General features: G+C 39.7%; 2 protein-coding genes and 1 pseudogene across 2 annotated transcripts; 1 reads left to right on the top strand and 2 right to left on the bottom strand.

Moving 5' to 3' along the window:
• Positions 1–51,805: 51,805 nt before the first annotated feature.
• Positions 51,806–238,717, top strand: LOC132650607 (zinc finger protein 431-like; annotated as a pseudogene).
• On the bottom strand, positions 90,424–141,384 carry LOC132650624 (zinc finger protein 120-like; the record flags this gene model as incomplete). The annotated part of the gene is made up of 3 exons (XM_060375967.1): positions 90,424–90,787; positions 141,019–141,079; positions 141,273–141,384. Coding segments are annotated over 3 exons (537 nt in total), but the record flags the coding sequence as incomplete, so codon positions are not given.
• Positions 238,718–258,314: 19,597 nt separating the features above from the next.
• On the bottom strand, positions 258,315–261,085 carry LOC132650675 (zinc finger protein 120-like; the record flags this gene model as incomplete). The annotated part of the gene is made up of 3 exons (XM_060376015.1): positions 258,315–259,095; positions 260,696–260,756; positions 260,965–261,085. Coding segments are annotated over 3 exons (963 nt in total), but the record flags the coding sequence as incomplete, so codon positions are not given.
• Positions 261,086–288,358: the final 27,273 nt, after the last annotated feature.

Raw genomic sequence — 288,358 nt, 5'->3', positions numbered from 1 at the left:
AGTCCCAGAAACCTGACCACCTCCTGGTTTACCTGAACAACAAAGGTTGGCCCATTGTTTGACTCAATTACCTTTGGAATACCAAACCGAGGAAAAATGTCTTCCAGAATCTTTTTGGCCATGACCAGGGAGGTTTCTTTCTTTGTGGGAAAAGCTTCCACCCATCCTGAGAAAGTGTACACAAAAACCAGGAGATATTTATTGCCATCTCTAGATGGTCTACTTTCAGTGAAATCCACTTCCCAATGCATTCCAGGTCTAGTTCCTTGTCACTGGCCAGCAGTGACACCTGAATACCACCTGAGAGAGGGCTGGGAAAGAGAGAGAGAGACAGGGTGACACAGAGAAGGACACTGAGTCTACATGCTGATCCAAGTGTCAGTTTAATGGACGTCAGGTTAACACTTAAGTAGGCCAAAAAGTACAAGCAGTTTCTCCTGTAGGAGCTTTACATGGTCAAAACATAGGAGAGCTCACTCAAGGTTACACAGCGCCTGCTGTCTGGTTACTATGGTTGCACACAGTTTCGCAGGGTCAGAGCTGTCTGCTGTAGGACCACCAAGGTCAGTTTATAAGAAACTGGACTTTGGAAAATAGCCAAAGCCAAGAGGCCAGATTCCACTGTTCAGATGCCATTAACTCCAAATTTGCCATATACTCCAAAAAGGCTGCCACAGTTCCTCTCAGCTGCTTCCCTGGAAGCAGCTCTGGAAACTCTTACCTATGTTTACCTACTGGCAAGGTTCACATGCCCTAGTCACTGTCTCAGTCAGGGTGGTGAGGTTTAGTATTCAGTACTGGGATGGGTAGGCAACTTCAGCTAAATTCTTTGCCCGCAAGTGAGTCCACTTATGCATCTGAGTAATTAATCTCTCAGCGTCTTCCTGTGGTAGAATGATCTTACCTTTAGAGTCAATCCATGCCCCCACATAGGTGTCAAATATCCCCTGTGTTTTACCATATTAACTTTAAGTCACTTTCTGAGTAGTTTAGTCATTCTTCTCTGGGCAGTTCAGCAGTTAATACCACTAGGACAGTTTCCTCTAGCAGCTGCTTTAGCCTCCTGATCGGCCATGTTATTCCCCTTTCCTGCCTCAGAAATCCCCTTCTGATGTCCCAGACAATGAATAATGCTTACCTTTTCCAGCAGCAACAAGGCATTGAGCAACGTCAGAATCTCATTTTTATTTTTTATCTCTACCAGCTGATGTTAGCAGAAATCTCTGCTGATAGATGGCCCCATGTACATGGGCTGTTGGTAAGGCGAACCAACTATCAGTGTAGATGTTTATCTTTTTACCCTTTTCCAGTGTTAATGCCTGGATTAAAGCAATCAATTCAGCTCGCTGAACAGATGTGCCCTCTGGCAACGCCTGGGCCCATATTACCTGATGTCCATCTACCACCACTGCCTCTGCCTTTCTCTTCCCGTTCTACAAAAAACTGCTCCCATCCTTATAGTGTGTCACCTCAGCATCAGGAAGAGGTTGATCTTTCAAGGCCTTTAGCCATCCCTGTTCCTCTGCTAGAACCTGTAAGCAATCATGCTCCAGGGGCTGGATTTCTGGATCTGGCAATAAGGTGGCAGGGTTTAGCCCTGTAGCCGGGGCAAAGGTGACTCTATCATTATTCAAGAGCAAGGCCTGGTAATGTGTCTTTCTGGCATTCATGAGCCAGAAATCAGGTGGCTGCCTTAAGACACTCTCAAGGGCATGAGGAGCACAGATGATGAGGTCCTGTCCCAGAGTCAGTTTGTCTGCATGTTTTACTAGTGCCGCCACTGCTGCTATTATTTACAGGCAGGTTGGCCATCTTGCCACTACTCAATCAAGTGTTTTGGATAGATAGGCTACTGGTCTCTTCCAGGGTCCAATTTTCTGTGTTAGCACCCCATTGACCATTCCCTGATTCTCACACACATAGAGATGGAAGGGTTTGGTTACATCAGGGAGTCCCAATGCTGGGGCCAATATTAAAGCTTGTTTGATATTACCAAATGCAGCTTGTTCATCCTTTCCCCAGAAGAAAGAGTCACTGCCCTTTGTAAGGGCATGCAGAAGGGCTGCCATGTTGGCAAATCCCAGGATCCACAGCCGGCAAAACCCCGCTGTACCTAAAATTTCCCTCAGTTGTTCAGTAGTCTGTAGAGGGGGAATATGAAATACAGTTTTTTTCTAGCCTCCGATGGCCATCTCTTTCCCTCTTTTAATATATAGCCCAGATAGCTGACCTGTTTCCTGCAGAGATGGGTCTTTTTCGCTGTAGCTGAGCTTACCCATCTCTTGCAACAGCTGGTCGGTGGCCTCAAAACAGGTTTCTAGACAATTTGCAGCTAATAGAATGTCATCCACATATTGGAGAAGAGTTACCTGTGGATTGGTGGCCCGGAGGTGTGCCAGGTCCAAAAGAAGGGTTTCATCTTCCTTTTGGGACAATTCTTGATCCAGTGTCCTTTCTCCTTGCAATAGGTACACTGATCCTTAGACAGAGGGCCCTCTGATTTCCAGGGTCTCTCTCCCTATCATTATGACTGCACTGCGGTGGCCAGGATCTTAGTCAACTTTCTGTCTTGCCTCTTATCCTTTCTCTTTCTCTTGCTTCCTGCTCTTTCTGCTTTCTTCCCTCTTTCTCTTCTTCCATCTCCCAGCTGTAGAAAACCTTTTCTGCTACCTGCACTAAATCCTTAAAGAACTTGTCCTGTAAACCCTCTATTTTCTGGAGTTTTCTACAAATATCTCTGGCTGACTGGTCTATAAAGGTAATAGTCACCATTGGTTTATGCTCATCTATGATAGGGTCATAGGGCGTAAACTGACAGTATGCCTCTATCAGCCATTCCAGAAAGGCTGCAGGAGATTCATGCAGCCCTTGAACCATCTCTCTTACCTTCATCAAATCAGTGGGATTTCAAGCAGCCCCATGGAAACCCGCAATTAGAGTCTGACGGTAGACCTCCAGTCATTCCCTACCTCCAGATGTGTTGTAATTCCCGTTCAGTGGGTGAGGGGAAAGCCATCATCAATCTCATTAGGGAGGATAGAAGGCCTCCTGTCCATTCCAGGCACAGTCTTTCTCTTCCCAAGGAGGACCCGTCTCGTTCCTCAGTAGTTAAGAGGGCCTGCAAGCGTTTCTGGCAATCATCCCAAGTGGGCTGGTGAATAGGACAGATTCAAACAAATATGTGCCTTTTATCTCACCTCCAAGAAATGATAGTCACCGCCTGTCCCATAATAAAGTCATCCATCAAGAAAGTCAAAGAAGCAACAATGATAGAGACAAAGAAAACAAGAAAGGCAGTTACACAAGGACACCCTTACGGGTGGTACTACAGAATTCTGATTGAGAGGCTGCCTCATGGCGGCTGTCTCTGAAGAGAAACAGATGGGAGGAAAACCATCCCGGAACTAGCCTCCCCAAATGGAATCTGGAAGGTCCTCCAGTTCCCAGGCAACCGATATTCTGACAAGTTTGTCTATCGCAGGGAATGAGCAGATGACCAAAAATGTCTAGATAGGTGACTAAAGAGAAACAGTGGTATACCAAAAATCAGACTAACCTGTTCTGAGCTCACTTCTGAGCCCAGCCAGCTGAGTGTTAAGGAAGGGCACACTGTTTTCCGGGCAACGCACCAAAATGGAAGACCTAGAGTCTCACTTCTCAGGAGCTCAGGATCTCGCCCTTCACAGGAAAACTCACAGACCACAATTCAATGCAATAGCAAAAGGTTTTATTGCTGTTGAGATAGGGTCGCACCTACAAAGACAGGACATGACCCTGAACATACAAAACAGGATTTTTATGCATGAAAATCAGATCACTTTTGCTCTACACTTTACAGCTGGTTGTTCCTCAGAACAGTTCACCCCGCCCTTCAAGAGCTATCTGCACCTAGCTTCAATTCAAATAATAACAGTTGTTTTTCTCATTCCCAGGTGGTCCCTCATTTGTTCTGATGATGAAATCACTGAATAATGTCATGTTGCAGTGTTAAGGGTGCAGGGATCTGTTTAGGAGCCTGTGCAAAACAACAGCCTCATTCACTAAGGTAATTCAAGGCCCTGGAGAAGACTGTTCACCAACTTCATACAGAGATTGGATTCAGCTCTAAAGAGGGTAGTACCGGACTGACACCAGATAAGCACTGATGTCATTCTTGGCGCATGATACTGCAAATACCACATGTAGGAGAGCATTTAGAGCATGAAAAGGAGGAGCAGCCCCAAGAGAAGATTGATTAAGAGAGACAACTGCTATTGACTCTCAGGAACATCATGCCGACCTCACAGGACAAGCTACAGCTAGAGTTCCCAGTTCTCAAAAAAAAAAAAAAAAAAAAAAAAAAAAAAAAAAAAAAAAAACGTTGTGCTATTTTGGGTGAATCCAGGAATTTACCAAAAGAACTGTGAGGTTAAAATCTCTAGAATGCAAAATAGGAGGTGTGTTAACACAGAGGCAAGTTGTGCCTTTACTCACAGAAGGGAACAAGCAGATTTTGGCTCCAAGGGAATTCAAAGGTTCCCGGGGTTTCATGGCAGCTGTGGCAAGGGAAAGCACAGGTCTAGGGATGACTGCTCTGAGAGGGACAAACAGGCTAACCTCTTGCCATCAGGAAACCAACATAGGGGCCTGTCAGGCTTAGGCCCCTCATGCAACAATACGAGCTGTCTCCCATCACGCAGCCATGAGGTACTAGGCAGGTAGGAAAATCTCAACTGAGGATTTCATATTTGATACACACCACTGCATGCAGCAGCACAGCTTTGCATCTGGCTGCATATAAACCTCTGACCCTACACACAAGGGTTTTATGTCACAAAGGAAATACAGCAGTTTATGGACCTGTGTATTCAGGGATGCTAAAGAGGATCTCTGGAAGAAGCAGAATAACTTCTACAGGATCTATTGTACACCCAGGTACTGTAGATGGGGACTGAAAGGAAGAAGTTAAAATCATGGTGCATGTAAAACACGAGATGCAAAAATAAGGCAGGGGTAGAATTGCTCAGCTGTTACTGTTCTCCTCCATCTAGGGCAAAGCCGCACCCTTAGGAAGGACAGGCACATTTGGCAGTACCGGATATTGTGTGTTCTGGAAAGCAGTGTCTAATGATCAGAGATCCAAATTAATGGCAGCAACAAGTGGTGTTCATTGAAATGCAGGAGATGACTTCAGTATCCTCTCCCAAAAGTCTTGGGATCCACAATATGTGCTTCTGAAGGTTCATATACAGTTTCTAGGAATCTGTAAAATTTCTCCAGTAGGACAAAGTGTATGGGGGATTAAATAGGTGGAACCAGAGGGTCCAAGAGGGAAGTTGACACCTTCTGTAGCCTGCCACTGAAGGAGAAATTCAGAAATAATTCCAGGAGTCTTTCTGCAGGATAAGTCTCCTCTCTGCCCAAATGCTTATACTTGCAGTTTCCTAACCATATTTAGATTGTTGAAATCATACACTGGGAGACTGAAGCTGAAAGGAACTTAAGGCAGAAGCACACGCAGAATGCAAGATCTGTTCTAGCCACGTTCCTCCTTGAGCATCAGCCAGAGCTGAATGAATGACCTTGTGAAAGTAGGCAAAGACTGCTCCTGGCTTCTGCCCCTTCTCCTTGCCTGATCATCAGAAGCCGTGCCTTAGACTCTCCCCTCAAACTCCTTGTGGGCCAACACAGGTGCGTAATGTGAGCTAAGCAGTGGAATTTGGGTAGAACACAAGACCACCTGTATCTGGAAAGGGTGCTTTAGGGTGGGATATGGGAAAATTCGCAGGAGGAAGGAAGGGTTTCACAGTTTGGAAGCAGAAGGGCGTTCCACGGTTTAGCCTGTAATTGGAAGCCTCGAGGGAGTGGGTGGGGCCTATGTCGGTATTTAAGGGTGAGCAGTGGACCCCTTTACGCATTTGCCATAGCCTGCACTATCCTAGGTGTTGTTCTGAGTACACACTGGAGAGGAAGAACTCCTGTCAAAGTGTTCTCGGCAGGATGGAAGATCAGGCAGATGTGGGTGGCTGCAGTAAGACAAAGACATCCCGGCGTCTAAAGACTGTTTGGCAGGCTAAGCAGAAGGAGGTCTTGCTCTCAGTTTTCGCCAAGACACCTTACCCGAGCTTCAGGACCAGGCAGGAACTGGCCAGGGAATTTGGGGTTCCAGAGTCCTGCATCTGCATGTGGTTTCAAAACTGCAGAAATAAGACTGGCATGTCGAGGAAGACCTCAAAACAGACCACCGCAGGCTCCAGCCATGAAGCCTCCCAACAGCCTCCTGAAAAGCTTGTCGCCAGGGTACAACAAGCAAGAGGCCCGCCCTCAGAACGGAGAAGGCCTCGAACGTGGCTTAGTCCAGTGCAGATCAGCATGCTAATCTTTTGAGATCTCTCCATCCCCAGACTATGCCACGAGAGTGCAACTGGCACTGAGCACAGGTTTGCCTGAGGACACCGACCACATATGGTTCCAGAACAGAAAGGCCAGGCAGAAAGGCCGCGCTGGAGGCAGCACAGCTAAAGGTGAGGACCTGCCTGCCTCTCCTGACCCATAAAGGTCTCCTGGAGCATCGTATTGCATTGAGCAGGAGGCTTCCCGCGACAGCTTGTTGACACCGGGTTCTGCAGGAGGCGAGTATGGAGAAACGTTGATGCCAACATCCGAGCTCACCTTCTCCACAGAGGCCTACCCAGAACCCAGCAACTCCTGCCCTGCACAGCTTTTCCTGGATCAACTGCTGAGTACAGCGGAAGTCAAGGAACAGGTACCAGCTGCTCTGGACCCAGATGACCCATGAGAGCAGATCGAACCAACACTTGAGGCTCCTCTCACGGAAGAAGAATATCAGTCTCTGTTGTATGATATTTGACCACATTGGTAACCCCTAGAATTGGGACTGTAAAACTCTGTTGCTTGGACCCTCACCTGACCATTGTCTCAGAGACTCCAGCCAGAAATGAGCTTGGACAGATGCTCAGGCTTGCACCTAAGAAAGGTGCAGAGCTCTAGCGATCCTGAGTAAGTGTTGGGAAAAAGATGGAAGGCCCTGGAGGTGCGAGGAACCTCACAAGAAGACCAACAGAAACAGGTGACCCAGACCCCAGGGGGCTTGCAGAAACTGAGCCATCAAATAAGGAGCATGCTTGGTCTGGAACTAAGGACCCTGCACACACGTAGCAGGTGGGAGGTGAATCCTTGTGCTTAATGTGGGTTGCCCTATGAGGGAGGTGTTGTGGAGTGGCACAGCGGCGGTGGAAAGTTGTTTCTAGCCTGGACTTTGTTGTTTCTAACCTGGACGGTTTTTGAAGGACAGTTATATCATGTTAGCTTCAATTATGATGAGTGTAAATATGTAATTTGTCTGTTATTGTACTCTGCATCATTAAATTACTTTTAGGCATTACTATGACCTGGTTATTGTTTTCATTTGGAAGTTAATGTAAAGAGGAGATATGATTATCCTTCAAGCTGAGAAGATGTGTGATCATGAGTCTTGGTTTTTAACTTGACTGCATGTGGAATTAAGCAAAACACCCAAATTAAGGACACAATTGTGAAGTACTCTTCCTTATTTGAAGTAGTCTTCTCTACTTCTCTTCTGGATCTATAAGGCTGAAAAACACACCTTTAATCCATATCTTCATACTGCAAAACCAACCACTCACCTTTGCCTCATCTTCTACTGGAAACCTATACAAGGACATGGAAGAAGGAATATTTTACTCTTTTCCTGTTCCTTTTTGCTTTGGTAGCAAGTCTATTTCTTCATTGACTATAGAACCTTCTTCTTGAGGATTTCAGTGTATTTGAAGGTGAGTTGCGCCAACCAGCCTCATGGACCAAGCCACTGATAGATTCCTTGATTTTCCATTTTTAGCCATCCACTGTTGAATTAATTGACTCACAGATTGTAAATCATTCTCATAAATCCTTTCCTATAAAGAGAGAGTTATAGGGAAAATAAACTATGCATATAATTATCTTTCACATAGAACTACCAAATTTTCTGCTTTTAATAATGTTATGTAATTCATTCAGGAATCACTTAAACAACAGTAATTTTCATATGAGGAGTTATAGAAAAAATATTCATCACCATGCAAAGTCAAAATGCTACATAACTTTTTGGCTATATTGATGGAATAGGAATTAATTTTTTTGATGCAGTTATATTCTAAAATATCATAATTGAATTACAAGTATTTTAATTTTTTGCAGCATTTATATATAGTTTATTTTTACCTCAAATTAATCCTTTCTTTTTCTTAATTCCCTCAACACACATTAAAGTGTGTTCATTTTTCATTTTCATAGGTTACAGAGATTCTATTTTATATGGGGATGACATCATGAAAATTAACTGTTCTATGCATGACACTGCTAATACCAAAACATCATTCAAATAATAAGTAGACCTATCAGAATCACACTAGAATTCTCAGCAGAGATTATGAAAGCCAGAAGGGCTTGGATGGATATCATGCAGACACGAAGAGACCACTGATGCCAACCCAGACTACTATACCCAGTATATATGCAGCCATCCAGCCCTACAGAAGATACTAGAAGGAAAACCCTAACCCATTAATATTAAATACACTCCAGAAAACACATTGTGGCCCACACCATGAGGGGAAGTCCATGCCTGACACTGCCTGGATGACCATGAACCAGAGTCAAGATAACCTAGAGACACACGATATCTGTAAACATGACAGGCAAAAAAATGTCAATGAAAGATACTCCACTATAATCATATATGAGTGCCTAGCCCAGTTGTCATCAGAGAGACATAACCCGGCATCTGATGGGAGCAGATGCAGAGACCCACAGGCAAACACAATTATGTATCTAGGGGATCGCCACAAATGATGGAATATGTATTGTAGGAATCAGAGATATCAAGGACAGAACAAGAACATGGCTCACTAAGTCAACTGGGCTCATAGGGGATCACAGAGACAGAAAGAAAAAGGCAAACATTCTATGAGTCTTGTGAGCTAGGTTGTCTGCATACATCTTAGATGTTGCTGAGGGACTTCCAACAGTGAGTGTGTGTGTGTGTGTGTCGGGGGGTGACTCTGACTCTTTTTCCTGCTCTAGATACACTTTCCTCATGTATTGCTTTGACCAACTCTGATGTGAGGGATTGTTCCTAGTCTTATTGTAACTTGTTATGCCATCAGAATTTTTTTCATTGAAAATAAAGAAGCAGTGGATCTGAAGGAGAGGTGAGTTGGGCAGAGTAGAGGTGGATAGATTGTGGCTAGGAGGAATGGAGGAACAGGAAACTGCAGTTGGGATGTAGTGCATGAAACAAGAACAAAAAATAAAATGCTAAAACAAAATAAACTATCAGCAGCTAGGGCTGTTGGTGAGTACCTGCAGTGCTAGCACTCAGGAAGTTAAAGGTAGGTGGGTCTCTGTGAGCACAGAGAGCACAGGCTGTTCTACAAACAGAGTCCAGGACAGCCAAAATTATTCAGAAAAATCCTGTCTTCAAACAAACAAAAAACTGTCAGCATTTTGTGTTTCATCTTTAGGAACTTTGTTTTATGTCCTACTTTTTTAATTTTTTTATTTTTTAATGAGATACAGTTTATTAACTTTGTATCCTAGCTGTAGCCAAGTCCCTCATTTTGTCCCTTTCCCACCCACCCTCTCATCTCCTCCCTACCCCTTTCCAAGTCCACTGATAGGGAAGTGCCTCCTCCTGTTCCAACTGACCATAGCTTATCATGTATCATCAGGACTGGCTGTAATATCCTCCTCTGTGGCCTAGCAAGTCTGATCCTCCCTTGGGAGGGGGGAGGTCAAAGAGCCAGCCATTGAGTTCATGTCCAAAATAGTCCCTGTTGCACTTAGTATGGTACCCACTTAGATACAGAGCTGACATGGATATATTTGAGCAGGGGTGCTAGGTTACATGCATACATGGTCCTTGGGTAGAGATACAGTCTCATAAAAGACCCCTGTGCCCTGATATATTTGGTTCTTGTGGAGTTCCTTTCCTTTCCAGGTCACACAAACAACCCCTTCTTTCATATGATTCTCTGTGCTCTGCCCAAAGCATCTGCTTTGATACACTGCTAGGTAGAGTCTTTCACAGGGCCTCTGTGGTAGGCTTCTGTCCTGTTTCTTGTTTTCTCCTATGTCCATCCCATTTGTTTTTTTAAGTGAGGATTGATCATCTTAACCCAGGTCCTCTTTCTTGTTTGTCATCTTTAGGTGTACAGATTTTAGTATGTTTTTCCTATGTTATAGGTCTAGCATCCACTTAAAAGTGAGTGTATACCATGTATGTCTTTCTGCTTCTGGGATACCTTACTCAGGATGATCTTTTCTAGATTTTTTCTTGTTTCTTTATGTTTATATCTCATGATTTCTTTGAATGGACTAGATAAAAACCTGTCTGTTGCACAGCTGGTAAATAGGTTTCCCATTTTATAAGCTGCTTCACCACCTAAAGAATGGATAGCAAAAGCATTTTAGTCTCCTGTTGTTAGACCTGGAGTCTCACTGCTCAGGAGCTCAGGATTGTGCACTTCCCAGGAACACTCAGAGACCACAACGCGATGCAAAATCAAGAGTTTTATTCCAATTGTGATAGGGTCCGTCCCTCCAAAGACAGGAGATGACCCTGAACATGCAAAGCACAGGGTTTTTATACCTGAAATTCAAACCACTTTTGCTGTATCCATTGATTGGTCAGCAAGAATAGTATGATAGTGTACAGCTGATTGTAGATAGTGTACAGCTGGTTGTAGATCGTGTACAGCTGGTTGTAGATAGTTTACAGCTGGTTGTAGATAGTTTTTCTCAGAACAGTTGACCCTTCCCTTCAAGAGTTATCTACACATGACTTTTCAATTCAAATAATCACAGTTGTTTTTCTCATGCTGAGGTGGTCCCTCACCCCCCCTTTTTTCCTCAATTGTAACCCTAAAATTGTGGATCAATGTCAGGGAGAGGTTGATACTGTCTCTGGAGCATCAGGAACTGAACTGCACTTATAAGTTCCCTGACAAAGGCGAGTTCTGGTCGGAGAGTTTATTGTCCTTGATGAGTTTCAGTTTTAGCAGGTTGTTGGAGGCTTGGACTTCCCAGGTGTTGCAGGTTGATGAAGAGCAGGCTTTACATGTCACAGGTGGACCTGAGCTGTGATGCCCTCTACTTTGACATCAGTTGGGGTGTTGAGCAGGAGGTAATAAGGACCCTTCCACCCAGGTTCCAGATTTTGGCTGCAGTGTCATGACACATATACCAGATCTCCAACCTGGGATTGATGGGGCACCTCCAAGGACTCAGGTGCATATGCACTGCCATACTTATTTCAAATCTCTTTCTGAATAATTTGCAGTCCTTTTAGCATGGACAACAAGTCAGAGTAACCACTACTTATGTCAAGGGGGTCCCCAAGAAGAGTCAGGGGAGCAGGAACCCCATATCATAGTTTGAATGGAGTCAGGCCTTGTACAGAGGGAGTATTTCTGACTCTAAAGAGGGCCAAGGGAAGGAGCACCACCCAGTCACTGCCAGTCATCATTGTCAATTTGGTGAGATTCTCTTTTAACAGTCTATTCATTCTCTCTACCTGTCTTGAACTTTGGGGTCTATAAGCACAATGTAACTTAGAGTCAAGCCCCAGAAACCTGGCCACCTCCTGGCTTACCTGAGCAACGAAGGCTGGCCCACTGTCTGACCCAATTACTTTTGGAATACCTTACTGTGGAAAAAAATGTCTTCCAGAATCTTTTTGGCCATGACCAGGGTTGTTTCTTTCTTTGTGGAAAAAGCTTCTTCTCATCTTGAGAAAGTGTCCACAAAAACCAGGAGATATTTATTGTCGTACCTGGCTGGTTTAATTTCACTGAAATCCACTTCCCAATGCATTCTGGGTCTAGTTCCTCTCAGCTGCTTCCCTGGGCTCTGGAAATTTTTACCTATGTTTACCCTCTGGCAAGGTTCACATGCCCTAGTCACTCTCTCATTCAGGATGGTGAGTTTTAGTATTTGGTACTGGGATTTGTGGGCAACTTCAGCCAATTTCTTTGCCCTCAAGTGAGTCCATTTATACATCTGAGTTATTAATCTCTCAGCGTCTTCCTGGGGTAGAATAATCTTACCTTTGGAGTTAATCCATGCCCCCAAGTCAGTGTCAAATATCTCCTGTTGTTGCCATATTAACTTTAAGTCACTTTCTGAGTAGTTTAGTCATTCTTCTCTGGGCAGTTCAGCAGTTAGTACCACCAGGACAGAGTTTCCTCTAGCAGCTGTTTTAGCCTCTTGATCAGCCATGTTATTCCCCTTTGCTGCCCTGGAAGTTCCCTTCTGATGTCCCGGGCAATGAATAAAGCTTCGCTTGGCAGGCAGCAACAAGGCATTGAGCAAAGCCAGAATCTCATTTTTATTTTTTATCTCTTTACCAGCTGATGTTAGCAGGCCTCTCTAATGATAGATGGTCCCTTGCACATGGGCTGTTGCGAAGGTGTACTGACTATCAGAGTTTCTTTTTACCCTTTCCCAGAGTTAATGCCTGTGTTAAAGCAACCAATTCAGCTCGCTGAGCAGAAGTGCCCTTCAGTAACGCCTGGACCCATATTAACTTATGTCCATCTATTACTGCTGCCATTGCCTTTCTTTTCCCATTCTCCCAAAACTGCTCCCATCCATATAGTATGTCATCTCACAGTAGGGCAGAGGCTGATCTTTCATGTCCTTTCGCCATCCCTGTTCCTCTGCTAGAACCTGCAAACAATCATGCTCCCCAGGGGCTGGATTTCTGGATCTGGCAATAAGGTGGCAGGGTTTAGCCCTGTAGCCGGGGAAAAGGTGACTCTATCATTGTTCAAAAGCAAGGCTTGGTAATGTGTCATGCGGGCATTCATGAGCCAGCAATCAGGTGGCCGCCTTATGACACTCTCAAGGGCATGAGGAGCACAGATGGTGAGGTCCTGTCCCAGAGTCAGTTTGTTTGCATGTTATACTAGTGCCGCCACTGCTTCTATTATTTCCAGGCAGGTTGGCCATCTTGCCACTAGTGAATCAAGTGTTTTGGATAGATAGGCTACCGGTCTCTTCCAGGGTCCAATTTTCTGTGTTAGCACCCCATTGACCATTCCCTGATTCTCAGCCACATAGAGATGGAAGGGTTTGGTTACATCAGGGAGTCCCAATGCAGGAGCCAATATTAAGGCTTGTTTGATATTATCAAATGCAGCTTGTTCATCCTTTCCCCAGATGAAAGAGTCATTGCCCTTTGTAAGGGCATGCAGAAGGGCTACCATCTTGGCAAATCCCGGAATCCACAGCCAGCAAAACCCTGCTGTACCGAAAATTTCCCTCAGTTGTTCAGTAGTCCCTGGAGGGGGAATGTGAAATACAGTCTCTTTTCTAGCCTCCGAAGGCCATCTCTTTCCCGCTTTTAATATATATCCCAGGTAACTGACCTGCAGGATGGGAGTTTTTCGCTGTAGCTGAGCTCACCCATCTCTTGCAACAGCTGGTCGGTGGCGTCAAAACAACTTTCTTTACAATCTGCTGCTAATAGTATATCATCCACATATTGGAGATGAGTTACCTGGGGATTGGTAGCCTGGAGGTGCGCCAGGTTTAAGTGTAGGGCTTCATCTTCCATTTGGGACAATCCTGGATCCAATGTCCTTTCTCCTTGCAATAGGCACACTGATCCTTAGACAGAGGGCCCCTCCGATTTCCAGGAACTCTCTCCCTATCATTATGACTGCACTGTGGTGGCCAGGATCTTAGTCAACTTTCTGTCTTGCCTCTTATCCTTTCTCTTTCTCTCACTTCCTGCTCATTTTGCTTTCTTTCCTCTTTCTCTTCTTTCATCTCCCGGCTGTAAAAAAACTTTTCTGCTACCTGCACTAAATCCTTTAACGACTTTTCCTGTAAACCCTCTATTTTCTGGAGTTTTCTACAAATATCTCTGGCTGACTGGTCTATAAAGATTATAGTCACCATTGGCTTACACTCATCTGAGGTAGGGTCATAGGTTGTAAACCAGCTGTATGCCTCCATCAGACATTCAAGAAAGGCTGTGGGAGATTGCCTTCTACACGCACAAAGTGTATGGTGGACTAAATAGGTGGAACCAGAGGGTCCAAGAGTGAAGTTGACACCTTCTGTAGTCTGCCACTGAAGGAGAAATTCAGAAATAATTCCAGGAGTCTTTCTGCAGGATAAGTCTACTCTTTGCCCAAATGCTTAGACTTGCAGGGTCCTAACCATATTTAGATTGTTGAAATCATACACCGGGTGACTGGAGCTCAAAGGAACTTAAGGCAGACGGCACACGCAGAGTGCAAGATCTGTTCTAGCCACGTTCCTCCTTGAGCATCAGCCAGAGCTGAATGAATGACCTTGTGAAAGTAGGCAAAGACTGCTCCTGGCTTATGCCTCTTCTCCTTGCCTGATCATCAGAAGCCGTGCCTTAGACTCTCCCCTCAAACTCCTTGTGGGCCAACACAGGTGCGTACTGTGAGCGAAGCAGTGGAATTTGGGTAGAACACAAGGCCAACTGTTTCTGGAAAGGCTGCTTTAGGGTGGGATATGGGAAAATTCGCAAGAGGAAGGAAGGGTTTCACAGTTTGGAAGCAGAAGAGCGTTCCACGGTTTGGCCTGTAATTGGAGGCCTCGAGGGAGTGGGTGGGGCTTCAGGTCGGTATTTAAGGGTGAGCAGCGGACTCCTTTATGCATTTGCCATAGTCTGCACTTTCCTAGGTGTTGTTCTGAGTACACACTGGAGAGGAAGTACTCCTGTCAAAGTGTCTTCAGCAGGATGGAAGATCAGGCAGATGTGGGTGGCTGCAGCACGGCAAAGACATCCCGGCGTCAAAAGACTGTTTGGCAGGCCAAGCAGAAGGAGGTCTTGCTCTCAGTTTTCGCCAAGACACCTTACCCGAGCTTCAGGACCAGGCAGGAACTGGCCAGGGAATTCGGAGTTCCAGAGTCCTCCATCCGCGTGTGGTTTCAAAACCGCAGAAATAGAACTGGCATGTCGAGGAAGACCTCAAAGCAGACCACCGCAGGCTCCAGCCATGAAGCCTCCCAACAGCCTCCTGAAAAGCTTGTCGCCAGGGTACAACAAGCAAGAGGCCCGCCCTCAGAACGGAGAAGGCCTCGAACGCGGCTTAGTCCAGCGCAGATCAGCATGCTAGTGCAAGCTTTTGAGATCTCTCCATCCCCAGACTATGCCACGAGGGTGCAACTGGCCCTGAGCACAGGTTTGCCTGAGGACACCGTCCACATATGGTTCCAGAACAGAAAGGCCAGGCAGAAAGGCCGCGCTGGAGGCAGCACAGCTAAAGGTGAGGACCTGCCTGCCTCTCCTGGCCCGGAAAGGGCTCCTGGAGCATCGTGTTGCATTGAGCAGGAGGCTTCCCGCGACAGCTTGTTGACATCGGGTTCTGCAGGAGGCCAGTATGCAGAAGCGTTGATGTCAAGACCCGAACTCACCTTCTTCACAGAGGCCTACCCAGAATCCAGCAACTCCTGCCCTGTCCAGCTCTTCCTGGAGCAACTGGCGAGAACAGTGGAAGAGGAACAGGGACCAGCCGCTCTGGACCCAGATGTACCATGGGAGCAGATCGAACCAACACTCGAGGCTCCTCTCACAGAAGAAGAATATCAGGCTCTGTTGGACGATATTTGACCACATTGAGAACACCCAGAATTGGGACTGTAAAACCCGGTTGCCTGGACCCTAACCTGACCATTGTCTCAGAGACTCCAGCCAGAAATAAGCTTGGACAGATGCTCAGACTTGCACCTAAGAAAGGTGCAGAGCTCTAGCGATCCTGAGTAAGTGTTGGGGAAAAGATGGAAGGCCCTGGAGGTGCGAGGAACCTCACAAGAAGACCAACAGAAACAGCTGCCCCAGCCCCCAGGGGGCTTGCAGAGACTGAGCCATCAAATAAGGAGCATGCTTAGTCTGGACCTAGGGACCTTATATACACATAGCAGGTGGGAGGTGAATCCTTGTGCTTAATGTGGGTTGCCCTATGAGGGAGGTGTTGTGGAGTGGCCCAGCGGCGGTGGAGAGTTGTTTCTAACCTGGACTTTGTTGTTTCTAACCTGGACGGTTTTGAAGGACAGTTATATAATGTTAGCTTCAGTTATTATCAAGATAAATATGTAATTTGTCTGCTGTTGTACTCTGCGTCATTAAATTATTTTTAGGCATTACTATGACCTGTTATTCTTTTCATTTGGAAGTTAATGTAAAGAGGAGATATGATTATCTTTCAAGCTGAAAAGAGGTGTGATCATGACTCTTGGTTTTTAACTTGACTGCATATGGAATTAAGCAAAACACCCAAATTAAGGACACACTTGTAAAGTACTCTTGCTTGTTTGAAATAGTCTTCTCTACTTCTCTTCTGGATCTATAAAGCTGAAAAATATAACTTTAATCCATATTTTCATACTGCAAAACCAACCACTCATCTTTGCCTCATCTTCTACTGGAAACCTATACAAGGACATGGAAGAAGGAATGTTTTACTCTTTACCTGTTCTTTTTCGCTTTGGTAGCAAGTCTATTTCTTCATTGACTATAGAACCTTCTTCTTGAGGAGTTCTGTGTATATGAAGGTGAGTTGAGCCAACCAGCCTCATGGACTAAGCCACTGATAGATTCCTCGATTTTCCATTTTTAGGCATCCACTGTTGAATTAATTGACTCACAGATTGTAAATCATTTTCATAAATCCTTTCCTATAAAGAGAGAGTTAGAGGGAAACATAAACTATGCATATAATTATCTTTCACATAGAACTACCAAATTTTCTGCTTTTAATAATGTTATGTAATTCATTCAGAAATCACTTAAACAACAGTACTTTTCATATGAGGAGTTATAGAAAAATATTCATCATCATGCAAAGGCAAAATGCTACCTACATTTTTGGGTATATTGATGGCATAGGAATTAAATTTTTTGATGCAGTTATATTCTAAAATATCATAATTGAATTACAAGTATTTTAATTTTTTGCAGCATTTATATATAGTTTATTTTTACCTCAAATTAGTCCCTTCTTCGTCTTAATTCACTCAACACACATTATAGTGTGTTCATTTTTTATTTTCTCAGGTTACAGAGATTCTATTTTATATGGGGATGACACCATGAAAATTAACTGTTCTATGCATGACACTGCTAATACTAAAATAGCATTCAAATAATGAGTAGACCTATCCGAATCACACTAGAATTCTCAGCAGAGACTATGAAAGCCAGAAGGGCTTGGATGGATATCATGCAGACACGAAGAGACCACCGATGCCAACCCAGACTACTATACCCAGTATATATGCAGCCATCCAGCCCTACAGAAGATACTAGAAGGAAAACCCCAACCCAATAATGTGAAATACACTCCAGAAAACACATTGAGGCCCACACCATGAGGGGAAGTCCATGCCTGACACTGCCTGGATGACCATGAACCAGAGTCAAGATAACCTAGAGACACACGATATCTGTAAACATGACAGACAAAAAATGACAATGAAAGATACTATGCTATAATCATTGATGAGTGCCTAGCCCAGTTGTCATCAGAAAGACATCACGAGGCATCTCATGGGAACAGATGCAGAGACCCTTATCCAAACACAATGATGTATCCAGGGGAACCCCACAAATGAGGGAATATGTATTGTAGGAACCAGAGATATTAAGGACACAACAAGCACATGGCCCACTGAGTCAACTGAGTTCATAGGGGATCAGAGACTGAAGGACAAAAACATAAACATTCTATGAGTCTTGTGAGCTAGGTTGTTGGCATACACCTTATGATTATTATCCTGATTTCGCTGAGGGACTTCCAACAGTGAGAATGGGGGTGTCTCTGACTCTTTTTCCTGCTTTAGCTACACTTTCTCTCCTCATGTATTGCTTTGACCAACTCTGATGTGAGGGATTGTTCCTAGTTTTATTATAACTTGCTATGCCATCACATTTTTTTTTTCATTGAAAATAAAATAAATGGAAAAAAAGCAGTGGATGAAGGAGAGGTGAGCTGGGCAGAGTTGGGCAGAGTAGTGGTGGATAGATTGTGTCTGGGAGGAGTGGAGGAAGAGGAAACTGCAGTTCAGATGTAGTGCATGAAACAACAACAAAAATAAAATGCTAAAACTAAATAAACTGTCAGCAGCTAGGGCTGTTGTTGAGCGCCTGCATTCCTAGCACTCAGGAAGTTAAAGGTAGGTGGATCTCTGTGCGTTCAAGCACAGGTTGTTCTATAAAGAGAGCCTGGGACAGGAAAATTGTTCAGAAAAAAAATTCTGTTTTCAAAGAAACAAAAAACTGTCAGCATTTTGTGTTTCATCTTTAGGAACTTTGTTTTATGTTCCACTTTTTTACTTTTTATTTTTTTAATATTAGATACAGTTTATTAACTTTGTATCCAAGCTGTAGACCAGTCCCCTCATTCCCTCCCTTTCCTACCCTCCATCCCTCATCTACTACCTACACCTTTCCAAGTCTACTGATAGGCGAGGGCTTCTGCCTGTTCCAACTGACCCTAGATTATCAGGCATCATCAGGTTTGCTGCAATGTCCTCCTCTGTAGCCTAGCAAATCTGATCCTGCCTTGTGAGGGGGGAAGTCAAAGAGCCAGCCATTGAGTTCATGTCTGTAATAGTCCCTGTTCCACTTAGTATGGTACCCACTTGGAGACAGAGCTAACATGGACTATATTTGAGCAGGGGTGCTAGGTTCTATGCGTACATTGTCCTTGGTTGGAGATACAGTCTCATAAAAGACCCCTGTGCCCTGATATATTTGGTCCTTGTGGAGTTCCTGCCCTCTCCAGGTCACACTAACTCCCCCTTTTTTTATATGATTCCCTGTGCTCTGCCCAAGGTTTGGTTATGAGTCTCAGCACCTGCTTTGATATACTACTAGGTAGAGTCTTTCCCAGGTCCTCTGTGGTAGGCTAGGACCTCCTGTTTCTTGTTTTCTCCTATGTCCATCCCATTTGTCTTTCTACATGAGGATTGATCATCTTAACCCAGGTCCTCTTTCTTGTTTATCTTTTTGTTTATCTTCTTATAGATTTTAGTATGTTTATCCTATATTATAGGTCTAGCCTCCACTTAAAATCGAGTATATACCGTGTATGTCTTTCTGCTTCTGAGATACCTCACTCAGGATGATCTTTTCTAGATTGTTTGTTTGTTTGTTTCTTCATGTTTACATTTTATGACTTCTTTGAATGGTCTAGATATAAACCTGTCTGTTGCATAGCTGGAACAGTGGTTTCCCATTTTATAAGCTGCTTCACCACCTAAAGAATGGATGGCAAAAGCGTTTTACTTTCATGTTGTTAGACCTGGAGTCTCACTGCTCAGGAGCTCAGGATTGTGCACTTCCCAGGAACACTCATAGACCACAACTTGAGGCAAAAGCAAGAGTTTTATTCCAATTTCTATAGGGTCCCCCTACAAAGACAGGAGACAGCCCTAAATATGCAAAGGACAGGGTTTTATACCTGAAATTGAAACCACTTTTGCTCTATACATTGATTGTTCAGCAAGAATAGCATGAAGATAGTTTACACCTGGTTTTAGGTAGTATACAGCTGGTTGTAGATAGTTTACAGGTGGTTGTAGATAGTTGTTCTCAGAACAGTTGACCCTTTCCTTCAAGAGTTATCTACACCTGACTTCAATTCAAATAATCACTGTTGTTTTTCTCATTCCCAGGTGGTCTCTCACCCCCCCCTTTTTTGCCTCAATTTTAACCCTAAAATTGTGGATCAACCTCATGGAGAGGTTGATACTCTTTCTGGAGCATCAGGACCTGAACTGCACTTATACTTTCCCAGAAAAAGGGGAGTTCTTGTCTGAGAGTTTATTGTCCCTGATGAGTTTTAGTTTCAGCCGGTAGCTGGAGGCTTGGAGTTTCCAGGTGTTGCAGGTTGATGAAAAGCCGGCTTAACATGTGACACGTGGATTCAAGCTATGATGCCCTCTATTTTGACGGCAGTTGGCGTGGTGAGGAAGATGTAATAAGGACCCTTCAACTGAGGTTCCAGATTATGGCTGCCATGTCACTGCACATATACCAGATCCCCCACCTGGAACTGATGGGGCACCTAAAAGGACCCAGGCACATATGCACTGCCAACCTTGCTCCATATTTCTTTCTGCATAAGCTGCAGTCCTTTTAGCCTGGACAAGTCAGAGTTACCACTAGTTATGTCAAGAGGGTCCCCAAGAAGAGTCAAGGTAGGAGAGCAGGAACCCCATATAGTAATTCAAAGGGAGTTAAGCCTAGTAGGGAGTGAGTATTTCTGACTCTAAAGAGGGCCAAGGGAAGAAGCACCACCCAGTCACCCCCAGTCTCCATTGTCAATTTTGTGAGAGTCTCTTTTAGAGTTCTATTTATTCTCTCTACTTGTCCTGAGATTTGGGGTCTATAAGCATGATGTAACTTCCAATCAAGTCCCAGAAATCTGGCCACCTCCTGGTTTACCTGAGCAAGGAAGGCTGGCCCATTGTCTGACCCAATTAGCTTTGGAATACCTTACTGAGGAAAAATGTCTTCCAGAATCTTTTGGTCACGACCATTGTGGTTTCTTTCTTTGTGGGAAAAATCTTCCACCCATCCTGAACAAGTGTCCACAAAAACCAGGAGATGTTTATTGTCATACCTGTCTGGTTTAATTTCAGTGAAATCCACCTCCCAATGCATTCTGGGTCTACTTCCTCTTAGCCGCTTTCCTGGGCTCTGGAAATTCTTACCTATGTTTACTCTCTGGCAAGGTTCACATGTCCTAGTCACTCTCTCAGTTAGGATGGTGAGGTTTAGTATTCGGTACGGGTATTGGAGGGCAACTTCATCCAATTTCTTTGCCCCCAAGTAAGTCCACTTATGCATCTGAGTTATCAATCTCTCAGCATCTTCCTGGGGTAGAATGATCTTACCTTTAGAGTCAATCCATGCCCCCACATTGGTGTTAAATATCCCATTTTTACCATATTAACTTTAAGTCAGTTTCTGAGCAGTTTAGTCATTCTTCTCTGGGCAGTTCAGCTGTTAATACCACTGGGGCAGAGTTTCCTCTAGCAGCTACTTTAGCCTCCTGATCGGCCATGTTATTCCCCTTTGGTGCCCTGGAAGTCTCGACCTTCTGCTGTCCTAGGAATTGAATAATGCTTACCTTGTTGGGCAGCAACAGTGCATTGAGCAAAGTCAGAATCTTGTTTTTATTTTTTATCTCTTTTTATTTTTTATCTCTTTACCAGCTGATGTTAGCAGGCCTCTCTGATGATAGATGGCCCCGTGCACATGGGCTGTTTATGAGGCATACTGACTATCAGTGTAGATGTTTATCTTTTTACCCTTTTCCAGAGTTAAATCCTGGGTTAAAGCAATCAATTCAGCCTGCTGAACAGAAGTGCCCTCTGGCAATGCCTGGGCCCATATTACCTTATGTCCATCTACCACCACTGCCTCTGCCTTTCTCTTCCATTCTCAAAAAAACTGCTCCTATCCATATAGTATGTCACCTCAGCTTTATGAAGAGGGTGATCTTTCAAGTCCTTGCACCATCCCTGTTCCTTTGCTAGAACGTGCAAACAATCATGCTCCAGGGGCTGGATTTCTAGATCCGTAAATAAGGTGGCAGGGTTTAGCTCCATAGCCAGTTCAAAGGTGACTCTATCATTATTCAAGTGCAAAGCCTGGTAAGGTGTCATGCAAGTGTTCGTGAGCCAGCAATCAGGTGGCTGCCTTATGACACTCTCAGGGGCATGAGGAGCATAGATGGTGAGGTCCTGTCATAGAGTCAGTTTGTCTGCATCTTTTACTAGTGCCACTACTACTGCTATTATTCGAAGGCAGGTTGGCCATCTTGCCACTACTGAATCAAGCGTTTTGGATAGATAGGCTACTGGTCTCTTCCAGGGTCCAATTTTCTGTGTTAGCAACTCCTTGGCCATTCCCTGTTTCTCAGCCACATAAAGATGGAAGGGTTTGGTTACATCAGGGAGTCCCAATGCTAGGGCCGACATTAAGGCTTGTTTGATATTATCGAATGTGGCTTGTTCATCCTTTCCCCAGATGAAAGTCTTTGCCCTTTGTAAGGGCATACAGATGGGCTGCCATCTTGGCAAATCCTGCAATCCACAGCTGGCAAAACCCTGCTGTACCTAAAATTTCCCTCAGTTGTTTAGTAGTCTGTGGAGGGGGAATATGAAATACAGTCTCTTTTCTAGCCTCTGATAGCCATTTCTTTTCCTCTCTTAATATATATCCCTGATAACTGACCTGTTTCCTGCAGAGCTGGGCCTTTATTGCTGATGCTCTATATCCAAGGTCACCCAGCTCTTGTAACAGCTAGTTGGTGGCTTTAAGGCAGGTTTCTTTACAATTTGCAGCTAATAGAATGTCATCCACATATTGGGGAAAAGTTACCTGGGGATTGGTGGCCCAGAAGTGTGCCAGGTCCCAGTGTAGGGCTTCATCAAATATAGTAGAAGAATTTTTAAACCTTGAGGAAGTTGAGTTCATGTAAGCTCACCTGAGTCCCCTGAGTCTGGGTCTTTCCATTCAAAAGCAAAAATGTCTTGCCTTGTAGGGCTGAGTTGGAGACAAAAAAATAAAATGTGTCCTTAAGGTCCAGGACCATATACCAAACCCTGTCAGGGGGAGGGGAACTCAACAGGTTATATGTGTTGGGTGCGGTAGGGTGTAAGTTCATGACCTGTTTGTTAATTCCCTCAAGTCCTGTAGGGGTCAATAGTCATTGCATCCAGGCTTCTGAATTGGCAGCAATAGAGTATTCCAGGCAGAATAGCACCTTCTGAGAACCCCTAGATCAAGGAACCTCTGTTTGTGAGGGTGGATCCTCACGGGTTATCTTAGACATTGGATATTGTTACACCGTGATTGGGGTAGCCTGAGGCTTCAGCTCTATCAGAACTGGAGCTGTTTCTCTGCTTTTCCTAGGCCATCTGTTTCAGCCCATGCCCGGGGAATCTCTGTAGCCACCAGTCAATGTCTTTTTCTGGACTTACCTTTTCAGAAAGGCGGCATTCATCTTCCAGTTGAATTGTCAGTACATGAATGGGATCTCCTTTATTGTCTGTCAAATGTGGGCCATCTGGTCTAAAATGGATATGGGCTCCTATCTTAGTTAGAATATCTCGCCCTAACAGCGGGTATGGGCATTCAGGGAGAACTAAGAATGAGTGGTATACCCGGTCCACTCCAAGGTCCACCATTCTTCGGGTAGTCCATGAGCATTGTTTACATCCAGTGGCTCCTTGGACCGATGATTTCTTCTTTTTTAGCTTCAAAATCTTGTAACAGAACAGAATGCTGGAAGCCAGTGTCCACCAAGAAGTCGACTGGCTTCCCGTCCATCTTAAGGGTTACCCTGGGCTCTGGGTGAGGGGTCAAACTCTGTCCCCCCCAATCACTGTCATCATCCAGGGTTAGGACCTGGGTCTCCAGGGCTTGGGCATTCGGTTTTTCTGGCTTTTTCGTCCTTTTAGGACAATCCTTGATCCAATGTCCTTTCTCCTTGCAATATGCACACTGATCCTTAGACAGAGGGCCTCCTGGAGTCTGGAGGGTCTTAATCTTGACAGCAAGGATCTTGTCAAGGTGAAGGGTGCCCTCGTGTGGCCATTCAACCTGAAAAGTAGGCCACTCTGAGGAACAGAAAGTTTGCCATTTTCCCCTTTTAACTTCAACTGAAATGTTATGTGCCCTATATCTCACCTCTGAGAAATGATCAAGGGTGAGGGATAAGGGTGTAGTCACAGTTTGTCCCATAATAAAGTCGTCTGTCAAGAAAGTCAAAGAGGAAACACAGATAGAGACAAAGAGAACAAGACAGACATTTAGACAAGGACGCCCTTGCAGGTGGTACCACAGAACTCTGATTGAAAGGCTGCCTGGCGGCAGCCATCTCTAACAGTAAATAGATTGGAGGAGCAGCGTCCCAATCCTAGCCTCCCAAACCGGAACGTCCTCCAGTTCCCAGTCAAGTGATAGTCTGATACGTCTGTCTATCACAATGAATGATCAGATGACTAAAAAAAGGTCTAGATAGGCGCCTAAACAGAAACAGATTGGTAAGACAGAAACAAGCAAAGCAAAACAGAAATTAGACTAACCTGTTTTGAGCTCAACCTCCGAACTCAGTCTGATAAGGGTTGGGGAAGGGGCACGCCCTTTCCCGTTCAAACGCACCAAAAATGTAAGGCCTGGGGTCTCACAGCTCAGGAGTTCAAGATTGCGCCCTTCCCAGAAATCCCCACAGACCACGACTCCATGCAAAAGCAAGAGTTTTTTGTTTGTTTGTTTGTTTGTTTGTTTTTTGTTTTTCCAATCGTGATACGGTCACCCCTCCAAAGACAGGAGACGACCCCAAGCATGCAAAGCACAGGATTTTTATACTTAAAAATCTGGCCACTTTTGCTCTATACATTGATTGGTCAGCAAGAATAGCATGAAGATAGTTTACAGCTAGTTGTTTGCAGTTTTTGGCCATTTGTGAGTTTTCTCAAAACAATTCACCCTGCCGTTATTTTTTAAAACCTATCTCGGAGCAGTTCATCCTGCCTTTTGAGAGCTACATGGCTCTGGCTTTAATTCAAAGATGGGAATAGTCACAGCTGTTTTTTATTTTACAGTTGTTTGCATTCTCAGGTGGTCTCTCAGATGGAGATGAAGAGAGAGAGAGAAGGAGACAGCAGGACATGATAGCGGAAGAGAGAGAAGGGGGCACCCCAACAGAGAAGGGGGAGAGCGCAAGAAGGCAATAGCAAGAGGGCGAGAGGCCAAGAGAGAGACAAAGTGGGCAGGCAGATCCTTTTAAGGAGCAAAGTAACCACACCTGCCCTCCCTGGCAGTCAACACGTAATGACATCACAGGTTGCTAGGAAAGCCAGAAACAGGTGCCTAAATACTAAGAGTTGGCATAGGCCTTTAATCCCAGTACTCTGCCAGGCAGAAGCAGGCCAGTCTCTGTGAGTTCAAGGTCAGGCTGGTCTACAGATCTAGTCCAAGATAGCCAAGGCTAAAAGGAGAAACCCTCTCTCAAAATACCAAAATATTCATATGTATAATTAATATATTCTCACTAAATATAGTAATATAAACCAATATATTTAATAAATATGTTATATATTAATATATACATTTTGTTTTAATCATATGTATATGTTTCAATTTATGTTTTAATCATATAGATATATTATTGAAATAAAAAATCTGAGCCAGGCTTTGTGGCACATATCTCTAATCCTGTCTCTCTAGGAGACACAAGCATGCTGCTGTGTAAGTTCAGTGTCACCCTGGTCTACAAAGCAAGTCCAGGACATGCACGGCTAGAGAGAAACATTGTCTAAAAAAACAGGCTAGATGTGTGGCTAGATATATCTGAAATCACATAGTGTGACAAGGCTATAAAAAAGTCTTACGAGGCATGGTGACACACATCCATAGTCCCAGCACTTGAGAGGCAGATGAAGGTAGGTCTCTGTGAGTTCAAGGTCAGCCTGGTTTACAAAGAGAGTCCTGGATTGGCAATGATGCACTGAGATACCATGTCGCAAAAATAAAACATTAAATTAAATTAAAAAAAATCAAAGCCTGGATTGTTGGCAAATGCCTCTAATACTAGCACTATGACTGGCAGAAGGAAATGGATCTGTGTTAGTTTAAGGCCTGCCTGGTCTAGAAAGTATGACAGGTCAGTCAAGGCTATACAGAAAATCTCTTTCTCAAAAACCAATATCCTGGGATGTAAACAAAAAAACCTTCTAGTATCTGAAGGTTGTTTCTTTTTTTTAACTTTTAAAAAAATTATGTTTTTGTAAATTACAGTTTATTCACATTGTATCCATGCTGTGGCTCCATCCTTCATCCCCTCCTTTATTCAACCTCCTAACTTCCTCCTATTTCTGTCCTAAAGTCCACTGATATGGGAGGTCCTCCTCCACTTTCATCTGACCCTAGCCTATGAGATCTCATCAGAACTGGCTGCATTGTCCTCTACTGTGGCCTGCTCCCCCATCAAGGGGAGGTGACCAAAGAGCCAGACACTGAGTTCATATCAAAGACAGTTCCTGTTCCCATTACTAGGAAACTCACTTGGAGACTGAGCTGCCATGGAATATATCTGGGCAGGAGTTGAAGAGGTTCAAGGTTATCTCCATGCATGGTCTTTGGTTGGAGTATCAGTCCCAATGCTCTCCTTGTGGAACTCCTGCCCCCTCAAAAGTCTTCCTTAGTCATCAGGGAAATACAAATCAAAATGAACCCAGGATATCACATTACACCTATCCGAACAGAAAAGATCGAAAACTCAAGTGACAACACATGCTGGAGAGGATGTGTGAAAAGGGGAACACTCCTCCATGTCTGGTCGTGATGTAAACTTGTACAACCACTTTGGAAATCAATGTGGTAATTTCTCAGAAAATTAGGAATAGTGCTACCTCCAGATCCAGCTATGCCACTCCTAGGTATATATCCAAAATTTGATCAAGTGTACAACAAGGACATTTGCTGGACCATGTTTGTAGCTGCTTTATTTGTAATAGCCAGAAGCTGGAAACAACCCAGGTCCCACTGCATTGAGGAATGGATATAGGAATTGTGGTACTTTTACACATGGGAATACTACTAAGCATTTAAAAATAAGGAAATCATGAAACTGGCAGGCAAATGGTGGGATCTAGAAAAGATCATCCTGAGTGAGGTATCCCAAAAGCAGAAAGACACACAGGGTATATACTCACTCATAAGTGGGTATTAGACATATAATACAGGATAAACATACTAAAATCTGTACTCCCTAAGAATCTACTAAAAAAAAAATTTTTAATCTGTTTTTCATCATAGCCTTGGAGGAAGTAAATTATTTACCATGTTCACTTATAACGTAATGGAGGAAGTCACCAATTGTGGTTGTGTTCTATATTTTGAAACATTGGAGTAGGTATTGAAGTTTGATGTATGTGTATCAAATCCAATCACAGAAGTTTATTAGGTAAATCTGTTATTCTTTCTGTGGCTGCTGTTGATCTAATGCATTTCCACTTGCTGATAGGTATTTTTCTGCTGAAAAGTATAGAATGGGATTCCCATCATCTATGTGATCCATTGCTTATTTATACCATGTGGTATGTGATCATGCTTTTCAATGAAGGGCCTCTGAGAAAGCATGGTGCTTTTGTTTTTCATTTTCACAAATTCCTTTAAGATGTTTGTTTTCAAGCCTGATTTGGATGTCAGTAATTAGGCAAAGCTGCATTTGAAGTCTTGATTCTCATGTCAGCTTTCTGAGTACACGTCCAAGGGTGGAAGATGTTCCCCCAATGTGTTCTATTTTTACCAACATTAATGTTAAAATGCTTAATAGTGTATATGTATGTATGTATATATGCATAAATATATATGAATATATATATACACACATATATATGTTATTTGAAGTTCCATTCTTCTTATGTTCCCATTAGTTACTACATGACACATAATGTTGAAGTACTGCCTTCTGAGAGAATTATCTAGAGGTGCTGAATAATGTAACAGCAATGATATTTATTTCAAAACAGCATGTTGTGTGTGTATGTGTAATCTGACTATGGGTTCTTAGGCCATGACAAATGTATGAAGATTTGGTGACAGCTTTGTGGGGTTTATTTTAGTCATTGTTATATGTTCAAAGTCATGTTGCCAGTTTTGCTTACCACAGACATTCCCCACTGAGTTCATTGATACTCAAATAAACTTAATTGAAATATTACATCAGTAAAATATTGTCTTCTATCCAGATTATAAACCTATTGTCCTATAAGGATGGAAGAACATGAAATAATAATAATAATAATAATAATAATAATAATAATAATAAATGCTATGTACAAATTAAAATGATATAATGCTGTCATTTTTTTGGAATGTGTTAGTTCATTCTTAGGAGTAAAGACTTATTCATAAAACTGTCTCAGATCTACAAGTGAATGTCAGAGTTGTCTCAGTGGGAATAGTTGGTTGTTTCTAAGCCTGATGATTTGAGCTCAATTTCTGGGTAGCCAATATTACTCCTATAGAATTTTTCTAATATTTCTATACTTGGGCCTTTGTATGTACAAATTCACACACCAGCACATACATAAATCATTTTTAAACCTAAATAAGGGCCAGTTCTTTCACTGGTCAAAAGACTCTTTGGGTTTCATGTTGAAAACTCATATATGGGATGTAAACAGATAGTAAACAGCAATAAGTTGTCCTCTCATGGCACATACATACTCAAACATTTTTCAATGGATGAAATTAAAGCAAAGGAGAAAACCCACTTACTGACAACATCAGAAATGATTTTGCAATTGTAAATAAATGTAGAATTTGAAGACTTATTACTGTTCATTAAAAGAAAAAAAATGTTACCTGTGTACATCTTATTTTATCCATTCATTCCTTGATTCAAGAATAAGTCATTAAAAATATCTTAGCTTTGCTCAGAGATGCATCCCTGTTATCGTAGACCTGGGAGTCCATGGAAACCTAATCTTTCTGAGATTATGGTCAGCTTGGTCCACACAATTAGCTCTCTTTTGTGTTTGTTCATTCATTTATTTGTTTGTTTTTTAGACAAAATTTCCTTGTGTAGTCTTGGCTGTCCTAGATCTACTTTGTAGACCTGGCTGGCCTCAAATTCAAGTCTCTTCTTCGCTGAGTGCTGGGATTACAGGTGTGTGCCACCATGCCCAGCTCCAAAACTGAGTTCTAAAACAGGCATGGCTATGTAGAAATATCATGTATTTAAATGATCCCCCAAAATGTACTTTGTATCTCAAATTATAGGTTTTTTCCCCCTCAGGGATAGTGTCCACAGAGCTGCGTCCTGGTACTGTTCCTGGTCCTGGTCCTGGTCCTGGTCCTCAGAGCCTAGCTCTTGGCCCAGCTGTGGCCCCCAAATTCTGCTGTCAAGCACTGGCCCTGCTGGGCTTTTTTTTTCTGGGGCTCAATCTATCCCAGTAGACCCCCTGCACACCAACTACACACCTGGCAGTATCTTCTATAAATGGATGCACATGCCCAACTCGCAGAAAACTCTCAACAAAAACAGGCTCCATACCCCTTGGCTAAGCCACCCACTGTGGGCCGATGGGGAGGCCCCATCTCTGAATACATCACTTAAGTTGAGTAAGCAACACCTTTTTAATAATAATAGTATGAAACCAACAATAATAACACAAGAGTGAAAAACAGCAATTTAAAAATATATAAAATTAAGGGAATCTTTTCTCTAAGGGGAGCAGGCGCAGGGTGCAGCTCAGCCGGCAATTGTACCAACTATATGTCTACCTCGGGCAGCGAGGACAGGGGATTGGGTGCCCCCAAGTGCACTACAGTGGAGAAAACAGTAGCTCATCAGCCAAGTCCACAAGGCCCTGTGCATCCTCTGATACTAAAGCCAGAGGTTTCACTGGTCCAGCTTCTGGCAAGACTGGGGATCCTGCAGCCATGGGATCCAAGAGCTCAGCATCCTCTTGGGGCTTAGCATCTGCCCCCAAAGCCAGGCTCCGTTTCTCCTGTGCCACCAAGGTGTCTTGCATTGGCAGCTCTGCAGTTGAGGTCCCAAGTAGCCCTGGATCTGAGCAAAAAAAGGGGTGAGCCATCATCTGGGATAAGGGAGCAGCCTGAAGGCACGCAGAATGGGGTGAGCTAACCCAAGATGGCCTCTCCATGCCAGAGAAGGCACAGTCCCCTCTCCTACCCGCAGGACAGTCGATTTGACAGTCTTCCTCCTCTGCTTCCTTGGCCAGAGCTTCAGGACACTTCCCCTGTGGGACACGGGGTTGGAATCAGCTGCTACCTCACTAGGCGCCTCCCTCGGGTCCTCATCCTCCTCCTAATTCTCCTCCTCCTTCTCAGGCTTCAGCTCATCTAGGGCTTATCCATTACCCGGAGGATCTCCCCAGATTGGCAGTCCAACTCTGCAGTGGGCACATGGATCCTGGCATAGTCCAGCAGCCGTCTCACGATGGCAAGGTCCGGGGGCCCCAGAGAAATCCTGGGAGAATTTCTGCAGCCACTGGGACAAGAACGAGAAGATGGCACTATGGGTGAGAGCAGGAAAAAGGGACACTGTGTCAGGAGCCTGGCTTCTCTTTGGAACTGTGGGGGGGGCATTGGTATACCCCAGGGCCTTTCCTTTTTTGTCTCTCCCTCTGCTGCTCAAAACCTAGGAGCCCAGTGGGAAACCTCTGTCCTCTACCAGCAGGTTAGGTCGTGAGGACATTCCCTAGGTAGATAACCCCAAAGGTGAGGCTCCTGGCCAAAATTGGCCCTCCACCCTGGCCTTAAACGCCCCTTCCTGCTCACCTCCCCCTCCACCCCAAGCTTACCCATGTCTTTGTCTGCTTTTCCGCCTGAAGGATCTATACCTGTGACAGTCCACGGGGGTGTTACCCCTACTGCCCCGTGTCCCCAAGCCACCCAGACATCTAGAAGGAACTATTAGAATCTTCCCAGGGATGGGTGTGGGGGTGCTAGGGGCTCCATCCATAACAAACACCGCAAATGGGGTCCAGAATCCTTTACACAAACTGGGAAAGGTCGCTCAGGGCATGAGAAAGGGTGGTGTGTGAGATTCCCTGGGGAAGGTGAATGGTACCTGTTAGAGCCCCACCCTGCCACAATCACCCATGTTTGGCCATGTCACTTTAAGGCGTCTGGCCTGGGACTCAGGCTGCTGGGACTCACACGTCCGGTTCTGTGAGGGCACAGGGCACTGGCCCTGGGAAACAGCAGGAGAAGATCTGAGAGCTGGCTAGATCCCCGGTGGAACCACTCTCCTGCCTTTTCAGCATCAGGTCCAGAACCAACCAGATGGTGGCAATCTTTGGATAAAGGGCCAGAAGGTGGGCAAATAGGGAATCATCTGCTTCACATAGTCCATGCGATCATTGCTGAGCATGAGGATGCCATGCAGTAAGGCTCACTACCTTTCGCTATGAGGAAGGACCAGGGCAGGAGGGAGGCTTTAAGTGTGCAAACCCCGAGGGGCACCAATGACCACTTTCCCTACACCTAAGCGGGAAACAGGCATGAAAAGCGTTCCTCAGTGTCCCAACAGGAACACTCTTCCAGGCTGCGATCGCGGTGGATGGGGGGTGGGGTGGACCAGAAAGCTTCCCTGCTGCAGGACAGCCCTGGTTACCTTGGTCTCCCAGTGGGGAACAGGCCAGAAATGTGTCATGGAGCGCACCACATGTCTCCAGCAGCGGCACAGGCGACAACCACTGTCTTCTCTGAGACCTGAGCCCGTGGAGGTCTGGAAGCAGAACAGACTCATCTCTCCAGCTCCTCTGGACCAGCTGGTCTGTCCAGGCTGCTGTTGCTGCTGCTGGCCTCCCGTTACCTGGCAACCAGGGTTCCAAGTTCCATCCGGAACCGGGCTGAGGAAGCATGGTCACTTCCTGGAGTCACCCTGCCAGAGCCTCCCGTTCATGGGTTCTCCCTGGAGGCCATCAGCCCTGCAGGCTCTGCTGATTAAACAAACCATCAACAGTTCCAGAGAGAAATGATGGAGAAGTTGCCTCCCGTCACCACTAGAGGGCATAGAGTCACATGAGAGGGTGCAAGGATGAAAAAAACAGCAGCAGCAGAGAGGGATGGCTACCATCCTTCTTTAATCTTTTATTATCATCATCATCATCATCATCATCATCATCATCATCATCATTCCATTCTTCTTCCCTAGTATACTGAAAACAAATTCACCTTCTTTCATTTCACCTACTGAACTAAAATGTTCTCATCTCTCAGCCTTTGAATATGTATGTTCTTTATCTTTTCTGGGGTGTTAGGTACCTCTTGCTTTCCTTTAGGTTTCATAGTGGAATTCATAGTGGTGTATACATTTCTATGCATGGTCTATGGGTTTGTTTATGGTGGATTACCCCACAAGATTGTAAGCTTATAGAGAAAGTGGTGTTTACATCAATCATTTTTGTGTGTTCAGGACTTAGCAGAGTATTGGGTACCTAATTCACAATAACTATCTGTGGAAGGACAAATAACCTTTTAAAAAGTAAATTCCTTTAACAAAGTCTTCATAATCTGATAGTAAAACAGAATTCTCACCTAAAGGATGGGAGCATGTAGCATTTTATTTGTTAATGACAGCCATTGTGCCATCTGTAAAAAACTTTTCCTGGAGTCTTTTTATCTTGTTCTGTTACTGCTGTTACTAGGACAGCCTACTCTATGCCTGTTGCCTTCTCTGTGTTCTCTTTAATTTATCCCATAACAAGTTACTTCCTTTAAGCTTTAGTGAAATTTAGCATCTGGCTTCATTATATCTAAAGATTATCTGTTTCTGCCTGTTTTGTACAGAAGGCAGGAATACAACTCAGAGGTAGAACATTTGCTTCATATATAGGAGGTAAGGAAGGAGGAGGAAGGGGAGGAGAAAAAAAGAACAGGAGAATCGAAACATTGCTTTTCCTTATGCAGATGTACTTCCTTCAATACAGGAGTTAACAGTCTTCTTGTCTCTGCATTCCAAATCAGGTAGAAATTCCAGATACAGCAACAGTGATACTTATTTGGTGTTAGTTTTTAACCTGGTCCTTCTCCTGACATTTACCTGCTTTATATGTATTTGGTTTTATGTATATGTTCATTTTATGGGATGAATCAATTTTTTCATTAGGTTTTATGAGAAGTCATATTCTCAGAAAGTGTCCTGAGCTTTGAATCCTACCATACTTATCCATAGGAGCCCATATGTGCAAAGGTGATTATGTCTTCTCTGTACATCATTTGATGTTATGACTTCAGGATTCATCTTGAACCTTGTTTTCAAGAGAATGTTGTAAACAAGCCTTAAGCTTAGCAGGCATTTTGTGCCTCATGAAAAAAATTTCATCATAAAATGTCCTGTCTGAAAAGAGCATCTGAGATCATTGTACAATGCACTCAGTTATTTTCATTTTAGTCATTAACATTATTAGTACTATTTAATGTTTTTCATTACTTTGTTAGAGACACAAATATGATGACCCTGGTGTAAGGGACTGTGTACACACTGTTAACTAAGAAAATAAAACCACACATTCAAAACAAGTAAAACCTCCAAATATTGATAAGAATTAGGTTTAGATTTAGTGCCCAAAAATAATTCAGTTGAAATGTGGGAATGACATTGAAACACCATTATTCAGCAAATGTTTAGAATATATATGTAAATATGATGAAAGAAATGTACACATAAACACAACTTAAAAATTCTTGGCACATGGTATATACTCACTCATATAGACATATAATATAGGATAAACCTACTAAAATCTGTACATCTAAAGAAACTAATCAAGAGGGAGGATCCTGACTAAAACGCTCAATCCCTATCCTGTAAGGCAAAGAGGATGGACATCAGAAGAAGAAGAAAACAGGAAACAAGTTTGGAACCTGCCACAGAGGCCCTCTAAAAGGCTCTGCCCTGCAGACTATCAAAGCAGATGCTGAGACTTATGGCCAAGTGTTGGGCAGAGTACATGGAATCTTATGAAAGAAGTGGGAAATAGTAAGATCTGGAGAGGACAGAAACTCCACAAGGAGAGCAACAGAATGAGAAAATTTGAACACCAGGGTCTTTCCAGAGACTCATACTCCAACCAAGTACCATGCATGGAGATAACCTAGAACCCCTGCATAGATGTAGCCCATGACAGTTAGTGTCCAAGTGGGTTACATAGTAATGGGAAGAGGGACTGCCTGTAACATAAACTGATTGGCCTGCTCTTTGATCTCAGGCCACAGAGGAAGACAATGCAGTCACTCCTCATGAGATCTAACAGACTAAGATCAGAAGGAAGGAAAGGGAGACCTCCCCTATCAGTGGACTTGGGGAGGATCATTCATGAAGAAAGGGAAAAGTAGGTGGGGTTAGGAGGGGAGGAAGGAGGGGCTTATGGGGGGGATACAAAGTGAATAAAGTGTAATTAATAAAAGTTTAAAAAATTAAAAAAATATTTAACACGAATAATTAAATAAATAATGATAAAAAAATTCTTGGGCACACATACAAAAAGTGGGACTTCATTAAGATTTTTTTTTCCTTTTTGTTTTCTTGACAGGAAAAGTTTGAACATGTTTCTCCCCTGTCCTCCTTTTTATTCTCCTCCCTCCCCTTCCCTTCCCTGCCTTCCTTGCTCAGTGTGAATTTACAAACATTGCACTTGAATGGATGCATTGCCAAAAGGACCCCTGCAGCCTCACTTCTAAACCTTGAACCTCAAATGCATTCTAGCTATTTTTTTTTCTTGCATTGGTGATTAAGTAAAGCAACTCATTTTTTGGGGGGTAGGGGTAGATACCCAGACATGGTGAATTCCTCATCTACTCCTCCCCATTCCCCATGCTTACGACCTTTAGCACTTTGGGGAGCACATTGACAGAGGTTCCCCACCCATTCAAACCACAATCATACATGTGCTTTCTAAGATTTTCTAATAAAATTCTTTTAGTTGCCAGTATGAGACCTTAACTAAAAAAGAATTGTTTTCATTCTCAGGTGACAATCTCATAAGTACAGCCATAATAATAAGTGACATATCAAGATGCTCAGGTGGGTATTCTGTGTACAGTGCCAGTACACAGGCTCAGACCCAGGAACTCAGTGGAGCCAAGCCTTCCCTATTTGAGTTTGGTTCACTTCCTTGTTGAAGCCACCTATGGCTAAAAAAAAGAAGTTTGTGGGATTGGGAGTGTACCTCACTTGATACGAGGTGGAGCAGAAGGATCAGAAATTCAAGGTCATCTTATAGCTGTTTAGTTTAAGGCCGGGCTGGGCTACAGGGGACCCTAACCAAATAATAATAATAGTAATAACTACAATACCTTTCAACTAAGAGCATTATTTGGTGGTCATTGTTCCAAGCTAGAGCTAACCTCAGGTCACCGACCTTCCTCATAGAGATAGCAAGGAGGCAACAAGGTCAAGCCCAGAAAGATTATCTGCACACAGACCCCTCTCCAACTGAGCCTTCCTCGCCAAATATGTGGAAATATGTGTTTCCACTGATGACCAGAGGTGCCCCAGCTTGTAGTGTTGGGAGCATGGGGAAGGCAAAGTCACAATGGAGCACAGCTGTTTGATCACCAGCCCACTGAGACCATCACAAGCAAACAAAATCACAAAAGTACAACAAAGGAAAAAAATGTACTGGGTATAATGCGCTCAAAGAGAATGGAAGAAAAAATACCAAAAACTCAGAACAGTGGCCTGTCTCTCTATGGGCCCTCTATCCTATTCCATTAGTGGTGACCTACCCCCAAATCAGGCTCCATCCAACTACACCCGAGTTTGGAATGATGACCTGCATTCAGCCAGACCAGAGAATGGAGCAGCAACATATTTGTTGATCTCTGTCTACCAGACCAGAGCCCAAAGCACCAGCCAAACTCTGCCAGACCAGAGACCACAGCAGCAGCAAATTTCTGCCAATCAGAGGCCAGAGCAGGGGACACACTCTGCCAGACCCGAGGCCAGAGTAGTGGATAAGATCTGCCAGACCAGAGACCAGAGAACATTGGCAGAGGTGCCAATCCTGGGGCTCCACATACTGTATCAATCCCTTGTCACATTCTTGCCACTCTCACTGGAGACTGTGAAGCATGGCTCAAGCCTCCTGAAATGGGAAAAAAAATCAGGTCTAGGGGGATAGAAGGATTTTGTCCCATGTCCTCAGTCAGTCCCAGAGAGAAAAAATGACAGCGAGAGTCAAAACAGTTAAACAAGACACAGACTAGATCCCATTGCTTGTGCAGCAGAAAAATACACAGAGCCAGACAGCAGATCCCACCACTCCTGCAGTGGAAAAGGAAAGTAGGATATCAGTGAATCTCTGCTGCAGGAGCTACCTGCATTATCCTTGTTCAAAGATCCAGAGATCAAAGAAAACTCGGTGCTCAACTCCCTTTACAGATGTGCCCTTTTGGGGGGGTCTGGAAAGTCTTCCAGACCCCCTGTGGCCCACAGATGTCCAGAGCATCAGCTCTAACCATTCTGACGACACATATTACACATTTTGTCTTGAGTCCCAAAAAAACAAACTAGAGAAACACCGAGAAAGACACAGACAGATACAGACAGAGTGCTCATTTACTGGCTGTTGTTCAGCTCCATGTGCCTGGGGTGCTTGGGAGACTTGGGGATCCAATATAAGAACCCATATGTTATGGCCAGATCTTAGGGTGACCAAAGATCATCAGGAGCCAGACCACATATGCAAGAGCAAAGAGTTTTATTTGGGCTTATGCTGGGTCTCTCCATTTTTACAAACACAGTGGATCAGAGAGAGCCCTGAGCAGGTGCATGGCAGGGTTTTGATTGGTGTTTTAGGAAGGACCAGGAAGTTCTGGTTTAATAGTTACAGGATTGGTTGACATTCAGCAAGGGCAAGCTTTTTACAAAGTGATTGGCTAGCTAACATAACTAACATTGAGGGAGCTATCTCTAGGCCTCAGGAATGTTGGGTATTTTCTTTGTCACTGAAGGTTCTACTACAAAGTTGGTAGACTGCTCAGCACAAATGCCTCACCTTGAGATAAGATACCTTCCCATTCTTGTTATCCTCAGGCTGTTCCTTGGGTAAGGAATCTTACGACCTTGTATTTAGAATTGGTGACCCATGGTCCAATTCCTGGTGGCTTTATAATAGAGTCACTATTCTGGTGAAATTTAAGTGCCCTTTTTTAGGCCTAGTTCCTGGTGACCTTTGAAGATGTCTCTCCATTCTAAAAGATCCATTTGGATTTTGTGGGGGTTATAAATTATATGTCCTGTGTCAGAGAGCACTCAAATATTAAGCTGTGATATAGAAGAGTAGAAGTGATGATGTAAAGGATTTACTATCGCTGAGAAACTAGTGGTACCAGTTAGAATTTAGCTGAGGGAAGACTGCCTGTAAAACACTCCACAGATAAGCAGTATGCTAACCAGACCTGTTAGAGATTAGGATCCCGGGATACACATGTTTGCTCACCAGGATTGTGTAGAAATGTGTCAGGGTTATGTCTTTTTAATTTGTAAATTCACAATGTGTATTTATTAATTCATGAATGCAAATGAAAGCAGACAAGATTGGTGGGTGTACAATTTGGGTCAGGTATCTTGCTCCAGTAAATATTGAATTTCAAATTAAGGGACTGTCCTATGCCCATATGTACAATCCTCATTGACACAGTTCTGTCAGTTCAAATTTGAGACACAGGCTATGGGCTTAAGCTGTGTCTGTCAGGTTACAGGTCTCAGCAGCTAATATTGTACACAGGGATAACATCAAACAGTATCTTATTAATGGCTTTCCCTCTACAAGAGAATGGCCTGTGTTTTTCAAAGTCAGTATGCTATGTGGTTTTTTTTTTTCAACTCTGAGTTTAAGAGCACTGGCTGCTCTTCCAGAGGTCAGGAGTTCAATTCCCACCAACCACATGGTGGCATACAACATCTATAATGAGATATGGTGCTCTTTTCTGGCATGCAAGTGTAGATGCATGCAGAACACTGTATCAATAATAAATAAATATATGAATAAATAAATAAATAAATAAGTCAGTTGTTGGTATTATTAAATTTTATTTTGTTGATGCATTACTGCTCTAGTCTCTTATTAGATAATATTCTTTGATAATCCAGTCATTAAGAATTTCATTCCTTTTCCCCTAGTGCTTTGATATTTGTTTTTGTTAAAGCAATGTCTCCTGTAGATCAGCCTTTCACATGCTATGTAGTTTACACTTTATTGGAACACTGAATGCTGCCCCTACTGCCTAGTGCCTAGAACATAGTCCTGCAGCTCTTTTTAGGTGGGCCCTGACTAGTGAGTGTGAAGTAAAATAGAACAGTGAATTAATGTCCCCTGAAGACCCTAAATTTTTAGAGGTGGGCAATTACAAATAAAGAGGGACCTGTGTAAGAATTGAGTTCACTAACCTACTTTGAAGCTGGTGTAGTCACAACACAGAAAGGGAGGGGGAGAAGGGAAGATGGTAATGAGTCATGTAATCAATTTTAGATGGTCAATAAAAGTGAAAACTGTACATTTGGGGGGAGTCATACACAAAGGGAATCAAGAATATGGATTAGTTGCTGAGCTTGTTTCTGGGAAGCAAATTTCTATAGTTGCATGAGTTCAAACAAAACAGAAGTTCTGGATAAACTGCTGTGGTAGTGACTAACAGGGATGTTTCCCCTCCCCACATTTGAAAGTGCACAACCTGAGAAAAGAAGTTGTGAGTAATACTTGGTGTTCTCTAATACATATTCAAAGTCTCTGAAGAATATTGGACCATAAGGCCATTTTCAACTTTTAAAAATAATTTTAAGGTTATAATGAAATCATTTCAACCTTTTCATTCCTCTCTGCTCTTACATCTCAAATGCTGGGATGAATCTTTAAGGAGGCTACTTAACAATCAAAGCAGACCTGGCTGTCAGGTTCTCCCAGCATCCCTCAATCTTTTCCTGTTACAAGGTATGGGTGTCATACACAGATCTCTACCTCAGAAGTTGAGCTGCCCTCCTCCCAGCTCTCATTCCTTATGTATTCCAACCATTTTGGTTACCTGGTCTTTTTCATTTATCATTTACCTTCCCACCCTTTTCATCTGGCTCTCTTCTCCTCTCACATGGCTCAAGTTCATGTCAATCCTAGACTGTCCCAGATGTTCCTGTGTCTGACTATGTTCTCTCATATATCTATAATAAACTTTCTATTCCAACATTCCTAGGTACAGCCATATCCTTTTTGTTTTATTTCTCATTTTCATTGAGCTCCCATTACCTACTCCTTTCTTTCAAATTCATGGCCATTTGTTTCTTCAATGGTTGTTACTATTTGGCTTTGACTAAAGTTTGGCTGAAGGACTTCCCAAATATGAGGTAGAGATGACTGCGTTGGACACTGATCATGTAATGGAATGTGCAACATAAATGACCTGTATCTTGGAAGATGAGCAGGTGCCCTGGGAAAGTAGAAGATCGTATTTTAAAACATTTCCAAGATGAGGATGTTGCAGGATATTTGATCCCAGTGTGATCCCATAGATTGTGAACAGTAAAAACCTGTGCTTTGTTTGGTATGGTTGAGCCCTAACACAAACCTTAATTCCAAGAACTTTCTGTTTATTCTAAAGAGGTGATTATGGTATGGTTCCGTCAGCCCTGGAACATACCTTTAATTCAAAAGCTCTCTGTGCACAGGATTTAATAATGTTAACCCTAGATCAAGAGGCAAAGCAAGAGGCCAGCTGACAGGGATTAAAGAGTAAGTGGAACTTTCAGCTGAAATGTATTTAAGAAAGAGTGTAAAAGTGGAAGGAGTTTTAGCATAGTAGATTTTGGGCTTTTTGAGCTTTGAGCTAGAAAGCCTTTGGCCTTGGGTTCCTTTGGCCTATCCACCCTGATCTGTCATCTGAACTGGTGAGCTTTTGGGGCTTTTTACTCTTGGAGTTGAGGTGAGTAGGATGGTCAGATGGGTGCTTTCTCTGCCTCTCTTCACTGGAAGGTTTTAAAATAGAATAATTGGAATTTTCATTCTTTTATAACAACATTAGCATTCTGTGTGCCCATAGGGGTTAGGGCAAAACTAGAATGCCTCTGCTATCAGCATCATTTGATCTTTGATCCACTGGTAGAGGAGCTACTACTGTCCTAAGACTCAGCTGTATTGTTCAAGCTAATGAGGGATTCTGGGTAGGCCTAGCAGTCAGGAGCAATAGTGGGAGGTAATTTATGGGTTTGTTTTGGGATTTTCCTCTGATATAGCTCTAAAGAGCTGTGAGTGAGACCAGAGGCCATGTCATGCTGAGTGTGGGGCCATTGTCCCCAGGCCAGGAATAGCAGGCTCCTGAGCTATCACAGCCTGATCTGCTTTGAATGAGATGGACTGTGGTTCAGGCTGTGGTTCTGTTGGTCTCCATGTGGTGATCTTGACAGAGACCCTTGGCCTCTGACCCTTCCTGAGTGTTGATTGTCCAGAGAAGTGAGGACTTTGCCGCCTGGGCAGTAGAAAATTGTGGTGCTTATAATATCACTATCTAGTGTACACACGCAAGCATTGGTTTTGCAGTGGACAGATTGGAAAACTGAAGGTCTCATTTCTAGAAATGATTAATGTTGTATTCCACATAGAGATTTGCATAACAAATTTTACAACTCGTTTTGAAACTGGAAGAAAATAGGTGGTGGTGGTCATCTTTCAGCAATACTTGATTACATTTTTTTTTTAACCTTTCAACTACCACCAGTCACAATGGCATGATTTAGGGAAATTCAATTCCAGGGTACAAAAGGAATTTCTGAGATGCAGAATTTTGTCAGGTGTGCCTGGTTTTAAATAAGAGGATAGGAAAGATTCCACATATTGTGACATAAATCATGCAGAAGGAAACAGAAACTAAATTATTCTCCATCATTTTTTGTGTGTGAGTGTCTGCAAGGGCTGGGCTGTGCCTGAACCCACAAGGGGACATGAGGGACTGCAAGCCATAGCCCAGCTTATGATCACCTCCATTTTTTAAGAGACTTCTAAAGCAAAAGGACTCTCTGTAAAGGAGGTTAGTAGTAGCTGGATGGTCAGGAAAATATAACTGTTTAGGTGTCACTTTGAGTTTGTCTTGTAGCAGTTGTGAAATCTGTTTATTTAATTTGTATTAATTAGAAAATCAAAGGTATCTCTGGTTCCATGCCAATTTTTCATGCTAGAAGTTACTTATGTCTTTTCATGTTAGCTTGGCTATATTTTAGGCTTATTTTTTTTGGCTTTTTTTCTCACCCCCTAATTCTTTCACAAACACTGTACACATTCTTGATTATTGAAGTTTGTGGTAAGTACAAAAGTCACATCATGCCAGAAGATTATGAGATTCATGGCAATGGAATCATCCCTTATTTTTCTGTTTTCCTCTGTTTCTTACCAGGTGGCTTTTCTGATATGAGATAGAGATTTTGGATTGTTCTTTAGCAATCACATAAAGACAATTTGCACTTATGTCTGTAGAAGACAGAAGAGATAACATGAAGGTGAGTGATACCAGTTGGCCAGTTTATTCCTTCTCTTTTCACATTTTTTTGGTGATCTGTCATTTTCTTCAGAAGTTTCATGTGTCCAGTGGTCTCCATATTCTTTAGTTGGATGATTTTATTCTCCTGAAAAGATTAAATCAAAACCCTGCCCCATCCCTAATTCTGGGGTGAGGGTTGTAGCTTTTTAGGCATGTTATATCTTTTATAGAGCAAAATGGTTTTTTCGAAATAGAAAAAGTATAATATCTCAATTAAAGTTAAAAAAATCTTTGAAAGTTTCCAAATATACCTTAAAGTGTATTTATTTCTAGATAATAAAGGATATTCACTTTAATTTTCAGCCTGCCTTTTACAAGCAGCTTTTAAATAAAATCAGTGTAAATCCTGTGTGCCTGCCTCTGCCTCCCAGGTGGTATGAAAAGGCACGTGCCTCCCAAATGCTGGGATTAAGGCTATGAACCACCAACACCCTGTCATTGTAACTCCTGAATTTAGAAAACAACTTAATATAGAACTGCTTATCTCTTCTGGGATTAAATGCATGGTCTATCACCATGCTGCTCAGATATGTTATAGTCACTCCAAATTATTCCAACTCAAAAAATTTATACCTTAGAATTTACTTAAAACTTTTTAAAGCTCTTAACTGTTTTTAATATGAAACAACAAAAGTATCTTTTTTATTTAAGAAAAAAAAAACTTCAGTCTTTATTAAGTTAGTTTGGAGTGAATGACCACACTGTCTGATGAAAAGTTACCTCTGCTTATTCAGGAGATCTCCACTATTAAAATCTAATCATTATCAATTTTGTTAGGATCCTCCTTTCTTTTCCTGTGGTAACATTTGGTTTTACCAGTGAAGACATAAGTAATTTCTCACTGTCTACTCCTTTTAGTTTTGTTTACTTCATTTTTTTTCTAGAGTATTTAGGTGTGCTGTTAAGTTGCTACTAAGAGATCTTTCTGATTATTTTTTCTGAATGTACTTAGTGGTATGAACTGTCTTCTGGTCAACAATTCCGTTGTGTACTATGACTTTTGATATCTTATGTATTCATTTCATCGACTTTTAGAAAGTCTTTAATTTCTTTCTTTATTTCAGTTTTGATCCAATTTTTATTTAATAGAATGTTGTTCAATTTTTATGAGTTTGTATGCTTTCTATTGTTTTTGTTATTGGTGATGTGCTGCTTTAAACCTTAGTGGTCTGATAGGATGCAGGAGGTTATTGAAAGTTTCTTATATCTTTTGAGACTTCCACAGTTCAAGTATATCATCAATTTTGGAGAACAATATATGTGTTGCTGAGAAGAGAGAACAATCTTTTTGTTTGGGTGGATGTTCTGTAAACATCATTTGGGTAGTGTTTTGATGTTAGTTATCTGGACCATTTCTCTGTTCAGTTTGGTCAGGAGGACCTGTCCATTGGTGAGAGTGATATATTGAAGTCTTCCCCTATCGGTTTATGAGGGCCAGGATGTGATGCCAGCTGCAGAAGTGTTACTTTTATAACTTGGGTGCTCTTAGGTTAGGGGCATTGATGTTAAGTATTGAAATGTTATATTGCTGGATGTTTTTTTTAATATGTCATGTCTTTTGCCATCTTTTGATTAGTTGATTTTGAAGTCTGTTTTGTTAGATATTAAAATTTCTTTACAAGCTTGATATTCTAATTCATTTATTTGGAATATCTTTTCCAACCCTTTACCTTGAGATAATGTCTATCTTGATGTGAAGCTGTGTTTGATGTATTTAGAAGAAGGGTGGATTTTGTTTTATCATCCATTTTTGTGAGCCTGTGTCTTTTTATTGGTGAATTTGGGTCAATGGTATTAAGAGATATCAACAAACAGTGATTGTAAATCCTGGTATTTTGGTGGTGGTGGTGGTGGTGGTTTTAGCACCCTGTGTTGGGCTATATTTATAGATACATATTGTTTAAATTTGACCTTATCATGAAACATCTTATTTTTCTTCATTTGCTGATTGAAACTTTCTGGGCATGGTTAGTAATTTGTCTTGGCTTCTATAGTTTTTTAGAGTCAGAAGCACTCTGTCTAAGCTGTTCAACTTCTAGCATTTTTACTGAGAATACAGGATTAATTCCAATAGATCTGCCTTTTTTTTTTGGTTGGTTTTTGTGGGTTATTTTTTGTTTTGTTTTGTTTGGTTTGGTTTGTCTGGTTGGTTAGTTTGGTTTGTTTTTGTTTTTATTTTCAGTTGCAGCTTTTTATATTCTTTCTTTGTTCTGCATGTTTTGTATTTTGATTATTCTGTGCTAAGAGGACTTTCTTTTCTGGTCCAGTCTCTTTGGTGTTTTTATGCTTCTTGTGCCTTCATAGACATCTTCTTTAGGTTAAGAAATTTTTCTTGTATGATTTTGTTGAAAATATCTTCTGGAACTTTGATCTCATCCTTCTTCTTCTAATCTGATTATTAGTATGTTTTGTGTTATCATAATGTCCCAGAGTTCGTGGATGTTTCCTGAAAGTTTGTATGTAGACCAGGCTGGTTTTGAACTTAACAGCTCTAACTCAAGTCAAGTGTTGGGCTTAAATCTAGGCCAACATGCCTGGCATCAACATCACCATCATTGGCTGCTGAGCATTGAATATAGAGTTTTAGGTATTTATTTTCTTTTGTTTTGTATATGTAAGCATAGGTTATTGTGTTGATATTCATCAACATCTTGCATTTGAAATTTGGCAGGGAGTATATTTAATTTCTTAGGATGCCCTTTATTCATGACATTAACACTATCTGAGCTTTCCGAGTCATTGAATTGTAGGTGTGTGATGCTCTTCTTACCAGTTGTATTTGTTTTATTTTAATTTTGTTTGTTTTATTCACATTTAATTTATTTTTAATTTAAATTTGTTTTTTTTGTTTTTATTTATTCTCTGACATGAACTTGAGTCTTTGATCACCTCCTCCTGGGTGGTGCATCCTTGCAAGGCCACAGAGGATAACCTTGATGAGGTCTGATGAGACCTGATAATCTAGAAGGGAAGGAATCCCTCCCCAATTAGGAGACTAGAGAAAGGGCATAGGAGCAGAAGAAGGAGGGTGGGTGGGACTGGCAGGAGATGAGGGAGGGGGCTATGGCAAGGATACAAAGTGAACACATTGTAATAAATAACTTAATTAAATTAAAAAAATAATTTATCCACTTAACATCCCAATTGTAATCTTCTCCCTTGACTCTTCCTTGTCTCACCCTCCATTTTCTTCCTCCTTATCCCATTTCCTATATCTCAGATACAGGGAACCCTCCTCTCCGACCATCTGAACCCAGCCTATCAAGTCTCACTAGGACTTCCTGCATCCTCTTCCTCTGTGGCATTGCAATGCCCCTCCACCAAGGGGAAATGATCAAATAGCACACAACAGAGTCCATGTCAAAGCCAGCACCTTCTCCCCTTACTATGGATCAAACATGGAGACTGAGCTGCCTATCAGCTACATCTGAGCAGGGGTCTGTTTCCTTTTCATGAATGGTCTTTGGTGGGTCCATCAATCTCTGCAAGTCCCCATGGGCCCAGATTTGTTGTCCTTGTTGGTCTTCTTATGGAGGTCCTGCCAGCTCTGGGTCTTTCTACATTCTATCACTCTTTCCTATGATTCCCTGTGCTCTACCCAAAGTTTGGCTGTGAATCTTAGCATCTGTTTCGAACCCCTGCTGGGCGTCTTTCGGAGGATATGTATGTTAGGCTCTCATCCTCTTCCCTCTCCTCAGTCACTTCTGGTGTCGATTTTATTTGCACTTTTGCATAAGAATTAAGCATCCTCCATAGGGTCCTCCTTTTTATTTAGCTCCTTTAGGTCTATAGATTGTAGTATGTTTATCCTATATTATGGCCATTATCCATTTACAAATGAGTATACACCATGCATGTCTTTCTGGTTTTGGAATAACTCACTTAGGATGATCATTTCTAGTTCCATCTACTTGCCTGAAAATTTTATAGTTTCCTTTTTTTTTAATACCCGAGGTGCATTCCATTGTGTAAATGTACCACAGTTTCTGTAAAACAATGGTTTGGTTGAGAGACATATAGTTTGTTTCTCTATTATGGCTATTATGAATATAGATGTTATGAACACAGTTGAGCAAATATCTTTGTTGAATGGTGGAGCATCTTTTTGATATATGCCCAGAAATGGTATAGCTGGGTCTTGAAGTAACACTATTTCTAATTGTCTGAGAAAGTATCAGATTGATTTCTAAAGCGGTTGTATAGGTTTTCACTCCCACAGCAATGGAGGAGTGTTCCTTTCTTCACATTCTCACTAACTTGCTGTCACTTCAGGTTTTGACCTTAGCCATGATGGGTTTAAGATGGAATGTCATTTGCATTTCCATGATGACTACAGATATTGAGCATTTAATGTCCACCATTTGATATTCCTCTGTGGAGAAATCTTTGTATAGTTCTGTACCCCAGTTTAAAATTGGATTATTTGGATTATTGGAGTTTAATTTCTTCAGCTCTTTATATATATTGTTTATTAGCTCTTTCAGTTGTATGAAGGGTTGGTGAAGATGTTTTGTCAGTCGGTAGGCAGTCATTTTGTTCTATTGACAGAGTTCTTTGCTTCATAGAAGCTTTTTGTTTCATGAGATCCTATTCATTAATTCTTGATCTTAGAGCCAGTGTTCTTGGTGTTCTGTTGAGGAAGTTACCTTCTATGCCAATGAGATCGAGGATCTTTCCCACTTTTTTTTCTAACAGATTTAGTGTATCTGGTTTTATGTTGAGGTCTTTGAACAACTTGGACTGCAGTTTAGTGCAGGGTGATAAATATGGATCTATTTTCATTTTTCCACATGTAAACTTCAGGTTAGACCAGCACTGTTTGTTGAAGATGCTGTCCTTTTTCCATTGCATGGTTTTGGCTTCTTTGTCAAAAATCAAGTGGCCATAGGTGTGTGGGTTTATTTATGTGTCTTCACTTCAATTCCATTGATCCACTGATTGTTTTTATTATAGTACCATGCAGTTTTTATTACTATTGATTTATAATAGAGCTTGAGATGAAGAATGGTGATACCTACTGAAGATCTCCTATTGTACAGGATTGTTTTAGCTATTCTGGCTTTTTTATTTTTCCATATGAAGCTGAGAATTGTTCTTTCAAGTTCTTTAATGAATTGTGTTGATATTTTGATGGGAATATCATTGAATCTGTAGATTGTTTTGTTACGATGGCAATTTTTACTATGTCGGTCCTACTGATCCATGAGCACGAGAGATATTTCTATCTTCTGGTTTCTTTTTCAATTTCTTTCTTCAGAGGCTTGAAGTTTTTGGTTTTGTTGTTGTTGTTGTTCATATAGGCTTTTTACTGGCTTGTTGAGGATAACACCAAAATACATTTTTTTTTTACTGCCTATTGTGAAGGGTGTTATTTTCCTATTTTTTTTCAGTCCATTTGTCTTTGGCATACAGGAGTGTATTTTTTTGAGGTTCCCTACAGTAGAATTTTGGGGGTCATTTTTGTATACTGTCATATCATCTGTGAATAGAGATACTTTGACTTCTTCCTTATCACTTTGTATCCCCTTAATCTCCTTTAGTTGTCTTATTGCCCTAGATAGGACTTTGAGTACTGTATTGAAGAGATTTGGAGAGAGTGTGTAGCTTTGTCTTTTCCCCAAGTCCAGTGGAATTGACTTAACAATCTTTTCATTTAGTTTGATGTTAGCTATATACTATTCTGTATATATTCTGTATATTTTCTGTATACTATCTTTACTCTTTTTAGATATGTGCCTTTGTCCCTGGTCTCTCCAAGACTTTAAACAAGAATAACTGTTGGATATTGTCAAATGCTTTTTCAGCATCTAACGAAATGGCTTTTTTTCAATTTGTTTATACAGTGGATTACATTGATGGATTCCATATACTTAACCACACTCGCATGCCTGGGATGAAGCCTACTTGGTCATGGTGGATGATACCTTTGATATGTTCTTGGATTTGGTTTGCAAGTATTTTATTGAGTATTTTTACATCATTGTTCATAAAAGAGATTGGTCTGAAGTTCTCTTTCTTTTGGGGGATCTATGAGGATTTATCAAGTTGACTGTGGTCTCACCAAAGGAATTTGGTCATGTTGCATCCATTTCTATTTTATGAAATAATTTGGAGAATATCAGTATTCACTCTTCTTTGAAGGTCTTGTAGAATTCTGCTCTGAAATCATCTGGCCCTTGGCTTTTTTTTGGTTGGGAGTATTTTGATGGATGCCTCTATTGCCTTATTTACTATAAGACTATTTAATATCTTTACCTGATGTTAATTCAACTTTGCTAAGTGGATTTTAAATAGAATTGTATATTTCATTTAGAAAATTTTCAAATTTTGGGGCATATAGGCTTTTGACATAAAAGGTAATGGTTCTTTGGATTTTCTCAGTGTCTATTATATCTTTTTCTTTCAGACTTTGTTGGTTTGGATAGTATCTTTCTACCATTTACTTAGTTTGGCTAAGAATTTGTCTGTGTTTTTTATTTTCTCAAAGAACTAGCTCTTGGTTTCGTTGATTCTTTGAATTATTATCTTTCTTTCTAATTTATTGATATCAGCCCTGAGTTTGGTTTTTCCTAGTGGTCTACTCTTGCTGGGTGTGTCTGCTTCTTTTTTCCTAGGTCTTTCAGGTATACCATTAAGTTGCTTGTATGAGATGTCTCCAATAGCTTATGATGGCCTTTGTTGCTATTCAAACTCCTCTTAGGACTGCTTTCATTGCATCGCATATGAAGTTGAGAACTCTTCTATCAAGGTCTGTAAAGTATTCTGTTGGTATTTTGATGGAAATTGCATTGAATCTGTAGATTGTTTTTGGTAAGATGTCCATTTTTACTATGTTAACTCTGCCAAGCCATGAGTATCAGATAGTTCCATATTCTGATATCTTCTTCTAATCTTTCTTCAGAGACTTGAAGTTTTTTCATACAAGTCTTTGACTTAATTGATTATGGTCACACCAAAGTACTTTATGTCCTTTGAGGCTATTGCGAAGGGTGTTGTTTCCCTAATTTCTTTCTCAGCCCTTTTATCTTTTGTATACAGGAGGGCTAAATTTTTTATGAATTAATTTTGTATCCAGCCACTTTACTGATGGTGTTTATCATCTGTAGAAGTTCCCTAGTAGAAGTTTTGGAGTTATTCAGGTATACTATCATATCATCTGCAAATAGTGATACTTTGACTTCTCCCTTTCCAATTTGTATTCTTTTGATCTCCTTTAATTGTCTTATTGCTCTAGTAAGGACTTCAAGAACTATGTTGAAGAGATATGGAGAGAGTGGACAGCCTTGCCTTGTCCCTGAGTTCAGTGGGACTGCTTTAATTTTCTCTCCATTTAGCTTGATGTTGGCTATAGGCTTGTTGTATATTGCCTTTACTATGTTTAGGTATGTGCCCTTTATCCCTGATCTCTCCAATACTTTAAACATGAACGGATGCTGGATTTTTTCAAATGCTTTTTCAGCAACTAAGGAGATTATCATGTGTTTATTTTTCTTTCAATTTGTTAATATGGTGGATCATATCAATGGATTTTTTGTATATTGAACCACCCCTGCATACCTGCCATGAAGCCTGCTTGGTTGTAGTGGATGATATCTTTGATGTGTTCTTTTATTGGGTTTGCAAAGTATTTTGTTGAGTATTTTTGCATCAATGTTCATAAGGGAAATTGGCCTGAAATTGTTTTTTATGCTGCGGTATCCAGGGCTGCTTGCTCCTGGATAACTGGGTTCTGGAGATGCCATATTGCTCTGTCTTTTGTTGGTTGAGCTTTTATGCTGGCCTCTATCCATTTGGCTATCTTAGGTGTTGGGTGTTAGTTTCTGGTGGTTCCTAGAATCCTGTGCTGGGGAGAAGGAAAATCCGTTTGGCAGGAAGAAGATTTTTTCAAAGGAGGCCTCCTTAGCTTTTGGGGTATGGTCACTGAATGACAGGTGTTTTTCAGGAATTGTCACAGCTCACCTTAGGCATACAGACCTTAGTGGAAATTTTCCATGTTAGTCAAGGGGGCTCTCTTCTCACCCAGAGAAATCCTGGAGACAGCTGCCCTGATGCTGGGGTTCTTGCTGTAAATTTAGTGAGCTGAAGCTGTAATCTGGCTACCCCATGGTTTGGTCAGTTTACTTAGGTATAACTGGTTGTCCCTTGGAGCAGTATCTGGGGGTTGTTCTCAGGGAACCCAGGCTTCTGTAGGTCTGAGTTTGGAGCTCTGTGCCCCAGTACCCAGGTGGTAATCAGTGGCAGGTGAGCACCACTCTCATGTGTACAGCAGGAGGCTAGAGTCTGGAGCCTGTAGATAACCAGAAACTTTTCTGGAGCTAGGTGTCCTAAAGTAGGGCCAGATATTTCCCCCACCTTTGGGTTTTCTCCCAACAGAAAGATCCAGTCTGTACTGTTGGGGGGTGTAGAGTGCATAGGCACTTGCTTGCGAATGGTGGCTCCAAGCTGGTGACTGGACAGGAACCTGGAAAATTTTTCCGATAATATTCCCATATGTGGTCGTGGTAGTGGTGGTGGTAGTGGTGGTGGGAGGGTCAGCTGAGTGCTCTAAGCTGGGACCTGCTGTTTCCCTCCCTGTGGGGTTTTCTTTCTACAGGGAAACCCATCCTTAATTCCCTGGGGCACACAGTTCTGTCTGTGATGGAGAGTTGGTTACGTGGGTCTGGCGGCTGAAGTCCCACTCAGGGCTGGCTGCTGTGCACCTGCAAGTCTACAGGACCTTTTCCATGGATAGACTGGATGACATTCAGTCAGTCCCACTTGCTTCCTTCCCTGTGGGTTTTTCTTGAGAGTGGGACTCCCAGTCTCTTGTGCTCTGGGGCACACAGTTGAGCCTGGGAAGGTGATCAGGACACACTTCTTGGGTCTATTTTCTTGAAAACTTTATTCCTGCCAAAACAGCCCAGGAAATTTTCCAGGGATTAGCTGGGTGCTCTGAGGTTGAACCCAATTGTTTTTCTCATCATTGGGTTTCTTATCACCTGGTAAACACAGTCAATGTTGTTTAGGGACCAACTGTTCCAACTATTTGTCACTGTGCAGTCTCTGTTACCCCACTGATCAGTATGCAATCAGCCCTGCCATCTGGAATCTGTTTTTAATTTTTACTGAATATGAGTATTTTGATTGAAGTCATGAATATGAACCTCTTGTGTGCCTGATCGTCACAGTAGTCCAAAGATGTGTTCAGAACTTATGAACTTATAGCAATTGATAATAGTGGGTCCCAGTTAAACACTGACATTTCAGACCAATTATTTGCAAGAGCAGCAAGAGCTCCTCACTGCTGAGCCATCTCTCCTGCCTTATGTTGCTTACATATATCATCATTTACATTGCTAATATTTTCATCTTTCTATTTTTAGCTATTTAAACATGCATTCCTTTTAGTAAGATCTTATTAAAGTTACAGTTTAAGCTAGAGCATTGTAGATTTCTGAAAATTGAATACACAACTGGAGTGAATGTATAATTCCTTGTAGAAGCTTCAGTAAACACCTCTCAGTTCTTTCCATGTTTTATGTTTGTTTTATTGATTTAAAGGGGAGACTCTGTCTTACTATATAGGTCTGGCTGTCCTAGAACTCTTTGTATAGATCATGCTGGCATCCAATTAAATAATATATACCTGTGTCTGCCTCCTGAGTGATGGAATTAAAGGCATGACAGAATATACCCAGCTTGTCCATCATTTTTTTTGTAGGTAGTAACTGTTCATATTTCTCTGATGTGTACTTAGTACTGTTCATCTGTTAATTTCTCTCTGTGTGTCTCTGTCTCTCTCTATTTTGCTCTCTTCTCTCTGTTTGTCTTTGTCCACATTAATTGCCATGAGTATTCCAAACCTCTATCCTATTCAGATATGGCACAGTTAAACTTTTTTATTCCGTTTTATTCTAAAATGACTTAGTGATAACATTCACACTTATTTTTTTAATAGAAAAGTTTTAATCTTTATTTTAAACTATAGCCTATACATGATTTAAAAAGGAAAATATACAAAACAATGATCAAAGAATAATCATGTGTTCTATGCCTTTTCTTTTGTCTGGGAACTCAGAAATATGATGTTATCAGCTATGATTATTGTTGCTTGCCACTCACATTATTTTTATCCATCTATTCACTGTAGTACAATTTCCCCTCCACAAATATATGAGCTCCCATTTTCATATACTGGTATGCCACATCTCTGATCCCTGGTCAAAACATGATATCCAGTGCCATGTTGTCTTTTGACTGACACCACCCATCTGTTCAGTGTCACCTGATAGCCACATCTCATTTGTTGCTAGATAAAATATGATGACTGTGTTTTTTCCTTCTACCTGTCTCATGACAGGGTCCTGACCTACTTGCCCAAGTAACTAAAGATGATTCATACATTACTCAAGAACCCAACTAATGTATAATTCATATTCATGCCTTACAAACTAATGAAACGCCTTTAACAAAGGTTTCCAAAGCATGCCTTTGGTTTTCTTTACAATCTAACCTTTAAGCTTTTTCTTCTCCTCTTGTTCACCTCATGCACAACACCCAACTATCTAACACTAGCACTTCTATGTCAGAAAATAAATGGAGGCAGCACTAGAATTATATGATTCTATTGCCAATGAAGTATAAATTAATATTGTTGCTACTCTTTCTGTTGTACAAATGCATGGCATATTTTAGGATTCAGTGACCTTCAATGATGTGCATGTGAAATTCAGCCAAGAAGAGTGGGCTTTGCTGGGACCATCACAGAAACAACTCTACAATGATGTGATGCTAGAGACCTGTAAAAACCTCACTGCTATAGGTAAGACAGCAAATTTTCTTTCACTTTTAAAATAAGGAGACAAGTCTTACTTTGTTATTTATCCTTTTCTATGATTCCAATTGAGAATGAGGAGGAATGAGGTGACTAAATCGGGCATGGTTCTAAGGGTCATAGAAGATAGTGATTTAAGTTTTGCTTTAATAATAATATGATATTTCCAGTCATATATATTTTCTGGTACTCTATTTTAGGCTACAATTTGGAAGACCATACCATTGAAGAACATTTTCAAAGTTCTACAAGTAATAAAAGGTAACTTTATGTGCACACTGATATAGATATGAATCTTAAGAAATTTTAATGTGTCCTGGAAGTTTGTTTTGTTTGTTTGTTTGTTTGTTGGCTGCTTTTTATTTTCTGTTTTTGAAATAGTTTTTTATTCTGTGTAGCTGTGGCTTGACTTAGACTTGCTTGTTAGAACAATGTGATCTCAAAATCACACAGATTTGCCTGCTTCTGCCTCCACAAATGCTGGGATTAAAGGAATGTACCAGCACACCTGGCTGTGTCCAGGAGGTTTTAAAGAAAAGCAACAGTGTAAAAAGAGCACTGCTTTAAGTGTACTGATGATCATTAAAATCTCATAATTCCACGTACCTCAATGTCAGGTATCTGATTTGTGTTTGCAAGGTACTCCCCTAAGATAGAAGAAAATAAAATAATGTTGTAACAGAAAATACCATTGAAATCATATAGACTTTACAGCTACTGAGTTAAACTGCCAATCTGTTTAGTCTCATTCTATCTACTCAGATATTGTAAGAGGTATACACATTGAATAGGTGATCAGTATGTTTCAAAACCTTCTAATGAGCAGATATTTCATAGTACAACCAGTGTTACACATATTCATGTAGTAACACTGTAAAGTTTAGTGAAAGGAGCAGCTTATGAGAGTCAATAATAAAATTGTGGAGAAACCTTAATCCCTATATGACATGTCTATGTTGAACAAAAAAAAAAAACGTGTTAATTCAATGTGGAAATCTTTTATTATTCTTGTAATTTAAATTGGTATATCATATGTCACAATGTTTATAAGACACATGAGCATAGAGATATTGAAAGAAGCAGTGTAACTATGTTTCTCCAAGAATAATTAATTTTGTAAAAGTCCCCACTCTGAGTAGATTTTCTGAATGTGATAAAAGGTAACAGTTAATTGGTTTTGCAACTTCACTGAGAATTCATTAGCAAAATCATACTGCTGAAAATACCTATGAATACTAGAAATTTGGAACTTCTTCTGCTTGTCCTGGCTCACTTTGTAAATGAAGTGTCATTCATACCGTACAAAAATTTGTGAATGGGATTGCTTTGGTAAAACTCTGGATTCTTACAATACTCTTCATATAAACGAGAAAACCTCTTATAAAAAAATGATGCTATAAAAGTGAACCACATAATAAATGCTCTTACCATCACAGAGATCTTCAAAAATACCCATAATGAAGGGGAATGCCATGAATGTAAATAAAATGATAAAAGTTTAAGATTTGATTCTTCTTTTTATCATTAGACCAAATTATAAAATTGATTCACATAGATAAATATATTTATTAGTGTAATCAAATGACTGTGGTCAATATTTCACATGTGCCATTTATCTTTGCAGGCATGAAAGCAGTTGTACTGGAGAGAAACCTTTTAAACGCACTCTATGTGGTAAATCCTTCCACCATACCACTGTTCTCATAAGCCATGAAAGAACACACACTGGAGAGAAGCCTTACAAATGTAATCAATGGGGTAAAGCCTTTACAAAAAACAGTCAGCTCATAAGGCATAAAAGAACACATACTGGAGATAAACCTTATGAATGTAAACAGTGTGGTAAAGCCTTTGCACAAAACAGTCATTCCATAAGCCATAAAAGAACACACACTGGAGAGAAACCATATGAATGTAATGAGTGTGGCAAAGCCTTTGCACAAAACAGTAATCTCATAAGCCATAAAAGAACACACACTGGAGAGAAACCTTATGAGTGTAACCAGTGTGGTAAAGCTTTTGCAAAAAACAGTCATCTCATAATCCATGAAAGAACACACACTGGAGAGAAACCTTATGAATGTAACCAGTGTGGTAAAGCCTTTGCACAAAACAGTACTCTGATACAGCATAAAAGAACACACACTGGAGAGAAACCTTATGAATGTAACCAGTGTGGTAAAGCCTTTGCACGAAACAATCATCTCTTAAGTCATAAAAGAACACACACTGGAGAGAAACCTCATGAATGTAATCAGTGTGGTAAAGCCTTCGCACATAACAGTACTCTCATACGGCATAAAAGAACACACACTGGAGAGAAGCCTTACAAATGTAACCAGTGTGGCAAAGCCTTTGCAGAAAACAGTACTCTCTTAAGCCATAAAAGAACACACACTGGAGAGAAATCTTATAAATGTAACCAGTGTTGTAAAGCCTTTGCACAAAACAGTCATCTCATAAGCCATAAAAGAACACACAATGTAGAGAAACCTTATGAATGTAATGAGTGTGGTAAAGCCTTTGCACGCAACAATAATCTCATAAGCCATAAAAGAGCACATACTGGAAAGAAACCTTATGAATATACCCAATATGATAAAGCCTTTGCACAGCTGTCTCCAGAAACATGAAAAAACACACAGTGGAGAGAAGCCTGGTGAGGATAATTAGTGTGATAAAACCTTTGCATATTACAGTCATCTCCTAAGACAACAACACATTTTGGAGGGAATCCATATGAATTAACTGTGTGGCAAAGCCTTTGCACATAACTTCTCCTAATACATACAAGAAAACATACTGGAAAGAAGCTATCTGACTTTAACCAATGTGAAAAAACTTTTGCACTTCAGAATCATCCTCACAATCATGAAAGAAATCCTAATGGACAGTGGTTTTAACATGGTGAAACCATTCCATATTTGTATAATCTTCATCATCATGAAAGGATTCATACTGGAGAGAGCTTTTGAATGTGTTAAAACGGTGAAGCCTTGCACAAATCTAGAGTCATCATCATCATAAAAGTATCCTTACTGGAGAGGAATTCTTTGACTATAACCAATATGGAAAGGCCTTTGTGTTCTTTGGTCTACTGAGATCCAACAGAACTGAAAAACTAGCTCAATGAAAATGACTTCCCTTTTGTGAAGGGGAAGGGGAAAGGGAATAGGGGAAATAGGAATAGGTAGTAATGGGGGAGAGAAGGGAGTGGGACTACAATTGGAATTTAAAGCAAATAAAATTATTTTTAAAAAGAATACAATGAATGGTGAATATCAATTACATGCAAAAGTATTATAAAATGTGTTTAGGGAAGACTTATTGATAAATCTGATTCTCAATATTTACTGTTTTCCATTGCCTCACTGTAGACAAGAAAAGTTCAGTCCAGTGGATGAATATGTAGGGAATGGTGAACTAACACCAGCCAGGAAGTTCTCTGAGAGTAATATAATAGTGGTAACCTGTAGAAGTTTCTTTGTGTATACATATATATTGTTCCAGGGGTTCTATTGAAAACCATCACAACCCAGACTGAATTTTGAGATGTGAAGGAGGAGGCTTTCTCTTCCTTGTATGACCCTGGTGCTGGCCTAGTTGTGTAACAATGTAAGGGTGAGTTTTCTGTGCCTGACTTCAACTGGGGAGTGTCTTTAGACATAGATGCTACTAGCAAAATTTGATAGATGGCTTTTGACACTGATCCCTGCTAACTCTCTCCTCCTTTTAAATATAGGATGATTAGGATCTATGCTCTTGTTCATATGATAGGAATGTGCTATCTAATGCAAATCAAGCATTCTTGAAGTACCTAGTTTTGAACAATTATATACACCTATCCATGGAGCATCCCAATCATTTCCCAATGGGTATATAGCCTCTGTTTTCTGGAATTCAATTTGAACTTATTTCCTGAGGTGGTTCCTCTAGACAGAAGGAGAACCAAATTCTTTGAAATGCGTGTGATCAAATGTTTCAGACTTCATAGCATTTCATATTTCACATGTTTCTGGATGTGAGATGGTCAATTAAACATTGTCTTGTGTGGGGGACTCTGTAAAATGAGTTATACTTAGTGTTAATTTCACAGTAAGGTTGCAGGCAAGCTTCAGGGTATGGAGTCTTCTGACGTGAGCAGACTGGCCTATGGAGAAGTAATAAGAGCACAAATATTATTTCCTTGTTTTAATAGCTGAGTAGTATTGTGATAAGACATGGGTGGATGGCAGAGGAGGGAAACTCACCTTTTGAGTGGGATAGAGGGAAGAGAAAGGATGTGACCAGTAGGAGTTGAGGGAGGGGCCTTCAGTCAGGATATATAATGAATAAACTGTGAAAAAATTAAAAATAATTAATAAAAGAAAAACGAATTAGAAAAACAAAACCAGAGAGCAAAAATTTGAGTTCAGTCTGGGTAACTGCCCTTGCTCAAAAAAAAAAAAGATATAAAGAAACAAAAGTTTAAGCATCTTACCATGGTCTTCCTTCTTGATTACCTTCCCTAGGTCTACAGATTTTAATATGAGCATCCTATATTATATGTCTAATATCCACTTATATGTGAGTATGTACCATGTGTGTCTTTTTGCTTCTGAGATACCTTACTCAGGATGATAATTTCTAGATCTCACCATTTGCCAGCAAATTTCATGATTTCTTTGTTTTTAATTGCTGAGTAGTATTCCATTGTGTAAATGTACCACAATTTCTTTATCCATTCCTCAACTGAGGGATATATGGCTTGTTTCCAGCTTCTGGCTATTACAAGTAAAGCTGCTGTGAACATGGTTGAGCAAATATCCTAGTTGTATACTTGAGCATTTTTTGGATATATGCCTAGGCGTGGTATAGCTGGATCTTGAGGTATCACTATTCCTAATTGTCTGAGAAATAACAGGAGCCTATCACAGAGGTCCTCTGAAAGACTCTACCCAGCAGGGTATCAAAACATATGCTGAGATTCAGAGCTAAACATTTTGCAGAGTGCAGGGAATGTTATGAAAGAAGGGGGAGATAGAAATATCTGGATGGAACAGAAGCTCCACAAGGAGAACAACAGAATCAAAAGGTCTGGGCACAGGAGTCTTTTTGAGACTGATATGCTAAACAAGGACCATGCATGGAGATAAATTAGAACCCTTACACAGAAATAGTCCAATGCGTCTCTGTATCCAAGAGGGTTCCCAATAATAGTACTAGGGACCATCTCTGACATGAACTCATGGGCTAGTTCTTGGATCAGCTCCACCTGAGTGGGGAACTATCCTTCCAGTCCACAGAGAAAGACAAAGAAGCCAGTCCTGATGAGACCTGATTGACTATAGTCAGATGGAAGGGGAGGAAGTCCTCCCCTATTACTGGACTGGGGGAGAGACATAGGAGAAGAAGAGGGAGGGAGGGTGAGATTGAAAGGGGATTGTGGAGGGGCTACAGCTGGGATACAGAGTGAATAAATTGTAATTATTAAAATAAAAAAGAAAAGAAAAATTAAAAAAAATGTTTAATAAAAGAAAGGAGAATCAAAGATGGTGGTACCAAGAGGACAGTTTCTGCAGAGCAGTAGAGCAGTGACTACACAGCAAGCAACAGACCAAACTCTGAGCCCTAAAACAGCAGCAATTGTGTTTCCAAGTTAAGAACAAACCCCACGGAGTGGGAAGTAATCGCTTCTTTTCTCAGGCCACCCAGATAAACCATGGAAGATTTCCTGGGTCCCTGCAGGCAATAGGTCACCAGCCCAGAGCCACATGACTTTTCTCTGGCTCTGGTCACCATCCCAGACTGTACTGTGGGCCCCACAACACCAGAGATTGGGATTTCCAGGCTATAGAAAACCCCATGGAGTAGGAAGCAATCAGGACTGACCTCAGGTCACCCAGAAAATCCCTGAAAAAGGTCTGGCCTCTAGAAGGTGCTCAGGCCAGAGAGCTGCTTGTATGCCCAAATCACTGTCCCACACAGAACTGTGGGTACCAAAGCACCAGGGACCAGGTTTCCTGTTGGGAGGAAACCCCATGGTGAAAGAAACATCAAGTCCAACCTCAGGGCATCCAGTGGAATTCCACCACACTCCCCCAACAACTTCTAATGAAAAGTTTTTGGGTTCCTTCAGATGCCCAGTCAGCAGCATAGAGCCACTTACCTGCTCCTGTTTGTTCTACTCAACATCCTAGACTGAACTGTGGACCCGAAAACAGGACAGACTGGGTCACCCTGTTGGGAGGTAACCATAGGGTGGGGGAAACATCAGTTCCAAACTCAGGACAGCAGTTCAGGAAAAGTTTCTGGGTTCCCACTGGCTCCAGGATCTAGCATCCTGCTGTATGCATGACTGCTGCACTTACCTGCTGCTGATTACCGCTTGGGTACTGAGGCACAGAGCTCCAACCTCAGATCTACAGAAACCTGGGATCCACAGATCAACACTAGACAAAACAGTCCCAGCATGATTCTTAAATTTCTAGCAGGGTGGCAGTTCTACCCTAGCCTCGCCCTAACAACAGAGGAAACACTCTGTCTGTACACCCTCAGGGACACAGAGCTAAAGTCAGTTTCACTGTTATCTGCAGTCTGTGGCCTGGAACACAAAATGTGGACCTGAAACCATTCAAGAAAAAGACTGGCAGGCATGAAGGTGCAGGCTTGTAATTGGAGGACAAGAAGCTGAGGGAGGATGATGAGTTCCAGACCAACCTGGGCTTCATGTTTCCAACTGCTTGTCCCATCAAAACCCAGAGAACTGGACTGAAGATATAGATCAGTAGTTAAGACACATGCTGCTCTTGCAGAGGACTGCATTAGGCTCCCAGAATCTGTATCAGGTGGATCACAACGACGTCTAGCTCTTGGGCATCTCCTACCCTCTTCTGGCCCTTGCCAGGCATGTATACCCACATGCACACAGATAAATAAAATAAAGCTACTTAAAAACTGAGAATGACAGACAGACAGAGAGATGGACAGGTGGACACAGCATGAGCTTGCCCTGCACTGGAGACTACTACTGTGCCTAAGACCCCTCACTGTGCCTGCCAAGCTGCTGTGCCCATCAACCTGCTGCAGTTCCTGCTAACCCTACTGCCAAGTCCATCAAATCTTCTGCCACTTTCTCTGTTCATCACTGCACAGTAGTTCACTGTTTTGTTTTTTTTTTTCTTTCTTGAGGTGGGATCTCATATACCCTGGCTGCCCATAATCCTGGTCTGTAGCTGAGGGTGACCACAAGCCTGAATAGTCTTTTGAGCTTTTGCCATTCTGATGGGTGTAAGGTGAAATCTCAGGGTCATTTTGATTTGCATCTCTCTGATAACTAAGGGCATTGAGCATTTTTAAGTGTTTCTCTGAGATATTCCTCTACTGAAAATTCTATGTGTAGCTCTGTCCCCATTTTTGATTGGATTACTTTTGATTTAAAACATAGTTTTTGAACAATTTTTGAACCATGTTTCTTTGGAAGAAATAACAGATTTTCACAACAATATGTGTGTGTAATAGATATATGACAAAGATGATAGATAGACAGATGATAGATGTGAGATAGATGGTTATGTAACTGTAATAATATGTGTGCAACAATAGGAGGGAGACTTGTATAAAACATCATGATAGGCTAGGGTCAAATAGAAGGGGAGTAGGATCTTGCCTATCAGTGGGCTAGGGGAGGGCCTTAGGTGCAGAAGAGGGAAGGAGGATGTGAGCAGATGGAGATGAGGGAGGGGCACAGCCACAGTACAATTGGAATAAATTGTAATAAATGATAATAATAAACAGTAATGTAAAAAAATCACCTTGAAATTTATATTCATCTCCAAAGATTATGAATACCTAATTCTTTTAAACTGTTAAAGGTCCATGGTGAAAATAAAATAACAATAAGGCAAGAATTCTAGAAAAACCAGAGTGTGTAATCTTGACTGCTTAGAAGGACAGAAAGGCCCCAGGTGAGGCTTACATATCAAGCATTATTAACTACTCATACAATGTCTTTGAGTCCTTTAAAAAATAAAGATTTGAAGTTGGGCATCTTGGCGCAAGCCTACAATTCCAGCAACTCAGGGAGGCAGAGGCAGGTGGATCTTTTTGATTTCCAGGACAGCCTGGTCTACAAAATGAGTCCAGGATAGCCAAGCTATAAAGAGCAAAGAAGGAAGAAGGAAGGGAAGGTAGAAAGGAAAGTAAAAAGCCAGACCACACTAGTACATGGAGCTGGTCTTTTTAAGTTTTAATAAAACGCATTCAAAGTTTTCCAAACATATGTTCATACCTATCACAATGAGATTTCTCACATGGGGGGGTGTTTAATCAGCTAACCTCAATTCTTATCATTTCTTCTACCAATATTCTGTAATTTGGTTAGTAAAAACAACAATCAAATAAGGAAAGTTAGAGTTAAAAATGATCCTTTATGCCAAGCAGTGATGGCACACACCTTTAATCCCAGCAGTGCTCAGGAGGCAGAGACAGGCAGATCTCTGAGTTTGAGAACATTCTTGATTTACAGAGGAAGTTCCAGGATAGTCAGGGCTACATGGAGAAACCCTATCTTGGGAAAACAAACAAACAAACAACAACAACCAAAAACTGAAAAAAAATGTATAAATTTTCAAAAGAGTACATCATTCATTAGAGTAAACTTGCAGTTCATGATTTGCTATTCAATGATGGAGTTAAATACTCACAAGTAAAAATGGGAGGCCACAGGAAGGAGGGAGACTTTACAGTCTCCTCCTTATCTGTACAATGCATATAAGTAGATCATCTGTACATTCAACCACAAAGTTCTTCAATAACTGCTTCTCTCAATGGTGCCCTCAATTGTTTACACATGACACTGAAAAACATTCCTTCACTATCTATGTCCCTGGATCCTGATAACCCATCCTGTCACCTTGTACCTGTTTTGCCAGCATGAAACTGAAAACTCAGATTTATAGTGCTTTAAACATATAATGTTATTATTTATCATGTTAAAAACAAAGAAAAACAAAACACAAAGCAGCTATCTAGACCTGCTATGGCAACCCTACTGTCAGTCATTAGTTATCCAGGATCTTTCTAGCTGTTTGCTCTGTTACTCCTACCCAAGATGGCTGCTACATCTCCAGTCCATTTCTTGCTTGCTTGCTTGGATTGGGTTTCTCTGTGTAGGTTTCTCTGCTGTTCTGGAACTAGATCTATAGACCAGGATGGCTGTTAATGCAGAGATCCAAATGCTTCTGCCTTGCCTCCCAAATTCTGGGATTAAAGATGAGCCACCACCTCCCAGCCAATCTCCAGTCTCAGCTAAAGAAAGGCTAGGAGGGAATACACACCATTATCCCCTTAGAACACTTTTGAAACATTATATTCATCATTCTATTTATATTCAACTAATGTAGACATAGTCACATGATTATATCTGTTAAAAATTTAAAAAGCACTGGAGTTGACTCAGTGATTAAGAGTACTGACTGCTTATCAAGTGGTGCAAGCCTTTAATTCCAGTGCTTTTGAGGCATAGGCAGGTGGATCTCTGTGAGTCTGAGGAAGAGTTCCAGAACAGCCTGGACTACACACCCAGAGTCCATGTCTTGATGACTCCTTCTCTCCCCCACAAAAAAGTAGGAAAAAAGAAATGTAAAAAATTCGTTTTAATTTGAAAACAATCTCTTCTATACAGCCATGTAACTAGACAAAAATTATGGCTCATATCACCTACAAGAAAAATAATATCTATTAGGGAGAGCTGAATATCTCTTCCAAGTTCACAAAATGCATTTGCTGCTCCTCCTCTTTCACCCCTAAGCAATGGTGTACCCCAAAGCCTGGGCCTTCGTCATTTAATCATATCTTTGCTATGCTTGTAGACAGGAGACCAGCATAACTGTCATCTGAGAGGCTTCATCCAGCAAATAATGGAAACAGTTGCAGAGACCCACAGTCAAACAAACATTAGGCAGAACTCTGGGAATCTTGTGGAAGAGTTATAGGAAGGATTGGAGAGGTAGGAGACCATAAAAAAACCTACATAGTCAGCTTCACCTGGGACTATGGGGCCTCATACAAACTGAACCACCAACAAACGAACATGCCTGGCCTAGCCCTCAGCCTCTTATACATATGAAACTGATGGGTTGCTTGTCCTCAAGTCAGTCCCCTAGCAACTACAGCAGGAGCTGTCTCTGACTTGGACTCTGTTGCCTCCCTTTAGATCCCATATTCTTATCCAGGGCTGCCTTGTCTTTCTGCAGTGAAAGAGGAGGTACTTAATCCTGATATAACTTGATGTGCCTGGGTGGGTTGGTTGGGGGAAGTACAGGGAAAGTGTTTGGGAGTTTGGGACTGGCAAGAGATGAGGGAGTAGGGCTGTGAGTGGACTGTAAAATGAACAAATAAATAAATTAATGAAGAAAAAATATAACTGACCTATAGTCATCAAAGTGACAAGATCATGAAAAAGTTGAGGGAACTGTTCCATACTGAAAGAGACTAAAGAGATAAAAAAAATGAAACACTTAAATATACCAGCTTCTTTTGACATTTCTGTGAGTAATAACATAGTCAATAAAACCCACATTAAATGGAATATTATGTCAGCGTGAATTTCCTATTTTGATAACTGCACTGTCATTATGTAGGACAACATTCTTGTTTGCATAAAATTGACACTAAACCATTCAGAGTGACAGGGCATAAGGTCAACAGCTTCCTCTCAAAATGTCCAAAGTAAAACAGCACTTAACTGTGTACCATACTTGGAACTTTTTTCAAGTTTGTTATTGTTTTAAAATTGTTGTGGGGGAAGCTGGGCATGGTCTTTAACCCAAGCAATTGGGAGGAAGAGGAAGGCGGGTCTCTGTAGGTTCAAGACCAGCCTGTACTACATAAGGAATCCCAGAACAGCCATCCAGGGTTCTGTAGAGAGAATTTGTCTCAAAAAAAAAAAAAAAAAAAAAAAAAACCTAAATAAAATTATTGTAGGGGAAAGAACAATGTAACTGAAAACTGAACAAGATTAAAAACAAAACTGAATCTCCACACTAGCAGTCTGGGTAAGATTATGTCTGTAAGAAACTGACAAGTGAAATGACATGACATTTTGGAGCAGCAATAATATTCTCTAAATACAGCCCAATGTCGTCTTTGTGTGTGTGTGTGTTCATGATGCTGGTGAAGCATGCATACTAGGGAACACATAGGAAGGTTAGAAGACAACTCTGTGCAATCACTTCTTGCCTTCCACCTTTTCATAAATTCAGGGATTGAACTCAGGTCTCCAGGCTTGCCCAACAAGAGCTTTTATCTCTTGAGCCATCTCATCGACCTGCAAGCGGTTTTTTAAGTGACCTCAATTAGGCAGTAGTGAGAAAAAACTGGGAAGAATCCCTTCTCTGAAACAAATTCTTAGGAATGAATAAATAATAAACATTGGTACTCTAGTGCTACCAACGACTAACAATCAGCAAAACACAACCTAAGCATCTCCAGAGACAAGGGGATGCAGGGTTAGTAGCTAAAATTCCTTGCAAGTGTAAAACTGGAATTACCCTGAAATAAAAGAGCTTTCCCAGCTCTACAGTAAACTTGTTATTATGTCCTGGTTATCTATACATAACAACACAAAGAGATAAAAATAAGAAAATAAGCCTGCGTGAACCGTGTATACTCCTGGTTGTGCAAGTCCATTAAAGTATAAACAGCAGTGTATCTGCCAAACTGTTCCTTATGAAGAATTCTCGGACAAATAAAGGGAACAATCAAAACTCATGAAAGCCCAGTGAGAGAGAGCACTGGCTTTCTTTACCCAAGAGTCTGGCTGTCTTTACTTAAGAAGAATCATTTCATTCTGGAATGCTGGCATATACATCCTGAAAAAAATAATGTTCCTAGAAATGTGCACGGATCCTGTAGCCTTTCCAAGTACCCTGCTTTCTTTCAGCCCAGATGTGTAAGCTCCCCACCCCACGAGCTCCAGAGCAGGGGGGAGGCAGCACGGGACTCTCTGCTCTTACTTTCCAGGAGGACTGGTCCCAGCATCACTCTTCCTCAGGATGCAGGGCACAAGTGTATCCCTAGGAACGCCATACAGTCTGGTCCTGCCCTCCCAACCCAGGCGGCCCGAGGGCGTGGCTCCGGATAGCAACAGCCTCCACAGAAGCTCATGGAGGAACTCGGGCAGGCTCTCCCGACCCCCCGACCCGGCCAGCCCACCAGCCTCCAACTGCACAGCCCTGGCCTCGCTCCACAACCGCCGTCCTGCGGGTCCCTCACACACGCCCACATCCAGCCAGGCTTGGCTGCTCCGCGATGGCCAACACCTGTGGGCCCGCCGCCCCTCCACCTTGGGACCCAACCTTCTCTCCTCCCCGCCTCCCAGCCGCGTTGCCAGGCCCAGCACCGCCTAGCCCACTGGATGGCTGCTGGGGGCGGAGGCGAGCCCAGAGGCGGGGCGGGGGAGGAGCCTGTAGGCGGAGGCGGAGCCCGAGGGGCGGAGGCGGAGCCAGGGGCGGGGGCAGGGGAGGAGCCCGGCGGAGGAGGGAGGCGGAGCCCGCGGTAGCAGAGGCGGAGCCTAGCGGAGCGGGGGCGGAGCCCGGGAACGAAGGCGAAACTCGGGGTGGAGACGGGGAGGGGCCCGGAAGCGGAGGGAGGAGGAGCCCTGGGAGGTGAAGGCGGAGCCCGGCAGAGGAGGGAGGCGGAGTTCGGGAGAGCAGAGGCGGAGCCTAGTGGGTGCAGAGGCTGAGCCTGGGGCGGAGGCGGAGCCCGAGGGGACGGAGGCGGAGCCCGGGTCAGGCGGAGGCGGAGCCCGGGACGGCGCCTGCCACACACCCTTACCTGGCTTCTCCTGGTCTCAGCCTACCACAGTGAAGTAGTCTACTAGCCAAACCACGACCACCGCCACCGCACCCAGAAAGCGGGTTCCCGCCGCCAACCCTCGCCGCCATTGCCCTCCCAGCACGGGACGAGCTTAGCGTTTTCCCTTCAGCGTCTGTAGCCATAGCAACGGTGCTTACGTCACACTTGACAATGGAGGCACGCACTGCGCCTGCGCTGAGCCTCGTTCGAGCCCCTCCCCCGCCCCACCCGAGAGGGCTAGACCTTCTGGGTCAGGACGCTCTGAGGCCTGATATTTCTGAAATCTTGTTATTAATTTTACAGGACAAAAGGATCTTTGAGATAAGTGTACATCAAAGCATTTCTCTCCTGTTTTCAAACCCCTTGTCTTAGTTACTTTTCTTTCACTGTGTTAAGATATCATGACCATGGCTGCTTATAGAAGAAACAGTTGGTTGGGTACCTAGAGTTTCAGAGGGTAATTCCCCGAGCATCACAGCACAGACCATAGTGGCAGACAGGAATGGCAGGCAGAGAACCAGACAGAACAGTGGCTGAGAGCTTACATCCTGATCTACAAGTATGAGGCAAAGAGCTAACTGAGAATGGTGTGCAATTTTAAAACCTCAAAGCCCACCCACAGGAACATACCTCTTCAACAAGATCACACTTCCTAATTTTTCCAAAACAGTTCCACCAACTGGGGACCAGATTTTCAAATATATGAGACTGTAGGGGTCATTTTCATTCAAACAACTACACTCCTCAATAGCTTCCTATGGAGCCAAGAATTAAGATAAAAAAAAAAGAAAAAAAAAAACTTGAATGTCCCAAAGCATCCCAGGCACTCAGATTCTTGTGCTGTTTTGTTGTTTCTGCTGCTGTTTTGTTTTTGAGACAGAGTTTCTTATAGTCCAGATTGACCTTCATTCCTGACCTTCCTGATGCTCCATTTACAGGCATGTGTCAATACTTGTGTCAACACACTTGCTTTATGATCTTGTTTATTTTTGTATTGTTTTGCTTTGTTTTGTTGTTGTTGTTGTTTTGCTTTTCAAGACAGTTTTTCCCTGTGTAGCTTTAGCTCGTCTGGACTCGCTCTGTAGGCAAGGATGGCCTCAAACACACAGAGATCCAGTGGGTGCCACTATGCCTGCTGACCTCCTTTTTTGAAGGGGGGTATTTTTAAATTTTTCATAGATCAGTGATAAGAGTATTTTACTTGTATGAATCTAAGTGTACCCCATGTGTGCCTTATATCCAAGGAGGTCTAATGGCATTAAATTCTCTGAAACCGGATCTAGAGAAGATTGACAGCCACCATGAACATGCTGGGAACTCGGGAAAAAAAAGCAGAGAATGTTTTGTTTTGTTTTAAGATTTATTATTTATTATGTATACAATCTTGTGTTTGCATGTACACCTACATGCCAAAAGAGGGCACCATATTTCATTATAGATGGTGTGATCCACCATGTAGTTGCTGGGAATTGAACACATGACCTCTGGAAGAGCAGCCAGTGCTCTTAAATTCTGAGCCATCTCTCCAGCCCCAGAGAAAGTATTTTTCATCACAAAGCCATCTATTCAGTCCCTCTAGCTTTCTCTTCAATTATTATTATTATTATTATTATTATTATTATTATTATTATCATTATTCCTTTCTTCTTCCCTAATATGTTGCAAACAAATTCACCTTCTTTCATTTCCCCTACTGAAATAAAATGTTCTTACCTCTAGGCCTTTGAATATATATATTCTTTATCCCTTTTGGGGTGTTAAGCACCTCTTGCTTTTCTTTAGGTTTCATAGTGTAATTTATAGTGATGTATGCATTTCTATGCATGGTCTATAGGTTTATTTTTGGTGGATTACCCCACAAGACTGTAAGCTTATAGAGAAAAAAAAATGATGTTTGCATGAATCATTTTTGTGTGTTCAGGACTTAGCACAGTATTGAGTGCCTAATTTACAAACAGTACCTGTCTGCAGGACAAATAACATTTTAAACAGTAAATGCTATTAACAAAGTTTTCATAATCTGATGATAGTACAGAATTCCCACCTAGAGGATAGGAGTACTTAGCATTTTATTTGTTAATGACAGCCATTGTGCCATTTGTAATAAACTTCTCCTGAAGTATTTTTTATCTTTGTTCTGTTTCTGCTGTTAGTAGAAACAGCCTCTATGTCTGTTGCCTTCGCTGTGTTCTCTTTCATTTATCCCATAACCAGTTACTTTCTTTAAGCTTTAGTGAGTTTTAGCATCTGGCTTTATCATATGCAAAGACTATCTGTATCTGCTTGTTTTGTACAGAAGCTAGAAATGTAGCTTGGGGGTAGAACATTTCCTTCACATATATGAGGTAAAGAAAGAGGAGGAAGACGAAGAGGAAGAAAAGGAACAGGAGAAGCAAAGCATTGCTTTTCTTTATGCAGATGCTCTGCCTTAAATACAGGGGTTAACAGTCTTCCTGTCTCTGCCTTCCAGATAAGATAGAAATTACAGGTACATCAACAGTGTTAATTATTTGGTGTTAGATTTTATCCTGGTCCTTCTCCTGACATTTGCTATATACATGCTTATACAGAGATGGTTTTATATACATGTTCATTTTCTGCAAAGAGTCTATGTTTTCATTAGGTTTTATAAGAGGTCAGGTCCCCAGAAAATGTCCTGGGCTTTGCATCCTGCCATACTTATCCCTAGGAGACCATATCCACAAAGCTGATTGTGTCCTCCCTGTACATCATTAGATGTTATGACTTCAGGATGCTTCTTGAACCTTGTTTTCAAGAGCATGCTGTAAACAAGCCCTAAGCTTAACAGGCATTTTGTTCCTCATGAAAAGATTTCATCATAAAATGACCTGTCTGAAAAGATCATCTGAGATTACTGTACAATGCTCTCAGTTACTTTCATTTTAGTCACTAACATTATTAGTACTGTTTATTGTTTTTCATTACTTGTCTAGAGACCCAAGTATGATGACCCTGGTGTAATGGACTGTGGACACACTATTAACTAAGAAAATAACACAACACATTCAAAACAAGAAAAATCTCCAAATATTGATAAGAATTGTGTCTAGATTTAGGGCCCAAAAATAATTCAGTTGAAATGTAAAGAAGATATTGAAACACCATTATTCAGCAAGAATTTTCATCATATATGTAAATATGGTGAAAGGGTTTACACATAAACACAAATTAAGAATTCTTGGACACACAAAAGGTGGAAATTCATTAAGCAGGGTTTTTTTTTATTTTTTGTTTTCTTGCCAGGAAGATTTTGAACATGATTCCTTCCCTACCTGTCCATTCCCCTACTCTCTCCTCCCCTTCACTTTCCTCCCATTCCTTTCCTTCATTGCTCAGTGTGAATTTACAAACATTACAAGTGAATGGATGCAATGCTGCAAAAGCATTGCCAAAAGGACCCCTGCAGCCTCACTTTTAGACCTTGAACTTAAAATACATTCTAGCTATTTTTTTTTGCACTAGTGATTAAGTAAATCAACTCATTTACTAGGGGGAGGAGTAGATACCCAGACATGGTGAATTCTTCATCTATCCCTCTCCCTACCCTCTACTGCACCCTCCACTTAAGTCCTTTTGCACTTTGAAGAGCACATTGACAGAAGTTCCCTGAGGAGTTTAAGTTAGCATGTGTGACTCCATTTTGAAATAAGGCAACATCTTGACTAGGAGCTGAACTCAGGTACCAGGAAATATCACAGAATGTGCACCTGACAGAATACAAAGTTAGCTCTCCAAGCAACGGCCTCCAGGAAATATGACAGAATAAATGTTTAGTAAAAAAATAGAGACAATCTACCAGGGAATTGTGATTATGTAAACGGTCACCTCTCCCTTTTGGCTTCTACCCAAATCTGTAAGATCAAGGCGTGAACCCCCCTGCTTTCTCTCATGAAAACATGTATCCCCCTACTTGCTGTTATGGAAACCCACCTGCTTAGAGTCTTTCTCTTTAAAAACCCTGCTCACTCAGGGCTCAAAATCCCAGTTCTCTACTGCTGTGTCAGTGAGACTTGGGCCCCAAGTTCAGTCACTCTTGTAATAAAGCTTTCTTGCTCTTGCATCAAGTCATCTCGTGGTGGTCTCTGAGGGTCTTGTGTTCCTGGTATTACATCCCCACCCAAGCAAACCACAATCATACATGTGCTTTCTAAGATTTTCTAACAAAATTCTTATAGTTGCCAGTCTGAGACCTCACCTAAAAAAGAATTGGCTGGGTTGGAGAGATAGCTCAGAGGTTAAAAAGCAATGACTGCTCTTCCAAAGGTCTTGAGTTCAATTCCCAGCAACCACATGGTGGCTCATGACCATCTATCATGAAATCTTGTGCCCTCTTCTGGCCTGCTATCACACAATGCAGGCAGCACACTGTATAAAAAATAAATCTTAAAAAAATAAAAAACCTGTCCTCTCCAGCTCTTACTATTTCCCACTTCTTACATAAAATTCCATTCACTCTGCCCAACAGTTGACCATCAGGCTCAGCATCTGCTTTGATAGTTTGTAGGGCAGAGGATTTCAGAGGCCCTCTGTGGTAGGTTCCTAGTTTGTTTCCTGTTTTCTTCTTCTGGTTTTCAGAAGCCCTCTGTAGAAGGTTTCTAGGTTGTTTCCTGTTTTCTTCTTCTTCTGATGTCCATCCTCTTTGCCTTTCAGGATGGGGATTGACTGTTTTGGTTAGGGTCCTCTCTTTTGCTTAGTTCTTAGATTCACAGATGGACTGCCTCTGACATAATCTGATTGTCCTGCTCTTTGATCACCTCCCCCTGAGGGGGGAGCAGCCTTACCAGGCCACAGTAGAGGGCAATGCAGCCACTTTTGATGTGAACTGATAGACTAAGATCAGAAAGGAGAGGAGAACTTCCCCTATCAGTGGACTTGGGGAGTGGCATGCATGCAGAAAGGGGAGGGAGGGTGGGATCAGGAGGGGAGGAGGGAGGGGCTTATGGGGGGATTCAAAATGAATAAAGTGTAATTAATAAAATAAAATAAAGAGAGGGACAAGATGGCGGCACCGGGAGGACTCTCATTCTGAGCAGCAGCAGCAGTATCAGCACAGTGACCAGCAATCAGAACTCGAGGCCATAAAACACAGTCATTGTGTTTCCCAGGTGAGAGGATACCCCACAGTGGGGGATTCAATCAGCTTTTAACTCACCTGGCTAAACCGCAAAAGAGCTCCCAGTTCCACCAGATGCTTGGCTGCTGGCCGCCAGCTCCAGGCCCAGCCCAGAGCCACAAGCCAGTGTCTCTGGTCACGGTCCCAGACTGAACCATGCGCACCACACTTTCAGAGACTGGAATTTTCAGTCCAGAGATAACCCCATGGTGCAAGAAACGATTGGGACCAACCTTAGGTCGCCCAGACATCCCCTGAAAAACACTCGGGTTCCATGGGTACCCCAGGAGCCAGCCCGGAGCCAGAACTGGGGAGCCAAGCTCCAGCACAGAGCCCTGCCTGCCTTAGTACCTGATTTGCCACCTGAGATAGAACTGTGGGCACCAAGGCACCAGCGAATGAGTTTCACTGTCCAGTGCAAACACACTGGGAGGGAAACGGCTGGTCTGATCTCAGAGCACTCAGCTGACACCCCCACCCCGAAAAGGTCATGGGAAAATTACCCAGTTTAGGTAGATGCCCAGAGTCCCAAAGGCCAGAAAGGCAGACACAGGCAGTTTCTGTGAGCCAGAGAGCTGGTGGAGACTGAGCTGCCATCACTCAGCTGTGATCCAGACACAGGCAGGTTCTGCTGCCAGCCATTTGGCAGAGACTGAGCAGTGTGCACCAGGGCTAAAAAAAAAAAAGAGACTGGGAGTCCCTGTCTCCAGAGAATCTACAGGGAAGGAAGGAAAATGTATTGACTTAAATCACCCCAATCCTTCCCTGGAAAAAGTCTAGCAGACCAGTGGGGCTGAGGCGCCATCACTCAGCTGTGCTCCAGACACAGGCACAAACAGTTGCTGTGCGCCAGATGTCCAACTGGGTCACAGCGGCTGATCATTAAATTTACAGCAAGAAACCCAGAAACAGGGCAGCTGCCCTCAGGACTTCCCTGGGTGAGAGGAGAACCCTCTTGACTAACAAAGACCACAGTTACCACTCAGGTCTATATCCCTGAGGTGAGCAACTCCTGAGAAAACACCAGCCATCCAGGGACTATACCCAAAAAGCTGAGAAGACATCCTTCAGGAAAAACCAGCTTTCTGCAAAGGGGATTCTCTCCACCATAGCATCCCCAGGAACCACCAGAAAATAACCCCAAACACCTAAGATAGCACAATGGGTAGAGGCCAGCGTAAAAGCTCAAGCAACAAAAGACAGAGCAATATGGCATCTCCAGAACCCAGTTACCCAGGGGCAAGTAGCCCTGGATACCCCAGCATAACTGAAATCCAAGAAGATGACCTAACAACTATGCTCATGAAGATGATAACAGAGGAAACAAATAAGATACATAAAGACATAGAGGAAGATAAACTCAAACAGAATATTGCCATCCGTAAAGAAATAGAGGAAGCTGCAGCCAAACAGTTTATGGCCTTTAGAAAGGAAATGCTTAAAACACTGAATGAAATAAAAGAAACAGAGATGAAGGAACTAAAAGAAAAACAAGAAAGCACAATCAGACAGGTGAAGGAAGTAAACAAAACAACTCAAGACCTGAAGATAGAATTGGAAAAATTAAAGAAAACACAAATGGAGGAAATAATGGAAAGGAAGAATCTAGAGAAGAAAACAGGATCTACAGAGGTAAGCATAACCAACAGACTACAAGAGATGGAAGAAAGAATCTCAGGTGTAGAAGATACAGTGAAAGAAATCGATGTATCTGTCAAAGAAAATGTTAAATCCGAAAACTTCCTGACACAGACCGTCCAAGAAATGCAGGACAATATGAAAAGACAAAACCTAAGAATAATAGGTATAGAGGAAAAAGAAGATTCCCTTCTCCAAGGCCCAGAAAATATTTTCAACAAAATCATTGAAAATTTCCCCAAGCTAAAGGAGAGGCCAATTAGAATACATGAGGCTACAGAACACCCAACAAATTTGACCAGAAAAGAAAATCCTCCTGCCACATAATAATCAAAACAGTAAGTATACAGAACAAAGAAAAAATACTAAAAGCCGCAAGGGAAAAAGGCCAAGTAACATATAATGGCAAACCCATTAGAATCACACCTGACTTTTCAACAGAGACTATGAAAGCCAGAAGGGCTTGAACGGATATCATGCAGACCCTAAGAGAACACAGATGTCAGCCCAGGCTACTATACCCCGCAAAACACTCAGTCCTCATAGATGGAGAAAACAAGATATTCAATGACAAAAACAAATTTCAACAATACCTACAAACAAATCCAGCATTACAGAAGATACTAGAAGGGAAAATACAACCCAGGAAAACTAGCTACATTCAAGAAAACACAGGAAATAAATAACCTCACTTCAGTAAAACAAAAGCAACCAACCACACAACCCGATGACCACAGCCAACATCAAAATCAAGGGATCTAGCAGCCACTGGTCATTAATCTCTCTCAACATCAATGGACTCAACTCTCCAACAAAAAGACACAGATTAACAGAATGGATACGTAAACTAAACCCAGCTATCTTGCATATAAGAAACACATCTAAGACACAAAGATAGACATTACCTGAGGGTAAAGGGCTGGAAGACGACTTTCCAAGCAAACGGACCCAAGAAGCAAGCAGGAGTAGCCATTCTAATATCTGATAAAATAGACTTTCAACCGAAATTAATAAAAAGAGATGGGGAAGGACACTTCATACTCATCAAGGGAAAATTTCACCAGGAAGACATCACAATCCTGAACATCTATGCCCCAAATACAAGAGCACCCACATTTGTTAAAGATACATTGATAAAATTTAAAGCACATATAGATCCCCACACATTAATAGTGGGAGACTTCAACACCCCACTCTCAACAAAGGACAGGTCAACAAAACAGAAATTAAACAAAGAAACAATGTCTCTGACAGAGGTCATGAATCAAATGGACCTAACAGACATTTACAGAACTTTACACCCAAACACAAAAGAATTTACCTTCTTCTCAGCACCTCGTGGAACCTTCTCCAAAATAGACCATATAGTGGGTCACAAAGCAAGCCTCAACAGATACAAGAAGATTGAAATAATCCCATGTATCTTGTCTGATCACCATGGAATAAAGCTGGACCTCAACAATAACAGAAATAGCAAAAAGCCTACACACACGTGGAAACTGAACAACTTGCTACTAAATGACAGCTGGGTCAGGGAAGAAATAAAGAAAGAAATTAAAGTCTTTCTAGAAATCAATGAAAATGAAGACACAACATACGGAAACTTGTAGGACACAATGAAAGCAGTGCTAAGAGGAAAGTTCATAGCACTAAGTGCCTTAAAGAAGAAATTTGAGACAGCTCATTCAAGCACCTTAATGGCTCACTTAAAAACCCTAGAAAAAAAAAGAAGCAGATGCACCAAGAAGGAGTAGACTGCTGGAAATAATCAAACTCAGGGCTGAAATCAATCAATTGGAAACAAATAAAACAATTCAAAGAATCAATGAAACCAAGAGCTGGTTCTTTGAGAAAATCAACAAGATCGACAAACCCTTAGCCAAGCTAACTAAAAGGCAGAGAGACACCACCCAAATCAACAAAATCAGAAATGAAAAGGGGGATATAACTACAGAAACTGAGGAAATCCAAACAATTATTAGGACTTACTTCAAAAGTCTATATGCCACAAAATCTGAAAATTTAAATGAAATGGACAATTTTCTTGATCGATTTGAATTACCAAAGCTGAACCAGGACCACGTGAATCAACTAAATAGTCCTATATCCCCCAAAGAAATAGAAGCGGTCATCAAAAGTCTCCCATCCATAAAAAGCCCAGGACCAGATGGCTTCAGCACAGAATTCTACCAGACCTTCAAAGAAGAGCTAACACCAATTCTCTTCAAACTATTCCACAAAATAGAAACAGAAGGAACATTACCGAACTCATTCTATGAAGCCACAGTCATCTTGGTACCTAAACCTCACAAAGACTCAACAAAGAAAGAGAATTTCAGGCCAATCTCCCTTATGAACATTGATGCAAAAATACTTAACAAAATACTTGCAAACCGAATCCAAGAACACATCAAAGATATCATCCACTATGACCAAGTAGGCTTCATCCCAGGTATGCAGGGGTGGTTCAATATACGGAAATCCGTCAATGTGATCCACCATATTAACAAACTGAAAGAAAAAAAAACACATGATAATCTCCCTAGATGCTGAAAAAGCCTTTGACAAAATCCAAAATCCATTCATGTTCAAAGTATTGGAGAGATCAGGGATACAAGGCACATATCTAAACATAGTAAAGGTGATATACAGCAAGCCTATAGCCAAGATCAAACTGAACGAAGAGAAACTTAAAGCAATCCCACTGAAATCAGGGACAAGACAAGGCTGCCCACTCTCTCCATATCTCTTCAACACAGTGCTGGAAGTCCTTGCTAGAGCAATTAGACAGTTGAAGGAGATCAGGGGGATACAAATTGGAAAGGAAGAAGGCAAATTATCACTATTTTCAGACAATATGATTGTATACCTGAGTGACCCCAAAAATTCTACAGAGAACACCTACAGCTGATAAATACCTTCAGCAAAGTGGCCGGATACAAAATTAACTCAAAAAAATCAGTAGCCCTCCTGTATATAAAAGACAAAAGGGCTGAGAAAGAATTTAGGGAAACAACACCCTTCACATTAGCCACAAATGACATAAAATACCTCGGAGTAACCCTAACCAAGGAAGTCAAAGACTTGTATGAAAAAAATTTCAATTCTCTGAAGAAAGAATTATAAGAAGATATGAGAAGATGGAAAGATCTCCCATGCTCATGGCTAGGTAGGATTAACATAGTAAAAACGGCCATTTTACCAAAAGCAATCTACAGATTCAATGCAATTCCCATCAAATTACCAACACAATTCTTTACAGACCTGGAAAGAAAAATTCTCAACTTCATATGGAATAACAAGAAACCCAGAATTGCTAAAACAATCCTCTACAATAAAAGATCTTCTGGAGGTATCTCCATCTCTGATCTTAAGTTGTACTATAGAGCAACAGTTTTAAAAACTGCATGATACTGGCATAGAAACAGAATGGTGGATCAATGGAACCGAACAGAGGACCCAGAAATAAACCCACACACTTATGGACACCTGATCTTTGACAAAGATGCCAAAACCATACAATGGAAAAAAGATAGCATCTTCAACAAATGGTGCTGGTCCAACTGGATGTCTACATGTAGAAAAATGAAAATAGATCCATACTTATCACCCTGAACAAAAATGAAGTCCAAGTGGATCAAAGACCTCAACATAAAACCAGACACATTAAATTGGCTAGAAAAAAAAGTGGGGAATACCCTAGAACTCATTGGTACAGGGGAAAACTTCCTGAACAGAACACCAACAGCACAGGCTCTAAGAGCAACAATCAATAAATGGGACCTCATGAAACTGAAAAGCTTCTGTAAAGCAAAGGACACCGTTATCAAAACAAAGTGACTGCCTACAGATTGAGAAAGAATCTTCACCAACGCTTTATCTGATAGAGGACTCATATCCAGTATATATAAAGAACTAAAGAAGCTGAAAAGCAGCAAACCAAGTAATCCACTTAAAAAATGGGGAACAGAGCTAAACAGAGAATTCTCTGTAGAGGAATACTGAATGGCAGAGAAGCAATTAAAGAAATGCTCAACCTCACTAGCCATTAGGGAAATGCAAATCAAAACAACCCTGAGATTTCACCTTACACCCATGAGAATGTCCAAGATCAAAAACTCAAGTGACAACACATGCTGGAGAGGTTGTGGAGAAAGGGGAACCCTTCTCCATTGCTGGTGGGAATGTAAACTTGTACAACCACTCTGGAAATCAATCTGGCACTTTCTCAGACAACTAGGAATAGTGCTTCCCCAGATCCAGCCATACCACTCCTAGGCATATATCCAAAAGAGGCTCAAGCATACAAAAAGGAAATTTGCTCAACCATGTTTGTAGCAGCTTTATTTGTAATAGCCAGAAGCTGGAAACAACCCAGATGCCCCTCAACTAAAGAATAGATGCAGAAATTGTGGTACATCTACACAATGGAATATTACTCAGCAATGAAAAATAAGGAAATCATGAAATTTGCAGGTAAATGGTGGAATCTGGAAAGGATCATTCTTCGTGAGTTGTCCCAGAAGCAAAAAGACACACATGGTATATACTCACTCATATAGACATACAACATAGGACAAACCCACTAAAACCTGTGCATCTAAAGAAACTAATCAAGAGAGAGGACCCTAACTAAAATGTCCAATCCCCATCCAGAAAGGCAAAGAGGATGGACACCAGAAGAAGAAAACAGGAAACGACCTAGGAACCTACCACAGAGGGCCTCTGAAAGGCTCTGCCCTGCAGACTATCAAAGCAGATGCTGAGCCTGATGGGCAACTGTTGGGCAGAGTGAATGGAATTTTATGTATGAAGTGGGAAATAGTAAGAGCTGGAGAGGACAGGGTCTCCACAAGGAGAGCAACAGAAGAAGAAAATTTGAACACAGGGAACTTCCCAGAGACTCATACTCCAACCAAGGACTATTCATAGAGATAACCCAGAACCCCTGCACAGATGTAGCCCAGGGCAGTTCAGAGTCCAATTGGGTTACATAGTAATGTGAAGAGGGACTGCCTCTGACATAATCTGATTGGCCTGCTCTTTGATCACCTCCCCCTGGGGGGAGGAGACTTACCAGGCCATAGTAGAGGACAATGCAGCCACTTTTGATGTGAACTGATGGACTAAGATCAGAAAGGAGAGAAGAACCTCCCCTATCAGTGGACTTGGGGAGTGGCATGCATGCAGAGGGAGGAGGGAGGGTGGGATTGGGAGTGGAGGAGGGAGGGGCTTGTGGGGGTATGCAGAATGAATAAAGTGTAATTGATGAAAAATTAAAAAAATAAAAAAAGAAAAGAAAAGAAAAGAAAAAAAAGCTTCTGGAGATATCTCCATCTTGGATCTCAAGCTGTACTACAGAGAAACAGTAAAAATGGTGTTGTATTGACATAGAAACATACTGGTGAATCAGTGGAAGTGAAACAAAGACTCAGAAATAAACCCACACACCTACAATACCTGATTTTTGACAAAGAAGCCAAAACCATTCAATGGAAAAAAGAACATCTTCAACCAATGGTGCTTGCCTAACTGGATGTCCACATATAGAAAGATATAAATAGGTCCATACTTATCACCCTGCATAAAATAAAGTCCTTGTGGATCAAATACCTCAACATAAAATTAACACTCTTAATCTGTTATTAAAAAAAGTGAGGAAGATCTTGAACACATTGGCACAGGAGACAACTTCCTGAACAGAACACCAGCAGCACAGGCTCTAAGATCAACAATCAATAAATGGGACCTCATGAAACTGAAAATCTTCTCTAAACCAAAGGACATTGTCAGCAGGACAAAATGATGGCTTACAGACTGTGAAAGGATCTTCACCAACTCTGCATCTGACAGAAGGCTAATATCCAGAATATATAAAGAACCCAACAAATCAAATAATCCAATTAAAAATTGGGTACAGAGATAAAGAGAAATTCTCAACAGAGGAATATTGAATGGTGTAGAAACACTTAAAAATGCTCAACGTCCTTAAAAATCTGAGAAATGAAAATCAAAATGGCTCTGAGATTCCACCTCACACCCATCAGAATGGCTAAGATCAAAAACTCAAGGGACAACACATGCTGGGGAAGCTGTGCAGAAAGGAGAGCCCTCCTCCATTGCTGGTGAAAATCTAAACTTGTACAGCTGCTTCGGAAATCAGTCTTGTGCTTTCTCAGAAAACTGGGAATACTGCTACTCCAAGACTCAGCTAAAAAACTCCTAGGTATATATCAGAAAGATGTTCAACCATACAACAAGGGCATTTGCTCAACTATGACTGTAACAGCTTTATTCATAATAGCCAGAAACTGGACTCAAACTAGATGTCCCTCAATGGGGGAATGGATACAGAAATTGTGGTAGATTTACACAAGGAAATAATACTGAGGTATTAAAAACAAGAAAATCATGAAATTTGCAGGCAAATGGATGGAACTAAAAAAGATCACCCTGAGTGATGTATCCCAGAAGCAGAAATACATGTTTGGTATATATTCACTTATAAGTGGACATTACCCATACAATATAGATTGGACATACTAACATCTACAGACTTTAAAAAGCTAAAGTACAGGGAGAAACATAGGGAAGATGCTTAATTCTCATTCAGGAAAGAAAACAGAATAGATGCCAGAGCACATAGAAGAGAGAGAACAGGATAGGAGCCTTCCAAGGATGAGCACTAAGTGACTCCACTTAACAGGTGATTGAAGCAGATGGAGAGATCCACAGCAAAATTTTGTATAGAGCACAAAAAGTCTTATTGAAGAAGTGGGAGATAGAAGGACCTAAAGGGGACAGGAGTCACTCAATTAGACCAACAAAGCCAAAATATCTGGGTCCTGGGGCCATGCAGAGACTGATGCATCAACCAAAGACTATGAGAGGACTTACATCCCTGCTCAGATGTAGCCCATGGACAGCTCAGTCTCCATATGGGATTCCTAGTAAGGGGAGAAGAGACAGTCTCTGAACTTGGTTGCCTGCTTCTTGATCACTTCTCCCTGGTGGGGCCACCTAGTCAGCCCACAGATGAATAGGATACAGGGAGTCTTAATGGAACCTGATAGGCTAGGGTCTGATAGGACCTTCCCTATCAGAGGACTACATGAGAAGGATAGGGGATAATGGAGGAGAGAGGGATAATGGTACATCGAGTAGATGAGGGAGGGGGCTACAAGTGGAATTCAAAGTGAATATAAATATAAAAATTAATGATAAATATGGGTGACAGAATGAAGCATACATAAGACACAATTTACTGAGAAACACAAAAAATACTCATCTTTAATCATAGATCTATCTAGAAAAAAGAACTTAGGCAACCAAAACCTCAAATGACAAATAATATATGTTTAGTGTTCTTCTTGGCACTATAGTAATAGAGAATGTGATAGGATGCAGACAATATCATTGGAAATCTTTCTTCATGGAGTGACTAATAGGAGTTGAGATGTTGATTTACTTTCTCCCCACATATCAGCAGGAATGTATCCCTTGCTGAATTCAAGAGTACCCAAACCTTGAGAGAAATTACTGCCTGCCCATGGCAGTGACCTTCCTGTCATTTGAGGAACCTCTGGGTTTGGCCCTGGCCTGTATGGCTTTGTGCTTATCTGTCAGCACAGCTATAGTTTTGGGGATCTTTCTCAAGCACCATGACTCACCCATCATTAAGTTCAATAACTGGACTATAGTAAGTTTATATAAAATGTATATCTAACCATAACTATAAGAGCCCTTCATTTAAGCAATGTTATATAGATACACTCTATTTTAGAACAGAAACTACTTCTGAAAACATATTTTAGTAAGTTATACATGTTACTTTTTAATTTCTGGAAAATATAAGTAATCAAATTTTAATTACATAATAGTAATTTAGATAAATAATACAGGTATTATATATTTTTCCCTTAGTATTTTATTTTTCTGGAGGAAACAGGAATTAGGTTGACAGTTGACATCTTCTGTTGGACAAGCAAAAACCTGGACCTCTGGCAAAGGGAGCTTGCTAAATTGTACATCCACAGCGGAAATCAGTGTTCAGAATTCTCAAAATTATGAAAATAAATCTACTATATGAACCACTTGTAACTTTCCTTGACATATGCACCATGGACTCAACATACTCCTTCAAAAATATTTTCTCAACCATACTCATTGCTATTCTGTTCACAATAGGTACAAAACGAGAACACCTAAATATCCTTCAACTGATATAGATAAGTGAAATGATATACACATAAGTAGATAGAAATATAAATGACGATGTTGATTTAGGTAACTCAAATCTAGAACACAGATTTCACATGTCCTATCTACTCTGAAGCATATAGCTCTAGATCTTCAGTTGTGAGTATTCACCCTAGTGTGAAAGAAAAGAAAGTGTGGCAAAAGATTGGGTACCAGCCCCAGCCTTTGATAGTATCCAGAGAGGAGGGAAGGATAAGGTGGAGGAGAAATGAGTCAGACATGGTTGTCCAAAGAAACTTAGAGTCTTGACTCACTGGCAGTCAGAGTACTTCTTTATTTAGACAGATTTCAATAATAAAAGAGAGATTCACGTTGTTCTAAAACATAGATTATATCATTTTTGTCTCCAGATAGGTGTTTTAACTGTTTCTTGGTCATAAATTTAGTCATCATTGATAAACCTTCTCTTTTTCCTATCATTTTTTCTTCATCAATGCCATAACCTGACATTTTTGAGAATCTGGAGGCATATTTGCCACAGCCTGAAAGCCCATTCTCAGGTTGGACACATTCTCAGATTCAAAGGCAATAGATAGAAAATCTTCAAGCCAGCCTGGGCATATTGCTTTGTCCCAAGAAGTATATTATCATATTTTAATGGACAGCCTCATGAAAAACAATTTATGCCAAAGGAGCAACAGTTGTTATTAAATTCCTGGCATAATGCATTGTCTATACCTCATATCTTTGTAGAATTTACCTATGTGCTAAATCTAAGTATTCTTTCATTATTTTGATCATACAACACCACAGTGATACTCTGAAAGCTGATATTTACAGGAAAAGGAGGTCATAATTGTTCACTTTTAAAATCATTTTTACAAAACATTCTTTGTCCATCATTATAGACCCTTGTGTAAGGTGAAGATGTCTCCAGCCATTCATTTACAGTTCTGTCTAGTCATTGAGGGGCATACCATATGTAGCTCCTAATCTTATATGCCAATTAATCGCCTGAGGATACAGCAATACGAGGTATTTAATCTCAAATGCTATCAACTCTCCTAGCACTACAAACTTTGGTTGCCTTTTAAGAGTATGTTGTTCTGATTATTTTCTTCTTGAGGAAGCACAGGGGTCGATTTTGCAAGACTATCTTGGAGCTGAAGTCTCATAAAGAATTCCCTGCCATTTTTATGTGAATTACAACTTCCACAAGGAAGACATTCATGTAGGACAAGAAAATTTATATTTCTGAGAGAGGCAGTATGCTCAGAATTTTTCTGGAGAAGCTTAGAAGCAGTACCACAGAGTGAAGGCATAAATGATTCATTGAAGTATTTCCCATTGCTCCAATGTCTCCAGGTCTTACATGTACTGAAAGCCCTCTAAGCATGTAGCAAGTAGAGATAAAGACCAAGCCTGAAAGACAGCATGAAAGCTATTGTAACATGCAACTCAGCTATGCTGGATCTTTGTCAAATAGCTGTGCTGACTTCAATACTTTAACTGTATATAAATTTTGGTGAAGTTTTAATCCATTTGGAGGTGACTTCATGTGAAAATAAGAACCTATTTCTATGTTTCTACATATAGACATCTAGTTTGGTCAGCATCATTGTTGAAGATTTTATCTGTTTTTACAGTGTGTATTTCTAGCTTTCCAGTGTGTATCTCTATTTTTTCTTATACTAGTAGTACATTTACATAATCAAATATTACTCAGACATTTAAAAATCAAATCATGGAACATGAAGGTAAATGCACATTTGCAGGTAACTGAGAGTGAAAGAACCTAGACCCCAAAAGAGAAATAGGGTATGTATTTGGTTTACATATATATTAGTTGCAAGATGTATGATATGGAAGCAACTGAATACAATACCACAGGGGATACATACAGATTAAGAACTGGAGCTTAGGGGAGGCAGAGATTTCTCCATAGGAAAGGGAAATAAAATACTTGGTACAAGTGGAAGGTGGGCTAAAAAGATAGAATTGAAGGGGATTGGGAAAGGAAGAGGGCAATGAAAAGGTAACATGAAAAAAGACAGGTAAAATTAAGGGTCATTTGTTTGGTACAGTGGAAACCTAATGCAATAGAAACTTTCTAAAATATATACATATAAGAAGCCAATATAAATGAAATCACCACACAAGAAGAAAGTCCCAACTGGAAATCTCTTGTCACTAAAGAAAGCATCCAGTAATGGTAATAGTTTATATTTAACTGAGGTATTGTCCAAAGTAGTGTGATTGTAATGCCAAAACAATACAGGCTTTTGCCAAGACTATAGGCTGCTCTCCATAAATTGACTGCAATGCCCTCTTGCTGGAGATAACACTTACACTTACATGGAACACAAATAACTAGAGCTTGTACCTAAATAGAACCTTCAGACTTATATTCTAGCAACCTTGATATGGGAAGTGCTCGGCAACTACAAGAGGAGAAATATAAACACTAACCCAGCTACCAAACTTTTGAACTATAACAATGTCCTACCTGTAAGACATATTAGTGCAAGAGTTGTAGGAGTGAATAACCAATCTATAGTTTGACTTAAGGCCCACTTCACATAATGGAATCCACACCTGACACTGGTTTATTGATCAAGAAAAAGAAATTACACAGCCCATGGTTCTGGGGGAAAAACAAATACTACATTCTACTAAAAGTAATGAAATGACCATTGACACCATTCTGCTATACTCATAGACCAGTATCTTGTTCAGCCATCATCAAAAAAAAAGTCATCCTGCATCTGATGGAGACAAATTCACAGACCCATAGAGAAAATAGACAGTTAGTGAGAGACGTCAGAATATGCCCTTCAGGCTCTTAAGTAATTCAGCTAGAAGAGTGTAAGAGCCAGAAAGGATAGAGGATATCAAAGAACAAAGCACTATAAATTAAGAGGACTGAAGAATAGATAAACTGTGAGAGACTGAGGCAGCATGCACAAGGCCTTTAGTGTTCTGTCCCTAGCCCTATCTCTAATTGATAAGTGCTTGCAAATGAAAATGTAGTTTTCTCCAAGGGACACTCATTTTATCCCAGGCACTACTCTTAATTGTATTTTTAAGAGTACATTCCAAAAGGTAGATGGCCAAAAATTTCCCTCACTGGCAAGTTTGGATTCTCATGTCCTAGAATTCTGGCATGCATTTAAAAGTTTTTTTTATCAGAGTTCTTATTTTAATTTGCTGACTATTTTTTTCTATTTTTAAAGCTACAGGTTCTCTGTGTGTATACTATTGTTTCAAGTTTAATATTTTATGAAAGTCCTGCATGTATGATCAAGTCTTCATCACTTCCCAACTTGGGCTCTTTTTATTTTTCTTTTCCTACTCAGATGTGTTTGCTTTTGTCTTTTTGCTATTTTATTTTCTTATTATACATTATAGCCCTCCTTTTTTAATATGAGGGTGAATTTAGACAGGATAGAAGGGGAGATATAAAAGATGCCAGGATTAAAGGAAGGGAAAACTTTAATCCGGATGAATATATAAGTAAAGTGACTATTTTTAAAAGAAAAAAGGAGAAGGAGGAGGATGAAGAGAAAGAAAAAAGAAGGAGGAGTTGGAGAAAGAAAAGAGAAGCAGGAGGAGGAGAAGGATGAGAAGATGATGATGATGATGATGAAGAAGAAGAAGAAAAAGAAGACTAACAACAACAATTGTGTCAAAAGAAACATTAAATAGCCATGCACAAAAGATCCAGAAAATCTGAAAAGTTCAAAAAAGTAATTTATGAATAATAGAAATAGAAAAAAAAGAAAAAAACTCACATCAAAATCCTAGAAAATATTTTCAGCAAAAAAAAAAAAAAATAGAAGAATGTATCCTTAACCTAATGAAGAAGGGGTAGCCTGTAAAAGTACAAAAAGTATATAGAACAACAATTAAAGCGTACCGAAAAGAAATTGTGCTCAGCACACAAAATCAAAACATTAAATGTAAAGAAAAGTATATTAAACAAAGAAGGGATATTAAAAGTTATAAGTTGAAAATACTAAGTTGCATATAATTTTAGAATAACTCCTGATCTCTCAAGAGAGATTCTAAACCTAGAATGGCTGAGACAGATTACATATAATCTTTAAGGGACCCTTATTCCTACATCCAGTAAACTTTCAATAATAAATGATGAATAAAGATATATTGCATAATAAAACCAAATATGAGCAGTATCTCTGTAAAACTTCACTACAGAAGCCAATCAATCGAACACTCCAATCTAAAGTGTTAACCACACCCAAGACAACACAAAGAATGAATAATCCCAAGCATCAAATCAGGAGGCAAAACCCCACACCATTACTACAAAATACAGGGAAATAATAAACATTGCTCATTGAAATCTTTCAACTTGGATGTTCAATTCTCCAATAGAAAGACAGGAACTAACAGAATGGACTAGACAACAATGTCCATTCTTCTGCTGCACCTACTGAACACTCTTTATCATCCAGGTTGGAGAGCATCTCTGTGTAAAAGGATGAAAGGAGACAGTAGAAGAAAGTGGACCAAAAAAGAAGTTTAGTGGAACTTTATTTTATAATGTTTACACAAACAAATACTAAAATTCTTGAGTCAATTTAAAAGAGAGTATGTACTGTACACACTGAATGAGGAGTTCCACCATTATCCATATGAAACAGATGACTTGCACTGATCCAGCACACATCTACACTCATGTTTACTGAAGCAAAGCTTACCATGTGCTAAGATAGAATGGACTTGATTGTCCTGAATCACATGAGTGCAAAATATAATATTATTCATTTTTTTTATTCATGGAAAACATGTACTTTTGTTTTTTGAGATTTTTAATATAATAACATTATTTCTCGTTTCTCTGTCCTACCTACAAAATCTCTCATATATCCCTCTTTTGTCTCTTTCAATTTCAAGTCTTGGGTTGCCAATAACTGCTATTACATTTATCATGTGTGTGTGTGTGTGTGTGTGTGTGTGTGTGTGTGTATGCGTGTATGAGAGAGGGAGAGAGATCATTTAACATTTCAAGAAAGGCAATCATTTTACTTTGAAATTGTGGATGAACTCAAAATGTATCATCAAAAGTTATGACCTGCGTTAGACACAGAAATCAAACATTGTTTGACTTCAGTCCTAATTTGGCTAAAAGCAGTCAGTGCTCTGAAATAAGAATTGAATACTCAGTATTAGAGCCTGAACATCACGGTGTAGTGGCATGACTTGTCAAAGAACACATTTCAGTGAAAAGAGGAATAATATAAAGAAATACTTTGGGGTGTGTGCATAAGAGCTATTAATAATATTAATAATAGCTTACATTGTTTACTTGAGAAATATTCTGTGTATATTTTTTAAATCTCAATACCCAAAATGTTATAATTACTGTGTAAGAGATATTAATTTATTTATATATTATTTATTCTTCCATCAATTTTCCTTCCATTTTCACTCTCCTGAGTTTTGAGTAATCATTCTTTGCTCTTTTGAAAGTTCAAGCCACTTTTTCATAAAGTATTTTTACACACTTAACATATCAAAATTTGATTTGTAAAATATTTTATAATATTATAATACTAGGAATATATAACAAACCACTGAATTTTATCAAGGGTATTTATTATATATAGTATTACAGGAAAAAGGAAAATGTGAAGAGATGAAGTACTATTCTTTCTAGTTGTTTTTAAGAGACAGTTGCCTGAGTCCAACCATTTCAGGAAAAAAAAAACCCTCATTTTTTTCTTTTTTATTGAATATTACAATTTATTCACTTTGTTTTCTGGCTGTAAGCCCCTCCCTCATCTTCAACCAGTTACAACCTACCTCCCTCTTCTACACCTATGCTGTCTCTCCTACTCCACTAATAGGGGAAGTCCTACTTCCCTACTATCTTATGCTAGCCTATCTTATCAAGTCTGACAAAGAATGACTGCACCTTCTTCCTCCTTAGCCAGGCAAGGCTGCACCTTCTAGGAGTAGGTGATCAAGGAGCCTTCCACTGAATTCATGTCAGAGACAGCCCCTGTTACCCTTAATAGGGAACTCACATGGAAACTGAGATACTTATGAGCTACATCTGAGCAGGGGTTCTAGATGTTCTTCATGCATGGTCCTTGGTTGGAACAGGACCCCCTGGGCCCATATTTTTTGGCTCAATTGGCCTCCTTGTGGAGGGCCTCTCACATCCAGGTCTTTCTACCTCCTGAATCTTCCATATTAATCCATGCTTTCTGCCCAAAATTTGGCTATGAGTCTAATCATCTGCTTCAATACCCTGCTATGTAGATTCTTTCAGAGGCCCTCTGTGGTAGTTTCCTGCCCTGTTCCCTATCTTCCCCCATTACCGATGTCTATCCCATTTGCCTTTCTAAATGAGGATTAAGCATCTTCCTTAGGGTTCTTCCTGTTGTTTAGATCTTTTAGGACTCTAGATTTTAGTATTTTTAAACCCTATATTATATGACTAATATCCACATATAAGTTAGTATATACCATGACTGCCTTTCTGCTTCTGGATACCTCACTCAGAGTGATCATTTCTAGTTGCATCCACTTGCCTGCTGATTTCCTTGTTTTTAATTGCTGAATAGTATTGCATTGTATAAATGTGCCACAATTTCTGTGTCCATTCCTTGGTTTGGGGACATCTAAATTGTTTCCAGATTCTGGATACTGTCAATAAATCTGTTATGAGCATAGTTGAGCAAATGTCCTTGTTGTATGGTTGACAATCTTCTGAATATATGCCCAGGGTTGGTATAACTGAATATTCTAGTAGCACTATTCATAATTTTCTGAAAAAACACCAGATTGATTTCCAAAGTGGTTGTAGAAGTTTATATTCCCACCAGCAATGGAGGAGGGTTCACTTTTCTCCACATCCAGTCCAGCTTGTGTTGCAAATGATGTGATAGTATCCATGAATAACACAAAAAATTCAACCAGGGAACTCCTACAGCTGATAAACAACTTCATCAAAATGACTGGATACAAAATTAAATTTAAAAAAAGTGAAGCCCTCCTGTATACAGAAGACAAATGGGATCGGAAGGAAGTTAGAGAAACAAAACCCCTTCACAAAAGCCACAAATAACATAAAGTATCTTGGTGTGACTCTAATCAAGCAAGTGAATGACTTGTATGAAAAAAAAAGAACTTCAAGGAAGATATCAGAAGATCTCCCGTTCTCCAGAATTGGTATGATTAACATAGTAAAAATGGCCACTCTACCAAAAGAAATCTAAAGATTCAATGCAATTCCAATCAAAATACAAGCACAACTCATTACAGACCTTGAAAGAACAATTCTCAGTTTCATACAGAAAAACAAAAAAACCCAGAATTGATTTTTAAAAAAATGCCTGTACAATAAAAGCTTTTCTGGAGGTATCTTCCTGTGAGATCTCAAGTAGTGCTATAGCACAACAGTAATAAAAAATGGCATGGTACTGGCACCTGTACTTTAAATCTTGAAGGGGAGTGCATCTACTCATTAATCATTTTTATTAAATCATATCAAGAAGCTGAGGGGAAAAACAAATATAGGTGAATCAACTGCTGTCTCAGTTTTAGACCCAGTTTGAGGGTGCCCAGACAGCCAATGCTGTCTTGGGCTATTTTTTCTGCTCATCAACCTTAAAGCGTTCCTGCTTTTCTATTAAGAGTGTACTTTTCTTAACTTAAAATTGTTCTCCAAGATTTTTTACATTAGCAAACACATCTTCCCTGAATTTGTTACACAATCTATTTTTCCAAATTCTTTCTAAGTGTAATGGCTATTGCTAACAATCTACATTTATGGCTCTTTTCAAGGGCAGTGGTTAATTCATTAAACTGCTCCAGTAAACATGTGAAAAGAGATCAAGCATTGTTAGTTTTAAATGCCAGTGATATTGCCCAGTGATGAGATAGAAGCTTTCTTAGAGTTTTCATACAACTCATGTTATAAGGAATATGGGCATCATAAGGGCAGCAAGCAGAGATATGCTACATAAGAACACAAAGTCCTCCAGAAAATCAGTTCTTGGGATTATGCTTCTCCAAGACAAACTCATCATGATTATGCTAACAGGGGAGCCACATTCCATGAGTTCTACAGCTGTTCTGCTGTTGCTCCTGCATGGTGCTTGACAGAACCAGGTAGCCAAAATAGTTTGCCTATATGTGGGTGAGGGTGGGGTAAGGTTATCTCAGGCCCTGGGAAGGAGAATTCAGGGTATTGCATGGGCTGTACTAGTCTGGACGGCCAGATAACATGGAAGGACTGAAGGATTTCTGAGAGAAAATGGCAGGTAGCTTTGATTTGATATGTTAACTAGGAAACTCTGCCATTAGTTTCAGGTTTGAATCCTACTTCTATGGTAACATAAACTTCAGAGAGAGAATCATGGTCTCCATTGCATAATGATCTTCAACTGAGCTCACAGGGAAGATAGGTGACAAAGACAAAGATTCTGTTTTTCTTTTCTTTCTATATATCTTCTTTCTTTTCTTTGAGGGAGGGCAGTTAACCAAACTAGACTCAAATTTTTGCTGTTTTGCTTTGTTTTTCTTCCTATATTTTATTTTATCAATTGTTTTTATTTTTCACAATTTATTCACAATTTATTCATTATATATGCTGATTGAAGGTCACTCCCTCAACTCCTACTGGTCCCTCCCTCCACCTTCCCCCATCCCCTTCCCATAGACTACTCAAAAGGAGAGTTCCTCTCCCCTGCCATTCACCCTTACATTATCAGAACAGTACTCAGCTATTAAAAACAGAAAAATAAAATTTCTGCTTGTATTTATTTTCCATGGGCCACTGTACTCACCTTAGAAGATTTCATACCATGAAGCTTGCCTGCAACCTTACCTTGAACTAAACACTAAGTATAACTCATTTTAATGAGTCCCATCCCAAGATACTGTTTGATTGACCATCTCAAATCCAGAAACATGTGAAATTTTAAATGCTACGCAGTCTAAAATATTTTATCACAGGCATTTCAGAGAATGTGATTCTCTTGCTCCCTGGAGGGCTGTTTCCCACCAGCCCAGGAAGGCATGAGGGGTAGAAGATGAGTAGTATAAAGCTTGGAAAGCTTGCGAGCATAACAGTGGTTAGCCACTCTGGGAACCACCTCAGAAAGTAAGTTCAACTTTAATTCTAGAAAACAGAACACAGTGGCTTATATCCCTTGGGGAGTACCTGGGATGCTCCAAGCATAGGTGTAGATAATTGTTTAATACTAGGAAATTCAAGAATGCTAGATTTGCATTAAACAGCACATTCCTATTATATGAAAAAGAAGAACAAGAACACAGAACCAAATTATTCTATATTTGAAGGGAGGGGAGAGTTATCAGTGATCTGTGTCCAAGGCCATCTATCAACTTTGATTGGTGGTTTCCATGTCTAAAGATACTCTCCAGATGAAGTCAGGCAGAGAAAACGCACCCTTGACAGGGTTACCCATCTAGGCCAGAAGGAGAGTCATACATGGAAAAGAAAGCCTCCTCCCTCATATCTCAAAATTCAGTGTGTGTTGTGATTTTTTTCAGTAGTACCTCTGAAACAATAGGTATGTGTACACAAAGAAACTTCTACAGGCTACCACTGTTGTGATACTCTCAGAGAACTTCCTGGCTGGTGAAAGTTCATTTCCTACATATTCATCCACTGAACTAAAAGTTTCTTGTGTAAATTGAGGCAATTGAAAACACTAAGTGTTGAGAATCAGGATTATCAATAAGTCTTCCATAAACACCTTATTATATGATACTGTTGCGTGTGATTGATATTCACTATTCATTGTATTCTTTTAAAAAATTAGTTTATTTACTTTACATTCCAATCTATGTCTCCCCCTTTCACTCCCGCATTACTACCCTCCATTCCTATTGCCTCTATTCCCTTTCCCCTTCAGAAAAGTGAGGTCATTTCCATTGAGCTAGTTTTACAGTTCTGTTGCATCTCAGTGGACCAAAGTACACAAAGGCCTTTCCACCTTGCTTATAGTCACAGAATTCCTCTCCAGTAAGGATACTTTTATGATGATGATGACGACTCTAGATTTGTGCAAGGCCTCACCATTTTAACACATTCATAAGTTCTCTCAAGTATGAATCATTTCATGATGATGAAGATTGTACAAATATAGAATGGTTTCACCATGTTAAAAGCACTCATAGGCTTTCTGTCCATTAGGATTTCTTTCAGGAGTTTGAAGATGATTCTGAAGTGCAAAAGTTTATTCACATTGGATGCAGTCAGACAGCTTCTTTCCAGTATGTGTTCTTTTATGTACTAAGAGATGTTATATGCAAAGGCTTTGCCACATAATTATAATCATATGGTTTCCCTCCAGAATGTGTTGTTGTCTTAGGAGATGACTGTTACATGCAAAGGTTTTATCACACTAATTACCCTCACCAGGCTTCTCTCCACTGTGTGTTTTTTTCATGTTTTTGGAGACTACTCTGTTGTGCAAGGGCTTTATCATGTTGAGTATACGTATAAGGTTTCTTTCCAGTATGTGTTCTTTTATGGCTTAAGAGATGACTGTTTTGTGCAAAGGCTTTACCACACTGGTTACATTCATAAGGTTTCTCTCCACTGTGTGTTCTTTTATGGCTTATGAGAGGACTGTTTTGTGCAAAGGCTTTACCATACTGGTTACATTCATAAGGTTTCTCTCCAGTGTGTGTTCTTTTATGGCTTAAGAGAGTACTGTTGTGTGCAAAGGCTTTGCCACACTCATTACATTCATAAGGTTTCTCTCCAGTGTGTGTTCTTTTATGGCTTATGAGAGCACTGTTTTGTGCAAAGGCTTTACCACACTGGTTACATTCATAAGGTTTCTCTCCAGTGTGTGTTCTTTTATGGCTTATGAGAGCACTGTTTTGTGCAAAGGCTTTACCACACTGGTTACATTCATAAGGTTTCTCTCCAGTGTGTATTCTTTTATGGATTAAGAGAGTACTGTTTTGTGCAAAGGCTTTGCCACACTCAGTACATTCATAAGGTTTCTCTCCAGTGTGTGTTCTTTTATGGCTTAAGAGAGTACTGTTTTCTGCAAAGGCTTTGCCACACTCATTACATTCATAATGTTTCTCTCCAGTATGTGTTCTTTTATGCCGTATGAGCTGACTGCTTTTTGCAAAGGCTTTACCACATTGATTACATTTGTAAGGCTTCTCTCCAGTGTGTGATCTTTTATGCCATATAAGAACAGTGATATAGGGGAAGGTTTTCCCACATAGAGTGCATTTAAAGGGTTTCTCTCCAGTATGACTGCTTTCATGCCTGCAAAGAAAATTGGCACATGTGAAAGATTTACCACCGTCATTTCATTACACTAATAAATATATTTATCTATATGAATTAATTTCATAATTTGGTCTAATGGTAAAGAAGAATCAAATTTTAAAGTTTTATCACATTATTTACATTCACGGTATTCACCTTCATTATGGGTATTTTTGAAGATCCCTGTGATGGTAAGAGAATTTGTTATGTGGATCACTTTTATAGCATCATTTTTCTATAAGAGGTTTTCTCCTATATATGAAGAGTATTTAAGAATTCAGAGTTTTACCACAGCAATCCCATTCACAAATTTTTGTACTGTATGAATGATAATTCATTTACAAAGTGAGCCAGGAAAAGTAGAAGTTCCAAATTTCTAGTATTCATAGGTATTTTCAGCAATATGAGTTTGCTGATAAATTCTCAGTGAAGTTGCAAAACCAATTAACAGTAACTATTTATCACATTCAGAAAATTTACTCACAGTGGGGACTACTACCAAATCAATTGTTCTTGGAGAAAGACAGGGACACTGCTTCTTTCAATATCCCTATGCTCATGTGTCTTAGAATCATTTTGACATATGATATACCAGTTTAATTTACAAAAATAATAAAGATTCCCACATTGAATTAACACAGTTTGTTTTTTGTTCATCATAGACATGTCATATAGGGATTAAGGTTTCTCCACAACAATATTCTTGATTCTCATAAGCTGCTTCTTTCACTAAACTTTACAAAGTTACTGCACGAAAATGAGTAACACTGGTTCTACTATGAAATTTTTGCTTATTAGAAGGTTTTGGACACATACTGATCACCAATTCAGTGTGTATACCTCTTACAATATCTGAGTAGATAGAATGAGACTAAACAGATTGGCAGTTCAAGTCAGTAGTTGTAATGTCCATATGATTCAAATGGTATTTTTGTTACAATATTATTTTATTTTCTTCTATCTTAGGGGAGTGCCTTGTAAACACAAATCAGATACCTGACATTGAAGTACATGGAATTATGAGATTTTAATGATCATCAGTACACGTAAAGCAGTGCTGTTTTTACACTGTTGCTTTTCTTTAAAACTTCCAGGACACAGCCATGTGTGCTGGTACATGCCTTCAATCCCAGCACTTGTGGAGGCAGAAGCAGGCATATCTTGCTTGTTATTTTGAGGTCAGGCTGGTCTAACAAGCAAGTCTAAGAAAGTCACAGATACCCAGAAAAAATCTATTTCAAAAACAGAAAATAAAAAGCAGCCAATAAACAAACAAACAAAAAACACCAAACTTCCAGGACACATTAAAATTTAAGATTCATATCTGTATCAGTGTGCACATAAAGTTACCTTTTATTACTGGTAGAACTTTGAAAATGTTCTTCAATATTATGGTCATCCCAATTGTAGCCTAAAAATATAGTACGAAAAAATATATATTATTGGAAATAACATGTTATTATTAAGACAAAACTTAAATCATTATCTTCTGTGACCCTTAGAATCATGCCTGATTTATTTACCACATTCCTCCTCATTCTCAATTGGAATTACAGAAGAGGATCAATTACAAAGTAAGAGTTGTCTCTTTATTTTAAAAGTGAAAGAAAAATTGCAGTCTTACCTATAGCAGTGAGGTTTTCACAGGTCTCTAGCATCACATCTTTGTAGAGTTGCTTCTGGGAAGGTTCCAGCAAGGCCCACTCTTCTTGGATGAATTTCACATGCACATCATTGAAGGTCACTGAATTCTAAAATATGCCATACATTTGTACAACAGAAACCGTGGCAACAATATAATTTATACGTCATTGTCAATATAATCATATAATTCTACTGCTTTGTCCATTTATTTTCTGACACAGAAGTGTGAATGTTATACAGTTGGGTGCTGTGCGTGATGTGAAGTAGGGGAGATGAAAAAGCCTAAAGGTTAGATTGAAAAAAAACAAAAACAAACAAACAAACAAAAAACAAAGGCGTGCTTCAAAAACCTGTGTTTCATCAGTTTGTAAGACATGAATATAAAGTAGCCATTAGTTGGGTACTTGAGCAATCTATGAATCATTTTCAGTTACTTGGGTGAGTAGGTCAGGACCCTGTCATGAGAAAGGTGGAAGGACAAAACACAGTCATGATATTTTATATAGCAACAAATGAGATGTGTTGATCAGGGGACACTGAACAGATGGGTAACATCAGTCAAAAGACAACATGGTACTGAATATTATGTTTTGACCAGGGCTCAGGGATGTGGCATATCAGTATGTGAAGAGGGGGGCTCATATATTTGTGGAAGGGAAAGTGGACTACAGTGAATACATGGATAAAAATAATGTGAGTGGCAAGCAACAACAATCATAGCCAATAGCACCATATTTCTGAGTGACCAGACAAAAGAAAAGGAATTGAACACATGATTATTCTTTGATCATTGTTTTGTATATCCTCCTTACTAAATAATGTAGTCTATAGATTAAAAATAAAGATTAAAACTTTTTTATTAAAAAAGAAGTATTAATGTTATCACTAAGTCATTTTAGAAGAAAACGGAATAACAAGTTTTAACTGTATCATATCTGAACTTTTTGAAGAGGATATAGCTTTGGAATAGACATGGCAATTAATGTGGACAAAGACAAACAGAGAGAAGGGTTTGAAATAGAGAGACAGAGACATAGAGACAGAGACACACAGAGAGAGAAATTAACAGATGATCAATACTAAGTACAGATCAGAGAAATTTATTAACAGTTACTAACTACAAAAATTGGTGGACAAGCTGGGTGTATTCTGTCATGCTTTCAATTCCATCACTCAGGAGGCAGACGCAGCTGTATCTTATTGAACTGGATGTCAGAATTATCTATTCAAAGAGTTCTAGGACAGCCAGACCTATATAGTAAGACAGAGCCTCCCCTAAAAGTCAATCAAACAAACACAAAATATTGAAAGAACTCAGAGGTCTTTACTGAAGCTTCTACAAGGAATTATACATTCACTCCTGTTGTATATTTATTTTCCAGAAATCCGCAGTGCCCCAGCTTAAACTGTAACTTCAATGATAACTTACTAAAAGGGAATGCATGTTTAAACAGGTAAAAATAGAAGACAAAAATATTAGCGGTGTAAATGATGATCATAAATGAGCAACATAAGATAGGAGAAATGGCTCAGCAGTGAGGAGCTATTACTGCTCTTGCATATAATTGGGCTCAATTGTTAGTGTTTACCTGGGACCCGCTACTTTCAATCGCTATAAGTTCATGAATTCTGAAGACATCTTCAGACTACTGTGAGGATTAGGCACACAAGAGGTGCATATTCATGCATACAATCAAAATACTTATATTCAGTAAAACCTAAAAATAGATCCCAGATGGCTGGGGTGATTGTACACTGTGTCTGATAACCTGGGTAGCAGAGACTGCACAGTGACCAGTAGTTGGATCTGTGGTCCCCCAAACACCACTGACTGTGTTTCCAAGGTAAGAAGAAAACCAATGATGAGGGAAACAATTGGGTCCATCCTCAGAGTGCCCAGCAAATCTCTGGGAAAATTCCTTGGATGTTGCAGCAGGAATAAGTTTTTCAAGCAAAGGGACCCAAGAAGCAAGCAGGAGTAACTATTCTAATATCTAATAAAACAGACTTTCAACCAAAATTAATTGAAAGGGATGAGGAAAAGGGAATCCAAGATGGCATTGCCGGGAGGACCAGGACAGGAACAAGACAGCAATGTTGGTACAGCAACTAAAAGACTGAACTCTGGGTCCTAAAAGAACAGCAATTGTGTTTCCCAGGTGAGAGGAAACTCAGTGGTGTGGGGATCATTCAGTTCCACTCTCAGGTCATTCAGTGAGAACCCGGAAAATATCTCAGGCGTAGGATGTACCTGTGTGTCCTGATCACCTTCCCAGGCAAAACTGTGTGCTCCTGGGCACCAGAGACTGGGAGCCCCAGTCTCAAAAAAAAAAAAAAGAACAGGGAAGAAGAAAGTTGGACTGACCTCAGGTCACCCAGTCTATCCCTGGAAAAGGTCCTGCAGGCTGGTGGGTGCACAGCTGCCAGCCTTGAGTGGGCCTCCAGTTGCGAGACCTGCATGCCCTACTCTCCATCACAGACAGAACTCTGTGCCCCAGGACACTAGAGGATGGGTTTCCCTGTCTGGAGAAAACCCCACAGGCAGGGAAAGAGCAGGTCCCAGCTTAGAGCACTCAGCCAACTCCCCCCCCACACACACTACCACCACCACACATGGGAACATTCTTGGAAATGTTTTCAGGTTCTTTCCCAGTCACCAGCTTGGTAGCCATCTGGCAAGTGACTACCCATTCTACACACCATGTCAAACACCACAGACTAGGTCTTCTTGTTGGGAGAAAACCCAAAGGTGGGGAAAACATCTGGCCCTACCTCAGGACACCTAGCTCTAGAGAAGTTTCTGGTTATTCACAGGCTCCAGACTCTAGCCTCCTGCTGCACATGTGAGAGCAGTGATCAGCTGCCACGGGTTACTGCTTCGGTACTGGGGCACAGAGCTCTAACCTCAGACCTACAGAAGCCTGGGATCCCCAAGATCAACCCCCCAGATACTGCTCCAAGGGACAACCAGTTATCCCTAACTAAGCTGACCAAACCATGGGGTACCCAGGTTACAGCTACAGCTTACTAAATTCACAGCAAGAAAGCCAGAAGCAGGACAGCTGTTTCCAGGACTTCTCTGGGTGAGAGAAGAGCCCCCTTGACTAACAAAGACCACAATTACTGCTCAGGTCTCTATGCCTGTGGTGAGTTTTGGCAGTTCCTGAGAAATACCTGCTATTCACTGACAGTACCCCAAAAGCTGAGGAGCCCTCCTTCAGGAAAAATCATCTTCCTGCCAAGGGGATTATCCCCACCACAGGATTCCAGGAAGCGCCAGAAACTAACACCCAACACCTAAAATAGCCAAATGGGTAGAGGCAAGTGTAAAAGCTCAAAAAGACAGAGCAGTATGGCATCTCCAGAACCCGGTTATTCAGGGGCAAGCAGCCCTGGACACACCATGGTAAATGAAATTCAAGAAGATGACCTTACATCTGTGCTTATGAACAGGATAATAGCGGAAAAAAATAAACTACATAAAGATCTAGATGAAGATAAAGTCAAACAGATTATTGCCTTTTGCAAAGAAATGGAGGAAGATAAAGTCAAACAGATTATGGACATCCTTAAAGAAATACAGGAAGTTGCAGCCAAGTAATTTGTGGCTTTTAGAGAGGAAATACTTAAATCACTAAAAGATATTAAAGAAACAGAGGATTGTTTGAACAAACAGCTGAAGGAATTGAAGGAAAATACAGTCAGAGAAGTGAAGGAAATCAATAAAATGGCTCAAGATCTGATAAGAGAATTGGAAAAAAATTAAAGAAAACACAAGTGGAGGAAACTGTGGAGAGAAAGAACTTAGGGAGGAAAAGAGGAACTACAGAAGTAAGCATAAGCAATAGACTACGAGAGATGGAAGAAAGAATCTTAGGTGTGGAAGACACAATGGAATAAATAGATGTAGCTATCAAAGAAAATGTTAAATCTAAAAAATTCCTGACACAGACCATCCAAGAAATCCAAGACAACATGAAAAGCAAAACCTAAAAGTAATAGGAATAGAGGAAAAAGAAGATTCCCTCCTCCAAGGCCCAGAAAATATTTTCAACAAAATCATAGAAGAAAATTTCTCCAACTTAAAAGAGAGGTCTACAAGAATACAAGAGGCCTAAAGAACACCCAATAAATTAGACCAGAATAGAAAATCCTCCCACTACATAATAAACAGTAAGTATACAGAACAAAGAAAAAATACTAAAAGCTGCAAAGGAAAAAGGCCAAGTAACATATAATGGCAAACCAATCATTATCACACCTGACTTTTCATCAGAGACTATGAAAGGTAGAAGGGCCTGAATAGATATCATGCAGACCCTACGAGAACACAGATGACCACCCAGGCTACTATACCCAGCAAAAGTCTCAGTCATCATAGATGGAGCAAACAAGATATTTAATGACAAAAACAAATTTAAACAATACCTACCCACCAATCCAGAGGTACAGAAGCTCCTAGAAGGAAAACTAACTACAACCCAGGAAAGCTAACTACATTCAGGAAAACACAGGAAAGAAATAATGTCTAAACTAAAAGTAACCAAGCACACAAACACACTACCACAAGCAACATCAAAATAAAAGGAACTAACAGCGACTGATCATTAATTTCCCTCAACATCAATGGACTTAACACTCCAATAAAGACACAGACTATCAGAATGGATATGTAAACAAGACCCAACAATCTGTTGCATACAAAAAACACATCTAAGTCACAAAGATAGACATTACCTGAGAGTAAAAAGGTGAAAGGTTCCAAGCAAATGGACCCAAGAAACATGCAGGAGTAGCCATTTTAATATCTAATAAAGTAGATTTTCAACCAAAATTAATCAAAAGACATGAGGAAGGTCATTTCATACTCATCAAAGGAAAATTCCGCCAAGAAGAAATCACAATTCTGAACATCTATGCTCCAACGACAAAGGTACCCACGTTTGTAAAAGAAACATTAATAAACCTAAACCACACACAAATCCCCATACATTACTACTGGGAAACTTCAACACCCCACTCTCAACAAAGGACAGGTAAACAACAGAAATTAAATAAAGAAACAATATCTCTAATAGAGGTCACGTATCAAATGGACCTAACAGATATCTACAGAATCTTACACCCAAAGAAAAAAGAATTTACCTTCTTCTCAGCACCTCATGGAACCTTCTCCAAAATAGACCATATCGTTGGTCACAAAGTGAGTCTCAACAGATACAAGAAGATTGAAATAATGCCTTGTATCCTGTATAATTACCATGGACTAAAGCTGGACCTCAACAACAACAGAAATAGCAAAAAGACTACACTCACATGGAAACTGAACAACTCACTACTAAATGACAGCTGGTTCAGTGAAGAAATAAAGAAAGAAATTAAAGTCTTCCTAGAATTCAATGGAAATGAAGACACAACACAACCAAACTTATGGGAGACAATGAAAGCAGTGCTAAGAGGAAAGTTCATAGCACTAAGTGCCTTCAAGAAGAAATTTGTAACATCTCACATAATCAACTTAATAGCTCATCTAAAGGCCCTAGGAAAAAAGAAGCAGACGCACAAAAAAAAAGAATAGACACTGGAAATAATCAAACTCAGGACTGAAATCAATAAAGTAGAAACAAATAAAACAATTCAAAGAATCAATGAAACCAAGACCTGGTTCTTTGAGAAAATTAACAAGATATACAAACCCTTAGCCAAACTAACTAAAAGGCAGAGAGAGATTATCCAAATTAACAAAATCAGAAATGAAAATGGGACAAAACAAAAGACACTAAGGAAATCCAAACAATCGTTAGGACTTACTTCAAAAGACTATATGCCACAAAATTTGAAAATCTAAATGAAATGGACAATTTTCTTAATCAATTACACTTACCAAAGCTGAATCAAGAGCAGGTAAATCAATAAAATAGTCCTTTATCCACTAAGAAAATAGCATTCCTCAAAATACTCCAATCCACAAAAAGCTCAGGACCAGATGGTTTCAGTGCAGAATTCTACCACACCTTCAAAGAAGAGGTAACTCCAGCTATCTTCAATTTATTCCACAAAATAGGAACAGAAGGAACACTACGAAACTCATTCATTGAAGCCACAGTCACCTTGTAACCTAAACCTCACAAAGACCCAACAAAGAAAGAGAATTTCAGGCCAATCTCCCTTATGAACATTGATGTAACAAAATAAATCAACAAAATACTTTGCAAACCCAATACAAGAACACATCAAATATATCATCCATTATGACCATGTACACTTCATGCCAGGTATGCAGGGGTGGTTCACTATACAAAAATCCATCAATGTGATTCACAATATTAAAAAATGGAAAGAAAAAAAAAACACATGATAATCTCCCTTAGATGCTGAAAAAGCATTTGAAAAAATCCAGCATCCATTCATGTTTAAACTATTGGAGAGATCAGGGATACAAGGCACATACCTAAACATAGTAAAAGCAATATACAGCAAGCCTGTAGCCAACATCAAGTAAACAGAAAGAAACTTAAAGCAATCACACTGAATTCAGGGACAAGGCAAGGCTGCTCACTTTCTCCATATCTCTTCAACATAGTTCTTGAAGTCCTTGCTAGAACAAGAAGAAAATTAAAGGAGACCAAAAGGATACAATTTGGAAAGGAAGAAGTCAAAGTATCAATATTTGCAGATTATATGATTGTATACCTGAGTAACTCCAAAACTTCTACCAGGGAACTCCTACAGATGATAAACACCATCAGCAAAGTGGCTGGATACAAAATTAACTCAAAAAATCAGTAGCCCTCCTGTATACAAAAGATAAAAGGGCTGAGAAAGAAATTAGGGAAACAACACCCTTCACAATAGCCACAAAGAACATGAAGTACCTTGGTGTGACCATATCCAAGCAAGTCAAAGACTTGTATGAAAAAAACTTCAAGTCTCTGAAGAAAGAATTGGAAGAAGATATCAGAATATGGAACTATCTCCAATACTCATGGCTTGGCAGGGTTAACATAGTAAAAATGGACATCTTACCAAAAGCAATCTACAGATTCAATGAAATTTCCATCAAAATACCAACAGAATATTTTACAAACCTTGATAGAAGATTTCTCAACTTCATATGGGATGCAATGAAAGCAGTCTGAAGAGGAGTTTGAATACCAACAAAGGCCATCATAAGCTATTGCAGACATCCCATACAAGCAACTTAATGGCATACCTGAAAGACCTAGGAAAAAAGAAGCAGACACACCCAGCAAGAGTAGACCACTAGGAAAAACCAAACTCAGGGCTGATAACAATGAATTAAAATCAAAGATAATAATTCAAAGAATCAACAAAACCAAGAGCTAGTTCTTTGAGAAAATAAAAAACACGGACAAATTCTTAGCCAAACTAAGTAAATGGCAGAAAGACACTATCCAAATCAACAAAGTCTGAAAGAAAAAGATATAACAAACACTGAGAAAATCTAAAGAACCATTAACTCTTATGTCAAAAGCCTATATGCCCCAAAATTTCAAAATCTAAAATATACAATTCTCTTTAGATTCCACTTACCAAAGTTGAATCAACATCAGGTAAAGATATTAAATAGTCTTATAGTGCCTAAGGCATTAGAGGCAGCCATCAAAATACTCCCAACCAAAAAAAGCCAAGGGCCAGATGATTTCAGAGCAGAATTCTACAAGACCTTCAAAGAAGAGCGAATACTGATATTCTCCAAATTATTTCACAAAATAGTAATGGATGCAACATGACCAAATTCCTTTTGTAAGAACACAGTCACCTTGATAAATCCACAAGGATTCCCCAAAAGAAAGAGAACTTCAGGCCAATCTATTTTATGTACAATGATGTAAAAATACTCAATAAAATACTTGCAAACCAAATCCAAGAACACATCAAAGATATCATCCACCATGACCAAGTAGGCTTCATCCCAGGCATGCAAGGGTGGTTAAGTATATGGAATCCATCAATGTAATCCACTGTATAAACAAATTGAAAAAAAGACCATTTTCTTAGATGCTGAAAAAGCATTTGACAATATCCAACAGTTATTCTTGTTTAAAGTCTTGGAGAGACCAGGGACAAGGCACATATCTAAAAATAGTAAAGATAGTATACAGAATATATACAGAATATACAGAATATATACAGAATAGTATATAGCTAACATCAAACTAAATGAAAAGAATGTTTAAGTCAATTCCACTGGACTTGGGGACAAGACAAGGCTACACACTCTCTCCAAATCTCTTCACTACAGTACTCGAAGACCTATCTAGGGCAATAAGACAACTAAAGGAGATTAAGGGGATACAAATTGATAAGGAAGAAGTCAAAGTATCTCTATTCACAGATGATATGACAGTATACAAAAATGAGCCCAAAATTCTACTGTAGGGAACTCCTACAGTTGAAAAACACTTCAGCAAAGTGGGTGGATATAAAGTTCACTTAAAAAAAACTCAAAAAAATACACTCCTGTATGCAAAAGACAAATGGACTGAAAAAAAATTAGGAAAATAACACCCTTCACAATAGCCAGTAAAAAAACAAAACAAAAAAAAAAAAACAACAACAACCAAAAAAACATAATGTATTTTGGTGTTATCCTCAACAAGCCAGTAAAAAACCTATATGAACAACAACAACAACAACAACAACAACAACAACAAACCCCAAAAACTTCAAGCCTCTGAAGAAAGAAATTGAAAAAGATACCAGAAGACAAAAATATATCTCATGCTCATGGATCAGTAGGATCAACATAGTAAAAATTGCCATCGTAACAAAAACAATCTACAGATTCAATGATATTCCCATCAAAATATCAACATAATTCATTAAAGAACTTGAAAGAACAATTCTCAGCTTCATATGGAAAAATAAAAAAGCCAGAATAGCTAAAACAGTCCTGTACAATAGGGGATCTTTAGTAGGTATCACCATTCTTCATCTCAAGGTCTATTATATATCAATAGTAATAAAAACTGCATGGTACTATAATAAAAACAATCAGTGGATCAATGGAATTGAAGTGAAGACCCATAAATAAACCCACACACCTATGTTCACTTGATTTTTGACAAAGAAGCCAAAACCATGCAATGGAAAAAGGACAGCATCTTCAATAAACAGTGCTGGTCTAACCTGAAGTTTACATGTGGAAACATGAAAATAGATCCATATTTATCACCTTGCACTAAACTGCAGTCCAAGTTGTTCAAAGACCTCAACATAAAACCAGATACACTAAATCTGTTAGAAAAAAAAGTGGGAAAGATTCTCGATCTCATTGGCATAGAAGGTAACTTCCTCAACAGAACACCAAGAGCACTTGCTCTAAGATCAGGAATTAATGAATAGGATCTCATGAAACAAAAATCTATGAAGCAAAGAACACTGTCAATAGAACAAAATGACTGCCTACAGCCTGAGAAAAGATCTTCACCAACCCTACATACAACAGAAAGAGCTAATAAACAATATATATAAAGAGCTCAAGAAATTAAACTCCAACAATCCAAATAATCCAATTTAAAACTGGGGTACAGAACTAAACAGAGATTTATCCACAGAGGAATATCAAAATGGTGGACATTAAATGCTCAATATCTATAGCCATCATGGAAATGCAAATGACATTCCATCTTAAACCCATCATGGTTAATGTTAAAACCTGAAGTGACAGCAAGCTAGCAAGAATGTGGAGAAAGAGTAACACTCCTCCATTGCTGGTGGGAGTGCAAACTTATACCACCGCTTTAGAAATCAATCTGATGCTTTCTCAGACAATTGGAAATAGTTTTACTTCAAGACCCAGCTATACCATTCCTGGGCATATATAAAAAAGATGCTCCACCATTCAACAAAGATATTTGCTCAACTATGTTCATAGCATCTATATTCATAATAGTCAGAATAGGGAAACAAACTACATGTCTCTCAAACAAACCATTGTTTTACAGAAATTGTGGTACATTTACACAATGGAATGCTACTTGGGTATTTAAAACAAAAAGGAAACCATGAAATTTTCAGGCAAGTGGATGGAACTAGGAATTATCATCCTAAGCGAGTTATTCCAAAACCAGAAAGACATGCATGATATATACTCATTTGTAAGTGGATAATAGCCATAATACAGGATAAACATACTACAAGCCACAGGCCTAAAGGAGCTAAATAAAAAGAGGACCCTATGGAGGATGGTCAATTCTTATTCAAAAGGGCAAATAGAATTGACATCAGAAGTGACTGAGGAGAGGGAAGAGGATGAGAGCCTAACATACATATTCTCTGAAAGACTCTACCCAGCAGGGGATCGAAGCAGATGTTAAGACTCACAGCCAAACTTTGGGCAGAGCACAGGAAGTCATAGGAAAGACTGGGAGGATAGAAAGACCCAAAGCTGACAGGAGGTCCATAAGAAGACCAACAAGTTCAATGAATCTGGGCCCAGGGGACCTGCAGAGACTGATGCACCAACCAAAGACAATTCATAAAGAGGACCCAGACCCCTGCTCAGATGTAGCTGATAGGCAGCTCAGTCTCCATGTGGGATCCATAGTAAGAGGATCCCACGTCTCTCATATGGACTCTGTTACCTGCTCTTTAATCACTTCCCCGTGGTGGAGCGGGCATTGCATGTCACAAAGGAAGAGGATACAGGCAGTCCTAGTGAGAATTGATAGGAGGGCTCCTACCATCTGAGAAGTAGAAAATTAGATAAGGGGGAAAGAGGAAAGGAGGGTAAGGCCAGCAAGAGACAAGGGAGGGGTTTCAACTGGGATGTTAAGCAGATAAATTATTTTTAAATGCTATTTATTTATTTATTACAATTTATTCACTTTGTATCCCTACTGTAACTCCCAGTCCCATCCACCCTCCTTCTTCCCTCCCATGCCCTTTTTCTAGTCTCCTGATAGGGGAGGAACTCTTCCCCTTCTGTCTGATCCTAGCTTATCATGTCTCATCAAGGATGGCTGCATCATTTTCCTCTTTGGCCTCACAAGGCTGCACCCTCCAGGAGGAGGTGATCAAAGAGCCAACTTCATGTCAGAGAATAAATTATTAAGAAACAAATTTAAATTAAAAATGAATTAAATGTGAATAAATAAATAAATAAAGTTAAAAAGAACCAAACAGAACAAGTAGGAAGGTTGTCATACACCTGACCCTACATTCCAGGCTCAGTGGCCAATGATGATGATGTTCATGCCAGGCATGTTGGACTAAATTTAAGCCAAATACTCAACTGCAGTTAGACTTGTAAGTTCAAAACCTGCCTGGTCTACATACCAACTTTCAGGACAGCCACAGCTACATAGAAACTTTTTCTTCAATGTCAAAACAGAAACATTATCTTCTCTGGGAGCTATTTTGATTCAATCAAATATGTTCTGACCAAATTCACTGTAGAATTATTGTCATCCCATAATGAAAATGTAGTCTAATTTCAATGATCCTAAAATTCTGCAATAGCTCATACACTGTCCAAATGTCCAAAGTCTCTACTGACACAGAAGAAAAATCTCTTGGGTGCCACATCTTGTAACATCAGAAACAAGTTACATCATTCCAACATAGATGCACAGAATACCCATTTTCATTCCAGTATATAGTGATGGGAGACTGGACCAAGGAAAAAAGATCAGCAAGGAAAACAACAAATCCTGTTGCTGATTCAAAAGGCTTAGATGGTTCTATCCCTGCAATGTATCATACATCTCTGTTTGGTTACTTCCACATCCTAAAGGCAGCACTATATTAGATGTGTCTCATAACTTATGTATCTGAACATCTTGTAGTGTCAAGGTACAACTTGACCCTGCTTCATGCAATGAACCTTTACAGCATCTTTGCTGGGGATCTGATTCTGCCAAACACAGATGGCTGGCACAGTGCTGAACAGAAACCACAAAGAAAGCATCCATTACCTTAAATTTTGAATCTTTCTTGTTTCCAGAACCAGCACAACATGGGTGAGCCTGTCAAGTTGGATTCTAAATTGGGATGGACGTTGTCACACTTTGACCACATTTGGAGCAGCTTTTATATGAAGCTCTTTCCTGGCACTAGGAATCACGTTGCCTACTCCTTCCATTAACAGAAGAATTAGCAAGAGGGAGTATTAATCTATGGAAACCATCTTAGGCTTCAGATCCAAAGCTAGGACCTTCTCTTTGATGGCAATAATCTCCTTGAAAATTCCTGTCTCTGTTTCACCACGTTTCTGCCATCTAAAACTACCTAGTGTTTTTCTCTACAAACCAAAGACCTTACATTTATTTCTGCTCCACTTGGCTCATTCTTTTACTCTGGCCCTGAACATCTCACTAATAATATCCATTCAACAGATTCAACATTCCATGTAAGAAATCCAGCCCATTATTTTTTAATTCTACTTTACTCAATTTCTCAAGGCATGGGCAGAATAAGCATGATTTGCAGCTAAAATATCACACAAATGACCTCTAGCTTAATTTTCCATGGAGTCTATTTTCCACTGAAATCCTATGACCTGGACTTACTTTGTCTGTATTACTGTCAACACTCTGATCAACTAAGTCCTACCAGAATAGCCGATGAAGCTCTGTATACAGCTTTCTAAAGTTTTTCCCATCTTAAATCCTGATGTTTTCCATATTCCTTAAAAAGTGAATATTCCAAGGTTGTGTCCAGCAGTGAAATCACTCTTTGTATATATATATATATATTTGTTCTAATTTGCTACTTTGTTCTGTGACTACATCCCATAACCAAAAGAATCCCAGGTCATAAATGGGTTTACTCATTGAGTTTGGTTGTGTCAGATCACAGTCCATCATTTTGGGAGCTTAGCATAGAAAGTCAAGTTTGAATGAAATTAAGGCAAAAGCCATGACAAACGTTTTTGGGTTGGTCTCCTACTTAATCACTGTCTCATGCTCAGGTAGTTATCTTACGTGGGCCAAGCCCATTTTCTTAGGGTTATTGCATCTCTCAGTGGAAGAGCCTTCCCACATCAATCATCTGTCAACACAATCTCTCACAGATATAGCAGCCAGCTTCTCTGTTGAGGGCATGCCCTTAATTGAGGCTCCCTCAGATGACTGTAGGCTTTGAAATGTTGACAACTGAAGCTAATAAGGACAAAGATACAACAGTATATGAAAAACTAAGAGGGAACAAGTCAGGAGCCTGACACAGAGGACCCATGAAAATCTCTGCCCTGCAGACTATCAATGTAGATGCTGAGACTTATGGGCAACCTTTGGGCAGAGTGCATGGAATCTTAGGAAAGAAGTGGGAAACAGTAAGATCTGGAGAGGACAGGAACTCCATAAGGAGAGCAACAGAACCAAAATACCTTAGCACAGGGGACTTTCCTGAGACTGATATTCCAACCAAGGACTATGCATGGAGAAAACCTAAGAGCCCTGCACAGATGTAGCCCATGGCAGTTCAGTATCCAAGTGGGTTCCATTTTAATAGGAACAGGGACTGTCTCTGACATGAACTGATTGGCCTGCTCTTTAATTACCTCCCCCTGAGGGGGAAGCAGCATTACCAAGCCACAGAAGAAGACAATGCAGCCATTCCTGATAAGACCTAATTGACTAGGATCAGAAAGAAGGAAAAGAAATCCTCCCCTATCAGTGGACTTGGGGAGGGACATGCATGCAGAAGGTGGAGGAAGGGAGGGATAGGGATGGGAGAAGGGAGAGAATCACAGGGGGAATACAAAGTGAATAAACTGTAATTAATAAAGAAAAAATATAAAAAAACAAAAATATTGTGTTAATTCTATCAGTCACTTAAGTAGTAAAAACCGATACATTGATGATTGCAAGAATTTGAAAACACAGATATACCAAGGAATGAGGAGAGGGAAGCCTTTAAGATCAAGAAGAGAAAAGTAAAACTGTTTCTCTAAATCAAGTCCCCAAATCAACAGAAACTCAAGGAATTATAGCATAATATAATAAATTTTCAGAAGGCAAAAATATGTGAAGGTCTATTCCTTTCAAGAGAAAAAATTAATATAATATAATATAATATAATATAATATAATATAATATAATATAATATAATATATATAAACAAATCACACAATATACATAGCACCCCTGTCAAAAGGAAACACAAAGATAGGCCTATAAATATAACATATTCCTATAAGCAAATACAATAGGATTATAGTCAAAATCAAAATCAAAGACATCACTGGCCATTACTCAACTTGTGCAATCTGGTTATTTCCTTTGGCAACAATAAAAAATGTATTGGAGGTGGAGGGCTATTCCAATTGAAGAGATTCCATTAAAGCATACAAATGTTTCAACATTAGAATAAAATAATTTTGACTACTAAAATTATCTCATACTCTTATGATAAAGAAAGGGATATCTGTTATGATCATTTGGGAACCATATTATTTTCTGTGATTGATGATTGGATATATGTCTGCACCAGTGTCAGAAAATGTAAACTTTTAAATGTCAAGTAGAAGAAAGCAGATTTTTATAGAAACAGTGTGCTTGCATTATATACTTAAACACCTCCTTTTGCACCAATTGCTGTAATGACCAATATCATCTTCATCATCTTCATGATGTTTGTTTGTTTAAAGATTTTTTTTGTGTATGCTTTCAGCTATGTTTGTATATTCAGGATGTGCTGTGGTATGTGATATGAATAAATTCCATAAGGAAATCCAGGCAAAACATAATCACACTATTGGAGGAAACCAATAAATTCCTTAAATAAAGCCAACAAACATTTGAGGGATGTGAGGCTTTGCTGGATTAGGGTAAACTCTGACATCTTTGGATAGCCATTTATTTGCACTCAGTCTATGAAGGTGAACTATGTTTTCTCAAGGAAGGGCCTAAAAATCCACTCCCTGATATGTTTGACCCCAGGTCTGGTAAAGAGCCTCAGGGCAGATTATTAGCCAAACCCTTTCCTGATAAGAAAACTGCTCCAACAAGCATCTCTAAATTCCTAGAAATGCATCACCCTGCTTAGGATCTTATTCTTCAGCAGTGACATTCAACTGTACTCAGAGATTTTCCCCCTACAAATAGGATAATTAAGTACTGTGTTCTCCTTCTTGCAATAGGACCATGATACTGCATGGAAAATGAATATACATTTTCATGCATACATAAGCCAAGTATCCTTGACCCCTAGACCATAGTAAATCAAACATTCATCCTCAAAATCCTTCTCTTTGCCCAAGGTTTATAAATCCCTGACTTCAAATAAACATGCTGGGTGTGAATCCATGTGGTTGGTTGTATGCCACTTGATACCATCAGCCTTCCATCTTGGCCCCTGAGAGTCATCATTTGTTTCCCTTTGGGCCTGCTCAATGGCCCACTGGGCCTAGGACTCACTGGGTCTGTGTCTCACCAGGCCTGAGTCTTGGTTGCAACCAACCAGGCATGGACTTTCACCTGCACTTCTGAGGTGCTTAGCACAGCAGCTTAACCAAGAATGGTAACACTTTGCTATTGCCATAGGCTAGAACACCCGAATTTCTACTACCACTGGTGATCTCATTCTAGCTGTAATAGTCCATAGAAAATTCTTTTGATACTCCAGCCTAGTGAACATATCAGATTCAGAAGCCAGAAAAATATCAATTGAATTTTTGGCTTTTGAAAATGCTTATTTAAAATGCAAAAAGGTGATTAGACCTTTAAAAGCAAGATCAGCACCAAGAGAGGCATGGATTAGAAATACAATGGATATTTGATCTCAGGTTTATGATACTAACCTGATAGGAGAAGAACTTTCTAAGAATCTAAGAAAAGGAAAGGGGTCCAGCATGGCAGCAAACAGTGTGCAATGTTTCTGAGGGGAACAGGATCTAAAATTCTGAAATTTGTGAATGGAGGGGCTGCTGAAACCAGAACATCCACATTGAGGTTTCCTGGGTGAGAGGGGAAAATCTGTGAGTTTGGAGAGTTTGTAGCCAGGTCACCCATGGACATCTCCGAGGATTGAGAGTGTCGAATATTCAACCCCCCCTGTACTTCCCCTTGCCCAAGCATGGGTCTCCCTGCTCAGCAGAGGTGGCAGTAGTTGTCCCATGCATATGATGATATACATGAGTGATCCCATAATTTAACCAGAGAACTCCTTCAGCTGATAAACACTTTCAGCAAAAGGGCTGGATACAAAATTAACAAAAATTCTGTAGCCCTCCTATATATGAAAGACAAAAGGGCCAAGAAAGAAATTAGGGTAAAAACACCCTTCAAAATAGCCCCTAATAACATAAAGCACCTTGGTGTGACTCTAACCAAACAACTGAAAGACCTGTTTAAAAAACAATTCAAGTTTCTGAAGGAAGTAATTGAAAAAACATATCAGAAGAAGAAAAGAGCTCCAATGCTCATGGATTGGTAGGATTAAAACAATGAAAATGGCCATCCTGCCAAAAGCAATCTACAGATCCAGTACAATTCCCATCACATACCCACACAATTCTTTACAGACCTTTAAAGAAAAAAAAGTCAGTTTCATATAGAAAACAAAAAAATCCAGAATTGCTAAAACAATCTGTACAACAGCAGATCTTCTGGATCTCAAACTGTTCCACAGAGCAATAATAATAATAAACTGCATGCTACTAGCATAGGTACATAATGGTCGATCAATGGAATCAAACAGAAGACTCAGAAATAAACCAACACAGCTACGGATACTTTATTTATTTTTTTTGACAAAAAAAAAAACCCAAAACCATACAATGGAAAAATGACAGAATCTTCAATAAATGGTGCTGGTCTAACTGGATGTCTACATGTAGAAAATGCAAATAGATCCATATTCATCACCCTGAACCAAATTAAAGCACAAGTGGATCAAAGATCTCAACATAAACCAGATACACCAAATCTGTTAGAAGAAAAAGTGGGGAAGAGCCTTGAACTCATTGGCACAGGAGACAACTTCCTGAAAAGAACACCAACAGCACAGGCTCTAAAATCAACATTCAATAAATAGGACCTCATGAAACTGAAAATCTTCTGTAAAGCAGAAGACTGTCATCAGATCAAAACAACATCCTACAGACTAGGAAAGTATCTCCTCCAACCCTAAATCTTACAGAGGAATATTGAATGGCAGAGAAACATTTAAAGCAATGCTCAAAGTCCTTAGTCATCAGGGAAATGCAAATCAAAACTACCCTGAGATTTACCTTACACCCATCAGAATGCCTAGGATAAAAAACTCAATTGACAACACATGCTGGTGTGGATGTGGAGAAAGGGGAACCCTCCTCCATTGTTGGTGTGAATATAAACTTGTACAACCACTTTGGAAATCAATCTGGCTCTTTCTCAGACAATTAGGAATAGTGCTTCCTCAAGTTCCAGCTATACCACTCCTAAGCATATATCCAAATGATGCTCAAGCACATAACATGGAAATTTGCTCCACCATGTTCAAAGCAGCTTTATTCATAATAGCCAGAAGCTGGAAACAACCCAGATGTCCCTCAGTTGAGGAATGGATACAGAAATTGCACATTTACACAATGGAATACTACTTAGTAATTAAAAACAAGGAAATCATGAAATTTGCAGGCCATTGGTGGGATCTAGAAAAGATTATCCTGAGTGAGGTATCCCAGAAGCAGAAGGACACATATGGTGGATATTAGACATATAATATAGGATAATCATACTGAAATCTGTATAGCTAAAGAAGAAGGAGGACCCTGGGTAAGATAATCAATCCTCACTCAGAAAGGCCAATGGGATGGACATCAGAAGAGGGAGAAAACAGGGAACAGGGCAGGATTCTACCACAGAGAGCCTCTGAAAGACTAAGGAATATGGAGACCACTGGACAAATAAAACTTTGGAAGAAAAAGGATAGATCACCTAAAGAAAATGTCCAAAGAAAAGGAGTAAACTGGCCAAGTGGTATCACCTACCTCCATGTTGTCTCTTCTGCCTTCTACAGACATAAGTGCAAATGATCTTTATGTGCTTGTTAAAGGAGAATTCAAAATCTCAATCTCATATCAGAAAAGCCACCTGGTAAGAAATAGAGGAAAACAGAAAAATAAGGGATGATTCTATTGTCATGAATTTCATAATCTTCTGGCAAGATGTGATTTCTGTACTTACCACAAACTTCAATAATCAAGAAGAATGTGTACAGTGTTTGTGAAAGAATGAAGGGGTGAGAGAAAAAGCCAAAAAATAAGCCTAAAATATAGCCAAGTTTACGTGAAAAGACCTAAGGAAACTCTAGCATGAAAAATGTGCACTGGACCAGAGATAACTTTTATTTTGTAATTAATACAAATTAAATAAACACAGATTTCACAACTGCTACAAGACAAACACAAAGCGACACCTAAACTGTTATATTTCTGACACTCCAGCTACTACTAACCTCCTTTACAGAGAGTCTTTTTACTCTGGAAGTCTCTTGGAAAATGGAGGTGATCATAAAGCTGGGCTATGGCTTGCAGTCCCTCATGTCCCCTTGTGGGTTCAGGCACAGCCCAGCCCTTGCCGACACTCACACACAAAAAATGTTGGAGAATAATTTAGTATCTTTTTCTTGCTGCATGAATTATGTCACAAGATGTGGAATCTGCCCTATCCACTTATCTAAAACCAGGCACACCTGACAAAATTCTGCATCTCAGAAATTCCTTTTGTACCCTCGAATTGAATTTCCCTAAATCACACCATTGTGACTAGTGGTAGTTGAAAGGTAAAAAACAACAACAACAACAACAACAACAACAAAACGTAATCAAGTATTGCTGAAAGATGACCACCACCACCTCTTTTCTTCTAGTTTCAAATGATTTGTAAAATTTGTTACACAAAACTGTATGTGGAATACAACGTTCATCATTTCTAGAAATGAGACCTTCAGTTTTCCAATTTGTCCACTGCAATACCAATGCCTGTGTGTGCACACTAGGTAGTCAAATTATAAGCACCACAACTTTCTACTGCTCAGGTCACAAAATCCTCATTTCTCTGGTCAATAAACACTCAGGAAGGGTTGAAGGCCAAGGGTCTCTGCCGAGATCACCACATGGAGACCAACAGAACCACAGCCTGAACCACAGTCTGAACCACAGTCCATCTCTTTCAAAGCAGATCAGGCTGTGAGAGCTCAGCAGCCTTCTCTTCCTGGCCTGGGGAAAATGGCCCCACACTCAGCATGACATGGCCTCTGGTCTCACTCACAGCTCTTTAGAGCTACATCAGAGGAAAATCCCAGAACAAACCCATCAACTACCTCCCACTATTGCTCCTGACTGCTATGCCTGCCCAGAGTTCCTCATTAGCTTGAACAATAAAGCTGAGTCTCAGAAAAGTAGTAGCCCCTTTACCAGTGGATCAAAGGTCAAATGATGCAGATAACAGAGGCATTCTAGCTTTGCCCTAACCCCTATGGGTACACAGAGCCCTAGTTTTGTTCTAAAAGAATGAAAATCCCAATTATTCGATTTTAAAACCTGCTAGCGCAGAAAAGGCAAAGAGAGCACCCATCTGATTTTGCTACTCACCTCACCTCTAAGAGGAAGAAGCTCCAAAAGCTCACCAGTTCAGATGACAGCTCTGGGGGCGATAGGCGAAAGGAACCCAAGGCCAAAGGCTTCTAGCTCAAAGCTCAAAAAGCCCAAAATCTACAAAGCTAAAACTCCTTCCACTTTTACACTCTGTCTTAAATACATTTCAGCTGAAAGTTCCACTTACTCCTTAATCCCTTTTAGCTGGTTTCTTGCTTTACCTCTTGACCTAGAATTAACATTAATAAATCCTGTGCACAGAGAGCTTTTGAATTAAAGGCATGTTCTAGGGCTGATGGAACCATACCGTAATGACCTGTTTACAATAAATTGTAAGTTCTTGGAATTAAGGTTTGTATTAGGGCTCACCCACACCAAACAAAGCACGGGTTTTTACAGTTCACAATCTCAGGTATCACACTGGGATCAAATATCCTGCAACATCCTCATCTTCGAAATGTTTTAAAATACAATCTTCCACTTTTCCAGGGCACCTTCTCATCTTCCCAGATACAAGCCATTTATGTTGCACATTTCATTACACACTCAGTGTCCAGTGCAATCACCTCTACCTCATAGTTGGGAAGTCCTTCATCAAAACTTCAGTCAAAGCCAAAGAGTAACAACCATTAAAGAAACAAATGGCCATGGATTTCAGAGCAAGGAGTAGTTAATGAGAGCTCAATGAAAATGAGAAATAAAACAAAAAGGATATGGCTGTACCTAGAAATGTTGGAGTAAAAAGTTTATTATAGATAGACAAGAGAACATAGTCAGACACAGGAAAATCTGGGACAGTTTAGAGTTGACATGACCCTGAGTTATGTGAGACGAGAGGAGAGAGGGAAGTGGAGAGCCAGAACAAAGGTCTAGAAGGATAAATGATAAATGAAAATGACCAGGTAACTAAAACGGTTAGAATACATAAGGAAGGACAGCTGGGAGGAGGGCAGCTCCACTCCTGGGCTAGAGATCTGTGTTTGACACCCATACCTTGTAACAGGTAAGGACTGAGGGATGCTGGGAGGACCTGACAGCAAGGTCTACTTTGCTTTGGTAAGTAGGCTCCTCAACCATTCATCCCAGCATTTGAGACCTAAGAGTAGAGAGGAATGAGTAGGTTAAAACAATTTCATTATAATCTAAAAAATTATTTTTAAAAGTTGAAATTGGCCTTATGGTCCAATATTCTTCGAGGACTTCAGGTATATATTAGCGCACATCAATTGTTACTCACCTTTTCTCTCTGGTTTTGCAATTTCAAATGGGGGAAACATTCCTGTTAGGCAGTACCACACCAGTTTCTCCAGATCTTCTGTATTGTTTTAACTAGTTCAACTATCAAAATTTGCTTTCCAGAAACAATCTCAGCTCTTAATACATATTCTTGATTTCATTGTGTATGAATCCCCTCAAACATCCAGTTTTCACTTTTACTGACTGTCTGAAATTGATTACCTGACTCATTACCATCTTTTCTCCTCCTCCTCCTCCCTTTTTGTGTTGTAACCAGCTTCAAAGTAGGTCAGTGAACTCAATTCTCACACAAGTCCCATCTTCAAAAAAAAAAAAAAAAAAAAACAACCAAACAAACAAAAAAAAAATACAGGAAAATCAGGGCTGTCAGTGGACACTCATTCACTGGTCTCTTTTACTTCACAGAGACCAGTCAGGGCCCACCTGAAAAGACTTGCAAGACTGTGTTCTAGGCACTGGGCAGTAGTGGTAACATTCAGTGTTGAAATAAAGTGTAAACTATATAACAAGTGAAAAGCTGATCTACAGGAGACATTGCTTTAAACAAAACAAATATCAAAGTACTAGAGAAAAAGGAATGAAATTCTTAATGACTGGGGATTATCAGAGAATATTAACTAATAAGAGACTAGGAAAATGATGCATCAACAAAAAATTTAATAATACCAACAACTGACTTTTCTAAGTATTTATTTATTTATTATTATGTATACAAAGTTCTACACGCATGCACACCTGTACACTGAAAGAGGGCCCCATATCTCATTATAGATGGTTGTGAGCCACCATGTGCTTGGTGAGAATTGAACTCATGACTTCTGGAAGAGCAGCCAGTGCTCTTAAGCTCTTAGTTGAAAAAAACACATAGGCATGCAGACTTTGAAAAACACAGGCCATTCTGTGGTAGAGGGAAAGCCATTAATAAGATACTGTTTAATGTTGCCCCTGTGTCCAATATTAGCTGCTGAGACTGGTAACCTGACAGACATAGCTTTATCCACTAGCCTGTGTCTCAAATTTGAACTGACAGAACTATGTCAATGAGGATTGTACATACAGGCATAGGACAGTCCCTTAATTTGAAATTCAATATTCACTGGATCAAGCTACCTGACCCAAATTGTACACCCACCAATCTGGTATGTTTTCATTCACATTCATGAATTAATAAATACACGTTGGAAAATTACAAATTAGAAACCTCATCCTGCCACATTTCTAGATAATCCTCGTGAGCAAACATGTATCCCGGGATCCTAATCTCTAACAGGCCTAGTTAGCATACTACTTCTCTGTGGAGTGTTTTACAGGCAGTCTTCCCTCATCTAAATTCTAACTGGTGTCACTCATTTCTAAGCAATAGTAAATACTTTACATCATCAGTTCTAATCTTCTATATCACAGCTTAATATTGGAGTGCTCTCTGACACAGGAAATACCATTTACAACCCCCACAAAATCCAAATGCATCATTAGAATTGAGAGAACCAGACCTGGCACCTCCAAAGGTAACCATGAATTAGGCCTAAAAATGGTTACCTAAAGGTCACCAAACTAGTGGCCCCTCCACAAGGTTACCACAAACTAGGTTATGGGTCACCAATTCCAGAAATAAGGTCATAAGATTCCCTACCCAAGGAACAGTCTGAGGATAACTACAAGAATGTGAAAGTATCTTATCTCAAGTTGGGATATTTGTGCTGAGCAGCCCACCAACCTTGTATTAGAACATTCCATGGCACAGAAATTAACTAACATTCCTGAGACCTATAGCTACCTCACTCAGTGTTAGTTATGTTAGCTAGCCAATCACTTTGTAAAATGTTTGCCCTCACTGAATGTCACCCAATCCTGTAACTGTTAAACTGGAACTTCCTGTTCCTTCTTCAGACTCCAATCAAAACCCTGCCATGCAACTTCTCGGGGCTTTCCTCTCTGGTCTGCTGTGTTGGTGATCATGGAGGGACTGGGGTTAAGCCCCTATAAAGCTCTCTGCTCTTGTATATGTCGTCCAGCTCCTGATGATCTTTGGGGACCCTAAGATCTGGGCATAACATTTGGGTGCTCATACAGGATTCCCAAGAGCCCCAAGCACCACTGGCACATGAAGCTGAACACCAGCCTGTTAAGTGAGCACTCTGCCCATGTCTGTTTGTCTGCATCTGCCTCTGTGTTTCCGTAGTTTCTGTTTTCAAGCCTTGAGGCAAAATCTGTAATCTATGTGGTCAGAAAGGTTAAAGCTGATGCTCTGGAGAGCTGTGAGCCACACGGGGCCTGGAAGACAGTCCATATCCCCCTTGAAGGGGCGCATCTGTAAAGAGAGTTGAACACCCAGTTTTCTGTGATCTCTGGATCTCAGAGGGCATGAATGTGCCCCTATTTGTAAAGGGTGGTAGATAACTCAGTTTTCTGTGATCTCTGGATCATTGGATAAGGACAAGGCAGCTAGCTCCTGCAGCACAGATTTGCTGATTTCCTACTTTCATTTTTTCCACTGCAGGAGTGGTGGGATCTGTTGTCTGGCTCTGTGTATTTTTCTACTGCACAAGCAGTGGGATCTGGCTGTTTTGTCTTTTTGTTTGACTGTCTTGTCTGTCACTGTCTGGTTTTTGTTATTGGGCCTGACTGAGGACATGGGACAGAATCCTTCTATCTCCCTAAATTCTATTATTTCCCATTTCAAGGAGCCTTGAGCCATGCTCCAAAGGCTAAGTGACAGTGGTAAGGAGGTGCCAAGGGATGTATGTGGTATGCAGAGCCCCAGGCTTGGCACCTCTGCCACTGGTCTCTGGTCTCTGGTCTGGCATAGCTTGGCTACTGCTCTGGGTGTCAGATCTGGTAAAGATCAACAGATACTGGAGTTGCTACTCCAGTCTCTGGTCTGGCTGATGCTTGCCGTTCCAAACTCTGGTGTAGTTGGGTGGATCCTGATTTCAGGGCAGGCCACCACGAATGGAACAGGATAGAGGGCCCATAGAGAGACAGGCCACTGTTCTGAGTTTTGGTATTTTCTTCTTCCATTCTCTTTGCGTGCATTGTACCCAGTACATTTTTTCTTGTGTTGTTCTTTTGTGGTTTTGTTTGCTTGTGATGGTCTCAGTGGGCCAGTGACCAAACAGTTGTGCTCCACGGTGACTTTGCCTTCCCCACACACCCAGAACTACAAGCTGAGGCACCTCTGGTCTCCAGTGGGAGCACACATTTCCACATGCTTGGGTCAGAAGGCTTGGTTGGAGAGGGGTATGTATGCAGAAAATCCTGTTGCGCTGGACCTCATTGTTTCCTTGCTTCCTCTCTGAGGAAAGTTGGTGACCTGAGGTTAGCTCTGACTTGGAACAATAATCGTCAAATATGCTCTTAGCCAAAGCATATTGTGGTTATTACTGTTATTATTATTTGGTTAGGATCCCCTGTAGCCCAGCCTGGCCTGAAACTAAACAGCTATAAGATGACCTTGAATTCCTGATCCTTCTGCTCTGCCTCTTGACAACTTTCTTCCTTGCTCAGTGTGAATTTACAAACATTGCTCTTGAAAAGATGCAATTATGTGAAAGCATTGCCAAAGGGACCCCTGCTGTCAGGAGGGGAGGGGAGGAACATGTTCAAAAATTTCCTGGCATGAAAACAGAAAGGAAAAAAAACCTGCTTAATTAAGTTCCACATTTTGTGTGTATGCCCAAGAATTCTTAAGTTGTGTTTATATGTACATCCTTACATCATATATATATACTCTAAAAGCTTGCTGAATAATGGTGTTTCAATGTCTTCCTCACATTTCAACTGAATTATTTTGGGGCCCTAAATCTAAACCTAATTCTTATTAATATTTGAAGGTTTTGCTTGTTTTGAATGTATGGTTTTATTTTCTTAGTTAACAGTGTGTGCACAGTCCCTTACACCAGGGTCATCATACTTGGGTCTCTAGAAAAGTAATGATAAACAACAAACAGTACTAATAATGTTAGTGACTAAAATGAAAGTTACTGAGTTCATTGTACAACGATCTCAGATGCTCTTTTCAGACAGGACATTTTATGATGAAAATTTTTTTAATGAGGCACAAAATGGCTCTTAAGCTTAGGGCTGGTTTACAGCATGCTCTTGAAAACAAGGTTCAAAATGCATCCTGAAGTCATAACATCAAATGATTTACAGAAATGGACACAATCAGCTTTATAGATATGGTCTTCTGGGGATAAGTATGGCAGGATGCAAAACCCTGGACATTTTCTTATAAAACCTAATGAAAACATACATTCTTCCCAGAAAATGAATATTTTCATAAAACCAACTATGTATAAAGCAGGTATTCAGTGAATGTCAGGAGAGGGACCAGGTTAAAAACTAACACCAAATAAGTAGCACTGTTGCTGTATCTGGAATTTCTATCTTGTTTGGAAGGCAGATACAAGAAGACAGTTAATCCCTGTATTTAAGGCAGAGCATCTGCATAAAGAGAAGCAATGCTTTGCATCTCCTGTTCCTTTTCTTTCTCCTCCTCTTCTTCCTCCTTCTTTACCTTGTATATGTGAAGCAAATGTTCTACCTCTGAGCTGCATTCCTAGCTTCTGTGCAAAACAAGTAGATACAGATAGTCTTTGCATATGATAGAGCCAGATGCTAAATCTCACTAAAGCTTAAAGGAAGTAACTTGTTATGGGACAAATGAAAGAGAACACAGAGAAGGCAACAGGCATAGAGGAGGATGTCTTAGTAACAGCAGTAACAGAAAAAGATAAAAAGACTTCAAGAGAAGTTTATTACAGTCGGCACAATGGCTGGCATTAATAAATAAAATGCTACATGCTCCCATCCTTTAGGTGGGAATTCTGTATTACTATCAGATTACGAAGACTTTGTTCAAGGCATTTACTACTTAAAAGGTTATTTGTCCTTCTACAGAGAGTTACTGTTTGTGAATTAGTTACCCAGTACTGTGCTAAGTCCTGAACACACAGAAAATGATTCATGAAAGCACCATTCTTTCTCTAAAAGCTTACAGCCTTGTGGGGTATTCCACCATAAACAAACCTATAGACCATGCAAAGAAATGTATACATCACTATAAAATCCACTATGAAACCTAAAGAAAAGCAAGAGGGATCTAACACCCCAGAAGGGATAAAGAACATACGTATTCAAAGGTCCAGAGTTGAGAACATTTTAGTTCCATAGGGGAAATGAAAGAAAGTGAATTTGTTTGGAATATAAATGGGAAGAAAGTAATAATAATATTAACAACAACAACAATAATAGTAATTGCCAGAGCCCGCCAGTAGAGTTGAATTGTTCTTGAGTCTGGAGTGAGGACTGAAATTGATAAACCAACAGACAACACATGGGACCTTTCCGAGAGGCTCTAGTGGAAGCTAGATGCCTTGCTTTATATCAGACTCCTCTTAAGACAGAGTAAAAGCACTTTAGTATAATGAGTTAAATTCACAAGTAGGTGAAACAAGAGGTGTGATTTTGATAAGGTATCCTACATGCTGTCTCAAAGAAAAGAAGCTAGACTTGGAAATTCTTCACTAACTCCAGTGAAGGCCTTAAAAAGCAGTCTTTCTGCTGAGACTTAAATATCAAAGCAGCTGGTAAAACAGCAGTTCCCAACAAGAAATAACAAAGACTAAAGAGGAAGCTGAGGAGATGGTTTAGTGATGAAAAATACTTTCTGTGGGGCTGGAGAAATGGCTCAGATGTTAAGAGGACTGGCTGATTTTTGTCATGAGTTCAATTCCCAACAATCACATGGTGGCTCACAACCATCTATAATGAAAATTGTTGCCCTCTTCTGGCATGCAGGTGTATATGAAAACACAACATTATATACATAATAAATCTTAGAACAAAGCAAAACATTCTCTACTTTTTTTGCAGAGTTCCTAGCATGTCCATGGTGGTTCACAATCTTCAGTAGCTCCTGTTACAGGGAATTTGATGCCATATGGCCTCCTGGGAAATAAGACACACATGTGGTACACTTCTATACATACAAGTAAAATAATCTTATCACTCATCTACACAAAAGATAAAAATACCCTCTCAAAAAAAAAAGAGGTCAGCAGGTGTGGTGGCACACACTGGATATCAGTGATTTTGAGGCCACCCTGGTCAACAGAGATAGTCCAGTCAGGCAAAGCTACATAGAGAAATCCTGTCTTGAAAAGCAAAGCAAAATGACAACCAACCAAACAAACAAACAAAACAAAACAAAAAAGATCATAAAACAAGTGTGGTGACACATGCCTGTAAATGGAGCATCAGGAAGGTCAGGAATGAAGGAAAACCTGGACTATATGAAACTCAGTCTCAAAAACAAAACAGCAGCAGCAACAACAAAACAACACAAGAATCTGAGTGCCTGAGATGCTTTGGGACATTAAAATGTTTATCATAATTCCTGTCTCCATAGGAAGCTATTGAGGAGTGTAGTTCTTTGAATGAAAATGACCCCTACTATCTCATATGTTCGAAAATCTGGCCCCCGTTGGTGGAACAATTTTGGAAACATTAGTAAGTGTGATCTGGTTGAAGAGTTGTGTCACTGTGGGTGGGCTTTGAAGTTTTAAAATCCCACACCATTCTCAGTTAGCTCTTTGCCTCATACTTATAGATCAGGATGTAAGCTCTTAACCACTGTTTGCTCTGGTGCTCTGCCTGCCATTACTGTCTGCCACCATGGTCTCTGCCATGATATTCATGGACTTATCATCTGAAACTCTAAGTACCCAAACAACTGTTTCTTCTATAAGCTGCTTTGGTCATGATATCTTAGCATAGTGATAGAAAAATAACTAAGACAAGTGATTTGAAAATAGGATAGAATTGATTTGGTGTACACTTATCTCAAGGACCTTTTTGTTCTATAAAATTAATAGTAAGATTACAAAAATTTAAACATACACACACTTTTATGCACTGCCTGGGGATGGGTCCATGTGGTCTTGTTCTCAATTCCCAGCATAACTTAAAGGGGAAACTTACACAATGTTCTGAGCCCTTGATGTCCTGCAGATGAAGGAGGAGGATGTCCTCAAATTCCTTGCCACAGTAACCCAGTTATGTGGCACCAACCTTGACTTTCAGATGGAGCAATGCATCTACAAAAGGAAGAGTGATGGTATCTACATCATAAATCTGAAGAGGACCTGTTGCTTTTGGCTCAGACTACTGTTGCCATTGAGAACCTTGCTGATGTCAGTGTCATCGCCTCCAGGAACACTGGTGAACAAGCTGTGCTGAAGTTTGTCGCTGCCACTGTAGCCACTCCAATTGTTGCCCCCTTCACACCTGGGATCTTCACTAACCAGATGCAAGCAGCTTCAGGGAGCCATAGCTTCTAATGGTAACTGATCTCAGGGCTGAAACCAGCCCTTCCCAGAGGCTGCTTAGGTGAACCTGCCTACCATTGCTCAGTGCAAGACAGATTCTCTGCATTATGTGGACATTGCCATCCACGTAACAAGGAAGTTCACTCAGTGGTGGATGCTGGCCGAGGAAGTACTCCTCATGCATGGCACTATCTCCTGTGAGCAGTCATGGGAGGTTATACTTGGTCTTTACTTCTACATATACCCAGAGGAGACTGAGAAAGAATAGCAGGCTGCTGCTGAGAAGGCCATGACCAAGGAGGAATTCCAGGGTGAATGGACTGTGCCAGCTCCTGAGTTCACTGTCGCTCATCCCGTGGTGGCAGACTGGTCTGAGGGTATGCAGGTGCCCTCTGTACCCATGCAGAAGTTCCCTAATGAAGACTGGAGTGTCCAGCCAGACACTAAGGACTGGTGAACAGCTCCCACAGCATAGGCCACTGATTGGGTTGGAGCCACCCCTGAGTGGTCCTGAGCTCCTCTGCAGAAACCTGTGCAAACAGAAAAGGTGGAAGGAAAATAAAGTTCCTAAAAGCTGAAAATATGCACACACACACACACACACACACACACACACACACTTTAGAAACAATAGTTTTGAGTGTTGGGTGTAATGGTACACTTCTGTAATCCTGGCTCTTAGGAGGTTGGGGCAGAAGGATGGTGAACTTGGGCTATGTAGTGAGATCATCTCAACAATAATGACAAGACTAGAACAACTAGAGATTGTTTTGAGGCTGGGGTATGTAGCTCAGTGGTAAATCATGTGCTAAGAATCCACAAGGTGGTTCTAGGTTTCATTGTTATCTCCAAAATACCAAACAACCAAAGCAGAATATTGGGGCTGGAGAGATGACTTGGAGGCTAATAGAACTGGCTGTCCTTCCAGAGGACCTGAGTTCAATTCCTGGCAACCACATTGTGGTTCACAACCACCTATACAGGGATCTGATGCCCTCTTCTGGCATGCAGGTGTATATGCATGTAGAGAACTCATAGACATAAAAATCAAAATCAAAAAAAGAAAAACAAATGGGCCGAAGAGATGGCTCAGAGGTTAAAAACACTAGCTACTTTTCTAAAGGTCCTGAGCTCAATTCCCAGAAACCACCCCCCCTCTCTACTCCAGCATGCACACAGACTGCACCAACAGAGTCAGCTTTGTGGAAACACACCCTGTTCAGGTACTAGGGATCTGCACTCAGAGGAGCCCACCTTTGTTCTAATGCTCTGCTAAAGCTTTTGAAATCTTTAACTTTTGAACAAGGGATCCTTCACTTTTGTTTTGCACTGGACTCTGCAAATTATGTAGCCAAGGCCTGTGTACCAAATATTCAATCTATATAAGAACAGCCTGCAAAGCCTCTCAGTAGCACTGTGACCACTGCAGTCCCAGATACTTCGAAAAAAAATGTCAAGACACAATGGCCTAAGACACAGTCTGTCAGCCATCTCTGGATTTCTCTTTCCTGCACTCCAAACATAGTTCAAACTGAAAATGTGTGCTTGGTACACTAACTTTTTTTTCTCAAAATAGGGCTTTTCTGTGTAGACCAGGCTGGCCCTGAACTCAGTGCGACCCACCTGCCTCAGCTTCTCTGAGTGTGGGCTCACAGGTGTGTGCCACTGCTCCAGGCTTACAGACTTAATTTTAAGACTGGGTCAATATCTTGCTTTTTGTCTTTAGGTTTTCTATATAAGGACTTGGAACATAGCTTAGTTGGTAAAGTGCTTGCCTTGCATCCAGGAAACCTCGTGTTTTGTACACACCTGTAATCCCAATAAGGAGGTGCAGTCAGGGGCATCAGAAGTTCAACATCATCTTAATGTGCTTGGAATTTTTGAGGCTAGCCTGAGATAAGTAAAACCTGATTTTAAAAAATAAGTTTTACATATAAAAAGCCATTTTTTACACACATGGAACCAATGAAGAGGGAAAAGGGTAAGGAAGGTATTATAAACTATCAAGATGGGAAATGACAATGATGTGAGTGTGAAATGGACATGTGGGAAGTAGGAGCAACAGGACTGAAAGACAAATGTGGGCCTGAGTGAAAGGCCAGTATCGAGGGTAGCAGTCATTGAGATTTTTGCTTAGGCAACTTCGTGTTTTGAGATATGGCAGTCATCAGGGAAATTTCCACATCTCTCAGTCTCCTAAGTTATGGGTTGGGAGAAGAAATCTGAAGGAGCCCTGGTTGTGGCTGCAGGAAATATGATCAAATCCAACTCTCAGACTGCCTGCCTAAACTGTAGTGGCTAACCACAGCAAGCATTGGCAATGCCTGTACAGTGAAACCACTTACCCCACCACAGTCCACACGGGGAGTATCAGGCTGAGAAATCCCCCCCACACTAGGAATCAGCTTCATCTTGTCTTGTAAGGCAAGAAAGGCTGTCTTCTCTCTTGCATAGCTTCATCACTTGAGGCTCCCAGCCCTCAGCAAAACAAATCTGGACTTGGATTGTTCTCTCCCTTGTTAGTGAAAGATGATGGTAGTTATCTTAGGGGGTGGAATGGCCTTTAGCCAGCCTCATCAATCAGGCTGTCCTGTCCAGGCTTATCAGTTTCAGCAGCCTGGCAGTTGTTAGGTGAGAAACCAAAGTATATCTTCAGTGGATGTTAATGTGTTCATGCATAGATAGAAACACACAGTACTTTTAGGCCTTTACCTTATGTCATGGGAAAACTTCATTTACAAAACAGCCATTTAAATGTCCACTAGTCTATCTAAGACCTTAATAGAATAAACATCGTCAAGAAGGTAGTGCTCAATTCTAGGTTTGGGAAACAACTTCGATAAAGAAAAAGAAAGAAATTAAAATAAACTTGCAAGTTGGGAATGTAGTTTAGTATTAGTAGGATGAACAATGATTACCTCAGGTTAATGTCAATATTTTCAAAGAGAATTTGAACAATATGTATTTAAAGAGTAAATGGGGACTGGGGAGATGGCTTAGTGGTTAAGAGAACTTGATTCTCATCCAAAGAACTAAGTTCAGTTCCTAGCATCCATGCTGGATGTTCACAGTTGTCTCTCCCTCTAGATCTGGGGTCTCTGACACTCTCTTTTGGTCATCACATGCACACACATACATATGTACACACAAATAGTTATACACACACAAAATAAACATAGATCTTTTAAAAAAAGGTAAAATGAGAACCCTATCATTACAAAGTCAACCCAAAATGGATCAAAGGCCAAAATATAAGAGCTATAAGTGTGCAAAGGTTACATAGTAGTGAACTTTCATGATGTTAAATTCAATAATTAATTTTTAAATATGACACAAAAATCATAGAAAACCAATAAAACTTTGGACTTCATCAAAGTAAAATACTTTTTTGAACCAAAGGGTAATATCAAGAAGATAACATGACAGTCTACAGAAAGAAAGTCTGCAGAGTTTTTATTTGACAGAAGTCTAGTTTTTAGAATAACAAACACAACAAAAACAAACAGGGCTGGGCTAGGGGTATGGCTCAGTAGAACAGAGCTTGCCTAGCATGGGGGAAGCCAAGGGTTAGACACCTCAGCAGGGTGTGGTAAAGGTGTAGTTAGGCAGAGGACTAGAATAGATATTTCTTCAAGGAAGATTTAGAAATGGCAGTCATACAGAGGAAAATATGCTGAACACCATGAGTCATTAAAGAAATATAAATCAGGAGGACAGTAAGACATCTACTCAGCTAGGCCTTGTGGTTAATTCCATGCTGTTAACCTCAGTATTGGGGGTGAAAATTAGGCTGGAGGATCCAGAGTACAAGAGTAAACTAGGTCACAGTTTAGTTGGGTCTCTAGTGAGACCCTGTCTTAAGAGCAACAGCATAAGTTAATAATTCACACTTATTGGGCCAGGCAGTGGTGGCACACTCTTAATCCCAGCACTCACTCAGGAGTACAAGGCAGATAGATCTCTGAGTATGAGGCCAGCCTGGTCTACAGAGTGAGTTTTAGGACAGCCAGGGCTACACAGAGAAAACCCCCCTTTTTTTTTAAACAAGCTAAAAAAGTAAAGCAAAACAACAAAACCCCAAATAAACAAAAAGTAATCTATACCTCTTAAGATATCTATAATATTTTAAAAAAACAACCAAGGAAACAACTGTTGACAAAGATATAAAGATAGAAATAAAGTTAGAATTCTTGTTCAGTGTTGGTAGGTAAAATCATTACCATATGTAATTTACTACTGTCCATTAGTGCTACTCTTAAGGATATACCAAGAGAATTGCAAACTGGTACTCAGGCACTTTTTTTTTCTTTTAAGATTTATTCATTTTATGTATGTGAGTGCTCTATCCGTATGTACACTTGCATACCAGAAGAGGGCATCAAATCCCAGTACAAATGGTTATGAGCTACCATGTGGGTGCTGGGAATTGAACTCAGGACCTCTGAAAGAGCAACCAGTACTCTTAACCAATGAGATATCTCTTTAGCTCCACTCACATATTTTCTATACATGGTCATGGCGCTAGACAGAAACAATGCTCTATGCTCTAAATCACCAGTGGATAAGCAAGGCCTGATTTGTACATAGAGAAGAGGGTTATTCAACAGTAAGGAAGAATGCAGTACTGATGCTCTGATATAGTACAAGGCAGCACTAATGATAGAGCATGGATAAAACTAGGAAAAAAGCCAGGTGGTGGTGTGATGGCTCACACATTTAATCCCAGCACTCAGGGGGCTGAGGTAGGCAGATCTCTGTGAGTTCAAGGCCAGCCTTGTCTACAAAGAAAGTTCCAGGACATCCAAGGCTACACAGAGAAACCCTCGCTCAAAATATCAACCAACCAACCAACCCAAAAGCAAAAACCCAAAACCTAGGAAACAATATTCCAGACAAGATTAATTCAAGTTATAGGAAACAGGCAAACCCATAGAATCAGAAAGTGAGTGGTTATTGCCAGGGCCTAGAGAGAGAAATGGTAGTGTATATTTAATGGATTTTGGGTGGGTGATGAAAATGGTTTGAAACAAAAAAGACAGCTGTATTCATTGTCCAATGGTGAGATATATTAAATGCCACTGGAGTGTATATTTACTTTTATGATATATAAATTTATTCCAAGTATAAAAAGATTGTTTATTTTATGTGTATGGATTTTGCATGTCTCTGACATGAACTGACTGCCCTGCTCTTTGATCACCTCCCCTTTAGGGAGCAGCCTTACCAGGCCACAGAGGAAGACAGTGCAGCCAGTCCTTATGAGACCTGATAGACTAGGATCAGAATGAAGGGGAGGAAAACCACCCCTATCAGTGGACTGGCAGAGGGGCATGGGTGGAGAAGGGAGAGGGTGAGTGGGATTGGGAGAGGAGGAGGGAGGGAGCTACAGGGGGGATACAAAGTGAATAAATTGTAACTAATGAAAATTAAAAAAAATAAAAAAAGAAATAAAAAATAAACTCAATCGACTAGGATAATCTCTAGACTGGACAAAGAGCCCCATGAATTTATCTGATTGCACTTTTGCAATAGAGCAACTTGGAAGTTAATACCTGTTTCGGCTACCAGAGCTTTGAAACAAAAAAGCAGTGAAATTCAGGTGAGCAGGGCTCCCTGGGAAGCGACAGGACCATTTCAGGAGGATCCCTGGGATGCCCTGTTCTTAGGTGGAACCCAACTCTCTTGGGCACTCAGAGGAAAGCCCAAGGTGAACGCTCCCAGCCCAGGAATCCCAGAAATCATAGGTGTCTCTGAAGATTGCGCAAGTCTTTTCCTCCCCCGCCAGCTCGGTGGCATGTTTCTAAAATCCCAATCTGCACAACATAAACAGAAAACGTTCAGCCAGAAAGCCTCGGTGGTGCAAATTAAAAGCTTCCAGCAGAGGGCGGGAGAATCTTTGCTGCGCGGCCAGTGGCAAGCAGGCAGCAGAGAAGAGCAAGCTTTCCAGTGACCTCACGACCCTCCATGCCCTTCTCCCCCCACTGCAAAAGGGAGAGAGAAGGTGGAAGGAAAGACCCCTGATAGAGGAAAATAAAGAATAGGGGAGGGGGGCGTTGAGGCAGAGGGCGGCCTCTAAGAGCTCCCCCTCGGAGCAGCCGCCCACTTCCTGAGCCGAGGGTCCAAGCTGCCTCGGGGGAACCCGAAGGCCGAGCACTCGCAGATGGGGCGGGGGAGGGGCTTGCGCGAGGCCCAGCGCAGGCGCAGTGCGCGCCTCCATTGTCAAGCGTGACGTAAGCGCCATTGCTATGGCAACAGCCGCCAAAGGGAAAAGGAAAATCCCTTTGGATTGCGGCGGCGGCGGCGGCGGCGGCAGCGAGGGTTGGCGACTGGAACCCGCTTCCCGGGCACGATGGCGGCGGTCGTGGCTTGGCTAGTGGACTACTTCATCGTGGAAGGCTGAGACCAGGAGAAGCCAGGTAAGGGTGTGGGGCAGGCGCCGTCCCGGGCTCCGCCTCCGCCTGACCCGGGCTCCGCCTCCGTCCCCTCGGGCTCCGCCTCCGCCCCAGGCTCAGCCTCTGCACACACTAGGCTCCGCCTCTGCTCTCCCAAACTCCGCTTCCCTCATCCGCCGGGCTCCGCCTTCACCTCACAGGGCTCCGCCTCCCTCTGCTTCCGGGCCTCTCCCCGTCTCTACCTCGAGTTCGCTTTCGTTCCCGGGCTCCGCCCCCCTCCGCTAGGCTCCGCCTCTGCTACCACGGGCTCCGTCTCCCTCCTCCGCCGGACTCATCCCCTGCCCCCCCTGGCTCCGCCTCCGCCCCTCGGGCTCCGCCTCCGCCTACAGGCTCCTCCCCCGCTCTGCTTCTGGGCTCTGCCTCCGCCCCCAGCAGCCATCCAGTGGGCTAGGCGGTGCTGGGCCTGGCTTTGCGGCTGGGAGGCTGAGAGGAGAGAGGGTTGGGTCCCAAGGTGGAGGAGCCTGTTGGCCATCGCGGAGCAGGCGATGTGTGTGAGGGACACACTAGACGGCAGTTGCGAGGCAAGGCAGGGCTGTGCAGCTGGGGGCTGGAGGGCTGGGCGGGTCGGGAGAGCCTGTCTGAGTTCTGCCAAGAGCTTTTGTGGAGGATGCTGGTACCTGGGACCGCGCCCTCTTGCTGCCAGGGTTGGGAGGGCGGGAGTACACTCTGAGGAGTTTCTAGGATACCCTTGTGCTCTGCATCCTGAGGAAGAGTGATGCTGGGGCCAGTCCTCCAGGAATGGAAGTGCAGAGTCCGGTGCTGCCTCCTGCCTGCGCTAGGGCGGGTAGAGTGGGGGAGCTTGGACATCCCAGTCGAATGAATGCCTTAAAAATGTACTTAAAAAGGCTACAGGATCCGTGCACATTTCTAGGAATATTGTTTCAGGACGTATGTGCCAGCATTCCAGAATGAAATGAATCTTCTTAAGTAAAGACAGCCACTGCAGGTGCTCTCTCTCATTTAGATTTCACTTGTTCACTAGATTTAATTGTTCTCTTTATTCATCAGAGAATTCTTCATAAGGAACAGTTTGGCAGATACACTGGTGTTTATACTTTGATGGACTTGTACAACCAGGAGTTTACAGGGTTCATGCGGGCTTATTTTCCTATTTGTATTTCTTTGGGTTGCTATGTGTAGATAATCAGAATATAATAACAAGGTTACTGTAGAGCTGGGAAAGCTCTTTTATTTCAGGTTTATTCCAGTTTTACACTTGCAAGGAATTTTAGCTACCAGCCCTGCAGCCCCTTGTCTCAGGAGGTGCTTGGTTGTGTTTGGATGATTGTTAGTCGTTGGTAGCACTAGTGTACTAATGTTCTACTCATCTCTTTTTTATTAATTATTCATCCCTAAGAAATTGTTTAAGAGCAGGGACCCTTCACATTTTTTTCTCACTATTATCTAATTGAGGTCATTTAAGAGAATCACTTGCAGGTCGGTAGGATGGCTTGCTGGGCAAGCCTGGAAACCTGAGTTTGATCCCTGAATTCCTGAAAAGGTGGAAGGAAAAAATGACTGCACAGAGTTGTCATCTGACCTTCCCATATGTTCACTGATATTCATCCTTTACCCACATCATGAACACTCCCCCACACACACATACACAATAACAAAAGAAGACTGTGGGCTGTATTTAGAGAATCTTCTTGCTGCTCCAAAATGTCATGTCATTTCACTTTTCAGTCTCTTACAGACATAGTCTTACCCAGACTGCCAGTGTGGAGAATCAGCTTTGTTTTTAATCTTGTTCAGTTTTCAGTTACATTGTTCTTCTCCTTACAACAATTTTATTTAGTTTGTTTTTTTGACACAAATTCTCTCTACAGAGACCTGGTTGTCCTGGGCTTCCCTATGTAGACCAGGCTGGCCTTGAACTTACAGAGATCTGCCTTCCTCTGCCTCCCAAGTGCTGGAGTTAAAGACCACACACAACTTCCCCACAACAATTTTGAAACAATAACAAACTTGAAGATAGTTCCAAGTATGTACAGTTAATTGTTGTTTTACTTTGCACATTTTGAAAGGAAGCTGCTGACCTTATGCCCTGTCACTCAGAATGGTCTAGTGTTGATTTTATACAAACAAGAACTTTGTCTTACATAATGACAGTTCAGTTATCAAATTTGGTAATTCACACTGACACAGTATTACAGTTAATTTGGGTTGTGTTGACTATGTTATTACTCACATAATTGTCGAGGAAGTGGGTACATTTAAGTGTTGCATTGTTTCCTTATCTTTTTAGTCTCTTTCAATATGGAATAGTTCTGTCATCTTTTTCATAATCCTGTCACTTGTGATGACTGTGGGTCAGTTATATTTTTTCTTCATTAATTTATTTATTTGTTCATTTTACATCTCACAACCCCACTCCCTCTTCTCCTCCCAGTCCTGCCCTCATCCCACTCACCCATATTCCACAGATAGCCCCCAACCAACCCACCCTGGCACATCAAGTTACATCAGTATTAAGTACCTCCTCTTTCACTGAGGCAAGACAAGGCAGCCCTGCAAGGAAAATGGGATCCAGAGGGAAGCAACAGAGATAGGAGCCCAAGTCAGAGACAGCCCCTGCTCTAGTTGTTAGGGGACCCACTTGAGGACAAACAGCCCATCAATTTCATATGTGGAGGGATCCTAGGACTAGTCCAGGCATGTACTCTTATTGGTTCTTCAGTCTCTATGAGTCCCCATGGTACCAGGTGAGCTGGCTATGTAAGTCTTGTGGTGTACTACCCCCTCCCAGCTCCCTAAATCTTTCCTTTAACTCTTCCACAGGACTCTCCAAATTCTGCCTAATGTTTGTTTGGCTGTGGGTCTCTGCAACTGTTTCCATTATCTATTGGATGAAGCCTCTCAGATGATAGTTATGCTAGTGTCCTGTCTACAAGCATAGCAGAGTATTATTAATAGTGTCAGAAGTTGAGTCTTTTCTATGGGTTGGGTCTCAAGTTGTTCCAGTCACTGGTTGGCCATTTCCTCAATCTCTGTTCCATCTTTTATTCCTGCATATCTTGTAGATGACAAATTTGGGTCGAGGGATTTGTGAGATGGTTGGGGTCCCCCTCCCTCCTCTGGCTACAGGATGTGTCTACTTCAGTTTCAATATCCCTGCTGCTAGGAGTCTCAGCCAGGGTCAACCTCATATCTTCCCAGGCACCTCCAAAATTCCAGGTCTTCATCTTATCTCAGAGATGCCTCAACACCAATTTCCCTTCTTTCTTAGCCCTCTTACTCCCCCATCTCCACTTTACCCACACATGATCCCCCCTCCTGTTCCTCTCTTCACCCCCCTCTCCCACCCACTTCCTCTCTCACTCCACTTCCCATGTCTGTCCCCTTCTTAGTGGGATTCAAGTATCCTCTCTTCTACCCTCCATGTTACCTAGTTTATTTAGGTCTGTGGGCTGTACCATGGTTATTTTGTGCTATATGGCTAATATCCCAGGTTAGTTATTTTTATGGACTCTCTCTAAGTTCTTTGTGTTCTCATAGATCAATACATAAACTGGGACAAGTGTATCACAAAAGTATAACACATTGTGTCCTATCAGGTGGTGCATATTTTGACTTTGATTACTTGTAATCAGTGTTTTCCAGGATTTTCTACTACACAGTTAATACCTTGCACCCCCATGAGTGCCTTGACACTCTGTGTCTTGGTCCTCATCAGAATGTTAATGCATTTGCCATACACTTACATCAATATGGATTCATGATTTATGTGCCTTCTGTAGTGGACTGGACTGTTACTGTTTGTTTTAGTCTGCTGCGGCTAAGTGACAAATGATTTATAAACAAAGGCTTTACTTTTCAGAGTTGTGAACTCTGGAAAGTCTAAAGTTAAATTATGAGATCTAGTTGGGGGCATGCTTATCTAGTCCTGTTCTCACTTTAAACTCAATGTTATAGGATCTCTTCAATAAGGTTATGAACCTATTTATAAGGGCTTCACCTCCCAGACCTGGGTACCTCCCAAAGATCTCATGCAGCTCTGTTACTTTGGGTCTTAGGACTTCAACATAGGAATTTTGGGAGGACATAGATATACGTATCATTTTGATGTTTAAATTGTTTTGTCATTTGACCAATGAGAGCTTATAAATCTTGCTTCTGTGTCTTTTATTTTCTTTCCATTTTTAATCTTAATTTTTACTCATTACACTTTATTCACATTGAATCCCTCCATGCCCCCTCCCTCTTCCTCTCCCAATCCCATTCTCCCTCCTCCTTCTCCACACACGTGCCTCCCCAAGTCCACTGATAGGGGAGGTCCTCCTCTCCCTTCCCCTGATCATTGTCTATCAGGGCTCATCAGGAATAGCTTCACTGTCTTCCTCTGTGGTCTGGTAGGGTTGCTTCCCCCTCAGGGGGAGGTGATCAAAGAGCAGGCCAATCAGTTCATGTCAGAGACAGTCACAGTTCCCATTACAATGGAACCCACTTGGACACTGAACTGCCATGTGCAACATCTGTGCAGGTTTCTAGTTTATCTCCATCAATGGTCCTTGGTTGGAGTATCAATCTCAGAAAAGACCCCTGTGCCCAGATTGTTTTAGTTCTCTTGTTCCCCTTGTGGAGCACCTGACCTCTCCAGGTCTTATTATTTTCTACTTCTTTCATGAAGTGCTCTGCACTCTGCCCAAAATTTGGCTACAAGTCTCAGCATCTTCTATGATATCCTGCAGGGTAGAGCCTTTCAGATTCCCTCTGTGGCAGGCTCCTATCATGTTCCCTGTTTTCTCCCTCTTCTGATGTCCATCCTCTTTGTCTTTCTGAATGTGGATTCAGAATCTTAGCTAGAGTCCTCCTCCTTCATAAGTTTCTTTAGTTGTACAGATTTTAGTATGTTTATCCTATATTGTATATCTAGTATCCACTTATGATTGAGTATACACCCTGTGTGTCTTTCTGCTGCTGAGATACCTCACTCAGGGTGATATTTTCCAGTTCCCACCATTTGCCTGCAATTTTCATGATTTCCTTGGGTTTTTTTGTTGTTGTTTTTGTTGTTGTTGTTGCTGAGTAATATTCCATTATGTAGATGTACCACAATTTTTGAATCCACTCCTCAGTTGAGGGGCATCTGGGTTGTTTCCAACTTCTAACTATTGCAAATAAAGCTAATAAAGCTGTTACAAACATGGTTGGACAAATGTTTTTGTTGTATACTTGAGCATCTTTTGGATATATGCTTAGCAGTGGTATAGCTGAATCTTGAGGAAGCAGTATTCCTAACTGTCTGAGAAAGTGCCAGATTGATTTCCAATGTGATGTACAAGTTTACATTCCCACCAGGAGTGCAGGAGGGTTCCTCTTTCTCAATATCCTCTTCATCATGTATTGTCACTTGAGCTTTAGATCTTAGCTCTTCTGATGGGTGTAAGGTGAAATCTGAGGGTTGTTTTGATTTGCATTTCCCTGATGATTAAGGGCATTGAGCATTTAAGTGTTTCTCTGCCATTCCTCTATTGAGAATTCTCTGTTTAGCTTTGTACCCCCCTTTTTTTAATTGGATTATTTGATTTATTGCTCTTTAACTTCTTGAGTTCTCTATATATTCTGGATATTGGCCCTCTGTCAGATATAGAGTTAGTGAACATCCTTTCCCTATCTGTAGACAGTATCCTTTGCTTTACAGAAGCTTTTCAATTTAATGAAGTCCCATTTATTGATTGTAGCTCTTAGAGCCTGTGTTTTTGGTGTTTTGTTACACCAGAAAAGACACAAGACCTGAGAAAGAGATTTTCCTGGCACAGGCAAGAAGAGCATAAGAGTCCTTTCCAAAGCAATGGTTTGCTTCAAGAAAGCAAGCACCGGAATTTAACTTATGGCATATGGATAAGTTCAAATGTGGGTTTGTCTACTCAGAGACATTCTAAATTAAGTCCTATTCTGAATGTGAAAATAATGTAAAAATAAGAGATAAAAAGGCACTCTTGTCATTTCTTGGCACAAATAGATGTAAAAAATTTTAAAATTATGGACAGAAATGCCTCTGGAATGTTTACTTTTGACCACAGTTCTTAGCTGAAAATGAAGTAAATGAGGCCATGAAAGTAGATTTCTCAGGGAGCAATGACATCTGGTAATAATATCTGATCTATGAGAGGGATATTACAATGCTACAGTTCTCACTCACAGAAAGGACAGAGAGCCCAATTTCAGAAAACTTCTAACATCGCTGTGTACACTATCCCTCAGGAAAAAAAATCTATTACTTGAAAGATAGTTTGCATTTTGAAATCATTTTGATACATGATATTCCTACATAGTCAGGCCTGTTTTAGAAGTGTCCGTGGAGTTGGGCATGGTGGCACACACCTGTAATCCCAGCACTCAAGGATGAAGAGGCAGACAGATTTATGTAATTTTGAGGATGGCTGGGTCTACAAAGTGAGTCCAGAACAATCAAAGCTACACAAGAAAATTGTGTCTCAAAAACAACAAAAAAAAAAAAAACTGAGAATACAGTCTGTGGAACAATCTGGCCTCAGTCTCAGAGAGATCAGCCTGCCACTGAATCCTAGGTTTAGGGTGACAAGGATGCACTTCTGAGCCAAGCTATGATTTTTAAGTCGTCTATCCTTGAATTAATAAATTAAAGGATAAAATAAGATATACAGAGGAACCATTTTCCTTTTCAAGAACAACAATAAGACTTCAAATTCTACAAATAATTTCTGTCATCTATAAGTGGCTCCATTGCTTTGTTAATTTGATCATTTATAACTGGATATAAGGTATATAATACTAAAATCTGCACAGCTAAAGAAGCTAATCAAGAAGGAGGACCCTGGGTAAGATGCTCAATCTTCATTCAGAAAGGCAAACGGGATGGACATCAGAAGACAGAGAAAACAGGGAACTGGACAGGAAACTACCACAGAGGGCCTCTGAAAGACTCTATCCAGCAGAGTATCAAAACATATGCTGAGACTCATAACCAACCTTTGGGCACAGTATAGGTAATCTAATGAAAGAAGGTGGAGATAGAAAGACCTAGAGGGGACAGGAGCTCCATGAGGAGAGAAATAGAATGAAAAACTCTGCACACAGGGATATTTGGAGACTCATAATCCAAACAAGAACCACAAATGGAGATAATGTAATATCCGACAGATTTAGCCCATTGCAGCTTAGTGTCCAAGAGGGTACCCTAGTAATGGGAACAAGGACTGTCTCTGACATGAACTCAGGGCCTGGCTCTTTGATCACCTCTGCCTGCAGGGGGAACAGCCTTACCAGTCCACAGAGGAAGACAATGAAGACAGTCCCCATGAAACCTGATATACTAGGTTCAGATGGAAGGAGAGAAGTACCTCCCCTATCCAGTGGACTGGGGGAGGGGCATAGGAGAAGAAGAGGGAGAGAGGGTAGGATTGGGAGGGGATGAGGAGGGGTCTATAGCAGGGATACAAAGTGGATAAACTGTAATCAATAAAAATAAAAATGAATTAAAAAATGCTGGAGTGTGTTTGTGTATACATACATGTTATTGTGTATATGTGATAGAGTACAACTTATTGCTATTTATTATCTACATCCCATATATAAGTTCTTGACATGGAACACAATGAGTCTTTTGGCCAGTGACCACACTGGCCCTTATTTAGCCTGAAAATATATTTACGTATATGCTAGTGTGTGATTTTGCATATACAGCAGCCCAACTATAGAAACATTAGAAAAATCTATAGCACTGATATGAACTACTCAGGGATTGAGCTCAAATCATCAGGCTTAGCAATAACTAAATTTACCCACTGAGACAATTCTCTGACCTTCACTTGCAGTTTTGAGAAATTCTTAAGAATAAGTCTTTACTCCTAAGAAGGAACTAACACATTCCAAAACAAGACAGGAGTGTATAATTTTCATTTGCAAGTAGAATTTATTATTCAAATAATTTCTTTTTCTTCCATCCTCAGATGACAATATAGTCATAATCAGAATAGAAGACAATATTGTACTGATGTAATTTTTCAAGTAAGTTTTATGAGTCTCAATGAGCTTAGTGGGGAGTGTTTGTGGTATGCAAAAGAGACCACATACCTTGAAGATCATAGAACCATGACGAAAATAGATCCCACACTCTTCGTATATCTGTCATAGCCTAAGAATGAATAGTCCATCACACACATAACATGTCTTTTTGAAATAAATCTTGTTGCTGTTACATTAACTTTCACTTCTAGATAAATCTCTAAGAAGGCAATACTTCAAGATGATGTGCCATATAGTAAATATAGGAACATGTAGAAGCATGAATCTTCAAACAATATGTACATACATACGTACACACATACTATTAAGCATAAATTAATTATTTATATCCAAGCAAGGCTTAAAAACAAACATCTTAAATGAATTTGTGAAAACATAAAAAAGTACAAGTTCTCATAGACCCTTTCTTGAAAACTATGATCTCACACTGTCTGATATAAATGAGCAATGCGCCACATAGAGGATGTGGATTCCATTCTATGCATTGCAGCAGAAAAATACCTATAACCAAGTGGAAATGCATTAGAACATGAACAGCCACCACAGAAGGAATATCAGAACAACCTAATAAACTTCTGTGAATGGATTTGCTACACACACAGCAAATTTAATACCTACTCCAATGTTTCAAAATTCAGACCACAACCACAATTGGTGATCTCCTCCATTATAATGAAGTGAACATGGTAAATAATTACTTCTTCTGAGGCTCTGATAAAAACAGATTCAAAATAGTTTCTTTTCTTGGAAATGAATACATTTATTATGTCCAAAGTAATAAACACTTTTGCATAAATAAGATTGCTCTCTTCTACGAATGCTTTTCTACTTCCTGACATCAAGATGATATATTAATATTTAAGATATTTACAGTACTGGATACATGGTTTTGCAGTTAAGACAAGTTCATTCCCAGGACCTAGGTCAGGTTTTTGACAACTTTCTATAATTTTTGTTATGAGAAAATCAGTGGGTCTGGTCTATATCGAAAGTAAAGTGGACAGGCACATGAACAGACAAAGACAAACTGTTATCACGTAAGAAAAATTAGAACAAATTCTTAAATATACTCATGTTTTACCTTTATAAGCATTCATTACTGAACTCATGTGTTGAGGGAACTACAGGCTTATCTACAAATGTCTTCATCATGAATTCCTTCATGTAACAGAAATCAAACATGTAGGTTTGAAATCAGAGAAATGAATCCTTTTCAGTTGGTGGTATCATTTTGGGAATGTTTAAAAAAATGTATCCCTGCTGGAGAAAGTATGTTACTTGGGGTGGGCTTGATAGTTTTCAGCTGCATACCATCTGTAGTTCCCACTCTCTGTTTCATGCTGCAGGTGGAGGTTGTGAGCTCCAAGCTTCCTACTTTATCTGCCATGTATGACATTTGTTTTGCCCAATTTAAAGTGATCCCATATCCTCTCCCATATCATAAGGCAAAGTAAACACATTTGGAAGTTGCCATAGACATTGTGTTTGGTCACAGAATATGCACTAATATGCACACATAAATTTTACAACTGGATGATTTATTTCATGTAATTGAAGTGAATTGTGAAATAAAAATGGATTATCTTACTGTTTCAATCCATATGCCTTTGGTCCATGAGATTTCAATTGGAAACAAAATAAGGATGGATGTCACAAACACATGCATACATCGTTGACACTTCTTAGAATTTTCCTCCAAACTAATCTAGTGTAATTGAATGCAAGTTGGTGGGTCAAAGACCTTTACAAATCTTTTATTCTAATAGATATTCTACAGAATGAGTTCTTTTAGGTTCTCAAAGGCTACTGTGATATGCAAAGGCTTTAAGATGTAGCCCACAGAGTAAAGCTTTTACTCTTATATAATGGTAGCATAAAGCAGAAAACCTTATCATACTGACTATATTCATGGTTTTTCTCTGCAGCATGACTTTTTCTCATGATTTCAAGGAAAACCCTATGAAAAGGATTTACCACATTGCTTATTCAGAGGGTTTCCCTGCAGTGTGTTTTCTTTTATATATTTGGAGATAACTGTATTAAGAAGAGGCTTTATCACATTGAAGACATGTATAAGGTTTCTCTCTACTATCTGACCGTTTATATACTTGAAGATGACTTTGATATGCAAAACATGTAAAAGCAAATTGTATGTGGGAACATGCAAAAGCAATTTGTCCTAAGTATTTCCTTTTAGTTACCAGCATTCATTGATATATAGGGTGAACATAAGTTCAAGTTCATAGTCCCTAGGAAAGCTGTAGATTTCTCAATAGCTGACCGGCTTTAATTACTTAACTTTTGTTGCCCAAAATGACTGTTCCATACCATGATTTCTGGTCCCCTAACATAATGACTGACCCAAACCACAATTTCTCTTTATTAAAACACAATACCTTTTCCTAACCACAAAAGAACAAATGGATATGATTGTTTTGACTGTTAAACCTACATTTTGCATCAGGTGACTTCCTCTAAGACATAAACAAATCCCATATCCCTAAACCATGACTAATGGAAATAATTCAGTTGTAAAACGCTAAAGATGTTTATGATTTTCAAGCTCAGAACCTCTGTAACTTTCTGGCTCATTGGATGGGTAGGCATCACAGTTATACATTATGTGTCCTTCATCAAACTGGATGACAATATTTTTTTATCGGTATTGATCTGTTTGAGTTATAATGGATTCAGTGGACAGAAGAACACAAAAGCCTTACCATATTCATTATATTCTCAGATTTTTCTCTCCATTTTGAAACGTTTATGATGATGTAGAATATAGATATGTGCAAAGGTCTCCCATTTTAACACATTCATAAATTTTCTCTCTGTATGAATTCTTTCCTGATGACGAAGATTATACAAATGTGGAGTAGCTTCACCACGTAAATACACTCATAGTCTTTTGTTCCAGTATGAATTCTTTCATGACATTGAAGATAATTGTGAAGAGCAAATTTTTATTAGGAGATGACTGTTTTGTGAAAAGGCTTTACCACATAGATTACATTATTAAGGTTTCTCTCAAGGGTGAGGTCTTTTATGTATTAGGAGATGACTGTTACATGCAAAGGCTTTCACACATTGATTACATCCATAAGAGTTCTCTCCAGTGTGAGCTCTTTTTTGTATTAGGAGACTACTGTTACATGCAATGGCTTTATCACCTTAGTTACATTCATAAGGCTTCTCTCCAGAGTGCTTTCTTTATTTCATAGGAGATTACTATTATGTCAAAATGCTTTATCACATTGGTTGCATTCATAAAGTTTCTATCCAGTGTACATGGAGATTATTATGGCATGCAAACTTTTTCACTCATTGGTTATATTCATAGGGTTTCACTCCAATAAGTGTTCTTGTTCAAGATAAGTCTTACATGAAAAGACTACATGACATCAGTTATATTCATAAGGATTTTCTGCAACATGAATTTTTATGTCTTCGGAGAACACTGTTATCTGCAAAGGCTTTATGACATTGGTTACATTCATAAGGTTTCTCTCCATTGTGAGTTTTTTATGTACTAGACCAGTGTTACATGCAAAGGCTTTACCACATTGGTTACATTCATAAGGTTTCTCTCCATTGTGAGTTTTTTATGTACTAGACCAGTGTTACATGCAAAGGCTTTACCACATTGGTTACATTCATAAGGTTTCTCTCCAGTGTGAGTTCTTTTATGTACTAGAAGACTACTGTTCTGTGCAAAGGCTTTACCACATTGGATGCATTCATAAGGTTTCTCTCCAGTGTTAGTTCTTTTATGTACTAGAAGACTACTCTTGAATGCAAAGGCTTTATGACATTGGTTACATTCATAAGGTTTCTCTCCACTGTGAGTTCTTTTATGTACTAGAAGTCTACTGCTACATGCAAAGGCTTTACCACATTGGTTACATTCATAAGGTTTCTCTCCAGTGTGAGTTCTTTTATGTACTAGAAGACTACTGTTACGTGCAAAGGCTTTACCACATTGGTTACATTCATAAGGTTTCTTTCCTCTGTGAGTTCTTCTATGTAGCAGGAGATGACTGTTACATGCAAAGGCTTTACCACATTCATTACACTCATAAAGTTTCTCTCCAGTGTGAGTTGTTTTATGTATTAGGAGATGACTGTTACGTAGAAAGGCTTTACCACATCGGGTTACATTCATGATGTTTCTCTCCTCTATGTCTTAGGAGATGACTTTTATGTGCAAAGGCATTGCTATATAGGCTACATTCATAGTGATCTGCACCAGTATGCATACTTTTACATGTGTGGGGACTACTGTGATGTGCAAAGACTTCCTATTGAGTATCTTCAGGGAGTTTGTCTGCACAACGATTGTTTTCATACCTGCAAAGATAATTGGCACATATGACACCTTTTCCACATTCATTACACTAATGGATGTTTTTGACACATGACTCAATTTTGCAATTTGAATTAAAGGTAAAGAAGAATTACCTTTTATAGAATTATTTTTATATTTATGATGTTCTTCTCTACGGGTTGTTTTGCATATTTGAAAATACCTGTGATGGTAAAAATATTTTTTTACCTGGCACACATTTATCATACTTTCTTCTATAGGATGTTTTACCACATATTTATAGAAAACTAGAATACCTCAGAGCTTTAACACACTAACTGGATTAATAACTTTCCCTATACTGTGCGCCAAACTAAATATGTAAAGATAATTGTTAGAAAAAGAATAATTTTTATATTCCTAAAACTTATATTTTTTGCAGTGTGATTTTGTGAGAATTCCTAATGAAGGTGAATAGCCAGGTAAATGATGTTAGTGTATATTCTGGGAAAATGTGCCAGTACAGGTGAATGCTGATTGATGAGCCAGCAACCAGCTAAGTACTGACGAAATCATATTATTGTTGGTTCTATGGCTGATCACCTGTCATATATTTTGTAAACATTTGTCCTTCCTTACTTATCTATTGGAAATAATAAAGAGCTAACAAGTGATAGCACTGCACAAAATGGAGGACAGAACTTCTGAGTGAGAGAGGGTTGCTGGGAAGAAAGCAAATGATAGGCTACTCACCAGCATGACAGTGAGGTTAACAGATGGACATGACCATGAACAAAGAAGTAGAGCTGGCCATGCATCCGGACACTGTGCTAGGTTTGTGTTAGGGAAAAAAAAGGTTCAGAATCTGCCCAGTTAAATTGCCTAAGCTTTAAAATATTAAAAAGCCTCTGTGTCATTATTTGTACTGCTGGCAGCTTTAAATAGTCCATATAAAGTATAATAGGTATCAATTTTTAAACATCCACTCAAAATGGGGACTACTATACCTTTTAGTTGTTCTGGGTGGTACATTGTTTCTTTCAATATACATATGTTATAATGACTTGTATACACTGTGATACATGATTATATCACTATTAAAGAATAATAATAAATAACATGATTTCATGATGTATTCACACATATCTGAGTTGTAGGAGACTAAACAAATTTCACTTTTACCTCATAGCGCTAATGAGTAAACAATTTAAACATTGATCTTGTGTAAGTATGATTTCCTTGCATTCTTTCTTAGAGGAGTGCCTTGCAAGCACACATCAAATACCTAACATGGAGGTACATGGTTTAGTAACAAGTTAGACATCATCAATTAATACACTTAAAACAGTTCATTTACACTCTCCCTTCTCTTTCAAACTTCCAGAACATATTAAAATTTTCTCAGAACGATATTCATTCATAAAAATTACCTTGCATGTCTTCTAGAATTTTGAAAATGCTCTTCTATATTATGACTTTCCCAATTGTAGCCTAAAATACAATAACACAATATGTATGATTCATTATCAGAAATAAGACAAAATTTAAGTCGTGCTCTATGGTCAATGAGAGAACCATTCACCTCATTCTTGCTCATCCTCAAGAGAAATTGCAGAAGCACTTCAATAATGAATAAAGAGTTTTCCACATATTTTAAAAGGTAAAAAAAAATTCACTGTCCTACCTATAGCAGTGAGGTTCCTGTAGGTCTCCAGCATTACATCTTTGTAGAGATTCCTCTGGGAAGGATCCAGCAAAGCCCACTCTTCTCGAGTGAAATTCACATGCACATCATTGTAGGTAAATGCTGTCTAAAATATACACACATGTACAACAGAAAGCATGATATTTAGAATACTGGAAATGTATCCTTCATTTAAAATATTTTTAGGGGGAGCCAAGATGGCGGCGCCGGGAGAACAGTGCGTCTGAGAAGCAGGACAGCACTCTCCGTGCAGAGACCAGGAGACTGAACTCAGGGCCCTGAAACTACATCGATCGTGTTTCCCAGGTGAGGGGAGGCTCCCACAGCGTGGGAATCGGTCGGGTCCTCTCACGGCTACCCAGCCAGAACCCGGAAGAAATCCCAGGTAACGCAGGCTTTGGGTATCCAGGCTGGAGCCGCAAGCAGGCGTGTCCCAGTCACTTTCCCAGACTGATCTGTGGGCACAAGGGTACATGAGACTGGGAGTCCCAGTCGTGGGGGAACCCCACGAGGAAGCAGGGTTGCGGGTCTGATCGCAGGTCACCCAGTCTTTCCCCGGAAGGTCTCTGCCGCCATCACAGTCGAGCTCCTGCCGTGCACGGAGAGCTTTGCGCACAGCTCAGCAGTACAGACAAGCTGTACGCCCCAGAACAACAGGGACTGGGAACCCCTGTCCGGAGAGGACCCCACAGAGAAGGAAGAAACCGTGCTGCTGGGGTCACCTAGGGAAAGTCTAGCAGACTGCAAATTGCAAACAGGTGAGTACAGCCACCCATCACAGATCTGGGCCCAAAGAGGGAACACAGAGTGATTGGAAACTCAGCTCCTGCAGACTAGCAGGTGGGCGCAGGCTCCACCAGCTCAGAGGCCTGCTTCATAGCAACTACTCCTTACAGACAGAACTGAGTGCCCCAAGACCCCGGAGCAGTACTCACCCGCCACAGATTATCTCTTGGGTTCTGGGGCACAGAGCCCCAACCTCAGACCTACAAAAGACCGGGAACCCTGAGATCAACCCCCAGATACTGCTCCAAGGGGCAACCAGTTATCCCTAACAAAAGCGACCAAACCACGGGACACAGAGGTTACAGCAGCTGATCACTAAATTTACAGCAAGAAAATCCAGAAGGAGGGCAGCTGTCTCCAGTACTTCTCCCGGTGAGAGGAGAGCCCTCTTGACTAATCAGGACCACAGTTACCACCCAGGTCTCTATGTCTGAGGTGAGCTGTAGCAACTCCTGAAAAACACCAGACATCCAGGGACTATACCCAAAAAGCTGAGAAGGCTTCCTTCAGGAAAAAGCATTTTCCTGCCAAAGGGATTCTCTCCACTACAACAGTCCAGGAACAACCAGAAACTAAATTCAAATAACTAAGATAGCCCAATGGGTAGAGGACAGTGTAAAAGTTCAACCAACAAAAGCCAGAGCATTATGGCATCTCCAGAAGCCAGTTATCCAGGAGCAAATAGCCCTAGACAGCCCAGCATAAATGAAATTCAAGGAGACGACCTAACATCTATGCTCAAGAAGATGATAACAGAGGAAACAAATAAAATATGAAAAAAATTGAAGCTGCAGCCAAACGGTATGTGGCCTTTAAAGAGGAAATGCTTAAATCACTGAATGAAATAAAAGAAACAGTGGATTGTTCAAACAAACAGCTCAAGGAATTGACAGAAAAACATGAAAATACACTCAGACAGGGGAAGGAAACCAACAAAATAGCTCAAGACCTGAAGATAGAATTGGAAAAATTAAAAAAAAAAACACAAATGGAAGAAATTGTGGAGAGAAAGAACTTAGGGAAGAAAGCAGGAACTACAGAGGTTAGCATAACCAATAGGCTATAAGAAATGGAAGAAAGAATCTCAGGTGTGGAAGATACAATGGAAGAAATAGATGTATCTGTCAAAGAAAATGTTAAATCTAAAAAATTCCTGACACAGACCATCCAAGAAATTCAAGACAACATAAAAAGACAAAACCTAAGAATAATAGGAATAGAGGAAAAAGAAGGTTCCCTGCACCAAGGCCCAGAAAATATTTTCAACAAAATCATTGAAGAGAATTTCCCCAACTTAAAGGAGAGGCCAATAAGAATACAAGAGGCCTATAGAACACCCAATGAATTAGACCAGAAAAGAAAATCCTCCCGCCTCATAATAATTAAAACTGTAAGTATACAGAACAAAGAAAAAATACTAAAAGCTGCAAGAGAAAAAGGCCAAGTAACATATAATGGCAAACCCATTAGAATCACACCTGACTTTTCGACAGAGACTAGGGCCTGGACAGATATCATGCAGACCCTAAGAGAACACAGATGTCAGCCCAGGCTACTATACCCTGCAAAACTCTCAGTCCTCATAGACGGAGAAAACAAGATATTCAATGACAAAAACAAATTTCAACAATACCTACAAACAAATCCAGCATTACAGAAGACACTGGAAGGGAAAATACAACCCAAGAAAGCTAGCTACATTCAAGAAAACACAGGAAATAACCCTACTACAGTAAAACAAAAAAACAACCAAGCACACAACCGTATGACCACAGCCAACATCAAGTTCAAAGGATCTAACAGCCACTGGTCATTACTCTCTCTCAATATCAATGGACTTATTTCTCCAATAAAAAGACACAGACTAACAGAATGGATGCGTAAACAAAACCCAGCAATCTGCTGTATACAAGAAACACACCTATGTCATAAATATAGACATTACCTGAGGGTAAAGGGATGGAAGATGGCTTTTCAAGCAAATAGACGCAAGAAGCAAGCAGGAGTAGCCATTCTAATATCTGATAAAATAGTCTTTCAACCAAAATTAATCAAAAGAGATGGGGAAGGACACTTCATACTCATCAAGGGAAAATTCCAAGAAGACAACACAATCCTGAACATCTATGCCCCAAATACAAGGGCACCCACATTTGTGAAAGAAACATTGATAAAACTTAAACCACATATAGATCCCCACACACTAATAGTGGGAGACTTCAACACCCCACTCTCAACAAAGGACAGGTCAACAAAACAGAAATTAAACAAAGAAACAATATCTCTAACAGAGGTCATGAATCAAATGGACCTAACAGACATTTACAGAACCTTACACCCAAACACAAAAGAATTTACCTTCTTCTCAGCACCTCATGGAACCTTCTCCAAAATAGACCACATAGTTGGTCACAAAGCAAGCCTCAACAAATACAGGAAGATTGAAATAATCCCTTGTATCCTGTCTGATCACCATGGAATAAAGCTGGACCTCAGTAACAACAGAAATAGCAAAAAGCCTACACATACATGGAAACTGAACAACTTGCTACTAAAAGACAGCTGGGTCAGGGAAGAAATAAAGAAAGAAATTAAAATCTTCCTAGAACTCAATGAAAATGAAGACACAACATACCCAAACTTGTGGGACACAATGAAAGCAGTGCTAAGAGGAAAGTTCATAGCACTAAATGCCTTCAAGAAGAAATCTGAGACAGCGCATTCAAGCAACTTAATGGCTCACTTAAAAACCCTAGAAAAAGAAGAAGCAGATACACCAAGAAGGAGCAGACGGCTGGAAATAATCAAACTCAGGGTTGAAATCAATCAATTAGAAACAAATAAAACAATTCAAAGAATCAATGAAACCAAGAGCTGGTTCTTTGAGAAAATCAACAAGATAGACAAACCCTTAGCCAAGCTAATTAAAAGTCAGCGAGACACCATCCAAATCAACAAAATCAGAAATGAAAAGGGGGACATAACTACAGACACTTAGGAAATCCAAGCAATCATTAGGACTTACTTCAAAAGTCTATACGGAACAAAATTTGAAAATTTAAATGAAATGGATAATTTTCTTGCTCGATTCCACTTACCAAAGCTAAATCAGGACCAGGTAAATCAATTAAATAGTCCTATATCCCCCAAGGAAATAGAAGCAGTTATCAAAAGTCTCCCATCCAAAAAAAGCCCAAGACCTGATGGTTTCAGTGCAGAATTCTACCAGACATTCAAAAAAGAGCTACCTCCAATTCTCTTCAAACTATTCCACAAAATCGAAACAGAAACAGTACCAAACTCATTCTATGAAGCCACAGTCACCTTGGTACCTAAACCTCACAAAGACCCAACCAAAAAAGAGAACTTCAGGCCAATCTCCCTTATGAACATTGATGCAAAAATACTCAACAAAATACTCGCAAACCAAATACAAGAACACATCAAAGATATCATCCACCATGACCGAGTAGGCTTCATCCCAGGTATGCAGGGGTGGTTCATTATACGGAAATCCATCAATGTGATCCACCATATTAACAAATTGAAAGAAAAAAAAACACATGAAAATCTCCCTAGATGCTGAAAAAGCATTTGACAAAATCCAACATCCATTCATGTTTAAAGTACTGGAGAAATCAGGGATACAATGCACATATCTAAACATAGTAAAGGCAATATACAGCAAACCTATAGCCAACATCAAACTGAACGGAGAGAAACTTAAAGCAATCCCACTGAAATCAGGGACAAGACAAGGCTGCCCACTCTCTCCATATCTCTTCAACATAGTTCTGGAAGTCCTTGCTAGAGCAATAAGACAGTTGAAGGAGATCAAGGGGATACAAATTGGAAAGGAAGAAGTCAAATTATCACTATTTGCAGATGATATGATAGTATACGTGAGTGACCCCAAAAACTCTACCAGGGAACTCCTACAGCTGATAAACACTTTCAGCAAAGTGTCCGGATACAAAATTAACTCAAAAAATCAGTAGCCCTCCTGTATACAAAAGACAAAAGGGCTGAGAAAGAAATTAAGGAAACAACACCCTTCACAATAGCCACAAATGACATAAGGTACCTTGGTATAACCCTAACCAAGGAAGTCAAAGACTTGTATGAAAAAAATTTCAAGTCTCTGAAGAAAGAATTAGAAGAAGATATCAGAAGATGAAACTATCTCCCATGCTCATGGCTTGGCAGGATTAAAATAGTAAAAATGGCCATTTTACCAAAAGCTATCTACAGATGCAGAAATTGTGGTACATCTATACAATGGAGTATTACTCTGCAATGAAAAATAAGGAAATCATGAAATTTGCAGGCAAATGGTGGGACCTGGAAAGGATCATCCTGAGTGGGTTGTCCCAGAAGCAAAAAGACACACAAGGTATATACTCACTCATATAGACATACAACATAGGAGAAACCCACTAAAATCTGTGCATCTAAAGAAACTAAGCAAGACAGAGGACCGCGACTAAAGCGCTCAATCCCCATCCTGAAAGGCAAAGAGGATGGACATCAGAAACAGAAGAAAAGAGGAAACAAACTAGGAACCTGCCACAGAGGGTCTCTGAAAGCGTCTACCCTGCAGACTATCAAAGCAGATGCTGAGCCTGATGGGCAACTGTTGGGCAGAGTGAATGGAATTTTATGTAAGAAGTGGGAAATAGTAAGAGCTGGAGATGACAGGAACTCCACAAGAGAGCAACAGAATAAGAAAATTTGAACACAGGGACTCATACTCCAACCAAGAACTATTCATGGAGATAACCTAGAACCCCTGCACAGATGTAGCCCATGGCAGTTCAGTGTCCAAGGGGGTTACATAGTAATAGGAAGAGGGACTGCCTCTGACATAATCTGATTGGCCTGCGCTTTGATCTGAACATTATTTACCAAGACCACAGTGACTTTGGAACTGATGAGGGTATCTCCAGGTGTTAGAAAGAGTTGGGTTCTCAGAATCTGAAGGAAACCCTCCTCAAACCCTCCTTCCTGAGGTGGGGAGCAGCCTTACAAGGCCACAGAAAATGACAATGCAGCCACTTTTGATGAGAAATGATAGACTAAGATCAGAAAGGAGAAGAGAACCCCCCCTATCAGCGGACTTGGGGAGGGGCATGCCTGCAGAAAGTGGAGGGAGGGTGGGATCGGGAGGGGAGGAGGGAGGGGCTAATTGGGTGATACAAAATGAATAAAGTGTAATTAATAAAAAATTTAAAAACACAAATTATCTTCTAGATATAACTGATTATTTTTCAAAGAAAATACCCATGCTCTAGACCTCTATCTGTAAATGGAGGTCACCAGAAAGGTGGGCTATGGGGTTATAGCTCATGTGCCCCCAGTGATTGAAGATAAACACAGTTCTACTGAATCCCATAAACAAAACAGTGTGAAATAGTAATTTTAAGTCTCGTTCTTGCCACATGTATTCCAGCACAAGATATGAAATCTGTCCTATGTAACTGCATAACACTATGTACACTTGGGATACCTCTGCAGCTCAGAAACTCCTTTTAATCCTGGAATTCTGTTCTTAAGTCACATCATCGTGGCTGCTGTGAGTGGAAACATAAAAGGATGCTAATCAAATACTGCTGAAGACTGATCTACATTTCTTCCTTGACACCATTTTGAAGCCTATTTGTGAACTTGTAACATTCATCACAAAACAACTGAATTAGGAAACAATGTTTAAAGCTTCTTGAAATCTGACTTTCATTTTTTCCAAGCTGTCTTCCTACTGCACACACAGTAGACAGCTCATTGTATGTCTCAAATGAGTAATTTTTAAGACTCTGATGTGCACAGCCTTTAACTTCAGAATTTAGGAATTTTAACCAACAGGAAATCAAAGTCATGCATCTGGGGAACAAGAGACTAGGAAAAATGTGACTTGAGCCAACAACACTTGTCTCAGAAATATTTTTCCAAAACAATGAAGATGCAGCTATTCTAGAGTTAATATCCACCATCAGGGAGAATGTATGCCACACACAATTAAATGGTTAATTAAAAAAAGTTTTCTTTAATAATAGCATGTATCTAGCTCTAGTTAATGCTATAAGACAACCTAAAACTGATTTTGTACTCCATACATGCAGTCTTCCTTAAGTCTCTTTTAGGCTCCAGTTTATATATTAAACAATTTCAATATGGACCAGAGAGTTCAAGTCTAGCCACTGAGCCAGGTGGGAGATTTACATAGCAAAGATATTCCTAGAATGATTTATGTACTCCACTCCCCTAATACAGTAGGTCATTATTCAGTGACAGGGTATAAGTGAGATGTCTCAGAGGTTTCAAATATTAGGAAAAGTAGAAGGTAGAAAATGTAGAAGCTAGGGTGGGAAGGTTTTGCACAAACTATATCTTATCCTAATTAAGCTTCTTAAGGAGCATAGCATATTGTACACTCCTTGGGGAGAAATGGAAGGAAACAGGAGACATCTATGAATTGATCAGACAATCTCATACAATGGTATAAAACCATGAAAAGTCTAATAAACAACACTGCACAAGGGGAACACAGGATCTCAAGAATATTATTTACCAAGAACACAGTGACTTTGGAACTGATGAGGGTATCTCCAGGAGTTAGAAAGAGTTGGGTTCTCAGAATCTGAAGGAAACACTCCTCAAATGCCCTGAACCTGCAGCTCACCCTATTCCTGGTTTTAGAATAGGAACAGTGCTTTATTTTAAATACCTCATAATCTTGGGCAAATCTCCCAAAGACTAGGCCACAGGTTGATCTGGTTCTGCCAAGCATATCTGTGGAGTACGAGAAGAAGTTAGGTCACTCTCCATACACGAGGCTCTTGGGGAAAGCTTTGTTTGATCAGGGCAGTGTTTTTCCTGTTCAATTGTTTTTCACCAGATGTCTTCCCCATGTGACAGAGCTATGCTTTTCTCAAGAAAACTAACTTTATGGCACAACAGTCTTTAATGCTGGCTGTCAGTCTGTAATGGCAATTAAGCAGCTTGTTAGATGCCTGTTCTTTGACATGGACATGGGCCAGTGCTTCATATGAATCAGGGCTGTCTCCCTGGTTATGACTGTAGACAAATTTGTTGACTATCGTCTTATGCAAACATGTATTTCCTAGCATCCTTATCTCAAGCATGCCTGGTTGGCATGCTACTTATCTATGTAGCCCTTAGCTAAATTCTACTTGGTGTGACTTCCTGTCACCTAAGTATTGGTAAATCCTTTACATGAGCAATTATAGGTGTTTACACCACAGCTTTATAATGAAGTGCTACTCAACACATGTTATTTACAACCTCCACAAAATTAATTCCAAAGGAATCTTATACCTGAATGTTAAATTCCAAGGTCAGTACTTGGAAAAGATACTAGAAACTAGGCCTCTCTGAGTTTGCATCCTACCAAGGACATTTCTGTGTTCAAGCCCCTCTTGCAAATACTTTGTAAACATGCAAGCCCATAGTGTGTAAGGAGGCAGCCTCCAGTGCCCCAGCCCTCTCCAAGCAACTCTTCCACTTTACTAGCAAGATTAAATTAACTTCACATTCCAAACCTTTCAGCGCCATCTTCCACTGAACCCCTTGAAACATTTTCCTAATTATCAGTTAACTGGTAAAACTTGCTGCTACCTTAACCAATGTGCCTGAATTGTAAAAATATATCACTGACAAAGCCCTGCCTTATTACAGACAGAGCACTCATGTCTTTGTTTCTGTTTCTTTATCACCTTGAGCTCCAGACCACGTGTCAAGGGATATAAATGAAGGGCCTTGGAATCCAGACCAAATGTCTTGGAAAACAGTTAAAGGCCTTGAGCCCAGTGGATCACAGCCTCCAACAGAAACTCCCTTGCCTAACCCACAATGTTAAAATTTGATTGGATGACCCCAGGACTCAAGGGGCCCTCGCCGTGTGGATTTAACTCTTTAAATATACAATAAAGCTTACTCTGGGTCACCTTTCAGATCCTGAACTGGCTGCCTCCCTGAGCTCAGAAAATAAAGCTTTCATTTTAACTTTCTGTTCTGGAAATGAGTTTTCTTTGCTCCCAACCAAAAGCTAACATAGCCAAGATATTCAGATGCTCTGCTCTGTTCAGAGCTAGGAAAAGGGACATCTCCCATGGCTGATTCTAGCTGCTGGTTCCCACCCAGCCCCATGAAAGACCCTACACAGAAGCTCTTGTCGTTCAGCCTCCTGCTTCACCAGGTTGGGGGCACTGACCACAAACTCACCAAACTTGTCTGAAATCGCCTCACAGCACACAGCAGCTGCACTCATACCAGAGCACACCAACCATTCAATCCAGCTCAGCTATAGAGGGAACATGCACCATGTCACCAAGAAGAACCGGCCTCTTCCTCAAATGGAGGGATGGAAGATTCTGATTGGCCAGTGAGTCTTGAGTGACATGAGCACCTCCCTTAGGTTTACACTGTAATGAAGGGACAAGGCTTAGTTATCTGTGGCTCAGGCTTCGGTTTCAGTACCAAATCTTCTTCAGATATGCAGAGATTTGCATTTCATCATTTGTGCCTGTCCTCCCCTAGCCTACCCTCTGTCTTCCACACTCACAATGCAATTTCCCTCTTCCTGCTGGAATCAAGGTGGACATTGCACAACTGTTATTCAACCTGTAGCAGAGCGAACAGCCTGTCCCACAGGAGGAAGGGTGCCAAGAGTATTAAAAATTATAGAGAGATTTTAGAAAATGGAAGGAGATTTTATGTTCTGTGAATTCACGCTGGGGTCAGGTAAACTGCAGCAACTTTTCTCCTGGAAGATCAGAGAAAACCCAGGAGAAAAAAAAAAGCAGGAAAAACATGACACATTGGAGTACTATCATCAGGTAAAAATTTCTCCTCAATGGGAAGATGTAGAAAACAGAAAGTTATACTAGTGAAGGCTCTACCCATGAAAAGAACTGACAGAATAAATTTCTCTGTGTATGTATACAGCTAATACATATATGTATACACACACATACAGACACAGAAATATATATTATGATTTGGTATTTTGAGACAGGGCTTCTCCTTTTAGCCTTTGCTGTCTTGGACTAGATCTGTAGACCAGGCTGACATTAAACTCACAGAGACTGGCCTGCTTCTTTCTGCCAGAGGACTGGGATTTAAGGCCTGTGCCACCAAATCCATCTCAGATTTTCTGTTTTGTTTAGGCCTGTTATTGTCAACCAGCCTGAACTCACAAAGAACAGCCTGTGTCTGCCTTTCATGTGCCTAGATTAAAGGCTTGTGCAAGCATGACTGGCAAGACCTTAGGCTTTAAGGATTTGTTTAAGGGAGGGTTTCTTATATTATATAACTAAATTTTTATAAGATTTTTGAGTGGGTGGATGAGGGGACCTCTAATTATTATTATCTGTGCACAGACGTTAAATCAGACATTGCTGCCATCCTCACAAAACCTTCTTATATCAGAGCTTTTAATCTTATTCTTAAGAAATTTTATTTTATTTTTTTGAAAAACATCTCACCAGGCAGTGAGTTCTGTGCTGAGCATCAATTGCATTGTGGGTCCGGTCCTCTGAGGGCAAGGAATCATATGAAAGAAGAGAGAGTTAGTATTACATGGAGAGGACAGGAGTGCCACAAGGACCAATTAATTATATATGGGAACAGGGGTCCTTTTTGAGACTATATCTCCAACCAAGGACCATGTATGGATATAACCTAGAATCCCTGCTAAGTTGGAGCCCATGGTAGCTTGGTATCTAAGTGTGTACCCTGGTAAGGAGAACAGGGTTTATTTCTGACATGAACTCAATGGCTGGCTCTTTGACCTCCCTCTTCTGTGGGAGGAGCAGCCTTGCTAGGCCACAAAAGTGGACACTGCAGCCAGTCCCAATGATACCTGATAAGCTAAAGTCAGATTGAAGGGGAGGTGGACCTCCCCTATCAGTGGACTTGGAAAAGGGTAGGGAGGAGGGTGGGAATCAGAGGTAATGAGGGAGCAGGCTACAGCTGGGATACAAAGTTAATGAACTGTAACTTATATTTAAAAAATAAAAATATAAAATAAAAAACAGAGAACAGATCTCAATAAAGAATTCTCAACAGGAGAATCTCAAATAGCTGAGAAACACTGTTCAGGTTCAGCATCCTTAGCCTTTAAGGTTTGAGGTTTAATTTTACACATGTCAGAATGGTGAAGTTTATCAGGACAAGCGACAGCTCACTCATACTGAAGGTGGAGAGGTGGACCAGGTGCAGGCTGAAAGACTTCACCCCTATGCTCTAGTCTCTTTGGGGTGAGACAGTACTGTACAGGCTCCCGAAAGAGAAACCTGGACACAAACCCAGAATAAAAACCACTCCACCTAAAATCTGTACTGCTTACAAGATGTAAAGGGGTGGTGGTGGCACCAAACTTGCTTGAGTGGTGAGCTAATGTTTGGTTTAACTTACAGCCTAAGCCATGGGATGGAACTCACTCCCTGCATGGCCAGGAATGTCACAGAGACATAAATGGCAAGCATTGCATGTGCATGTCTCAGCACCATGTCCTCTACTGAGGTGTCATGGCTGTTAGCTCTGTATTTTTGTGGGAATCCTAACATTAGGAACAGGTGTAGCTTTGACTCTCTCACCTGCTCTTGAGAATCTTTTTCCCCTATCAGGTTCCTTTTCAATCCTCAATGTGAGGTCTGTTTGCTTTATCGTTTTGTATCTTGTTTGGTCTTGTTTGGCAGTCCTATCTTGGAGGCCTGTTCTTTTCTGAAAAGGATACAGAGTGGAAGGAGTGGATCTGGGGAAGAAGGGAGGTATGCTGGACGTGGGAGAAGTAGAGGGAGGGTAAACAGTGGTCAGAATATATTGTATGAGGGAAGAATCCTTTTCAATTAAAAAGCATTAATTAAATTTTCCTACCTAAAAAATGGGAAAAAGGGATGCAATCAAAGAGAAGTGAAATAGTGACGACTAGGCAAACACAATCATGACGTACAGTTATTGTTCTCTGTGCATAGAGAGAAAGCATCACTCAGGAGTTTAACAAGCTTATTCTTTAGTCCCATCTAGATCTGTGAAATCAGAAGTTTTGCTCTCACCAATGTGAAATATATATCATGCAGGTAAAAAAATGGTAATTTTCTGCTGTTATGTGGAATTATAGGGGTCCCTGCTCACTTAATTCCAAAAGAGTACTCTTTCTTCTCTATAATAAAAACTAAAGTTTGGAGCTGGAGAGGTGGCCCAGCAGATAAGAACACTCTCTGTTCTTTCAGAGCTCCTGAGTTCAATTCCTAGCAACCACATGGTGGCTCACAACCATTTATACTGTGGTCTGTTGCACTCTTCTGGCATGCAGGCGCATGTGCAGACAGAACATTAATTAAATAAATAAAATCTTTAAAAAGAAGCAACCAAAAAGAATGTTTGAATAATATTCACAATAACAGAAATAATTGCATAATGTTATACACTATACATTAAATATATAATACATTAAGTATATACAAACTGATGTTTTAAAATGTTAAGTGTTTAGACATGTTTTTCCAATAAAAATAAAAGTATTACCATCTAAGACAGGTTAGCTGATCAGAACAAAACTAAGAAAAGTGTCACTTGTGTAAGACTATTACATTTTTAATCAACTGTAATTTATTGTCATTATTTCAATTCAAACAAAACAAGTCAGTCTGTTTCTTAACTCATTTTCACTTCGTGTAGCATGACTCATTGGCATAAAGCTCTCAGACCATCAAAATAAACCAACTGTCTGCATTTTTATACTATACTATAAAAGCACATTTGCTTTTTTTCCATAACAACTTTTCCATAATAATTTTGTTCCATAACAAATTATTTCATGACTCATTGGCATAAAGCTCTCAGACCATCAAAATAAACCAACTATCTGCATTTTTATACTATACTATAAAAGCACATTTGCTTTTTTTCCATAACAACTTTTGCTCTAAAAAGTCTGATATTTGATTTTCCTTCTCCACATACCAACTAAAAAATGTTATAAAAATTCTTTGAAAGTGATTGCTTCACCTAGGTTGTGTTGTTTCTGCCTTTCATTAGGTAGACAAGATAATTGAACGTCTCCTACCCAATGGACAAATAGAAATGCAGCAAGATTGAAATTAGAGAGAGAAAGAGAAGTTTGTTGATTTAACACTGTTTATGCTGTACTTATATCCTCTTTCATGACTAATACAGCACTGACTGTGAGAGTCTTTTAAAAATGTGTAATCCTTTAACCATTGCTATTGTCTTCATTTATTTACCATACTGTCCTCCTGAGATACTCAGAGTGACCTCAACAAATGAAGAATTAGGTTATTTTGAAAGGTATGCCACTACGAACATAAATGCAATAAGCATGAGAATTCAGATACTTATTTAAAACCAATCTAAAGTACCTGAAAATTTACTGAGAAGACTGTTAGGATCCATAGCAATTCTGTCATTTTATGAGAGCTCTGTGCAATGTAGGCACACATAAACATGGATACAATGAGAATGTGTAAAAACATGGTTTATTGTGTTGCTTTTGGTAATGAGGGTGTGTGGGTAGGGGTAATATCTGCAAAACCATCAGATTACATACATTAAATACTTGCAGTTTTACATTGACTCTAAAACTACTTGATGTTACCTAATTTTAGTTTGTATCCACAGGAAATCCCAAATTCTGCTATCAAGAGTTGATTTTGTATGCTAATACACGATCCCATATCACATTCAAATTTATAGTTCAATTCTGGACCATGTATTATTTTCACTTTTTGTCTTCTCAAATTATACTTGATGAGATAGCTTTTCTGACTGTAACAATGTTTTTTCTGTCAGTAAACTCTATGCTGGTCTTCTTTTTATAGACTGAAAATTATTTCATATCACTTTCAATTTTATGTACTAACTGTAGTTTGCTAAACAAATGATTATGTAGGATAATATCATTTACCCTTTTATACTAGAGTAAACGACACTAATGAAATGATCTATTTAAAAATACAAAGATGTTGGCTATTTTTCAACATGAATTCAACAGAATCTGAAGAATATTTCTATGAATTTCTAAGAGGAAAGATGATTCCAAAGCTATATCCCATGAAAAATGATACAGAATTCCAAATAGGATTATGAAGTAAGAGTACACACATGGGCAGCTGTGACCTCAGAATGTATCTCAGAGCTACAACTACCAAGAATGTGTACAACAGTTTTGACAAAATTAGGAGATGAAGAGAAAAAGTGAAAACCATAAGCTTAAAAATAGATTCCAATTTCCCTCAAAATTCCCAATGAAACTCTGCCAGGAAAAATGTGTACTTGACCAAGTTACCTTTGGTTATATATGTGTAGAAATTAAATAAACACAGACTTCAAAACTCTTACAAAAGCAACTCAAACTGACCGCTAAAGTATATTTGTGACCCACCAGCTACTATAGATTGTCCTTCCAAAAGAAGAGAAAACATGCTCTATGCTCTGGAGCTCTCTGTTAAAAAAAAAGTGATCCAAAAAGTGGGCTAAGATTCTACAGCCCCTCATGCATTCTTGTGGTTTCAGACAAATCCAGCCCCAATGAAAGCCACACACAAACCGATGTGGTGAATGTTTTCATGTTTGCTTACTCCCACATGGATTGTGCCACAAGATATGGAATCTGCATTACACACCTACCCAACACCATGCACACCTTAAAAACCTCTGCATTTCAGAAATTCACTTTGTGTCCTGAAATTAAATTTTCCTGAGTCACAACACTGTGGTTGAAAGTAGTGAAAAGATAAAAAGATTGCAAACAAAAATTGCTGGAGGATGCACATAGCCCCTTCTCTACCAGCTTTAAAACTATTTATAAAATTTTCCACACAAACCTGAATGTGGAATGCAAGGTTCAGAACTTCTAGAGAGCAGACTATTAGTTTTCCAGTCTGTCTTCCCAATACACACCAAAAGCAATGTATGTGTGTGCACACTGGACAGTGATATTTTAAGCATCATTTTAAACTGCCAGGGCTGCAGAGGAATTCTCCCAGATCCCCACCCAAGGCCCCCAAGAAATCCATACTCAAGGGAGAATCAGTGACAAAGGACCACTCCCCAAGTCACCACATAGATCAACAGAACTACAGTAGACTCACAGTCTCAGCATCACCATATCAGACTCAGAGAGCTTAGCAGACCTGTTCCTCCTGGTTTTTGGGACAGTGGCCCACAGACTCACCATTGCATGGTTTGTGGTTCCCCTCACAGTTCTCTTCAGCTGCATCAGAGAAGAATCCTGAAAAGAAAATATGAGCTACCTTCCAGTGGTGCTGCTGATTGGTAGGTCTGCCCAGAGTCCCTTGTTTCCTTCAGCCACCTGGCTGAGCTTCAGGATAGTAGCAGCTCCTCTACTGGGGAATCCAATCAAAAGGCTCAGACAGCTGAGGCCTTCCCAGTTGGGCCCTTCCACCTTAGGGTCAGACAGAGCCCTACTATAAGAAATCTGTATTTTAGTACAACATTCCAGTCTCCAAGACACAAGGAGACAGTTCCTCTTCCAAGACACAGGGTCCTTTGTGTGCATATTCCAACACACAATCAATGTTCAGTGCAGCTATCCCTACCTCATAGCTGAGAAATCCCAAAGCCAAACAAGTCAAAGTCAAACAGTAACAACAATTACAGCAAAAAGTGACCATGAATTTAAAAGTAAGGAGTGGTAAATGAGAAATGAATGAAAAAAAGAAAAAAAAAAGGTAAGGACATGGATGATTCTAGGTATGTTACAGTAGAAAGTTTATTATACATAAAAGAGACAGAATAGCAAGAGGCAGGGATGTCTGGGAGAGTTCAGAGGGGACATGACTGAGAGCCTTACAAGGAAAGGGAGGAGAGGAGAGGGCAAAGCCAGACCAAGAGGCTAGGATATTAAATAATAGATGAAAAAGACCAGGTAACCAAAATGGTTAGATTACATTAGTAAGACCATCCAGGGGAAGGGGAACTCAGACCCTAGGCTAGAAGGCTGAAATGCCAACCATTAACCTATGGCAGGTAGAAACAGAGTTATGCTGGGAGAACCAGCAACTGGGCCTGCTTTGAGTTGTTAAATAGGTATCTCAGCCATTTGTCCCAGCATTTGAGACTTAACAGTAAGGAAGAATGAGGAGGCTGAAATGATTTAATTATAATCTCAAAAACTGTTGTAAAAGTTGAAACAGGGTTCATGCTCCAATAGTTTTCTAGGACTAGACATGCCTAGCAGGGCACACCAAGTATTATTCACTCCTTTTATCTTGGGACGCACCATTATTGTTAGAGTAATAACATTCCTGTTAGGCTCGGCCACACCATTTTGTCCATATCTTCTGTGTTTGTTGAATCAATGTAACTACAGAAGTTTGGTTTCTAGAAATAAGTTTAGTTCCTCTTCCAGAATCTTAATTGCCTTGGTATGTGAAATCCAAGTATTACTAGTTTGGACTTTTCCTAACCATCTAAAATTGAATAACTGACACTTCCTGTCCAAGCAGGAAAGCTCTCACCATCCTTCTTCTCCATCCCTTTTTGTGCTATGATGACACCAGCTTCATAGTTGGTCAGTGAACTCATTTCATACACACGTCCCTCTTTATTTGTAATTGCCCACCCTATAAAAGCCAGGGATGTTTGAGGAACCTCATTCACTGGTCTCTTTTCCATTTCACTGACCAGGTTAAGGTCCAGCCTGAAATGAGTTGCAAGGCACTGGGCCACAGACGCAGGATTATGTGTTCAAAGTAACTCTTAACTACACAGCGTGAAGAAAGGATGCATTTTGGGAGACAGTGCTCTAAACAGAAACTAATGAGAAATCCCTTTTTAAATGGGAATGAAATTCTTTTAAAAAATCATTTAATATTATTTTTTGTGCAGTACTGTGAAGGTATCAGATCCCTTGGAATTAGCATTACATACAGTTGTGAGCTGCTATGTGGGTGCTGAGAATTGAATCTGGGTCCTTTAGAAAAATAGACAGTGCTCTTAACCACTGAGACATGTCTCCTGTCCCAGGAATGAAATTCTTAATAACTGGGAAATGTTGGAAAAGAGAAACAAATAAGAAATTAGAGCAGTGATACATAAAGAAAATAAAACTTAGTAAGTAATACCAACAATTGACTTTTTTAGAAAGATAAATATAATTGAAAAATGCGTAGGTATACTGACTTTTAATAAAAGCAGGCCCTTTTCTGGTAGAGCTATTGGCATTAATTGGACACAGTTTCGACTTGATTCTACCTGCAGTATTAGCTGCTGAGATTACTACCACTAGCACTAGTCTCAAATTTCTGAGCAGACATAGCCCTGTCCAAGAAGACTGCACATAAATGCATAGGATAGACCTTACTTGGAAATTCAATATTCACTGGCTCCATCTAAGGTACCTAAATTGAACACCCACCAATCTGGTCTATTTTCACTCACATGCAAAAGTTAATATGTGCTAGAAATTGAAAAATCTCACTAACCCTGTGGGGATCATGTCCTTCTTCATAGGGTGATCCCTGCAGCTGACTGCCTTAAATTTTAGTCCTTGATCTAGCTATTGCCTATCCTGTTTCACCCAGCAATTGTACATAAAAAAAATGTTCTTCCTGTTCTGAACAGAAGGCAGAAACCATGCTCCACATGGAAATCCTTTCACTGTAACTACAATGGACAGTATATCACTAATTCAAATTATAAAGTTCTTTTTTGGTACAGCCCATTAACTAAAGAATTTAGAAAGTTTAATCAAGAGGAAATCAAGGTCATTGCCCTAGGAAGAAACAGACTGGGATGAAGGTGACCTCAGTCTGAATAGCTTGTCTTGGAAACATTTATCTACCAGGCTGAAGATGCAGCTGGTCTAGAATTAATATCCCCTCCCAAGGAGAAATCACTGCAAACACAATTAAAAGATTAAGACAGCATGCAATTAATGACAGCATACATTCAGCTCTGGCCAATGCTCAAAAGGAGCCAGCTGAGGACAAAATTTTGCATTACACATATCTTGTAACCTTTAAGCCACTTTTAGGTTCAGTCCCCAGGTTATGTTTTCAACAATTTAAATGGGGACTGGAGACTTGTAAGTCTAGCCACTTAGAAAGATTTACACAGCAAAAATATTGCCACAAGTAGACTAGTGCCCTCAAACAGCAGGTCATTCTTCAGTGACAGGGTCCTGAAGTGAGTGTGCCAGAAGAGAAAAAGGCAACATTGGAAAAAATAAAAGCTGGGGTGGGGATGTCTTATAAAAGCTATGTGTTAAGCTGAGTAAGCATTTTATCCTTCAGTTCATTTATTTAATCACTTAACAGCCAGATGGAAAAATCCACCCTCCTTTCCTCCCTGTCTCATCCCCACACCCCACTCCTCCCTACCTCTATCCTCATAGGAGCAGATCTCCTTCCCCACTTAAGTACCAACATACCCTGATGCATCAAGTCTAAATGGAACCAATTTTACCCTTTCCCACTGAAGCTAGGCAAGGCAGTCCAGGTGGAGGAAAGTGATCCAAACCCAGGTACAGAGTCAGAAACAGCCAGGACTCCCATTGTTAGGAGAGCTACATGATGACCAAGATACACATCTGCTACATATGTGGAGGGGTTCTATGTCCAGCCCATGAATACTATTTAGTTGGTGGTTCAGCCTCTGAGAGGTCCATGGCCATGTTAGCTTCTCAAGAATAACATCTGGTATACTACTTTCAAGGGTTTTGTAGGAGACAATTAATATTTACTATTGGTTTATCTACTGGTAATGCTTGCAGTTAATCTTAAACAGCTGTATAACCAAATCACCACACAGAGACTTAGCTTATAGTTAACCTAGAACACAATGCTGGGCAATATTTACTCCCTCCTAAACCTCCAAGCCCTCAGTTTCCTAATATTTAGATTTCCCACATTAAACTTGCTTTTTGTGAAATCTTAGGTCTGGTTCATGTTCCATGTCCTCCAAGATCTCTCCTCCAGCTCTGCTCTCCTCACTCTCCTCTCACCCCTTCTCCTCCCACTCATTCCTGCTTTCTGGCTCCTCTCCTCTTTCTTGTCCTCTGCCTCCTCCCTGATCAACACTGTGTCTAGTTGCTTTATATTGTCCTGTTTACACAAGAGTTGAGACAGGATGCCTAAAATGAGTATCACAATGCAATATCCGGATTGAAACCAGAGAGTTGGGGGTGGGGTGCAGAAGAAATCAGTATTTGAATGAACAAGGGTAAGGTGTATATATTAAAAAATATATCAACAGAGGGGAAATGGAAGGAAATGGTTAACTTCTATAATGTCAGCAGAAAATATCATATGTAGGAACAAACTCATGAGGAGTCTAATGAAACAAAGCTGCATTAAGAGGAACACAGGGTCTCTCAAGAACATTATTAACTAAGCCTACAGTGGCCTTGGAAGTGACAACCACAGCCCCAAGTGGTGGAAAGAGCTAGTATCTTATGATCTAAAGCAATGCCCCCCCAAAGGCCTGGGACTCAGACCATTACAGGCTCTCCCAAACATGTTCCTCGCTTTTGAGAAGGAACTCCATTTTATTCTAAATACATGGATAACTTAGTGAAAGCTCCCAAGGCCTAGGCCCCTGTCTGTTACTGGCTATGCCAAGAATGTTAATGGGTTTGAGAAAGAACTATGCCATTCCTCTTACATGAAGGCCTCATGGAATGCCTTCATTGATCATGTCAGCCATGAACACAAAGACATTTTTTGTTTGTTTGTTTGTTTGTTTGTTTTTTCTGTTGTTGTTGTTTTCCTTTTCAAAGTGTTGTCAACCAGTATAGACTTGCCCCTGTGGAAAAAACTATTCTTTTCCCAAAAACAAATCTGGACCTTTAGGTAAATGAATTTTAATTCAGAACATGACTGTTCTAGCAAGAGATCAAATCCAAAGACTTTCTAGGTCTATACAGTCTGGTTGGAATACAAACACAACTTTAATCACAGGAGAGAGAGATAAGCTGATCCTTGTGGACTAGGCAAGCCAGGTATAGTGCAAGCTTCAGGAAAGAAAAGCTTAGGTCTGGGTGTGATGGTATAAACCTTTAATCCTAACCCTCAGGAAACTGAGGCATGCAGATGTTTGAGTTCTAGCCATTTCTGCTCAGGCTGTTCAGCTGAGTGAGTCAGTGAGTTGAGAGGCAATGCAGTCAAGTTGAGTTTGCAGAATTCAGAAAAAAAGTTTTACTGGGAGACTTTTACAGACACAAGTTGAAGAGAGAAACTAGGCACAGGTGAAGACAGACAGAGCCAGAGAATGAGAACCATCTAGAGGATTATAACATATTGCCAAAGTTAGTATGAGGTCAAACAGAGCAATTCAGTCAGAAACTAAGAGAAGCCAGACTGGAGGGGAGTCTGAGCCAGAACAGCTGAGTTGAACAGCCTAGCAAGAGTTCTAAAAGAAATAGAAAGGGTGAGTTTATTCAGCACCAAGTCTCAGAGGATGAAAACATTCTAAGCCTAGATTTGATTGTATGGAGGCTAGAAGCTTGCAGGACTAGGCCTAGGTTAGCAGATGAAGGCACTAATTTCCTGGAGGAAAACTACATCAGGGGAATAAATGTTACTTTAACACCTTTATGTCACCACAGGCTATAATGTTGGTAGTGACCCTGAGACCGCCTTGAGCCACTCCGTAGAGGCCTGTTCTTTGATATGAGGATCGGCCCGGTAGCTGGTTGTAAATCACATTTATCTCTCTTTTTTGCTAGGGTTAGAGCCAAATTTCTGGACAAGCCTGGTCAGCATGTGTATGCTAGCATGCTAATCTCTAACAGGCCTGGTTAGCATACCTGTGGGGTGACTGAGAGGCAGTCCTCTCGCCTGGCTAAATTCTATTTAGTGTCACCTATACTTCCCAATCCTTTACATCATCAATTCTACTCTTCCTCATCACAGCTTAATATTGGAGTGCTACCCAACACACGAGATGCCATTACCAACCCCCACAAAACTACCTCTGAATGGATCTCACACCCAAAGGTTAAATGCTAAGAGCAGAACTTGTAGAAGACACTAGAGAAACTGGAACACTGAAGACAAACTCAAGTATTCCGAGTTTGGTGTCCAGCCACGAGGATGATTCTGCACAAGAACCCCTGCTGCAAACGCTCTGCGTGGATGCGATCCCCTCAGTGAAGTGACTCAGATGCCACCACTGGTTCCAGCGAGAGCTCAGGACCACAAGGTTCCTCCCCAGGGGCCACCGCTGACTAGCCAGTCCTGGAAGAGACCCCGCACACCAGCTCCCGCCGCTCAGCCGCCTTCTTCTCCCTGCACTCACCATGTTGCAACTTCGTAGCTTGCCTCAGTTCCCTTACAGCACCCAAGCAGTGGCGGCAGCGATCAGAGCTCTTCACCTGGAACCCTGAGAACCTGCTCAGCAGCAGGAGCTGAACCCATACAAAGGCACACGGAAGAACACGCCCCCTCTCTTGACTGGCAGGTCCGGTCAGAGGCTCTGATTGGCCAGAGATTTTTGTGTGACAGGAGGGCTCCCTTAGGGTTAGGGTGTCTCCCTTAGGGTTAGAGTGTGTGGAAGGGACTCAGCCCGTTATTCCCTGACCCTGGCTTCCAGGCCAGGACCGTGCCTTCTTCAGGTCTAAGGAGATTCACATTTCAGCAGCACTAACGCCTGTCCTCCCAGCCTCGGGACCACCCAGCCCTCCCACACTTGCCGCTCAGCCACTTGCTGCTCTCCTCTGTGGGAAGGGACCCTAGGCTCCCAAATTCAAGATCTCAGGGCATGCCGGAGGCCCCACAGCACTCAGTAAGCAGTTCTCTTTCTTCCTCCTGGTGGATCAGGCTTCCTTAGCCCATTCCTCAACTGCAGTGGAGTTACCCATCTGTTCCACAAATGGAAGGTGCCTTTGAATATTAACAAGTAAAGAGCATTTTTTAATTATTTATACATTTTATAATTAAAGAACAAAATACAAATTAAGGTGAATTCTTTATTAAATTACCATGGTGTTTAAATGCTTTAGCAGTAATATACATATATAATATATAAAATATAATATAATATAATATAATATAATATAATATAATATATAAAAGGTGAGAATCACATACACCAAGAAGCCCATTCTTGTGAGATGATTAATATGATTAATATGTCTAGAGAACATACTTAGTAGAATCAAACAATGCTGACAAAAATGATTGCAGGATTCTTAAGTTATGCTACATCATATTCATCTTTGGTGAAATGTCGAGTTTACAGTGATTTACAAGTACTACAGAGGAGTTTATTAGGATTTATAAATGACTCCCACAGGAGTCATATAGTCTTCTCAGAGAACAATATGGATTGTGTTTTGTAATAAATGCAAAATGCCCTCTTGGCAAAAAGTGTAAAAGCTGCTAACAAAATTTGGGTTGAGACTGAGTTCCTTATACATTTCATTTCTGAATATAAATGATTTTTTAACATTTTATTTTTTTATAATATTCCAAGTTTATTCACTCTCTATCCCATCTATAGGCCCCTCCTTCAATCTCTCCCGATCTCACCCTTGCTCCCTCATTTCCATCCATGCCCCACTCCATCTTTTCTGAGACTTATTCTCCAACCAAGGACCATGCATGGAGATAACCTAGAACTCCTGCTCAGATGTAGCCCATGGCAGCTCAGTATCCATGTGGGAACTCTAGTAAGGGGAACAGGGACTGTTTCTGACATGAAATCAGTAGTTGGCTCTTTAATCACCTCCTCCTACGGGGGGTGGGAGCAGCCTGACCAGGCCACAGAGTAATACAATGCAGCCAGTCCTGATGGAACCTGATAGGCTAGGGTCAGATGAAAGGGGAGGAGGACCTCCCCTATCAGAGAAATTTCAAGAAACAATATTTTTGTTTTGTGGCTTCATGCTGGGCTCAGATAACTGCACCTAAGTTTCACCTGGTACCTGTGAAAAACCGTGTGCCCGCAAGGACCAATGAGAGAGGTTGTGTGTGTGTGTGTGTGTGTGTGTGCATGTGCAGGTCTTGGGGAGGTTTTCCCTGCAGATAAAAATTATGCACAAAAAAAGCCAGACACTTTTCTTTATTTGGTGAGGGTGCTTTGATGGGGAACCATGAGAAACCAGAACTTAAGAGCTGAAGAGCTGAATGGCCTTATCTGATTTAAAAACTCATGGGTGGGTGCTGGAGAGATGGCTCAGTAGTGAAGAGCATTGGCTGCCCTTCCAGATGGTCTGGAGTTCAATTCCCAGCAGCCCACATGATGACCCACAACTGTCTACAATGGGATCTGGTGCTCTCTTGTTTCATACAGGCATATATTCAGACAGAGTGCTCATGTATAAATAAATAAATATTAAAAAAAACAACTCATGGGTTTCTCTTTAAGGTTTAAAGCTTAAAACATATGTTCTGTTTGGTGCAGATCCAAAGAATTTGAAGGGAGCCAGTATGCTGGTGAACCACTTAAAAGACAGGCCTATCCACAGCCAGGTCAGGGTCACCTTGGCTCCCAAAGTACAAACCTTCCAGAAGTTCTTATCAGGGGCTGTTCTGAAAACACAGTCCTCACTTAAACTGAACAAGATTATATTGAACTTTGGAGGGGAAGTCGAGGCCTGTCATCTGAAAAAATGTTCTCACCTCAATGTCTCCAAAAGGAAACAGTGCAAATTCTGGCTGTGGAGGAGGCCCTTAATGAGACGGTTTCCCTTGGAAATGGACATGTTTGGGGAAGGTGCAGGAACTGACTATATGGGAAGGATATGGGCCCTCATACCAGTCTGATTTTTGCAGGAAGGATATTAAGTCACTAGGTGAACTCTTGGTTGTGCAAGGACTCGCTTGAATGGAAAAAAAATGTTTCCTAGTGGCCTGATTTAACAATGCATTCAGCCAGTAAAAATACACAAGAGCAAGTTCGGCAGCACATAGACATATCTGAGATGTCTCCCCAGTCCTTAAAAGACACATTGATTTAAGTCCTTTTGGGATAATGGTGGTTTTGGTTGAGTTGCCCCTGGAAGTTGGTCCTACTTCTATATGTGTCCAGTGTCTCTGTCTATTTTGGCTTTTGCATAACTAGAACCTGGGTGGCTGCCTCCTCCTTTTATTCAGGGTAACAAGCCTGATTGGAGTCAAATGGGTTCCCGACAATTGGAGGCCACAGTGAGGAGACAGAATGGAAGTGCTGGGAATATTGTGTGAATTTGTTTCCATCTTAATCCCAAGTGTGGGATTTCAGTTTGCACATAGTTCATCCACACCTATTAATGGTCTCTCAGGACATGGCTTTTTGACAGCTGATAACAGGCCTGCCTCGTGCACTGAGAGGGCCTCTGAGCACATCCTGGAGTAGAGAGAAGGTGGCTGTATCTGCAGTTGATGGGGACTGATATGGAGACTCTCAAAGGACCCTTGATCAACAACAGCCCAGAGAAGTAAAGCTGTCTGTTTTACCTATTCCCCACAATGGGGAGGCTGAGGCTTAAACACCCCCAAATAAAGCAGAATTGTAAAAAAACAAAAACAAAACATAACAAGCACTTATAAGAAAATAGGAAAGAATTGCTACCCTCCCATGATTCAGAAGTCATGATGTGTTAATATTATAAAGCATTCAGTGAGCAGAAGCATAGTGATTTTTTCTTAATTGGGTTTACAAAATTTATTTTTAATATATTATATATATATTAATATAGATATGTGATATATTATATACTGTATAACATATATTTATATGTAATTGTATATATATTATATATTTTTATATATTTATGGATTGTTATTTTATATAAATATATTAATATAGTTATAGAGATATATTTTATATATATTATGTATACCATATATATTTATATATAATTATATATTATATATTTATTGATTGGTTTTTATATACATATATTTATATAGATATATTTTATATATTTATGGATTGTTTGTTCACACAGTACCCTAGTAGTGCAGGACACCAGACTTATGTTACTAAAAAACAAACCTTTAATCATCAGATGAGAGTGCATATAGAGTTGACACAGCCTTACACTCGTGTATGCACATCTTGAAAAGTTGGCAAAATCACAAGGCTCTGCTTTATACATTCCAAAGAACCACTGGATAATGTAATTCATGGTTATGGTTTCTTGTTGCTGGTGGGAAGACTACAGAGAGGAGTAGGTTGTTGGCACATGACCTCATTCTAGTGAGCTCATCATCGAAGGGCAGGGACATGATTCATTGGGGTGCGGGTGGCAGGGAGGGAAAACAAGGGAAGAGAAATAATGGAACCCTTTGATGCACATCAGATCAGAATTGAAACCCAAGCCAGGGATGAATCCAAGGCTGTTTGTCTCATGGCCGAATCTTTTCTCTTGCCTCTGATGCAACTGCTCTGTAGTGAATCCTATCTAAAAAGAGGTTCAGTTGCTGCCCTTTCCAGCCTGTCCTTATATGATTCAACTGTGAAATTGTTGCAGAAGAAATAGAAGAGAAATAGTACTCACTAGGACCTCAGCAGTTATTTTCCTCAGTAGGAGGCACTGGGGAACAGAGAGAAAAGTGAGTGTGGATGTGAAGGTTGAGTTAAGGCCATGACAAGATAGAAGCTGGGTTTATTTCCTAAATTTTATATAGTAAAATACATACAATTTCAACTTCCCATAGCAGCTGTTTGTGTTTGTCTGTTTTGATTTGTTTTGGATGGTTGGATTTTGTTTGTTTGCTTGTTTTTGTTTTTCTAGGCTGTCCAGGACTCTGTAGACCAGGCTGGCCTTGAACTCACAGGCCAGGCTTCAGTCAGATCTTACTGAAGAAAGGAAAAAGAGGCTCTATGTCAACAGTCTTTCACTACAGTGGCAGTTTCCCGAACTTGGCTTATGGGAAAGAAATATGATTTCCATTGTCATATTGTAATGTTCTCTATGTTCCTTTGTGTCAGTCATTCTTCAAATACAAGAATAGGAAACTGAGGGACTTAAACAGAACTCGAGAAAGACCCATGAAGGAGCCACAGCATCTCAGCCCATGTGGAGGTCAGGCAGTGGCTTCAAATTTTTTCTCAAGAAATTGGCATAGTGAATTCAGGTGGCACTAACCGCTCTGGTGACTGCAGGGAATTCAAAACTCCTCCAGAACTCCTCTCGTCCAAGGGTTTGGATGAATTCCTCTGCGAAGGTTCCTATGTGTGTCTGAGCTTGGAGAGCATCTCTGAAGAGGAGGAGAGGGTCTTCTTCCCCTCACCCTTAAATGTGTCTCATCATCTACCTGTGCAGGCCTGACCCAGGTGCATTTACCATTTATAAAACCATGAGGGTGTGCATTTGCGGCCTGTGGTCTCCTTAAATGTCATAATCACTATGACACTATTCTATCCTATTCTATTCTGATTACTGTAATCCTAGAGAAACTTCTTTTTCTCAGGGGTCCCGATCTGATCGTGAAATTGTTGTCATATGTAGCCAATATGGGGAGGGGATGGGGTGGAGTGGGTAAGGTGTGTCTATGCAGGCTCAGAGTAAGATTTCTTTCCCTGTTAAGAAACAGAGAATTCAGTTAATCTCACAGATGGCTGGGGAAAGCAGTGGAAGTTGATTGCTTTGTTTTTAATGGCTGAGTAGAGTATATTCTTTTGTGTAAATGTGCCAAGGTTTCTTTATCCATTCTTCAGTTGTGGGACATCTCAGTGGTTTCCAGATTCTGACTATTACAAATAAAACTGCTATGAATGTAGTTGATTAGGTGTCCTTCTTATAGAGCTTCTTTGGGGGATATATCCATTAGTGGTATAGCTAGCTCTTTCCAAATTTCTGAGAAATCGCTAGATTGATTTCCAAAGTGCTTGTAAAAGTTTCCACTCACACCAGCAAGGAAGGCTTGTTCTCCTTTGTCCTCATCCTCACCAGGATCTGCTACAACTTGAGATTTTTGATCTTAGCCTTTCAGACTGTGTATGAGATAGAATCTCAGAGTAATTTTGATTTGCATTTCTCTGAAGATGATGGAAGGTGAGCATTTCTTTAAGTGCTTCTAAGCCATTCAAGATTTCACTGTTGAAAATTCTTTGTTTAGTTCTGTAAAATTATTTAATTGGGTCATTTTTTATTGTAGTTTGATTTCTTGAGTCCATTGTATATTTTCAATATTTGTTGAAAATAGGATTGATGTGTTCGTTTCCTAATGTGTAGATTGACATTTAGTTCCATTGATAGTGTTTACTCCTTACAGATCTGTTGGTGTTCTTTTCAGAAAGTTGTCTCCTGTGCCAATGAGTTCAAGGCTCTTTCCAGGTTTCTCTTCTAACAGATTTAGTATTTCTGCAGTTATATTGAGGTCTCTGATCCACTTGGATTTGAGATTTTTTTTTTCAGGGAGAAAAATATATATCTATTTGCATTTTTCTACATGCAGAGATAGTTAGACCATCATGGTTTGTTGAAGAGGCTGTGTTTTTTTCATTGTACGGTTCTGGCTTCCTTGTCAAAAATCAATTGACCAAAGGTATGTGGGTTTATTTCTGCGTCTTTGATTCAATTCCATTGATCAACCAACCAGTCTATCTCTATGCCAGCACCATGCAGTATTATTACTATTGCTGTGTGTTGTAGCTTGAAGTCAGGGATGTAGATAACTCCAGAAGTTCTTTTGTTGTCTAGGACTGTTTAAGCTGTTCTGGGTTTTTTTTATTCTTCCATATAAAGTTTAGAATTGTTCTTTCAAGATCTGAAAAGAACTGCATTAGTATTTTGATGTGATTGCATTGAATCTGTAGATTGCCTTTGGTTAGATGGCTATTTTCACTATGTTAATCCTATGGATATAGGAAATTGGGAGATCCTTCCATTTTCTGACATCTTCATTTTCTTTCTTCAGACCATTGAAGTTCTTTTCATGCAGGTCTTTCACTTATTTGGTTAGAGTCACACCAAGATACATTATAACATTTGTGGATATTATGAATGGTGAAGTTTTCTTAATTTCTTTCTCAACACATATGTCCCTTATGTACAGGAGGGCTATGGATTTTTTTAAAACATTAATCTTGTATCCAGCTACTTTGCTGAAGCTGTTTATCAGCTGTAGGAGTTCTCTTGCAGAATGTTTGGGGTCGCTTACATACACTGACACCTGGTCCGAAAATAGCAATATTTTGACTTCTTCCTTGCTGATTTGTATGCCCTTGATCTCCCTTCATTGTCTTATTGCTCTAGCTAGAACTTAAAGTACTATATTGAAGAGGTACAGAAAGAGTGGACAATCTTCTTCTGTCCCTGATTTTAATGAAATTGCTTTGAATTTTTCCACATTTATTCTCATGCTTGCAATTCAGTATATAGTCTTTATTATGTTTAAATGTAGATATTGTATCCTTAATCTCTCTAAGACTTTCATCATGATGGGATGTTGGATTTTATCAAGCACATTTTCTCCATCTAATGAGATGACAGTGATTTTTTCTTTAAATTTTTTAATGTGGTGGATTACATTGAAGACATTTTGTATGTTGAACCATCCCTGCATCCCTGGGATAATGTATATGATGTGTCCTTGGATTCAGTTTGTATTTTATTGAGTTTTTTTACATGGAAGTTCATGCATGAAATTGGTCTGGAATTATCTTTCTTTGTTGGGTTTTTATGTAGTTTAGGTTTCAGCATGACTGTGGCCTCATAGAATGAATCTGGCAATGTTCCTTCTGTTTCTATTTTGTAGAACAATATGAAGAGTATCTGTATTAGTTCTTTTTTGAATGTCTGACAGAATTCTGCACTAAAACAATCTGGGTCTGGGCTTTTTTTTTTTTTTTTGATGGGAGGTTTTTGATGATTCCTTCTATTTTCTTAGTGGTTATTGGACTGTTTAAACATTTTCCTGATCTTGATTTATCTTCTGTAGGTGAAATCTATCCAGAAAAATCCTTTGTTTACTTTAGATTTTTTAATTTTGTAAAATACAGGCTTTTGAGTTAAGTCCTAATGATTTTTTTTTTATTTCCTCATTGTCTGTAGTTATGTTCCCCTTTTTGTTTCTGATGTTTACCTGGATACTCTCCCTCTGTCTTTTAGTTAGTTTGGCTAAGGGTTTGTTTATCTTGTTGATATTTTCAAAGAATCAGCTTTTGGTTTTATTGATTCTTTGTATCAGTCTCTTTGCTTCCAATGTATTGATTCCAGCCTCAAGACTGAATATTTCCTGTCAACTGCTACATGTTGGTGTGTTTGCTTCCTTCTCTTAGAAAGCTTTCAAGTATGCTGCTAAATTACTAATTTGGGATCTCTCCAATTTCTTTATGAAGGCACTTCATTTATCAAAAGGCTGTGAGTTTTTCTCTTAGGACTACTTTCATTGTGTCTCATAAGCTTGGGTATGTTTTGCCTTCATTTTTATTGAAAACTAAAATGTCTTTTATTTCTTCCTTTGTTTCTTCCATGATCATGTGGTGTTTCTCTTGTTGAAGTCTAGCTTTAATCCATGGATGTCTAATAAGATTCATGGAGTTATTTCAATCTTCTTATATCTTCTGAGGCTTGCTTTGTGACTGATTTTATGGTCAAATTTGGAGGTTTCCCAAGCCACTGAGAAATGTTCTGTATATATCTGTTAGGCCCATTTGATTCAAGATGTCTGTAAGTTTATTTATTTCCCCACTTACTTTCTGTCTTGATCTGTCCTTTGGAGAAAGTCTGTGCTGAAGTCTCTGACTATTAATGTGTGAGATCCAATGTGTGATTTAAGCTTTAGTAATATTTCTTTTATGAATGACACTACCCTTACATTTGCATCATAGATGTTCATTATTGAATGGTTGTAGTGGTGGATTTTTCCTTTAGTGCGTATAAAGTGTTCTTCCCCATCTCTTTTGATTAATTTTGATTGAAAACTTATTTTGAGACATGAAAATGGCTACTTCATCTTGTGTTTTTTTTGGGTCAATTTGCTTTCAAAACCTTTTCCAGCCCTATACTCTGAGGTAAGGGCTATCTTTATGCATCATTATTTTTTAGTGTAATCACCCACATCTCAGAACACTCTCTTGATAGTATCCCTAATGACCTATCTATCAAGGCACACACTCAGAAGAATTCTCTACAAGACAATAAACAGCCAACATCCTTTCCTAAGATCCAGAGAGAGAAACAGAAGTGAAGAAATTAAACATCATAAACCTAAAATAGACAAGTGAAGATAGCAACAACTAGAATCACAATTATCCCAAACCCAGATAACTAGACACCAGAGTGAAATCAAAATCATTAACACCCAAGACAACAAATCACCACAACCCTACTAGAGGAGACCCTGAGGAATTCAATATAACCACAGAACAAGACAATGATTTCAAAACAAAGATAAATCAAGGATATAGCACAGGATATATATAAAACCTCAATGATGTCTGTGAAAACAAAAAGTGAAATAAAACACTGAAGATAGTTGAAGACATTTTATTACAAAAGGAATCGATAAAATGAAAAACTGAGATATATCTAGAAATAAAAAATGGCAGAAGTCTAACAAAAACTCAAGTGATAAGCCTCACCAACACAGTCCAAAACATGAAAAAGACATTCTCATGACTAGAGAAAAATACTATTCCTTAATTTCTCATCCATCATATTCTCTGATTCTTGATTTTACTGAGCTCTTTAATCTATTTTGGTGAGTTTTGTTCAGAGTGATACATAAGGATCCTTTGAATTATTTTATGTGCACACTTCTAGTTTGACCACAACAATGTGATGAAGATGCTGTCTTTTTTTCCAGTGTTTATTTCAAGATTTCTTATTTTAAAAATATTAACTGTCCATAGGTATTTGGATTTCTGCATGGGTTTTTCATCTCATCATCAAGCAAAGTGTTTGTTACTCTGCCAGTACCATGCTGTTACTACTATAGTTTTTAGTTCAATTTAATCTTTGGATGGGTGATCCCTCTTGCAGTTCTTATTTAGGATTTTTTTAGGTTTCATGGTTTGTTTGTGCTTCTATTTAAAGCTGAAAATTGTCCTTGCAACAATTGTCCTTTCAACAATTGACAACAGAATTGTCTGGAATTTTGATGAAGATTGCACTGAATGATTGCAATGAGGATTGCATTTTTTTATGATGGAGAGTTTTGCTGTATTAATCTTAGTTGTCAATGAGTAGGGGAGATCTTCCTAGCCCTTGCCCAGGCTTAAAGATAAACCATCTTCAGTATTACAGCAGATAACTGAAAATCTTCTTCATAACAAAGGACCGCCATCATTCTGAAAATGAAGAAGTGTACAAAAAGCTAAAATACGTTCACCAACTACACACCCAAATATATTCTAATATTCAAATGAATAAATAAGTCAAAAGAAAAATTAGATATCAAGAAAATATACAATACAAATAATACACAATATAATTCTAAATAAAGAATTCTTTATTACTATTATTAATTACAGTTTATTCACTTTGTATCCCAGGTGTAGCACCCTCCCCATCCCCTCCCAATCCCACCCTCCCTTTTCTTCTCCTATGCCCCTCCCCCAGTCCAATGATATCGTAGGACTTCATCCTCTTCCATCTGACACAAGTCTATCAAGGCTCATCAGGACTGGCTTCATTGTTTTCCTCTGTGGACTGGTAAGGCTGCTACCCCCTCACATGGAGGTGATCAAAGAGCCAGCCCATGAGTTCATGTCATGTCACAATTTGCAGATGATATATGGTAGTAGACCTGAGTGACCCCCAAAATTTTCCCAGGGAACACCTACAGCTGATAAATCTATTCAGCCAAGTGCCCGGATACAAAATCAACTCAAAAAAATTAGTAGCACTCCTGTATACAGAAGACAAAAGGGCTGAGAAAGAAATTGGGAAAACAACACCCTTCACAATAGGGTGGAGGCTCCCAGAAACCTGTTCTGTAAGACTCTCTACTGTTGTGGTGTGTCTCAGGTTGGGTCAATTATTATTTGGAGTTTTCCCTCAATCTTTATTCCTGCACTTCCTGTAGGCAGGGTAAGTTTTGGATCAAAGGTTTTGTTAATGGGTTGATTTCCCCTCACTCCACTAGTCCTGCCTGGCCAAGAGGTGGTCACTTCAGGCTTCACGTCTCTCCCTGTTAGGGGTCTCAGTTATAGGAACACCCACATCCTCCCACCGACCTCCATCTTGACAAATATATTACCTTAGTTTCCCTTCTTGTTCCCAGCCCTAGAACCTCCCACTAACATTGTCCCTACATCTGATCCCAACTCTTGTTTCTCTCCCAATTACATCTCTTATCCAGTCCCTCGTCTTTATCCACTTCTGCTGTCTAATCTATGTCCCCTTCTGAGTGACATTCCAGCACTCTCCCTTAGACCTTCCTTCTTACTTATCTTCTTCGTGTCTGTGGATTGTTGCCGGAGCCCGCCAGCAGAGTTGAACGGTTCTTGAGCTGGGAGTGAGGATTAAAATTAAAAAAACTAACACACAACACACATGGGCCTTTTCCAAGAGGCTCCAGTGGAGATATTAGACTCGACCAGCCAGCAGCCTGACTTTATTGCAGAGAGCTTTTAAGCCAGAGTAAAAACAGCTCAGAAAAATGGGTTAAATTTATGAGGAGGTGAAACAATAGGTGTGATTTTGAAAAGCTCTCCCACCTGCTGTCACAAACAAAGGGAGATGGACTTGCAAATTCTTCCCTGGCTTCAGTGAAGGCCTGGTAAAAGCAGTCTTCCTGTTGAGATTTAAATATCAAAGCAGCTACCAGAGCAATGGCTTCCAACAGATCGTGGTAGGTTTATCCTGTACTATAGGTCTAATATCCTCTTGTAAGTGAATATATACCACATGTGTCTTTCTGCTTCTGGATTACCTCACTCAGGATGATCTTTTCTAGTTCCCACCATTTGCCTGCAAATTTCATGATTTCCTTGTTTTTAACAGCTGTGTACAGTTCCATCGTGTAAATGTAGCACAATCTCTTTACCCACTCTTTGGCTGAGGGACATCTAAATTGTTTCCAGTTTCTGGTTATTAAAAATATACCCTGTATAAACATAGCTGAGCAAATGTCCTTGTTGTATGGTAGAGCATATTTTGGGTAAATGCCCAGGAGTGGTATATCAGGGTCTTGAGGTAGAACTATTCCCAGTTTTCTGAGAAATTGCCCGCTTGATTTCCAGAGAGGTGTGTAAATTTCCACACCCATCAGCAACGCAGGAGTGTTCCCCTTTCTCCACATCCTTGCCAGCATGTGTTATCACATGAGTTTTTGATCTTAGCCATTCTGACAGGAGTAAAATTGAATCTTAAAGTCATTTTGATTTGCAATTCTCTGATGGGTAAAGACATTGAGAATTTAAGTGCTCCTCAGCCATTTGTGATTCCTGCTGTGAATTCTCAGTTTACCTTTGTACCTCATGTTTTAATTGGATTATTTGATATGCTGATGTTTGATTTCTTAAGTTCTTTGTGTATTTTGGATATCAGCCCTCTCTGTGATGTAGGGTTGGTAAAGATCTTTTCCCAATCTGTAAGCTGCTGTTTTATTCTTTGATTTCTTTGGTTTACAGAAGCTTTACAGTTTCATGAGATCCCACTTATTAATTGTTGATCTCAGAGCTTGTTCTATTGTCACTCTGTTGTCTGCTATGCTAATGAGTTCCAGGCTTTTCCTCCATTTTATCTTCTAATAGATTTAGAGTCTCTGGTTTTGCTTCAATGTCTTTGATCCACTTGGACTTGAGTATGTGCAGGATGATACATACAGGTCTATTTGCATTTTCTACATGCAGACATCTAGTTAGAACTTCAATTTGGTTCGGCTGATCAACCTGTCTGTTTCTGTGCCAATACCATGCAGGTTTTATTTCTATTACTATGTAGTATAGCTTGAATCAGGAATGTTGATACTGCCAGAAGTTTTTATTATACAGAATGTTTTTGGCTATCCTGGGTCTTTTATTTTTCCATATGAAGTTAATGGTTAAACTTTCCAGGTCTGTAAAGAACTGTGTTGGAATTTAATGGGAATTGCATTTAATCTGAGGATGGCTTTTGGCAGGATGACCATTTTTAGTATGTTAATCCTAACAATCTATGATCATGGGAGTTCTTTCCATCTTCCAAAATCTTCAGTTTATTATTTCAAAGACTTGAAGTTCTTGTCATACAGGTCTTTCAATTGCTTGGTTGGTGTTACCCCAAGATATTTTATAGTATTTGTGGCTCTTTGTGAAGTGTGTGTGTGTGTTCACCTACTTTCTTTCTCAGCCTTATTGTTGCTTGTGTACAGAAAGTCTATTGAATTTTTTTGAAATAATTTTATATCCAGACACTTCACTGAAATTGTTTAGTAGCAGTAGGAGTTCACTGGTAGAATCTTGGGGGTCACTTATCATCTTCAAAGAATGATACTTTCAGTTCTTCTCTTCTTGTTTTATATCCCTTTGATCTCTTGTTTTATCACTCTAGGTAGAAATTGAAGCACTGTATTGAAGAGATATGGTGCAATTGGCAGCCTGGTCTTGTCCCTAATTTTAGCAGGAATGCTTGAAGTTTTTGTGCATTTAACTTGATGTTGGTTATTGGCTTGCTGTATATTGCCTTTATTGTGTTTAGGTATGTGTCTTGCCTCCCTGATTGTATGATGTCTCTTTGAAAATTTAAAATTATTATTATATTCTATATTCTTAGCTCTATTGTGATTGTGAGCTTGTGTGTGACTGAGCACATGTACTTGTTAGGGCCACACTCAACACTGGTTATCTTCCTCTGTTGCTCTCCCTTTTATTTTTAAACTGGTTATCTCTCTGAAACCTATGCTTATGGTCTTGCTGTATTCAGTGGAAAGCGTATCCTTGAATTTCTCACTGTCTTCATGACCACAAAATTTCTATTACAGGAATATATTCTACACCCAACTTTTCTTTCAATCCCTTCAGGATGATCAGTTCAGGTATTCATGTTCATGTGACAAGAATGTTAAATGCTAAATCATCTCTTCAGTCCAATTTGATTATTTTCAGAAATAAACCACTACTTAACTACTTCCTGCAGATTCAATTAGATGAAGTAAATTTAAATGTGTGTTCATTCATGCTGCAGTTAATGAATGAGTGTTCATGGTTATATAGGTGTGTAGGTGTGTGGTTTATGTGTACATACACATGCATACAAATGTATGTACATATTGACATATTTATTATACATGCATGATCACGCTCAAGCGTCCTTCCATTTATACAACTCATACTCAAGCATCTCAATAATTTTGCACATTTGTGAATTAGCGTGAACAGAAAATAAACTATGGATTTTGATAGATCACTTTTCTGTAACAAATGTATATGACCTGCCAGATATGTGTGCCAGGAACTGAACTTATATTTCTCTGCAAGAAAAATATGAGCTCTTAACTGCTGAGCCAGTTATCCAGAAGTGTATTCCTGTTAATATGTTAAAATTTATGAGATAGAAAATGAATCCAAATAAAGGCAAAAAGAGGTCTTAGATAGAAATGTTTGTTCCTGTCCTACACAATTTTTAACATATAACAAACTAAAGTTGTGCTAGTTTAGTAGTTAATGTGATTAACTAATGTGCAACTGGTGAAAATCCTATGTAACAGTGTAACTAATATTTAAAAAGAAAGAAGTATTCCTAGCATTGGGAATTAAAGGTAAAAGTCACAGTAATAGGTCATAATTCACCAATGGCCAAACCATCTTTCATGAGAAAAGTAAACTTCCTTTTGCAGCTGAATCAGAGTGCATGGGTATTACTACATGATTGGAAATGTAAAGGTAGAAATAGATGAGGAAAGATGGACTGGGTTTCTGTCTGACAGTCCAACTGTTTCATAATTCATATGAAAAATGAGTTCTGGCTTGCTGCCTCACAGGAGAAAATATATGGACATTGTACACATTTCACAAAGGCTAGGAAGAAGTGAGTCACAGATTAGTCACCATAAAAGGATGTTGAACATTTAGCATTGGAAAGTGTGCTAACTTCAAATTTCCATTCTACACTCTTGTATTAAACACTCTGATTTCCTCATAAACCCATAGAATTTCCATAAGATATATGAATTTAAGTTATTTAGCCTAAATTATTTTAAATTAATGTACAATATTACTACCAGTTTTTCTGTGTTTCCCTCAGATTCCTCAATCTGTATGTTCACAGAGCTGTGGTCCAGGATTCTTGAAAGTTCCACAAGAAGAGAGACCTATCTGCTGTTTTTCTTGTGTATTTTGTCCAGAGCAGCACATTTCCAACCAGACAGGTATAAAAATAATATCTTTTCTCAAAGATATATATTATATGTTATATGTTAATATCTTACATGCTTGGGAATGTAGAATCAGAAAGCTAAGAAGTGACCATGGTATCATAATGTAGTGCTCTTCTCTATGTCTCTTTCACTCATCCCTGAATCCATTAGTAACCACTGCTGATTCCACACGATGTGTGAAGGTTTGAGTGGCAGTTCTCTTGCTATTGTGTCAAAATCAACCTACTTAAAAATTCTTCCTTTTGGTTCATGAAATGGCCATCTCAACTCTTGCAGTGATACTTGCTTTAGGCTACCCATTGAATGTGAGATATCCAGTTGTTCAAGATTGAATTATATTTCTGTAATAAACAAATGTAATGATCGGTGCCTGAAAGTAACTCCGGGAAAAGTAGATGTGTAATTGTTTCCTCAATACACAAGAAATGGAACTGCATTTAAAACACTTAAAAGTTGACATTTCAAGTACCAACAATAGCAGAAAAAGCCAATCTTCATAAATGAAAGTATGGCTGCCTGTTTAAGGTTATTGTCATCCATGTGATAACATATACATGTAACATCACATGGAATGAGCAATTAGTATTTATGAATAAAAAGACAAAGACACAAATACAACATTTAATGAGAAAGAGTCCATGAATTTGAGAGACACTAAATATAAGGTGGGTCCAGGAGAAGGTCTGGAAAGAAGAACAAAGAGGTATAGTGAGGTAAATGTGTTATTTTAAAAATGAAAAATTTTATTAAAAAAATAAAAAGTCATAAGGAAGAAGCATTATTATAATGATGAGAATCTATTATTATTTATTAAACTGAAAAAGGCCAACCCTTAGGCAATTTTATAAGGCTTGTCTATGCTGTTGATTTTCTCAAAGAAATCAAAAAATGGTTTTGTTGGCTCTTTGAATCATTTTGGTTTTAGTATATTGATTTTAGCACTGAGTTTGATTATTTCCAGCCATCTACTCCTCTTCAGTGTGTCTATATCTTTTTTTATTTACTTAGGGGAGATCGGCCTATTTAATTTATTTACTTGATCTTGATTTCACTTTGGTAAGTGGAATCTATCAAGAAAATTGTGCATTCTATATAAAGTTTTTGTAAAGTATAGCTTTTGAAGTACCACTTAAAGATTCATTTTTTTTTATTTCCTTTGTGTCTGTCCTTATGTCCCCTTTTCATTTTCAACTTTGTTCATTTCAGTACTGTCTTTCTGCCTTTTGTTACTTTGTTTCAGGGCTTGTCTATGCTGTTGATTCTCTCAAAGAAGTAAAAAAAATGGTTTTGTTGGCTCTTTGAATCACTTTGGTTTTAGTATATTGATTTTAGCACTGAGTTTGATATTTCCAGCCATCTACTCCTCTTCAGTGTGTCTATATCTTTTTTGTTGTTTTGTTTCTAGGTCTTTCAGGTGTGACCTTAGATTGCTTGTATGAGATGTCTCAAATTTCCTTAAGAAGCACCGAGTGCTATCAACTTTCTTGTAAGCACTGCTTTCATTGTGTCCCATAATTTTGGGCATGTTGTGTCTTCATTTTCATTGAATTATAGAAAATCTTTGATTACTTTATTTCTTTGATTGCCCTGACCCTCAGGGCTTCAATGGGGTTCCTAAGGTGGATAGATTGGAAGGAATGGGGGAAAAAGGAACAAGAGAAGCAAGAAATGAAAGCCAAGTCTGTTCATCTGATCAAGGCTTCTGTTTATTAAAAATTTTTACCCAACTTATATAGGGAGAAGGCAGGAAAGGGGGAAGGTTAATCTACTGCTGCAGGAAATAGGAAGAGTGCTTTCATGGGTTAAATATTGTACCTGCAAGATACCATAAGGATGTTCTCTTAAGATATCTTACAGATGCTCTAACAAAGGATGTCCTCACAAGGCACTTCTCTATACAAGTTTCACAGTACAAACACAGACTAATGATTACACAAGTGATTCAGAGTGGGTGTATGATTTTTTCCAATTACATATCCAGGGTTACAAGTTCAGTTGCAATTTAAAAAATACAAAAGGAACAGATATTATTGTTAGCTCAATAACTCTACTTTAAGGAATCCACAGGATGTCTCCTTAAAAGAAAACACATTTACTATATTACAGCCTGCTTTTAGGCTGGCAGTGTTTGCAGAATGATTGCAGTCTGATTGCAGTCCAGAGATACAGAAAATACATGAACTTGTCTTTTATGAATAGAAAATAATAATAAACAACTCCTTTTACTAAATGTATCATCATCTATGCTATAAATTAGATTTAGTCTATTTTAGTCAATTCTTATTTATTAAATTTTATTTCATCAGGAATGTATGCTCCATTGCCTCATATCTTTAAACAACATTTACAGGGAGTTCTCAGCCTATAATAAAAGAAATATAAATTTTAACACAAATCTCTTGGCTTCTCAGGGTTTGCATATTGTCTTTGTTTACCCTGCACCAATATACCGTTTAGGGGCATATAGCCCAAGAAAACTCCTGAAATGATGGCCTCATCTCTCTATCTGTTTGTCTGTGCTTAATGATCTCCAGGGCCTATAGAAGATTTCCAAACAGTGGACAGATATAGTTAAGTTTAGGCTTTTCATAAAAAAGACTCAAACATAACTTTTGTGTAGGAAAAACAAACAAACAAACAAACAGAAATTGAATCATATTGCAGAAAGTCCCCTGTAATACAACACATGGAAAAAGAGTTAGATATAGAATAACAGTGATCCTAACAATCTGGGATTGTGTCAAGCAACTGTGCTGGCTTCATGACTCTCAACAATTTCAGTGAATATGGCTGTGTCATTCTCCCTTTTTGATTTAATATTTATAGATTTATGGCACTATTATATGGCATGTAGGTCATTTTTCAGTCTTCAGAATATTACTGAAAGAACAAGACTGAAAATTAGAACAATTCCCAGGATTATTTTGGAATTAATAATGAAATATTAAGAGTCCTGTCCTGAGTCAAAGGATGTCAAAGACTATAGAAATTTATTTGCAACTTCCACATCTGAGATAGGTACTAGTTGATCTGAGCAGATAGCTGCTCTTTGTTGATGCAAGTGTTGTATATTTACTGCCAAATCAGAATTGCTCCATAGTCTATGGAGGTCAGATATAACTTATTCCCATGTTACCTTAGAAAAATTATATAGAAGTGGGGTAACAAATATCCATTAAAACTGTGAGTAACAAGAAAATTGAGAAGAACCCACAATGGCACAATGGTGGAATTAATGAAGTATATTTTTATACATGGAAGTGATCAAAGTACTTTGTATTGTATACATACTTAGAAACTCACAGTATATAAAAAAGCATTTGAAGGATTGCTTGACAGTGTTACTGCATCTGAATATGAGTAATATATATTTCACTGCCCTAGAGAAATTGATAAATTCTTCAGCAGAAAGTTTATTGTTAATTAAAGAAGATAAAGAGTAAAAATGGGAATTATAAAGATTTCCTTCCTTGGCAGTATCAGAAAGCAGAATATGCCAGGCTACACTTATCAATGGAAAGCACTCTCATGAATTAAATGTGCAATGACTAAATAATTGTAAAAGCTTAAATGTTGATTCACTTCCTCCCCTCAGATCAGCAGGTGTGTATCCCTTGCTCAAGTCAAGAGTACCCAAACCCTGAGAGAAACTATTGCCTGCCCAAGAGATTGACCTTCTTGTCCTTTGAAGATCCTCTGGGCATGGCTCTAGCCTGCACAGCTCTATGCTTCTCTGTCAGCACAACTGCAGTTTTGGGGATCTTTCTTAAACACCGAGAATCACCCATTGTTAAGGCCAATAACCGGACTCTCAGCTACATCCTGCTCATCTCCATCCTCCTCTGTTTCCTCTACTCTTTTTTCTTCATTGGCCGTCCAAACACAACCTCCTGCATACTGCAACAAATAACATTTGCACTTGTGTTTACCTTGGCTATTTCCACCGTTTTGGCAAAAACTATAACTGTAATTCTGGCCTTTAGAGTCATGAAACCAGGGAGAACAATGAGAAGATTCTTTGTCTCAGGTGTCTATAATGCTGTCATTCCCATCTGTGTCCTGATCCAACTTATTCTCTGTGGAGTCTGGCTGGGAACCTCACCTCCCTATATTGACACAGATGCACACTCTGAAAATGCTCAAGTCATCATTTTATGCAACAAGGGCTCAGTAACTGTTTTCTACTGTGTGCTGGCCTACTTAGGGTCCCTGGCCCTAGGCAGTTTCACTGTGGCTTTTCTGGTGAGGAACCTGCCTGACACATTCAATGAGGCCAAGTTCCTGACAGTCAGCATGCTGGTGTTCTGCAGTGTCTGGGTCACCTTCTTCCCTGTCTACCAGAGCACCAAGGGCAAAGCCATGGTGGCTGTGGAAGTCTTCTCCATCTTGGCCTCCAGTGCAGGACTTCTGGGATGCATCTTTTTCCCTAAGTGCTACATTATTCTCTTAAGACCTGATATGAACTCTTTGAGATGTATTAAAAACAAAAAATAGCAAATAAAAATTGATCGTTTTGATGTATTAGTTTTCTAATAAACCCATTAGTATACTAAAATTAAATTATTTACATACTTTTAAGTAACCTTTTTCTGAAATGTATATTTAAACAAAAATAAGAGCTCCTCACTTTGTCTCACAATCACAGACATTCTATTTCAGAATAGAAGCTGCTGCTGAAATAATTTTAGTAAGATATTCATGTTACTTATTAATTTGTGGACAATATTAAAAATGTAATTACATGATAGTAATTTAGATAAACAGTGCATGAACTAAATACTTGTTTTATTTCTTATTTTTGGGAGTATAACAGGGCTTTTGGTGGTATTTGAGATTCTTCTATAGAACAGGCATGAAAATAGATCTCTGGAAAGGGGGAGGGTCTTTTAAACAGTTCAGCCATTCCAAAAATCAGAGTAGAGAATTTTCTAAAAGAAAAAAATAAATCTACTACCTGGCCCTGCTCTCCTTTCCTAGATTCAGCACCCCACTCTAGAAATACTTGCTCAGTCACCTTCATTGCTATTGTGTTCACAATAGGTAGGAAATGGAAAATTATAAATATGTTTAACATGATAAATATCATACACATAATTAGTTGTAAGTAGAAAAATTATAATTTAGGTAACCCATATCCAGAAGACAAATATCTCTCATTCTCTATACTGGGGCATCTAGATCCCATATTTCAGATGTGAGTATCACCATGTGGAAACAAGAAAAAATGTTGGGCAAGCAATAAAATGGCAGGTACAATTGATCTGATTGGGATAATGTGGGGAAGGTCCCCTAATTATCAAGGTGGATAAATATGAAAGAATGAAACAGAACAAATAACAGTAAATATTTGTGAAAGGGTTTTAAGCAATCATACTGGGAATTTATCTACATAAAATCCCTATAATACATGTAAGTCCATGCATGAATATGTTACATGTTACAACCTAAATATTTTTTAATAATGAACACAGATAAGTATAGTTCACCACTGTCAGAAGAAGCTTTTCTTTGCAACAGTAATCATGACTGAAAAACACAACCAATCACAAGGCAGAATTCTGGAGAACACTCACACCTGATAAATCTACAAAACAATTCCCAGATCTAAGGCTCAGAGATTATGCAGAACAGATGATGAAAAATTATATAAGGCAGAGGATCAGAGTATGTTCTGGTAGTGTGTCTCCTAATAATACCAGAAGCTACACCCATAAGATGAACCAATATTAAAAAAAAGAAAAAGAAAAAAAAAGGCTTACCAATGTACCTGCACAAACATGAAGTGAAAAATGGAAAACGCCAATAGGCATGCAAAAGTGGTCCAGGAAGAAACCGTTGTCTTTAATCCTATGTAAAAAAAATTTTGTAGGGAACTAATAAAAACTGCGAGTGTGAGAAAAAAAAAATCTTTCCAGGAAAGAGCATAAAATCAGTTAGTTATTCAACACCAAACAATCAACCCTGAAAACATACAGGGGACCCAGAAATATCCTGAAAAGCCCTTTCCAGTTGCCACATTGCACACAGAGTTTCCCCTGGTTCCCGGTGTCATGTAAATGTCCCCATCCTTCACCACTGGCTGTCTTCAAGATCCAGAGCTTTCAGGGATTCGGGATTCCTGATGCCATCGCCCCGCCTATCTGCTTTCGGAAGTAAACAGGCCCGGATGCTGGAAGTCTCATTTGTGCGAAGGAAAAATGTGCCCTTTGATTTCTCCTGATCTGACATGGTCCGGCTGGTCCCTGGTCCCTGGAGAAGGGATTCTGGGGTCTCTGCCCCCCTTTTTTAGTCATTTTGACTCTCCCAGTCAAAACAGAGCTGGTCTCTGGAAGGCAAAAAGGCACTCACACAGATAATAAATCTGTTTTAAAGATTAAAAAAAAAGCTGGAGGCTGGAAAGATGGCTCAAAGGTTAACAGAGCTGACTGCTCTTCCAAAGGTCCTGAGTTCAATTCCCAGCAACCACATGGTGGCTCACGACCATCTATAATGAGATCTGGTGCCTTCTTATAGTGCACAGGCATAATGCTGGAGAATGAATGAATGATGAATGAATGAATGAATCTAAAAAAAAATAAAGAAACAAATCACCGGACTCAGTGTCTCATGCCTGTCATCCCAAAAGCCAGGGGGCTCTCTGAAGCAGAGAATCCCTCTCTCTTCCCTAGGTGCCTGGTTCAATCCGCACGGATCACAGCGTCATCTGTCAAGGGATGTGGTGCCCTCTCGTGGCAAGCATGTGTCACTTAATAACGAGTTTTACATAGATGCTGTAATTAATTTAATACTATGTATTTATTTCAATTTAATAAGAACAGAACAAGGAGTGTCTCCAGAGCCGGCCTCCTCCTCGAGTCCTGTGGGGTTGGAACTCAGGAGGATTCTATGCTAGATCAAAACAGGGCCTGGGAACCACCTAACTTGAGTCCACCCTCTTCTGCTCTCCCAAACGTGATGGGAAGATTCTATTGCTGAGAACAACACCTCCGTTCATTGGACACAGAGAATCCCAGCTGGCACCTACCTAGAACCTTCACCTCCTTTGGACTACTGTTCATGATACTGGAACATTCACTGAGTGCCACCGGAAGAGAAAGGTCCACACCAACCCAGCCATGCAGCCTTTGCTCTCTAATGGTGACATGCCTACAAGATTTGCTGGTGCACTTGTTGTACAAACATCATGGAAGTGACCAACTAATATCTGGTTGGGTTTCAGGAGGCCCACACCATGAGAAGGAACCTCGATCCAATACTTGGGTACCCAGGAGCCTGAGTCTACACATGCCAGGAATATAAGAGAAATCTAAATGCTACAGTTACTCTAAAGGAGAACAGCCATAGTCACAGATCTGTGCCTTCTTTGGACATCATTGGGAACTTCCTCCTGCAGCAGATGGGAACAAATAAAGAGGCCCATGTCCAGTCGACCTGCAGGGAGAGAGAGGCCTTGAACCATCCCACCCTAAATGAGATGTCTCCAGCAAACTCTCACCCCTAAGGGCTCAAGGTACTCTTGTGTCTAGAGTGTAAGTGCCAGAGGGGATGAAGGACAGGAGGGTAACAATGCCTTGTAAACACTTCAGGACCAACACACATAAGAATGCACCCTGACCCACAAGCTAGCTTTTCTATCACTTTCCCCTTTCAGGGCTACCTCACCAGGCCACAGGGGAAGAGGATGCTCTCAGTCCTGATGTGACTTGATATGCTGACATGGGTGGACTTGGGGTTGGTGGATCCCATTCTCAGAGGAGCCAGCTGAGGGGTGATAGGGGAAACAGGGAGGGTAGGCCTGGGAAGAGAGGAGGAAGGGGTCTACGACAGGGATGTAAAATGAATAAATAAAAATAAAAATTAAGGGAGCTGGAGTGATGGCACAAAGCTTAAGAGCACCAGCTGTTCTTTCAAAGGTTTGGAGTTCGATTCCCAGCATCCATGTGGCAGCTCATAATCATCTATAGTAAAACTTGGTGACTTCCTCTGGCATGCAGACAGAAAACTGTACAAATAATAAACAAATCTTCTATAATAAAAAGAACTACACCACGAATCATAAATAAAGTTTCACTCCAAAAAGAACACTCTTTATCTCTTTAAATACTACTACTACTAATAATAAATGAAACACTTAGTTTTCTCCAAGAGAGTCTCATTGGGGCAACAAACCAGACTAAAATCCTAGGTCCCATGAACAGCAACAGATGGCAACAGAAAAGCTCAAGGGTATACTTGTGGTTTGTCAATGCTTTATATGTATATAAACACACACACACACATATATAAACATATATATATATATATATACACACACTTCTGCCTACATACACACACACACACACACACACACACACACATATATTTATATACTGTTCCTTTGTGTACATTATGGCTTCTGGTTTCATGCTTTTATGGTATTTCTTTGTGAATGGACATCTGTATCTCTGCACCCACATGTATCCCACATGTTCTTTCTTTGCTGTTTTATTAATTACAATAGACATGTAAATCATTTTAATGATTTCTGGAAAACTGGAGCCTAACAATTTCCTCTTCATGAAATAGGAAAGTGTGTGTCCATGAGATAAAGCCACTTCCCCAAACAAGTGATCTGCCCCACCTTTTAGGGTCCTCTGGTTATCGCTTTGGCACAGCTCTGTTGGTCTTTGTTATCACTGCTGTGGGTTCCAGTCATTGTGTAGATTACTAAGCCTTGACCCTTTGTTGATGGTCCCAGAATTCTAAGACATATCTTGATTATCTGGTGCTGCTGCTGCTTCATCTGCAGTGATGTGATGATGTTGGTATGTCCAGAGCCTAATAACGATTTGTGTTGGGCCATCTTTAGCCCTTATTGGCCATTCTTTGCCAGCCTCTTTGGTGGACCTACTCTACTAGGACTGAGGAATACCTGTACGGTTGTGCTAACTGTAACACAAACTTCTACCAGACCCGGTGTTAAGAATTTTACCTGATGGCACTGGAGGCCCATAGCTGAGTTTTCTATGCTCTGCCATAACCCACTTTTGTAAGGTATAACTGAGAGAATTTATGGCTGTTCTTATAGTAGAAATACTTCGTGTGACTACCTCAGATGTGCTCAGTTCATGAGACCACAAAAGACCACCAGGAGTTGAATCCATTGCAGAACACATGAGGATCTTTTTATTACAAGCTATAGGGCCCACACCCTCACTGACTCAGCGGTTGAGAGTAGAGTACCTTGTGCTTAGGGTAGGCAGACTTGACTCCTTTCTGTTACAGAGTGCCAACTCTCCTAGTCAAAACAGGGCTGGTCTCAAAAAGGCAGACACATACACAGAGATTATAAATCATTTTTAATGATTATAACAAGAAGCCAGGTGTGGTGTCACACACCTGTGACCATCAGTGGGGCAAGCAGAGGCAGGTGTCAGTTCCAGGACATCCAGGTTTGTAAAGCAAGTCCAGGACATGAAAGACCACACAGAGAAACCCTGTCTCCAAAAACAGGGGCTTGCATCCCCTGCCAGCTCATCACACTCACATGTCTAGACATGTTCTAAGTTACATAGTATGACTTTAACCAGGCTATAAGAGCCTGCTGCCAAGCATGGTGGCACAGAACTTTAATCCCAGCATTGGAGAGGCAGAGGCAAGAAGATGTTTCTGAGTTTGAGGCCAGCCTGGCGTACAGAGCAAGTCCAAGACAGCCAGGGATACACAGAGAAACCTTGTCCAAAAAATTCAAAATATTATTAATATTAATATTAATATTAAACCAAACATCAGAGCCATGCCTGCAGGCAGTTTGCAGGGTTCCTTTCACAAGGAAGGCACACAGTAGAGTTAATAGAAAAAATGGCAGATGGAAGAAAGATTTAAATCTTGATTTTATTTCAATATTTAAATCTCCATTATAAGAAATTCTTAATGGGTTGAAAACAAAAGAAGTCAAAGATGGCAGGAGAAACTACAGAAGACCCATGGGGCAAGGGCTAGAGGGAGACACAGGGTTCTATTTTTATTTTGTATAGAGAACATGTGAACACCTTCTACTGAAGAAGAATGGTATGAAACACTTGAGGAAATATTCTGCACATTAAGGTCACATTATCATGGTGCTTCTCAGCTACATCTCTTCAAAATGTGCTTTTCTGGTTGTGATGCCGATTACACATTTACTTTTTAAAAGACATATTTGTTCATGTGTGTGTGTGTGTCCCTGGAGGATAGAAGAGGATAGTGGATTCCCTGGAATTGGAATTTCAGTTGGTTAGGGGTTGCCTGACATGGCAGAGTGATACATTTTAATATCTTATTAAATGTGTGAGACATATTAAACATATCAAGTTTGGAAATCTTAAAAGGTGATAATCATCACAAACAGATAAATATACCATCTGCTTCAGTATTCTTACTTTAGTGGCCCAAGCTTTGAACCCCAGCATTCAGAAGGCTGAGACAGGAGGATCACAAGTTCAAGGTTGGCCTCCCCACCTCCTGATGAAAAGGCACAATTTACTCATCCATCCAATTAGCTCAGCTAAGGCAGCATACAGCCTCCTAGTGGTCATGAGTAAGAAACACCATCCTGAAAACACAATGATAAATTTGATTCACCACATGGTGATATAAACTGTTGAGATATACTCGACAGTATTCAAATTTATGTGTGACCATAGTAAAGAATCATTAAGACATCTGTTAATCATCTTTTCATTTTCTTCCTTGAAAAAAAACTGCCTCCTTCTACATATGTTCATAACACATCATTTATGTTTTAGAAAATTTAAGTAACATGAAGTAAAGAAAAGTGAGACCAGGGCTAGAGAGGTAGCTCAAATGTTAAGAGCATTGGCTGCTCTTATAAAGGTCCTGACTTCAATTCCCAGCAACCACATGGTGGCTCACAACCATCTATAGTGAGATCTCATGCCCTCTTATGGCTTGCAGTGGTACATGCAGGCAGAACACTGTAAAATAAGTAAATAGATAGATAGATAGATAGATAGATAGATAGATAGATAAACTAATAAATCAGAAGAAAGAAAGTAGGAAAGAAAAAAAGCACCATGAACAAATTAATACCTTAAATTCCTTCTTAATGTTTTTGGATGATGCTGGAGAGGTGGCTCAGAGGTTAAGAGCACTACTCAATACTCTTCCAAAGGCCATGAGTTCAATTCCAAGCAACCACATGGTGGCTCACAAGCATCTATACAGAGATCAAGTGTGCAGGCAAATGTTGTATAAATAGTAAAAAAAATCTTTAAAAAGTTTTGGAAATGTGATCCTCCTGCCTCTGCCTCCTGAGTGCTTACCTTGCAGGTGTGTTCCCCACACCTAGTCTTACCAGGCCACAGAGGAATACACTGCAGCCACTCCTGACTAGTCCTTATAGACTAGAATCAGAGGGAAGGGGAGGTGGACATCCCTTATCAGTGGACTGGGGAAGGGGCACTGCTGGGAGAGATGGAGGGAGGGTGGGGTTAGGAGGGGAGGTGGGAGGGAACTACAAGGGGGATACAAAATGAATAAACTGTAATTAATAAAAATAAATTAAAAAATTCAAAAACATGATGTAGCCTTGTAGGAGAAAAGCTAATTAATAGACATAAAGAAGGGGAGACAATTAAACAGATCAACTGTGCTTAGCCCACCTCAGAGAAATTGTATGAACAGTTCCTAAGTATAAAAACAATGGGTAAGGTGGGTGTATTTTGTCATGCCTTTAATTCCAACAACCCTCAGGAGGCAGAGGCAGGTATATCTCATAGAGTTGGATGGTAGCCTGGTCTATGCAATGAGTTCCAGAATAGTCAGGGGCACAGAATACTCTACCAAAAATTAATCAAACAAACGAAAATTAATCAATCAAATCAAAGAACTGACAGCTCTTTGCTCAATTTTCTACACAAGCTATTCATTCCCTCTAATTATGTACATATAATCTAGAAACTTGAAGTGCCTCACTTTAAATTATAGCATTGATATGATCTTCCTAAAATGAAATCTATATTTAAACAGTTACAAATAACACATGAAAGCATCAGCAATGTAAATGGTGATCAAAAATAGGCAACATAGGGCATGAGAGTTGGCTCAGCAGAGAAGAGGTTTTGCTGGTCTTGCAAATAACTAGTCCTGACTGCCAGTATTTACATAAATATGGAAATCAGGGCCCATGGGGAACTGGAATGAGTGGCAACAGGGCCCACGCAGAATCCTGGGAATCAAACACCAGAGACAAGACTAAGAGGGGCATATCTAACTTTATTATCCATTGTAACAGCCTGTAAATGACTGAAAGCCCAATCAGAACCTCCCATGCTATCCTCAAGTACCAGGAACAATCAATGCAGTTGGTTCAACTATAAGGAAAAGTGGGAGTTGAGTGGAGAGGCAAGGTCATGTTAGGAGACACATTGGGAAAGAATCTTCACCAACCCTTTATCTGACAGAGGGCTATTATCCAGTATATATAAAGAACTAAAGAAGCTGAAAAGCAGCAAACCAAGTAATCCAATTTAAAAAATGTGGAGCAGAGCTAAACATAGAACTCTCTGTAGAGGAATATCAAATGGCAGAGAAACACTTAAAGAAATGTTCAACATCATTAGCTATTAGGGAAATGCAAATCAAAACGACCTTGAGAATTCACCTTACACCCATCAGAATGGCCAAGATGAAAAACTAAAGTGACAACACATGCTGGAGAGGTTGTGGAGAAAGGGTAACCCTCCTCTACTGCTGGTAGAAATGTAAACTTGTACAACCACTCTGGAAATCCAGCTGCCGATTTCTTAGACAACTAGGAATAGTGCTTCCTCAAGATCCAGCCATACCACTACTAGGCATATATCCAAAAGAGGCTCAAGTACACAATAAGGACATTTGCTCAACCATGTTTGTAGCAGCTTTATTTGTAATAGTCAGAAGCTGGAAATAGCCCAGATGCCCCTCAACTGAAGAATGGATACAGAAATTGTGGTACATGCACACAATGGAGTATTACTGTGCAATGTAAAACAAGGAAACCATGAAATTTGCAGGTAAATGGTGGGACTTGGAAAGGATCGTCCTGAGTGAGCTGTCCCAGAAGTAGAAAGACACACACGGTATATACTCACTCATATAGACATATAACATAGGATAAACCTACTAGAATCTGTACATCAAAAGAAACTAATTAAGAGAGAGGATCCTGACTAAAATGCTCAATCCCCATCCCAAAAGGCAAACAGGATGGACATCAGAAGAAGAAGAAAACAGGAAACAACCTAGAAACCTGCCACAGAGGGCCTCTGAAAGGCTCTGCCCTGCAGACTATCAAAGCAGACACTGAGACTTATGGCCAACTGTTGGGCAGAGTGCATGGAATCTTATGTAAGAAATGGGAAATAGTAAGACCTGGAGAGGACAGGAACCCCACAAGGAGAGCAACAGAACCAGAAAATTTGAACACAGGGGTCTCCCCAGAGACTCATACTCCAACCAAGTACCAGGCATGGAGATAACCTAGAACCCCTGCACAGATGTAGCCCAGGGCAGTTTAGTGTCCAAGTAGGTTCCATAGTAATGGGAAGAGGGACTGACTCTGACATAATCTGATTGGCCTGCTCTTTGATCACCTCCCCCTGAGGAGGGAACCAGCCTTACCAGGAAACAGAAGATGACAATGCAGCCACTCCTGATGTGATCTGATAGACTAAGGTCAGAAGGAAAGAGAGGAGGACCTCCCTTATCAGTGGACTTTGAAAGGGGCATGGGTAAAGAAGGAGGAGGGAGGATAGGACTGGGAGGGGAGGAGGGAGGGATTTATGGGGGGATATAAAGTGAATAAAGTGTAATTAATAAAATTAAATTTAATTTAAAAAATTCAGGCTTGGCATGAACACTCACTTTCTGGGTTTTTACCCATTTTTATTGAATAAAATTCCTAGGGTTTAGGAAGATGTGCTGCTATTCAGATGAATTAATTCCTGATTATATAATTTCTGATTTGATTCAAACAATTGTAGAAGTTAACTTGCTTAGAACTTCTAAAACAATTTTACAGTTTTATGGCTGCAATAAATACTTTTGTGGTTCTCCATAAGCCTCACTAAGAGAAGGGCTTGAGACTAATTGTGGCTTCAGATAAGCACTCACTCTAGGGATAGCTCCATTCATTCTTGTATATAGCAAAACTATAGGCAAGTTTACACTTCTAAAAATGGAAATTATAATGGTGCAACCAAGAAATGACTAAATTAAATACAAAACTTGATGTCAATATATACGAATTGTTTCACTGTAATTCCTATGCCTTGTCAGCTTATGGCATAAAATACTGTCAGTCTAAATTCACTTTGTATCTTGGAATGGAAGACAGATAAAATTTTGGCCCTGAACTCAATACAAACTAAGAGATAGCTGGATAATGTGTAGCCAGGTCAGTCCTAATTGAGCAGACATATATCTTCTTCTAATCTCTTGGACCCTGTTAACCTTTAACCCCTGTCAACCTTTGTCATTCTGAACTCGCCATGAAATTCTATAATGGATACACAAATACAAAATATTTAGTTTTAATGAAAATACATGTAACCTGTTACATTTTTTAATTCCTCTTTATCTGTAATCAATTACTTTTTTGATTATGAATTTATTCCTTTGTCTCAGAAATAAAAAAAAGCTAAGACCAGGCCATAAGCAGGACTGAAGCCCCCTGGAAGTTGCTTCATCCATGAGTTGTAAATATATAAATATGTGTATTGATGTGTTTGCATGAAATATGTCTGCTTTTGTGCATGTTAAATGAGTGTATGTCAATTGCTGCCTTAAGGTGCTCCTCTTTTGCATCATCCATGGAATATGTGCATAAATATGTACAGGTTTATATATCTGATCATTTGTATATGTGATTGTATGTGGGAGCCAGCCATAACTGGTGAACAGGGAAGATCTTCTCCCAAAGGCAGCCTAAATTTGCTGCAGTTTATGCAGAGGAAATGCTAGCTAAAACCAACACCATCATCATTATCATATGTAAGCTTTTGGGAATTTGTTTCAGTGAGTGTGTATGCCTGAGACCTCTTTCTTTCCTCTCCATTTCTCATTCATCATTCACAGAAGGACAATGGGACCCTAAACCTCTACCAGCCCTGGGAGCCTACCTCAGAGAGAGGACAGAGGATGGCCAGTGAGCCCATATTGTCCTGAAGAAAGTGTCTGAGTAAACAAGCCTGAAGCACTTTGTCAGTCTAATTAAGACCACCTGTTGTTAAGCAATAACAACATTAGGGAAAGAGTAATTTTGGTGGGAGGGAGACCAAAAAGCCTTAAGTGGCTCAAATGGTAAAGCACCAGGCTCCAAGTAAGGAGACTGGGGGTTAACACCTAAATAAAACTACTTTTGACTTCCTCATCAAGATGCTCAAACTAAGTTTAGGTATACAGAAAGATACAAATATCAGTCTCTGACCCTGAATTCATGTGCCACAGTCTTTTCACCCTCAGTATTTACTTCTGGATATTAAAATTTATCAATTATTTTGAGTCTATGGTTTCATCACAAAATTTCTTCCTTCCTTTTTTTCTCCCTCCAGGCCTTCCCACATACCCCCCCACACATACTCACCTTCAAATCAAAGACTTCTTTCTTCATTGTTACTTCATGTGTGATATATATATATTTTGAAATACAAACTGCTTATTTTTTACAATGCTAACTATATGTATGTTTTCAAGAATGAACATTTCTTTATATAAGACTAAGATCAGAAAGAAGGAGAGGAGGACCTCCCCTATCAGTGGACTTGGGGAGGGGTATGCATGCAGAATGGGGGGAGGGTGGGACTGGGAGGGGAGGAGGGAGGTGCGTATGGGGGGATACAAATTAATAAAGTGTAATTAATAAAAGTTAAAAAAAGAAAAGAAAACTAAATATTCTAAGTGATTGTACTTATAGTTAAATACAGGAATGAAAGTAACCAATAATAATCAATTTTTAAAAAACTAAGGAAACACCAAAATGAACAAAATAATGGGAATTTATAAACATCTTTCAGTAAAACCTCAGTAGTAAGAGACCCAATCCTACAACAAAGTGGCAAAGATTGTTAGACAAAACATTTAGACAAAACAATTAGAATTTTTGCTGCATTCAAATTTTAATACATCAATTACAGTGATTTTATTTGTTGTTTTATTTTTTATTTTATCAATTACAATGTTATTTCAAGCATAATGTAATTTCATCATTACCCTTCTCATTCCTCCTTTGAAACACTCTCATATATTCCTCATTGTTCATTTGCAAAATTGTGGTGTCTTTTTTCATTGTTATTACACACACACAAAAACAAACACACACAGTTTTTGAGCATAGCATTAGAAACAATAACAAAGAAAAAATATCAGGCTGGAAAATGCTTGCTTAAAAACTACCCCACACTCAAGAATAACTTCCAGCACTCACAATTCCTGAATGAAACCTCAGAGGCAGAACTAAGTCCAGAAATTTATACACTGAAACCCCACAATATGTTCTCCAGCATATCAAGCTACTTAAAATCCCCAGCCCCTAGTACTACAGCACAGATTCTCCACTTCTTCCCTCAAAAGACTAGCACATCAGTGTTCTGACTGTGAGAAAAATCCTGCTTCTGGAAATACCTGTCTTCTCTCTATTAATTCCGTGTCAACTGCATCAATTTCGATATAACAGACACTATAGCATGCATTGAGGAAAACAGGAATCATAGGTTCATATTTTAACTCTTCTTTCAAATAAACATTCAAATGTAAAATATAAATTGGTAGAGTTCTACATGTATAAAATCTAACAAGATTAAATCAAGATGAAGTAAATTATTTAAACAGACATATAACAACCAAAATAGAAAAAGTAATTTAAATTTTTCAAATAAAAAGAAAAAAAAATAAAAGAAAGCAAGCATAGGTTTAGATTCAGCATGAATTCTACAAAATTCTCAAAGAACTCACTGCAATACTCCTTAAAGTATTCCACAGAAGGGAAAAGGAAGAAACACTTCTATATTTTGGTAAGACACCAGTATTATCCTGATAACAAAAAATCAACTCCTGAAAATTAGTAACTAAACCTAATACTGTGATAACTAATTCATAACTCATGTTATTAAAGAACTTCTGTATAGGTATACAGTTATCTGAACAAGAGACATATTAACTTACCGAACATATTATGACTAGAAGCCATGATTATAGACTATGTCAATATCTATGTCAAATATTACTTATTCCCATAACACTAAGTTACACAGTACACTAAAGATTCAGAGTTCATCTTGTATTTACCTATCATTGACTGAATGAAGAGATCTTGAAGAGACTGGCTCAACAATATTCTTGATGATACCCTATTTGGAGGTGATCTCCAAGGCTTGTTAAGTGTAAATGAGTCCTAAGTTTATATATTGTTTGTTTAAAATCCTCATATTACATTTATCACCAATACAATGAAATACGTCCCAGGCTCAAGAGCACTGTCTGTATTCCAAAATTTCATAATGGAAGCAGTTTTGGTTTCAACTTCATCTTACTTTACTAATACTAAATAATACAAAATACTAAATTAAAATTTGAAAGCAAATTACTTTTCAGTTACTGTTGACTCTAGGACAGAGTATTTATTGTCCACAAAGGGATCTTCTTATGTCTTGTGTCATAAATATAGATTGTAATTTTGGTGAAATGGCTACTTTGGATATGATCCCCTTGTTTATATCTTATGGTGTTGGACATATTCCATGAAATATAAAAAAAATTGTTACTGAACTTGCTATATTTTTGCAATGATTACACTTACAACTTACAGAATTTTATCTCACATTGGAGAAACATTTGTTGAAATATATTCAAATTTAAAGTCTTGAAATTGGTGCTTTCAGTCTCAAAATCATGTAAGATAATTATATTCATACATGCATACATTGTAATAGTTCCCTTTTCCATTTGAACTTATACTTTTAATTATAAGATGAAAATGTTTTATTGGCTTGACCACAGTAAATAACTTACCAATAATGTAAGATCCTGGTGCTTCTCTTGCTTATGGGTGAGGCTTACCAACCATGGTAGAAGTCCACCCTTGTTTTTGTCTTATTTAGATCCAATTTTTTTATTTCCTCAAAAGCATTTCGTGGACGGTATAGGCCACTGCATACACTACATTCCATATAGAATGGCTGGGCTCAGAATTGATCATTACAGCCATTTCTTCTAGATTAATCTTCATAGAAATATGTTCTGGGTATGGATTACAATTTCTACAAAGCAAAGCTGGATGCGAGCAATCAAAATTGTCAATCCAGGATTTATGGAAGTAAGAATCTCCTGTTTGCTGGGTAAGTCTAGGTTCCTTGAGAAAATGCTTTAAGCAAGGGATGGTTCTTGTCTTTGAATATGTGAAGCTTCCTCTGAAAGTTCATCAAATCATTCTAATTTGATACAGACTCTAAATACAATGTGCTGCTTTGCCATGTTCAACAACTTCCTTCTAGTTGAAAATGTTATTTGTCATGAGGAAAAACATCAATTATTTATATAACTATAGAGAACGTGAACATTTTCCTATGTATTCTGGTTCAAGTTCAGCAAATTAACACCAAATATTACCCAAGTTTCAAATAGGTGGGAGTTTTTTTGAAAAAAAAAATCACAGACTGATCGATCTTTCTTCTTTCTTTCCTTCCTTCCTCCTCCACCTCCTCCTTTTTCTCTTTGCCCATGTGTGTATGCCTTCAGGTCAGCAGAGGTGGCAGGATTCTTACGTACTGTGTACCCAGCACCCTAACCACTAAGCACAGAGCAATTTTCCTACTCAGCCCCTAACTCCCTAAGCGTTATTTACAGTGTCCTGCCTGCTCGGGCACCTGCAAGACAGCAGAGGGCGCCAGAACACCCTTTACAAGGTCGTGTACAACCTCAGCCCTGGCAGGGGTAAACCCATTTCCCCAGGATGCACGCAGGTAGAGTGGGAGAGGCTTGTGCCTCTCTCTTCCCGCCATCCCCCTGCCTGTGGTCGGCCCCACGCACGAGTCGCTCGAGGACTCTAGGCAGCCGGGCGGTGGACTGGGAATCCCGCAACCTCCTGATTGTGGAGTTCTGGCGAAGAGCTTGCATAAAGATGCTGACCTGATGGACAATTTTCTTGATCGATTTGACTTACCAAAGCTAAACCAGGACCAGGTAAATCAACTAAATAGACCTATATCCCCCAAAGAAATAGAAGTGGTCATCAAAAGTCTCCCATCCAAAAAAAGCCCAGGACCAGATGGCTTCAGCGCAGAATTCTACCAGACCTTCAAAGAAGAGCTAACACCAATTCTCTTCAAACTATTCCACAAAATCGAAACAGAAGGAATATTACCAAATTCATTCTATGAAGCCACAGTCACCTTGGTACCTAAACCTCACAAAGACTCAACAAAGAAAGAGAATTTCCGGCCAATCTCCCTTATGAACATTGATGCAAAAATACTTAATAAAATACTTGCAAACCGAATCCAAGAACACATCAAAGACATTATCCACTATGACCAAGTAGGCTTCATCCCAGGTATGCAGGGGTGGTTCAATATACGAAAATCCATCAATGTGATCCACCATCTTAACAAACTGAAAGAAAAAAACCACATGATAATCTCCCTAGATGCTGAAAAAGCCTTTGACAAAATCCAACATCCATTCATGTTCAAAGTATTGGAGAGATCAGGGATACAAGGCACATATCTAAACATAGTAAAGGCGATATACAGCAAGCCTATAGCCAACATCAAACTGAATGGAGAGAAACTTAAAGCAATCCCACTGAAATCAGGGACAAGACAAGGCTGCCCACTCTCTTCATATCTCTTCAACATAGTGTTGGAAGTCCTTGCTAGAGCAATAAGACAGTTGAAGGAGATCAAGGGGATACAAATTGGAAAGGAAGAAGTCAAATTATCACTATTTGCAGATGATATGATAGTATACGTGAGTGACCCCAAAAACTCTACCAGGGAACTCCTACAGCTGATAAACACCTTCAGCAAAGTGGCAGGATACAAAATTAACTCAAAAAAATCAGTAGCCCTCCTGTATACAAAAGACAAAAGGGCTAAGAAAGAAATTAAGGAAACAACACCCTTCACAATAGCCACAAATGACATAAGGTACCTCGGAGTAACCCTAACCAAGGAAGTCAAAGACTTGTATGAAAAAAAATTCAAATCTCTGAAGAAAGAATTAGAAGAAGATATGAGAAGATGGAAAGATCTCCCATGCTCATGGCTTGGTAGGATTAACATAGTAAAAATGGCCATCTTACCAAAAGCAATCTACAGATTCAATGCAATGCCCATCAAATTACCAACACAATTCTTTACAGACCTGGAAAGGAAAATTCTCAACTTCATATGGAATAACAAGAAACCCAGAATTGCTAAAACAATCCTCTACAATAAAAGATCTTCTGGAGGTATCTCCATCCCTGATCTTAAGTTGTACTATAGAGCAACAGTTTTAAAAACTGCATGGTACTGGCATAGAAACAGAATGGTGGATCAATGGAACCGAACAGAGGACCCAGAAATAAACCCACACACTTATGGACACCTGATTTTTGACAAAGACGCCAAAACCATACAATGGAAAAAAGATAGCATCTTCAACAAATGGTGCTGGTCTAACTGGATGTCTACATGTAGAAAAATGAAAATAGATCCATACTTGTCACCCTGCACAAAACTGAATTCCAAGTGGATCAAAGACCTCAACATAAAACCAGACACATTAAATCGGCTCGAAAAAAAAAGTGGGAAATACCCTAGAACTCATTGGTACAGGGGGAAACTTCCTGAACAGAACACCAACAGCACAGGCTCTAAGAGCAACAACCAATAAATGGGACCTCATGAAACTGAAAAGATTCTGTAAAGCAAAGGACACCGTCATCAAAACAAAGCGACCACCTACAGATTGGGAAAGAATCTTCACCAACCCATTATCTGACAGAGGACTCATATCCAGTATATATAAAGAACTAAAGAAGCTGAAAAGCAGCAAACCAAGTAATCCACTTAAAAAATGGGGAACAGAGCTAAACAGAGAATTCTCTGTAGAGGAATACCGAATGGCAGAGAAGCACTTAAAGAAATGCTCAACCTCACTAGCCATTAGGGAAATGCAAATCAAAACAACCCTGAGATTTCACCTTACACCCATGAGAATGGCCAAGATCAAAAACTCAAGTGACAATACATGCTGGAGAGGTTGTGGAGAAAGGGGAACCCTTCTCCACTGCTGGTGGGAATGTAAACTTGTACAACCACTCTGGAAATCAATCTGGCGCTTTCTCAGACAACTAGGAATAGCGCTTCCTCAAGATCCAGCCATACCACTACTGGGCATATATCCAAAAGAGGCTCAAGTACACAAAAAGGACATTTGCTCAACCATGTTTGTAGCAGCTTTATTTGTAATAGCCAGAAGCTGGAAACAACCCAGATGCCCCTCAACTGAAGAATGGATGCAGAAATTGTGGTACATCTACACAATGGAATATTACTCAGCAATGAAAAATAAGGAAATCATGAAATTTGCAGGTAAATGGTGGGATCTGGAAAGGATCATCCTGAGTGAGTTGTCTCAGAAGCAAAAAGACACACATGGTATATACTCACTCATATAGACATACAACATAGGACAAACCCACTAAAACCTGTGCATCTAAAGAAACTAAGCAAGAGAGAGGACCCTAACTAAAACGTCCAATCCCCATCCAGAAAGGCAAAGAGGATGGACATCAGAAGAAGAAGAAAACAGGAAACAACCTAGGAACCTACCACAGAGGACCTCTGAAATCCTCTGCCCTTCAGACTATCAAAGCAAATGCTGACCCGGATGGGCAACTGTTGGGCAGGTGAACGGAATTTTAGGTAAGAACTGGGAAATAGTAAGAGCTGGAGAGGACAGGGTCTCCACAAGGAGAGCAACAGAACAAGAAAATTTGAACATAGGGAACTTCCCAGAGACTCATACTCCAACCAAGGACTATTCATGGAGATAACCTAGAACCCCTGCACAGATGTAGCCCAGGGCAGTTCAGAGTCCAATTGGGTTACATAGTAATGTGAAAAGGGACTGCCTCTGACATAATCTGATTGGCCTGCTCTTTGATCACCTCCCTCGGGGGGGGGGGGGGAGCAGCCTTACCAGGCCATAGTAGAGGACAATACAGCCACTTTTGATGTGAACTGACAGACTAAGATCAGAAAGGAGAGGAGAACCTCCCCTATTAGTGGACTTGGGGAGTGGCATGCAAGCAGAGGGAGGAGGGAGGGTGGGATTGGGAGGAGAGGAGGGAGGGGCTTATGGGGGGATGCAGAATGAATAAAGTGTAATTGATGAAAAATTTAAGAAAAAAGGGAAAAAAATAAAAAAAATAATGAAAAAAAAAGTAAAAACAAAAACAAAAACAAAAACAAAAACAAAAAAAAGATGCTGACCTGGAAAAACCCGCAAAGGTACTGGCGCACCTATTGCGGAAGTCCCACCCCTTCCGGCTTTGTTTTCGAATCTGCCCTGCAGAGAGCAGAGACTTCAGGGCTTGGAGGCTCTGAGTCCCCTCCCCCACCCCCTTTCCACTTCCCAGAATCTCCCTGGCCTCGGACACAGGTTCGTAAATACAAAGCTTCTAGTCACAGACCAACCATTGTCATTGGTTTCCCACTTGGGAGCGCTCACTGATCAGTGAAGTACCAACAGTCCCAAGATGCATCGCGGCAGAGACCCACCTGCCTGAGAACTACAAACATGGCTTCGGAGCAAAGACTTCTGGGATTGTATCTGAGAACTACAAAAATGGCGTCCGGTCGCGCGATGCCTTCTCCCCGCATACACCGTTGCCAGGGTACCGCCTACAAATCCCAGAACACCCCGCGTGCTGGACCCACCATCACATGTTAGCGTTCCTGTGCTTAACTCTCTGGTGGTTAGGCGAGTAGCCCGGCAGTAGGCCCAGTAAGTCTCTTCACCATGCTGATGGCCGCTGTGGCATAACGTCGTCCTCAAAGCCCACAGAGCCTTTCCCCTGGTCGGGGTGTATGTAAATCTCCCTGCCACGCCATACTGATTCTAGCATCACGATTGGTCAGAAGCTTTGTGATGTCACCGCCCCGCCCCCTGTCCCGGAATTTAACACACTTAGCTGCTGTTTCTGCTTCTGCTGCTGCTGCTACTACATACAGTAATAAAGGCCCAGGCCCTGGTAGCTGGAGGAGTCCTTGGGTCTCCTTTAATTACGTCATTGGGAGTCAGACACAGATATTAATTCTCTTTCAAATATAAAAAAAAAGATGGATGAGGCGGCACACGCCTGTCATCCCAGCATTCCTACAGACAGTGGGAGGAGCGTCTCTGAATTTTATTCACTGCAAAAATTTCACTATCTGGTGAATTGTACCATTTTGTTTGACAGTGATTGTACTATATTTTTAAAATTACATAATGAACAGTGGATAAAGCAGTGTCTACTCTTCGAGGTGAACCTAGGTTCAATCCCTAACACCTACCACTATCTGTGAATCCAGATCCAGGGTATATCACACCCTCACACAAACAGGAAGGCTGAGAGACATTTTTTTCTAAAAATATAAAATAAAATTTCTTAGTCATGAGAATAAAAGCTCTGCTCTGAGAAGGACTGTAAGAAAGGCAGCAATGACTGATTTAACATCTATGCACCCACAGACACACACACTGATAATAATAATCAGAGGTCCCCTCATTCACACACTCAGAAACTTTTTAAAAAAGATTAGGATATATGAATCCCTCCCTTAAACAAATTCTTAAAAGTCTAAGGTCCTGCCAGGTGTGCTTGCACAAGCTTTTAATACAGGCACATGAGAGGCAGACACAGACCAATCTCTGTGAGTTCAATATCTGTCTGGTTGGCAAAGAGAGTCCAGGATAGACAGGCTGACACAATGAAACCCAGTCTTAAAAAAATAAGACTAAGACAAACAAAAAAAAAAAATGAGCCAGGCATGTTGGCACATGTCTCTAATCCCATCTCTCCAGGAGACACAAACATGCTGCTGTATGAGTTCAATGTCACTGGGGTCCACAAAACAAGTCCAGGACATCATGGCTATAGAGAGAAACCTTGTCTAAAAAAACAGGTTCCTTTGCACCCACACGACTAGATATGTCTGAAATCACATAGTGTGCCTTGGCTATAAGAAAGTCTTGTTAGGCATGGTGGTACACATCCTTTGTCCCAGCACTTTGGAGACAGATGAAGGTGGGTCTCTGTGAGTTCAAGGTCAGCCTGGTTTACAAAGAGAATCGTGGACTGGCAACGATGCACTGAGACACCATGCCTCAAAATTAAAACACATTAAATTAAATTAAATATTAAATTAAAAGAAAAATCAAAGCCTGGACTGGTAGCAAATGCTTCTAACACCAGCATTATGACTGGCAGAGGGAGATGGATCTGTGTTAGTTCAAGGCTTGCTTGGTCTAGAAAGCAGGACAGGTCAGTCAAAGCCATTCAGAGAATCTCTTTCAAAAAAAAACATCCTAGGATGTAAACAAAAACATTCTAATGATGAAAGATAAATTCCTTTTTTTTAAAAAAAAATTATTTATGATTTTATAAATTACAGTTTATTCACTTTGTATCCATGTGGTAACCCCATCCTTCTTCCTCTCTTCCTCTCTTTAACCATCCTTCCAAACTTCCTCCCATTCCCACCCCCAAGTCCACTGATAGGGAGGTCCTCCTCCACTTCCATTTGATCCTAGCCTATCAGGTCTCATCAGGACTGGCTGCATTGTCTTACTCTGTGGCCTGGTAAGGCTGCACCCCCCTGAGGGGGAGGTGATCAAAGAGCCAGACACTGAGTTCATGTCAGAGACAGTTCCTGTTCACATTACTAGGGATCTCAGTTGGAGACTGAGCTGCCATGGAATACATCTGGGCAGGGGTTGTAGGGGTTCTAGGTTATTTCCATGCATGTTCCTCAGTTGGAGTATCAGGCTCAGAAAAGATCCCTGTGCTCAGTAGTTTTTCATCTGTTGCTTTCCTTGTGGAACTCCTGTCCCCTCAAAAGTCTTTCTTAGTTATCAGAAGAAAATGCAAATCAAAATGACCCAGAGATTTCACATTACACCCATCAGAATGAATAAGATAAAAAACTCAAGTGACAACACATGCTGGAGAGGACGTGCAGAAAGCAGAACCCTCCTCCACTGCTGGTGGGAATGTAAACTTGCACAACCACTTTGGAAATCAACCTGGCACTTTCTCAGAAAATTAGGAATAGCGCTACCTCAAGATCCAGCACATGTCCAAAATATGCTCAAGTATAAAACAAGGACATTTGCTCAACCATGTTTGTAGCTGCTTTATTTGTAATAGCCAGAATCTGGAAACAACCCAGATGCTCCTCAGTTGAGGAATAGTTACAGAAATTGTGGTACATTTACACAATGGAATACTACTCAGCATTTAAAAATAAGGAAGTCATGAAATTGGCAGGCAAATGGTGGGATCTAGAAAATATCATCCTGAGTGACTTATCCCAGGAGCATAAAGACACACAGGGTATACACTCACTCATAAGTGGGTATTACACATATAATACAGGATAAACATACTAAAATCTGTACACCCTAAGAATTTAATCACGAAAAGAAACATTTTTTGATCTGTTTTTCATCATAGCTTTGGAGGAAGTAAATTATTTACCATGTTCACTTATAATGTAATGGAGGAGGTCACCAATTGTGGTTTGTGTGCTATATTTTGAAACATTGGTGTAGGTATTGAAGTTTGCTGTATGCGTATCAAATCCAATCACAGAAGCTTATTAGGTCTTTCTGATATTATTTCTGTGGCTGTTGTTGATCTAATGCATTTCTACTTGGTGATAGGTATTTTTCTCCTGCAAAGTATAGAATGGAATTCCCATCATCTATATAATCCATTGCTTATTAATATTAGGTAGAGTGTGATCATGCTTTTCAATGAAGGGTCTCTGAGAAAGTGTGGTGATTTTTTTTTCATTTTCACAAATTCCTCTAAGATGTTTGTTTTCAAGCCTGATTTGGATGTCAGTAATGAGGCAAAGCTACATTTGAAATCTTGATTATCATGTGTCAGCCATCTGAGTACACGTCCAAGGGTGGAAGATGTTCCCCAATGTGTTCTATTTTTACCAACATTAATGTTAAAATGCTTAATAGTGTGTATGAATGTATGACTGTATATATATATATATATATATATATGTTTATGTGTGTGTGTGTGTGTGTGTGTGTGTGTGTACAGTTTGAAGTTCCATTCTTCTTCATGTTCCCTTTAGTTACTATATGGCACCTAATGTTGAAGTACTGCCTTCTGAATGAATTAGCTAGAGGTGCTAAATAATGTAACAGCAATTATATTTATTTCAAAAAAGGATGTTATGGTGTGTAATGTTATTATGGGTTCTTAGGCCATGACAGATGTGTGAAGACCTGGTGACAGCTTTGTGGGGCTTATTTTGGTCATTGTTATATGATGTTCAAAGTCATGTTGCCAGTTTTGCTTACCACAGACATTCTCCACTCATTTCATTGATACTCAAATAACCTTAAATGAAATATTACATCAGTAAAATATTGTCTTCTATCCAGATTATAAACTTATTGTTATATAAGGATGGAATAACATGAAATAATTTGAATAATAAATGCTATTTCCAAATTAAAATTATATAATCCTTTTGTGTTTTGGAATATGTTTGTTCAGTCTTAGGAGTAAAGACTTGCTCATGACACTGTCTCAGTTCTATAAGTGAATGTCAGAGAACTGTCTCAGTGGGAATAGTTGGTTGTTTCTGAGCCTGATAATTTGAACTCAATTTCTGGGTAGCCCATATTACTCCTATAGATTTTTCTAATATTTCTATACTTGGGCACTTGTATATACAAATTCACACACCAGCACATACATAAATCATTTTTAAACCTAAATAAGGGCCAGTTTTTTCACTGGTCAAAAGACTCTTTGGGTTTCATGTTGAAAACTCATATATGGGATGCAAACAGGAATAAGTTGTCCTCTCACTGGCAGATACGTACTCAAACATTTTTCAATGTATGAAATTAAAGTAAAGGAGAAAACTCACCTATTGACAACATCAGAAATGATTTGCAATTGTAAATAAATGTAGATATTGAAGACTTATTACTGTTCATTAAAAGAAAAATGGTAGCTTTGTACATCTTATTTTATCCTTTCATTCCTTGATTCAAGAATAGGTCATTAAAAATATCTTAGCTTGGCTCAGAGGTGCATCCCTGTCATCCTAGACCTGGGAGTCCATGGTAAGCTAATCTTTCTGAGACTGTGGTCAGCTTGGTCCACAGAGTGAGTTCTCTTTGGGTTTGTTCATTAGTTTCTATATTTGTTGGTTTGTTTGTTTAGACAGAATTTATTTGGTGTAAGCTTGGATGTCCTACAGTCACTTTATAGACCTGGCTGGACTCAAATTCAGGCCGCTTCCTCCCTGAGTGCTGGAATTTCAGGTGTGTGCCACCATGCCCAGCTCCAAAGATTGAGTTCTAAAACAGGCGTGCTATGTAGACATATCATGTATTTAAATGATCCACCAAAATGTACTCTATATCTCAAATTATAGGTCCCCCCTCAGGGATAGTGCCCAAAAAGCTGGGTCTTGGTACTGGTTCTGGTCCTTGACCTCAGATCCTAGCCCTAGACCCAGCTGTGGCCCCAAAAGTCTGCTGTCAAGTGCTGACTCTGTTGGGCTTTCTCTCTGGGACTCAATCTATCCCAGTAGACCCCTTGGGCACCAACTACACACCTGGCAGCATAGTCTATAGATGGATGCACATGCCCAATTCACAGGAAACTCTCAACAAAAACAGGCTCCATACCTCTTGGCTTAGTCAGGAACACAACCCAGGAATGGCTCCAACCACTGTGGGCAAATGGGGAGGCCCCATCTCCAAATATATCACTTAAGATGAGTAAGCAACACCTTTTTAATAATAATATGAAACCAATAACAATAATGCAACAGTGAAAAACAGCAATTTAAAAATATACAAAATTAAGGCAATCTTTTCTCTAATGGGAATAGGCGCTGGGTGTGCTCAGTCGGTGATTGTACCAACTATATGTCTACCTTGGGCAGTGAGTACACAGGATCAGGTGCCCCCAAGTGCACCACATTGGAGAGAAACAGTAGCTCACTCTCCAAGTCCACAAGGGACTGTGTGTCCTCTGATACTAAAGCTGGAGGTTGCACTGGTCCAGGTTCTGGCAAGACTGGAGGTCCCGCATAGTCCAGCAGCCACCTCACAATGGCCAGTTCCGGGGCTCCAGAGAAATCCTGGGGGAATTTCTGCAGCCACTGGGAGAAGAACGAGAAGATGGCACTGTGGGTGAGAGCAGGGCAGAGGGACACAGGGTTGGGAGCCTGGCCTAGCTTCGCTGCTGCGGGGGGCGGGCATTGGTCTCCTTCCTTTCCTGTCCCTCCCTCTGCTGCTCAAAACCCAGGAGCCTGGTGGGACAGTCCCTAGGGAGAGAACCCCAAAAGTGAGGCTCCTGGCCAAAATTGGCCCTCCACCCTGGCCTCAAACGTCCCTCCCCGCTCACCTCCCCCTCCACCCCAAGCCCACTCACATCGTTGTCTGCTGGTCCCCATCACAGTCTGACCTGAAGGATCTATACCTGTGACAGTCCACGGGGGTGTTACCCCTAAGGCCCTGTGTCCCCAACCCACCCAGACATCTAGAAGGAACTATTATAATCTTCCAGGGTGGGGTACGGGGGTGCTAGGGGCTCCATCCATAACAAACACTGCAAATGGGGTCCAGAATCCTTTACACAAACGGGGAAAGGACGCTCAGGGCATGAGAAAGGGTGGTGTCTGACATTCCCTGGGGAAGGTGAATGGCACCTGCTAGAGCCCCACCTCTGTCCCAATTGCCATGTATGGACATGTCACTTTAAAGGGCTAGGCCCGGCACCTAGGCTGCTGCAACTCTGTCGTCCCGGTTCTGTGTGGGCACAGGCCCTAGTAAACAGCAGGAGGAGGACTGAGGGCTGCCTCCCTGGTGGAGCCGCTCAACTGCCTTTTCAGGATCAGGTCCAGAACCACTCCTGTGGTCGCAAACTTTGGATAAAGGGCCAGAAAGAGTGGTGGGCAAATAGGGGATCATCTGCTCCACGAAGTTCACGCCATCATTGCTGAGCAATGGGGATACCATGCTGGAAGGCTCGCTTCCTTTCTCTCTGAGAAAGGACCAGGGCAGGAGGTAGGCGTGAAGTGTGCAAACCCCGAGGGGCACCAATGACTTCTTTGCCTACACCAAAGCGGGCTTGAAAAGTGTTCCTCAGTGACCCAATAGGAACACTTGCCCAGGCCGCGACCACGGTGGATAGGGGGTGAGAGTGGACCAGAAAGCTCCCCCACCACATAGAGGCCGTGGTTACCTTGGTCTCCCGGTGGGGAACAGGCCAGAAACGTGTCAGTGAGCGCACCATATGTCTCCAGCAGTGGCCCAGGCGACCACCGCTGACTTCCAAGAGACCTGATACCCTGGAAGTCTGGAAGCAGAAGAACAGATTCATCTCTCCAGCTCCTCTGGACCAGCTGGTCTGTCCAGGCAGCTGTTGCTGCTACTGGCTTCTGGTTACCTGGCAACCAGAGTTCCGAGTTCCACCTGGAACAATGCTGAGGAAGCATGGTCACTTCCTGGAGTCACCTGCCCAAGCCTCCCCAACATGGGCTCTCCCTGGGAGCCACCAGCCCTGCAGGCTCTGCAACAGTTCCAGAGAGAAATGATGGAGAAGTTGCCTCCCATCACCACTAGAGGGCACAGAGGCACATGAGAGGGTGCAAGGATGAAAAGAAAAGCAGCAGCAGAGAGGGATGGCTATCATCCCTCTTTAATCTTTTGTCATTATTATTATTATTATTATTATTATCATCATCATCATCATCATCATCATCATCATCATCATTATCATTCCTTTCTTCTTCCCTAGTATACTTCAAACAAATTCACCTTCTTTCATTTCCCCTATTGAACTAAAACGTTCTCATCTCTCAGCCTTTGAATATGTATGCTCTTTATCATTTCTGGGGTGTTAGGTACCTCTTGCTTTCCTTTAGGTTTCATAGTGTAATTTATAATGATGTAAACATTTCTATGCATGGTCTCTGGGTTTGTTTATGGTGGATTACCCCACAAGACTGTAAGCTTATAGAGAAAGAGTGGTGTTTACATCAATCATTTTTGTGTGTTTAGGACTTAGCACAGTATTGGGTACCTAATTCACAATTTGTCCTTCTGTGCAAGGACAAATAACCTTTTAAACAGTAAATTCCTTTAACAAAATCTTCATAATCTCATAGTACTACAGAATTCCCACCTAAAGGATGGGAGCATGTAGCATCTTATTTGTTAATGCCAGCCATTGTGCTTTTCCTCAAGTCTTTTTATCTTGTTCTGTTACTGCTGTTACTAGGACAGCCTCCTCTATCCCTGTTGCCTTCTCTGTGTTCTCTTTAATTTATCCCATAATAAGTTACTTCCTCTAAGCTTTAGTGAGCTTTAGCATCTGGGTTTATTATATCTAAAGACTATCTGTTTCTGCCTGTTTTGTACAGAAGGCAGGAATACAACTCAGAGGTAGAACATTTGCTTCACATATAGAAGGTAAGGAAGGAGAAGAAAGGGGGGAGAAAAAAAAGGAAGAGGAGAAGTGAAACATTGCTTTTCTTTATGCAGATGCACTTTCTTAAATACAGGGGTTAACAGTCTTCTTGTCTCTGCATTCCAAATAAAGTAGAAATTCCAGATACAGCAACAGTGATACTTATTTGGTGTTAGTTTTTAACCTGATCCTTCTCCTGACATTTACTCTGTACCTGCTTTATATGTAGTTGGTTTTATGTACATGTTTATTTTCTGGGAAGAATCATTTTTTTTTCATTAGGTTTTATGAGAAGTCATATCCTCAGAAAGTGTCCTGGGCTTTTAATCCTACCATACTTATCCCTAGGAGATCATATCTGCAATGGTGATTATGTCCTCTCTGTACATAATTTGATGTTATGACTTCAGGATGCATCTTGAACCTTTTTTTCAAGAGAATGTTATAAACAAGCCTTAAGCTTAACAGGCATTTGTGCCTCATGAAAAAATTTTCATCATAAAATGTCCTGTCTGAAAAGAACATCTGAGATCATTGTAAAATGAACTCTGTTACTTTCATTTTAGTCATTAACATTATTAGTACTATTTACTGTTCTTCATTATTTTGTTAGAGATCCAAATATGATGACTCAAGTGTAAGAGACTGTGTACACACTGTTAACTAAAAAAATAAAACCACACATTCAAAACAAGTAAAACCTCCAAATATTAATAAGAATTAGGTTTAGATTTAGTGCCCAAAAATAATTCAGTTGAAATGTGGGAAAAACATTGAAACACCATTATTCAGCAAGCATTTAGAGTATATATGTAAATATGATGAAAGGAATGTACACATAAACACAAAAATTCTTGGCTCACGGTATATACTCACTCATATAGACATATAATATAGGATAAACCTACTAAAATCTGTACATCTAAAGAAACTAATCAAGAGGGAGGGTCCTGACTAAAATGCTCAATCCCTATCCTGTAAGGCAAAGAGGATGGACATCAAAAGAAGAAGAAAACAGGTAACAAGTTAGGAACCTTCCACAGAGGCCCTCTAAAAGGCTCTGCCCTGCAGACTATCAAAGCAGATGCTGAGACTTATGGCCAACTGTTGGGCAGAGTACATGGAATCTTATGAAAGAAGTGGGAAATAGTAAGATCTGGAGAGGACAGAAACTCCACAAGGAGAACAACAGAATGAGAAAATTTGAATACCAGGGTCTTTCCAGAGACTCATACTCCAACCAAGTATCATGCATGGAGATAACCTAGAACTCCTGCACAGATGTAGCCCATGACAGTTAGTGTCCAAGTGGGTTACATAGTAATGGGAAGAGGGACTGCTTCTAACATAAACTGATTGGCCTGCTCTTTGATCTCAGGCCACAGAGGAAGACAATGCAGCCACTCCTGATGAGACCTAACAGACTAAGATCAGAAGGAAGGAAATGGAGACCTCACCTATCAGTGGACTTGGGGAGGATCATTCATGAAGAAAGGGAAAAGTAGGTGGGATTAGGAGGGGAGGAAGGAGGGGTTTATGGGGGGATACAAAATGAATAAAGTGTAATTAATAAAAGTTTAAAAAATTAAAAAATATTTAACACAAAAAAATTAAATAAATAATAAAAAAATTCTTGGGCACACATACAAAAAGTGGGACTTCATTAAGATTTTTTTTCATTTTTGTTTTCTTGACAGGTAAAGTTTGAACATGTTCCTCTCCTGTCCTCCTTTTTATTCTCCTCCCCTCCCCTTCCCTTCCCTGCCTTCCTTGCTCAGTGTGAATTTACAAACATTGCACTTGAATGGATGCAGTTCTTCGAAAGCATTGCCAAAAGGACCACTGCAGCCTCACTTCCAAACTTTGAACCTCAAATGCATTCTAGCTATTTTTTTTTTCTTGCATTGGTGATTAAGTAAAGCAACTCATTTTCTGGGGCGTAGGGGTAGATACCCAGACATGGTGAATTCCTCATCTACCTCTCCCCGTTCCCCATGCTTACGTCCTTTAGCACTTTGGGGAGCACATTGATAGAGGTTCCCCACCCATTCAAACCACAATCAAACATGTGCTTTCTAATATTTTCTAATAAAATTCTTTTAGTTGCCAGTATGAGACCTTGACTAAAAAAGAATTGGCTTCATTCTCGGGTGACAATCTCATAAGTACAGCCAGGCTAATAAGTGACATATCAAGGTGCTCAGGTGGGTATTCTGTGTACAGTGCTAGTACACAGGCTCAGACCCAGGAGCTCAGTGGAGCCAAGCCTTCCCTATTTGAGTTCGGTTCACTTCCTTGTTGAAGCCACCTATGGGTAAAAAAAAAAAGAAGTTTGTGGGATTGGGATTGTAGCTCAGTTGATAAGTGGTGAAGCAGAAGAATCAGAAATTCAAGGTCATCTTATAGCTGTTTAGTTTAAGGCCAGGCTGGGCTACAGAGGACCCTACCCTAACCAAATAATAATAATAATAATAATAATAATAATAACTACAATACGTTTCAGCTAAGAGCATTATTTGGCGGTCATTGTTCCAAGCCAGAGCTATCCTCAGGTCACCGACCTTCCTCATAGAGATAGCAAGGAGGCAACAAGGTCCAGCCCAGCAATATTTTCTGTACACAGACCCCTCTCCAACCGAGCCTTCCTAGCTAAATATGTGGAAATATGTGTTCCCACTGATGACCAGAGGTGCCCCAGCTTGTAGTGTTGAGAACATGGGGAAGGCAAAGTCACAATGGAGCACAGCTGTTTGATCACCAGCCCACTGAGACCATCACAAGCAAACAAAATCACAAAAGTACAACAAAGGAAAAAAATGTACTGGGTATAATGTGCTCAAAGAGTATGGAAGAAGAAAACACCAAAACTCAAAACAGTGGCCTGTCTCTCTATGGGCCCTCTATCCTGTTCCATTAGTGGTGACCCACCCCCAAATCAGGCTCCACCCAACTATACCCGAGTTTGGAATGGTGACCTGCATTCAGCCAGACCAGAGAATGGAGCAGCAACATATCTGTTGATCTCTGTCTACCAGACCACAGGCCAAAGCACCAGACAAACTCTGCCAGACCAGAGACCACAGCAGCAGGAAATCTCTCCGAGATCAGAGTCCAGAGCAGGGGACACGCTCTGCCAAACCCGAGGCCAGAGTAGTGGATAAGATCTGCCAGACCAGAGACCAGAAAACATTGGCAGAGGTGCCAAGCTTGGGTCTCTACATACTGTATCAATCCCTTGCCACCTCCTTGCCACTCTCACTGGAACTTATGAAGCATGGCTTAAGCCTCCCTGAAATGGGAAAGAATCAGGTCTAGGGGGATAGAAGGATTTTGTCCCATGTCCTCAGTCAGTCCCAGAGACAAAAAGAAAATGCAGTGAGAGTCAAAACAGTTAAACAAGACACAGACTAGATCCCATTGCTTGTGAAGCAAAAAAATACACAGAGCCAGACAGCAGATCCCACCACTCCTGCAGTGGAAAAATGAAAGTAGGATATCAGTGAATCCCTGATGCAGGAGTTACCTGCATTGTCCTTGTCCAAAGATCCAGAGATCACAGAAAACTGGGTACTCTACCACCCTTTACAGATAGGGGCACATTCATCCTCTCTGAGGTCCAGAGAACACAGAAAAGTGGATGCTCAACTCCCTTTACAGATGTGGCCCTTCAAGGGGGGGTCTGGATTGTCTTCCAGGCTCCCTGTGGCCCACAGTTGTCCAGAGCATCAGCTCTAACCTTTCTGACCACATAGATGCATTTTGCCCCATGGCCCGAAAAAAGAAACTAGAGAAACACAGCGACAGACACAGACAGATACAGACAGAGTGCTCACTTACTGGCTGTTGTTCAGTTCCTTGTGCCCGGGGTGCTTGGGAGTCTTGAGGATCCAATATGAGACTCCACATGTTATACGCAGATCTTAGGGTCCCCAAAGATCATCAGGAGCTGGACCACATATGTAAGAGCAAAGAATTTTATTTGGGCTTAAGCTTGGTCTCTCCAACATCACCAACAGAGTGGATCAGAGAGCAGAATCCTGAGCAGCTGCATGGCAGGGTTTTGACTGGGGTTTTAGGAAGGACCAGGAAGTTCCAGTTTAACAGTTACAGGATTGGGTGACATTCAGCAATGGCAAGCTTTTTATAAAGTGATTGGCTAGATAACATAACTAACATTGAGCAAGCTATCTCTAGGCCTCAGGAATGTTAGGTATTTTCTGTGTCACTGAATGTTCTACTACAAGGTTGGTAGGGTGCTCAGCACATATGTCCCACTTTAAGATACTTTTCCATCCTTGTGGTTATCCTCAGACTGTTCCTTGGGTAAGGAATCGTACAACATGCCCCAATTCCTGGTGACCTTATGGTAGAGTCACTAGTCTGGTGACCTTAAGTGACCTTTTAAGGCCTAGTTCTTGGTGTCCTTTGAGAGGTGTCAGATAGGTTCTCTCAGTTCTAAAAGATCCATTTGAATTTTGTGGGCGTTGTAAATGATATGTCCTGTGTCAGAGAGTACTCCAATATCAAGCTGTGATATAGAAGAGTAGAACTGATGATATAAAGGATTTACTATTGCTGAGAAACTAGTGGTCCCGTTAGAATTTAGCTGAAGGAAAGCTGCCTGTAAAATACTTCACAGATAAATAGTATGCTAACCAGGCCTGTTAGAGATTAGGATCCTGGATTATGTAGAAATGTGGCAGGGTGAGGTTTTTTAATTTGTAATTTTCCAACGTGTATTTATTAATTCGTGAATGCGAATGAAAACAGACCAGATTGGTGGGTGTTCAATTTGGGTCAGGTTGCTTGATCCAGTGAATATTGAATTTCAAATTAAGGGACTATCCTATGCCCATATGTCCAATCCTGATTGACACAGTAATGTCAATTCAAATTTGAGACACAGGCTATTGGCTAAAGCTGTTTCTGTCAGGTTACAGGTCTTAGCAGCTAATATTGTACACAGGGCCAAGGTCAAATAGTATCTTATTAATTGCTTTCCCTCTATAAGAGAATGAACTGTTTTTTTCAAAGTCAGTATACCTATGTGTTTTGTTTTTGTTTTTGTTTTTTGTTTTTTTTTTCAACTAAGAGGTTAACAGCACTGGCTGCTCTTCCAGAAGTCAAAAGTACAATAAACCACTGATAAACCACATGGTGGTGACTCACAACATCTATAATGAGATCTGGTGTTCTTTTCTGGCATGCAAGTATACATGCATGCAGTACACTGTACACGTAATAAATGAATATTTAAAATAGTCAGTTGTTGGTATTATTACATTTTGTTTTGTCGATGCATCATTGCTCTAGTCTCTTGTTAGTTAATATTCTCTGATAATCCCCAGTCATGAAGAATTTCATTTCTTTTCTCTAGTCTTTGACATTTGTTTTTGTTTAAAGCAATGACTCCTGTAGATAAGCCTTTCACATGTTTTGTAGTTTACATTTTATTTGAACACTGAATGCTACCTCTAATGTCCAGTGCTTAGAACATAGTTATGCAACTCTTTTCAGGTGTACCCTGACTGGTCAGTGTGAAGTAAAGAAGACCAGTGAATGAGTGTCCATTGACTTTCCTGGTTTGTTTGTTTGTTTGTTTTTGGAGGTGGGTAATTACAACTAAAGAGGGACCTGTGTAAGAACTGAGTTCACTGACCTACTTTGAAGCTTTAGTTACAACACAAGAAGGGAGGGGGAGGAGGGAAGATGGCAATGAGTCAGGTAATCAACTTTAGACAGTAAAAGTGAAAACTGTACATTTGGAGGGATTCATATACAGTGAAATCAAGAATATGGATTAGGAGCTGACCTTGTTTCTGGAAAGCAAATTTCTATAGTTGAACTATAGATCTGGAGAAACTCATGTCGTAATTCCTAACAGGAATGTCCCCTCTGTCCCTGTTTGAAAATGCACAACCTGAGAGGAAAAAAAAGGTTTGAGTAATAATTGATGTGCCCTAATACATACCTGAAGTACCTGAAGAATATTGGACCATAAGGCCATTTTCAACTTTTAAAAATAATTTTTGAGATTATAATGAAATCATTTCATCCTTCTCTCTTCTCTCTACTCTTACATCTCAAATGCTGGGATGAATCGTTAAGGAGGCTACTTAACAATCAAAGCAGACGTGGCTGTCAGGTTCTCCCAGCATCCCTCAGTCCTCACCTGTTATAAGGTATGGGTGTCATACACAGATCTCTAACCCAGGAGTTGAGTTGCCCTCCTCCCAGCTGTCCTTCCTATGTATTCTAACCATTTTGCTTACCTGGTCTTTTTCATTTGTCGTTTATCCTCCTGGCCCTTTGTTCAGGCTCTCCACTTCTCTCTCTCCTCTCTTCTCACATAGCTCAGGGTCATGTCAACTCTAGACTGTCCCAGATTTCCCTGTGTCTGACTATGTTCTCTCATCTATCTATAATAAACTTTCTACTCCAACAAACGTAGGAACAGCCACATCCTTTTTGTTTTATATCTCATTTTCATTGAGCTCCGATTAACTACTCCTTTCTTTCAAATTCATGGCCATTTGTTTCTTTATTGGTTGTTACTCTTTGGCTTTGACTGAAGTTTGGCTGAAGGACTTCCCAACTATGAGGTAGAGATGAATGCACTGGACACTGAGTCTGTAACATAAATTACCTGTATCTTGGAAAATGAACGTGTGCCCTGGGAGAGTGGAAGATTGTATTTTAAATCATTTCCAAGATGAGGGAGTTGCAGGATATTTGATCCCAGTGTGATTCCTTAGATTGTGAACTGTAAAATCCTCTTCTTTGTTTGGTATGGTTGAGCCCTAACACAAACCTTAATTCCAAGGACTGTCTGTTTATTCTAAACAGGTGATTATGGTATGGTTCCTTCAGCCCTGGAACATACCTTTAATTCAAAAGCTCTCTGTGCACAGGATTAAATAATGTTAACCCTAGATCAAGAGGCAAAGCAAAAAGCCAGCTGACAGGGATTAAAGAGTAAGTGGAACTTTCAGCTGAAATGTATTTAAGACAGAGTGTAAAAGTGGAAGGAGTTTTTGCATGGTAGATTTTGGGCTTTTTGAGCTTCGAGCTAGAAAACCTTGGCCTATCCCCCCCTGAGCTGTCATCTGAACTGGTGAGCTTTTGGGGCTTTTTACTCTTGGAATTGAGGTGAGTAGGATGGTCAGATGAGTGCTTTCTCTGCCTCTCTGCGCTAGAAGGTTTTAAAATAGAATAATTGGGATTTTCATTCTTTTATAACAACACTAGGGTTCTGTGTTCTCATAGAGTTTAGGGCAAAGCTACAATGCCTCTGCTATCAGCATCATTTGATCTTTGATCCACTGGTAGAGGAGCTACTATTATCCTGAGACTCAGCTGTATTGTTCAAGCTAATGAGGGACTCTGGGTAGGCCTAGCAGTCAGGAGCAATAGTGGGAGGTAGTTTATGGGTTTGTTCTGGGATTTTCCTCTGATGTAGCTCTAAAGAGCTGTGAGACCAGAGGCCATGTCATGCTGAGTGTGGGGCCATTGTCCCCAGGCCACGAATAGCAGGCTGCTGAGCTATCACAGCCTGATCTGCTTTGGCCGAGATGGACTGTGGTTCAGACTGTAGTTCAGGCTGTGGTTCTGTTTGTCTCCATGTGGTGATCCTGTCAGAGACCCGTGGCCTCTGACCCTTCCTGAGAGTTGATTGTCCAGAGAAATGAGGATTTTGTGGCCTGGGCAGTAGAAATTTGTGGTGCTTATAATATCAAGCATTGGTTTTGCAGTGGACAGATTGGAAAACTGAAGGTCTCATTTCTAGAAATGATGAATGTTGTATTCCACATACACCTTTTTGTAACAAATTTTACAAATTGTTTTCAAACTGGAAGAAAAGAGGTGGTGGTGGTCATCTTTCAGCAATACTTGATTACGTATTTTTAACATTTCAACTTCTACCAGTCACAATGGTGTGGTTTAGGGAAATTCAATTCCAGGGTACAAAAGAAATTTCTGAGATGCAGAATTTTGTCAGGGGTGCCTGGTTTTAAATAAGTGGATAGGTCAGATTCCACATCTTGTGACATAATTCATGCAGCAGGGAACAGATGCTAAATTATTCTCCAACATTTTTTGTTTATTTTTTATTTTTTTATTTTTTTATCAGTTACATTTTATTAACTCTGTATCCCAGCTGTGTCCAGATCCCTCATTCCCTCCCAGTCCCTCCCTCCCTCCCTCATCTCCACTGTGCCCCTTTCCAAGTCCACTGATAGGGGGGACCTCCTCCCCATTCATCTGATCCTGTTTTATCAGGTATCTTCAGGACTGGCTACAAAGCCCTTCTCTGTGGCCTAACAGGACTGCTCCTCCCTTCGGGGGTGGGGAGACCAAAGAGCCAGTCATTGAGTTCCTGTTAGAAATAGTCCTTGTTCCCCTCACTTTGGGAAACCAATTGGTTACTGAGCTACCACAGGCTACATCTGAGCAGAGGTTCTAGATTAATTTTGTGTGTGAGTGGCGGCAAGGGCTGGGCTGTGCCTAAACCCACAAGGGGACATGAGGGACTACAAGCCACAGCCCAGCTTTATGATCACCTCCATTTTCCAAAAGACTTCCAGAGCAAAAGGACTCTCTGTAAAGGAGGTTAGTAGTAGCTGGGGGGTCAGAAATATAACAGTTTATGTGTCATTTTATGTTTGTCTCGTAACAATTGTGGAATCTGTGTTTAATTAATTTGTATTAGTTAGAAAAAAAAAAAAAAGGTATCTCTGGTCCAGTGCACATTTTTCATGTTAGAGTTTCCTTAGGTCTTTTCATGTAAACTTGGCTATATTTTAGGCTTATGTTTTTGCCTTTTTCTCTCACCCCCTCATTCTTCCACAAACACTGTATACATTCTTAATTATTGAACTTTGTGGTAAGTACAGAAGTCACATTATGCCAGAAGATTATGAGATTCATGACAATAGAATCATCCCTTATTTTTCTGTTTTCCTCTGTTTCTTACCAGGTGGCTTTTCTGATATGAGATAGAGATTTTGGATTGTTCTTTAGCAATCACATAAAGACAATTTGCACTATGTCTGCAGAAGGCAGAAGAGACAACATGAAGGTGAGTGATACCAGTTAGCCAGTTTACTCCTTCTCTTTTGACATTTTCTTTTGGTGATCTGTCATTTTCTTCAGAAGTTTCATGTGTCAAGTGGTCTCCATATTCTTTAGTTGGATGATTTTATTCTCCTGAAAATATTAAATCAAAACCCTGCCCCATCCCTAATTCGGGGATGAGGGTTGTACCTTTTTAGGCATGTTATATCTTTTATAGGGCAAAATGATTTTTTGAAAATAGAAAAAGTATAGTATCTTAATTAAAGTTAAAAAAATCTGTGAAAGTTTACAAATATACCTTAAAGTGTATTTATTTCTAGATAATAAAGGGCATTCACTTTGATTTTCAGCTTGCCTATTACAAGCAGCTTTTAAATAAAATCACTGTAAATCCTATGTGCCTGCCTCTCCCTTCCAGGTGGTATGTAAAAGTCATGTGCCTCCAAAATGCTGGGATTAGGGATATGCTATAAACCACCAACACCCTGTCATTGTAACTCTTGAATTTAGAAAACAACTAATTAATAGAGAACTACTTGTCTCTGCTGGGATTAAATGAATGGTCTATCACCATGCTGCTCAAATATGTTATATTCACTCCAAATTATTCCAACTCAAACAAGTTTATACCTTTGAATTTACTTCAAACATTTTAAACCTCTTAACTGTTTTTAATATGAAACAACAAAAGTATCCTTTTTTATTTAAGAAGAAAACTTTAGTCTTTATTAAGTTAGTTCGGACTGAATGACCAAACTGTCTGATGAACAGTTACCTCTGCTTATTAAGGAGATCTCTACTATTCAAATCTAATCATTATCAATTTTGATAGAATCCACCTTTTTTTTTCCCTGTGGAAACATTCGGTTTTACCAGTGAAAACACAGTTCAGTAGTTTCTCACTGTCTACTCCTTTTGGTTATGTTTACTTCTTTTTGTTCTAGAGTATTTAGGTGTGCTGTTAAGTTGCTACTAAGAGATATTTCTAATTATTTTTTCTGAATGTACTTAGTGCTATGAACTGTCTTCTGGTCAACACTTCCATTATGTACTATGAGTTTTGATATGTTATGTATTCATTTCATTGACTTCTAGAAAGTCTTTAATTTCTTTATTTCAGTTTTGATCCATTTTTATTCAGTAGAGAGTTGTTCAATTTCTATGAGTTTTTAAGCTTTCAGTTGTTTTTGTTATTGATGATGTGCTGCTTTAAACCTTAGTGGTCTGATAGGATGCAGAAGGTTATTGCAAGTTTCTTATATCTTTTGAGACTTCCACTGTTCAAGTATATCATCAATTTTGGAGAATAATATATGAGTTGCTGAGAAGAGGGAACAATCTTTTGTGCTTGGGTGAATGTTCTGTAAACATCATTTGGGTATATTTAGTTTTTTGATGTTAGATAGCTGGAGCATTTATCTGTTCAGTTTGGTCAGGAGGACCTGTCCATTGGTGAGAGTGATATATTGAAGTCTTTCCCTATCAGTTTATGAGGGCCAGGATGTGAAGCAAGCTGCAGAAGGGTTTCTTTTATAACTTGGGTGCTCTTATGTTTAGGGCATAGATGTTAAATATTGAAATGTTATATTGCTGGATGTTTTTTTTTTTTTTTAATATGTCATGCCCTTTGCCATCTTTTGATTAGTTGTGGTTTTTTTTTTTTCAATGCAGTTTATTCAGGAACCTTGAACAATCATCTGATCCTGGAGAAAGCCAGCCCACAGCTTAAATAGCCTCTGGGTAGCCAACCCCAGCGTGCCATGTAGGCAATGCAGATAGGTCCACATACATGGAAGCAAGCCAGATCCTCAGCCTTAGCCAAATGTGGAGTTGTTTGTGACAGAGAGCACTCACCATCGGGAAGGTAGTTGTTTTTGAAGTCTGTTTTGTTAGATATTAAAATTGCTACACAAGCTTGATACTCTAATTCATTTTTTGGAATAACTTTTCCAACCCTTTTCCTTGAGATAATGCCTATCTTGATTTGAAGCTGTGTTTTATGTATTTAGAAGAAGGGTGGGTCCTGTTTTATCCTTCATTTTGTGAGCCTGTGTCTTTTTATTGGTGAATTTGGGTCAATGGCATTAAGAGATATCAACAGTAATTGTTAATCCTAGTATCTTGATGGTATTGGTGGTGGAGGTGGTTTTAGCATCTTGTGTAGGGCTATATTTATACATACATATTGTGTAAATTTGACCTTATCATGGAACATCCTATTTTCTCCATTTGTGGATTGAAAGGTTCTTGGCATAGTTAGTAATTTGTGTTGGCTTTTATAGTTGTTTTTTTTTTGTTTGTTTGTTTTTTGTTGTTTTTGTTTGTTTGTTTGTTTTGAGTCGGAAGCACACTGTGTAAGCCATTCAACTTCTAGCATCTTTATGGAGGATACAGGATTAATTCCAAATAAATCTGCCTATATTTGTTTCATGGCTGTTGTTTGCCTTAGTTTTTCTGTTGATTGGTTGGTTAATTTGGTTTGTTTGCTTGCTTTTCTGTTGCAGATTTTTATATTCTTTCTTGTTCTGTATGTTTAGTGTTTTGATTATTCTGTGGTAAGAGGACTTTGTTTTCTGATCCAGTCTCTTCGGTATTTTGTATGCTTCTTGTGCCTTGATAGATATCTTCTTTTTTAGGTTAAGAAATTTTTTCTTATATGATTTTGTTGAAAATATCTTCTAGACCATTGACCTCATTCTTCTCCTCTAATCTGATTATTAGCAGATTTTGTCTTTACATAATGTCCCAGAGTTCCTCGATGTTTTGTGGTAGGGGATTTTTAGATTTAACATTTTCATTGATGCATGTATCCATTTCTTATTTTTTCTGTTTGTTTGTGGTTTTCAGACAGAGTATATTTGTATAGCCTTAGCTATCCTGGAATCACTTTGTAGATCAGGCTGGCCGTAAACTCAGGACAATCCAGCTGCCTCCCTGAGTACTGCTATTAAAGGAGTGTGCAACCACACTTGTCTTCCATTTCTTCTATTTTGCATTCAATGCCTAACTTTCTCTCCTTGATCTCTGTTTTCTGTGTGAATATTACCTCTGTAGTTCCTTGTTATAGTCTTTAAATTTTTCATTTCCAAGATTCCCTAAGTTTCTGCTTTATAAAATAATTAATTTTTTTTTTTGAGGCTGGGTTTCTCTGTGTAGCATTGACTGTCCTGGAATTACTTTGTAGATCAGGCGAGACTTAAAGTCACAGAATGGTCTCTGCCTCTGCCTTTCCAAATGCTGGGATCACATGCATGCACCGCCATACCCAGCTTGTTTGTTCTTTCTTTATTGCTTCTTTTTCTGTATTTCCAGTATGTGTTTCATTCTGTCATTCTCCTTTCAGCAGGGGACTGGATCTCAGCTTCTAGATGGATAACAGTGGTTCCATGTCTCAGGGGCATCTAGAGCACATTAAGTCGAAGACCAGGTTCACTAGGCTAGGGTGTGGAAAGAATTTTGTATGGACTGATACAGCCAGCTAGCTCTTTTAGAATTAGATCTCCGGGGTAGTGGAAATTCGGGTGTTCTAGAGCTATGGCAATAGCAAAGTGTTACCATTCTTGGTTAAGCTGCCATACTAAACACCTCAGAGGTGCAGTTAAATTCCATGGCTGGTTGGTTTGAAACCAAGACACAGGCTTGGTGAGACCCAGTCCCAGTGAGGCCTAGGCCCAGTGATTCAGAGACCAGGTCCAGAGGGGGATAAATGACTACTTTCAGGGACCATGATAAAAGGCTGATGGTATCAGGTGGTATACAACCAGTCAGCATGAATGAATTCCCAGCATGTTTATTCAAAATCAGGGATTCATAAACCTTGGGCAGAGGGAAGGATTTCGAGGATGAATGTCTGATTTTCTGGGGTGTAGGGGTAAAGGATACTTGGCTTACATGTAGTGCTACCATGCCTCATTTTCCATGCAGTAGCATGGAGCTATTGCAAGAGGAAGAACACAGTACTTAATTATCCTATATATGTTTGTGTGGGGAATCTCTGAGTATAGTTGAAAGTCACTGCTAAAGACTAAGATCCTTAGTTGGGTGATCCATTTCTAGGAATTCCCACATGTCAGTTGGAGCAGTTTCCTTCTCAGGAAAGGGTTTGTCCAATAATTTGTCCTGAGGGCTATGTGAGGCTCTTTATATGAATGGGGTCATATGGATCATGAGGCAGATTTTTAGGCCCTTCACTGATAAAACAGTGAACCATCATAGATTGAATGCGAACATCCAGAGATGTCAGACTTCACCCTCATCCAGAAAATCCTCACATGTTTGTTTCTTATTTCATGGCTTTATTTAAAGAATTTATTGGTTTCCTCCAATTGTTTATGTTTTGCCTGGATTTCTTTATGGAATTTATTCATATAACATACTGCAGCATATCCTAAATATACAAATATAACTGAAAGCCCAAGAAAAAGATCTTAAAAGGAACTATATGAATATGATATTGGTCATTAAAGCAATTAATGCAAAAGGAGGTGTTTAAGTGTACAATACAAACACACTGTTTCTTTAAAAATCTTCTATCTTCCACTTGGTTTTTAAAAGTTTATATATACTTTTTGCACTGGTGCAGACATATATCCAATCATCAACCATAGAAAACAATACGTTTTCCAACTGATCCTAACAGATATCATTTTCTTTCTCATAAGAGTATGAGATAATTTTAGTAGTCAAAATTATTTTTCCTAATGTTGAAACATTTGTATGCTTTAATAGAATCTCTTTAATTATAATATCCCTCCACCTCCAATGCATTTTTATTGTTGGCAAAGGAAAGAATCAGAATGCTCAAGTTGAGTGTTCGTCAGTGATTACTTTGATTTTGATTTTAAGTATAATCCTGTTATAAGACTGTGTTATATTTATAGGCCTATCTTTGTGTTTCCTTTTGTCAAGTGTGCTATGTATACTGTATGATTTGATTAGATATAATCTAGCTATATTGTTTCTCTTGAAAGTGATAGACCATCACATATTTTTGCTTTCTGAAATTTTATTATGTTATCATTCCCTGATGTTTTGTTTATTTGGAAACTTGATTTAGAGAAACAATTTTACTTTTCTCTTCTTGATCCTACAGGCTTGCCTCTCCTCATTTCTTGGTATATCTGTGTTTTCAAGTTGTAGCAATAATGTCTCGGTTTTTGCTACTTAAGTGATTGATAGAGTTAACACATTGTTTTGGGGTTTTTAAAACTTTCTTATATATTGTCTTTGTGTCCTAATTCGCTTCAGTTGCCAACATTTCAAAGTCTACAGGCATCGGAGAGAGCCTCAGTTAAGGGCATGCCCTCATCAGAGAAGCTCTATCTGTGAGAGATTGTGTTGATGGATGATTGATGTGGGAAGGCTCTTCCACTGAGAGATGCAATATCCCTAAGTAAGTGGGCCTGGGCTGCATAAGACAACTACCTGAGCATGAGACAGAGGTGAAGGAAGAGAATGGGAAACATTTGCCCATCGCTTTTGCCTTAATTTTCTTCAAGCTTGACTTTCTATGCTAAGCTCCCAAAATGGTGGACTGTGATCTGACAGTACCAAACTAAACAAGTAAACCCATTCATGACCTGAGATGCTTTTGGTTAGGGGATTTAGTCACAGCAACAAAGCAGAAAATTAGAATAAAAATTACATGCAAGGAGTGATTTAGCTGCTGCACAGAATCTTGGAATGTTCTCTTTTTAAGAAATATGGAAAACATCAGGATTTAAGATGGCAAAAGCTTTAGAATGCTTTTGTATACAGAGCTTCATCAACTGTTCTGGTAGGACCTGGTAGATCAGAGTGTTGAGAGTAGTACAGACAGAGGAAGTCCAGGTCATAGGATTTCAGTGGACAATAGACTCCATGGAAAAATTAAGCTAGAGGTCATTTGTGTGATATTTTGACTGAAAAATCATACTTATTCTGCCCATGCCCTGAGCAATTGAGTAAGGCAGAATTAAAAAATAATGGGTTGGATTTATTACTTGGAATACTAAATCTGTTGAATGGTTATTGTTAGTGAGACATTCAGGACCACAGTGAAAGAAAGAGACAAGTGGAGCAGAAATAAAGGTAGTTTTTGTTTGTTGAGAAAAGCATCACTAGGTAGTTTCAGATGGCAGTCACATGCTGAAACAGAGACAGTAATTTTCAAGGAAAGTATCACCATCAAAGAGTAGGTCCTAGCTCTGGATTTGAAGCCTAAGATGGTATCCATACAGTAAAAATCCCCACTGTTAATTCTTCTATTAATGGAAGGGGTAGGCAAAGTGTTTCCTAGTGCCAGGAAGGAACTTCATATAAAAACTGCTCCAAAAGTGGTCCAAGTGTGGCACGGTCCATCCCAATTTGTCCACCCCAATGTAGAATCCAACTTGACAGGCTCACACATGTTGTGCTGGTTCTAGAAACAAGAAAGATGCAAAATTTAAGGTAATAGATTCTTTCTTTGTAGCTTCAGTTCAGCCCGGTGCCAGCCATCAGTGTTTAGCAGAGTCAGATTACCAGTGAAGATACTGTAAAGTTTCATTGCATGAAGCAGTGAGAGTGAAGACTGAGTTGTATTTTGATACTACAAGATGTTTAGATACCTAAGTTAGGAGACACCTACCATATATTTTTGCCTATAGGGAGTGGAAGTAAGCAATCTTGGGGACGTATGAGATGTTTCAGGGATAGGACCACCTAAACCTTTTCAAACAGCATCAGAATTTACTGTTTTCCTTGCTGATCTTCTTTCCTTGGTCCAGTCTTCCTTCAATATGTACACATTCCTCTCTACAAGAATGGGAAAGGGGTATTCTGTGCATCTATATTGGAATGATGTAACTTGCTTCTAATGTTACAAGATGTGGCACCCAAGAGATTTTCTTGTGTGTCAGAAGAGACTGTGAACATTTGAACCATGTATGAGCTATTGCAGAATTTTAGGATCATTGAAGTTAGACTACATTTTCATCATGGGATGACAATAAGCCTATAGTGAATTTGGTTAGAACGTATTTGATTGAATCAAAAAAGCTCCCAGAAAAGATGGTGTTTCTGTTTTTGACAATGAAGAAAAAGTTTCTGTGTAGCCCTGCCTGTCCTGAAAGTTTATATGTAGACCAGGCTGGTTTTGAACTTACAGCTCTAACTCCAGTCGAGTGTTGGGCTTAAATTTAGGCCAACATGCCTGGCATCAACATCACCATCATTGGCTGCTGAGCCTGGAATATAGGGTTTTAGATATTTTATTTTATTTTGTTTTGTTTTGTATATGTAAGCATAGGTTTTTGTGTTGATCTTCACCCACATCTTGCATTTGAAATTTAGCAGGGAGTATATTTAATTTCTTAGGATAGCATTTATTCATAACACTAACACTATCTGAGCTTTCTGGGTCATTGAATTGTAGGTGCGTGACACTCTTCTTGCCTGTTTTTTTATTTTATTTGTTTGTTTTATTCACATTTAATTTATTTTTTAATTTAAATTTGTTTTTTTAAATTTATTCTCTGACATGAACTGAAGTCTTTGATCACCTCCTTCTTGGTGGTGCAGGCTTTCAAGGCCACAGAGGAAGACGATGCAGCCATCCTTGATGAGACCTGATAAGCTAGAAGAGGAGGAGTTCTTCCCCAATTAGGAGACTAGAGAAAGGGCATAGGGGGAGAAGAAGGAGGGTGGGTGGGACTGGAAGGAGATGAGGGAGGGGCCTATGGCAAGAATACAAAGTGAACACATTGTAATAAATTAATTAATTAAATTAAAAAGTAATTTATCCACTTAACATCCCAATTGTAATCCTCTCCCTTGTCTCTTCCTAGTCTCACCCTCCATTCTTTTTTCCCCTTATCCCATTTCCTATAGCTCAGATACAGGGAGCCCTCCTCTCCTACAATGTGAACCCAGCCTATCAAGTCTCAGTAGGACTGTCTGCATCCTCTTCCTCTGTGGCATAGCAATCCCCCCTCCACCAAGGGGAAGTGATCAAATAGCAGACAACAGAGTCCATGTCAGAGCCAGCATCTTCCCCCCTTACTATGGATCCCACATGGAGACTGAGCTGCCTTCAACTACATCTGAACAGGGGTCAGGTCCTCTTAGTGAATGGTTTGTGGTGGGTGCATCAGTTTCTGCAGGTACCCATGTGCCCAGATTTGTTGTCCCTGTTGGTCTTCTCATGGAGGTCCTGCCAGCTCTGGGTCTTTCTACATTCTATCCTCCCACTCTTTCCTATGATTCCCTGTGCTCTACCCAGAGTTTGGCTGTGAATCTTAGCACCTGCTTTGAACCCCTGCTGGGCAGAGTCTTTCAGAGGATATGTATGTTAGACTCTCATCCTCTTCCCTCTCAGTCACTTCTGGTGTCGATTCTATTTGCACTTTTGCATAAGAATTTAGGATCCGCCATAGGGTCCTCCTTTTTATTTAGCTCCTTTAGGTCTGTAGATTGTAGTATGTTTATGCTATATTATGGCCATTATCCATTTAAATATGAGTATATACCATGCATGTCGTTCTGGTTTTGTAATAACTCACTTAGGACGATCATTTCTAGTTCCATCTGAAAATTTTATAGTTTCCTTGTTTTCTTTTTTTAAATACCCAAGGTGCATTCCATTGTGTCAATGTACCACAATTTCTGTAAAACAATGGTTTGGTTGAGAGACATGTAGTTTGTTTCCCTGTTATGGCTATTATGAATATAGATGCTATGAACACAGTTGAACAAATATCTTTGTTGAATGGTGGAGCATCTTTTTGATATATGCCCAGGAATGGTAGAGCTGGGTCTTGAAGTAACACTATTTCCAATTGTCTGAGAAAGCATCAGATTGATTTTTAAAGTGGTTGTATAAGTTTGCACTCTCACCAGCAATAGAGGAGTGTTCCTCTTTCTCCACATTCTCACTAGCTTGCTGTCACTTCAGGTTTTGACCTTAATCATGATGGGTTTAAGATGGAATGTCATTTGCATTTCCATGATGACTAAAGATATTGAGCATTTAATGTCCACCATTTGATATTCCTCTGTGGAGAAATCTCTGTATAGTTCTGTACCCCAGTTTTAAATTGGATTATTTGGATTATTGGAGTTCAATTTCTTCAGCTCTTTATATATATATTGTTTATTAGCTCTTTCAGTTGTATGTAGGGTTGGTGAAGATCTTTTGCCAGGCTGTACGTGGCCATTTTATTCTATTGACAGAGTTCTTTGCTTTATAGAAGCTTTTTGTTTCATGAGATCCTATTCATTAATTCTTGATCTTAGAGCCAGTGTTCTTGGTGTTCTGTTGAGGAATTTATCATCTATGCCAATGAGATCAAGACTCTTTCCCAATTTTTCTTCTTACAGATTTAGTGTATCTGTTTTATGTTGAGGTCTTTGAACAACTAGGACTGTAGTTTGATGCAGGGTGATAAATATGGATCTATTTTCATTTTTCTACATGTAGACATCCAGTTAGACCAGCACCATTTGTTGAAGATGCCATCATTTTTCCATTGCATGGTTTTGGCTTCTTTGTCAAAAATCAAGTGTCCATAGGTGTGTGGGTTTATTTGTGGGTCTTCACTTCAATTCCATTTGTCCACCATTCTGTTTTTATCACAGTACTGTGCAGTTTTTATTACTATTGATTTATAGTAGAGCTTGAGATCAGGGATGGTGATACCTATTGAAGAACTGTCTTTGTACAGGATTGTTTTAGCTATTCTGGCTTTTTATTTTTCCATATGAAGCTGGGAATGTTTTTTTCAAATTCCTTAAGGAATTGTATTGATATTTTGATGGGAATATCATTGAATCTGTAGATTGTTTTTGGTACAATAGCAATTTTTACTATGTTGATCCTACTGATCCATGAGCATGAGAGCTATTTCTATATTCTGGTATCTTTTTCAATTTCTTTCTTCACAGACTTGAAGTTATATTTTGTTTTTGTTTTCAATTAGGTTTTTCATTGGCTTGTTCAGGATAACACCAAGATACATTATGTTGTTTTTTTTTTCCTAATTCTTTCTCAGTCCATTTGTCTTTTGCATACAGGAGTGCTCCTGATTTTTTTTTTTTTGAGTTAACTTTATATCCAACCAATTTGCCAAAGTGTTTTTCAACTGTAGGAGTTCCCTACAGTAGAATTTTTGGGGTCATTTTTGTATACTGTCATATCATCTGTGAATAGTGATACTTGACTACTTCCTTATCAAGTTGTGTCCCCTTGATCTCCTTTAGTTGTCTTATTGCCCTAGATAGGACTATGAGTACTGTATTGAAGAGATTGGTAGAGAGTGTGTAGCCTTTTCTTGTTCCTGAGTTCAGTGGAATTGATTTAACTTTCTTTTCATTTAGTCTGATGTTAGCTATGAAGTTTCTTTACACTGTCTTTACTATTTTTAGATCTGTGCCTTTGTCCCCAGTCCCTCCAAGACTTTAAACAAGAATAACTGTTGCATATTGTCAAATGCTTTTTCAGCATCCTGTGTGTTTTTTTTTTTCAATTTGTTTATATGGTGGATTACATTGATGGATTCCATATACTTAACCACTCCTGCATGCCTGGGATGAAGCCTACTTGGTCATGGTGGATGATATCTTTGATATGTTCTTGGATTTGGTTTGTGAGTATTTACTGAGTATTTCTGCATCATTGTTCATAAAAGAGATTGGTCTGATGTTCTCTTTCTTTTTGGGGATCTTTGAGGATTTATCAAGTTGACGGTGGTCTTATGAAAGGAGTTTGGTCATGTTGCATCCATTTATGTTTTGTATTATAATTTGAAGAATATCAGTATTCGCTCTTCTTTGAAGGTCTTGTAGAATTCTGCTCTGAAATCATCTGGCCCTTGGCTATTTTTGGTTGGGAGTATTTTGATGGCTCCTTCTATTCCCTTAGGCAGTATAAGACTATTTAATAGCTTTACCTGATGTTGATTAAACTTTGCTGAGTGGAATCTAAAGATAATTGTATATTTCATTTAGATTTTCAAATTTTGTGGCATATAGGCTTTTGACATAAGAGTTAGTGGTTCTTTGGATTTTCTCAGTGTCTGTTATATTTCTTTCTTTCAGATTTTGTTGATTTGGATAGTGTCTTTCTGCCGTTTACTTGGTTTGGCTAAGAGTTTGTCTATGTTTTTTATTTTCTCAAAGAACTAGTTCTTGGTTTCATCGATTCTTTGAATTATTCTCTTTGTTTCTAATTAATTGATTTCAGCCCTGAGTTTGGTTATTCCTAGTGGTCTATTCCTGCTGGGTGTTTCTGATTCTTTTTTCCTGGGGCTTTCAGGTGTGCCAATAAGTTGCTTGTATGGGATGTCTCCAATAGCGTATGAAGGCCTTTAGTGCTATTAAAACTCCTCTTAGGACTGCTTTCATTGCATCCCATGTGAAGTTGAGAATTTTTCTTTCAAGGTTTGTAGTTGTTTCAAGGTTTGAAGTTGATATATATATATATATATATATATATATATATATATATATATATTCCCCCTCCCCACTGGCTTGTTGAGGATAACATCAGGATACATTATGTTTTTTTTCTGCTGTATTTTAATGGAAACTGCATTGAATCTGTAGATAGCTTTTGGTAAGATGTCCATTTTTACTATGTTAATCCTGCTAAGCCATGAGCATGGGAGATAGCTCCATCTTCTGATATCTTCTTCTAATTCTTTCTTTAGAGACTTGAAATTTTTTTTCATACAAGTCTTTGACTTCCTTGGTTAGGGTCACAGCAAGGTACTTTATGTCATTTTTGTTATTGTGAAGGGTGTTGTTTCCCTAATTTCTTTCTCAGTCCTTTTATCTTTTGTATACAGAAGGACTACTGATTTTTTTTTTTAGTTAATTTTGTATCCAGCCACTTTGCTGAAGGTGTTTATCAGCTGTAGAAGTTTCCTGGTAGAAATTTTGGACTTACTCAGGTGTACTATCATATCATCTGCAAATAGTGATACTTTGACTTCCTCCTTTCCAATTTGTATCTTTTTGATCTCCTTTAATTGTCTTATTGCTTTAGCAAGGACTTCAAGAACTATGTTGAAGAGATATGGAGAGAGTGGTCAGCCTTGCCTTGTCCCTGAATTCAGTGGGATTGCTGTAAGTTTCTCTCCGTTTAGCTTGATGTTGGCTATAGGCTTGCAGTATATTACCTTTACTATGTTTAGGTATGTGCCCTGTATCCCTGATCTCTCCAATACTTTAAACATGAATGGATGCTGGATTTTTTTTTCAAATGCTTTTTCAGCATCTAAGGAGATTATCATGTGTTTTTTTTCTTTCAATTTCTTAATATGGTGGATCATATCGATGGATTTTTGGTTATTGAACCACCCCTGCATACCTAGTATGACGCCTACTTGGTCATAATGGATGCTATCTTTGATATGTTCTTGTATTGGGTTTGCAAAGTATTTTGTTGAGTGTTTTTGCATCAATGTTCATAAGGGAGAATGGCCTGAAATTACCTTTCTTTGTTGGGTCTTTCTGGGTTTAGGTTACAAGGTAACTGTGGCTTCAATGAATGAGTTTTGTAGTGTTCCTTCTGTTTCTCTTTTGTGGAATAGATTGAAGAGAGCTGGAGTTACCTCTTCTTTGAAGGTCTGTTAGATTTCTGCACTGAAACCATCTGGCTCTGAGCTTTTGGGGGATTAGAGATTTTTGATGAATGCTTCTATTTCCTTAGTGGATACAGGACTATTTTATTGATTTACCTGGTCTTGATTAAGCTTTGGTAAGTGGAATCGATCAAGAAAATTGTCCATTTTATTTAGACTTTTCATTTTTTTTGGTATATAGACTGTTGAAGTAAGTCCTAATGATTGTTTAGAGTTCTTCAGTGTCTATTATTTTCTCCTCCTTTTCAATTCTGATTTTGTTAATTTGGATAGTGTCTCTCTGCCTTTTAGTTATTTTGGCTAAGGGTTTGTCTATCTTGATTTTCTCAAAGAACCAGCTCTTGGTTTCATTGATTCTTTGAATTGTTTTATTTGTTTCTAATTTATTGATTTCAGCCCTGAGTTTGATTATTCTACTCTTTTTTGGTGTGTCTGCTTCTTTTTTCTAGGGATTTTAGGTGAGCCATTAAGTTTACTGTATGAGGTGTTATAAATTTCTTTTTGAAGGCACTTAGTGCTATGAACTTTCGTCTTAGCATTGCTTTCATTGTGTCCCAGAAGATTTGTAATGTTGTGTCTTCATTTCCATTGAATTCTAGGAAGACTTTAATTTCTTTATTTATTTCTTCCCTGCCCCAGCTGTAATTTAGTAGTGAGTTCTTCTCTTTCCATGTGTCTGTAGGCTTTTTGCTATTTCTGTTGTTGTTGAGGTCCAGGTTTAGACCACGGTAATAGATAGGATACAAGGGATTATTTCAATCTTCTTGTATAGGTTGAGGCTCACTTTGTGATCAATGATATGGTCTGTTTTGGAAAAGTTTCCATGAGGTGCTGAGAGAAGGTAAATTCTTTTTTCTTTGGGTGTAAGATTCTGTAGATATCTGTTAGGTCCATTTGATACATGACCTCTATTAGAGATATTCTTTGTGTAATTTCTGTTGTTTACCTGTCCTTTGTTGAGAGTGGAGTGTTGAAGTCTCCCAGTAGTAATGTATGGGGATTTGTGTTTGGTTTAGGTTTTATTAATGTTTCTTTTTACAAACGTGGGTACCTTTGTATTTGGGGCATAGATGTTCAGAATTTTGATTACTTCTTGGTGGAATTTTCCTTTGATGAGTATGAATGATCTTCCTCATGTCTTTTGATTAATTTTGGTTGAAAATCTATTTTATTAGATATTAGAATGGCTACTCCTGCATGTTTCTTGCGTCCATTTGCTTGGACCCTTCCAGCTCTTTACTCTCAGGTAATGTCTATCTTTGTGACTTAGATGTGTTTCTTGTATGCAACAGTTTGTTTGGTCTTGTTTAAGTGTCCATTATGTTAGTCTGTGTCTTTATTGGAGAGTTAAGTCCATTGATGTTGAGGGAAATTAATGACCAGTGGCTGTTAGTTCCTTTTATTTTGATGTTGCTTGTGGTAGTGTTTGTGTGCTTGGTTACTTTTAGTTTTGCTGTAGTGACATTATTTATTTCCTGTGTTTTCCTGAATGTAGTTAGCTTTCCTGGGTTGTAGTTTTCCCTCTAAGAGCTTTTTTACCTCTGGATTTGTGGGTAGGTATTGTTTAAATTTGTTTTTGTCATTAAATATCTTGTTTGCTCCATCTATGATGACTGAAACTTTTGCTGGATATAGTAGCCTGGGTGGACATCTATGTTCTCTTAGGGTCTGCATGATATCTGTTCAGTCCCTTCTGGCTTTCATAGTCTCTATTGAGAAGTCAGGTGTGATTCTGATTCGTTTGCCATTATATGTTACTTCGCCTTTTTCTTTTGCAGCTTTTAGTATTTTTTCTTTGTTCTGTATACTTACTGTTTATTATGTGGTGGGAGGATTTTCTATTCTGCTCTAATTTATTGGTTGTTCTGTAGGCCTCTTGTAGTCTTATAGACCTCTCTTTTAAGTTGGGGAAATTTTCTTCTATGATTTTGTTGAAAATATTTTCTGGGCCTTGGAGGAGGGAATCTTCTTTTTCCTCTATTCCTATTATTTTTAGGTTTTGCTTTTCATGTTGTCTTAGATTTCTTGGATGCTCTGTGTCAGGATTTTTTTAGATTTAACATTTTCTTTGATAGCTACATCTATTTCTTCCATTGTGTCTTCCACACCTAAGATTATTTCTTCCATTTCTCGTAGTCTATTGATTATGCTTACCTCTGTAGTTCCTCTTTTCCTCCTTAAGTTCTTTCTCTCCACAGTTTCCTCACTTGTGTTTTCTTTAATTTTTTCCAATTCTCGTATCAGATCTTGAGCCATTTTATTGATTTCCTTCACTTCTCTGACCGTATTTTTTTCAATTCCTTCAGCTGTTTGTTCAAACAATCCTGTTTCTTTAATATCTTTCAGTGATTTAAGTATTTCCTCTCTAAAGGCCACAAATTATTTGGCTGCAACTTCCTGTATTTCTTTAAGGATGTCCATAATCTGTTTGACTTTATCTTCCTCCGTTTCTTTGCAAAAGGCAATAATCTGTTTGACTTTATCGTCATCTAGGTCTTTACGCAGTTTATTTTTTCCTCTATTATCCGGTTCATAAGCACAGATGTAAGGTCATCTTGAATTTCATTTACCCTGGTGTGTCTAGGGCTGCTTGCCCCTGAATAACCGGGTTCTGGAGATGCCATACTGCTCTGCCTTTTTGAGCTTTTACACTTGCCTGTACCCATTTGGCTATCTTAGGTGTTGGGTGTTATTTTCTGGCACTTCCTGGAATCCTGTGGTGGGGATAATCCCCTTGGCAGGAAGATGATTTTTCCTGAAGGAGGCCTCCTTAGCTTTTGGGGTACAGTCACTGAATAGCAGGTATTTCTCAGGAATTGCCAAAACTCACCACAGGCATAGAGACCTGAGCGGTAATTGTGGTCTTTGTTAGTCAAGGGGGCTCTCCTCTCACCCAGAGAAGTCCTGGAGACAGCTGTCCTGCTTCTGGCTTTCTTGCTGTAAATTTAGTAAGCTGTAGCTGTAACCTGGGTACCCCATGGTTTGGTCAGCTTAGTTAGGGATAACTGGTTGTCCCTTGGAGCAGTATCTGGGGGTTGATCTTGGGGATCCAAGGCTTCTGTAGGTCTGAGGTTAGAGCTCTGTGCCCCAGTACCCAAGCAGTAATCCGTGGCAGCTGATCACTGTTCTCCCATGTGCAGCAGGAGGCTAGAGTCTGGAGCCTGTGAATAACCAGAAACTTTTCCAGGGCTAGGTGTCCTGAGGTAGGGCCAGATGTTTTCCCCACCTTTGGGTTTTCTCCCAACATGAAGACCTAATCTGTGGTGTTTGACGTGGTGTGTAGAATGGGTAGGCACTTGCCAGATGGCTACCAAGCTGGTGACTGGGAAAGAACCTGAGAACATTTCCAAGAATGTTCCCATGTGTGGTGGTGGTAGTGTGTGTGTGGGGGAGTTGGCTGAGTGCTCTAAGCTGGGACCTGCTCTTTCCCTGCCTGTGGGGTTTTCTCCAGACAGGGAAACCCATCTTCTAGTGTCCTGGGGCACACAGTTCTGTCTGTGATGGAGAGTAGGGCATGGAGGTCTAGTGACTGGAGGCCCACTCAAGGCTGACAGCTGTGTACCCACCAGTCTGCAGGACCTTTTCCAGGGATAGACTGGGTGACCTGAGGTCAGTCCCACTTTCTTCTTCCCTGTTTTTTTTTTTTTTGAGCCTGGAGCTCCCAGTCTCTGGTGCCCTGGAGCACACAGTTAGGCCTGGGAAGGTGATCAGGACAAACAGGTGTATCCTTCACCTGGGATATTTTCCGGGCTCTCACTGAGTGACCTGAGAGTGGGACTGAGTGATCCCCACACCACGGAGTTTCCTCTCACCTGGGAAACACGATTGCTGTTGTTTTAGGGCCCAGAGTTCAGTCTTTTAGTTGCTGTACCAACATTGCTGTCCTGTTCCTGTCGTGGTCCTCCTGGCAATGCCATCTTGGATTCCCTCTTCCTCATCCCTTTCAATTAATTTTGGTTGAAAGTCTGTTTTATTAGATATTAGAATAGCTTGCTTCTTGGATCCATTTGCTTGAAAATCTTATTCCTGCTGCAATATCCAAGAAATTTTTCCAGAGATTAGCTGGGTGCTCTGAGGTTGGACCCAATAGTTTCCCTCATCATTGGTTTTCTTCTTACCTAGGAAACACAGTCAGTGGTGTTTGGGGGCCCACAGATCCAACTATTGGTCACTGTGCAGTCTCTGCTACCCAGCTTATCAGAACAGTGTGCAATCAGCCCAGCCATCTGGGATCTATTTTTACTTTTTACTGAATATAAGTATTTTGATTGTATGCATGAATATGCACCTCTTGTGTGCCTAATCCTCACAGTAGTCTGAAGATGTCTTCAGAACTGATGAACTTATAACAATTGAAAGTAGCAGGTCCCATGTAAACACTAACAATTGAGCCCAATTATTTCCAAGAGCAATAAGAGCTCCTCACTGCTGAGCCATCTCTCCTATCTTACGTTGCTCATTTATGATCAACATTTACACTGCTAGTATTTTTGTCTTCTATTTTTACCTGTTTAAACATCCATTCCCTTTTAGTAAGATATCATTGAAGTTACAGTTTAAGCTGGGGTAGTGCAAATTTCTGGAAAATAAATATACAACAGGAGTGAATGTATAATTCCTCGTAGAATCTTCAGTAAAGACCTCTGAGTTCTTTCAATATTTTGTTTGTTTGATTGACTTTTAGGGGAGACTCTGTCTTAATATATAGGTCTGGCTGTCCTAGAACTCTTTGAATAGATAATACTGACATCCAGTTCAATAAGATACACCTGTGTCTGCCTCCTGAGTGATGGAATTGAAGGCATGACAGAATACACCCAGCTTGTCCACCATTTTTTGTAGTTAGTAACTGCTAATAAATTTCTCTGATCTGTAATTAGTATTGTTCATCTGTTAATTTCTCTCTCTCTCTGTCTATGTCTCTATGTCTCTGTCTCTCTGTTTTACACTCTTCTCTCTGTTTGTCTTTGTCCACATAAATTGCCACGTCTATTCCAAAGCTATATCCTCTTCAAAAAGTTCAGATATGATACAGTTAAAACTTGTTATTCTGTTTTCTTCTAAAATGACTTAGTGATATCAATAACACTTATTTTTAATAGAAAAGTTTTAATCTTTATTTTTAATCTATAGACTACATTATTTAGTAAGGAGGATATACAAAACAATGATCAAAAAACAACCATGTGTTCTATTCCTTTTCTTTTGTCTGGTCACTCAGAAATATCATGTTATTGGCTATGATTGTTGTTGCTTGCCACTCACATTATTTTTATTCATGTATTCACTGTCGTCCACTTTCCCTTCCACAAATATATGAGCCCTCCTCTTCACATACTGATATGCCACATCCCTGAGCCCTGGTCAAAACATAATATTCAGTACCATGATGTCTTTTGACTGATGTTACCCATCTGTTCAGTGACCCCTGATCAACACATCTCATTTGTTGCTATATAAAATATAATGACTGTGTTTTGTCCTTCCACCTGTCTCATGACAGGGTCCTGACCTACTCACCCAAGTAACTGAAGAGGATTCATAGATTGCTCAAGAACCCAACTAATGGCTACTTTATATTCATGTCTTACAAACTGATGAAACACAGGTTTTTGAAGCACGCCTTTGGTTTTTATTTTTATTTTTCAATCTAACCTTTAGGCTTTTTCATCTCCCCTACTTCACATCACGCACAGCACCCAACTATAAAACATTCACACTTCTGTGTCAGAAAATGAATTGAAGATGCAGTAGAATTATATGATTATATTGACAATGACGTATAAATTATATTGTTGCCACTGTTTCTGTTGTACAAATGTATGGCATATTTTAGAATTCAGTGACCTTCAGTGATGTGCATGTGAAATTCAGCCAAGAAGAGTGGGCCTTGCTGGAACCTTCTCAGAAGCAACTCTACAAAGATGTGATGCTAGAGACCTGTGAAAACCTCACTGCTATAGGTAAGACTGCAATTTTTCTTTCACTTTAAAAATAAAGAGACAACTCTTACTTTGTTATTGATCATCTTCTGTAATTCCAATTGAGAATGAGGAGGAATGAGGTAAATAAATCAGGCATGGTTCTAAGGGTCACAGAAGATAGTGATTTAAGTTTTGCCTTAATAATAACATGATATTTCCAATAATATATATTTTCTCGTACTATATTTTAGGCTACAATTGGGATGACCATAATATTGAAGAACATTTTCAAAGTTCTACAAGTAATAAAAGGTAACTTTATGTGCATGTTGATACAGATATAAATCTTAATTTTTAATGTGTCCTGGAAGTTTGGTGTTTTTTGTTTGTTTTTGTTTGTTTGTTTGTTTGTTTGTTTATTGGCTGCTTTTTATTTTCTGTTTTTGAAATAGATTTTTTTTCTGAGTATCTGTGACTTTCTTAGACTTACTAGTTATACCAGCCTGACCTCAAAATCACACAGATCTGCCAGATTCTGCCTCCACAAGTGCTGGGATTGAAGGCATGTACCAGCACACATGGCTGTGTCCTGGAAGTTTTAAAGAAAAGCAACAGTATAAAAACAGCACTGCTTTAAGTGTACTGATGATCATTAAAATTTCATAATTCCATGTACTTCAATGTCAGGCATCTGATTTGTGTTTACAAGGCACTCCTCTAAGATAGAAGAAAATAAAATAATATTGTAACAAAAATACCATTTGAATCATATGGACATTACAGCTACTGACTTGAACTGCCAATCTGTTTAGTCTCATTCTATCTACTCAGATATTGTAAAGGTATACACACTGAATTGGTGATCAGTATGTGTCCAAAACCTTCTAATAAGCAAAAATTTCATATTAGAACCAGTGTTACTCATTTTCATGCAGTAACATTGTAAAGTTTAGTGAAAGGAGCAGCTTATGAGAATCAAGAATATTGTTTTGGAGAAACCTTAGTCCCTATATGACATGTCTATGATGAACAAAAAACAAACTGTGTTAATTCAATATTGGAATCTTTATTATATTTGTAAATTAAACTGGTATATCATATGTAAAAATGATTCAAGACATGAGCATAGGGATATTGAAAGAAGCAGTGTCCCTGTCTTTCTCCAAGAACAATTGATTTGGTAGTGGTCCCCACTGTGAGTAAATTTTCTGAATGTGATAAATGGTTACTGTTAATTGGTTTTGCAACTTCACTGAGAATTCATCAGCAAACTCATATTGCTGAAAATACCTATGAATACTAGGAATTTGGAACTTCTGCTTCTCTTGGCTCACTTTGAAAATGAAGTATCATTCATACAGTACAAAAATTTGTGAATGGGATTGGTGTGGTGAAACTCTGAATTCTTACAATACTCTTCATATATAGGAGAAAACCTCTTATAGAAAAATGATGCTATAAAAGAGATCCACATAACAAATTCCCTTACCATCACAGGGATCTTCAAAAATAACCATAATGGAGGGGAATACCGTGAATGTAAATAAAGTGATAAAACTTTAAAATTTGATTCTTCTTTACCATTAGACCAAATTATGAAATTAATTCATGTAGATAAATATATTTATTAGTGTAATGAAATGACTGTGGTAAATCTTTCACATGTGCCAATTTTCTTTGCAGGCAGGAAAGCAGTCATACTGGAGAGAAACCCTTTAAATGCACTCTATGTGCGAAAGCCTTCCCCTATATCAGTGTACTCATATGGCATAAAAGAACACACACTGGAGAGAAGCCTTACAAATGTAATCAATGTGGTAAAGCCTTTGCAATAAGCAGTCAGCTCATACGGCATAAAAGAACACATACTGGAGAGAAACCTTATGAATGTAACCAGTGTGGTAAAGCCTTTGCAGAAAACAGTCATCTCATAAGCCATAAAAGAACACACACTGGAGAGAAACCTTATGAATGTAACCAGTGTGGTAAAGCCTTTGCACAAAACAGTCATCTCATAAGCCGTAAAAGAACACACACTGGAGAGAAGCCTTACAAATGTAATCAATGTGGTAAAGCCTTTGCAAAAAGCAGTCATCTCATGAGCCATAAAAGAACACACACTGGAGAGAAACCTTATGAATGTAACCAGTGTGGTAAAGCCTTTGCACAAAACAGTCATCTCATAAGCCATAAAAGAACACACACTGGAGAGAAACCTTTTGAATGTAACGAGTGTGGTAAAGCCTTTGCAGAAAATAGTCATCTCATAAGACATAAAACAATACACACTGGAGAGAAACCTTATGAATGTAACCAGTGTGGTAAAGCCTTTGCACAAAACAGTCATCTCATAAGCCGTAAAAGAACACACATTGGAGAGAAGCCTTACAAATGTAATCAATGTGGTAAAGCCTTTGCAAAAAGCAGTCATCTCATGAGCCATAAAAGAACACACACTGGAGAGAAACCTTATGAATGTAACCAGTGTGGTAAAGCCTTTGCACAAAACAGTCATCTCATAAGCCATAAAAGAACACACACTGGAGAGAAACCTTTTGAATGTAACGAGTGTGGTAAAGCCTTTGCAGAAAATAGTCATCTCATAAGACATAAAACAATACACACTGGAGAGAAACCTTATGAATGTAACCAGTGTGGTAAAGCCTTTGCACAAAACAGTCATCTCATAAGCCATAAAAGAACACACACTGGAGAGAAACCTTATGAATGTAACCAGTGTGGTAAAGCCTTTGCACGAAACAGTCATCTCATAAGACATAAAACAACACACACTGGAGAGAAACCTTATGAATGTAACCAGTGTGGTAAATCCTTTGCACAAAACAGTACTCTCTTAAGCCATAAAAGAACACACAGCAAAGAGAAACCTTATGAATGTAACCAGTGTGGTAAAACCTTTGCAGAAAACAGTAATCTCATAAGACATAAAAGAACACATACTGGAAAGAAACCTTACGAATATACCTAACGTGATAAAGCCTTTGCACAGCAGAGTAGTCTCCGAAAATAGGAAAAGACACACAGTGGAGTGAAGCCTTCTGAGTATAATTAGTGTTATAAAGCCTTTGCATGTAACAATCATCTCCTAAGACAACAACACATATGAATATAACTATGTGGCAAAGCCTTTGCACATAACATCTCTTAATATATAAAATAACACATACTGGAAAGATGTCTGACTGTAACCAATGTGAAAAAACTTTTGGACTGCAGAATAATCTCCACACTTATGAATGAAATCCTAATGGACAGAAAGCCTGTGAGTGCTTTTAACATGGTGAAACCATTCCACATTTGTATAATCTTCATCATCATGAAAGGATTCATAATAGAGGAAAAACTTATGAATGTGTTAAAAGGGTGATGCCTTGCACAAATCTAGAGTCATCATCATCATAAAAGTATTCTTACTGGAGAGCAATTCTGAGAGTATAAGCAAGGTGGAAAGGCCTTTATGTACTTTGGTCCACTGAGATGCAACAGAACTGTAAAACTAGCTCAATGGAAAGACCTCCCTTTTCTGAAGGGGAAAGGTAATAGGGGGCAATAGGAACAGAGGGTAGTCATGGGGCAGAGAAAGGAGGGGGATTACAATTGGAATTTAAAGTAAATAAACTTATTTTTAAAAAGAATACAATGAATGGTGAATATCAATTACATGCAACAGTACTATATAATAAGGTGTTTACGGAAGACTTTTTGATAGTCCTGTTTCTCAACCTTTACTATTTTCAATTGCCTCAGTTTACACAAGAAACTTTTAGTCCAGTGGATGAATATGTAGGGAATGGTGAACTAACACCAGCCAGGAAGTTCTCTGAGAGTATCACAACAGTGGCAGCCTGTAGAAGTTTCTTTGTGTACACATACCTATTGTTCCAGGGGTTCTATTGAAAACCATCACAACCCAGACTGAATTTTGAGATGTGAGGGACGAGGCTTTCTCTTTCATGTATGACCCTGCTGCTGGCCTAGTTGTATAACCATGGCAAGGGTGAGTTTTCTCTGCCTGACTTCATCTGGAGAGTGTCTTTAGACATAGATGCCACCAACCAAAATTCATACATGGCCTTTGACACAGATCTCTGATAACTCCCCTCCCTTCAAATATAGGATAATCAGGTTCCATGTTCTTTTTCACATGATAGGAATGTGCTGTTTAATGCAAATCAAGCATCCTTGAAGTGCCCTGTTTTAAACAATTATCTACACCTATCCTTAGACCATCCCAGTTGCTCCCCAAGGGGTACATACCCTCTGTTTTCTAGAATTAAAGTTGAACTTACTTTCTGAGGTGGTTCCCTGAGTGTTCTGATCACTGTTATGCTTAGGTGGCTTCCAAGTTTTATACCTCATCTTCTGGGGCTCCTTCCTTCCTGGGCTGGTGGAAAATAGCCTCCAGGCAGCAAGAGAACCACGTTCTCAGAAATGCTTGTGAAAAAAATGTTTCACACTTCATAGCATTTCAAATTTCACATGTTTCTTGATGTGAGATGGTAAATCAAACAGTGTCTTGGGGGTGGGACTCTCTAAACTGAGTTATACCTATTGTTTATTTCACAGTAAGCTTACAGGCAAGCTTCATAGTATGAAGTCTTCTGAGTTGAGCACAGTGGCCTATGCAGAAGTAATAAGAGCAGAAATTTTATTTCCCTCATTTTAATAGCTGAGTAGTGTTCTGATAATGTGTGGATGGATGGGAGAGGAGGGGGACTCCTCCTTTGAGAGGATTAGGGGAAAGGGTTTGGGGGAACGAGGGAAGGAGTATGGGACCAGTAGGAGTTGAGGAAGTGGCCTTTAAAAAGGGGTATATAATGAATAAATTTTGAAAAAATAAAAATGATTAATAAAATACAAATTAATTAGAAAAACCAAACCTGACAGCAAAAATTTGAGTCCAGTCTGGGTACCCGCCCTCCCTCAAAGAAAAGAAAGATGATATAAAGAAAGCAAAGAACAATAGAATCTTTGTCTTTGCCACCTTTCTTCCTTGTGAGCTCATTTTTTAATCATTACCTAATGGAGACCCATTCCACAACTCCCCTTCCAGTAGCACCCTCCCTCCCTTTTCCCCCTATCTTCTTCCCCTGTTCCACTGAAAGGGGGAGTGCTCTCCACCATTACCATCTTCCCCTACCTTCTTAACGTCCATAAGGAGGACATGGAACCTCTTTGTCTGGGGCCTGGCAAGGCTACATCACTGGGGGTGAGTAATCAAGGAGCAAGCAACTGAGAAATTTTTTTGAGAAGTGTTTTATTATTTTATTACTACTACTACTACTATTATTATTATTGTTGTTGTTTATTAATTACATTTTATTAACTCTGTAATAAAAATCAATAAAATAATCAATAATAAATAAATAAATAATAAATTCTATGGAACTGAGAATTTATTTAAAAAAAAAAAGAAAAGACAGCCCAATAATCTACCTTAGACACATCTTTAAAATGACATAATATCTTCCACAAGCAAAACAACATACATTTTACTTTTTTTGGGCCACTAGAGAAAGAGAGTGGCCCTTCCGAAAAGTAAAGCTTGAACACTTTAACAGCCTTGAGTTTATTACTTTCATATTTCTATATCTGAGATTTTATTTAGTCTTCCCATGTCATCCCGAGCGAGGTATCCCAGAAGCAGAAAGACAGGCCTGGTAGAGACTCACTTATAAGGAACTTTGAGTCATATCATGCAGAATGAACATGTGAAAATTTGCAGAACAAGAAGGAGGACCTTCGGGAAACCGCTCAGTCCTCACCCAGAAAGCCAATGTGATGTACACGGGTGGGGGGGGAGCGGGATAAGAAGTGAAAGGACAGGGACCTACCAGAGAGGGCCTCCGAGAGCCTCTGTCTAACAGGGTAGCTAAGCAGATGCTGAGACTCGCAACTTTGGTCAGAGCACAGGGAATCTTATGAAAGAAGGGGGAGCTGGGAAGACCTGGAGGGGACAGGAGCTCCACAAAGAGAGCGACAGATCAAAAATTCTGGGCCCAGGGTTTCTTTCAAGGAGTGATACTCCAACCAAGGACCATTCGTGGAGATACCTAAACCCCATACTCAGATGGAGCCCGTGGCAGCTCAGCCTCCAAGTCAACACCCTAGTAAGGGGAGCAGGGGCCATCTCTGATATGAACTCTTTGATTACCTCCCCCTGAAGCAGAGTGCAGTGCTAGCAGGCCACAGAGCAAGACAAGGCAGCCAGTCCTGATGAGACCTGATAGGCTAGGGTCAGATGGAAGGAGGGGAGGATCTCCCTATCAGTTGTCTTGAGGAAGGGTATAGGAGAAGATGAGGAAAGGAGGGTTTTGGGGGAGATGAGGGATGGGGCTACAGATAGCATACAAAGTGAATAAATTGTAATAATAAAAATAAATTAAAAATTCATAACGAAATATTTTAATAAAACAATAATATATTTTCACTTAAATAACAGATTCACTAATAAAATTATTATAAGCAAACATGTTGATCACATTTGAGTGAACAGACAATAATATGGAAAATAAAAAGGGAATTTCATTAATAAATAAATAATGTGTCTTGAGAGATGGCTCCTCATTTAAGAACTCTGGCAGTTCATGTAAAGGATTTTGATCACTCAGTCAGAGGCTCAGAATTTCCCGAAAGCAGTGCATGCCTGTGGTTGGTGCAAGGGCATACAACCAGGGACACACAAGAAAACATTAATTAAACACTCATACACATGTAGGAAGACTAAATAAATTCTCAATGGTATAAATATGAAAGTAATAAACTCAAAGCTGTGATAATGTTCAAGCTTTTAATTTTTTTTTTCAGTATAATGGCCCAAAGAGTAAAATGTCTGGTTTTTTGTTTGTTTGTTTGTTTTTGGCTTGTGGAAGATATTATGTTATTTTCATGATTTCTAAAGTAAATTTTTTGGGGTGATATATATATATATATATATATATATATATATATATATTGGTAAAGAAATTCTCCATTGCCTGCTCTTTAATTACTCACCCCTTGGGATGCCGCCATGGAGGAAGAGGATCCATGCACTCCTGATGGGACTTAACAAGCTATGTGAGATGGCAATGGTAAAGCAATCCCCCTTTACCTGCACTAGGAAAAGGGGAGAGGAGTAAGAAGGAGGGATGGTGTGACTGGGGGGATTGGAGGAAGGGGGTTTCAATCAGGCTATATAACAAGAAATTGTGAAAAAAAATTAAGAACTAAAATCAAATCAAATCACTGATAAGACTTCCACAGTCTTGAATTCTCTTACCAGCATGGGCATAGTATCTCGCTACTTTGTGTAAGAACAATTTCAGAAGATCCATTGCCTATTTCTGGCCCCTGCAGACAATAGGCATGCATGTCATGCACAGACATACACGTGGGAAAACACGAAAACACATAAAATTAGTAAAACTGTTTAAATGTTTCCAAGACTGCTATGAGTTGCCCCATTCTGAACACTATGAACACTTCTGGGGGGAAAAAATCAAAGGTGGTTTGAAAACCATGTTACCTATGAAATAATTCATTATGTAAAAATCCCAATGCAGAAATACCTCAACAAATAAAAACCACAATTTTTCTTTAATTATAATTATTTATTTTTTTAAATTTAGAATTAATTATTTATTTACAATTTATTTATTTTATTTATAATTATTCAATTATCATTATTTTTATTTTATTTTTTATTAATTTCATTTTACTCACTTTGTATCCCCCCCGTGGTTCCATCCCTCCTCCTGTCCCAATCCCTCCCTTCCTCCACCCTCTGCATGCATGCCCTTCCCCAAGTCCACTGATAGGGGAGGACTTCTTTTCCTTCCTTCTGATCTTAGTCAATTAAGTCTCATCAGGAGTGGCTGCCTTGTCCTCTTCTGTGGCCTGAAAATGCTAATTCCCCCTCCGAGGGAGGTAATTAAAGAGAAGGCCAATCAGTTCATGTCAGAGACAGTCCCTGTTCCTATCACAATGGAACCCACTTGGATACTGAACTGCCATGGACTACGTATGTGCAGAGGTCTTAGGTTATCACCATGCAGAGTCCTTGGTTGGAGTAACAATCTCAGGAAAGACCCCTGTGCTCAGATTTTTTGGTTCTGTTGCTCTCCTTGTGGGGTTCCTGTCCTCTCCAGATCTTACTGTTTCCTGTTTCTTTGATAAGATTCCCTGCGCTCTACCCAAAGGTTGCCCATAAGTCTCAGGATCTGCATTGATATTCTGCAGGGCAGAGCCTTTCAGAGGTCCTCTGTGTCAGGCTCCTGACTTGATCCCTCTTTTCTCCTTCTTCTGATGTCCATCGTCTTTCCTTTTCTGGATAGGAATTGAGCATTTTAGCAAGAGTCCTCCCTCTTGATTAGTTTCTTTAGGTATACAGATTTTAAACTTGTACAACCACTCTGGAAATCAATCTGGCACTTTCTCACACAACTAGGAATAGCACTTCGTCAAGATCCACCTATACCACTCCTAGACATATACCCAAAAGGGGCTCAAGTACACAATAAGGACATTTACTCAACCATGTTTGTAGCAGCCTTATTTGTAATAGCCAGAAGCTGGAAACAGCCCAGATGCCCCTCAGTGGAGGAATGGATGCAAAAATTGTGGTATGTCTACACAATGGAATATTACTCAGCAAAAAAAAAAACAAGGAAATCATGAAATTTGCAGGTAAATGGTGGAACCTGGAAAGGATCATCCCGAGTGAGCTATCTCAGAAGCAGAAAGATGCACACTGTATATACTCACTCACATAGACATATAAAAGAGGATAAACCTACTAAAATTGGTACAGAACTTTTGATTCATCAAGATAGAGAGTAGAATACTTTTTTCAAGTTTGCTAATTACATACAGACTAGACATTGTGAATGTCATTTATACCTGATAGTAAATAGTTTATTGATGTTAGAGGGAGAAGTCTTTCATTTAGCCAAAAGGGGAAATGTTGCAGGGTATTTGATCCCATTATGAACCCCAAAATTGTGAATGGTAAAACACTGTTTATTGATCAGTGTGATTGAGCCCTATCACACACCTACAATCCAAGAAATTTTTGTTTATTGTAAACAGGTGATTATGGTATGGTTCAACCAGCTCTAGCAGACACCTTTAATCCAAGAACTTTCTGGACACAAGATTTGCTAAAGTTAACCCTAGGTCAAGAATTGAAGCCAGAAACATGCTTACAGACATTAAAGAGCAGGAGGGACTTTGAGTTGAGGGGTATTTAAGACAGTGTGGAAAGGCTTATCTCAGACTTTTGCTTTAGCTTTAGCTTAAGCTTCAGCTCCTTAGCACCCTGGGATTTCTAGGAAGCCTTTGGCCTCAAGATTTTTGGCTTTTTTTCTCCTGGGCATGAGTTGAGTTAGTGAACATTTTTTTCTCCATTTGGACTGAAGCTGATAAGGAAGGCCAGATGGGTGCTTTATCTGCATCTCTGAGCTAGAAGCTTTTCTCTGCAGCATCTGGCTCCTGAATCTTTATTGGTAAAATAGAATGGTTGGAATTTTCATTTTTGTTTATAACAACATTTGCCTTTCAAAACGTTCACCCAACAGTCTGCCTGAACTGTCACAGCATTAAAAATTCATCTAATCATGGTAATTCCAGGACCAGAAAATGTTTTTATGTACAATAAATCATGATGTTCACAATTTCTTGTAAATATTAACATTTCTTCTTTCCGGCTGCTTGCTGGGGACTGGGTTTCCAGCCTGGTCAGCTTAGGAGGGTTCAATGTCTCTACAGGAAAATGAAAAGTTTCTTCCCCCTTGAGTGAGAGACTAGAAGTGTTCAGTGAATAAAAAAGAAATATAAAAGAAATGAACCTGATGGGTACTAGGTATGGGGGAGGAGTAAGTTATTTCAGATCTGAGGAAGAGTATAGACAGAGCAGGGACACCTGGGAAAATCCAAAGTGGACATGACCCTGGGCCATGTGAATAATTTAAAAATAAAAACACACAAAGAAACAAAGAAAGAAAGAAACATGCCTGAGGTCGTTTTCCCACTCAAGTAGATCTCTGTCCTCAGCTCCAACCTGAGCCCTCAGAAATGAGTAAAGAAATTAACCTTTTTTGTTTACATCTCAGGAAGCTGTTTTTTGAGACACAGTTTTTTTCTGTATGGCTTTGACTGATCTGGACATGCTTTCTAGACCAAGCAGGCCTTAAATTCACATAGATCCACCCCCTTTGCCAGCCAGAGGGCTGGTATTAAAGGCATGTGCCAATATGCCAGGATTTGATATTTTCTTTTAATTTCATTTCATTTAACTTAATGTGCTTTTTTTGAGACATGGTGTCTCTGTGCATTGTTGCCTGTCCAGGATTCTCTCTGTAAATCAGTTTAACCTTGAACTCACAGAGACCCACCTTCTTCAGCCTCTCAAGTGCTGAGACTAAGGATGTGTGCCACCATGCCTGGCAAGACTTTCTTATAACATAGTTTAAGTCACACTCTGTTATTTCAGACAACTCTAGATATGTGGGTGTGAAGGACCCTGTTTTATTAGACTCTGTTCCCTTGCATGTCCTAGACTTGATTTGTAGACCAGGGTGACATTGAACTCATGCAGATCAGCATAGTTGTGCCTCCCAGAGAGCTGGCATTACAGACATGTGCCACCATGCCTGGCTCAGATTTTATATATATGATTAAAACAAAATATGTATTGATATATATTAAATATATAATATATTAACTACATTATATATTTATCAAACATTAACTCATATTAATACATTCAATAACTTTATATTTAATAAATATATTAAAGATGTATTTAAATATATATTAAAATTTATATGCATGAATTTATATACATGAATGATTTGGTATTTTGAGACAGAGTTTCTCTGTTTTAGCCCTGGCTAACTTGGACTAAATTTGTAGACCAGGCTGATATTGAACTCACTGAGATTGGCCTGCTTCTGCCTGCTAGACTGCTGGGAATAAAGGCCTGTGCCACCAAACCCAGCGCAAATGTTCTGTTTTAATCTTATTTTCTGATTTGATTTTTAAGACTGGGTTTCTCTGTGTAGGCCTGACTGTCCTGGACTGTCTTTGCCAACCAGGCTTACATTGAAATCACAAGGATCATCCTGTGTCTGCATCCCATGTGCCTGGATTAAAGGCTATTGCAAGCTTGTCTGGCAAGACCTTAGATTTACCAACACAGGGACCAGGGGAAAGGCTGTGTTGGCTGTATGCCACTGAGGCCTGCAGTAGCGTGAAGAGGCTTCCCCAGCCTACTTCCAGGCTTTTTGCCATGCCACCCATGAGCAAAGCTGAGGGACCCCGGCACGTGATTTAGGGACTAGCCCGCAGGGGCTTTATAGGCAGCACAAGGGACAGGATTCATGAGGGAGACAGGGTGGGGGACTCAGATATTTGACTGCAAGCAATCCCTCCCCTGTCCACCGACATCTGTCAGTCCGTCTGCCTGGAGTCCCCTAACACCTCGTGCGTGGGGCAGAACCGCAGAAGGCGGGGGGTGACTAAATAGAGATGCACAATCCTGCACTCCCACACTGCTGCCTGCATCCTGGGGAGATTGGTCCAACCCGCCTGAGCTCAGGTTGGGCATCATGACCTTGTTTAGGGTGTTCTGGCGCCCTCTGCTGGCCAGCGGTGTGTGAGCAGGCAGGACACTAAATAATGCTTGGTGTGCTGGAGGCTTAGTAGGTAAGGTGCTCTGTGCTCAGTGGTAAGCTCTGTGAATAAGGCTTCCTCTGCTGACATGAAGGCATATATACATGGGCCAAGAAAAAAAGGAAGAGGTGGAGAAGGAAGAAAGAAGGAAGAAAGATCAATCTATGTGTGTGTCTGTTTTCGGAAAAAATCCCAGCTAATTGATACTTGGGTACTAGTTGGTGTTGATTTGCTGGACTTGAACCAAAATACACAGGCAAATATACAGGTAGTCTATAGTGATATAAATAATTGATGTGTTTTCCTTATGGCAAAATATTTTCAACCAGAAGGAAGGTGTGGAACGTGGCCAAGCAACACATTATATTTAGAGTCTATCAAATAAGAATGATTTTATAAACTTTTTCAGAGGAATCTTCTCATGTTAAAAGAAAAGAGCCATCCCTGGCTTAAAGCATTTTCTCGAGGCACCTACATCCCCCAGTACCCAGGAGATTCTTCCATAAATTCTGGATTGACAACTTTGATTGCTCACCTGCTTTGCTATGTGGAAATCATAAACCATACACAGCAAACATTTCAATACAGATTAAATCAGAAGAAAATGATGGGATGACCAAGTCTGAGCCCAGCTATTCCATATGAAATGTAGTGTAGGCAGTGGCCCATGCCCTCCAGAAAATGCTGTTGAGCAAAACTGAAACGGGATCTAAAGAAGACACAAACAAGGGTGAGAGTCTACCATGGCAGGTAAGCCTCACTCATCAGCAAGAGAAGCTTCACAATCTTACATCATTTGTAAGTAATTTACTGTGGTCAAGACAGTAAAACATTTTCATCTTATAATTAAAAATATGAGTTAAAATGGAAAAGGGTTCTGTCACAGTTTATGTATATATGTCTGTAATTATCTTACATGATTTTGGAACTGAAAGCACTGATTAAAGACAATAAATTTGCATATACTTCAAAAAACAAGCAGTTTATATTTCAAAATACATATATATATAACACATGAAGTAACAATGAAGAAAGAAGCCATGGATTTGAAGGTGAGCATGGGGCAGTGTGTGGGAAGGCCTGGAGAAAGAAAAGGGAAGAAAGAAATTTCACGATGAAATTTTAGCCTCAAAATAATTGATAATTGTTAATATCCAGAATTGAATACCCAGCTTGGAAAGACTGAAGCATGTGAATTCAGGGTCAGGGACTGATATTTGTCTCTTTTTGTATATCTAAACTTGATTTGGGCATCTTGATGAAGTCAAAAGCAGTTTTATTTAGGTGTTAATCCCCAGTCTCCTTACTTGGAGCCTAGTGCTTTACCAATTGAGCCACTTAAGGCTTTCTGGTCACTCTGACAACAAAGTCACTCTTTCCCTAATGTTTTTATTGCTTAACAACAGGTGGTCTTAATTAGACTGACAAAGAATTCCAGGCTTGTTTACCCCGAGATACTCTTCAGGCTACTATGGGCTCAGTGGCAATCCTGTCTCTGAGGCAGGCTCAGAGGTCTGGTAGAGTTTTAGGGTCCCATTAACCCTCCATGATCTAAAGAGAAATGGATAGAAAAGATAGAGATCACAGGCACACACACTCACTGAAAAAAGTGGGTGAAACAAGAAATTTTACTAACAAAGTCCTACAAGCTTACTTATGATGATGATGCTGATTTCAGCTAGCATGTCCTCTGCAGGAACTGTAGCAAGTTCAAGCTTCCCTTTAAGAAAACATCTTCCCTGACCAGCTGTTGTGGCCTGTTCTCCCATACATACATGTAGACAAATGATCAGATATATAAATCTGTATATATTTGCACATATTCCATGGACGATGAAAAAGGAACTCCTTATAGCCAGATAATTGACATACACTCATGTAAAATATACCAAAAAAACAGACTGACCTACTTCATGCAAAAACATCAATATACATATTTATATATTTACATCACATGGGTGAAGCAAATTCCAGTGGGCTTCATAGTTTTTACATTTCTGAGACAAAGGAATTACTACACAGTGAGAGACCAAAGAATCAAAATTTAGGTTTTATTTTTTAATTTTTTGGGGAGGGGCTTTGGTTTAAAGTTTAAAGCATAAGACTGAAGAAAGACCAGACAGGTGTATACATGTCCAGCCACCTTCAGGGGTGAACTAGCCCTACCACATTCTTTTCTTGCCCAGTAGAGATATAGTTGCTAGGTTACCAGACCAGATTTTCAGACCAGAACCATTTAGTGTCTTAGCATGTAAAGTAAAACAATCATTTCAAAAGTAAATTTCCCTTACACAGTCATGTAACTCCAAGGCATGTAACTCACTGCCTATGGCTTTTCCCTTTAAAAACCTTGTTGCCCTAGACCACCCTGCCATACTCCTCCTCTTCACCAAGGAGGTTGTTGTGACCCAGACTCGAGCTTGTATTAAATAAACCCTCATATGTTTTCAGTGGAGTCCATTCCTGGTGACCTTTTGGGGTCTCATGAACTGAGAATAACATTTGCGGGGCTCATCAGGATCCCCAAGATTCCACGACCCTGACCTAGATGGTCTTATTGCGGCTCGTAAGTATCTAAGTGTGCATGTGTGTGATTACTTTCTGTCCTCTATTCTAAAAAATCCTCAGGTGTTCATATTGGTGATGGCAGCAGGATGTGATCAGAGGAAGACTTCGGGGTAATCACAGCTGCCAAAGTCAGGGGATTACCCCTGGATTCGTTGTTTTTGTTGTTGTTGTTTGTTTGTTTGTTTTCTTTTTCTTTTCTTTTTTCTTTTTTCTTTTTTTTGGTGGGCACTTGGGTAGAGTCCTGAGGTTGGGAGGTGATTCAGAATCACACACTGCTCTGGAGCTTTTGTGGCAGGGAAACCAGAGCAGTGATCTAAAGTTCCATGGATCTGAGCTTACCTTATGATCTGGCTACATGGCCACTCAGTCTGCACCTGTCCTATTTTAGTCCTTGTGTTTAGAAACTTCTTTGGCACAGATGTGCCTTTCCCAGAGGAAGAACCTGTTTCTGCTTTTGCCTTTCCAACCATGAACAAAAAACAAACACTTGGTTCTGGTTTTGTTTTCAGTAGTGTAGCAGCAAGTATGCATGCATTTGTCTGTCTATTTTGTTCCTTGTGTTTATGAATGTTTGTTTGTATTGGAGTATGGGACTGTGATGATGCTATGAGACAGACTTGCTGTAATCCCTCCTTGTTCCTTTCAGCCCCTCCACCCTCATGCTGTTCACCTTCCCAACATCCTGCTGTGGCAGAATCAGGTATTCTGGCAGCCAGAGGGAGAGAATGCAAGGGTGGGTCTGGGAATGAAATTGTCAGGACTGCTCCTGCCCAGCTAGGAGCTATGATTGTTGAGTGCATTTTCATCATGGTGGGGGCAGCAGCAGCAATGCCCCATGGCAGGAGTGGGCTGAGGGAATTGAGATTTCAGATCAACTGGTCTGGTATAATAACAGGCTGCCATTTCAGGCTAGTATAATTGTATGTAGCTCAATTTGGGGGAAGGCCACCTTCTAATGGAACAGGGAAGAGAGCCATTTAAAATGGTCCACTACCCCTTTGGGTTTTCTTTCCTCTCCCTTTCTTTTTGTATACATTGTATTGGTACATTATTTTCTTGTCTTCTTTTATGGGTTTGTTTGTTTGTTTATGATGGTCTCAGTAGGCAGGTGACCAAACAGCTATGCACTATGGTGACTTTGCTTGCCCCATGCTCCTAGCACTATAAGCTGGGAAGCCTTTGGTCTTTGGTAGGAGAATGCCTCGGGGTGGGACAGATAGAGGACACCCAAGAGCAGGGTGGGCTGTGAGAGCTTTCCCAGACTGATAGGGCAATTACAGCTGGATGGAGTAAGAGAAGTTTTCTCAGTTTAAATGTATATATTGCCACTTCATATTTTTGACTGAACTTAAATGGTTAATATGCTCTGTATGTCTTGTTTATAGCTTAACAGTTATTGAATATGTCTAAAGATTAAATTCAAACTCTTGTTTAGAACATATATGTGTGCATATGTGTTTATTAGATCTACAGAAGCACAGATGTTTTTAAATAGCAACCATGTGGCTTTTCATGCATTGTGATGTGACTCCACCATTTTGAAATTGCCACGTGGGGTAGAACAAAGGAAAAGAGTGGTTACAGAACCTCTTAGTCAAAATGAATTTTGTTTATCCCGTTTCCTTTTAGACTAAGAAAACAAGACTCATTCTAAATTGGTATTGAATTTAGAGATCGGATTGTTCGCACTGGTAAAATTTGGTTTTAAAATTTGATTCTGACTTTCAAAACTATGGTTATGCTTTGTGGTTTTACTCATAAAAAGAGTAATTTATTTTCATATAGCAAAAACAAGTTTTGGAGAATGTTTAAATGTTTAAGACTATGACACATTTTAAAGTTTATCAGGCATTTAAAATAATGACCTTGGGCTATCTAACAAAGAGCATAGAACAGTTTCTTGACCCTTTGGGAAGGTCAAGAGACCTTGGTATTTATTTTATTCATTTTACCAAATGAAATTAAGCCATATTGTTTGAAGCAATTAAGAAAAGTGCAGTTTTTACAGTGTATCATCTCAAGATGGTAAAAAACCCATGGCTTAGTAAAGAAATGTTGAGAGGATTTTGATGAAGGTTTTTATGTTGTCTGAAAAGCAATAGAGAAGGCAAGAGACTGTGACAATAAAGAAAAGAAAGGGAAGGAAAGGAAAGGGAAAGAAAAGAAAAGAAAAGAAAGGAAAGGAAAAGAAGAGAAAAGAAAAGAAAAAAAAGAAAGGAATAGCTTGTCCAAAGTAACCGGAAGTTATATAGAATTTTATGGAAGATCAGAGTATGTATAGAAAGCCAGAGGACATATGAACTGTATTTGCTTTCGTTTTGCGTTCCCGCGAATATGATTTGAGAAAGAACTGTAAAATATGTTGTTTTTCACTTAAAAGGCTGGAGATTATTCGATGCAAAATGTCTGCTTATGCTCTTTAACAGGAGAATAAAACTGCAGCTCCATGTTACCATAGGGTTATACAGGGTTGTATTCAGGTAATTGTTAACCATTATATACCTACCACCAGCTCCTGAGTGAATGGATTAATGCCGTTTCTTTCTGGCTGACAGGTTTGGTATGGCCAGAATAGTTAAAGTACTGTTCTTTTATGCAGTTGGTTCTAAAACGTATTTGATTACAATTTTAGAAATTTTAGTTATGGGGAACTGTAAATGCTCCACAGTGCTATACTGTAGGCTGTAGTAACACCATCAGTGACACCTAATGGCTGTTTTGCATTGGCGGCCACAGTATGCAGCAACACATGGCTAGCCACCATGTTGGTTCATGGATAAAGAAGGTGGAGCCATGGTTTTACCACTATCTTTGTTGAAGGCTGCCAGCTGTATTCAGTTCCAAAAGTGCTAAGTGCAACTTTTTTCTTTAAACTTTTTGCTGTTCAATTTTTTAAATTAAGTTTTTATTTTTTATACTAATTAGAGCTTATTCACTTTGTATCCCAGCTGTAGCCCCCTCTTTCCTCCCCTCCCAATTCCACCTACTCCTCCTCATCTCCTCCTATGCCCCTCTCCAAGTCCAGAGATAAGGGAGGTCCTCTTCCCCTTTCATCTGACCCTAGCTTATCTGATCTCATCCAAACTGACTTCATTGTCCTCCTCTGTGGCCTGGCAAGGCTGAAGGTGTTTATCAGCTGAAAGTGTTCTCTGGATGAATTTTTGGCGTCATTCATGTAGACTATCATATCTTCTGCAAATAGTGATACTTTGATTTCTTCCATTCCAAATTGTATCCCCTTGATCTCCTTTAGTTGTCTTATTGCTCTAGCGAAGACTTCCAGTACTTGGGCAGCCTTGCCTTGTCCCTGATTTCAGTGGGATTGATGTAAGTTTTTTTTTTTCCATTTAGTTTGATGTTAGCTATAGACTTACTGTGTATTTTCTTCACTATGTTTAGCTATGTGCCTTGTATATCTGATCTCTCCAAGACTTTAAACATGAATGGATGTTGAATTTTGTCAAATGTCTAAGGAGATGATCATGTGGTTTTTCTCCTTCAGTTTGTTTAAATGATGGATTTCCATTTACTGAACCACCCCTGCATGCATGAGATGAAGCCTACTTACTTGGTCATGGTGGATGATATCTTTTATATATTCTTGAATTAGGTTTGCCAATATTTTATTGAATATTTTTCCACCAATTCTCATAAGAGCAATATGTCTGAATTTCTCTTTTTTGGTTGGGTCTTTGTGTAGTTTAGGTTTCAAGGTGACTGTGGCTATCTAGAATGAATTTGGTAATGTTCCTTCTGTTTCTATTTTGTGGAATAATTTAAGTTGAATTGGAGTTAGCACTTCTTTGAAGGTCTGGTAGAATTCTGTGCTGAAACCATGTGGCCTGGGCATTTTTTTTGGAAGAGAGACTTGTGGTGACTGCTTCTATTTCCTTGGGGGATATAGGACTATTCAGTCTTTCTGCCTGATCTTGATTTAATTTTGGTAGATGGAATCTATCAAGAAAATTGTCCATTTCATTTAGATTTTCAAATTTTGTGGCATGTAGTCTTTTGTACTATGACCTAATGATTGTTTGGATTTCCTCAGTGTCTCTTGTTCTGCCCCCATTTTGATTTCTGATTTTGCTGATTTGGATAGTTTCTATTAGCCTTTTAGTTAGATTTACTAAGGGTTTGTCTATAGTGTTGATTTTGTCAAAGAACCAGCTTTTGGTCACATTGATTCTTTGAATTGTTTTCTTTGTTTCTAATTCATTGATTTCAGCTCTGAGTTTGAATATTTCCAATCATCTTCTCTTCTTGTGTGTGTCTACTTCTTTTTATACTAGGGATTTTAGGTTTGCCATTAAATTGCTTGTCTAGAACTTCTTTTTGAAGAAACTTAGTGCTATGAACTTTCCTCTTAGGAGCACTTTCATCATTTCCCATAACTTTTGGTATGTTGTGCCTTCATTTTCATTGAATTTTAGGAAGTCTCCAATTTCTTTTTTTGTTTCTTTCCTGAGAAAGCTGTCACTGAGTAGAGAGTTGTTTAGTTACCATATGTATGTATGCTTTTGTAGTTTCTGTTGTTGTTGAGGTCAAGTTTTAGGCTATGGTGGTCTGAAAGGATACAAGAAATTATTTTTATTTTCTTGCATTTGTTGAGACTTGCTTTGTGTCTGACTATGTGGTCAATTTTTGAGAAATTTCCATGAGGTACTGAAAATAAGGCATACTCCATTGTGTTTGGTTGAAAAGTTCTGTAGACATTAGGTCTATTTGCTTCAGTAAATTTGCTCTGTAAGTGTCATTTCTCCCTATTTAGCTTTTGTCTAGATGATCTGTCCCTTGATGAGAGTGGAGTGTTGAAGTCTCCCACTATTAAGGTGTTGGGATGTGTGATTTAAGATTTAATCATGTTTTTATTTACAAAAGCAGGTGCTCTTGTATTTGGGGCATAGATGTTCAGGACTGTGATGTCCTCCTGGTGGAATTTTCCTTTGATGAGAATGAATTGTCCCTCCTTATCTTTTTTTTAATTTCTTTTTTAAGATTTATTTATTTATTTATTTATTTATTTATTTATTATGTGTACATTATTCTGCCAGTATGTACACCTACACACCAGAAGAGAACACCAGATCTCATTATAGATGGTTGTGAGCCAAAATATGGTTGCTGGGAATTGAACTCAGGACCTTTCAAAGAGCAGTCAGTCAGTTCTTAACCTCTGAGACATCTCTCCAGCACCCCCTCCTTATCTTTTTTGTTTAACTTTGGTTGAAAGTCTATTTTTATCAACAGTTTTGGTCTGTAGTTTTCTTTTGTTGTTGTTTTTTGTGTTTTACTGGATTGCTTATGACAGCAATGCTGGATTTCTAGAAAGAGTTTCAAAGGGTTCCTTCTGTTTCTTTTCCTTTTTTCTTATCTTCTCTTTTCTTGATAGTTTAGGAAGGATTATTGTAGCTCCTTTTAAATGTCTGGAAGAATTATGGTGTGACTTCAACTTAAGCAGACACACCCAAGTGGAGTAGATGATTGGAAATATTCAAACTAAGAAATCAATGAATGAGAAACAAAGAAAACAATTCAAACAATCAATGGGAACAAGAGCTGATTCTTTGAGAAAATCAACAAGGTAGACAAACCCTTAGCCAAACTAACTAAAAGCCAGAGAGAAAATACACAAATCAGCAACATAAGAAATGAAAATGGGGGCATAACAACAGACACCAAATGAGGAATATGGGCATCATAATGGCATCAAATAGAGCTATGTTCCACAACAGCACAAAGTCCTCAGTATAAGCAGTTCTTGGGGTTATGCTTCTCCAAGACAAACTCATCATCACTATGCTAACGGGGGAGCCACATTCCACGAGTGCTACAGATGTTTTGCTGTTACTCTTGCATGGCTATCAACAGGACCAGGAAGCCAAAATAGTTTGCCTACATATGGGGAAGGGGGAAATGAGTTTAGCTCAGGCCCTAGGAAGAATTCAGGGTATTGGGTGCACTATGCCAGCCTGGAGGACCATATAACATGGAAGGACTTAGGGATTGCTGGGAGAAAATTAGCAGCTATGTCTGTTTTGATATGTTAAATATGAACCTCTGCCATTTGTTCCAGGTATGAAACCTATGTTTATGGAAATATAAACTTCAGAGAGAGCAGCATGTTCTCCATTAGGCAATGATTAAAAAATGAGCTCACAAGGAAGAAAGTCTCAACAGATACAAGAAAATATTTTTCTTTTCTTTATATCTTTCTAATTTTTTTTCTTTCTTTATATCTTCTTTCTTTTCTTTGATGGAGGGTGGGTACCCAGACTGGACTCGAAGTTTTGCTTATAAGTTTTGTTTTTCTACTTCAATTTTATTTTATTAATCATTGTTATTTTTTCACAATTTATTCATTATATATCCCTATTAAAGGCTACTCCCTCAACTCCTACTGGTCCCACCCCCCTTCGCTCTTTCCCCCAATCCTTTTTCCTTAGTCCACTGAAAAGAGAAGTTCCCCTCCTCTGCCATCTACCCATACATTATCAGAACACTACTCAGCTATTAAAAACAGGAAAATAAAATTTCTGCTCTTATTTCTCCTCCATAGGCCACTGTGCTCAACTCAGAAGATTTCATACCATGAAGCTTGCCTGCAAGCTTTTAGTGAAATCAACACTAGGTATAACTCATTTCAAAGAGTCCCATCCCAAAGACACTGTTTTATTTACCATCTCATATCCAGAAACACATGAAATTTGAAATGCTATGAAATGTAAAACATTTTATCACAAGCATTTCTGAGAACGTGGTTTTCTTGCTGCCTGGAGGCTGTTTCTCACCAGCCCAGAAAGGAAGGAGGGGCCAGAAGATGAGGTATAAAGCTTGGAAGACCCACAAGCATAACAGTGATCAGAACACTCTGGGAACCACCTCAGAAAGTAAGTTAAACTTTAATTCCAGAAAACAGAGGGTATGTACCCCTTGGGGAGTGACTGGGATGCTCTAAGGATAGGTGTAGATAATTGTTTAAAACTGGGCACTTCAAGGATGCTTGATTTGCATTAAAAAGCACATTCCTATCATGTGAACAAGAACATGGAATCTAATTATCCTATATTTGAAGGGAGGGGAGAGTTATCAGGGATCTGTGTCATAGGCCATGTATCAAACTTGATTGATGGCATCTATGTGTAAAGACACTCTCCAGATGATGTCAGGCAGAGAAAACTCATCCTTGCCATGGTTATACAACTAGGCCAGCAGCAGGGTCATACATAGAAGAGAAAGCCTCCACCCTCACATCTCAAACTTTAGTCTGGGTTGTGATGGTTTTCAATAGAACCCCTGGAACAATAGGTATGTGTACACAAAGAAACTTCTACAGGCTACCACTGTTGTGATACTCTCAGAGAACTTCCTGGCTGGTGTTAATTCACCATTCCCTACATATTCATCCACTGGACTAAAAGTTTCTTGTGTAAACTGAGGCAATTGAAAACACTAAATGTTGAGAATCAGGATTATCAATAAGTCTTCCGTAAATACCTTTTTATAGAATACTGTTGCATGTAATTGATATTCACCATTCATTGTATTCTTTTTAAAAATAAGTTTATTTACTTTAAATTCCAATAGTAATCCCCCTCCCTTCTCTGCCCCATGACTACTCTCCATTCCTATTGCCCCTTATTATATAATACTGTTGCATGTTCCCTTCAGAAAAGGGAGGTCATTTCCATTGAGCTAGTTTTACAGTTCCGTTGCATCTCAGTGAACCAAAGTACACAAAGGCCTTTCCACATCGCTTATACTCACAGAATTCCTCTCCAGTAAGGATACTTTTATGATGATGATGATTCTAGATTTATGCAAGGCCTCACCATTTTAACACATTCGTAAGTTTTTCCTCTATTATGAATCCTTTCATGATGATGAAGATTATACAAATGTGGAATGGTTTCACCATGTTTAAAGCACTCACAGGCTTTCTGTCCATTAGGATTTCTTTCATGAGTGTGAAGATGATTCTGAAGTCCAAAAGTTTTTTCACATTGGTTACAGTCAGACATCTTTCCAGTATGTGTTCTTTTATGTATTAGGAGATGTTATGTGCAAAGGCTTTGCCACATAGTTATATTCATATGGTTTCCCTCCAGAATGTGCTGTTGTCTTAGGAGATGATTGTTACATGCAAAGGCTTTATCACACTAATTACCCTCACAAGGCTTCTCTCCACTGTGTGTCTTTTCCTGTTTTTGGAGAGTACTCTGCTGTGCAAAGGCTTTATCAGGTTGGATATATTCATAAGGTTTCTTTCCAGTATGTGTTCTTTTATGTCTTATGAGATCATTTTTTCCTGCAAAGGATTTACCACACTGGTTACATTCATAAGGTTTCTCTTTGCTGTGTGTTCTTTTATGGCTTAAGAGAGTACTGTTTTCTGCAAAGGCTTTACCATATTGGTTACATTCATAAGGTTTCTCTCCAGTGTGTGTTCTTTTATGGCTTAAGAGAGTACTGTTTTGTGCAAAGGCTTTGCCACACTCATTACATTCATAAGGTTTCTCTCCAGAGTGTGTTCTTTTATGGCTCATGAGATGACTGTTTTTTGCAAAGGCTTTACCACACTCATTACATTCATAAGGTTTCTCTCCAGTGTGTGTTCTTTTATGGCTTAAGAGAGTACTGTTTTGTGCAAAGGCTTTACCACACTCATTACATTCATAAGGTTTCTCTCCAGTGTGTGTTCTTTTATGGCTCATGAGATGACTGTTTTTTGCAAAGGCTTTACCACACTCATTACATTCATAAGGTTTCTCTCCAATGTGTGTTCTTTTATGGCTTATGAGATGACTGTTTTGTGCAAAGGCTTTACCACACTGGTTACATTCATAAGGTTTCTCTCCAGTGTGTGTTCTTTTATGGCTTAAGAGAGTACTGTTTTCTGCAAAGGCTTTGCCACACTCATTACATTCATAAGGTTTCTCTCCAGTGTGTGTTCTTTTATGGCTCATGAGATGACTGTTTTTTGCAAAGGCTTTACCACACTCATTACATTCATAAGGTTTCTCTCCAGTGTGTGTTCTTTTATGGCTTATGAGATGACTGTTTTGTGCAAAGGCTTTACCACACTGGTTACATTCATAAGGTTTCTCTCCAGTGTGTGTTCTTTTATGGCTTAAGAGAGTACTGTTTTGCGCAAAGGCTTTGCCACACTCATTACATTCATAAGGTTTCTCTCCAGTGTGTGTTCTTGTATGGCTTAAGAGAGTACTGTTTTGTGCAAAGGCTTTGCCACACTCATTACATTCATAATGTTTCTCTCCAGTATGTGTACTTTTATGTCGTATGAGCTGACTGCTTTTTGCAAAGGCTTTACCACATTGATTACATTTGTAAGGCTTCTCTCCAGTGTGTGTTCTTTTATGCCATATAAGAACAGTGATATAGGGGAAGGTTTTCCCACATAGAGTGCATTTAAAGGGTTTCTCTCCAGTATGACTGCTTTCATGCCTGCAATGAAAATTGGCACATGTGAAAGATTTACCACCGTCATTTCATTACACTAATAAATATATTTATCTATATGAATTAATTTCATAATTTGGTCTAATGGTAAATAAGAATCAAATTTTAAAGTTTTATCACATTATTTACATTCACGGTATTCCCCTTCATTATGGGTATTTTTGAAGATCCCTGTGATGGTAAGAGAATTTGTTATGTGGATCACTTTTATAGCATCATTTTTCTATAAGAGGTTTTCTCTATATATGAAGAGTATTTAAGAATTCAGAGTTTTACCACAGCAATCCCATTCATAAATTTTTGTACTGTATGAATGATACTTCATTTACAAAGTGAGCCAGGAAAAGCAGAAGTTCCAAATTCCTAGTATTCATAGGTATTTTCAGCAATATGAGTTTGCTGATAGATTCTCAGTGAAGTTGCAAAACCAATTAACAGTAACCATTTATCACATTCAGAAAATTTACTCACAGTGGGGACTACTACCAAATCAATTGTTCTTGGAGAAAGACAGGGACACTGCTTCTTTCAATATCCCTATGCTCATGTGTCTTAGAATAATTTTGACATATGATATACCAATTTAATTTACAAAAATAATAAAGATTCCCACATTGAATTAACACAGTTTGTTTTTTGTTCATCATAGACATGTCATATAGGGATTAAGGTTTCTCCACAACAATATTCTTGATTCTCATAAACTGTTCCTTTCACTAAACTTTACAAAGTTACTGCACGAAAATGAGTAACACTGGTTCTACTATGAAATTTTTGCTTATTAGAAGGTTTTGGACACATACTGATTACCAATTCAGTATGCATACCTCTTACAATATCTGAGTAGATAGAATGAGACTAAACAGATTGGCAGTTCAAGTCAGTAGCTGTAATGTCCATATGATTCAAATGGTATTTTTGTTACAATATTATTTTATTTTCTTCTATCTTAGGGGAGTGCCTTGTAAACACAAATCAAATACCTGACATTGAAGTACATGGAATTATGAGATTTTAATGATCATCAGTGCACGTAAAGCAGTGCTGTTTATACACTGTTGCTTTTCTTTAAAACTTCCAGGACACAGCCATGTGTGCTGGTACATGCCTTCAATCCCAGCACTTGTGGAGGCAGAAGCAGGCATATCTTGCTTGTTATTTTGAGGTCAGGCTGGTCTAACAAGCAAGTCTAAGAAAGTCACAGATACCCAGAAAAAATCTATTTCAAAAACAGAAAATAAAAAGCAGCCAATAAACAAACAAAAAACACCAAACATCCAGGACACATTAAAATTTAAGATTCATATCTGTATCAGTGTGCACATAATGTTACCTTTTATTACTTGTAGAACTTTGAAAATGTTCTTCAATATTATGGTCATCCCAATTGTAGCCTAAAATATAGTACGAGAAAATATATATTATTGGAAATAACATGTTATTATTAAGGCAAAACTTAAATCATTATCTTCTGTGACCCTTAGAATCATGCCTGATTTATTTACCACATTCCTCCTCATTCTCAATTGGAATTACAGAAGAGGATCAATAATAAAGAGTTGTCTCCTTATTTTAAAAGTGAAAGAAAAATTGCAGTCTTACCTATAGCAGTGAGGTTTTCACAGGTCTCTAGCATCACATCTTTGTAGAGTTGTTTCTGGGAAGGTTCCAGCAAGGCCCACTCTTCTTGGCTGAATTTCACATGCACATCATTGAAGGTCACTGAATTCTAAAATATGCCATACATTTGTACAACAGAAACAGTGGCAACAATATAATTTATACGTCATTGTCAATATAATCATATAATTCTACTGCTTCTTCCATTTATTTTCTGACACAGAAGTGAGAATGTTATACAGTTGGGTGCTGTGCATGATGTGAAGTAGGGGAGATGAAAAAGTCTAAAGGTTAGATTGAAAAAGAAACAAAAACAAACAAACAAACAAAAAACAAAGCCGTGCTTCAAAAACCTGTATTTCATCAGTTTGTAAGAAATGAATATAAAGTAGCCATTAGTTGGGTACTTGAGCAATCTATGAATCATTTTCAGTTACTTGGGTGAGTAGGTCAGGACCCTGTCATGAGAAAGGTGGAAGGACAAAACACAGTCATGATATTTTATATAGCAACAAATGAGATGTGTTGATCAGGGGACACTGAACAGATGGGTAACATCAGTCAAAAGACAACATGGTACTGAATATTATGTTTTGACCAGGGCTCAGGGATGTGGCATATCAGTATGTGAAGAGGGGGACTCATATATTCGTGGAAGGGAAAGTGGACTACAGTGAATACATGGATAAAAATAATGTGAGTGGCAAGCAACAACAATCATAGCCAATAGCACCATATTTCTGAGTGACCAGACAAAAGAAAAGGAATAGAACACACAATTATTCTTTGATCATTGTTTTGTATATCCTCCTTACTAAATAATGTAGTCTATAGATTAAAAATAAAGATTAAAACTTTCTATTAAAAAAGAAGTATTAATGTTATCACTAAGTCATTTTAGAACAAAATGGAATAACAAGTTTTAACTGTATCATATCTGAACTTTTTGAAGAGGATATAGCTTTGGAATAGACATGGCAATTAATGCGGACAAAGACAAACAGAGAGAAGGGTTTGAAATAGAGAGACAGAGACATAGAGACAGAGACACACAGAGAGAGAAATTAACAGATGATCAATACTAAGTACAGATCAGAGAAATTTATTAACAGTTACTAACTACAAAAAATGGTGGACAAGCTGGGTGTATTCTGTCATGCCTTCAATTCCATCACTCAGGAGGCAGACGCAGCTGTATCTTATTGAACTGGATGTCAGCATTATCTATTCAAAGAGTTCTAGGACAGCCAGACCTATATAGTAAGACAGAGCCTCCCCTAAAAGTCAATCAAACAAACACAAAATATTGAAAGAACTCAGAGGTCTTTACTGAAGCTTCTACAAGGAATTATACATTCACTCCTGTTGTATATTTATTTTCCAGAAATCCGCAGTGCCCCAGCTTAAACTGTAACTTCAATGATATCTTACTAAAAGGGAATGCATGTTTAAACAGGTAAAAATAGAAGACAAAAATATTAGCGGTGTAAATGATGATCATAAATGAGCAACATAAGATAGGAGAAATGGCTCAGCAGTGAGGAGCTCTTACTGCTCTTGCATATAATTGGGCTCAATTGTTAGTGTTTACCTGGGACCCGCTACTTTCAATTGCTATAAGTTCATGAATTCTGAAGACATCTTCAGACTACTGTGAGGATTAGGCACACAAGAGGTGCATATTCATGCATACAATCAAAATACTTATATTCAGTAAAACCTAAAAATAGATCCCAGATGGCTGGGGTGATTGTACACTGTGTCTGATAACCTGGGGAGCAGAGACTGCACAGTGACCAATAGTTGGATCTGTGGTCCCCAAACACCACTGACTGTGTTTCCAAGGTAAGAAGAAAACCAATGATGAGGGAAACAATTGGGTCCAACCTCAGAGTGCCCAGCAAATCTCTGGAAAAATTCCTTGGATGTTGCAGCAGGAATAAGTTTTTCAAGCAAAGGAACCCAAGAAGCAAGCAGGAGTAACTATTCTAATATCTAATAAAACAGACTTTCAACCAAAATTAATTGAAAGGGATGAGGAAAAGGGAATCCAAGATGGCATTGCAGGAGGACCAGGACAGGAACAAGACAGCAATGTTGGTACAGCAACTAAAAGACTGAACTCTGGGTCCTAAAAGAACAGCAATCGTGTTTCCCAGGTGAGAGGAAACTCAGTGGTGTGGGGATCATTCAGTTCCACTCTCAGGTCATTCAGTGAGAACCCGGAAAATATCTCAGGCGTAGGATGCACCTTTGTGTCCTGATCACCTTCCCAGGCAAAACTGTGTGCTCCTGGGCACCAGAGACTGGGAGACCCAGTCTCAAAAAAAAAAGAACAGGGAAGAAGAAAGTTGGACTGACCTCAGGTCACCCAGTCTATCCCTGGAAAAGGTCCTGCAGGCTGGTGGGTGCACAGCTGCCAGCCTTGAGTGGGCCTCCAGTTGCGAGACCTGCATGCCCTACTCTCCATCACAGACAGAACTCTGTGCCCCAGGACAGTAGAGGATGGGTTTCCCTGTCTGGAGAAAACCCCACAGGCAGGGAAAGAGCAGGTCCCAGCTTAGAGCACTCAGCCAACACCCCCCACACACACACACTACCACCACCACACATGGTAACATTCTTGGAAATGTTTTCAGGTTCTTTCCCAGTCACCAGCTTGGTAGCCATCTGGCAAGTGCCTACCCATTCTACACACCATGTCAAACACCACAGACTAGGTCTTCATGTTGGGAGAAAACCCAAAGGTGGGGAAACATCTGGCCCTACCTCAGGACACCTAGCTCTAGAGAAGTTTCTGGTTATTCACAGGCTCCAGACTCTAGCCTCCTGCTGCACATGTGAGAGCAGTGATCAGCTGCCACGGGTTACTGCTTCGGTACTGGGGCACAGAGCTCTAACCTCAGACCTACAGAAGCCTGGGATCCCCAAGATCAACCCCCAGATACTGCTCCCAGGGAAAACCAGTTATCCCTAACTAAGCTGACCAAACCATGGGGTACCCAGGTTACAGCTACAGCTTACTAAATTCACAGCAAGAAAGCCAGAAGCAGGACAGCTGTCTCCAGGACTTTTCTGGGTGAGAGAAGAGCCCCCTTGACTAACAAAGACCACAATTACTGCTCAGGTCTCTATGCCTGTGGTGAGTTTTGGCAGTTCCTGAGAAATACCTGCTATTCAGTGACAGTACCCCAAAAGCTGAGGAGCCCTCCTTCAGGAAAAATCATCTTCCTGCCAAGGGGATTATCCCCACCACAGGATTCCAGGAAGCACCAGAAACTAACACCCAACACCTAAAATAGCCAAATGGGTAGAGGCAAGTGTAAAAGCTCAAAAAGACAGAGCAGTATGGCATCTCCAGAACCCGGTTATTCAGGGGCAAGCAGCCCTGGACACACCATGGTAAATGAAATTCAAGAAGATGACCTTACATCTGTGCTTATGAACAGGATAATAGCGGGAAAAAAAACTACATAAAGATCTAGATGAAGATAAAGTCAAACAGATTATTGCCTTTTGCAAAGAAATGGAGGAAGATAAAGTCAAACAGATTATGGACATCCTTAAAGAAATACAGGAAGTTGCAGCCAAGTAATTTGTGGCTTTGAGAGAGGAAATACTTAAATCACTAAAAGATATTAAAGAAACAGAGGATTGTTTGAACAAACAGCTGAAGGAATTGAAGGAAAATACGGTCAGAGAAGTGAAGGAAATCAATAAAATGGCTCAAGATCTGATAAGAGAATTGGAAAAAAATTAAAGAAAACACAAGTGGAGGAAACTGTGGAGAGAAAGAACTTAGGGAGGAAAAGAGGAACTACAGAAGTAAGCATAAGCAATAGACTACGAGAGATGGAAGAAAGAATCTTAGGTGTGGAAGACACAATGGAATAAATAGATGTAGCTATCAAAGAAAATGTTAAATCTAAAAAATTCCTGACACAGACCATCCAAGAAATCCAAGACAACATGAAAAGCAAAACCTAAAAGTAATAGGAATAGAGGAAAAAGAAGATTCCCTCCTCCAAGGCCCAGAAAATATTTTCAACAAAATCATAGAAGAAAATTTCTCCAACTTAAAAGAGAGGTCTACAAGAATACAAGAGGCCTAAAGAACACCCAATAAATTAGACCAGAATAGAAAATCCTCCCACCACATAATAAACAGTAAGTATACAGAACAAAGAAAAAATACTAAAAGCTGCAAAGGAAAAAGGCCAAGTAACATATAATGGCAAACCAATCATTATCACACCTGACTTTTCATCAGAGACTATGAAAGCCAGAAGGGCCTGAACAGATATCATGCAGACCCTAAGAGAACACAGATGACCACCCAGGCTACTATACCCAGCAAAAGTCTCAGTCATCATAGATGGAGCAAACAAGATATTTAATGACAAAAACAAATTTAAACAATACCTACCCACAAATCCAGAGGTACAGAAGCTCCTAGAAGGAAAACTAACTACAACCCAGGAAAGCTAACTACATTCAGGAAAACACAGGAAAGAAATAATTTCACTACAGCAAAACTAAAAGTAACCAAGCACACAAACACACTACCACAAGCAACATCAAAATAAAAGGAGCTAACAGCCACTGGTCATTAATTTCCCTCAACATCAATGGACTTAACACTCCAATAAAGACACAGACTAACAGAATGGATATGTAAACAAGACCCAACAATCTGTTGCATACAAGAAACACATCTAAGTCAAAAAGATAGACATTACCTGAGAGTAAAAAGGTGGAAGGTTCCAAGCAAATGGACCCAAGAAACATGCAGGAGTAGCCATTTTAATATCTAATAAAGTAGATTTTCAATCAAAATTAATCAAAAGACACGAGGAAGGTCATTTCATACTCATCAAAGGAAAATTCCGCCAAGAAGAAATCATAATTCTGAACATCTATGCTCCAAATACAAAGGTACCCACATTTGTAAAAGAAACATTAATAAAACCTAAACCGCACACAAATCCCCACACATTACTACTGGGAAACTTCAACACCCTACTCTCAACAAAGGACAGGTAAACAAAACAGAAATTAAACAAAGAAACAATATCTCTAATAGAGGTCATGTATCAAATGGACCTAACAGATATCTACAGAATCTTACACCCAAAGACAAAAGAATTTACCTTCTTCTCAGCACCTCATGGAACCTTCTCCAAAATAAACCATATCGTTGGTCACAAAGTGAGTTTCAACAGATATAAGAAGATTGAAATAATGCCTTGTATCCTATCTAATTACCATAGACTAAAGCTGGACCTCAACAACAACAGAAATAGCAAAAAGCCTACACTCACATGGAAACTGAACAACTCACTACTAAATGACAGCTGGGTCAGGGAAGAAATAAAGAAAGAAATTCAAGTCTTCCTAGAATTCAATGGAAATGAAGACACAACACAACCAAACTTATGGGAGACAGTGAAAGCAGTGCTAGAAGGAAAGTTCATAGCACTAAGTGCCTTCAAGAAGAAATTTGTAACATCTCACACAATCAACTTAATAGCTCATCTAAAGGCCCTAGAAGAAAAGAATCAGAAACACCAAAAAAGAATAGACACCTGGAAATAATCAAACTCAAGACTAAAATCAATAACTTAGAAACAAATAAAAGAATTCAAAGAATCAATGAAACCAAGACCTGGTTCTTTGAGAAAATTAACAAGATAGACAAACCCTTAGCCAAACTAACTAAAAGCAGAGAGAGATTATCCAAATTAACAAAATCAGAAATGAAAACGGGACAAAACAAAAGACACTAAGGAAATCCAAACAATCGTTAGGACTTACTTCAAAAATTTATATGCCAAAAAATTTGAAAATCTAAATGAAATGGACAATTTTCTTAATCAATTACACTTACCAAAGCTGAATCAAAAGCAGGTAAATCAATAAAATAGTCCTTTATCCACTAAGGAAATAGCATTCCTCAAAAGACTGCAATCCACAAAAAGCTCAGGACCAGATGGTTTCAGTGCAGAATTCTACCACTCCTTCAAAGAAGAGGTAACTCCAGCTATCTTCCATTTATTCCACAAAATAGGAACAGAAGGAACTACGAAACTCATTCATTGAAGCCACAGTCACCTTGTAACCTAAACCTCACAAAGACCCAACAAAGAAAGAGAATTTCAGGCCAATCTCCCTTATGAACATTGATGCAAAAATACTCAACAAAATACTTTGCAAACCCAATACAAGAACACATCAAATATATCATCCACTATGACCATGTAGGCTTCATGCCAGGTATGCAGGGGTGGTTCACTATACAAAAATCCATCAATGTGATCCACAATATTAAAAAATTGAAAGAAAAAAAAACACATGATAATCTCCTTAGATGCTGAAAAAGCATTTGAAAAAATCAAGCATCCATTCATGTTTAAACTATTGGAGAGATCAGGGATACAAGGCACACACCTAAACATAGTAAAAGCAATATACAGCAAGCCTGTAGCCAACATCAAGTAAACAGAGAGAAACTTAAAGCAATCCCACTGAATTCAGGGACAAGGCAAGGCTGCTCACTCTCTCCATATCTCTTCAACATAGTTCTTGAAGTCCTTGCTAGAACAAGAAGACAATTAAAGGAGACCAAAAGGATACAAATTGGAAAGGAAGAAGTCAAAGTATCACTATTTGCAGATTATATGATAGTATACCTGAGTAACTCCAAAACTTCTACCAGGGACATGCTACAGATGATAAACACCATCAGCAAAGTGGCTGGATACAAAAATAACTCAAAAAAATCAGTAGCCCTCCTGTATACAAAAGATAAAAGGGCTGAGAAAGAAATTAGGGAAAAAACACCCTTCAAAATAGCCACAAAGGACATAAAGTACCTTGGTGTGACCATATCCAAGCAAGTCAATGACTTGCATGAAAAAAACTTCAAGTCTCTGAAGAAAGAATTAGAAGAAGATATCAGAACATGGAACTATCTCCGATACTCATGGCTTAGCAGGGTTAACATAGTAAAAATTGACATATTACCAAAAGCAATCTACAGGTTCAATGAAATTTCCATCAAAATACCAACAGAATAGTATGCAAACCTTGATAGAAGATTTCTCAACTTCATATGGGATGCAATGAAAGCAGTCCGAAGAGGAGTTTGAATACCAACAAAGGCCATCATAAGCTATTGGAGACATCCCATACAAGCAACTTAATGGCATACCTGAAAGACCTAAGAAAAAAGAAACAGACACACCCAGCAAGAGTAGACCACTAGGAAAAACCAAACTCAGGGCTGATATCAATAAATTAGAAACAAAGATAATAATTAAAAGAATCAACGAAACCAAGAGCTAGTTCTTTGAGAAAATAAAAAACACAGAAAATTCTTAGCCAAAGTAAGTAAATGGCAGAAAGACACTATCCAAATCAACAAAGTCTGAAAGAAAAAGATATAATAGACACTGAGAAAATCCAAAGAACCATTAACTTTTATGTCAAAAGCCTATATGCCCCAAAATTTGAAAATCCAAATGAAATATACAATTCTCTTTAAATTCCACTTACCAAAGTTGACTCAACATCAGGTAAAGATAATAAATAGTCTTATAGTGCCTAAGGCAATAGAGGCAGCCATCAAAATACTCCCAACCAAAAGAATCCAAGGGCCAGATGATTTCAGAGCAGAATTCTACAAGACCTTCAAAGAAGAGCGAATACTGATATTCTCCAAATTATTTCGCAAAATAGAAATGGATGCAACATGACCAAATTCCTTTAGTGAGACCACAGTCACCTTGATAAATTCTCAAAGATCCCCAAAAAGAAAGACCAATCTCTTTTATGAACAATGATGTAAAAATACTCAATAAAATACTTGCAAACCAAATCCAAGAACATATCAAAGATATCATCCACCATGACCAAGTAGGCTTCATCTCAGGCATGCAAGGGTGGTTAAGTATATGGAATCCATCAATGTAATCCACTGTATAAACAAATTGAAAAAAGACCATTTTCTTAGATGCTGAATAAGCATTTGACAATATCCAACAGTTATTCTTGTTTAAAGTCTTGGAGAGACCAGGGACAAGGCACATATCTAAAAATAGTAAAGATAGTATACAGAATATATACAGAATATACGAATATATAGAGAATAGTATATAGCTAACATCAAACTAAATGAAAAGAATGTTTAAGTCAATTCCACTGGACTTGGGGACAAGACAAGGCTACACACTCTCTCCAAATCTCTTCACTACAGTACTCGAAGACCTATCTAGGGCAATAAGACAACTAAAGGAGATTAAGGGGATACAAATTGATAAGGAAGAAGTCAAAGTATCTCTATTCACAGATGATATGACAGTATACAAAAATGAGCCCAAAATTCTACTGTAGGGAACTCCTACAGTTGAAAAACACTTCAGCAAAGTGGGTGGATATAAAGTTCACTTAAAAAAAAAACTCAAAAAAATACACTCCTGTATGCAAAAGACAAATGGACTGAAAAAAATTAGGAAAATAACACCCTTCACAATAGCCAGTAAAAAAACAAAACAAAACAAAACAAAAAAAAAACAACAACAACCAAAAAAACATAATGTATTTTGGTGTTATCCTCAACAAGCCAGTAAAAAACCTATATGAACAACAACAACAACAACAACAACAAAAAAAACCCCAAAAACTTCAAGCCTCTGAAGAAAGAAATTGAAAAAGATACCAGAAGATAAAAATATCTCTCGTGCTCATGGATCAGTAGGACCAACATAGTAAAAATTGCCATCGTAACAAAACAATCTACAGATTCAATGATATTCCCATCAAAATATCAACATAATTCATTAAAGAACTTGAAAGAACAATTCTCAGCTTCATATGGAAAAATAAAAAAGCCAGAATAGCTAAAACAATCCTGTACAATAGGGGGTCTTTAGTAGGTATCACCATTCTTCATCTCAAGGTCTATTATATATCAATAGTAATAAAAACTGCATGGTACTATAATAAAAACAATCAGTGGATCAATGGAATTGAAGTGAAGACCCATAAATAAACCCACACACCTATGTTCACTTGATTTTTGACAAAGAAGCCAAAACCATGCAATGGAAAAAGGACAGCATCTTCAATAAACAGTGCTGGTCTAACCTGAAGTTTACATGTGGAAACATGAAAATAGATCCATATTTATCACCCTGCACTAAACTGCAGTCCAAGTTGTTCAAAGACCTCAACATAAAACCAGATACACTAAATCTGTTAGAAAAAAAAAGTGGGAAAGATCCTCGATCTCATTGGCATAGAAGGTAACTTCCTCAACAGAACACCAAGAGCACTTGCTCTAAGATCAGGAATTAATGAATAGGATCTGATGAAACAAAAATCTATGAAGCAAAGAACACTGTCAATAGAACAAAATGACTGCCTACAGCCTGAGAAAAGATCTTCACCAACCCTACATACAACAGAAAGAGCTAATAAACAACATATATAAAGAGCCCAAGAAATTAAACTCCAACAATCGAAATAATCCAATTTAAAACTGGGGTACAGAACTAAACAGAGATTTATCCACAGAGGAATATCAAAATGGTGGACATTAAATGCTCAATATCTATGGCAATCATGGAAATGCAAATGACATTCCATCTTAAACCCATCATGGTTAATGTTAAAACCTGAAGTGACAGCAAGCTAGCAAGAATGTGGAGAAAGAGTAACACTCCTCCATTGCTGGTGGGAGTGCAAACTTATACCACCACTTTAGAAATCAATCTGATGCTTTCTCAGACAATTGGAAATAGTTTTACTTCAAGACCCAGCTATACCATTCCTGGGCATATATCAAAAAGATGCTCCACCATTCAACAAAGATATTTGCTCAACTATGTTCATAGCATCTATATTCATAATAGTCAGAATAGGGAAACAAACTACATGTCTCTCAAACAAACCATTGTTTTACAGAACTTGTGGTACATTTACACAATGGAATGCTACTTGGGTATTTAAAACAAAAAGGAAACCATGAAATTTTCAGGCAAGTGGATGGAACTAGGAATTATCATCCTAAGCGAGTTATTCCAAAACCAGAAAGACATGCATGATATATACTCATTTGTAAGTGGATAATAGCCATAATACAGGATAAACATACTACAAGCCACAGGCCTAAAGGAGCTAAATAAAAAGAGGACCCTATGGAGGATGGTCAATTCTTATTCAAAAGGGCAAATAGAATTGACATCAGAAGTGACTGAGGAGAGGGAAGAGGATGAGAGCCTAACATACATATTCTCTGAAAGACTCTACCCAGCAGGGGATCGAAGCAGATGTTAAGACTCACAGCCAAACTTTGGGCAGAGCACAGGGAGTCATAGGAAAGACTGGGAGGATAGAAAGACCCAAAGCTGACAGGAGGTCCATAAGAAGACCAACAAGTCCAATGAATCTGGGCCCAGGGGACCTGCAGAGACTGATGCACCAACCAAAGACAATTCATGAAGAGGACCCAGACCCCTGCTCAGATGTAGCTGATAGGCAGCTCAGTCTCCATGTGGGATCCATAGTAAGAGGTCCCACGTCTCTCACATGGACTCTGTTACCTGCTCTTTAATCACTTCCCCGTGGTGGAGCAGGCGTTGCATGTCACAAAGGAAGAGGATACAGGCAGTCCTAGTGAGAATTGATAGGAGGGCTCCTACCATCTGAGAAGTAGAAAATTAGATAAGGGGGAAAGAGGAAAGGAGGGTAAGGCCAGCAAGAGACAAGGGAGGGGTTTCAACTGGGATGTTAAGCAGATAAATTATTTTTAAATGCTATTTATTTATTTATTACAATTTATTCACTTTGTATCCCTACTGTAACTCCCAGTCCATCCACCCTCCTACTTCCCTCCCATGCCCTTTTTCTAGTCTCCTGATAGGGGAGGAACTCTTCCCCTTCTGTCTGATCCTAGCTTATCATGTCTCATCAAGGATGGCTGCATCATTTTCCTCTTTGGCCTCACAAGGCTGCACCCTCCAGGAGGAGGTGATCAAAGAGCCAAGTTCATGTCAGAGAATAAATTATTAAGAAACAAATTTAAATTAAAAATGAATTAAATGTGAATAAATAAATAAATAAAGTTAAAAAGAACCAAACAGAACAAGTAGGAAGGTTGTCATACACCTGACCCTACATTCCAGGCTCAGCGGCCAATGATGATGATGTTCATGCCAGGCATGTTGGCCTAAATTTAAGCCAAATACTCAACTGCAGTTAGACTTGTAAGTTCAAAACCTGCCTGGTCTACATACCAACTTTCAGGACAGCCACAGCTACATAAAAACTTTTTCTTCAATGTCAAAACAGAAACGTTATCTTCTCTGGGAGCTATTTTGATTCAATCAAATATGTTCTGACCAAATTCACTGTAGAATTATTGTCATCCCATAATGAAAATGTAGTCTAATTTCAATGATCCTAAAATTCTGCAATAGCTCATACACTGTCCAAATGTCCAAAGTCTCTACTGACACAGAAGAAAAATCTCTTGGGTGCCACATCTTGTAACATCAGAAACAAGTTACATCATTCCAACATAGATGCACAGAATACCCATTTTCATTCCAGTATATAGTGATGGGAGACTGGACCAAGGAAAAAAGATCAGCAAGGAAGACAACAAATCCTGTTGCTGATTCAAAAGGCTTAGATTGTCCTATCCCTGCAATATATCATACATCTCTGTTTGGTTACTTCCACTTCCTAAAGACAGCACTATATTAGATGTGTCTCATAACTTAGGTATCTGAACATCTTGTAGTGTCAAGGTACAACTTGACCCTGCTTCATGCAATGAACCTTTACAGCATCTTCGCTGGGGATCTGATTCTGCCAAACACAGATGGCTGGCACAGTGCTGAACAGAAACCACAAAGAAAGCATCCATTACCTTAAATTTTGAATCTTTCTTGTTTCCAGAACCAGCACAACATGGGTGAGCCTGTCAAGTTGGATTCTAAATTGGGATGGACGTTGTCACACTTTGACCGCATTTGGAGCAGCTTTTATATGAAGTTCTTTCCTGGCACTAGGAATCACGTTGCCTACTCCTTCCATTAACAGAAGAATTAACAAGAGGGAGTATTAATCTATGGAAACCATCTTAGGCTTCAGATCCAAAGCTAGGACCTTCTCTTTGATGGCAATAATCTCCTTGAAAATTCCTGTCTCTGTTTCACCATGTTTCTGCCATCTAAAACTACCTAGTGTTTTTCTCTACAAACCAAAGACCTTACATTTATTTCTGCTCCACTTGGCTCATTCTTTTAGTCTGGCCCTGAACATCTCACTAATAATATCCATTCAACAGATTCAACATTCCATGTAAGAAATCCAGCCCATTATTTTTTAATTCTACTTTACTCAATTTCTCAAGGCATGGGCAGAATAAGCATGATTTGCAGCTAAAATATCACACAAATGACCTCTAGCTTAATTTTCCATGGAGTCTATTTTCCACTGAAAACCTATGACCTGGACTTACTTTGTCTGCATTACTGTCAACACTCTGATCAACTAAGTCCTACCAAAATAGCCGATGAAGCTCTGTATACAGCTTTCTAAAGTTTTTCCCATCTTAAATCCTGATGTTTTCCATATTCCTTAAAAAGTGAATATTCCAAGGTTGTGTCCAGCAGTGAAATCACTCTTTGTATATATATATATATTTTTGTTCTAATTTGCTACTTTGTTCTGTGACTACATCCCGTAACCAAAAGAATCCCAGGTCATAAATGGGTTTACTCATTGAGTTTGGTTGTGTCAGATCACAGTCCATCATTTTGGGAGCTTAGCATAGAAAGTCAAGTTTGAATGAAATTAAGGCAAAAGCCATGACAAACATTTTTGGGTTGGTCTCCTACTTAATCACTGTCTCATGCTCAGGTAGTTATCTTACGTGGGCCAAGCCCATTTTCTTAGGGTTATTGCATCTCTCAGTGGAAGAGCCTTCCCACATCAATCATCTGTCAACACAATCTCTCACAGATATAGCAGCCAGCTTCTCTGTTGAGGGCATGCCCTTAATTGAGGCTCCCTCAGATGACTGTAGGCTTTGAAATGTTGACAACTGAAGCTAATAAGGACAAAGATACAACAGTATATGAAAAAGTAAGAGGGAACAAGTCAGGAGCCTGACACAGAGGACCCATGAAAAGCTCTGCCCTGCAGACTATCAATGTAGATGCTGAGACTTATGGGCAACCTTTGGGCAGAGTGCATGGAATCTTAGGAAAGAAGTGGGAAACAGTAAGATCTGGAGAGGACAGGAACTCCACAAGGAGAGCAACAGAACCAAAATACCTTAGCACAGGGGACTTTCCTGAGACTGATATTCCAACCAAGGACTATGCATGGAGAAAACCTAAGACCCCTGCACAGATGTAGCCCATGGCAGTTCAGTATCCAAGTGGGTTCCATTTTAATAGGAACAGGGACTGTCTCTGACATGAACTGATTGGCCTGCTCTTTAATTACCTCCCCCTGAGGGGGAAGCAGCATTACCAAGCCACAGAAGAAGACAATGCAGCCATTCCTGATAAGACCTAATTGACTAGGATCAGAAAGAAGGAAAAGAAATCCTCCCCTATCAGTGGACTTGGGGAGGGGCATGCATGCAGAAGGTGGAGGAAGGGAGGGATTGGGATGGGAGAAGGGAGAGAATCACAGGGGGGATACAAAGTGAATAAAGTGTAATTAATAAAGAAAAAATATAAAAAAACAAAAATATTGTGTTAATTCTATCAGTCACTTAAGTAGTAAAAACCGATACATTGACGATTGCAAGAATTTGAAAACACAGATATACCAAGGAATGAGGAGAGGGAAGCCTTTAAGATCAAGAAGAGAAAAGTAAAACTGTTTCTCTAAATCAAGTCCCCAAATCAACAGAAACTCAAGGAATTATAGCATAATATAATAAATTTTCAGAAGGCAAAAATATGTGAAGGGCTATTCCTTTCAAGAGAAAAAAATAATTAATATAATAATATAATATAATATAATATAATATAATATAATATAATATATATAAACAAATCACACAATATACATAGCACCCCTGTCAAAAGGAAACACAAAGATAGGCCTATAAATATAACATAGTCCTATAAGCAAATACAATAGGATTATAGTCAAAATCAAAATCAAAGACATCACTGGCCATTACTCAACTTGTGCAATCTGGTTATTTCCTTTGGCAACAATAAAAAATGTATTGGAGGTGGAGGGCTATTCCAATTGAAGAGATTCCATTAAAGCATACAAATGTTTCAACATTAGAATAAAAAATTTTGACTACTAAAATTATCTCATACTCTTATGATAAAGAAAGGGATATCTGTTAGGATCATTTGGGAACCATATTATTTTCTGTGATTGATGATTGGATATATGTCTGCACCAGTGTCAGAAAATGTAAACTTTTAAATGTCAAGTAGAAGAAAGCAGATTTTTATAGAAAGAGTGTGCTTGTATTATATACTTTTGCACCAATTGCTGTAATGACCAATATCATCTTCATCATCTTCATGATGTTTGTTTGTTTAAAGATTTTTTTTGTGTATGCTTTCAGCTATGTTTGTATATTCAGGATGTGCTGTGGTATGTGATATGAATAAATTCCATAAGGAAATCCAGGCAAAACATAATCACACTATTGGAGGAAACCAATAAATTCCTTAAATAAAGCCAACAAACATTTGAGGGATGTGAGGCTTTGCTGGATTAGGGTAAACTCTGACATCTTTGGATAGCCATTTATTTGCACTCAGTCTATGAAGGTGAACTCTGTTTTCTCAAGGAAGGGCCTAAAAATCCACTCCCTGATATGTTTGACCCCAGGTCTGGTAAAGAGCCTCAGGGCAGATTATTAGCCAAACCCTTTTCTGATAATAAAACTGTCCAACAAGCATCTCTAAATTCCTAGAAATGCATCACCCTGCTTAGGATCTTATTCTTCAGTGGTGACTTTCAACTGTACTCAGAGATTTTCCCCCTACAAATAGGATAATTAAGTACTGTGTTCTCCTTCTTGCAATAGGACCATGATACTGCATGGAAAATGAATATACATTTTCATGCATACATAAGCCAAGTATCCTTGACCCCTAGACCATAGTAAATCAAACATTCATCCTCAAAATCCTTCTCTTTGCCCAAGGTTTATAAATCCCTGACTTCAAATAAACATGCTGGGTGTGAATCCATGTGGTTGGTTGTATGCCACTTGATACCATCAGCCTTCCATCATGGCCCCTGAGAGTCATCATTTATCTCCCTTTGGGCCTGCTCAATGGCCTACTGGGCCTAGGACTCACTGGGTCTGTGTCTCACCAGGCCTGAGTCTTGGTTGCAACCAACCAGGCATGGACTTTCACCTGCACTTCTGAGGTGCTTAGCACAGCAGCTTAACCAAGAATGGTAACACTTTGGTATTGCCATAGGCTAGAACACCCGAATTTCCACTACCACTGGTGATCTCATTCTAGCTGTAACAGTCCATAGAAAATTCTTTTGATACTCCAGCCTAGTGAACATATCAGATTCAGAAGCCACAAAAATATCAATTGAATTTTTGGCTTTTGAAAATGCTTATTTAAAATGCAAAAAGGTGATTAGACCTTTAAAAGCAAGATCAGCACCAAGAGAGGCATGGATTAGAAATACAATGGATATTTGATCTCAGGTTTATGATACTAACCTGATAGGAGAAGAACTTTCTAAGAATCTAAGTAAAGGAAAGGGGTCCAGCATGGCAGCAAACAGTGTGCAATGTTTCTGAGGGGAACAGGATCTAAAATTCTGAAATTTGTGAATGGAGGGGCTGCTGAAGCCAGAACATCCACATTGAGGTTTCCTGGGTGAGAGGGGAAAATCTGTGAGTTTGGAGAGTTTGTAGCCAGGTCACCCATGGACATCTCCGAGGATTGAGAGTGTCAAATATTCAACCCCCCCTGTACTTCCCCTTGCCCAAGCATGGGTCTCCCTGCTCAGCAGAGGTGGCAGTAGTTGTCCCATGCATATGAAGATATACATGAGTGATCCCATAATTTAACCAGAGAACTCCTTCAGCTGATAAACACTTTCAGCAAAAGGGCTGGATACAAAATTAACAAAAATTCTGTAGCCCTCCTATATATGAAAGACAAAAGGGCCAAGAAAGAAATTAGGGTAAAAACAACCTTCAAAATAGCCCCTAATAACATAAAGCACCTTGGTGTGACTCTAACCAAACAACTGAAAGACCTGTTTAAAAAACAATTCAAGTTTCTGAAGGAAGTAATTGAAAAAACATATCAGAAGAAGAAAAGAGCTCCCATGCTCATGGATTGGTAGGATTAAAACAATGAAAATGGCCATCCTGCCAAAAGCAATCTACAGATCCAGTACAATTCCCATCATATACCCACACAATTCTTTACAGACCTTTAAAGAAAAAAAAAGTCAGTTTCATATAGAAAACAAAAAATCCAGAATTGCTAAAACAATCTGTACAACAACAGACCTTCTGGATCTCAAACTGTTCCACAGAGCAATAATAATAAAAAAACTGCATGCTACTAGCATAGGTACATAATGGTGGATCAATGGAATCAAACAGAAGACTCAGAAACAAACCAACACAGCTACGGATACTTTATTTATTTTTTTGACAAAAAAACCAAAACCATACAATGGAAAAATGACAGAATCTTCAATAAATGGTGCTGGTCTAACTGGATGTCTACATGTAGAAAATGCAAATAGATCCATATTCATCACCCTGAACCAAATTAAAGCACAAGTGGATCAAAGATCTCAACATAAAACCAGATACACCAAATCTGTTAGAAGAAAAATGGGGAAGAGCCTTGAACTCATTGGCACAGGAGACAACTTCCTGAAAAGAACACCAACAGCACAGGCTCTAAAATCAACATTCAATAAATAGGACCTCATGAAACTGAAAATCTTCTGTAAAGCAGAAGACTGTCATCAGATCAAAACAACATCCTACAGACTAGGAAAGTATCTTCTCCAACCCTAAATATTACAGAGGAATATTGAATGGCAGAGAAACATTTAAAGCAATGCTCAAAGTCCTTAGTCATCAGGGAAATGCAAATCAAAACTACCCTGAGATTTACCTTACACCCATCAGAATGCCTAGGATAAAAAACTCAATTGACAACACATGCTGGTGTGGATGTGGATAAAGGGGAACCCTCCTCCATTGTTGGTGTGAATATAAACTTGTAAAACCACTTTGGAAATCAATCTGGCTCTTTCTCAGACAATTAGGAATAGTGCTTCCTCAAGATCCAGCTATACCACTCCTAGGCATATATCCAAATGATGCTCAAGTACATAACATGGAAATTTGCTCCACCATGTTCAAAGCAGCTTTATTCATAATAGCCAGAAGCTGGAAACAACCCAGATGTCCCTCAGTTGAGGAATGGATACAGAAATTGCACATTTACACAATGGAATACTACTTAGTAATTAAAAACAAGTAAATCATGAAATTTGCAGGCCATTGGTGGGATCTAGAAAAGATTATCCTGAGTGAGGTATCCCAGAAGCAGAAGGACACATATGGTGGATATTAGACATATAATATAGGATAATCATACTGAAATCTGTATAGCTAAGGAAGAAGGAGGACCCTGGGTAAGATAATCAATCCTCACTCAGAAAGGCCAATGGGATGGACATCAGAAGAGGGAGAAAACAGGGAACAGGGCAGGATTCTACCACAGAGAGCCTCTGAAAGACTAAGGAATATGGAGACCACTGGACAAATAAAACTTTGGAAGAAAAAGGATAGATCACCTAAAGAAAATGTCCAAAGAAAAGGAGTAAACTGGCCAAGTGGTATCACCTACCTCCATGTTGTCTCTTCTGCCTTCTACAGACATAAGTGCAAATGATCTTTATGTGCTTGTTAAAGGAGAATTCAAAATCTCAATCTCATATCAGAAAAGCCACCTGGTAAGAAACAGAGGAAAACAGAAAAATAAGGGATGATTCTATTGTCATGAATCTCCTAATCTTCTGGCAAGATGTGACTTCTGTACTTACCACAAACTTCAATAATCAAGAAGAATGTGTACAGTGTTTGTGAAAGAATGAAGGGGTGAGAGAAAAAGCCAAAAAATAAGCCTAAAATATAGCCAAGTTTACGTGAAAAGACCTAAGGAAACTCTAGCATGAAAAATGTGCACTGGACCAGAGATAACTTTTCTTTTGTAATTAATACAAATTAAATAAACACAGATTTCACAACTGCTACAAGACAAACACAAAGCAACACCTAAACTGTTATATTTCTGACACTCCAGCTACTACTAACCTCCTTTACAGAGAGTCCTTTTACTCTGGAAGTCTCTTGAAAAATGGAGGTGATCATAAAGCTGGGCTATGGCTTGCAGTCCCTCATGTCCCCTTGTGGGTTCAGGCACAGCCCAGCCCTTGCCGACACTCACACACAAAAAATGTTGGAGAATAATTTAGTATCTTTTTCTTGCTGCATGAATTATGTCACAAGATGTGGAATCTGCCCTATCCACTTACCTAACACCAGGCACACCTGACAAAATTCTGCATCTCAGAAATTCCTTTTGTACCCTCGAATTGAATTTCCCTAAATCACACCATTGTGACTAGTGGTAGTTGAAAGGTAAAAAACAACAACAACAACAAAACGTAATCAAGTATTGCTGAAAGATGACCACCACCACCTCTTTTCTTCTAGGTTCAAATGATTTGTAAAATTTGTTACATAAAACTAAAACTGTATGTGGAATACAACGTTCATCATTTCTAGAAATGAGACCTTCAGTTTTCCAATTTGTCCACTGCAATACCAATGCCTGTGTGTGCACACTAGGTAGTCAAATTATAAGCACCACAACTTTTTACTGCGCAGGTCACAAAATCCTCACTTCTCTGGTCAATAAACACTCAGGAAGGGTTGAAGGCCAAGGGTCTCTGCCGAGATCACCACATGGAGACCAACAGAACCACAGCCTGAACCACAGTCTGAACCACAGTCCATCTCTTTCAAAGCAGATCAGGCTGTGAGAGCTCAGCAGCCTTCTCTTCCTGGCCTGGGGAAAATGGCCCCACACTCAGCATGACATGTCCTCTGGTCTCACTCACAGCTCTTTAGAGCTACATCAGAGGAAAATCCCAGAACAAACCCATCAACTACCTCCCACTATTGCTCCTGACTGCTATGCCTGCCCAGAGTTCCTCATTAGCTTGAACAATAAAGCTGAGTCTCAGAAAAGTAGCAGCCCCTCTATCAGTGGATCAAAGGTCAAATGATGCAGATAACAGAGGCATTCTAGCTTTGCCCTAACCCCTATGGGTACACAGAGCCCTAGTTTTGTTCTAAAAGGATGAAAATCCCAATTATTCGATTTTAAAACCTGCTAGCGCAGAAAAGGCAAAGAGAGCACCCATCTGATTTTGCTACTCACCTCACCTCTAAGAGGAAGAAGCTCCAAAAGCTCACCAGTTCAGATGACAGCTCTGGGGGCGATAGGCGAAAGAAACCCAAGGCCAAAGGCTTCTAGCTCAAAGCTCAAAAAGCCCAAAATCTACAAAGCTAAAACTCCTTCCACTTTTACACTCTGTCTTAAATACATTTCAGCTGAAAGTTCCACTTACTCCTTAATCCCTGTTAGCTGGTTTCTTGGTTTACCTCTTGACCTAGAATTAACATTAATAAATCCTGTGCACAGAGAGCTTTTGAATTAAAGGCATGTTCTAGGGCTGATGGAACCATACCGTAATGACCTGTTTACAATAAATTGTAAGTTCTTGGAATTAAGGTTTGTATTAGGGCTCACCCACACCAAACAAAGCACAGGTTTTTACAGTTCACAATCTCAGGTATCACACTGGGATCAAATATCCTGCAACATCCTCATCTTCGAAATGTTTTAAAATACAATCTTCCACTTTTCCAGGGCACCTGCTCATCTTCCCAGATACAAGCCATTTATGTTGCACATTCCATTACACACTCAGTGTCCAGTGCAATCACCTCTACCTCATAGTTGGGAAGTCCTTCATCAAAACTTCAGTCAAAGCCAAAGAGTAACAACCATTAAAGAAACAAATGGATGGCCATGGATTTGAGAGCAAGGAGTAGTTAATGAGAGCTCAATGAAAATGAGAAATAAAACAAAAAGGATATGGCTGTACCTAGAAATGTTGGAGTAAAAAGTTTATTATAGATAGACAAGAGAACATAGTCAGACACAGGAAAATCTGGGACAGTTTAGAGTTGACATGACCCTGAGCTATGTGAGACGAGAGGAGAGAAGGAAGTGGAGAGCCAGAACAAAGGTCTAGAAGGATAAATGATAAATGAAAATGACCAGGTAACTAAAACGGTTAGAATACATAAGGAAGCACAGCTGGGAGGAGGGCAGCTCCACTCCTGGGCTAGAGATCTGTGTTTGACACCCATACCTTGTAACAGGTAAGGACTGAGGGATGCTGGGAGGACCTGACAGCAAGGTCTACTTTGCTTTGGTAAGTAGGCTCCTCAACCATTCATCCCAGCATTTGAGACCTAAGAGTACAGAGGAATGAGTAGGTCAAAACAATTCCATTATAATCTTAAAAATTATTTTTAAAAGTTGAAAATGGCCTTATGGTCCAATATTCTTCGAGGACTTCAGGTATATATTAGCACACATCAATTGTTACTCACCTTTTCTCTCTGGTTTTGCAATTTCAAATGGGGAAACATTCCTGTTAGGCAGTACCACAACAGTTTCTCCAGATCTTCTGTATTGTTTTAACTAGTTCAACTATCAAAATTTGCTTTCCAGAAACAATCTCAGCTCTTAATACATAGTCTTGATTTCATTGTGTATGAATCCCCTCAAACATCCAGTTTTCACTTTTACTGACTGTCTGAAATTGATTACCTGACTCATTACCATCTTTCCTCCTCCTCCTCCCTTTTTGTGTAGTAACCAGCTTCAAAGTAGGTCAGTGAACTCAATTCTCACACAAGTCCCATCTTCAAAAAAAAAAAAACCAACCAAACAAACAAATAAAAAAACAGGAAAACCATGGCTGTCAGTGGACACTCATTCACTGGTCTCTTTTACTTCACAGAGACCAGTCAGGGCCCACCTGAAAAGACTTGCAAGACTGTGTTCTAGGCACTGGGCAGTAGAGGTAGCATTCAGTGTTGAAATAAAGTGTAAACTATATAACAAGTGAAAAGCTGATCTACAGGAGACATTGCTTTAAACAAAACAAATATCAAAGTACTAGAGAAAAGGAATGAAATTCTTAATGACTGGGGATTATCAGAGAATATTAACTAATAAGAGACTAGGAAAATGATGCATCAACAAAAAATTTAATAATACCAACAACTGACTTTTCTAAGTATTTATTTATTTATTATTATGTATACAATGTTCTACACGCATGCACACCTGTACACTGAAAGAGGGCACCATATCTCATTATAGATGGTTGTGAGCCACCATGTGCTTGGTGAGAATTGAACTCATGACTTCTGGAAGAGCAGCCAGTGCTCTTAAGCTCTTAGTTGAAAAAAACACATAGGCATACAGACTTTGAAAATCACAGGCCATTCTGTGGTAGAGGGAAAGCCATTAATAAGATACTGTTTAATGTTGCCCCTGTGTCCAATATTAGCTGCTGAGACTGGTAACCTGACAGACATAGCTTTATCCACTAGCCTGTGTCTCAAATTTGAACTGACAGAAGTATGTCAATGAGGAATGTACATACAGGCATAGGACAGTCCCTTAATTTGAAATTCAATATTCACTGGATCAAGCTACCTGACCCAAATTGTACACCCACCAATCTGGTATGTTTTCATTCACATTCATGAATTAATAAATACACGTTGGAAAATTACAAATTAGAAACCTCATCCTGCCACATTTCTAGATAATCCTCGTGAGCAAACATGTATCCCGGGATCCTAATCTCTAACAGGCCTGGTTAGCATACTACTTCTCTGTGGAGTGTTTTACAGGCAGTCTTCCCTCATCTAAATTCTAACTGGTGTCACTCATTTCTAAGCAATAGTAAATACTTTACATCATCAGTTCTAATCTTCTATATCACAGCTTAATATTGGAGTGCTCTCTGACACAGGACATACCATTTACAACCCCCACAAAATCCAAATGCATCATTAGAATTGAGAGAACCAGACCTGGCACCTCCAAAGGTAACCATGAATTAGGCCTAAAAATGGTTACCTAAAGGTCACCAAACTAGTGGCCCCTCCACAAGGTCACCACAAAGTAGGTTATGGGTCACCAATTCCAGAAATAAGGTCATAAGATTCCCTACCCAAGGAACAGTCTGAGGATAACTACAAGAATGTGAAAGTATCTTATCTCAATTTGGGATATTTGTGCTGAGCAGCCCACCAACCTTGTATTAGAACATTCCATGGCACAGAAATTAACTAACATTCCTGAGACCTATAGCTACCTCACTCAGTGTTAGTTATGTTAGCTAGCCAATCACTTTGTAAAATGTTTGCCCTCACTGAATGTCACCCAATCCTGTAACTGTTAAACTGGAACTTCCTGTTCCTTCTTCAGACTCCAATCAAAACCCTGCCATGCAACTTCTCAGGGCTTTCCTCTCTGGTCTGCTGTGTTGGTGATCATGGAGGGACTGGGGTTAAGCCCCTATAAAGCTCTCTGCTCTTGCATATGTCGTCCAGCTCCTGATGATCTTTGGGGACCCTAAGATCTGGGCATAACATTTGGGTGCTCATACAGGATTCCCAAGAGCCCCAAGCACCACTGGCACATGAAGCTGAACACCAGCCTGTTAAGTGAGCACTCTGCCCATGTCTGTTTGTCTGCATCTGCCTCTGTGTTTCCGTACTTTCTGTTTTCAAGCCTTGAAGCAAAATCTGTAATCTATGTGGTCAGAAAGGTTAAAGCTGATGCTCTGGAGAGCTGTGAGCCACACGGGGCCTGGAAGACAGTCCATATCCCCCTTGAAGGGGCGCATCTGTAAAGAGAGTTGAACACCCAGTTTTCTGTGATCTCTGGATCTCAGAGGGCATGAATGTGCCCCTATCTGTAAAGGGTGGTAGATAACTCAGTTTTCTGTGATCTCTGGATCATTGGATAAGGACAAGGCAGCTAGCTCCTGCAGCACAGATTTGCTGATTTCCTACTTTCATTTTTTCCACTGCAGGAGTGGTGGGATCTGTTGTCTGGCTCTGTGTATTTTTCTACTGCACAAGCAGTGGGATCTGGCTGTTTTGTCTTTTTGTTTGACTGTCTTGTCTGTCACTGTCTGGTTTTTGTTATTGGGCCTGACTGAGGACATGGGACAGAATCCTTCTATCTCCCTAAATTCTATTATTTCCCATTTCAAGGAGCCTTGAGCCATGCTCCAAAGGCTAAGTGACAGTGGTAAGGAGGTGCCAAGGGATGTATGTGGTATGCAGAGCCCCAGGCTTGGCACCTCTGCCACTGGTCTCTGGTCTCTGGTCTGGCATAGCTTGGCTACTGCTCTGGGTCTCAGATCTGGTAAAGATCAACAGATACTGGAGTTGCTACTCCAGTCTCTGGTCTGGCTGAATGCTTGCTATTCCAAACTCTGGTGTAGTTGGGTGGATCCTGATTTCAGGGCAGGCCACCACGAATGGAACAGGATAGAGGGCCCATAGAGAGACAGGCCACTATTCTGAGTTTTGGTATTTTCTTCTTCCATTCTCTTTGCGTGCATTGTACCCAGTACATTTTTTCTTGTGTTGTTCTTTTGTGGTTTTGTTTGCTTGTGATGGTCTCAGTGGGCCAGTGACCAAACAGTTGTGCTCCACGGTGACTTTGCCTTCCCCACACACCCAGAACTACAAGCTGAGGCACCTCTGGTCTCCAGTGGGAGCACACATTTCCACATGCTTGGGTCAGAAGGCTTGGTTGGAGAGGGGTATGTATGCAGAAAATCCTGTTGCGCTGGACCTCATTGTTTCCTTGCTTCCTCTCTGAGGAAAGTTGGTGACCTGAGGTTAGCTCTGACTTGGAACAATAATCGTCAAATATGCTCTTAGCCAAAGCATATTGTGGTTATTACTGTTATTATTATTTGGTTAGGATCCCCTGTAGCCCAGCCTGGCCTGAAACTAAACAGCTATAAGATGACCTTGAATTCCTGATCCTTCTGCTCTGCCTCTTGACAACTTTCTTCCTTGCTCAGTGTGAATTTACAAACATTGCTCTTGAAAAGATGCAATTATGTGAAAGCATTGCCAAAGGGACCCCTGCTGTCAGGAGGGGAGGGGAGGAACATGTTCAAAAATTTCCTGGCATGAAAACAGAAAGGAAAAAAACCCTGCTTAATTAAGTTCCACATTTTGTGTGTATGCCCAAGAATTCTTAAGTTGTGTTTATATGTACATCCTTACATCATATATATACTCTAAAAGCTTGCTGAATAATGGTGTTTCAATGTCTTCCTCACATTTCAACTGAATTATTTTGGGGCCCTAAATTTAAACCTAATTCTTATTAATATTTGAAGGTTTTGCTTGTTTTGAATGTATGGTTTTATTTTCTTAGTTAACAGTGTGTGCACAGTCCCTTACACCAGGGTCATCATACTTGGGTCTCTAGAAAAGTAATGATAAACAACAAACAGTACTAATAATGTTAGTGACTAAAATGAAAGTTACTGAGTTCATTGTACAATGATCTCAGATGCTCTTTTCAGACAGGACATTTTATGATGAAATTTTTTTTAATGAGGCACAAAATGGCTCTTAAGCTTAGGGCTGGTTTACAGCATGCTCTTGAAAACAAGGTTCAAAATGCATCCTGAAGTCATAACATCAAATAATTTACAGAAATGGACACAATCAGCTTTATAGATATGGTCTTCTGGGGATAAGTATGGCAGGATGCAAAACCCTGGACATTTTCTTATAAAACCTAATGAAAACATACATTCTTCCCAGAAAATGAATATTTTCATAAAACCAACTATGTATAAAGCAGGTATTCAGTGAATGTCAGGAGAGGGACCAGGTTAAAAACTAACACCAAATAAGTAGCACTGTTGCTGTATCTGGAATTTCTATCTTGTTTGGAAGGCAGATACAAGAAGACAGTTAATCCCTGTAGTTAAGGCAGAGCATCTACATAAAGAGAAGCAATGCTTTGCATCTCCTGTTCCTTTTTTCTCCTCCTCTTCTTCCTCCTTCTTTACCTTGTATATGTGAAGCAAATGTTCTACCTCTGAGCTGCATTCCTAGCTTCTGTGCAAAACAAGTAGATACAGATAGTCTTTGCATATGATAGAGCCAGATGCTAAATCTCACTAAAGCTTAAAGGAAGTAACTTGTTATGGGACAAATGAAAGAGAACACAGAGAAGGCAACAGGCATAGAGGAGGATGTCTTAGTAACAGCAGTAACAGAACAAGATAAAAAGACTTCAAGAGAAGTTTATTACAGTCGGCACAATGGCTGGCATTAATAAATAAAATGCTACATGCTCCCATCCTTTAGGTGGGAATTCTGTATTACTATCAGATTACGAAGACTTTGTTCAAGGCATTTACTACTTAAAAGGTTATTTGTCCTTCTACAGAGAGTTACTGTTTGTGAATTAGTTACCCAGTACTGTGCTAAGTCCTGAACACACAGAAAATGATTCATGAAAGCGCCATTCTTTCTCTAAAAGCTTACAGCCTTGTGGGGTATTCCACCATAAACAAACCTATAGACCATGCAAAGAAATGTATACATCACTATAAAATCCACTATGAAACCTAAAGAAATGCAAGAGGGATCTAACACCCCAGAAGGGATAAAGAACATACGTATTCAAAGGTCCAGAGTTGAGAACATTTTAGTTCCATAGGGGAAATGAAAGAAAATGAATTTATTTGGAATATAAATGGGAAGAAAGTAATAATAATATTAACAACAACAATAATAATAGTAATTGCCAGAGCCCGCCAGTAGAGTTGAATTGTTCTTGAGTCTGGAGTGAGGACTGAAATTGATAAACCAACAGACAACACATGGGACCTTTCCGAGAGGCTCTAGTGGAAGCTAGATGCCTTGCTTTATATCAGACTCCTCTTAAGACAGAGTAAAAGCACTTTAGTATAATGAGTTAAATTCACAAGTAGGTGAAACAAGAGGTGTGATTTTGACAAGGTATCCTACATGCTGTCTCAAAGAAAAGAAGCTAGACTTGGAAATTCTTCACTAACTCCAGTGAAGGCCTTAAAAAGCAGTCTTTCTGCTGAGACTTAAATATCAATGCAGCTGGTAAAACAGCAGTTCCCAACAAGAAATAACAAAGACTAAAGAGGAAGCTGAGGAGATGGTTTAGTGATGAAAAATACTTTCTGTGGGGCTGGAGAAATGGCTCAGATGTTAAGAGAACTGGCTGCTTTTTGTCATGAGTTCAATTCCCAACAATCACATGGTGGCTCACAACCATCTATAATGAAAATTGTTGCCCTCTTCTGGCATGCAGGTGTATATGAAAACACAACATTATATACATAATAAATCTTAGAACAAAGCAAAACATTCTCTACTTTTTTGGCAGAGTTCCTAGCATGTCCATGGTGGTTCACAATCTTCAGTAGCTCCTGTTACAGGGAATTTGATGCCATATGGCCTCCCGGGAAATAAGACACACATGTGGTACACTTCTATACATACAAGTAAAATAATCTTATCACTCATCTACACAAAAGATAAAAATACCCTCTCAAAAAAAAAAAGAGTTCAGCAGGTGTGGTGGCACACACTGGATCTCAGTGATTTTGAGGCCACCCTGGTCAACAGAGCTAGTCCAGTCAGGCAAAGCTACATAGAGAAATCCTGTCTTGAAAAGCAAAGCAAAATGACAACCAACCAACCAAACAAACAAACAAACAAACAAAACAAAACAGAAAAGATCATAAAACAAGTGTGGTGACACATGCCTGTAAATGGAGCATCAGGAAGGTCAGGAATGAAGGACAACCTGGACTATATGAAACTCAGTCTCAAAAACAAAACAGCAGCAGCAACAACAAAACAACACAAGAATCTGAGTGCCTGAGATGCTTTGGGACATTAAAATGTTTATCTTAATTCCTGTCTCCATAGGAAGCTATTGAGGAGTGTAGTTCTTTGAATGAAAATGACCCCTACTATCTCATATGTTCGAAAATCTGGTCCCCCGTTGGTGGAACAATTTTGGAAACATTAGTAAGTGTGATCTGGTTGAAGAGTTGTGTCACTGTGGGTGGGCTTTGAAGTTTTAAAATCCCACACCATTCTCAATTAGCTCTTTGCCTCATA

Source organism: Meriones unguiculatus, assembly GCF_030254825.1.
Source record: "Meriones unguiculatus strain TT.TT164.6M chromosome 13 unlocalized genomic scaffold, Bangor_MerUng_6.1 Chr13_unordered_Scaffold_28, whole genome shotgun sequence".
Classification (NCBI taxonomy): Eukaryota; Metazoa; Chordata; class Mammalia; order Rodentia; family Muridae; genus Meriones; species Meriones unguiculatus.
This window is presented reverse-complemented; position numbering and strand designations above follow the sequence as displayed.